At 51.4% G+C, this 288,358-nt stretch overlaps 1 non-coding gene across 1 annotated transcript; it reads right to left on the minus strand.

The window, feature by feature from the left end:
* Window positions 1–230,601: 230,601 nt before the first annotated feature.
* On the minus strand, window positions 230,602–230,673 carry trnae-uuc (transfer RNA glutamic acid (anticodon UUC)). Its single transcript has one exon. It is a non-coding gene; the product is annotated as a tRNA-Glu (tRNA).
* Window positions 230,674–288,358: the final 57,685 nt, after the last annotated feature.

The following is a 288,358-nucleotide window of genomic DNA, read 5'->3' on the forward strand; positions in this document are numbered from 1 at the left end:
AACCCCCCACACACACTAACCCCCCCCCACATACACACTAACCCCCCCACACACACTAACCTCCCTCACACATATACTAAACCCCCCCTCACACACCATAACCCCCCCACACCCACAAATGCACGCACACATACTCACTAACCCCACCCCCACAGACACACAACCTCCCGCACACACTAGACCCACCGCACAGACACATTGACTCCCCACAAACACTTACCCCCACCCACACACACACGAACCACCGACCCCACACACTAACCCCCCACACACAACTAGCCCCCCCACAGATACGAACTAACACCCCCCACACATCAACACCCACAAACACGCGCTAACCCCTCACACACACTAAACACCCCCAATAACACTAACCCCCCCACAGATAAACTACCCCCCACCCACACACTAACCTCCCCCACACACTAACCCCCACACACACACTAACCCCCTACAAACACACTAAGCCCCCCCCCCACACACTCACAGTAACCACCCCCCACACACACACTAACACTCCCACACACACTAACTCTCCCCCACACACACTAACCCCCCAAACACGCAGTAACCCCCCCCACACACACACTAATCCCCCCACACTCACTAACACCCCCACACACACTAACCGCCCCTCACACACACACAATAACCCCCCACACACACTAACCCCCCAAACAAGCAGTAACCCCCACCCCACACACACACACACTAATCACCCCACAATCACTAACCCCCCACACACACTAACCGTCCCTCACACACACACTAACCCTCCCACGCACACTAACTCCCCCCCCACACGCTAACCTCCGTCACACACATATTAAACCAACCTCACACAACATAATCCCCCACCCCACACGCACACACACTTTCTAACCCCACCCCCACCCACACATTAACCCCCCACACACGCTAACCACCAGCACACACACACTAAACACGCCGCACACACGCTAACCCCCACCACCCTCACACTAACCTCCCACACACACACTCTAAGCCCTTCGCACACACACTAACCCCCGCACAAACACACTAACCCCCCCCATGCACACACTAACCACCCCACACACACTAAGACCCACCCACACACACTAAACGCCCCACACACACACTAACCCCCACACACACAGTACCCGCCTCACACACCCACAAACGCACCCACACACACTAACTAACCACACCTCCACACGCACTAACCCCTACACACGTTAACCACCACCACACACTCACCGCCCTCACACACACACACACACACAGTAAGCCCCCACACACACTAACCCCCCACACACACACTAACCGCTCCCCACACACACTAACCCCCGCACAAAAACAACCCCCCCCCCATGCACAGACTAACCACCCCACACACTAACACCCCCCACACACACAAACCCCCCCACAAACACTAATCCCCCAACACATACACACTCATCCCCCCCCACATACACTAACCCCCACCCCAACACTAACCACCCCCACACACATTAACCCCAACCCCATACAGACTCTAACCGATCCCCCCACACACACAATAACACACCCCACACACACACTAACCCCCACACACACACTAACCTCCCACACACACTAACACCGCCACACACACTAACCCCCATCCACTCACTAACCTCCCACACACACACTAAGCCCTCCCCACACACTAACCCCCCCCACAAACACACTAACCCCCCCACGCACACACTAACAACCCACACATACTGACCCCCCCACACACACACTAACCCCCCCATAAACACTAAACCACCAAAACACATACACTAATCCCCCCACCACGCACACTAACCCCACACACACTAACCACCCCCACACTCATTACCCCTACCCCGTACACACTCAAACCGCTCCCCCCACACAATAACCCCCCACGCACACTAGTCCCCCCACACACACTAAACCCCCATCACACACACTAACCACCCCCACACACAGTAACCCCACACACAACCACAAACGCACCCACACACAGTCACTGACCCCACCCACACAAAAACACTAACTCCCCCACACACTAGACCCCCCCACACAAAATAACCCCCCCCCACACTTTAACAACGCCTACACACACTAAGCCCACAAACAACTACCCCCCCCCACATACACACACGCACTAACACCCCCACACACTAACCCCCTACACACAATAAACCCCCGACACAGGCACTGAACCCCCACCCACACACACATTAACCCCCACACACACTAACCCCCGACACACGCACTAAACCACACACACACACACACTAACCACCCCTCACACACACTAACCATCCAGACGCACACGCTAACCTCCCACACAACTACCCCCCGAACACACACGAACCCACCCCACACACACTAACCCCCCTCACGCACACAGTAAACCCCCAACACACACTAACCACCCCCACGCACACTAACCCCCCACACACTGACCCCCCTACACACACTAAACCCCCCACACACAACTAACCCCCTATACACAACTAACCAACCAACACACGCACTAACCCCCCCCCCCACCACACGCACGCACTAACCCCTCTTCCCACACACAGAATAACCCCCCAACACACACTACTCCCCCCACACACATTACCCCCCACACACATATACTTGCCCCCCACTCACACTAACCCCCCCCACACACCCATAAACCACCCACACACACTAACCACCCCCCACACACACTACCCCCGCACACACATAGTAACCCCCTCACACACCCACAAACGCACCCACACACACGAACTATCCCCCCACACACACACTAACACCCCACACACGCTAACCACCACCACATACACACTAAACACCCGCCCCACACACACGCTAACCACCGTCGACACACTCACTAACTCCCCCACACGCACACACTAACCCCCAAACATAGTAACCCCCGACACACACGCTAACCCCCCCCCCACATACACACTAACACCCCCCACACACACAAACCCACCCCATATACACACACTGACCCCCCACACACTAACCCCCCCCCCACACACACACACATTAACTCCCCCACACACTAGACCCCCCACACACACAATAACCCCCACACTCTAACACCCCCAACACACACTAACCACCCCCACACACACTAACCCCCCACACACTGACCCCCTAGACACAAGTAATCCCTAACACACACTAACCCCCACAAACGCTAACCACCACCATACACACACTAATCACCCCCGCACACACACTAACCACCCACACACGCTAACTACCCCCACACACACACTAACCCCCCAAACACGCAATAACCCCCCCCCCCACACACACACACTAATCACGCCACACTCACTAACCCCCCCACACACACTAACCGCCCCTCACACACACACACTAACCCTCACACGCACACTAACTCCCCCCACACACTAACCCCCCCACACACACTAACCCCCACACACACAGTAAACCCCCACACATACACTAACCCACAACCACACATACACTAACCCCCCTCACACACCATAACCCCCCAACACACACCCACACCCACAAACACACGCACACATACTCACTAACCCCACCCCCACAGACACGCTAACTCCCCCACACACTAGACCCACCCCACAGACACATTAACACCCCACAAACACTTACCCTCCCCACACACACACGAACCACCGACCCCACACACTATCTCCCCACACACAACTAGCCCCCCATAGATACGAACTAACACCCCCCACACATCAACACCCACAAACACGCGCTAACCCCTCACACACACTAAACACCCCAAATAACACTAACCCCCCACAGATAAACTACCCCCCCACCCACACACTAACCTCCCCCACACACTAAAACCCCCACACACACTAACCCCCCAAAAACACACTAAGCCCCCCCACACACACAATAACCCCCCCCATCTCACACACTAACCCTCCCACACACACTCACTCTCCCCCACACACATTAACCCCCCACACACACTAACCCCCCCAAACACGCAGTAACCCCCCAAACACACTAACCCCCCACACACACACTAACTCCCCCCCACACACACACTAACACTCCCACACACACTAACTCTCCCCCACACACACTAACCCCCCACACACACTAACCCACCAAACACGCAGTAACCCCCCCCACACACACTCTAATCACCCCACACTCACTAACCCCCCACACACACTAACCGCCCCTCACACACACACAATAACCCCCCACACACACTAACCACCCAAACACGCAGTGACCCCCACCCCACACACACACACACTAATCACCCCACACTCACTAACCCCCCACACACACTAACCGCCCCTCACACACACACAATAACCCCCCCCACACACACTAACCCCCCAAGCACGCAGTAACCCCTACCCCACACACACACACTAATCACCCCACACTCACTAACCCCCCACACACACTAACCGCCCCTCACACACACAATAACCCCCACACACACACTAACCCCCCAAACACGCTGTTACCCCCCCCTCACACACACACTAATCACCCCACAATCACTAACCCCCCCAGACACACTACCGCCCCTCACACACACACAATCACCTCCCACACACACTAACCCCCAAACATGCAGTAACCCCCCCTCACACACACACACACACACTAATCACCCCACACTCACTAACCCCCCCATACACACTAACCGCCCTCACACACATATTAAACCAACCTCACACACCATAATCCCCCAAACACACACACGCAAACGCACCCGCACACACTTTCTAACCCCACGCCCACCCACACATTAACCCCCCACACACGCTAACCACCACCACACACACACTAAACATACCACACACACTACCCCCCATCCACACACTAACCTCCCACACACACTAACCCCCCCCCATCCACACACTAATCTCCCACACACTCAGCCCCCCACCCACACACTAACCTCCGCCACACACTAACCCCCACACACACTAACCCCCCCACAAACACACTAACCCACCCCCCCCACACACACATATTAACTCCCCCCCACACACACACTAAACCTCCAATACACACTAACTCTCCCCCACACACACTAACCCCCCACACACACTCAACCCCCAAACACGCAGTAACCCCCCCCCCACATACACACACTAATCACCCCACAATTACTAACCCCCCCAGACACACTACCGCCCCTCACACACACACAATCACCTCCCACACACACTAACCCCCAAACATGCAGTAACCCCCCCCTCACACACACACACACTAATCACCCCACACTCACTAACCCCCCCCCCACACACACACTAACCGCACTCACACACATATTAAACCAACCTCACACACCATAATCCCCCAAACACACACACGCAAACGCACCCACACACACTTTCTAACCCCACGCCCACCCACACATTAACCCCCCACACACGCTAACCACCACCACACACACACTAAACACACCACACACACTACCCCCCATCCACACACTAACCTCCCACACACACTAACCCCCCCATCCACACACTAATCTCCCACACACTAAGCCCTCCCCACACACACTAACCCCCGCACAAACATACTAACCCCCCATGCACACACTAACTTCCCCACACACACTAAGACACCCCACACACACACTAAACGCCCCACACACACACTAACCCCCACACACACACTAACCCCCACACACACAGTACCCGCCTCACACACCCACAAACGCACCCACAGACACTAACTAACCCCACCTCCACACACACTAACCCCTACACACGCTAACCAACACCACACACTCACTAAACCCCCTCCCACATGCTAACGACCCCACACAGACACTAACACCCCCCCACACACACTAACACCCCCACACACACACATGCCACCCACATACACTAACCCCCCCCCCCACATACACACTAATTCCCACCCCCACACACAAACACTCACTGCCCTCACACACACACACTAACGTCCACACACACAGTAATCCCCCCCACACACACTAACCCCACACACACAGTAAACCCCCACACACACTAACCCCCCCCACATACACGCTAACCCCTCACAAATATACTAACCCACAACCAAACACACTAACCCCCACACACACACTAACCTCCATCACACACATACTAAACCCCCCTCACACACCATAACCCCCCCCACACACACACACCCATAAACGTCCGCACACATACTCACTAACCCCACCCCCACAGACACGCTAACTCCCCCACATACTAGACCTACCCCGCACACACATTAACTCCCCACAAACACTTACCCCCCTCACACACACACGAACCACCGACCCCACACACTAACTCCCCACACACAACTAGCCCCCCCACAGATACGAACTAACACCCCCCACACATCAACACCCACAAACACGCACTAACCCGTCACACACACACTAAACACCCCCAATAACACTAACCCCCCACAGATAAACTACCCCCCCACCCACACACTAACCTCCCCCACACACTAACCCCCACACACACTAACCCCCCCACAAACACACTAATCCACCCCCCCCACACACACATATTAACTCCCCCCCACACACACACTAAACCTCCCATACACACTACCTCTCCCCCACACACACTAATCCCCCACACACACTCAATCCCCAAACACGCAGTAACCCCCCCCCACATACACACACACTAATCACCCCAAACTCACTAACGCCAGCACACACACTAACCGCCCCTCACACACACACACTAACCCTCCCACACACACTAATCCCCCCACACACACTAACCCCTACCCCCACACTAACCACCCCCACACACATTAACCCCTACCCCATACAAACTCTAACCGATCCCCCCCACACACACTAACCCCCCCCACACATTAAACCCCCATCACACACACTAACCGCCCCCACACACACACTAACCTCCCACACACACTAACACCGCCACACACACTACCCCCCAGCCACTCACTAACCTCCCACACACACACTAAGCCCTCCCCACACACTAATCCCCCCCACAAACAAACTAACCCCCCCACGCACACACTAACAACCCACACATACTAACCCCCCCACAAACACTAAACCCCCAACACATATACACTAATCCCCCCACGCACACTAACCCCACACACACACTAACCACCCCCACACACATTAACCCCTACCCCGTATACACTCTAACCGCTCTCCCCACACACACAATAACCCCCCACTCACACTAACCCCCCCACACACACTAAACCCACATCACGCACACTAACCACCCCCACACACAGTAACCACCCCACACACCCACAAACGCAGCTACACACACTCACTAACACCATCCCCACCCACACACCGTAACCACCGACACACACACTGATCACCCACATTCACACTAACACCCCCCCGCACACACAAACCCACACCCACACACACACACTTACCCCCCCACAGACACTAACCCCCCTCACACACACACTCATCCCCCCACACACAGTAACCCCACACACAACCACAAACGCACCCACACACACTCACTAACCACACCCCCATAAAAACACTAACTCCCCCACATACTAGACACCCCCACACACAATAACCACCCCACACACTCTAACACCCCCTACACACACTAACCCCACACACAACTACCCCCCCCACATACACACATGCACTAACACCCCCACACACTAACCTCCTACACACAATAAACCCCCTACACAGACACTAACCCCCCACCCACACACACATTAACCCCCACACACACTAACCCCCCGACACACGCACTAAACCACACACACACACACACACTAACCACCCCTCACACACACTAAACATCCAGACGCACACACTAACCCCCACACAACTACCCCCCTAACACACACGAACCCACCCCACACACGCTAACCCCCTCACGTACACAGTAAACCCCCAACACACACTAACCACCCCCACGCACACTAACCCCCCACACACTGACCCCCCTACACACACTAAACCCCCCACACACAACTATCCCCCTATACACAACTAACCAACCAACACACGCACTAAATCCCCCCACCACACGCACGCACTAACCCCTCCTCCCACACACACTACTCCCCCCACACACATTAACCCCCCCACACACATATACTTACCCCCCACTCACACTAACACCCCCCACACACCCACTAAACCACCCACACACACTAACCACCCCCCACCACACTATCCCCCCCCACACACATAGTAACCCCCTCACACACCCACAAACACACCCACACACACGAACTAACCCCCCTCACACACACTAACACCCCACACACGCTAAACACCACCACATACACACTAAACACCGCCCACACACACCCTAACCACCGTCTACACACTCACTAACTCCCCCCCACACACACACTAACCCCCGAACATAGTAACCCCCGACACACACACTAACCCCCCACACACACAAATTCATCCCATATACACACACTAACCCCCCCACACACACACATTAACTCCCCCACACACTAGACCCCCCCACACACAATAACCCCCACACTCTAACACCCCCAACACACACTAACCACCCCCACACACACTAACCCCCCACACACTGACCCTTACACACAACTAATCCCTAACACACACACTAACCCCCAAACACGCTAACCACACACACACTAACCACACAACACACACACAAACTCCCCCAGACACAAACTAACCCCCCCACACACACAAACCCACCACACACACTACCCCCCTCCACACACACACTAACCCCCACACATTGACACCCGACACACACTAAATCCCCCACACACAACTAACCGCCCGACACACAACTAACCAACCAACACACGCACTAAACTCCCACACACACATTAACCCCCAACACACATATGCTAACCCCCCACACACACTAACCTCCCCACACACCCAGTAAACAACCCCCCCACACACACACAAACCACCTCCACACACACAAACTCCCGCACACGCACACACTAACCCTCCCCCACACACACTAACCACCCCACACATACTAACCCCTTCACACACACTAACCCCCCCACACACACTCTAACCCCCCCACACACAGTCTAACCCCCACACACACAGACGATCCCCCAAACACACACTAACCAAACCCCAGACACACTAACCCCACCCCACACACACACTAAGCCACCACACACACTCACCACCCCCCACACACACTCACAACACCGCCCACATAAACACTAAACCCCCCTCACACACACTAAACGCCCACCACACATACTAACCCCCCCACACACACACTAACTGCCCAACACACTAGACCCCCCCACACCCACACGCAACGACCCCCCCCCACACACACACGCACTAACACCCCCCACAGATTAACCCCACACACAACTAAACCCCCCACACACACACGCACTAACACCCCCACACACTAACGCCCTACACACATTAACTCCCCGCACACATATACTAACCCGCCACACACACTACCCCTCCTACACACTCACTGAACCACACACACACACTAACCACCCCACACACACACCAAACCCCCAGACGCACACACTAACCCCCCACACAACTACCCCCCAAGACACACTAACCACACCCCACACTCACACTAACCCCCCTCACGCACACAGTAACCCCCCAACACACACAAACATAGTAAGCCCCCAAACACACACTGCCCCCCACATACACACTAAGCTCCCCACACACTAACCCACAACCAGACACACACTAACCCTCCCATACACACAATAACCCCCCTCACACACACACTAACCCCCACACACACAGTAACCCCACCACACACCCACAAACGCACCCACACTCACTCACTAACCCCACCCCCACAGACACACTTACTCCCCCACACACTAGACCAACCCCACACACACAGTAAACCCCCACACACTCACTAACCTCCCCGCCACCACACTAACCCCATACTAACCCCTTCTCACACACTAATCTACTGCCATACACACACTAACCCCTCCCCTCCCCCACCCCCTTCCCACACACACACACACTAACCTCCACATGGACTGACTGATGCCCAATAACCACCCTGGAAATCTCTCTCTAACAGCACAGTGGGTCTACCTACACCACATGGACTGACGGATGTCCAATAACAATCCGGAACTCTCTCTAACTGCACTGTGCGTGTACCTACACCACATGGACTGACGGATGTCCAATAACAATCCTGGCAATTTCTCTCTAACAGCACTGTGGGTGTACCTACATCACATGAACTGACTGGTGACCAATAAGAGTCCAGGTACTCCCTTCTTGGCGACACTGTGCATCTACCTAGACAACATGGAGCAACTGATGTTCAAACGCAATCCTGGAACTCCCTCCCTAACAGCACTGCGTGTGTATCTACATAGAAACAGAGAACCAGAGAAAACCGGAGCAGGAGGGGCCCAGTCGTCCCTTCAAACTGGCTATACCATTCAGGATGATCATGGATGACGATCCAACTCAATACCGAGTGCCCCCTCCCCCCTTTTCATTAGATCCACTTCGTCCCAAATGGAACATCTAACTGCTGCGAATAAAGGTGGTGTGGATGAGCAGAGAGATCTCGGTGTCCATGTACATAGATCCCTGAAAGGTGCCACCAAGGTTGAGAGGGTTGTTAAGAAGGCGTACAGTGTGTTAGCTTTTATTGGTCGAGGGGTTGAGTTTCAGAGCCATGAGGTCATGTTGCAGCTGTACAAAACTCTGTTGCGGCCGCATTTGGAGTATTGTGTGCAATTCTGGTCACCGCAGTATAGGAAGGATGTGGAAGCATTGGAAAGGGTGCAGAGGAGATTTACCAGAATGTTGCCTGCTATGGAGGGAAGATCTTATGAGGAAAGGCTGAGGGACTTGAGGCTGTTTTCCTTACAGAGAAGAAGGTTCAGAGGTGACTTAATTGAGGCATACAAGATGATCCGAGGATTGGATAGGGAGCCTTTTTCCTCGGATGGTGATATCTAGCACGAGGGGACATAGCTTTAACTTGAAGGGAGATAGATATAAGACAGATGTCAGAGGTAGGTTATTTGCTCAGAGAGTAGTAAGGGTGTGGAATGCCCTGCGTGCAACAGTAGTGGACTCGCCAACACCAAGGGCATTCAAATGGTCATTGGATAGACATATGGACGATAAGGGAATAGTGTAGATGGGCTTTAGAGTGGTTTCACAGGTCGGCGCAACGTCGAGGGCCGAAGGGCCTGTACTGCGCTGTAATGTTCTATGTTCTATGTTCTATACAATGTTTTTTCCTCAACTACCTGCTGTGGAAACTAATTGCACAGGTTTTCCGCTCTGTGGGTGAAAACATCTCTCCTCATCTCTGTCGTAAATCGTCTCCCCCGCATCCTAAGCTTGTGACATCTGATTCTACAGACAGACCATCGGAGAGATCCTTCCTGTATCTACCCCGTGTCTTCCTGTTAGAATTCCCCGGGTTTCGTTGAAATTCCTCCTCATTCTTCTGAACTCCAGCGAATAGAACTCTAATCGATTCAACCTCTCCTCCTACGTCAGTCCTGCCATCCCAGGATTCAATCTGGTAAACATTGGCTGCACTCTGTCTGCAGCAAGAACATCCTTCCTCTGATGAGGAGTCCAAAACTGCACACAATCGTCCAGGTGTGGCCTCACCAAGGCCCTGTATAATAGCCACAAGGCATGGCTGCTCCTGTATTCCAATCATCTCGTGCTGAAGGCAGAGAATTTGCCTCCTGCCCTGCCTGCTGCAACGGCCTGCTTACACCTTGCAGCGAATGGTGGACGGGGCACCCAGGTCTCGGTGCACATTCCCCTCTCCAAACATATGGCCATTCAGATCATCGTCTGCCTTCTCATCTTTCCCCCAAAGTGGATAATGTCGCATTGATACAAATGATAACGCATCTACCATTCATTTCCCCAGAAACTCAACTTCTCCAAAAGGCATTGCAGGATCAGTGCATCCTCCTCTCAGTTCAACCTCCCACCCACATTTCTATGATCTGCATATTTGGAGATATTACAATTTCATCCCTCATCTGAAGTCGGGTAAAACCTGCCCTCCTGACCTGACCTCCAAGTGAATTCAGACACACAGCAATGTGGGTTACTGACAACTACCCTCTCAAATGGCCGAGCCGGCAATCCGATTCTGGGCAATGAGGGATGGAAAGAACATGCTTTTCTGTTCAGTAACCACCAAATGCCGTGACTGAATCAGTCAAAGGCTGCTGTCTACCACTGGAGGTGATTGCAGATGGCCCTGGAGGAGCTCAGGCAGATGTGGACTTCACACTGTATCACATCAGCATGGAGGCGGGCAGTCTGGGCCGGCTGGATAACTGAGAGACAACAGCAAGGACAGTGACAGAGTGACAGTGGGAGCAGTCTGGGCCGGCTGGGTAACTAAGAGACAACAGCAAGGACAGTGACAGAGTGACAGTGGGAGCAGTCTGGGCCGGCTGGGTAACTGAGAGGCAACAGCAAGGACACTGACAGAGTGACAGTGGTGGGAGCAGTTTGGCTGGCTGGTTAAATTAGAGACAACAGCAAGGACACTGACAGAGTGACAGTGGTGGGAGCAGTTTGGCTGGCTGGTTAAATTAGAGACAACAGCAAGGACACTGACAGAGTGACAGTGGACAGACCAGTATGGGCAGACTTGTTAACAGAGAGACAACAACTAGGATAGTGACAGAGTGACAGTGGTGGCAGCAGTCACGGTCGGCTAGCAAACTGAGTGACAACAGCAAGGACACTGACACAGTTACAGTGTTGGGAGTAGTCTGGGCCGGCTGGGTAACTGAGCGACAACAGCAAGGACACTGACAGACTGATAGTGGGAGCAGTCTGGGCCGGCTGGGTAACTGAGAGACAACAGCAAGGACACTGACAGAGTGACAGTGGTGGGAGCAGTTTGGCTGGCTGGTTAAATTAGAGACAACAGCAAGGACAATGACAGAGTGACAGTGGACAGACCAGTATGGGCAGACTTGTTAACAGAGAGACAACAACTAGGATAGTGACAGAGTGACAGTGGTGGCAGCAGTCTCGGTCGGCTGGCAAACTGAGTGACAACAGCAAGGACACTGACACAGTTACAGTGTTGGGAGTAGTCTGGGCCGGCTGGGTAACTGAGCGACAACAGCAAGGACACTGACAGACTGATAGTGGAAGCAGTCTGGGCCGGCTGGGTAACTGAGAGACAACAGCAAGGACACTGACAGAGTGACAGTGGGAGCAGTCTGGGCCGGCTGGGTAACTGAGAGACAACAGCAAGGACACTGACAGAGTGACAGTGAGAGCAGTCTGGGCCGGCTGGGTAACTGAGAGACAACAGCAAGGACACAGACAGAGTGACAGTGGGAGCAGTCTCGGCCGGCTGGGTAACTGAGAGACAACAGCAAGGACACTGACAGAGTGACAATGGGAGCAGTCTGGGCCGGCTGGGTAACTGAGAGACAACATCAAGGATGCTGACAGAGTGACAGTGGTGGGAGCAGTTTGGCTGGCTGGTTAAATTCGAGACAACAGCAAGGACATTGAAAGAGTGACAGTGGACAGAGCAGTCTGGGCAGACTTGTTAACAGAGAGACAACAGCCAGGACAGTGACTGAGTGAAAGTGGGAGCAGTCTGGGCCGTCTGGGTAACTGAGAGACAACAGCAAGGACACTGAATGAGTGACAGTGGGAGCAGTCTGGGCCGGCTGGTTAACTGAGAGACAACAGCAAGGACAGTGACAGAGTGACAGTGGGAGCAGTCTGGGCAGGCTGGGTAACTGAGAGACAACAGCAAGGACACTGAATGAGTGACAGTGGGAGCAGTCTGGGCCGGCTGGTTAACTGAGAGACAACAGCAAGGACAGTGACAGAGTGACAGTGAGAGAGCAGTCTGGAACGGCTGGGTAACTGAGAGACAAAAGCAAGGACAGTGAGAGAGTGACAGCGGGAGCAGTCTGTGCTGGCTGATTAACTGAGAGACAACAGCATGGACAGTGGCAGAGTGACAGTGGGAGCAGTCTGGGCCGGCTGGGTAACTGAGAGACAACAGCAAGGACAAAGACAGAGTGACAGTGGGAGCAGTCTGGGCCGGCTGGGTAACTGAGAGACAACAGCAAGGACACTGACAGAGTGACAGTGGGAGCAGTCTGGGCCGGCTGGGTAACTGAGAGACAACAGCAAGGACAGTGACAGAGTGACAATGGGAGCAGTGTGGGCCGGCTGGGTAACTGAGAGACAACAGCAAGGGCACTGACAGAGTGACAGTGGGAGCAGTGTGGGCCGGCTGGGTAACTGAGAGACAACAGCAAGGACACTGACAGGGTGACAGTGGGAGCAGTCTGGGCCGGCTGGGTAACAGTGAGACAACAGCAAGGACGATGACAGAGTGACAGTGGGAGCAGTCTGGGCCGGCTGGGTAACTGAGAGACAACAGCAAGGACACTGACAGGGTGACAGTGGGAGCAGTCTGGGCCGGCTAGGTAACTGAGAGACAACAGCAAGGACACTGACAGAGTGACAGTGGGAGCAGTCTGGGCCGGCAGGTAACTGAGAGACAACAGCAAGGACAGTGACAGAGTGACAGTGGGAGCAGTCTCGGCCGGCTGGGTAACTGACAGAGTGACAGTGGGAGCAGTCTGGGCCGGCTGGGTAACTGAGAGACAACAGCAAGGACACTGACAGAGTGACAGTGAGAGCAGTCTGGTCCGGCTGGATAACTGAGAGACAACAGCAAGGACACCGACAGAGTGAGAGTGGGAGCAGTCTGGGCCGGCTGGGTCACTGAGAGACAACAGCAAGGACAGTGACAGAGTGACAGTGAGAGCAGTCTGGGCCGGCTGGGTAACTGAGAGACAACATGCAAGAACACTGACAGAGTGACAGTGGGAGCAGTCTGGGCCGGCTGGGTAACTGAGAGACAACAGCAAGGACGCTGACAGAGTGACAGCGGGAGCAGTCTGGACCGGCTGGGTAACTGAGAGACAACAGCAAGGACACTGACAGAGTGACAGTGGGAGCAGTCTGGGCCGGCTGGTAACTGAGAGACAACAGCAAGGACAGTGACAGAGTGACAGTGGGAGCAGTGTGGGCCGGCTGGGTAACTGAGAGACAACAGCAAGGGCACTGACAGAGTGACAGTGGGAGCAGTGTGGGCCGGCTGGGTAACTGAGAGACAACAGCAAGGACACTGACAGGGTGACAGTGGGAGCAGTCTGGGCCGGCTGGGCAACAGTGATACAACAGCAAGGAAGATGACAGAGTGACAGCGGGAGCAGTCTAGACCGGCTGGGTAACTGAGAGACAACAGCAAGGACACTGACAGGGTGACAGTGGGAGCAGTCTGGGCCGGCTAGGTAACTGAGAGACAACAGCAAGGACACTGACAGAGTGACAGTGGGAGCAGTCTGGGCCGGCTGGTAACTGAGAGACAACAGCAAGGACAGTGACAGAGTGACAGTGGGAGCAGTCTCGGCCGGCTGGGTAACTGAGAGACAACAGCAAGAACACTGACAGAGTGACAGTGGGAGCAGTCTGGGCCGGCTGGGTAACTGAGAGACAACAGCAAGGACACTGACAGAGTGACAGTGAGAGCAGTCTGGTCCGGCTGGGTAACTGAGAGACAACAGCAAGGACACTGACAGAGTGATAGTGGGAGCAGTCTGGGCCGGCTGGGTCACTGAGAGACAACAGCAAGGACAGTGACAGAGTGACAGTGAGAGCAGTCTGGGCCGGCTGGGTAACTGAGAGACAACAGCAAGGACACTGACAGAGTGACAGTGGGAGCAGTCTGGGCCGGCTGGGTAACTGAGAGACAACAGCAAGGACGCTGACAGAGTGACAGCGGGAGCAGTCTGGACCGGCTGGGTAACTGAGAGACAACAGCAAGGACACTGACAGAGTGACAGTGGGAGCAGTCTGGGCCGGCTAGGTAACTGAGAGACAGCAGCAAGGACACTGACAGTTTGACAGTGGGAGCAGTCTGGGCCGACTGGGTAACACACACTCACAACACCGCCCACATAAACACTAAACCCCCCTCACACACACTAAACGCCCACCACACATACTAACCCCCCCACACACACACTAACTGCCCAACACACTAGACCCCCCCACACCCACACGCAACGACCCCCCCCACACACACACACGCACTAACACCCCCCACAGATTAACCCCACACACAACTAAACCCCCCACACACACACGCACTAACACCCCCACACACTAACGCCCTACACACATTAACTCCCCGCACACATATACTAACCCGCCACACACACTACCCCTCCTACACACCCACTGAACCACACACACACTAACCACCCCACACACACACCAAACCCCCAGACGCACACACTAACCCCCCACACAACTACCCCCCAAGACACACTAACCACACCCCACACTCACACTAACCCCCCTCACGCACACAGTAACCCCCAACACACACAAACATAGTAAGCCCCCAAACACACACTGCCCCCCACATACACACTAAGCTCCCCACACACTAACCCACAACCAGACACACACTAACCCTCCCATACACACAATAACCCCCCTCACACACACACTAACCCCCACACACACAGTAACCCCACCGCACACCCACAAACGCACCCACACTCACTCACTAACCCCACCCCCACAGACACACTTACTCCCCCACACACTAGACCAACCCCACACACACAGTAAACCCCCACACACTCACTAACCTCCCCGCCACCACACTAACCCCATACTAACCCCTTCTCACACACTAATCTACTGCCATACACACACTAACCCCTCCCCTCCCCCACCCCCTTCCCACACACACACACACTAACCTCCACATGGACTGACTGATGCCCAATAACCACCCTGGAAATCTCTCTCTAACAGCACAGTGGGTCTACCTACACCACATGGACTGACGGATGTCCAATAACAATCCGGAACTCTCTCTAACTGCACTGTGCGTGTACCTACACCACATGGACTGACGGATGTCCAATAACAATCCTGGCAATTTCTCTCTAACAGCACTGTGGGTGTACCTACATCACATGAACTGACTGGTGACCAATAAGAGTCCAGGTACTCCCTTCTTGGCGACACTGTGCATCTACCTAGACAACATGGAGCAACTGATGTTCAAACGCAATCCTGGAACTCCCTCCCTAACAGCACTGCGTGTGTATCTACATAGAAACAGAGAACCAGAGAAAACCGGAGCAGGAGGGGCCCAGTCGTCCCTTCAAACTGGCTATACCATTCAGGATGATCATGGATGACGATCCAACTCAATACCGAGTGCCCCCTCCCCCCTTTTCATTAGATCCACTTCGTCCCAAATGGAACATCTAACTGCTGCGAATAAAGGTGGTGTGGATGAGCAGAGAGATCTCGGTGTCCATGTACATAGATCCCTGAAAGGTGCCACCAAGGTTGAGAGGGTTGTTAAGAAGGCGTACAGTGTGTTAGCTTTTATTGGTCGAGGGGTTGAGTTTCAGAGCCATGAGGTCATGTTGCAGCTGTACAAAACTCTGTTGCGGCCGCATTTGGAGTATTGTGTGCAATTCTGGTCACCGCAGTATAGGAAGGATGTGGAAGCATTGGAAAGGGTGCAGAGGAGATTTACCAGAATGTTGCCTGCTATGGAGGGAAGATCTTATGAGGAAAGGCTGAGGGACTTGAGGCTGTTTTCCTTACAGAGAAGAAGGTTCAGAGGTGACTTAATTGAGGCATACAAGATGATCCGAGGATTGGATAGGGAGCCTTTTTCCTCGGATGGTGATATCTAGCACGAGGGGACATAGCTTTAACTTGAAGGGAGATAGATATAAGACAGATGTCAGAGGTAGGTTATTTGCTCAGAGAGTAGTAAGGGTGTGGAATGCCCTGCGTGCAACAGTAGTGGACTCGCCAACACCAAGGGCATTCAAATGGTCATTGGATAGACATATGGACGATAAGGGAATAGTGTAGATGGGCTTTAGAGTGGTTTCACAGGTCGGCGCAACGTCGAGGGCCGAAGGGCCTGTACTGCGCTGTAATGTTCTATGTTCTATGTTCTATACAATGTTTTTTCCTCAACTACCTGCTGTGGAAACTAATTGCACAGGTTTTCCGCTCTCTGGGTGAAAACATCTCTCCTCATCTCTGTCGTAAATCGTCTCCCCCGCATCCTAAGCTTGTGACATCTGATTCTACAGACAGACCATCGGAGAGATCCTTCCTGTATCTACCCCGTGTCTTCCTGTTAGAATTCCCCGGGTTTCGTTGAAATTCCTCCTCATTCTTCTGAACTCCAGCGAATAGAACTCTAATCGATTCAACCTCTCCTCCTACGTCAGTCCTGCCATCCCAGGATTCAATCTGGTAAACATTGGCTGCACTCTGTCTGCAGCAAGAACATCCTTCCTCTGATGAGGAGTCCAAAACTGCACACAATCGTCCAGGTGTGGCCTCACCAAGGCCCTGTATAATAGCCACAAGGCATGGCAGCTCCTGTATTCCAATCATCTCGTGCTGAAGGCAGAGAATTTGCCTCCTGCCCTGCCTGCTGCAACGGCCTGCTTACACCTTGCAGCGAATGGTGGACGGGGCACCCAGGTCTCGGTGCACATTCCCCTCTCCAAACATATGGCCATTCAGATCATCGTCTGCCTTCTCATCTTTCCCCCAAAGTGGATAATGTCGCATTGATACAAATGATAACGCATCTACCATTCATTTCCCCAGAAACTCAACTTCTCCAAAAGGCATTGCAGGATCAGTGCATCCTCCTCTCAGTTCAACCTCCCACCCACATTTCTATGATCTGCATATTTGGAGATATTACAATTTCATCCCTCATCTGAAGTCGGGTAAAACCTGCCCTCCTGACCTGACCTCCAAGTGAATTCAGACACACAGCAATGTGGGTTACTGACAACTACCCTCTCAAATGGCCGAGCCGGCAATCCGATTCTGGGCAATGAGGGATGGAAAGAACATGCTTTTCTGTTCAGTAACCACCAAATGCCGTGACTGAATCAGTCAAAGGCTGCTGTCTACCACTGGAGGTGATTGCAGATGGCCCTGGAGGAGCTCAGGCAGATGTGGACTTCACACTGTATCACATCAGCATGGAGGCGGGCAGTCTGGGCCGGCTGGATAACTGAGAGACAACAGCAAGGACAGTGACAGAGTGACAGTGGGAGCAGTCTGGGCCGGCTGGGTAACTGAGAGGCAACAGCAAGGACACTGACAGAGTGACAGTGGTGGGAGCAGTTTGGCTGGCTGGTTAAATTAGAGACAACAGCAAGGACACTGACAGAGTGACAGTGGTGGGAGCAGTTTGGCTGGCTGGTTAAATTAGAGACAACAGCAAGGACACTGACAGAGTGACAGTGGACAGACCAGTATGGACAGACTTGTTAACAGAGAGACAACAACTAGGATAGTGACAGAGTGACAGTGGTGGCAGCAGTCACGGTCGGCTAGCAAACTGAGTGACAACAGCAAGGACACTGACACAGTTACAGTGTTGGGAGTAGTCTGGGCCGGCTGGGTAACTGAGCGACAACAGCAAGGACACTGACAGACTGATAGTGGGAGCAGTCTGGGCCGGCTGGGTAACTGAGAGACAACAGCAAGGACACTGACAGAGTGACAGTGGTGGGAGCAGTTTGGCTGGCTGGTTAAATTAGAGACAACAGCAAGGACAATGACAGAGTGACAGTGGACAGACCAGTATGGGCAGACTTGTTAACAGAGAGACAACAACTAGGATAGTGACAGAGTGACAGTGGTGGCAGCAGTCTCGGTCGGCTGGCAAACTGAGTGACAACAGCAAGGACACTGACACAGTTACAGTGTTGGGAGTAGTCTGGGCCGGCTGGGTAACTGAGCGACAACAGCAAGGACACTGACAGACTGATAGTGGAAGCAGTCTGGGCCGGCTGGGTAACTGAGAGACAACAGCAAGGACACTGACAGAGTGACAGTGGGAGCAGTCTGGGCCGGCTGGGTAACTGAGAGACAACAGCAAGGACACTGACAGAGTGACAGTGAGAGCAGTCTGGGCCGGCTGGGTAACTGAGAGACAACAGCAAGGACACAGACAGAGTGACAGTGGGAGCAGTCTCGGCCGGCTGGGTAACTGAGAGACAACAGCAAGGACACTGACAGAGTGACAATGGGAGCAGTCTGGGCCGGCTGGGTAACTGAGAGACAACATCAAGGACGCTGACAGAGTGACAGTGGTGGGAGCAGTTTGGCTGGCTGGTTAAATTCGAGACAACAGCAAGGACATTGAAAGAGTGACAGTGGACAGAGCAGTCTGGGCAGACTTGTTAAAAGAGAGACAACAGCCAGGACAGTGACTGAGTGAAAGTGGGAGCAGTCTGGGCCGTCTGGGTAACTGAGAGACAACAGCAAGGACACTGAATGAGTGACAGTGGGAGCAGTCTGGGCCGGCTGGTTAACTGAGAGACAACAGCAAGGACAGTGACAGAGTGACAGTGGGAGCAGTCTGGGCAGGCTGGGTAACTGAGAGACAACAGCAAGGACACTGAATGAGTGACAGTGGGAGCAGTCTGGGCCGGCTGGTTAACTGAGAGACAACAGCAAGGACAGTGACAGAGTGACAGTGAGAGAGCAGTCTGGAACGGCTGGGTAACTGAGAGACAAAAGCAAGGACAGTGAGAGAGTGACAGCGGGAGCAGTCTGTGCTGGCTGATTAACTGAGAGACAACAGCATGGACAGTGGCAGAGTGACAGTGGGAGCAGTCTGGGCCGGCTGGGTAACTGAGAGACAACAGCAAGGACAAAGACAGAGTGACAGTGGGAGCAGTCTGGGCCGGCTGGGTAACTGAGAGACAACAGCAAGGACACTGACAGAGTGACAGTGGGAGCAGTCTGGGCCGGCTGGGTAACTGAGAGACAACAGCAAGGACAGTGACAGAGTGACAATGGGAGCAGTGTGGGCCGGCTGGGTAACTGAGAGACAACAGCAAGGGCACTGACAGAGTGACAGTGGGAGCAGTGTGGGCCGGCTGGGTAACTGAGAGACAACAGCAAGGACACTGACAGGGTGACAGTGGGAGCAGTCTGGGCCGGCTGGGTAACAGTGAGACAACAGCAAGGACGATGGCAGAGTGACAGTGGGAGCAGTCTGGGCCGGCTGGGTAACTGAGAGACAACAGCAAGGACACTGACAGGGTGACAGTGGGAGCAGTCTGGGCCGGCTAGGTAACTGAGAGACAACAGCAAGGACACTGACAGAGTGACAGTGGGAGCAGTCTGGGCCGGCAGGTAACTGAGAGACAACAGCAAGGACAGTGACAGAGTGACAGTGGGAGCAGTCTCGGCCGGCTGGGTAACTGACAGAGTGACAGTGGGAGCAGTCTGGGCCGGCTGGGTCACTGAGAGACAACAGCAAGGACAGTGACAGAGTGACAGTGAGAGCAGTCTGGGCCGGCTGGGTAACTGAGAGACAACATGCAAGAACACTGACAGAGTGACAGTGGGAGCAGTCTGGGCCGGCTGGGAAACTGAGAGACAACAGCAAGGACGCTGACAGAGAGACAGCGGGAGCAGTCTGGACCGGCTGGGTAACTGAGAGACAACAGCAAGGACACTGACAGAGTGACAGTGGGAGCAGTCTGGGCCGGCTGGTAACTGAGAGACAACAGCAAGGACAGTGACAGAGTGACAGTGGGAGCAGTGTGGGCCGGCTGGGTAACTGAGAGACAACACAAAGGGCACTGACAGAGTGACAGTGGGAGCAGTGTGGGCCGGCTGGGTAACTGAGAGACAACAGCAAGGACACTGACAGGGTGACAGTGGGAGCAGTCTGGGCCGGCTGGGCAACAGTGATACAACAGCAAGGAAGATGACAGAGTGACAGCGGGAGCAGTCTAGACCGGCTGGGTAACTGAGAGACAACAGCAAGGACACTGACAGGGTGACAGTGGGAGCAGTCTGGGCCGGCTAGGTAACTGAGAGACAACAGCAAGGACACTGACAGAGTGACAGTGGGAGCAGTCTGGGCCGGCTGGTAACTGAGAGACAACAGCAAGGACAGTGACAGAGTGACAGTGGGAGCAGTCTCGGCCGGCTGGGTAACTGAGAGACAACAGCAAGAACACTGACAGAGTGACAGTGGGAGCAGTCTGGGCCGGCTGGGTAACTGAGAGACAACAGCAAGGACACTGACAGAGTGACAGTGAGAGCAGTCTGGTCCGGCTGGGTAACTGAGAGACAACAGCAAGGACACTGACAGAGTGATAGTGGGAGCAGTCTGGGCCGGCTGGGTCACTGAGAGACAACAGCAAGGACAGTGACAGAGTGACAGTGAGAGCAGTCTGGGCCGGCTGGGTAACTGAGAGACAACAGCAAGGACACTGACAGAGTGACAGTGGGAGCAGTCTGGGCCGGCTGGGTAACTGAGAGACAACAGCAAGGACGCTGACAGAGTGACAGCGGGAGCAGTCTGGACCGGCTGGGTAACTGAGAGACAACAGCAAGGACACTGACAGAGTGACAGTGGGAGCAGTCTGGGCCGGCTAGGTAACTGAGAGACAGCAGCAAGGACACTGACAGTTTGACAGTGGGAGCATTCTGGGCCGTCTGGGTAACTGAGAGACAACAGCAAGGACACTGACAGAGTGACAGTGGGAGCAGTCTGGGCCGGCTGGGTAACTGAGAGACAACAGCAAGGACACTGGCAGAGTGACAGTGAAAGCAGTCTGGGCCGGCTGGGGAAGTGAGAGACAACAGCAAGGACACTGACAGGGTGACAGTGGGAGCAGTCTCGGCCGGCTGGGTAACTGATAGACAACAGCAAGGACACAGACAGAGTGACAGTGGGGGCAGTCTGGGCCGGCTGGGTAACTGATAAGACAACAGCAAGGACACTGACAGAGTGACAGTGGGAGCAGTCTGGGCCGGCCGGGCAACTGAGAGACAACAGCAAGGACACTGACAGAGAGACGTTGGGAGCAGTCTGGGCCGGCTGGGTAACTGAGAGACAACAGCAAGGACAGTGACAGAGTGACAGTGGGAGCAGTCTGGACCGGCTGGGTAACTGAGAGACAACAGCAAGGACACTGACAGAGTGACAGTGGGAGCAGTCTGGTCCGGCTGGGTAACTGAGATACAACAGCGAGGACAGTGGCAGAGTGACAGTGGGAACAGTCTGGTCCGGCTGGGTAACTGAGAGACAACAGCAAGGACACTGACAGAGTGACAGTGGGAGCAGTCTGGGCCGGCTGGTTACTGAGAGACAACAGCAAGGAGACTGACAGAGAGACAGTGGGAGCAGGCTGGACCGGCTGGATAACTGAGAGTAAAGAGCAAGGACACTGACAGAGTGACAGTGGGAGCAGTCTGGGCCGGCTGGGTAACGGAGAGACAACAGGAAGGACACTGAGAGAGTGACAGTGGGAGCAGTCTGGGCCGGCTGGGTAACTGAGAGACAACAGCAAGGACACTGACAGAGTGACAGTAGTGGGAGCAGTTTTGCTGGCTGGCTAAATTAGAGACAACAGCAAGGACACTGACAGAGTGACAGTGGACAGACAAGTCTGGGCAGACTTGTTAACAGAGAGACAACAACTAGGATAGTGACAGAGTGACAGTGGTGGCAGCAGTCTCGGTCGGCTGGCAAACTGAGCGACAACAGCAAGGACACTGACACAGTTACAGTGTTGGGAGTAGTCTGGGCCGGCTGGGTAACTGAGCGACAACAGCAAGGACACTGACAGACTGATAGTGGGAGCAGTCTGGGCCGGCTGGGTAACTGAGAGACAACAGCAAGGACACTGACAGAGTGACAGTGGTGGGAGCAGTTTGGCTGGCTGGTTAAATTAGAGACAACAGCAAGGACACTGACAGAGAGACGTTGGGAGCAGTCTGGACCGGCTGGGTAACTGAGAGACAACAGCAAGGACACTGACAGAGTGACAGTGGGAGCAGTCTGGTCCGGCTGGGTAACTGAGATACAACAGCGAGGACAGTGGCAGAGTGACAGTGGGAACAGTCTGGTCCGGCTGGGTAACTGAGAGACAACAGCAAGGACACTGAAAGAGTGACAGTGGGAGCAGTCTGGGCCGGCTAGGTAACTGAGAGACAACAGCAAGGACACTGACAGAGTGACAGTGGGAGCAGTCTGGGCCGGCTGGGTTACTGAGAGACAACAGCAAGGACAGTGACAGAGTGACAGTGGGAGCAGTCTGGGCCGGCTAGGTAACTGAGAGACAACAGCAAGGACACTGACAGAGTGACAGTGGGAGCAGTCTGGGCCGGCTGGGTAACTGAGAGACAACAGCAAAACAGTGACGGAGTGACAGTGGGAGCAGTCTGGGACGGTTGGTAACTGAGAGACAACAGCAAGGACACTGACAGTTTGACAGTGGGAGCAGTCTGGGCCGTCTGGGTAACTGAGAGACAACAGCAAGGACACTGACAGAGTGACAGTGGGAGCAGTCTGGGCCGGCTAGGTAACTGAGAGACAACAGCAAGGACACTGACAGAGTGACAGTGGGAGCAGTCTGGGCCGGCTGGGTAACAGAGAGACAACAGCAAGGACACTGGCAGAGTGACAGTGGGAGCAGTCTGGGCCGGCTGCGTAACTGAGAGACAACAGCAAGGACACTGACAGAGTGACAGTGAGAGCAGTCTGGGCCGGCTGGGTAACTGATAGACAACAGCAAGGACACTGACAGGGTGACAGTGGGAGCAGTCTCGGCCGGCTGGGTAACTGATAGACAACAGCAAGGACACAGACAGAGTGACAGTGGGGGCAGTCTGGGCCGGCTGGGTAACTGATAAGACAACAGCAAGGACACTGACAGAGTGACAGTGGGAGCAGTCTGGGCCGGCTGGGTAACTGATAGACAACAGCAAGGACACTGACAGAGTGACAGTGGGAGCAGTCTGGGCCGGCTGGGCAACTGAGAGACAACAGCAAGGACACTGACAGAGAGACGTTGGGAGCAGTCTGGACCGGCTGGGTAACTGAGAGACAACAGCAAGGACACTGACAGAGTGACAGTGGGAACAGTCTGGTCCGGCTGGGTAACTGAGAGACAACAGCAAGGACACTGACAGAATGACAGTGGGAGCAGTCTGGGCCGGCTGGTAACTGAGAGACAACAGCAAGGAGACTGACAGAGAGACAGTGGGAGCAGGCTGGACCGGCTGGATAACTGAGAGTAAAGAGCAAGGACACTGACAGAGTGACAGTGGGAGCAGTCTGGGCCTGCTGGGTAACGGAGAGACAACAGGAAGGACACTGAGAGAGTGACAGTGGAAGCAGTCTGGGCCGGCTGGGTAACTGAGAGACAACAGCAAGGACACTGACAGAGTGACAGTGGTGGGAGCAGTTTGGCTGGCTGGCTAAATTAGAGACAACAGCAAGGACACTGACAGAGTGACAGTGGGCAGACCAGTCTGGGCAGACTTGTTAACAGAGAGACAACAACTAGGATAGTGACAGAGTGACAGTGGTGGCAGCAGTCTCGGTCGGCTGGCAAACTGAGCGACAACAGCAAGGACACTGACACAGTTACAGTGTTGGGAGTAGTCTGGGCCGGCTGGGTAACTGAGCGACAACAGCAAGGACACTGACAGACTGATAGTGGGAGCAGTCTGGGCCGGCTGGGTAACTGAGAGACAACAGCAAGGACACTGACAGAGTGACAGTGGGAGCAGTCTGGGCCGGCTGGGTAACTGAGAGACAACAGCAAGGACACTGACAGAGTGACATTGAGAGCAGTCTGGGCCGGCTGGGTAACTGAGAGACAACCGCAAGGACACTGACAGAGTGACAGTGGGAGCAGTCTGGGCCGGCTGGGTAACTGAGAGACAACAGCAAGGACAGTGTCAGAGTGACAGTGAGAGCAGTCTGGGCCGGCTGGGTAACTGAGAGACACCATGCAAGAGCACTGACAGATTGACAGTGGCAGCAGTCTGGGCCGGCTGGGTAACTGAGAGACAACATCAAGGACGCTGACAGAGTGACCATGGTGGGAGCAGATTGGCTGGCTGGTTAAATTCGAGACAACAGCAAGGACATTGAAAGAGTGACAGTGGACAGAACAGTCTGGGCAGACTTGTTAACAGAGAGACAACATCAAGGACAGTGACAGAGTGACAGTGGGAGCAGTCTGGGCCGGCTGATTAACTGAGAGACAACAGCAAGGACACTGACAGAGTGACAGTGGAAGCAGTCTGGGCCGGCTGGGGAACTGAGAGACAACAGCAAGGACACTGACTGAGTGACAGTGGGAGCAGTCTGGGCCGGCTGGGTAACTGAGAGACAACAGGAAGGACAGTGACAGAGTGACAGTGAGAGAGCAGTCTGGAACGGCTGGGTAACTGAGAGACAAAAGCAAGGACAGTGAGAGAGTGACAGTGGGAGCAGTCTGTGCTGGCTGATTAACTGAGAGACAACAGCAAGGACACTGACAGAGTGACAGTGGGAGCAGTCTGGGCCGGCTGGGTAACTGAGAGACAACAGCAAGGACACTGAGAGAGTGACAGTGGGAGCAGTCTGGGCCGGCTGGGTAACTGAGAGACAACAGCAAGGACACTGACAGAGTGACAGTGGACAGACCAGACTGGGCAGACTTGTTAACAGAGATACAACAAGTAGGATAGTGACAGAGTGACAGTGGTGGCAGCAGTCTCGGTCGGCTAGCAAACTGAGTGACAACAGCAAGGACACTGACACAGTTACAGTGTTGGGAGTAGTCTGGGCCGGCTGGGTAACTGAGCGACAACAGCAAGGACACTAACAGACTGATAGTGGGAGCAGTCTGGGCCGGCTGGGTAACTGAGAGACAACAGCAAGGACACTGACAGAGTGACAGTGGGAGCAGTCTGGGCCGGCTGGGTAACTGAGAGACAACAGCAAGGACACTGACAGAGTGACAGTGAGAGCAGTCTGGGCTGGCTGGGTAACTGAGAGACAACAGCAAGGACACTGACAGAGTGTCAGTGGGAGCAGTCTGGGCCGGCTGGTAACTGAGAGACAACAGCAAGGACAGTGACAGAGTGACAGTGGGAGCAGTGTGGGCCGGCTGGGTAACTGAGAGACAACAGCAAGGGCACTGACAGAGTGACAGTGGGAGCAGTGTGGGCCGGCTGGGTAACTGAGAGACAACAGCAAGGACACTGACAGGGTGACAGTGGGAGCAGTCTGGGCCGGCTGGGCAACAGTGATACAACAGCAAGGACGATGACAGAGTGACAGCGGGAGCAGTCTAGACGGGCTGGGTAACTGAGAGACAACAGCAAGGACACTGACAGGGTGACAGTGGGAGCAGTCTGGGCCGGCTAGGTAACTGAGAGACAACAGCAAGGACACTGACAGAGTGACAGTGGGAGCAGTCTGGGCCGGCTGGTAACTGAGAGACAACAGCAAGGACAGTGACAGAGTGACAGTGGGAGCAGTCTCGGCCGGCTGGGTAACTGAGAGACAACAGCAAGAACACTGACAGAGTGACAGTGGGAGCAGTCTGGGCCGGCTGGGTAACTGAGAGACAACAGCAAGGACACTGACAGAGTGACAGTGAGAGCAGTCTGGTCCGGCTGGGTAACTGAGAGACAACAGCAAGGACACTGACAGAGTGATAGTGGGAGCAGTCTGGGCCGGCTGGGTCACTGAGAGACAACAGCAAGGACAGTGACAGAGTGACAGTGAGAGCAGTCTGGGCCGGCTGGGTAACTGAGAGACAACAGCAAGGACACTGACAGAGTGACAGTGGGAGCAGTCTGGGCCGGCTGGGTAACTGAGAGACAACAGCAAGGACGCTGACAGAGTGACAGCGGGAGCAGTCTGGACCGGCTGGGTAACTGAGAGACAACAGCAAGGACACTGACAGAGTGACAGTGGGAGCAGTCTGGGCCGGCTAGGTAACTGAGAGACAACAGCAAAACAGTGACGGAGTGACAGTGGGAGCAGTCTGGGACGGCTGGTAACTGAGAGACAACAGCAAGGACACTGACAGTTTGACAGTGGGAGCAGTCTGGGCCGTCTGGGTAACTGAGAGACAACAGCAAGGACACTGACAGAGTGACAGTGGGAGCAGTCTGGGCCGGCTAGGTAACTGAGAGACAACAGCAAGGACACTGACAGACTGACAGTGGGAGCAGTCTGGGCCGGCTGGGTAACAGAGAGACAACAGCAAGGACACTGGCAGAGTGACAGTGGGAGCAGTCTGGGCCGGCTGCGTAACTGAGAGACAACAGCAAGGACACTGACAGAGTGACAGTGAGAGCAGTCTGGGCCGGCTGGGTAACTGATAGACAACAGCAAGGACACTGACAGGGTGACAGTGGGAGCAGTCTCGGCCGGCTGGGTAACTGATAGACAACAGGAAGGACACAGACAGAGTGACAGTGGGGGCAGTCTGGGTCGGCTGGGTAACTGATAAGACAACAGCAAGGACACTGACAGAGTGACAGTGGGAGCAGTCTGGGCCGGCTGGGCAACTGAGAGACAACAGCAAGGACACTGACAGAGAGACGTTGGGAGCAGTCTGGACCGGCTGGGTAACTGAGAGACAACAGCAAGGACACTGACAGAGTGACAGTGGGAGCAGTCTGGTCAGGCTGGGTAACTGAGATACAACAGCGAGGACAGTGGCAGAGTGACAGTGGGAACAGTCTGGTCCGGCTGGGTAACTGAGAGACAACAGCAAGGACACTGACAGAGTGACAGTGGGAGCAGTCTGGGCCGGCTGGTAACTGAGAGACAACAGCAAGGAGACTGACAGAGAGACAGTGGGAGCAGTCTGGGCCGGCTGGGTAACTGAGAGACAACAGCAAGGACACTGACAGAGTGACAGTGGTGGGAGCAGTTTGGCTGGCTGGCTAAATTAGAGACAACAGCAAGGACACTGACAGAGTGACAGTGGACAGACCAGTCTGGGCAGACTTGTTAACAGAGAGACAACAACTAGGATAGTGACAGAGTGACAGTGGTGGCAGCAGTCTCGGTCGGCTGGCAAACTGAGCGACAACAGCAAGGACACTGACACAGTTACAGTGTTGGGAGTAGTCTGGGCCGGCTGGGTAACTGAGCGACAACAGCAAGGACACTGACAGACTGATAGTGGGAGCAGTCTGGGCCGGCTGGGTAACTGAGAGACAACAGCAAGGACACTGACAGAGTGACAGTGGGAGCAGTCTGGGCCGGCTGGGTAACTGAGAGACAACAGCAAGGACACTGACAGAGTGACATTGAGAGCAGTCTGGGCCGGCTGGGTAACTGAGAGACAACCGCAAGGACACTGACAGAGTGACAGTGGGAGCAGTCTGGGCCGGCTGGGTAACTGAGAGACAACAGCAAGGACAGTGACAGAGTGACAGTGAGAGCAGTCTGGGCCGGCTGGGTAACTGAGAGACAACATGCAAGAGCACTGACAGATTGACAGTGGCAGCAGTCTGGGCCGGCTGGGTAACTGAGAGACAACATCAAGGACGCTGACAGAGTGACCATGGTGGGAGCAGTTTGGCTGGCTGGTTAAATTCGAGACAACTGCAAGGACATTGAAAGAGTGACAGTGGACAGAGCAGTCTGGGCAGACTTGTTAACAGAGAGACAACAGCAAGGACAGTGACAGAGTGACTGTGGGAGCAGTCTGGGCAGACTTGTTAACAGAGAGACAACAGCAAGGACACTGACAGAGTGACAGTGGGTGCCGTCTGGGCCGGCTGATTAACTGAGAGACAACAGCAAGGACACTGACAGAGTGACAGTGGGAGCAGTCTGGGCCGGCTGGGGAACTGAGAGACAACAGCAAGGACACTGACTGAGTGACAGTGGGAGCAGTCTGGGCCGGCTGGGTAACTGAGAGACAACAGGAAGGACAGTGACAGAGTGACAGTGAGAGAGCAGTCAGGAACGGCTGGGTAACTGAGAGACAAAAGCAAGGACAGTGAGAGAGTGACAGTGGGAGCAGTCTGTGCTGGCTGATTAACTGAAAGACAACAGCAAGGACACTGACAGAGTGACAGTGGGAGCAGTCTGGGCCGGCTGGGTAACTGAGAGACAACAGCAAGGACACTGAGAGAGTGACAGTGGGAGCAGTCTGGGCCGGCTGGGTAACTGAGAGACAACAGCAAGGTCACTGACAGAGTGACAGTGGTGGGAGCAGTTTGGCTGGCTGGCTAAATTAGAGACAACAGCAAGGACACTGACAGAGTGACAGTGGACAGACCAGACTGGGCAGACTTGTTAACAGAGATACAACAACTAGGATAGTGACAGAGTGACAGTGGTGGCAGCAGTCTCGGTCGGCTAGCAAACTGAGTGACAACAGCAAGGACACTGACACAGTTACAGTGTTGGGAGTAGTCTGGGCCGGCTGGGTAACTGAGCGACAACAGCAAGGACACTAACAGACTGATAGTGGGAGCAGTCTGGGCCGGCTGGGTAACTGAGAGACAACAGCAAGGACACTGACAGAGTGACAGTGGGAGCAGTCTGGGCCGGCTGGGTAACTGAGAGACAACAGCAAGGACACTGACAGAGTGACAGTGAGAGCAGTCTGGGCTGGCTGGGTAACTGAGAGACAACAGCAAGGACACTGACAGAGTGACAGTGGGAGCAGTCTGGGCCGGCTGGGTAACTGAGAGACAACAGCAAGGACAGTGACAGAGTGACAGTGGCAGCAGTCTGGGCCGGCTGGGTAACTGAGAGACAACATCAAGGACGCTGACAGAGTGACCATGGTGGGAGCAGTTTGGCTGGCTGGTTAAATTCGAGACAACAGCAAGGACATTGAAAGAGTGACAGTGGACAGAGCAGTCTGGGCAGACTTGTTAACAGAGAGACAACAGCAAGGACAGTGACAGAGTGACAGTGGGAGCAGTCTGGGCAGACTTGTTAACAGAGAGACAACAGCAAGTACACTGACAGAGTGACAGTGGGAGCAGTCTGGGCCGGCTGATTAACTGAGAGACAACAGCAAGGACACTGACAGAGTGACAGTGGGAGCAGTCTGGGCCGGCTGGGGAACTGAGAGACAACAGCAAGGACACTGACTGAGTGACAGTGGGAGCAGTCTGGGCCGGCTGGGTAACTGAGAGACAACAGGAAGGACAGTGACAGAGTGACAGTGAGAGAGCAGTCTGGAACGGCTGGGTAACTGAGAGACAAAAGCAAGGACAGTGAGAGAGTGACAGTGGGAGCAGTCTGTGCTGGCTGATTAACTGAGAGACAACAGCAAGGACACTGACAGAGTGACAGTGGGAGCAGTCTGGGCCGGCTGGGTAACTGAGAGACAACAGCAAGGACACTGAGAGACTGACAGTGGGAGCAGTCTGGGCCGGCTGGGTAACTGAGAGACAACAGCAAGGTCACTGACAGAGTGACAGTGGTGGGAGCAGTTTGGCTGGCTGGCTAAATTAGAGACAACAGCAAGGACACTGACAGAGTGACAGTGGACAGACCAGACTGGGCAGATTTGTTAACAGAGATACAACAACTAGGATAGTGACAGAGTGACAGTGGTGGCAGCAGTCTCGGTCGGATAGCAAACTGAGTGACAACAGCAAGGACACTGACACAGTTACAGTGTTGGGAGTAGTCTGGGCCGGCTGGGTAACTGAGCGACAACAGCAAGGACACTAACAGACTGATAGTGGGAGCAGTCTGGGCCGGCTGGGTAACTGAGAGACAACAGCAAGGACACTGACAGAGTGACAGTGGTAGCAGTCTGGGCCGGCTGGGTAACTCAGAGACAACAGCAAGGACACTGACAGAGTGACAGTGAGAGCAGTCTGGGCTGGCTGGGTAACTGAGAGACAACAGCAAGGACACTGACAGAGTGACAGTGGTAGCAGTCTGGGCACGCTGGGTAACTGAGAGACAACAGCAAGGACAGTGACAGAGTGACAGTGAGAGCAGTCTGGGCCGGCTGGGTAACTGAGAGACAACATGCAAGAACACTGACAGAGTGACAGTGGGAGCAGTCTGGGCCGGCTGGGTAACTGAGAGACAACATCAAGGACGCTGACAGAGTGACAGTGGTGGGAGCAGTTTGGCTGGCTGGTTAAATTCGAGACAACAGCAAGGACATTGAAAGAGTGACAGTGGACAGAGCAGTCTGGGCAGACTTGTTAACAGAGAGACAACAGCAAGGACAGTGACAGAGTGACAGTGGTAGCAGTCTGTGCAGGCTCATTAACTGAGAGACAACAGCAAGGACACTGACAGAGTTACAGTGGGAGCAGTCTGGGCCGGCTGGGTAACTGAGAGACAACAGCAAGGACACTGACTGAGTGACAGTGGAAGCAGTCTGGGCCGGCTGGGTAACTGAGAGACAACGGAAAGGACAGTGACAGAGTGACAGTGAGAGAGCAGTCTGGAACGGCTGGGTAACTGAGAGACAACAGCAAGGACAGTGACAGAGTGGCAGTGGGAGCAGTCTGGGCCGGCTGGGTAACTGAGATACAACAGCAAGGACAGTGGCAGAGTGACAGTGGGAGCAGTCTGGGCCGGCTGGGTAACTGAGAGACAACTGCAAGGACACAGACAGAGTGACAGCGGGAGCAGTCTAGACCGGCTGGGTAACTGAGAGACAACAGCAAGGACACTGACAGGGTGACAGTGGGAGCAGTCTGGGCCGGCTAGGTAACAGAGAGACAACAGCAAGGACACTGACAGAGTGACAGTGGGAGCAGTCTGGGCCGGCTGGTAACTGAGAGACAACAGCAAGGACAGTGACAGAGTGACAGTGGGAGCAGTCTGGGCCGGCTGGGTAACTGATAGACAACAGCAAGGACACAGATAGACTGACAGTGGGAGCAGGCTGGGCCGGCTGGGTAACTGAGAGACAACAGCAAGGACACTGACAGAGTGACAGTGGGAGCAGTCTGGGCCGGCTGAATAAATTAGAGAAAACAGCAAGGACACTGACAGAGTGACAGTGCTGAGAACAGTCTGGGCCGGCTAGGTAACTGAGTGACAACAGCAAGGACACTGACACAGTTACAGTGTTGGGAGTAGTCTGGGCCGGCTGGCTAACTGAGCGACAACAGCAAGGACACTGACAGACTGATAGTGGGAGCAGTCTGGGCCGGCTGGGTAACTGAGAGACAACAGCAAGGACACTGACAGAGTGACAGTGGGAGCAGTCTGGGCCGGCTGGGTAACTGAGAGACAACAGCAAGGACACTGACAGAGTGACAGTGGGAGCAGTCTGGGCCGGCTGGGTAACTGAGAGACAACAGCAAGGACAGTGACAGAGTGACAGTGAGAGAGCAGTCTGCAACGGCTGGGTAACTGAGAGACAACAGCAAGGACAGTGAGAGAGTGACAGTGGGAGCAGTCTGTGCTGGCTGATTAACTGAGAGACAACAGCAAGGACAGTGACAGAGTGGCAGTGGGAGCAGTCTGGGCCGGCTGGGTAACTGAGATACAATAGCGAGGACAGTGGCAGAGTAGTGGGAGTAGTCTGGGCCGGCTGGATAACTAAGAGACAACAGCAAGGACACAGACAGAGTGACAGTGGGAGCAGTCTGGGCCGGCTGGGTAACTGAGAGACAACAGCAAGGACACTGACAGAGTGACAGTGGGTGCTGTCTGGGCCGGCTGGGTAACTGAGAGACAACAGCAAGGACAGTGACAGAGTGACAGTGGGAGCAGTGTTGGCCGGCTGGGTAACTGAGAGACAACAGCAAGGACACTGACAGAGTGACAGTGAGAGCAGTGTGGGCCGGCTGGGTAACTGAGAGACAACGGCAAGGGCAGTGACAGAGTGACAGTGGGAGCAGTCTGGACCGGCTGGGTAACAGAGAGACAGCAGCAAGGACACTGAGAGAGTGACAGTGGGAGCAGTCTGGGCCGGCTGGGTAACTCAGAGAAAACCGCAAGGACACTGACAGAGTGACAGTGGGAGCAGTCTGGGCCAGCTGGGTAACTGAGAGACAACAGCAAGGACGCTGACAGAGTGACAGCGGGAGCGGTCTGGACCGGCTGGGTAACTGAGAGACAACAGCAAGGACACTGACAGAGTGACAGTGGGAGCAGTCTGGGCCGGCTAGGTAACTGAGAGACAACAGCAAGGACACTGACAAAGTGACAGTGATAACAGTCTGGACGGGCTGGGTATCTGAGAGACAACAGCAAGGACACTGACAGAGTGACAGTGGGAGCAGTCTGGGCCGGCTGGGTAACTGAGAGCCAACAGCAAGGTCGCTGACAGAGTGACAGTGGGAGCAGTCTGGGCCGGCTGGGTAACTGAGAGACAACAGCAAGGACAGTGGCAGAGTGACAGTGGGAGCAGTCTGGGCCGGCTGGGTAACTGAGAGACAACAGCAAGGACAGTGATTGAGTCACAGTGGAGAGAGCAGTCTGGGCCGGCTGGGTAACTGAGAGACAACAGCAAGGTCAGTGACAGAGTGACAGTGGGAGCAGTCTGGTCCGGCTGGTGAACTGAGAGACAACAGCAAAGACAGCGACAGAGTGACAGTGGGAGTAGTCTAGGCGGCCTGGGTAACTGAGAGACAACAACAAGGACAGTGCAAGAGTGACAGTGGTGGGAGCAGTCTGGTCAGGCTGGATAGCTGATAGACAACAGCAAGGACAGTGACAGTGGGACAGCGTGAGCAGTCTGGGCCGACTGGCTAACTGAGAGAAAACATGGACACTGACTGAGTGACAGTGTTGGGAGCAGTTTGGTCCGGCTGGTTAATACCGAGACAACAGCAAAGACAGTGACATACTGGCAGTGGCGTGAGCAGCCTGGGTCGGCTGGTTAATAGAGAGTCAACAGCAAGGACAGTGAAGAGTGACAGTGGTGGGAGCAGAATCTGCCGGCTGGGTAACTGAGAGACAACAGCAAGGACTGGACAGTGACAGAGCAGTCTGGATCAGCTTGTTAACAAACAGACAACAAGGACACTGGCAGAGTGACAGTGAGAGCAGTCTGGGCCGGCTGGGTAACTGTGAGACATCAGCAAGGATAGTGCCAGAGTTGCAGTGGGAGTAGTCTGGACCGGCTGGGTAACTGAGAGACAACAGCAAGGACACTGACAGAGTGACAGTGGGAGCAGTCTGGGCCGGCTGGGTAACTGAGAGACAACAGCAAGGACACTGACAGAGTGACAGCGGGAGCAGTGTGGACCGGCTGGGTAACTGAGAGACAACAGCAACGACACTGACAGAGTGACAGTGGGAGCAGTGTGGGCCGGCTGAATAAACTGAGAGACAACAGCAAGAACACTGACAGAGTGACAGTGGTGAGAACAGTCTGGGCCGGCTGGGTAACTGAGAGACAACAGCAAGGACTGTGACAGAGTGACAGTGAGAGCAGTCTGGGCCGGCTGGGTAACTGAGAGACAACAGCAAGGACACTGACAGAGTGACTGTGGTGGGAGCAGTTTGGCTGGCTGGTTAAATTAGAGACAACAGCAAGGACACTGACAGAGTGACAGTGGACAGACCAGTCTGGGCAATCTTGTTAACAGAGAGACAAGAACTAGGATAGTGACAGAGTGACAGTGGTGGCAGCAGTCTCGGTCGGCTGGCAAACTTAGTGACAACAGCAAGGACACTGACACAGTTACAGTGTTGGGAGTAGTCTGGGCCGGCTGGGTAATTGAGCGACAACAGCAAGGACACTGACAGACTGATAGTGGGAGCAGTCTGGGTCGGCTGGGTAACTGAGAGACAACAGCAAGGACACTGACAGAGTGACAGTGGGAGCAGTCCGGGCCGGCTGGGTAACTGAGAGACAACAGCAAGGACACTGACAGAGTGACAGTGGGAGCAGTCTGGTCCGGCTAGGTAACTGAGAGGCAACAGCAAGGACACTGACAGAGTGGCAGTGGGAGCAGTCTGGTCCGGCTGGTAACTGAGAGACAACAGCAAGGACACTGACAGAGTGACAGTGGGAGCAGTCTGGGCCGGCTGGTAACTGAGAGACAAAAGCAAGGACACTGACAGAGTGACAGTGGGAGCAGTCTGGGCCGGCTGGTAACTGAGAGACAAAAGCAAGGACACTGACAGAGAGACAGTGGGAGCAGTCTGGACCGGCTGGATAACTGAGAGTAAAGAGCAAGGACACTGACAGAGTGACAGTGGGGGCAGTCTGGGCCGGCTGGGCAACTGAGAGACAACAGCAAGGACACTGAGAGAGTGACAGTGGGAGCAGTCTGGGCCGGCTGGGTAACTGAGAGACAACAGCAAGGACACTGACAGAGTGACAGTGGTGGGAGCAGTTTGGCTGGCTGGCTAAATTAGAGACAACAGTAAGGACACTGACAGAGTGACAGTGGACAGACCAGTCTGGGCAGACTTGTTAACAGAGAGACAACAACTAGGATAGTGACAGAGTGACAGTGGTGGCAGCAGTCTCCGTCGGCTAGCAAACTGAGTGACAACAGCAAGGACACTGACACAGTTACAGTGTTGGGAGTAGTCTGGGCCGGCTGGGTAACTGAGCGACAACAGCAAGGACACTGACAGACTGATAGTGTGAGCAGTCTGGGCCGGCTGGGTAACTGAGAGACAACAGCAAGGACACTGACAGAGTGACAGTGGGAGCAGTCTAGGCCGGCTGGGTAACTGAGAGACAACAGCAAGGACACTGACAGAGTGACAGTGAGAGCAGTCTGGGCCGGCTGGGTAACTGAGAGACAACAGCAAGGACACTGACAGAGCGACAGTGGGAGCAGTCTGGGCCGGCTGGGTAACTGAGAGACAACAGCAATGACAGTGACAGAGTGAGAGTGAGAGCAGTCTGGGCCGGCTGGGTAACTGAGAGACAACATGCAAGAACACTGACAGAGTGACAGTGGGAGCAGTCTGGGCCGGCTGGGTAACTGAGAGACAACAACAAGGACGCTGACAGAGTGACAGTGGTGGGAGCAGTTTGGCTGGCTGGTTAAATTCGAGACAACAGCAAGGACATTGAAAGAGTGACAGTGAGAGAGCAGTCTGGAACGGCTGGGTAACTGAGAGACAAAAGCAAGGACAGTGAGAGAGTGACAATGGGAGCAGTCTGTGCTGGCTGATTAACTGAGAGACAACAGCAAGGGCAGTGACAGAGTGGCAGTGGGAGCAGTCTGGGCCGGCTGGGTAACTGAGATACAACAGCAAGGACAGTGGCAGAGTGACAGTGGGAGCAGTCTGGGCCGGCTGGGTAACTGAGAGACAACTGCAAGGACACAGACGGAGTGACAGCGGGAGCAGTCTAGACCGGCTGGGTAACTGAGAGACAACAGCAAGGACACTGACAGGGTGACAGTGGGAGCAGTCTTAGCCGGCTAGGTAACTGAGAGACAACAGCAAGGACACTGACAGAGTGACAATGGGAGCAGTCTGGGCCGGCTGGTAACTGAGAGACAACAGCAAAGACAGTGACAAAGTGACAGTGGGAGCAGTCTGGGCCGGCTGGGTAACTGATAGACAACAGCAAGGACACAGATAGAGTGACAGTGGGAGCAGTCTGGGCCGGCTGGGTAACTGAGAGACAACAGCAAGGACACTGACAGAGTGACAGTGGGAGCAGTCTGGGCCGGCTGAATAAATTAGAGAAAACAGCAACAACACTGACAGAGTGACAGTGGTGAGAACAGTCTGTGCCGGCTGGGTAACTGAGAGACAACAGCAAGGACGCTGACAGAGTGACAGTGGGAGCAGTCTGGGCCGGCTGGGTAACTGAGAGACAACAGCAAGGACACTGACAGAGTGACAGTGGACGGACCAGTCTGGGCAGACTTGTTAACAGAGAGACAACAACTAGGATAGTGACAGAGTGACAGTGGTGGCAGCAGTCTCGGTCGGCTGGCAAACTGAGTGACAACAGCAAGGACACTGACACAGTTACAGTGTTGGGAGTAGTCTGGGCCGGCTGGGTAACTGAGCGACAACAGCTAGGACACTGACAGACTGATAGTGGGAACAGTCTGGGCCGACTGGGTAACTGAGAGACAACAGCAAGGACACTGACAGAGTGACAGTGGGAGCAGTCTGGGCCGGCTGGGTAACTGAGAGACAACAGCAAGGACACTGACAGAGTGACAGTGAGAGCAGTCTGGGCCGGCTGGGTAACTGAGAGACAACAGCACGGACACTGACAGAGTGACAGTGAGAGCAGTCTGGGCCGGCTGGGTAACTGAGAGACAACATGCAAGAACACTGACAGAGTGACAGTGGGAGCAGTCTGTGCCGGCTGGGTAACTGAGAGACAACAGCAAGGACGCTGACAGAGTGACAGCGGGAGCAGTCTGGACCGGCTGGGTAACTGAGAGACAACAGCAAGGACACTGACAGAGTGACAGTGGGAGCAGTCTGTGCCGGCTGGTAACTGGGAGACAACAGCAAGGACAGTGACAGAGTGACAGTGGGAGCAGTCTGGGCCAGCTGGGTAACTGATAGACAACATCAAGGACACAGATAGAGTGACAGTGGGAGCAGTCTGGGCCGGCTGGGTAACTGATAAACAACAGCAGGGACACTGACAGAGTGACAGTGGGAGCAGTCTGGGCCGGCTGAATAAATTAGAGAAAACAGCAAGGACACTGACAGAGTGACAGTGGTGAGAACAGTCTGGGCCGGCTGGGTAACTGAGAGACAACAGCAAGGACGCTGACAGAGTGACAGTGGGAGCAGTCTGGGCCGGCTGGGTAACTGAGAGACAACAGCAAGGACGCTGACAGAGTGACAGTGGGAGCAGTCTGGGCCGGCTGGGTAACTGAGAGACAACAGCAAGGACACTGACAGAGTGACAGTGGTGGGAGCAGTTTGGCTGGCTGGTTAAATTAGAGACAACAGCAAGGACACTGACAGAGTGACAGTGGACAGACCAGTCTGGGCAGACTTGTTAACAGAGAGACAACAACTAGGATAGTGACAGAGTGACAGTGGTGGCAGCAGTCTCGGTCGGCTGGCAAACTGAGTGACAACAGCAAGGACACTGACACAGTTACAGTGTTGGGAGTAGTCTGGGCCGGCTGGGTAACTGAGCGACAACAGCAAGGACACTGACAGACTGATAGTGGGAGCAGTCTGGGCCGGCTGGGAAACTGAGAGACAACAGCAAGGACACTGACAGAGTGACAGTGGGAGCAGTCTGGGCCGGCTGGGTAACTGAGAGACAACAGCAAGGACAATGACAGAGTGACAGTGGGAGCAGTCTGGGCCGGCTGGGTAACTGAGAGACAACAGCAAGGACGCTGACAGAGTGACAGCGGGAGCAGTCTGGACCGGCTGGGTAACTGAGAGACAACAGCACGGACACTGACAGAGTGACAGTGGGAGCAGTCTGGGCCTGCTGGGGAACTGAGAGACAACAGCAAGGACAGTGACAGAGTGACAGTGAGAGCAGTCTGGGCCGGCTGGGTAACTGAGAGACAACATGCAAGAACACTGACAGAGTGACAGTGGGAGCAGTCTGTGCCGGCTGGGTAACTGAGAGACAACAGCAAGGACGCTGACAGAGTGACAGCGGGAGCAGTCTGGACCGGCTGGGTAACTGAGAGACAACAGCAAGGACACTGACAGAGTGACAGTGGGAGCAGTCTGGGCCGGCTGGTAACTGGGAGACAACAGCAAGGACAGTGACAGAGTGACAGTGGGAGCAGTCTGGGCCAGCTGGGTAACTGAGAGACAACAGCAAGGACACTGACAGAGTGACAGTGGGAGCAGTCTGGGCCGGCTGGTAACTGGGAGACAACAGCAAGGACAGTGACAGAGTGACAATGGGAGCAGTCTGGGCCGGCTGAATAAATTAGAGAAAACAGCAAGGACACTGACAGAGTGACAGTGGTGAGAACAGTCTGGGCCGGCTGGGTAACTGAGAGACAACAGCAAGGACACTGACAGAGTGACAGTGGTGGGAGCAGTTTGGCTGGCTGGTTAAATTAGAGACAACAGCAAGGACACTGACAGAGTGACAGTGGACAGACCAGTCTGGGCAGACTTGTTAACAGAGAGACAACAACTAGGATAGTGACAGAGTGACAGTGGTGGCAGCAGTCTCGGTCGGCTGGCAAACTGAGTGACAACAGCAAGGACACTGACACAGTTACAGTGTTGGGATTAGTCTGGGCCGGCTGGGTAACTGAGCGACAACAGCAAGGACACTGACAGACTGATAGTGGGAGCAGTCTGGGCCGGCTGGGAAACTGAGAGACAACAGCAAGGACACTGACAGAGTGACAGTGGGAGCAGTCTGGGCCGGCTGGGTAACTGAGAGACAACAGCAAGGACAATGACAGAGTAACAGTGGGAGCAGTCTGGGCCGGCTGGGTAACTGAGAGACAACAGCAAGGACGCTGACAGAGTGACAGCGGGAGCAGTCTGGACCGGCTGGGTAACTGAGAGACAATAGCAAGGACACTGACAGAGTGACAGTGGGAGCAGTCTGCGCCGGCTAGGTAACTGAGAGACGACAGCAAGGACACTGACAGAGTGACAGTGGGGGCAGTCTGGGCCGGCTGGTAACTGAGAGACAACAGCAAGGACAGTGACAGAGTGACAGTGGGAGCAGTCTGGGCCGGCTGGGTAACTGAGAGACAACAGCAAGGACACTGACAGAGTGACAATGGGAGCAGTCTGGGCTGGCTGGGTAACTGAGAAACAACAGCGAGGACAGGGACAGAGTGACTGTGAGAGCAGTCTGGAACGGCTGGGCAACTGAGAGACAACAGCAAGGTCACTGACAGAGTGACAGTGGGAGCAGTCTGGAACGGCTGGGTAACTGAGAGACAACAGCAAGGACACTGACAGAGTGACAGTGAGAGCAGTCTGGGCCGGCTGGGTAACTGAGAGACAACCGCACGGATAGTGACAGAGTGGTAGTGGGAGCAGTCTGGGCCGGCTGGTTAACTGAGAGACAACAGCAAGGACACTGACAGAGTGACAGTGGGAGCAGTCTGGGCCGGCTGGGTAACTGAGAGACAACAGCAAGGACACGGACAGAGTGACAGTGGGAGTAGTCTGAGCCGGCTGGGTAACTGAGAGACAACAGCAAGGACACTGACAGAGTGACAGTGGGAGCAGTCTGGGCCGGCTGAATAAATTAGAGAAAACAGCAAGGACACTGACAGAGTGACAGTGGTGAGAACAGTCTGGGCCGGCTGGTAACTGAGTGACAACAGCAAGGACACTGACACAGTTACAGTGTTGGGAGTAGTCTGGGCCGGCTGGGTAACTGAGCGACAACAGCAAGGACACTGACAGACTGATAGTGGGAGCAGTCTGGGCCGGCTGGGAAACTGAGAGACAACAGCAAGGACACTGACAGAGTGACAGTGGGAGCAGTCTGGGCCGGCTGGGTAACTGAGAGACAACAGCAAGGACAATGACAGAGTGACAGTGGGAGCAGTCTGGGCCGGCTGGGTAACTGAGAGACAACAGCAAGGACGCTGACAGAGTGACAGCGGGAGCAGTCTGGACCGGCTGGGTAACTGAGAGACAACAGCACGGACACTGACAGAGTGACAGTGGGAGCAGTCTGGGCCTGCTGGGGAACTGAGAGACAACAGCAAGGACAGTGACAGAGTGACAGTGAGAGCAGTCTGGGCCGGCTGGGTAACTGAGAGACAACATGCAAGAACACTGACAGAGTGACAGTGGGAGCAGTCTGTGCCGGCTGGGTAACTGAGAGACAACAGCAAGGACGCTGACAGAGTGACAGCGGGAGCAGTCTGGACCGGCTGGGTAACTGAGAGACAACAGCAAGGACACTGACAGAGTGACAGTGGGAGCAGTCTGGGCCGGCTGGTAACTGGGAGACAACAGCAAGGACAGTGACAGAGTGACAGTGGGAGCAGTCTGGGCCAGCTGGGTAACTGAGAGACAACAGCAAGGACACTGACAGAGTGACAGTGGGAGCAGTCTGGGCCGGCTGGTAACTGGGAGACAACAGCAAGGACAGTGACAGAGTGACAATGGGAGCAGTCTGGGCCGGCTGAATAAATTAGAGAAAACAGCAAGGACACTGACAGAGTGACAGTGGTGAGAACAGTCTGGGCCGGCTGGGTAACTGAGAGACAACAGCAAGGACACTGACAGAGTGACAGTGGTGGGAGCAGTTTGGCTGGCTGGTTAAATTAGAGACAACAGCAAGGACACTGACAGAGTGACAGTGGACAGACCAGTCTGGGCAGACTTGTTAACAGAGAGACAACAACTAGGATAGTGACAGAGTGACAGTGGTGGCAGCAGTCTCGGTCGGCTGGCAAACTGAGTGACAACAGCAAGGACACTGACACAGTTACAGTGTTGGGAGTAGTCTGGGCCGGCTGGGTAACTGAGCGACAACAGCAAGGACACTGACAGACTGATAGTGGGAGCAGTCTGGGCCGGCTGGGAAACTGAGAGACAACAGCAAGGACACTGACAGAGTGACAGTGGGAGCAGTCTGGGCCGGCTGGGTAACTGAGAGACAACAGCAAGGACAATGACAGAGTGACAGTGGGAGCAGTCTGGGCCGGCTGGGTAACTGAGAGACAACAGCAAGGACGCTGACAGAGTGACAGCGGGAGCAGTCTGGACCGGCTGGGTAACTGAGAGACAATAGCAAGGACACTGACAGAGTGACAGTGGGAGCAGTCTGCGCCGGCTAGGTAACTGAGAGACGACAGCAAGGACACTGACAGAGTGACAGTGGGGGCAGTCTGGGCCGGCTGGTAACTGAGAGACAACAGCAAGGACAGTGACAGAGTGACAGTGGGAGCAGTCTGGGCCGGCTGGGTAACTGATAGACAACAACAAGGACACAGACAGAGTGGCAGTGGGAGCAGTCTCGGCCGGCTGGGTAACTGAGAGACAACAGCAAGGACACTGACAGAGTGACAATGGGAGCAGTCTGGGCTGGCTGGGTAACTGAGAAACAACAGCGAGGACAGGGACAGAGTGACTGTGAGAGCAGTCTGGAACGGCTGGGCAACTGAGAGACAACAGCAAGGTCACTGACAGAGTGACAGTGGGAGCAGTCTGGAACGGCTGGGTAACTGAGAGACAACAGCAAGGACACTGACAGAGTGACAGTGAGAGCAGTCTGGGCCGGCTGGGTAACTGAGAGACAACAGCACGGATAGTGACAGAGTGGTAGTGGGAGCAGTCTGGGCCGGCTGGTTAACTGAGAGACAACAGCAAGGACACTGACAGAGTGACAGTGGGAGCAGTCTGGGCCGGCTGGGTAACTGAGAGACAACAGCAAGGACACGGTCAGAGTGACAGTGGGAGTAGTCTGAGCCGGCTGGGTAACTGAGAGACAACAGCAAGGACACTGACAGAGTGACAGTGGGAGCAGTCTGGGCCGGCTGAATAAATTAGAGAAAACAGCAAGGACACTGACAGAGTGACAGTGGTGAGAACAGTCTGGGCCGGCTGGTAACTGAGAGACAACAGCAAGGACACTGACAGAGTGACAGTGGTGAGAACAGTCTGGGCCGGCTGGAAACTGAGAGACAACAGCAAGGACACTGACAGAGTGACAGTGGGAGCAGTCTGGGCCGGCTGGGTAACTGAGAGACAACAGCAAGGACAATGACAGAGTGACAGTGGGAGCAGTCTGGGCCGGCTGGGTAACTGAGAGACAACAGCAAGGACGCTGACAGAGTGACAGCGGGAGCAGTCTGGCCCGGCTGGGTAACTGAGAGACAACAGCAAGGACACTGACAGAGTGACAGTGGGAGCAGTCTGGACCGGCTGGGTAACTGAGAGACAACAGCACGGACACTGACAGAGTGACAGTGGGAGCAGTCTGGGCCGGCTGGGGAACTGAGAGACAACAGCAAAGACAGTGAAAGAGTGACAGTGAGAGCAGTCTGGGCCGGCTGGGTAACTGAGAGACAACATGCAAGAACACTGACAGAGTGACAGTGGGAGCAGTCTGTGCCGGCTGGGTAACTGAGAGACAACAGCAAGGACGCTGACAGAGTGACAGCGGGAGCAGTCTGGACCGGCTGGGTAACTGAGAGACAACAGCAAGGACACTGACAGAGTGACAGTGGGAGCAGTCTGGGCCGGCTGGTAACTGGGAGACAACAGCAAGGACAGTGACAGAGTGACAGTGGGAGCAGTCTGGGCCAGCTGGGTAACTGATAGACAACAGCAAGGACACAGATAGAGTGACAGTGGGAGCAGTCTGGGCCAGCTGGGTAACTGAGAGACAACAGCAAGGACACTGACAGAGTGACAGTGGGAGCAGTCTGGGCCGGCTGGGTAACTGAGAGACAACAGCAGGGACACTGACAGAGTGACAGTAGGAGCAGTCTGGGCCGGCTGAATAAATTAGAGAAAACAGCAAGGACACTGACAGACTGACAGTGGTGAGAACAGTCTGGGCCGGCTGGGTAACTGAGAGACAAAAGCAAGGACGCTGACAGAGTGACAGTGGGAGCAGTCTGGGCCGGCTGGGTAACTGAGAGACAACAGCAAGGACACTGACAGAGTGACAGTGGTGGGAGCAGTTTGGCTGGCTGGTTAAATTAGAGACAACAGCAAGGACACTGACAGAGTGACAGTGGACAGACCAGTCTGGGCAGACTTGTTAACAGAGAGACAACAACTAGGATAGTGACAGAGTGACAGTGGTGGCAGCAGTCTCGGTCGGCTGGCAAACTGAGTGACAACAGCAAGGACACTGACACAGTTACAGTGTTGGGAGTAGTCTTGGCCGGCTGGGTAACTGAGCGACAACAGCAAGGACACTGACAGACTGATAGTGGGAGCAGTCTGGGCCGGCTGGGAAACTGAGAGACAACAGCAAGGACACTGACAGAGTGACAGTGGGAGCAGTCTGGGCCGGCTGGGTAACTGAGAGACAACAGCAAGGACAATGACAGAGTGACAGTGGGAGCAGTCTGGGCCGGCTGGGTAACTGAGAGACAACAGCAAGGACGCTGACAGAGTGACAGCGGGAGCAGTCTGGACCGGCTGGGTAACTGAGAGACAATAGCAAGGACACTGACAGAGTGACAGTGGGAGCAGTCTGCGCCGGCTAGGTAACTGAGAGACGACAGCAAGGACACTGACAGAGTGACAGTGGGAGCAGTCTGGGCCGGCTGGGTAACTGATAGACAACAACAAGGACACAGGACAGAGTGGCAGTGGGAGCAGTCTCGGCCGGCTGGGTAACTGAGAGACAACAGCAAGGTCACTGACAGAGTGACAATGGGAGCAGTCTGGGCTGGCTGGGTAACTGAGAAACAACAGCGAGGACAGTGACAGAGTGACTGTGAGAGCAGTCTGGAACGGCTGGGCAACTGAGAGACAACAGCAAGGTCACTGACAGAGTGACAGTGGGAGCAGTCTGGAACGGCTGGGTAACTGAGAGACAACAGCAAGGACACTGACAGAGTGACAGTGAGAGCAGTCTGGGCCGGCTGGGTAACTGAGAGACAACAGCACGGATAGTGACAGAGTGGTAGTGGGAGCAGTCTGGGCCGGCTGGTTAACTGAGAGACAACAGCAAGGACACTGACAGAGTGACAGTGGGAGCAGTCTGGGCCGGCTGGGTAACTGAGAGACAACAGCAAGGACACGGACAGAGTGACAGTGGGAGTAGTCTGAGCCGGCTGGGTAACTGAGAGACAACAGCAAGGACACTGACAGAGTGACAGTGGGAGCAGTCTGGGCCGGCTGAATAAATTAGAGAAAACAGCAAGGACACTGACAGAGTGACAGTGGTGAGAACAGTCTGGGCCGGCTGGTAACTGAGAGACAACAGCAAGGACACTGACAGAGTGACAGTGGTGAGAACAGTCTGGGCCGGCTGGTAACTGAGAGACAATAGCAAGGACACTGACAGAGAGACAGTGGGAGCAGTCTGGACCGGCTGGGTAACTGAGAGACAACAGCAAGGACACTGACACAGTGACAATGGGAGCAGTCTGGGCCGGCTGGGTAACTGAGATACAACAGCGAGGACAGTGACAGCGTGACAGTGAGAGCAGTCTGGGCCGGCTGGGTAACTGAGAGACAACAGCAAGGACACTGACAGAGTGACAGTGGGAGCAGCCTGGGCCGGCTGGTAACTGAGAGACAACAGCAAGGAGACTGACAGAGGGACAGTGGGAGCAGTCTGGACCGGCTGGATAACTGAGAGTAAAGAGCAAGGACACTGACAGAGTGACAGTGGTGGGAGCAGTTTGGCTGGCTGGCTAAATTAGAGACAACAGCAAGGACACTGACAGAGTGACAGTGGACAGACCAGTCTGGGCAGACTTGTTAACAGAGAGACAACAACGAGGATAGTGACAGAGTGACAGTGGTGGCAGCAGTCTCGGTCGGCTGGCAAACTGAGTGACAACAGCAAGGACACTGACACAGTTACAGTGTTGGGAGTAGTCTGGGCCGGCTGGGTAACTGAGCGACAACAGCAAGGACACTGACTGACTGATAGTGGGAGCAGTCTGGGCCGGCTGGGTAACTGAGAGACAACAGCAAGGACACTGACAGAGTGACAGTGGGAGCAGTCTGGGCCGGCTGGGTAACTGAGGGACAACAGCAACGACAGTGACAGAGTGACAGTGAGAGCAGTCTGGGCCGGCTGGGTAACTGAGAGACAACATGCAAGAACACTGACAGTGGGAGCAGTTTGGGCCGGCTGGGTAACTGAGAGACATCATCAAGGACGCTGACAGAGTGACAGTGGTGGGAGCAGTTTGGCTGGCTGGTTAAATTCGAGACAACAGCAAGGACATTGAAAGAGTGACAATGGACAGAGCAGTCTGGGCAGACTTGTTAACAGAGAGACAACAGCAAGGACACTGACAGAGTGACAGTGGGAGCAGTCTGGGCCGGCTGGGTAACTGAGAGACAACAGCAAGGACACTGACTGAGTGACAGTGGGAGCAGTCTGGGCCGGCTGGGTAACTGAGAGACAACAGCAAGGACAGTGACAGAGTGACAGTGAGAGAGCAGTCTGGAACGGCTGGGTAACTGAGAGACAAAAGCAAGGACAGTGAGAGACTGACAGTGGGAACTGTCAGTGCTGGCTGATTAACTGAGAGACAACAGCAAGGACAGTGACAGAGTGGCAGTGGGAGCAGTCTGGGCCGGCTGGGTAACTGAGATACAATAGCGAGGACAGTGGCAGAGTGACAGTGGGAGAAGTCTGGGCCGGCTGGGTAACTGAGAGACAACAGCAAGGACACAGACAGAGTGACAGTGGGAGCAGTCTGGGCCGGCTGGGTAACTGAGAGACAACAGCAAGGACACTGACAGAGTGACAGTTGGAGCTGTCTGGGCCGGCTGTGTAACTGAGAGACAACAGCAAGGACAGTGACAGAGTGACAGTGGGAGCAGTGTTGGCAGGCTGGGTAACTGAGAGACAACAGCAAGGACACTGACAGAGTGACAGTGAGAGCAGTGTGGGCCGGCTGGGTAACAGAGAGACAACGGCAAGGGCAGTGACAGAGTGACAGTGGGAGCAGTCTGGATCGGCTGGGTAACAGAGAGACAACAGCAAGGACACTGACAGAGTGACAGTGGGAGCAATCTGGGCCGGCTGGGTAATTCAGAGAAAACCGCAAGGACACTGACAGAGTGACAGTGGGAGCAGTCGGGGCCGGCTGGGTAACTGAGAGACAACATGCAAGAACACTGACAGAGTGACAGTGGGAGCAGTCTGGGCCAGCTGGGTAACTGAGAGACAACAGCAAGGACGCTGACAGAGTGACAGCGGGAGCAGTCTGGGCCAGCTGGGTAACTGACAGACAACAGCAAGGACGCTGACAGAGTGACAGCGGGAGCAGTCTGGACCGGCTGGGTAACTGAGAGACAACAGCAAGGACACTGACAGAGTGACAGTGGGAGCAGTCTGGGCCGGCTAGGTAACTGAGAGACAACAGCAAGGACACTGACAGAGTGACAGTGATAACAGTCTGGACGGGCTGGGTAACTGAGAGACAACAGCAAGGACACTGACAGAGTGACAGTGGGAGCAGTCTGGGCCGGCTGGGTAACTGAGAGACAACAGCAAGGTCGCTGACAGAGTGACAGTGGGAGCTGTCTGGGCCGGATGGGTAACTGAGATACAACAGCGAGGACACTGACAGAGTGACAGTGGGAGCAGTCTGGGCCGGCTGGGTAACTGAGAGACAACAGCAAGGACAGTGACAGAGTGACAGTGGGAGCAGTCTGGGCCGGCTGGGTAACTGAGAGACAACAGCAAGATCAGTGATTGAGTCACAGTGGAGAGAGCACTCTGGGCCGGCTGGGTAACTGAGAGACAACAGCAAGGTCTGTGACAGAGTGACAGTGGGAGCAGTCTGGTCCGGCTGGTGAACTGAGAGACAACTGCAAAGACAGCGACAGAGTGACAGTGGGAGCAGTCTCGGCGGCCTGGGTAACTGAGAGACAACAACAAGGACAGTGCAAGAGTGACAGTGGTGGGAGAAGTCTGGTCAGGCTGGCTAGCTGATCGACAACAGCAAGGACAGTGACAGTGGGACAGCGTGAGCAGTCTGGGCCGACTGGCTAACTGAGAGACAACATGGACACTGACTGAGTGACAGTGTTGGGAGCAGTTTGGTCCGGCTGGTTAATACCGAGACAACAGCAAAGACAGTGACATACTGGCAGTGGCGTGAGCAGCCTGGGTCGGCTGGTTAATAGAGAGTCAACAGCAAGGACAGTGAAGAGTGACAGTGGTGGGAGCAGAATCTGCCGGCTGGGTAACTGAGAGACAACAGCAAGGACTGGACAGTGACAGAGCAGTCTGGATCAGCTTGTTAACAAACAGACAACAAGGACACTGGCAGAGTGACAGTGAGAGCAGTCTGGGCCGGCTGGGTAACTGTGAGACATCAGCAAGGATAGTGCCAGAGTTGCAGTGGTGAGAGCAGTCTGGGCTGCTGGATAAATTAGAGAACATCAAGGCCACTGACAGAGTGACAGTGGGAGCAGTCTGGGCCGGCAGGGTAACTGAGAGACAACAGCAAGGACAGTGACAGTGGGAGTAGTCAAGGCCGGCTGGTGAACGGAGAGACAACAGCAAAGACACAGACAGATTGACAGTGGTGAGAGCAGTCTGGGCCGGCTGGGAAACTGAGAGACATCAGCAAGGATAGTGCCAGAGACAACAGCAAAGACAGCGACAGATTGACAGTGGCAGCAGCCTGGGCCGGCTGGTTAACTGAGAGAAAACAGCAAGGACACTGAGAGACTGACAGTGGGAGCACGATGGGCCTTCGGGGTAACTAAGAGACACCAGCAAAGACACTGACGGAGTGAGAGTGGTGGGAGCAGCCTGAGCCGGCTGTTTAAATTCGAGAGAACAGCAACGACACTGATTGAATGACAGTGGAGAGAGAAGTCTGGGCTGGATGGGTAACTGAGAGACAACAGAAAAGTCTGCGACAGAGTGACACTGGCAGCAGTCTGGGCCGGCTGGCGAACTGAGAGACAACAGCAAGGACAGTGACAGATTGACGGTGGGAGCAGTCTGGGCCGGCTGGGTAACTGAGAGACAACAGTAAGGACAGTGACAGATTGACAGTGGGAGCAGTCTGGGCCGGATGGGTAACTGAGAGACAACAGTAACAACAGTGACAGAGTGACCATGGTGGGAGTAGTCTGTAGACTATCTAACTGAGAGAAAACAGCAAGGACCCTGACAGAGTGACAGTGGGAGCAGGCTGGGCCGGCAGGGTAACTGAGAGACAACAGCAAGGACACTGACAGAGTGACAGTGGTGGTAGAACTCTGAGCCGGCCGGTTAATAGAGAGACAACAGCAAGGACACTGACAGAGTGACAGTGGGAGCAGTCTGGGCCGGCTGGGTAACTGAGAGACAACAGCAAGGACACTGACAGAGTGACAGCGGGAGCAGTGTGGGCCGGCTGGGTAACTGAGAGACAACAGCAAGGTCACTGACAGAGTGACAGTGGGAGCAGTCTGGGCCGGCTGGGTAACTGAGAGACAACAGCAAGGACACTGACAGAGTGACAGTGGGAGCAGTCTAGGCCGGCTGGGTAACTAAGAGGTAACAGCAAGGTCACTGACAGAGTGACAGTGGTGGGAGCAGTCTGGACCGGCTGGTTAAATTAGAGAGAACAGCAAGGACAGCGACAGAGTGATAGTGAAGAGAGCAGTCTGGGCCGCTGGTTAACTGAGAGACAACAGCAAGGATAGTGACAGAGTAACAGTGAGAGCAGTCTGGGCCGGCTGGGTAACTGGGAGACAACAGCAAGGACACTGACAGAGTGACAGTGGGAGCAGTCTGGGCCGGCTGGTAACTGAGAGACAACAGCGAGGACACTGCCAGAGTGACAGTGGTGAGAACAGTCTGGGCCGGCAGGGTAACTGAGAGACAACAGCAAGGACACTGGCAGATTGACAGTGCGAGCAGTCTGGGCCGTCTGGGTACTGAGGGACAACAGCAAGGACACTAGCAGAGTTACAGTCGTGGGAGCAGTCTGCGCCGCCTGGGTTTCTGGGAGAGAACAGCAAGGACAGTGACAGAGTAACAGTGGTGGGAGCAGTTGGGTCGACTGGCTCACTGAGAGACAACAGCAAGGACAGTGACAGAGTGACAGTGGGAGCAGTCTGTACCGGCTGGGTAACTGAGGGACAACAGCAAGGACACTGGCAGAGTGACAGTGAGAGCATTCTGCGCCGTCTGGGTAACTGGGAGAGAACAGCAGGTACACTGATAGGGTGACAGTGGTGAGAGCAGTCTGGGACGGCAGGGTAACTGAGAGACAACAGCAAGGACAGTGGCAGATTCACAGTGGTGGGAGCAGTCTGCACCGCTTGGGTTTCGGGGAGAGAACAGCAAGGACACTGGCAAAGTGACAGTGGTGAGAGAAGTCTGGGCCGGCTGGGTAACTGAGATACAACAGCAAGGACACTGACAGAGTGACAATGGGAGCAGTCTGTATCGGCTGGGTAACTGAGAGACAAAAGCAAGGACACTGACAGAGTGACAGTTGGAGGAGTCTGGGCCGGCTGTGTAAGGGAGATACAACAGAAAGGACAGTGACAGAGTGACACTGGTGGGAGCAGTATGGGCCGGCTGGGTAACTGAGCTACTACAGCAAAACACTGACAGATTGACAGTGGCAGCAGTCTGGGCCGTCTGGGTAACTGAGGGACGACAGCAAGGACACTGGCAGAGTGACAGTGAGAGCAGTCTGCGCCGTCTGGGTAACTGGGAGAGAACAGCAGGTACACTGACAGAGTGACAGTGGTCAGAGCAGTCTGGGACGGCTGGGTAACTGAGAGACAACAGAAAGGACACTGACAGAGTGACAGTGGGAGAAGTCTGGGCCGGCTTTGTAACTGAGAGACAACAGCAAGGACACTGACAGAGTGACAGTGATGGGAGCAGTGGGGGCCGGCTGCGCAACAGCGATACAACAGCAAGGTCACTGACAGAGTGACAATGGGAGCAGTCTGTACCGGATGGGTAACTGAGAGACAACAGCAAGGACACTGACAGAGTGATAGTTGGAGCAGTCTGGGCCGGCTGGGTAACTGAGAGACAACAGCAAGGACAATGACAGAGTGACAGTGGGAGCAGTCTGGGCCGGTTGGGCAACTGAGAGACAACAGCAAGGACACTGACAGAGTGACAGTGAGAACAGTCTGGGCCGGCTGGGTAACTGAGAGACAACAGCAAGGACACTGACAGAGTGACAGTGGGAGCAGTCTGGAACGGCTGGGTAACTGAGGGACAAAAGCAAGGACAGTGAGAGAGTGACAGTGGGAGCAGTCTGGGCCGGCTGGGCAACTGAGAGACAACAGCAAGGACACTGACAGAGTGACATTGAGAGCAGTCTGGGCCGGCAGGGTAACTGAGAGACAACAGCAAGGGCAGTGATAGAGTGACAGTGAGAGCAGTCTGGTCCTACTGGTTAATTGAGAGACAACAGCAAGGACACTAACGGAATGACAGTGGTGGGTGCAGTCTGGGTCGGCTGGTGAAATTAGAGACAGCAGCAAGGACAGTGACAGAGTGACAGTAGAAGCAGTCTGAACCGGCAGGGTAACTGAGAGACAACAGCAAGGACACTGGCAGATTGACAGTGGGAGCAGTCTGGGCCGTCTGGGTAACTGACGGACAACAGCAAGGACACTGGCAGAGTGACAGTGAGAGCAGTCTGCGCCGTCTAGGTAACTGGGAGACAACAGCAAGGACACTGACAGAGTGACAGTGGGAGCAGTGTGGGCCGGTTGGGTAACTGAGAGACAACAGCAAGGACAGTGGCAGAGTGACAGTGAGAGCAGTCTGGGCCGGCTGGGTAACTGAGAGCCAACATGCAAGAACACTGACAGAGTGACAGTGGGAGCAGTCTGGGCCGGCTGGGTAACAGAGACAACAGCAAGGACACTGACAGAGTGACAGTGGGAGCAGTCTGGGCCGGCTGGGTAACTGAGAGACAACATCAAGGACACTGACAGAGTGACAGTGGTGGGAGCAGTTTGGCTGGCTGGTTAAATTCGAGACAACAGCAAGGACATTGAAAGAGTGACAGTGGACAGAGCAGTCTTGGCAGACTTGTTAACAGAGAGACAACAGCAAGGACAGTGACAGAGTGACAGTGGTAGCAGTCTGGGCCGGTTGGGCAACTGAGAGACAACAGCAAGGACACTGACAGAGTGACAGTGAGAACAGTCTGGGCCGGCTGGGTAACTGAGAGACAACAGCAAGGACACTGACAGAGTGACAGTGGGAGCAGTCTGGGCTGGCTGGGTAACTGAGGGACAAAAGCAAGGACAGTGAGAGAGTGACAGTGGGAGCAGTCTGTGCCGGCTGGGTAACTGAGAGACAACAGCAAGGACACTGACAGAGTGACAGTGGGAGCAGTCTGGGCCGGCTGGGTAACTGAGAGACAACAGCAAGGACACTGACAGAGTGACAGTGGGAGCAGTCTGGGCCGGCTGGGTAACTGAGAGACAACAGCAAGGACACTGACACAGTGGCAGTGCGAGCAGTCTGGGCCGGCTCGTTAACTGAGAGACAACACCAAGGACAGGGGCAGAGTGACAGTGGGAGCAGTCTGTACCGGCTGGGTAACTGAGAGACAACAGCAGGGGCACTGACAGAGTGACAGTGGGAGCAGTCTGGGCCGGCTGTGTATCTGAGAGACAACAGCAATGACAGTGACAGTGTCAGTGGGAGCAGTCTGGGCCGGCTGGTTAACTGAGAGACAACAGCAAGGACAGTGACAGAGTGACCGTGGGAGCAGTCTGGGCCGGCTGGGTAACTGTGAGACAACAGCAAGGACACTGACAGAGTGACAGTGGGAGCAGTCTGGGCCGGCTGGGTAACTGAGAGACAAGAGCAAGGGCACTGACAGAGTGACAGTGGGAGCAGTCTGGGCCGGCTGGGTAACTGAGAGACAACAGCAAGGACAGTGACAGTGTCAGTGGGAGCAGTCTGGGCCGGCTGGTTAACTGAGAGACAACAGCAAGGACACTGACAGAGTGACAGTGGTGGGAGCAGTCTGGGCCGGCTGGGTAACTGAGAGACAACAGCAAGGACAGTGACAGAGTGACAGTGGGAGCAGTCTGGGCCGGCTGGGTAACTGAGAGACAACAGCAAGGGCACTGACAGAGTGACAGTGGAGCAGTCTGGGCCTGGCGGGTAACTGAGAGACAACAGCAAGGACAGTGACAGACTGACAGTAGTGAGAGCTCCAATGTTGTCATGCTGGGTGGGGACAGCAGCTTCATGCCCATTGATGTCACTGTCATTCTGATGGGGCCGCGCCTCAGGAACCCTATAATCTGCTGGATCACAGACTGTTGTGAGAGTCGCTGTGGCACATTGAGATCTGAGATCCACAGCTGTCTGAGTTTGCATGCTGTTTGAGATTCCGCTCCATCAGTGAGACATCAGGAAGTTACTGCTTGGTCTACACTGGGAGCTGTGACAGAGACCTGCAGGATCTCTATCACAGGCTTGTCTGCTAATGTTGCTCTGCCCATGTGTACCACTTTGATGGGGGATAGACGAGCCTCCAAGCTCAGCAGCTTGTCCTGTGTCGCAGTGCCAGCCAGTTCCGTTCTCTGACCAGTTGACTCTCCGACAAGATCTGCCAATGCAGCAATGCATGTTCGAACATAGAACATAGAACATTACAGCGCAGTACAGGCCCTTCGGCCCACGATGTTGCGCCGACCTGTGAAACCACTCTAATGCCCATCTACACTATTCACTTATCGTCCATACGTCTATCCAATGACCATTTGAATGCGCTTAGTGTTGGCGAGTCCACTACTGTTGCAGGCAGGGAATTCCACGCCCTTATTACTCTCTGAGTAAAGAACCTACCTCTGACATCTGTCCTTTCTCTATCTCCCCTCAATTTAAAGGTATGTCCCCTCGTGCTAGACATCACCATCCGAGGAAAAAGGCTCTCACTGTCCACCCTATCCAATCCTCTGATCATCTTGTATGCCTCAATTAAATCACCTCTTAACCTTCTTCTCTCTAACGAAAACAGCATCAAGTCACTCAGCTTTTCCTCATAAGATCTTCACTCCGTACCAGGAAACATTCTGGTAAATCTCAAACCTCTCAACCTGGGTGGCAACTTTCAGGGATCTATGTACGTGGACACCGAGTTATCTCTGCTCATCCACACTGCCAAGAATCTTACAATTAGCCCAGTACTCTGTCTTCCTGTTATTCCTTCCAAAATTAATCACCTCACACTTTGCTGCATTAACCTCCATTTGCCACCTCTCAGCCCAGCGCTGCAGCTTATCTATGTTCCTCTGTAACTTGTAACATCCTTCCGCACTGTCTACAACTCCACCGACTTTAGTGTCACCTGCAAATTTACTCACCCATCCTTCTACGTCCTCCTCCAGGTAATTTATAACAATGACAAACAGCAGTGACCCCAAAACAGATCCTTGTGGTACACCACTAGTAACTGGACTCCAGTCTGAACATTTCCCATCAACCACCACCCTTTGTCTTCTTCCAGCTAGCCAATTTCTGATCCAAACTGCTAAATCACCCTGAATCCCATGCCTCCATATTTTCTGCAGTAGACTACATTGGGGAACCTGATCAAACGCTTTACTGAACTCCATATCCACCACATCAACTGATTTAACCTCATCCACCTGTTTGGTCACCTTTCCAAAGAACTCAATAAGGTTTGAGGCACAACCTACCCTTCACAAAACCGTGTTGACGATCTCTAATCAAATTATTCCTTTCCAGATGATTCCACGTCCTATCTCTTATAAACCTTTCCAAGATTTTGCCCACAACAGAAGTAAGACTCACTGGTCTATTGTTACCGGGGTTGTTTCTACTCCCCTTCTTGAACAAGGGGACAACATTTGCTATCCTCCAGTCTTCTGGCACTATTCCTGTAGACAAAGATGACTTAAAGATTAAAGTCAAAGACTCGACAATCTCCTCCCTAGCTTCGCAGAGAATCCTAGGATAAATCCCATCCTGCCCACGGGACTTATCTATTTTCACACTTTCCAAAATTGCTAACACCTCCTCCTTAGGACTTGACTCAAGCCCTTCTAGTCTAGTAGCCTGAATCTCAATATTCTCATCGACAACATTGTCTTTATACTGTGTGAATACTGACGAAAAATATTCATTTAGCACCTCACCAATCTCCTCGCACTCTACGCACAACTTCCCACTACTGTCCTTGACTGGCCCTACTCTTACCCTAGTCATTCTTTTATTCCTGACATATCTATAGAAAGTTTTCGGGTTATCCTTGATCCTACCTGCCAAAGAATTCTCAAGTACCCTCCTGGCTCGTCTAAGCTCTCTCTTTAGGTCCTTCCAAGCTAACTTGTAACTCTCGAGCACCCTAACTGAACCTTCATGTCTCATATTTACATAAGCCTCCTTCTTCCTCCTGACAAGTGTTTCGACTGCTTGAGTAAACCACGGTTTCCTTGCTCGACCTCTTCCTCCCTGCCTGATAGGTACAAACTTATCAAGGACACGCAGTAGGTGTTCCTTGAACAAGCTCCACATTTCCATTGTGCCCATCCCCTGCAGTTTTACTCTCCATCCGATGCATCCTAAGTCTTGACTCATCGCATCATAATTGCCTTTCCCCCAGATATAGCTCTTGCCCTGCGGTATATATCTATCCCTTTCCATCACTAAAGTAAACTTAATCGAATTGTGGTCACTATTACCAAAGTGCTCACCTCCAAATCTAACACCTGTCCTGGTTCATTAACCAGTCCCAAATCCAATATGGCCTCGCCTCTCGTTGGCCTATCTACATACTGTGTGAGGAAATCCTCCTGCACACCTTGGACAAAAACGGACCCATCTAAAGTACTCGAACTATAACGTTTCCAGTCAATATCTGGAAAGTTAAAGTCCCCCATAACAACTACCCTGTTGCTTCCCCTCCTATCCGGAATCATATTTGCAAACCTTTCCTCTACATCTCTGGAAATATTCGGAGGCCTATAGAAAACCCCTAACAGGGTGACCTCTCCTTTACTGTTTCTAACCTCTGCCCATACTACCTCAGTAGACGAGTCCTCATCAAACGTCCTTTCTGCCACCGTAATACTGTCCTTGACTAACAATGCCAACCCTCCCCCTCTTTTACCACCTTCCCTGAGCTCACTGAAATATCTACACCCCGGCACCTGCAACAACCATTCCTGCCCCTGCTCTATCCATGTCTCCGAAATGGCCATAACATCGAAGTCCCAGGTACCAACCCAGGCCGCAAGTTCACCCACCTTATTGCGGATGCTCCTGGCATTGAAGAAGACACACTTTAAACCACTTTCCTGCCTGCTGGTACACTCCTACAACTTTGAAACCTTACTCATGACCTCACTACTCTCAGCCTCCTGCATACTGGAGCTACAATTCAGGTTCCCAAGCCCATGCTGAACTAATTTAAACCTTACCGAAGAGCATTAGCAAATTTCCACCCCAGGATATTGGTACCCCTCTGGTCCAGGTGCAGACCTTCCCGTATGTGGAGGTCCCACCGAACCCAGAATAAGCCCCAATTATCCAGAACTATGAAACCCTCCCTCCTGCACCATCCCTGTAGCCACGTGTTCAACTCCTCTCTCCCTATTCCTCGTCTCGCTATCACGTGGCACGGGTAACAACCCAGACATAATAACTCTGTTTGTCCTAGATCTATGTTTCCACCCTAGTCTCCCTGAATTCCTGCCTTACATCCCTATCCCTTTTCCTACCTATGTCGTTGGTACCTATGTGCACCAAGACTTGGGGCTGCTCCCCCTCCCCCTAAAGGATCCCGAAAACACGATCCGAGACATCATGCACCCTGGCACCTGGGAGGCAACACACTAATCGCGAGTCTCTCACGTTCCCACAGAATCTCCGATCTATTCCCCTAACTATGGAGTCTCCAATGACTAATGCACTACTCCTCTCCCCCTTTCCCTTCTGAGCAACAGGGACAGTCTCTGTTCCATAGACCTGTACCCCATTGCTTACCCCTGGTAAGTCCCCCCCCCCAACAGTATCCAAAGCGGTATACTTGTTACTAAGGTGAACGACCACAGGGGATCCCTGTACTGACTGCTTCCTCCCAGCCCCTCTCACCGTCACCCATCTATCTTGATTCTTCGGAGTAACTGCATCCCTGAACCTTCTATCTATGACCACCTCTGCCTCCCGAATGATCCGAAGTTCATCCAGCTCCAGCTCCAGTTCCCTAACGTGGTTTCTGAGGAGCTGGAGATGGGTGCACTTCCCACAGATGAAATCAGCAGGGACACTGACGGCATCCCTCGCCTCACACATTCTGCAGGAGGAACACTGCACTACCTTCCCTGCCATCCCCTCTAGATAAAAAAAGAAAACGAAAGAAAGAGCTTACCTGTTATTCACTCCCCTTCTCAGTAAACACTCACTCCGCAACCTCTGCGCCCCGCACGATAACACCTGAGGAAAAAGAAAAGAAAAACTACTTACCAGTCACCGGCCAGTGCCTTACCTACAGGCTGTGACGTCACGGTTCAACTTCTTTCGACTTCTATCTGCCCTCAGCAATGTTTTCCTGTTGTCCAATCTGTTTCCAATGCAGCAGAACAAGTTTAGTGATGTTTTCTCTGGGGCATCTGACAAGGAGCTGTACTTCCCGCATCGGGACTCCAGTCTATTATGGTCCCGGAGCAAATAACAGTATTTTCATTGGTTGTTTTATTCATGAGGCATTGAATTGAATGTAAACTTTCCATTTGAACTCATCTCTCAGGGTGATTATTCCAGGTGTCTATTTCACCCCTGATGGGGCTATGGCACATTGTGTGCTGTCAGTGGTGTGAAGTGTGCTTGGTGTCTGATGGGGCGTGGTACATTGTGTACTGTAAGTGGTGTGTGGTGAGCTGGGTGCGTGATTGGGGTGTGGTACATTGTGTACAGTCACTGGTGTGAAGTGTGATGGGTGTCTGATGGGGGTGTGGTACATTGTGTGCTGTCAGTGGTGTGAAGTGTGCTGGGTGTCTGATGGGCGCGTGGTACATTGTGTACTGTCAGTGGAGTGCGGTGTGCTGGGCGCCTGATGGGGTTGTGGTACATTGTGTACTTTCAGTGGTATGCGGTGTGCTGGGTGCCTGATGGGGGTGTGGTACATTGTGTACCGTCAGTGGTGTGAAGTGTGCTGGGTGTCTGATGGGGGTGTGGTACATTGTGTACTGTCAGTGGTGTGCGGTGTGCTGGGTGTCTGACGGGGGTGTGGTACATTGTGTACTGTCAGTGGTGTGCGGTGTGTTGGGTGTCTGATGGGGGTGTGGTACATTGTGTACTGTCAGTGGTGTGCGGTGTGCTTGGTGTCTGATGGTGCTGTGGTACATTGTGTACTGTCAGTGGTGTGCGGTGTGCTGGGTGTCTGATGGGTGTGTGGTACATTGTGTACTGTCAGTGGTGTGTGGTGTGCTGGGTGCCTGATGGTGGTGTGGTACATTGTGTAATGTCAGTGGTGTGTTGTGTGCTGGGTGCCTGATGGGGCTGTGGTACATTGTGAACTGTCAGTGGTGTGCGGTGAGCTGGGTGTTTGATGGGGGTGTGGTACATTGTGTACTGTCAGTGGTGTGTGGTGTGCTGGCTGCTTGATGGGGCTGTGGTACATTGTGTACTGTCAGTGGTGTGTGGTGTGCTGGCTGCCTGATGGGTAGTGGTACATTGTGTACTGTCAGTGGTGTGTGGTCTGCTGGGTGTCTGAATGGGGTGTGGTACATTGTGTACTGTCAGTGGTGTGCGGTGTGTTGGGTGTCTGATGGGGCTGTGGTATATTGTGTACTGTCAGTGGTGTGCGGTGTGCTGGGTGCCTGATGGGGGCGTGGTACATTGTGTGCTGTCAGTGGTGTGCGGTGTGCTGGGTGTCTGATGGGGGTGTGGTACATTGTGTACAGTCAGTGGCGTGTTTCGAGCTGGGTGTTTGATGGGGGTGTGGTACATTGTGTACTGTCAGAGTTGTGCGGTGTGCTGGGGGTGTGGTACATTGTGTACTGTCAGTGGTGGGCGGTGAGCTGGATGCCTGATGGGGGTTTGGTACATTGTGTACTCTCAGTGGTGTGTGGTGTTCTGGGTGCCTGATGGGGGTGTGGTGCATTGTGTACTGTCAGTGGTGTGCGGTGTGCTGGGTGTCTGATGGGGCTGTGGTACATTGTGTCCTGTCAGTGAGGTGTGGTGTGCTGGGTGCCTGATAGGGGTGTGGTGCATTGTGTACTGTCAGTGGTGTGTGGTGTGCTGGGTGCCTGATGGGGGTGTGGTACATTGTGTACTGTGAGGGTAGTGTTGTGTGCTGTGTGCCTGATGGGGGTGTGGTACATTGTGTACTGTCAGTGGTGTATGGTGTGTTGGGTGCCTGATGGGGGTCTGGTACATTGTGTGCTTTCAGTGGTGTGCGGTATGTTGGGTGTCTGATGGGGCTGTGGTACATTGTGTACTGTCAGTGGTGTGTGGTGTGCTGGGTGCCTGATGGGGGACTGGTACATTGTGTACTGTCAGTGGTGTGTGGTGTGCTGGGTGCCTGATGGGGGTGTGATACATTGTGCACTGTCAGTGTTGTGCGGTGTGCTGGGTGCCTGATGGGACTGTGGTACATTGTGTACTGTGAGGGGTGTGTCGTTTGCTGGGTGCCTGATGAGGCTGTGGAGAGTGAGCACTGTGAAGTCTATGTGGTGCAGTGGGTGACTGATTGGGCTATGGTAGAATGCGTATGTGGGCGGTGTGTGGTGTAGTGGGTGACTGACTGGGCTATGTTACACTGCGTATGTGAGGGGTGTGTCGTGTGCGCGGTGACTGACCTGGCTATGGTACATTACGTATGTGAGGGGTGTGTGGTGTACTGGGTGGCTGACTTGGCGATGGTACGTTGCATATGTGAGTGGTGTGTGGTTTGATGGGTGACTGACTGTGCTATTGTACGTTGCGCATGTGAGGGGTGTGTGGTGAATTGTGTGGCTAACCGGGCTATGGGACATGGTGTACCATTGCCTTTCCGCCTGGAATTCAGCTGTTGGAGCGGGCGGCGCAGCAGAGTCGAGCGGTAGTATTTAAACTAGCTGCTTCGCGGATTCGAGACTTCTCGGCGGGTATTCAGTTGTTGGACTGGGCGGCGCTACAGCGTCGAGCGGTGAGTATTTAAAGGTAAAGTGTGAAAATGGCAGGAGATCCCAGACCCGTATAATGCTCCCCGTGCCCAATGTGGGAGTTCAGGGACGCGGCCGATGTCCCTGAGTCCTTCATGTGCGGGAAGTGTGTCCAGCTGCAGCTCCTGTTAGACCGCATGAGGGCCCAGGAGCTGCGGATGGACTCACTTTGGAGCATCCGCGATGCTGAGGAGGTCGTGGATAGCACGTTTAGTGAGTTGGTAACACCACAGATTAGGATTGCTGAGGGAGAAAGCGAATGGGTGACTAAAAGGCAGAGAAAGAGCAGGAAGGCAGTGCAGGTGTCCCTTGCCGTCATCTCCCTCCAAAACAGGCATACCGTTTTGGACACTGTTGGGGGAGATGACTCACCAGGTGAAGGCAGTAGTAGCCAGACTCACGGCACCGTGGCTGGCTCTGCTGCACGGAAGGGCGGGAAAAAGACTGGCAGGTCTATAGTCATAGGGGATTCAGTCGTCAGGGGTGTAGACAGGCGTTTCTGTGGTCGTAAACGAGACACCCGAATGGTATGTTGTCTCCCGGGTGCACGGGTCAGGGATGTCTCAGATCGGCTGCAAGACATACTGAAGGGAGCGGATGAACAGCAAGTTGTCGTGGTGCATATAGGCACGAACGATACTGGTAAAAAACGGGATGACGTCCTACAATCAGAATTTCGGGAGTTAGCAGATAAGTTAAAAAGTAAGACTTCAAAGGTAGTATCTCAGGATTGCTACCAGTGCCACGAGGCAGTCAGAGTAGAAATTCAAGAATAGTCAGAATGAATACGTGGCTTGAGAGATGGTGCAGGAAGGAGGGGTTCGGATTTTTGGGACATTGGAACCGGGTGTGGGGGCGGTGGGACAATTACAAATCGGATGGTCTACACCTGGGCAGGACTGGAACCAATGTCCCAGTGGGTGCTTTTGCTAACACTGTTGGGGAGGTTTTGCACTAATGTGGCAGGGGGACGGGAACCAGATTAGGAAGTTAGAGGTCAGTAAAGAGGCAGCAACTAAAGCCATTAAGGTACTAGATAAGAAACTCTGTGACTAAGGGGAAGAGTAGACAGGGAAGTGATGATGAACGCAAGGGGACAGGTGGTCCGAGGTGCTTTTGTCTTAATGCGAGAAGTGTAGCAGGTAAGGCAGATGAATTTAGTGCTTGGATTCGCTCCTGGCAATATGCTGTTATTGTTATCACTGCGACTTGCTTAAGGGAAGGGCAAGATCGGCAACTAAATATCCCAGGATATCAATGCTTCAGGTGTCATGTGAGAGTACCTTTAAGAAATGGATGTTTAAGCAATGTACCTTTAAGAAATGGAGCAGCTCATATTACTGAAGTGATGTCAGAATGTGGGTAGAGCTGGGCTTTAGCTCAGCCACTTTGCAGTTTTAAGTTTCAGTTTTGAGGAAAAGAGCTTGGGTGTGTCTGTGTTTTGCGGTGAGCTGGATCAGCGGTGATCTCTGCCAAGAAAGACTATCTCTGAATCATTTGTGTGATTTTATCTCATAATAGTAATGTCTTGAACCTGATGTGTTTCTGTTTAAAGGTGTTAAGTCTTTTGGAGGTTTGACGGAACATTTTGAGGGATTATTTAGTGTTGTATTATTTTCGGGGCTATCTTTGAAGTAAGGGGTGTTACGGGATCCAATGTTTATTTTAAAAGGTTAAGTTGAATTCATGGAATAAGCATTGTTTTGTATTTAAAAACCCACGTATCCATAATTGTAATACCACACCTGTAGACCAAGCCGTGTGCTTCAAAAGCAACAATATATTAAAGGGAGAGGTTGGTTGAACTCCACGATACATTTTGGGGTTCTGGAAACACCTCTCCCATAACAATTGTGGGCTCGAGGGGGATAAAAGTCTATCTATTGGATTAGGTTTTGTGAACTTAAAGACAGTGAAGGATTACTGCTTTTCCTGTGTTGTATTTTAATTTATGTGGGGAGAGTGTTGTGAACAATGGCTCTTTCAGAGGCTCAGAAGTGTTTGGGGGTGGAGAATGTGATGCGCAGTACCTTACAGACAGAGACGAAAAGCAGACTGTTAGATTTGGCAAAAACATTGTAGTTAACATTACCTGACAAAGTGCGAAAAGATGAGGTAATTATGGCGGTGGTTAAGCATTTAAAGTTGCCTGAGATAGAGTTTGACTCATTGGAAACGGCAAAAATGCAGTTGCAAATTCAACAAATGGAAAATGAGAAAGAATTAAAGCGGCTTGAATACGAAATAGTGAGAAAGAGAGAGAGAGAGAGAGAGAGAGAGAGAGAGAGGAAAAAGAAATAAAGAGAGAGAGAGAGGTAAAAGAACGACAGAGAGAGAGGAAAATGCAAAGGAGAGAGAACCTGTCAGCAGCCAGGTTCATGGCACCGTGGCTGGCTCTGCTGCACAGAAGGGCGGGAAAAAGAGTGGCAGAGCTATAGTGATAGGGGATCCAATTGGGAGGGGAATAGACAGGCGTTTCTGCGGACGCAAACGAGAATCCAGGTTGGTATGTTGCCTCCCTGGTGCAAGGGTCAAGGATGTCTCGGAGCGGCTGCAGGGCATTCTGGAGGGAGAGGGTGAACAGCCAGCTGTCGTGGTGCATATAGGCACCAACGATATAGGTAAAAAACGGGATGAGGTCCTACAAACTGAATTTAGGGAGTTAGGAGTTAAACTAAAAAGTAGGACCTCAAAGGTAGTAATCTCAGGATTGCTACCAGTGCCACGTGATAGACAGAGTAGGAATGACAGGATAGCTAGGATGAATACGTGGCTTGAGCGATGGTGCAGGAGGGAGGGTTTCAAATTCCTGGGACATTGGAACCGGTTCTGGGGGAGGTGGGACCTGTACAAATTGGACGGTCTGCATCTGAGTGGGACCGGAACCAATGTTCTCGGGGGTGTGTTTGCTAGTGCAGTTTGGGAGGGTTTAAACTAATGTGGCAGGGGGATGGGAACCGATGTAGGAAGTCAGTCGGGACGGAAACAAAAGGCGGGAAGGGAGAGTGTGTAAAGCATGACTAGAGAAAGCAGGGCAGAGAGCAAGGAAAGTCTACATTAAACTGCATTTATTTCAATGCAAGGGGACTGACGGTCAAAGCGGATGAACTCAGGGCATGGATGGGCACATGGGACTGGGATATTATAGCGATGACTGAAACATGGCTAAGGGAGGGGCAGGACTGGCAGCTCAATGTTCCTGGGTACAGATGGTATAGAAAGGATAGAACAGGAGGTAAGAGAGGAGGGGGAGTGGCGTTTCTGATTGGGGAGAACATCATGGCAGTACTTAGAGGGGATATATCCGAAGGTTCGCCCACTGAGTCTATATGGGTGGAACTGAAAAATAAGAAGGGAGAGATCACCTTGATAGGACTGTACTACAGGCCCCCAAATAGTCAGCGGGAAATTGAGGAGAAAATATGTAAGGAGATTACAGATAGCTGCAAGAAAAATAGGGTGGTAATAGTAGGGGACTTTAACTTTCCCAACATTGACTGGGACTGCCATAGCAGTAGGGGCTTGGAAATTTGTTGACTGTATTCAGGAGGAATTTCTCATTCAGCATGTGGATGGACCGACTAGAGAGGGGGCAAAACTTGACCTCGTATTGGGAAATAAGGAAGGGCAAGTGACAGAAGTATTAGTGAGGGATCACTTTGGGACAAGTGACCATAACTCCATTAGTTTTAAGATAGCTATGGAGAATGATAGGTCTGGACCAAGAGTTAAAATTCTTAATTGGGGCAAGGCCAATTTTGATGGTATCAGACAGGAACTTTCAGAGGTAGATTGCGGGAGACTGTTGGCAGGCAAAGGGACGGCTGGTAAATGGGAGGCTTTTAAAAATGTGTTAACCAGGGTTCAGGGTAAGCACATTCCCTTTAGAGTGAAGGGCAAGGCTGGTAGAAGTAGGGGACCCTGGATGACTCGAGATATTGAGACTCTGGTCAAAAAGAAGAAGGAGGAATATGACGTACATAAACAACTGGGATCAAGTGGATCCCTTGAAGAGTATAGAGATTGTCGAAATAGAGTTAAGAGGGAAATCAGGAGGGCAATAAGGGGACATGAAATTGCTTTGGCAAATAATGCAAAGGAGAATCCAAAGAGCTTCTCCAGACACATAAAGGGAAAAAGAGTAACTATGGACAGAGTAGGGCCTCTTAAGGATCAACAAGGACATCGATGTGCAGAGCCACAAGAGTTGGGTGAGATCCTGAATGAATATTTCTCATCGGTATTCACGGTGGAGAAAAGCATGGATGTTAGGACACTCAGGGAAATAAATAGTGATGTACTGAGAAGTGTGCATATTACAGAGGAGGAGGTGCTGGAAGTCTTAAAGCGCAACAAGGTAGATAAATCCCCGGGACCTGATGAAATGTATCCCAGGATGTCGTGGGAGGCTAGGGAGGAAATTGCGGGTCCCCTAACAGAGATATTTGAATCATCGGCAGCCACAGGTGAGGTGCCTGAAGATTGGAGAGTAGCGAATGCTGTGCCCTTGTTTAAAAGGGCAGCAGGGAAGAGCCTGGGAACTACAGACCGGTGAGCCTAACGTCTGTAGTAGGTAAGTTGCTAGAAGGTATTCTGAGAGTAAGGATCTACAAGCATTTAGAGAGGCAAGGACTGATTCGGGGCAGTCAGCATGGCTTTGTGCGTGGAAAATCATGTCTCACAAATTTGATTGAGTTTTTTGAGGGGGTGACCAAGAAGGTAGATGAGGGCAGTGCAGTAGACGTTGTCTACATGGACTTTAGCAAAGCCTTTGACAAGGTACCGCATGGTAGATTGTTGCAGAAGGTTAAACCTCATGGGATCCAGGGTGAGGTTGCCAATTGGATTCAAAATTTGCTGGACGACAGAAGACAGAGGGTGGTTGTAGAGGGTTGTTTTTCAAACTGGAGGCCTGTGGTGTGCCTCAGGGATCGGTGCTGGGTCCACTGTTATTTGTGATTTATATTAGTGATTTGGATGAGAATTTAGGAGGCATGGTTAGTAAGTTTGCAGATGACACCAAGATTGGTGGCACAGTGGATAGTGAAGAAGGTTATCTAAGATTGCAACGGGATCTTGATCAATTAGGCCAGTGAGCCGACGAATGGCAGATGGAGTTTAATTTAGATAAATGTGAGGTGATGCATTTTGGCAGATCGAATCAGGCCAGGACCTACTCAGTTAATGGTATGGCGTTGGGGAGAGTTATAGAACAAAGAAATCTAGGAGTACAGGTTCATAGCTCCTTGAAGGTGGAGTCGCAGGTGGACAGTGTGGTGAAGAAGGTATTCGGCATGCTTGGTTTCATTGGTCAGAACATTGAATACAGGAGTTGGGACGTCTTGTTGAAGTTGTACAAGACATTGGTACGGCCACACTTGGAATACTGTGTGCAGTTCTGGTCACCCGATTATAGAAAGGATATTATTAAACTAGAAAGAGTGCAGAAAAGATTTACTAGGATGTTGCCGGGACTTGATGGTTTGAGTTATAAGGAGAGGCTGGATAGACTGGGACTTTTTTCCCTGGAGCGTAGGAGGCTTAGGGGTGAACTTATAGAGGTCTATAAAATAATGAGGGTCATAGATAAGGTAGATAGTCAACATAGTTTCCCAAAGGTAGGGGAGTCTAAAACTAGAGGGCATAGGTTTAAGGTGAGAGGGGAGAGATTCAGTAGGGCCCAGAGGGGCAATTTCTTCACTGAGAGGGTAGTGAGTGTCTGGAATGTGCTGCCAGAGGTAGTAGTAGAGGCGGGTACAATTGTGTCTTTTAAAAAGCATTTAGATAGTTACATGGGTAAGATGGGTATAGAGGGTTATGGACCAAGTGCGGGCAACTGGGACTAGCTTAATGGTAAAAGCTGGACGGCATGGACTGGTTGGGCGAAGGGCCTGTTTCCATGCTGTAAACTTATATGATTCTATGATAAAGGAGCAAACAACGAATAGCCCTAGAAGAACAAAAATAACAAGAAAGGGAGATAGAGGTCAGGGAAAAAGATAAAGAGAGGGAGTTTGAACTTCAGAAAATGGCCATGAAACATGAAAGTCAATTAAAATTGGCAGACATAAAGGGGAAACGTACAGTTGGATGATAGTGATGAGGATAGTGAGAAGGAGCGTCATAGTCGAAGGCTTGGTGGGAATCTATTTAAATATATCCAAGCATTGCCAGAGTTTGACGAGAAGGAAGTGGAAGCCTTTTTCATTTCATTTCAGAAGGTAGCTAAACAAATGAAATGGCCACAGGACATGTGGGTGTTACTGATTCAAACAAAGCTGGTAGATAGAGCTTGTGAAGTGTTTGCATGACTACCGGAGGAGGTATCTGGAACGTATGAGGAGGTGAAGAAATCCAGCTTAAGTGCATATGAGCTAGTGCCTGAAGCTTACAGACAATGGTTTCGAAATAAACTAGGCCATGTAAAGTCACAGTGTTAGTAGTTGAAGAAAAGCACTGTGAAGGTTGATGTGGTAAAACAGGATAAGCCAGTGGTATCTGTTGGAGTGGTAAAGGAAATCTCAAGGGAAGCGAAGGAGGTGCAAACGATTGTACAGCCTGTTCAAGAACTAATTGTTAAGAAGGTGCCAGATGTCTTTAAAGAATTGACTTATGTGGGTAAAGTTTAGTCATGTGCATCAGGAGGAGCAGGTAAAGAAGTCACAATTTTAGGAGATACAGGGGCTAGTCAATCTTTAATGGTAGGAAATGAGGAATTATGTAGTTTGGGAAGAATGTTGTCTGAAAAGGAGGTGATATGTAGAATTCAGGGTGAGAGGAGTAGCGTCCCATTATATAAGGTAAGGTTGGAAAGTCCAGTGGAGAGTGGTGAAGTGGTAGCAGGAGGAATAGAGAAACTATCTTGTCCAGGAATACAGTTTATCTTTGGTAATGATATAGCTGGATCGCAGGTGTGAGTGATGCCTACTGTGGTTGATAAGCCAGTGGAAAATCAGACAACTGAAGTGTTAAAGGACGAATATCCTGGGATTTTTTTAGATTGTGTACTAACAATGTCACAAAGTCACAGGTTAAGACAAGGGGAGAAATCAAAGAGTGAAGGTGAAGTTGAAGTGCAATTATCAGAAACGATTTTTGATCAGATGGTTGAAAAAGAACAAGGACAGATGGAGGATGAGGTGGATATTTTTAGTTCAGGAAAAAAGGCGGAGTTACAACAGAAAAATGTAGAAATAAAACGGATATATCAGAAAGAATACACGGAAGAGGAATCTGAGAGTAAACAGCAGTGTCATTACCGTAAAAGTGATGTCTTGATGAGAAATGGAGGACTGTACATATGCAGGCGGATGAATAGTGGGCAGAAGTTCATCAAGTAGTATTGCCGGTAGGGTATAGAAAGGAGGTGTTGCGAGTCGCACATGAGGTACCAGTGGGAGGTCATTTGGGAATCAGGAAAACTTGTCAATCAAGTGACACACGTCAAGTGATAGGGAAACCTCAAGCAGTGATAAAACCAGCGGCCTTAATACCCATCCCAGCATTTGAGGAACTTTTTGCAAGGGTCCTACTCGATTGTTTAGGACCGCTTACTAAAACAAAAAGTGGGAATCAATATCTTTTGATTAAAATGAATGTGCCTACTAGGTTTCCAGAGGCCATTCCATTACCTAATGTTACAGCAAAAAGGATTGTGGAGGAGTTACTTAAATTATTTACTAGGTATGAACTAGCCACAGAAATTCAATCGGATCAAGGATCGAATTTTACTTCAAAGTTATGGATAGCTGAGGAATAATACAATTTAAATCAACTGCGTACCATCCAGAATCGCGGGGAGCGTTAGAAAGATGGCATCAGACATTAAAACAATGTTGACGGCGTATTGTCAAGATTATCTAGGGGATAGGGATAAAGGAATTCCATTCGTATTGTTTGCAATTAGGGATGCACCTAATGAGTTTACCAAATGTAGTCCTTTTGAACTAATTTTTGGTCTTGAGATAAGAGGACCACTTAAATTGATTATGGAAAAATTGGTGGGTGAGAAATCAGAAATTAAACTATTGGATTACGTGTCAAATTTTAGGGAACGATTAAATAGAGCTGGTGAATTGGCTGGACAACATTTGAAAGTTGCACAAAAAGTGATGAAACGGGTAGCAGACAAGAACACCAAAGTTCGTAGTTTTGTCAGTGGGGATAACGTTTTAGTGTTGTTACCAGTGGTAGGTGAGCCTTTCAAATATAGGTTTTGTGGACCGTATCAGCTTGAAAGGGAATTAAGTGAGGTGAATTATGTGGTAAAAACACCATATAGAAGGAAGACTCACCGAGTGTGTCATGTTAATATGCTTAAAAGGTACACTTTGAAAGGGAAGGAGAGAAAAATGAAATTTTAATGATTCTAACTCAAAGTGACGAACCACATCCAGATGACTTTGAATTTGACATACCTCAAATGAAATTGGAAAGTGAGGATGTTCTTAAAAATTGGGATGAATTGTTAAGTTACCTTCTAGAGGAAAAATGAACTGGCCTGAAAGAGTTATTGATATCACATGGGCAAGTTTGTAGAGATAAATTGGGAAGTACTAAAATGGCTATATATGATGTAGATGTGGGAAATGCTGTTCCTATCAAACAACATTCGTATAGACTTAATACTTTAAAATTGGCACAGGTTACCAGAGAGATTGAGATTATGCTGAAAAAATGGCATAATTGAAGTGGGTTGCAGCCAATGGAGCTCACCCATAGTGATTGTCCCTAAACCAGACGGTACCCAACGGTTGTGTGTGGACTATAGAAAGGTGAATGCAGTTACAAGGACGGACTCTTACCTTGTCCCACGTTTGAAGGATTGCATGGAGAAAGTGGGACAATCTGCTTTTATTTCCAACATCCAGACGTGGAACGAACATTTAAAACATCGTATGGCGTTCTTCGATCGACTTCAGGAGGCGGGTTTGGTATTGAACCTAGCCGAAAGTGAATTTGGAGAAGCACGAATCACTTTCCTTGAGGAGTTTCCGATACCCTCAAGTCGAAGGGGAATAATGCGATTTCTTAGCATGAGTGGATTTGATCGAACCTTTGTGCAAAAGTTTTGTGGCGTGATTACTCCACTGAGGGACTTGCTAAAGAAACGTCAAAATGTCAATGGACAGCGGACTTTCAACAGGCATGTGACTGCCTGAAAGCTATGCTAACCGATGCTCCTGGATTGGAGAATTGCAGGGACTCTGTGATCAGAGTGAACTGAAGTATCTAATTTTAAAGAGAATTGCTGAGGCGTAGAGGAATGGATGGATCGTGCATTGACTTCCTTGTTCAAAGAGATTGTCAATCGAGAAGGATTACGGTTGGAGGAAGAAGAACGGGAAAGATGGACGATATTATTATACCTGTTTACGTGTGATTTTTTTTTGTGAAACGAAGAAGTATATTTCCTGCGTACATTTCTTAGTAGATGGTGCAAAAGTGAAAAATTTAACCATCTTGAAGTTGAAGGTTTATTTTTATTTTCTTGAGGGGAATGTGCGATCTGAGAGTACCTTTAAGAAACGGATGTTTAAGCAATGTACCTTTAAGAAATGGAGCAGCTCATATTACTCAAGTGGTGTCAGAGTGTGGGTGGAGCTCAGCCATTTTGCAGTGTTTAGTTTCAGTTTTGAGGAAAAGAGCTTGGGTGTGTCTGTGTTTGCAGCGAGCTGGATCTGCGGTGATCTCTGCCAAGAAAGACTATCTCTGAATCGTTTGGGTCATTTAAACACATAATAGTAATGCCTTTAACCTGATGTGTTTCTGTTTAAAGGTGTTAAGTCTTTTGGAGGTTTGAAGGAACATTTTGAGGCGTTATTTAGTGTTGTATTATTTTCGGGGTTATCTTTGAAGTAAGGGGTGTTACGGGATCCAATGTTTATTTAAAAAGATTAAGTTGAATTCATGGAATAAACATTGTTTTGTATTTAAAAACCCACGTGTCCATAATTGTAATACCACACCGGGAGACAAAGCCGTGTGCTTCAAAAGCAACAATATATTAAAGGGAGAGGTTGGTTGAACTCCACGATACATTTTGGGGTTCTGATAACGTCGTTCCCATAACACAGGAGGGATTGAGAGGGAGGTAAAAGGGATTGAGGAGTGGGACTACTGGTCAGAGATGATATCACAGCTGTGATTAAGGAGGGCACGATGGAGGATTCGAGCAATATGGGTAGAGCTGAGAAATAGGAAGGGTGCAGTAACATTGTTGGGGCTTTACTACAGGCCTCCCAAAAGCGAGCGTGAAGTAGAGGTACAAATATGTAGACAGATTATCGAAAAATGTAGGAGCAATATGGTGATCGTGATGGGAGATTTTAACTTCTAACATTGAATGGGACTCATGCAGTGTTGGAGGCGTAGATGGAGCAGAATTTGTAAGGATCATCCAGAAGAGTTTTTTTAGAGCAGTATGTAAATAGTCCAATTCGGGAAGGGGCCATTCTGGACCTGGTATTGGGGAATGATCCCGGCCAGGTGGTTAAAGTTTCAGTCGGTGATTAATTTGGGAAGAGCGATCACAATTCCGTAAGTTTCAGAATACTCATGGACAAAGACGAGAATGGTCCTAAAGGAAGAATGCTAAATTGGGGAAAGGCCAAGTATACCAAAATTCGGCAGGTGCTACGGAATGTGGATTGGGTGCAGCTGTTTAAGGGTAAATCCACATTTGAAATGTGAGAGTCATTTAAGGAAAAGTTGATTAGAGTGCAGGACACCTTGTCCCTGTGAAAATGAGAGATAGAAGTGGCAAGGTTAGAGAACCATGGTTGACGGGTGGAATTGTGAGACTAGCTCAGATGAAAAAGGAAGCATACATACGATCGAGGCGACTTAAAAACTGATGAAGCTTTGGAGGAATATCGGGAAAGTAGGACAAATCTCAAACCCGCAATAAAGAGGGCTAAAAGGGGTCATGAAATACCTTTGGCTAACAGGGTTAAGGAAAATCCCAAAGCCTTTTATTCCTATATAAGGAGCAAGAAGGTAACCAAAGAAAGGATTGGCCCACTCTAAGACAAAAGAGGGAATTTATGCGTGGAGTAATAGGAAATGGGCGAGATTCTTAATGAGTACTTTGCATCGGTCCCGGAGAACTGGAGAATTGCTAATGCTGTCCCTTTGTTTGAGAAGGGTAGCAGGGATAATCCAGGAAATAATAGACCTGTGAGCTTGACGTCAGTGGTAGGCAAACTGTTGAAGAAGACACTGAGGAATCGGGTCTATTCACATTTGGAAGAAAATAGACTTATCAGTGATAGGCAGCACGGTTTTGTGCAGGGAAGGCCATGTCTTACAAACCTGATAGAATGATTTGAGGAAGTGGCAAAGTTACTTGATGAAGGAAGGGCTTTAGATGTCATATACATGGACTCCAATAAGGCGCTTGATAAAGTTTCCCATGGCAGGTTGATGGAAAAGGTGAAGTCGCATGGGGTTCAGGATGTACTAGCTAGATGGATAAAGAACTGGCTGGGCAACAGGAAACAGAGTAGTAGTGGAAGGGAGTGTCTCATAATGGAGAAGGGTGACTAGTGGTGTTACACAGGGATCCGTGCTCGGGCCACTGTTGTTTGTGATATACATAAATGATCTGGACGACGGCATAGGTGGTGTGATTAGCAGGTTTGCAGATGATACAAAGATTGGTGGATTTGCGGATAGCGAGGAGGACTGTCAGAGAATACAGAAAGAGGTAGATAGATTGGAGAGTTGGGCAGAGAAATGGCAGATCGAGTTCGATCCAGCCAAATGCAAGGTGATGCATTTTGGAAGATCTAATTCAAGAGCGGACTTTACGGTCAATGGAAGAGTCCTGGGAAAATTGACGTACAGCGAGATCTGGGAGTTGAGGTCCATTGTACCCTGAAGGTGGCAATGCAGGTCCATAGAGTGGTCAATAAGGCATACAGCAAACTTGCCTTCATCGAACGGGCTATTGAGTACAAGAGTCAGCAGGTCATGTTACACTTGTATAGGACTGAAGTTAGGTCATATTTGGAATATTGCGTCCAGTTCTGGTCGCCACATTACCAGAAGGATGTGGATGCTTAGAGAGGGTGCAGAGGATGTTCACCAGGATGTTGCCTGGTATGGAGGGTGCTAGCTGTGAAGAAAGTTTGAGTAGATTAGGATTGTTTTCGTTGGAAAGATGGAGGTGGAGCGGGGGGACGTGATTGAGGTCTAAATATTATGAGAGATATGGACAGGTTGGATAGCAACAAACTTTTTCCAAGAGTGGGGGTGTCAATTACAAAGGTTAACAATTTCAATGTGAGAGGGGGAAAGTTCAAGGGAGATGTGGGTGGAATGTTTTTTACGAAGAGGGTGGTGGGTGACTGGAGCGCGTTGCCAGCGGACGTGGTAGAGGCGGGCACGATAGCATAATTTAAGATGCATCTAAACAGATATATGAAAGGGCGGGAAACAGAGGGAAGTAGATCGTTGGGAAATATACAGCAAGTTTAGATGGAGGATCTGGATCGGCGCAGGCTGGGAGGGCCGAAGGGCCTGTTCTTGTGCTGTAATTTTCTTAGTTCTTTGTATGTGAGGGGTATGTGGTTCACTGGGTGACTGACTGCGCTATGATACATTGCGTATTTGAGGGATGTATAGTTTACCGGGTGACTAATTGGGTTATGGTACATTGCGTACGTGAAGGGTGCATGGTGTACTGGGTGACTGACTAGGCTATGGTTCACTGATTGTGAGGGAAGTATGGTTTACCGGGTGACTGACTGGGCCATGACACGTTGCAGATGTGAGGGGTGTGTGGTGTACTGGGTGACTGTCTGGGCTGTGGTGTATTGTGTATGTGAGGGGTGTGTTGTGTACTGGGTGACTGACTGAGCTATGGTACACTGCGCATGTGAGGGGTCTGTGGTATACTGGGTGACTGACTAGGCTATGGTACATGAAATTCGTTTATTGTCACAAGTAGGCTTTAAATGAAGTTACTGTGAAAAACCACTCGACGCCACATTCCGCCGCCTGTCCGAGGAGCCTGGAAGGGGAATTGAATTGTGCTGCTGCCCTGTCTTGGTCTGCTTTAAAAGCCAGCTCTTTAGCCCTGTGCGAAACCTGACCCTATATTGCGCGTGTGAGGGATGTCTCATTTGCTGGGTGACTGCCTGGGCTATGGTATATTGCGCATGTGAGGAGTGTGTATTGTAGTCTGTGGCTAAGGGGGCTATTTTACATTGCGTATGTGAGGGATGTGTGGATTGATGCGTGACTGACTGTGATTTGCTACATTGCGTATGTGAGGGGTGTGTGGTTTGCTGGGTGACTGACTGGGCGATGGTACATTGCTTCTGTTAGGGATGTGTGGTTGACTGGGTGACAGTCTGGGTATGGTACATTGCGCATGTGAGGGGGTGTGATTTTTTTTTGCCTATCTGGACTATGGTACATTGCGTATGTGAGGGGAGTGGGTTTACTGAGTGACTGACTGGGCTATGGTACATTGCGTACATGAGGGGTGTGTTGTTTGCTGGACGATTTACTGGTCTATGACATATTGCAAATATGAGAGGTGTGTGGTTTGCTGGGTGACTGACTGGGCTATGGTACACGGCCTATGTGAGGGGTGTGTGGTGTATTGTGTGGCTATCTGGGCTATGGAACATTGCGTATGTGACGGGCCTGTGAGGTAATGTGAGGCTAAATGGGCGATGGTACATTGCGTATGTGAAGGGTGTGTGGTTTACTGGGTGACTGACTGGGCTGTTTTACATTACGTATGTCAGGGGTGTGTGGTGTATTGTGTGGCTAGCTAGGCTATGGTACATTGCGTATGTGATGGGTGTGTGCTTTACTGAGTGACTGAGTGGGCAATGGTACATTGTGTATGAGAGGGGTCTGTGAGGTGTTGTATGGCTAAATGGGCAATGGTACATTACGTACGTGAATGTTGTGTGGTGTACTGGGTGTTTTTCTTGGCTATGGTACATAGCAAATGTGATGGGTGTGTGTTTTACTGGGTGACTGACTGGGCTGCGGTACATTGCATATGTGATGGGTGTGTGTTTTACCGGGTGACTGATTGGGCTATGGTACATTGCGTATTTGATGGGTGTGTCGTTTACGGATTGACTGACTCTGCTATGGTACATGTGTATGTGAGGGGTTTGTGCTGTATTGTGTGGCTAAATGGGCTCTGGTACATTGCGTTTGTGAGGGGTATGTGGTTTACTGGGTGACTGACTGGGCTTTGGTGCAATGCGTAGGTGAGTGGTCTGCGGCTTACTGAGTGACTGACTGGGCTGTGGTACATTGAGTATGAGAGAGGTGTGTTGTGCACCGGTGAACAATTGTGCTATAGTACATTGCGTGTGTGTGAGGTGGGTGGTTTGCTGGGTGACTGACTGGGCTATAGTACAATCTATATGCGAGGGGTATGTATTACACTGTGTTACTGACTGGGCTATGGTACACTGCGTATTTGATGGGTGTGTGGTGTACTGGGTGACTGACTGGGGGATGGTCCTTGAAAATCGTTTATTGTCACAAGTAGGCTTCAAATGAAGTTTTTGTGAAAATCCCATAGTCGCCAAATTCATTCGCCTGTTCGGAAAGTCTGGAAGGGGAATTGAACCTTGCTTCTGTCCTGCCATGGCCTGCTTTAAAAGCCAGGTCTTTAGCCCTGTGCGAAACCAGCCCCTATATTGCTTACGTGAGCTGTGCGTGATTTTCTGGGTGACTGAGCTATGTAACTGGCGATTGTGAGACGTGTGTGGTGTATTTGTGACTGATTAGGCTATAGTACATTGCGTAAGTGAGGGTTCTTTGGTTTACTGGGTTACTGACTGTATTATGGCACATTGCGAATGTGAGGTGTGTGTGTTTGCTGGGTGACTGACAGGGCTATGGTTCATTGCGTATGTGAGGGGTGTGTGGTTTGCTGGGTGACTGCCTGGGCTATGGTACATTGCGTATGTGAGGGGTGTGTGGTGCACGAGGTGAATAACTGGGCTATGACACATTGCGTATTTGAGGGGAGTGTGGTGGATCGGTTGACCGTCTGGGATGTGGCACACTGTGCATGTGAGGATTGTGTGGTTTACTGGGAGACTGACTGGGCTATGGTTCATTGTGTATGTGAGGGGTGTGTGGTTTGCTGGGTGAGTGAATGTCCTATGGTGCATTGTGTATCTCAGGGATGTGTGGTGTACTGGGTGACTGTTTGTGCTATGGTACATGAAAATCGTTTATTGTCAGAAGTAGGCTTCAAATGAAGTTATTGTGAAAATCCTCTAGTCGCCACATTCCTCCGCCTGTTCGAGGAACCTGGAAGGGGATTTGAATGGTGCTGCTGCCCTGCCTTTGTCTGCATTTAAAGCCAGCTCTTTTGCCCTGTGCGAAACCAGCCCCTATATTGAGCGTGTGAGCGATGTTTCATTTGCCTGGTGACTGCCTGGGCTATGGTACATTGCGCATGTGAGGAGTGTGTGGTGTATTCTGTGGCTGACGTGGCTACTTTACATTGCGTGTGTGAGGGGTGTGTGGCTTGATGCGTGACTGACTGCGATTAAGTACATTGCATATGTGAGGGGTTTGTGAGGTTAGTTTGGCGATTGACTGGACATATGCATGTTGCATATTTGAGAGGTGTGTGAATTGCTGGGTGACTGATTGGGGTATGGTACATTGCGTATTTGAGGGGTGTGTGGTTTGCTGTGTGACTGACTGGGCTATGGTACATTGGGTATGTCAGTGGTGTGGTGGTGTATTGTGTGGTTAAACGGGCTATGGTACATGGCGTGAGTGAGGGGTGTGTGGTGTACTGGATGGCTGACTGGGCTATGGTACATTGCGTATGTGAGGGGTGTGGGGTTAATGAGTGACTGACTAGGATATGGTGCATTTCATATTTACATAGAATTTACAGTGCGGAAGGAGTCCATTCGGCCCATCGAGTCTACACCGGCTCTTGGAAAGAGCACTCTATCCAAGGTCAACACCTCCACCCTATCCCCATAACCCAGTTACCCCACCCACCACTAAGGACAATTTTAGACACTAAGGGCAGCTTATCATGCACAATCCACCTAACCTGCACATCTTTGGACTGTGGGAGGAAACCGGAGCAGCCGGAAAAAACCCACGCACATAAGGGGAGGACGTGCAGACTCCGCACAGACAGTGACCAAAACCGGAATCGAACCTGGGACCCTGGAGCTGTGAAGCAATTGTGCTATCCACAATGCTACCGTGCTGCCCATGTGAGGGGAGTGTGGTGTATTGTGTGGCTGACTGGGCTATGGTATATTGCATACGTGAGAGGAGTTGTGGTGTTCTGGGTGACTGACTGGGCTGTGGTACATTGTGTATATGATGGGTGTGTGGTGTAATGGGTGACAGATTGAGCGATCGTGCATTGCGTATGTGATGGGTGTGTGGTTTGTTGGGTGATTGACTGGGCTATGGTTCACTGCAAATGTGAGAGGTACTGTGGTGTACAGGGTAACTGACTGGGCTATGGTACCATGTGTATGTGAGTAGTCTGTGTTGCATTAGGTGACTGACTGGGCTACGGTACAGTGCGTTTGTGAGGGGTGTGGTTTACTTGGTGACTGACTGGTCAATGGTATATTGGGTATGTCAGTCGTGTGTGGTGTATTGTGTGGTTAACCGGGATATGGTACATTGCGTATGTGAGGGGTGTGTGGTTTGCTGGATGGCTTAATCGGCGACGGAACATTGAGTATGTGAGCGGTGTGCTTACTGGGTGACTGACTGGGCTATTGCACATTGCCTATGTGAGGGGTGTGTGGTGAACTGGGTGACTGACTGGGCTATGGTACAATGCATAATATGTGAGGGGCGTGTGGTGTAATGTGTGGTTAACCGTGCTATGGTACATTGCGTGTGTGAGGGGTGTGTGGTTTGCTCGGTGATTGACTGGGCTATGACACATTGCGTATCTGAGGGGTCTGTGGTTTACTGGGTGACCGACTGGGCTATGATACATTGCGTCTGTGAGAGGTGTGTGGTTTACTGGGTGACTGACGGTGCCATGGTACTTTGCGAATGTGAGGGGTGTGTGGTTTACTGAGTGACTGACTGGGTTATTGTACATTGCGTATGTGAGGGGTGTGTGGTTTACTGAGTGACTTCCTGTGCTAGGGTACATTGCGGATGTGAGGGGTGTGGCGTATTGTGTGGCTAACTGGGCTATGGTACATTGCGTATGTGAGGGGCGTGTGATTTACTAGTGACTGGCTGTGTTATGGTACATTGCGTATGTGAGGGGTGCGTGGTTTGCTGTGTGACTGACTGGGTTATTGTACATTGTTTGTGTGAGGGCTGTGTGGTTTACTGAGAGACTGACTGGCCTATGGTACATTGCGTATGTGAATGGTGCGTGGTGTACTGGGTGACTGATTGTGCGATCGTACATTGCGTATGGGAGGGGTGTGTGGTTTTCTGTGTGACTGACTGGGCTATGCTACATTGCGTATGTGAGGTATGAGTGCTGTTTTTGGTGACTGACTGGACTACGGTACATTGCGTATGTGAGGGGTGTGTGGTTTATTGTGTGGCTAACTGGGCTATGGTACATTGCGTATGTGAGGGGTGTGTGGTTTACTGGCTGAGTGACTGGGCTGTGGTACATGGTGTATGTGAGGGGTGTGTGGTGTATTCTTTAGCTGACTGGGCTATGGAGCATTGCACATGTGGGCGCTGTGTGGTTACTGAGTGACTGACTGGGCTATGGTACATTGCATATGTGAGTGGTGTGTGTTGTATTGTGTGGCTGCCTGGGCTATAGTACATTGCATATGTGAGAGGTGTGTGGTTTACTGAGTGACTGACCGGGCTGGGGTACATTGCGTATGTGATGGGTGTGTGGTTTACTGGCTGAGTGACTGGGCTGTGGTACATGGTGGATGTGAGGGGTGTGTGGTTTACTGGCTGAGTGACTGGGCTGTGGTACATGGTGTATGTGAGGTGTGTGTGGTGTATTGTGTAGCTGACTGGGCTATGGAGCATTGCACATGTGAGCGCTGTGTGGTTACTGAGTGACTGACTGGCCTATGGTACATTGCATATATGAGGGGTGTGTGGTTTAACGGGCGACTGACTGGGCTGTGGTACATTGCGTATGTGAACGTTGCGTGGTTACTGAGTGACTGACTGGGCTATGGTACATTGCATATGTGAGGGGTGTGTGTTGTATTGTGTGGCTGCCTGGGCTATAGTACATTGCATATGTGAGAGGTGTGTGGTTTACTGAGTGACTGACTGGGCTGGGGTACATTGCGTATGTGATGGGTGTGTGTTGTATTGTGTGACTGACATGGCTCTGGTTCATTGCGTATTTGAGTGGTTTGTGGTGAAGTGTTTGACTAACTGGCCTATGGTACATTGCGTATGTGAGGAGTGAGTGGTTTACTGAGTGACTGTTTGGGCTATGGTACATTGCATTTGTGAGAGGTGTCGTGGAGTACTGGTGACTGACTGGGCAATGATACATTGCGTATGTGAGACGTGTGTGGTTCACTGTGCAACTGACTGGGCTATGGTTCATTGCGTATGTGAGTGGCGTGTGGCTTATTGGGTGACTGACTGGGCTATGGTACATTGCGTATGTGAGGGGTGTGTGGTCTATTGAGTGACTGACTGGGTAATGGTACATTGCGTCTGTGAGAGGTGTGTGGTTTACTGGGTGACTGACTGGGAGACGGTACATTGCGTATGTGAGGGGTGTGTGATGTATTGTGTGACTGACTGGGCTATGATACATTGCGTCTGAGAGGTGTGTGGTTTACTGAGTGACTGCCTGCGCGAGGGTATATTGCTAATGTGAGGGGTTTCTTGTATTGTGTGGCTAACAGGGCTATGGTACTTTGCGTTTGTGATGTGTGTGAGTTATGCTGTGTGGCTGAGTGTTTTATGGTACATTTCGTATGTAAGGGGTGTGTGGTGTATTGTGTGACTGACTGGGCTATGGTACATTGCGTTTGCGGGGGGTGCGTGATTTGCATGGTGACTGACTGTGCGATCGTACGTTGCGTATGTGAGGGGTGTGTGTTTTGCAGGGTGGCTGACTCGGCTATGGTACATTGCGTATGTGAGGCGTGAGTGGTTTACTGTGTGACTGACTGGGCTATGGTACATTTCATATGTGAGGGGTGTGTGATGTATTGGGTGACAGATTGTGGGATGGTTAATTGCGTCTGTGAGGAGTGTGTGGTGTATTTTGTTGTTAACCTTGCTATGATACTTTGCGTGTGTGAGGGGTGTGTGGTTTACAGGGTTACTGACCAGGCTATGGTACATTGCGTATCTGAGAGGTGTGTGGTGTTCTGGGTGACTTATTAGGCGATCGTACATTGCGTATGCGAGGGGCGTGTGGTTTACTGCGTGACTGACTGGACTATGGTACATTGCGTATGTGAGGGGTGTGTGGTGTATTGTGCGGCTAACTGGGCTATGGTACATTGCGTATGTGAGGGGCGTGTGGTTTACTGGGTGACTGAGTAGGCGAGGGTACATTGCGGATGTGAGGGGAGTGTGGTATATTGTGTGACTGACTGGGCTATGGTACATTGCGTATGTGAAGGGTGTGTGGTGTACTGGGTGACTGACAGGGCGGTGGTACATTGCGTTTGTGATGGGTGTGTGGTTTACTGGGTGACTGACTGGGCTATGGACCATTGCGTATGTGAGGGTTGTGTGGTGTATTGGGTGACTGACAGGGCGGTGGTACATTGCGTTTGTGAGGTGTGTGTGGTTTACTGGGTGACTCACTGGGCTATGGTACGTTGAGCATGTGAGGGGCGTGTGGTGTATTGTTTGACTGACTGGGCGGTGGTTCATTGCGTATGTGAGGGGTGGTCAGGTGATGAGCTTGAGCTGCTTGATGTGGGAGCTGGCAGATCCCATTGCGAACTTCAGCGACCACATCTGCAGTAAGTGTTGGCTGCTCGAAGAGCTCCGGCTCAGAGTTAATGAGCTGGAGTCTGAGCTTCAAAAACTGAGGCACATCCGGGAGGGGGACGTACCTGGACACTGTGTTTCAGGAGGCAGTCACACCTGTCAGAGTAAGTAGTTTAAATCCTGCCAGTGGCCAGCGACAGCAGGGTGTGACTGCAAGTCATGCTGGTAAAGGGAACCAGCAGTCAGGAACTCAGGAGCCTCAGCCCTCGACTCTGTCCAACAGGTATGAGGCACTTGCTCCCTGTGTGGATGGCGAACAGGGCTGCAGGAAGGATGAGTCAGCTGACCAATGCACCATGGTTCAGCAGGCCATTCAAGGGGAGGGAGTAAATAGGCAAGTTGTAGTTGTAGGGGATTCTATTATCTGGGGGATAGATAGTTTCCTTTGTGAGCAGGATAAAGAGTCCCGCATGGTATGTTGCCTGCCCGGTGCTAGGGTGCGGGACATCTCTGACCGGCTTGAAAGGATACTGGAGAGGGAGGGGGAGGATCCAGTTGTTGTGGTCCACGTTGGTACCAACAACATAGGCACGTCTAGGAAAGAGGACCTGTTTACAGGTTATAAAGAGCTAGGGTTCAAATTTAAAAAAACAGGTCCTCAAGGGTCATAATCTCCGGATTACTGCCCGAGCAACGTGCAAATTGGCATAGGGAGGCAAGAATAAGGGAAGTTAACACGTGGCTGAAAGAGTGATGTGGGAAAGAGGGGTTCCTTTTCATGGGACACTGGCATCAGTTTTGGGACAGGGGGGACCTATACCGTTCGGATGGCCTCCACCTGAACCGAGCTGGGACCAGTGTTCTGGCGAAAAGAGTAAATAGGGTGATCAATAGGACTTTAAACTAATGATTGGGGGGTTGGAGGGGAAAATCAGGGAACCAAGAGGTGAAATAATCAGTGGGAAGCGTAGCTGCTTAGGAATACAAAAAAGCACGAAAAGACAAAACTCAGGAGAGGTTACGATTGTCCCCATACCACAAAATATGACACAGTGTATGGAAAGGCTCAGTAAACCAAGGTCCACCCCACGAAGAAAACAAAAAGGGACGGTCAATAGAGAATTAAAGGTGCTATATTTAAATGCGCGCAGTGTACGGAACAAGGTAGATGAGCTTGTGGCCCAGATTGTGACTGGCAGGCATGATGTGGTAGGCATCACAGAGACATGGTTGCAGGGGGTTCAGGACTGGCATTTAAACAGCCAGGGATTCACAACCTATCGAAAAGACAGAGAGGTGGGCAGAGGGGGCGGGGTTGCCTTGTTAATTAGGAATGAAATTAAATCACTAGCACTAAACGACATAGGGTCAGATGATGTGGAGTCTGTGTGGGTAGAGTTGAGCAATCACAAAGGCAAAAAAAACATAATGGGAGTTATGTACAGACCTCCTAACATTGGTCAGGACAGGGGGCACAAAATGCACCAGGAAATAGAAAGTGCATGTCAGAAAGGCAAGGTCACAGTGATCATGGGGGACTTCAATATGCAGGTGGACTGGGTAAATAATGCTGCCAGTGGACCCAAGGAAAGGTAATTCATTGAATGTTTACAGGAGGGCTTTTTGGAACAGCTTGTGATGGAGCCCACGAGGGAACAGTCCATTCTGCACTTCGTGTTATGTAATGAGGCAGACTTGATTAAAGATCTTAAAGTAAGGGAGCACTTAGGAGGCAGTGATCATAATATGGTAGAATTCAATCTCCAATTTGAAAGAAAGAAGGTAGAATCAGATGTAAACGTGTTACAGTTAAAAATAGGTAACTACAGGGGCATGAGGGAGGAACTGACGAAAATCGACTGGGAGCAGAGCCTAGTGGGAAAGACAGTAGAACAGTAATGGCAGGAGTTTCTGGGAATAATTGAGGACACAGTACAGAGGTTCATCCCAAAGAAAAAAAAGGTTATCAGAGGGGGGGATTAGGCAGCCATGGCTGACAAAGGAAGTTAGGGAATGCATCAAAGCAAAAGAGAAAGCTATAATGTGGCAAAGAGTAGTGGGAAGTCAAAAGATTGGGAAGGCTACAAAAACAAACAGAGGATAACAAAGAGAGAAATAAGGAATGAGAGGATCAAATATGAAGGTAGGCTAGCCAGTAACATTAGGAATGATAGTAAAAGTTTCTTTAAATACTTTAAAAACAAACGGGAGGCAAACGTTGACATTGGGTCGCTCCAAAATGACGCTGGTAATTTTGTGATGGGAGGCAAAGAAATAGCTGAGGAACTGAATAAGTACTGTGCGTCAGTCTTCACAGTAGAAGAAATGAGTAATATCCCAACAATTACGGAAAGTCAGGGGGCAGAGTTGAATATGGTAACCATCACAAAGGATAAAGTACTAGATAAACTAAGAGGTTTAAAAATTGATAAATCTCCGGGCCCAGATGGGCTACATCCTAGAGTTCTAAAGGAGACAGCTGAAGAAATAGTGGAGTGATGGTACATTGCGTATGTAAGGGGTGTGTGGTTTTCGGGGTGACTGACTGGGCTATGGTACCATGTGTATGTGAGTAGTGTGTGTTGCATTGGGTGACTGACTGGGCTATGGTACAGTGCGTTTGTGAGGGGTGTGTGGTTTACTTGGTGACTGACTGGTCAATGGTATATTGGGTATGTCAGTTGTGTGTGGTGTATTGTGTGGTTAACCGGGATATGGTACATTGCGTATGTGAGGGGTGTGTGGTTTGCTGGATGGCTGAATGGGCGATGGTACATTGCGTATGTGAGCGGTGTGCTTACTGGGTGACTGACTGGGCTATTGCACATTGCCTGTGTGAGGGGTGTGTGGTGTACTGGGTGACAGACTGGGCTATGGTACAATGCATATTATGTGAGTGGTGTGTGGTGTAATGTGTGGTTAACCGTGCTATGGTACATTGCATGTGCGAGGGGTGTGTGGTTTGCTCGGTGACTGACTGGGCAATGGTGCATTCCGTCTGTGAGAGGTGTGTGGTTTACTGGGTGACTGACTGTGCCATGGTACATTGCGAATGTGAGGGGGTGTGGTTTACTGAGTGACTGACTGTGCTAGGGTACATTGCGGTTGTGAGGGGTGCGGCGTATTGTGTGGCTAACTGTGCTATGGTACATTGCGTATGTGAGCGGTGCGTGGTTTTCAGAATGACTGACTGGCCTATGGAACATGACGTATGTGAGTGGTACGTGGTGTACTGGGTGACTGGTTGTGGGGTCGTACATTGCGTATGTGAGGGGTGTGTGGTTTACTGGGCAACTGACTGGGCTATGATACATTGCGTATGTGAGTGGTGTGTGGTTTTCTGGGTGACTGACTGGGCTATGCTACATTGCGTATGTGAAGGGTGTGTGGTTACTGAGTGACTGACTGTGCTATGGTGCATTGCATATGTGAGAGGTGTGTGGTGTATTGTGTAGCTGACTGAGCTATGGTACATTGCACATGTGAGCGCTGTGTGGTTTAACGGGTGACTGACTGGGCTGTGGTACATTGCGTATGTGAACGGTGTGTGGTCACTGAGTGACTGACTGGGCTATGATACATTGCGTACGTGACAGGTGTGGGGTTCACTGGGCAACTGACTGGGCTATGGTACATTGCGTATGTGAGTGGCGTGTGGCTTTCTGGGTGACTGACTGGGCTATGGTACATTGCGTCAGTGAAAAATGTGGTTTACTGGGTGACTGAATGGCCGATGGTACATTGCGTATGTTAGGGGTGTGTGGTGTATTGTGTGACTGCCTGGGCTCTGGTACATTGCGTATGTGAAGGGTGTGTGGTTTACTGGGTGACTGACTGGGCTATGGTGCATTGCGTATGCGAGGTGTTTGTGGTTTAGTGTTTGACTAACTGGCCTATGGTACATTGCTTGTGTGAGCGGTGCGTGATTTGCATGGTGACTGACTATGCTATCGTACGTTGCGTATGTGAGGGGTGTGTGTTTTGCTGGGTGGCTGACTCGGCTATGGTACATTGCATTTGTGACAGGTGTTGTGGTGTACTGGTTACTGACTGGGCTATGGTACATTGCGTATGTGAGAATTGTTTTGGTGTAATGGTGACTGACTGGGCTATGGTACATTTCGTATGTGAGGGGTATGTGATGTATTTTGTGGTTAACCTTGCTATGGTACATTGCGTGTCTGAGGGGTGTGTGGTTTACTGGGTGACTGACTGGGCTATGGTACATTGCGTTCTGATAGGTGTGTGGTGTTCTGAGTGACTTATTAGGCGATCGTACATTGCGTATGCGAGGGGCGTGTGGTTTACTGCGTGACTGACTGGGCTAGGGTACTTTGCGGATGTGAGGGAAGTGTGGTGTATTGTGTGACTAACTGGCCTATGGTACATTGCGTACGTGAGGGGTGCGTGGTTTGCAGATTGACTGATGGTGCTATGGTACGTTGCGTATGTGAGGTGTGTGTCTTTTGCTGGGTGGCTGACTGGGCTATGGTACATTGCGTACCTGAGGGGTGAGTGGTTTACTGAGTGACTGACCAGGCTATGGTACATAGCGTGTGTGAGGGGTGTGTGGTTTACTGCATGATTGCCTGGGCTATGGTAAATTGCGTATGTGACGGTGAGTGGTTTACTAGGTGAGTGTCTGAGCTATGGTACATTCCATATGTCAGGGGTGTTTGGTGTATTGGGTGACTGATTGTGGGATCGTATATTGCGTATGCGTAGGGTGTGTGGTGTATTGTGTGGTTAACCGGGTTATGGTACATTACGTGTGTGAGGGGTGTGTGGTTTGCTGGGTGACGGACTGGGCTATGGTACATTGCGTATGTGAGGGGCGTGTGGTGTATTGTGTGACTGACTGGGCCCTGGCAAATTGCGTATGTAAAGGGTGTGTGGTGTATTGTGTGACTTACTGGCCTATGGTGCATTGCGTACGTGAGGGGTGCGTGGTTTGCAGATTGACTGACGGTGCTATGGTACTTTGCGTATGTGCGGTGTGTGTCTTTTGCTGGGTGGCTGTCTGGCCTCTGGTACATTGCGTACCTGAGGGGTGAGTGGTTTGCTGGGTGACTGACAAGGCTATGGTACATAGCGTGTGTGAGGGATGTGTGGTTTACTACGTGAATGCCTGGGCTATGTTACATTGCGTATGTGAGGGTGAGTGGTTTACTAGGTGACTGTCTGGGCTATGGTACATTCCAGATGTGAGGGGTGTGTGGTGTATTGGGTGACTGATTGTGGGATTGTATATTTCGTATGCTTAGGGTGTGTGGTGTATTGTGTCTAACCGGGTTATGGTGCATTACGTGTGTGAGGTTGTGTGGTTTGCAGGGTGACTGACTGGGCTATGGTAAATTGCGTTAGTGAGGGGTTAGTGCTTTACTGTTTGACTGACTGGGATATGGTACATTGCCTATGTGAGAGGTGCGTAATGTACAGTGTGACTAACTGGGTTATAGTACATTGCTTATGTGAGGGGTGTGTGGTGTACTGTGTGGCTAACTGGGCTATGGTTCATTGCATATGTGATGTGTGCTGGGTTTATTGTGCGGCTTACTGGGCTCCGATACATTGCGCGTGTGAATGGTTTGTGGTTTACTGAGTGACTGACTAGGCTATGGTACATTGTGTATGTGAGAGATGACTGGTTTACTGAGAGACTGACTATGCTATGGTACATTGCGCATTGAGGGCAGTGTTGTGTATTGTATGGCTGACATGACTATGGTACATTGCATATGTAAGAGGTGCGCAGGGTGACTAATTGGGCGATCGTACATTGCGCATGTGAGGTGTGTGAGGTTTGTTGTGTGATTGAGTGGGCTATGGTTCATTCCATATGTGAGGGGTATGTGGTGTATTGTGTCGTTAACCGGGCTATGGTACATTGGGTTTGTGGGGGTGTGTGGTTTGCTGGGTGACTGACTGGGCTATGGCACATTGCGTATGTGAGCGGTGTGTGGTTGACTGAGTGACTGGCTGGGCTATGGAACATTGCGTATGTGAGGACTGTGTGGTTTAGTGGGTGACTGACTGGGCTGTGGTGTATTGCGTATGTAAGGGTTTTGTGGTGTTAATGGGTGACTGCTTGGGCGATCGCACATTGCGTATGTGAGGGGTGTATGGTTTGCCTGGTGAAGAAATTGGAAATGAGCAGTCACCTTGTTAGGAGTTTTCTATAGGCCCCCCCAATAGTAACAGAGATGTGGAGGAACAGATTGGGAAATAGATTTTGGAAAGGTGCAGAAGTCATAGGTTAGTAGACATGGGCGACTTTAACTTCCCAAATATTGAGTGGAAACTCTTTAGATGAAATAGTTTGGATGGGGTGGTGTTTGTGCAGTGTGTCCAGGAAGCTTTCCTAACACAGTATGTAGATTGTCCGACCAGAGGAGGGGCAATATTGGATTGAGTACTGGGTAATGAACCAGGGCAAGTGATAGATTTGTTAGTGGGGGAGCATTTTGGAGATAGTGACCACAATTCTGTGACTTTCACTTTAGTAATGGAGAGGTATAGGTACGTGCAACAGGGCAAGGTTTACAATTGGGGGAAGGGTAAATACGATGTTGTCAGACAAGAATTGAAGTGCATCAGTTGGGAACGTAGGCTGGCAGGGAAGGACATAAGTGAAATGTGGAACTTGTTCAAGGAACAGGTGCTACGTGTCCTAGATATGTACGTCCCTGTCAGGCAGGGAAAAGATGGTCGAGTGAGGGAACCATGGTTGACAAGAGAGGTTGAATGTCTTGTTAAGAGGAAAAAGGTGACTGATGTAAGGCTGAGGAAACAAGGTTCAGACAGGGCATTGGAGGGATACAAGATAGCCAGGAGGGAACTGAAGAAAGGGATTAGGAGAGCTAAGAGAGGGCATGAACAATCTTTGGCGGGTAGGATCAAGGAAAACCCCAAGGCCTTTTACACATATGTGAGAAATATGAGAATGACTAGAGCGAGGGTAGGTCCGATCAAGGACAGTAGCGGGAGATTGTGTATTGTGTCTGAAGAGATAGGAGAGGTCTTGAACGAGTACTTTTCTTCTGTATTTACAAATGAGAGGGGCAATATTGTTGGGGAGGACAGTGTGAAACAGATTGGTAAGCTCGAGGAAATACTTGTTTGGAAGGAAGATGTGTTGGGCATTTTGAAAAACTTGAGGATAGACAAGTCCCCCGGGCCTGACGGGATATATCCAAGGATTCTATGGGGAGCAAGAGATGAAATTGTAGAGCCGTTGCCAATGATCTTTTCGTCCTCACTGTCAACAGGGGTGGTACCAGGGGATTGGAGAGTGGCGAATGTCGAGCCCCTGTTCAAAAAAGGAATTAGGGATAACCCTGGGAATTACAGGCCAGTTGGTCTTACTTCGGTGGTAGGCAAAGTAATGGAAAGGGTACTGAAGGATAGGATTTCTGAGCATCTGGAAAGACACTGCTTTATTAGGGATAGTCAGCACGGATTTGTGAGGGGTAGGTCTTGCCTTACAAGTCTTATTGAATTATTTGAGGAGGTGACCAAGCATGTGGATGAAGGTAAAGCAGTGGAAGTAGTGTACATGGATTTTAGTAAGGCATTTGATAAAGTTCCCCATGATAGGCTTATGAAGAAAGTAAGGAGGCATGGGATAGTGGGAAATTTGGCCAGTTGAAGAACGAACTGGCTAACCGATAGAAGTCAGAGAGTGGTGGTGGATGGCAAATATTCAGCCTGGATCCCAGTTACCAGTGGCGTATCGCAGGGATCAGTTCTGGGTCCTCTGCTGTTAGTGATTTTCATTAATGACTTGGATGAGGGAATTGAAGGGTGGGTCAGTAAATTTGCAGACGATACGAAGATTGGTGGAATTGTGGATAGTAAGGAGGGCTGGTGTCGGATGCAAAGAGACATAGATAGGATGCAGAGCTGGGCTGAGAAGTGGCAGATGGAGTTTAACCCTGAAAAGTGTGAGGTTGTCCATTTTGGAAGGACAAATATGAATGCGGAATACAGGGTTAACGGTAGAGTTCTTGGCAATGTGGAGGAGCAGAGAGATCTTGGGGTCTATGTTCATACATCTTTGATAGTTGCCACTCAAGTGGATAGAGCTGTGAAGAAGGCCTATGGTGTGCTCGCGTTCATTAACAGAGGGATTGAATTTAAGAGCCGTGAGGTGATGATGCAGCTGTACAAAACTTTGGTAAGGCCACATTTGGAGTACTGTGTACAGTTCTGGTCGCCGCATTTTAGGAAGGATAGAACATAGCACATAGAACATAGAACAATACAGCGCAGTACAGGCCCTTCGGCCCACGATGTTGCACCGAAACAAAAGCCATCCAACCTACACTATGCCATTATCATCCATATATTTATCCAATAAACTTTTAAATGCCCTCAATGTTGGCGAGTTCACCACTGTAGCAGGTAGGGCATTCCACGGCCTCACTACTCTTTGCGTAAAGAACCTACCTCTGACCTCTGTCCTATATCTATTACCCCTCAGTTTAAAGTTATGTCCTCTCGTGCCAGCCATATCCATCCGCGGGAGAAGGCTCCCACTATCCCTATCCAACCCCCTGATCATTTTGTATGCCTCTATTGGAAGCTCTGGAAAAGGTGCAAAGAAGATTTACCAGGATGTTGCCTGGAATAGAGAGTAGGTCTTACGAGGAAAGGTTGAGGGCGCTAGGCCTTTTCTCATTAGAGCGGAGAAGGATGAGGGGCGACTTGATAGAGGTTTACAAGATGATCAGGGGAATAGATAGAGTAGACAGTCAGAGACTTTTTCCCCGGGTGGAACAAACCATTACAAGGGGACATAAATTTAAGGTGAAAGGTGGAAGGTATAGGAGGGATATCAGAGGTAGGTTCTTTACCCAGAGAGTAGTGGGGGCATGGAATACACTGCCTGTGGAAGTAGTTGAGTCGGAAACATTAGGGACCTTCAAGCAGCTATTGGATAGGTACATGGATTAAGGTAAAATGATATAGTGTAGATTTATTTGTTCTTAAGGGCAGCACGGTAGTATTGTGGATAGCACAATTGCTTCACAGCTCCATGGTCCCAGGTTCGATTCCGGCTTGGGTCATTGTCTGTGCGGAGTCTGCACGTCCTCCCCGTGTCTGCGTGGGTTTTCTCCGGGTGCTTCGGTTTCCTACCACAGTCCAAAGATGTGCGGGTTAGGTGAATTGGCCAAGGATAAATTGCCCTTAATGTCCAAATTGCCCTTGGTGTTGGGTGGAGGTGTTGAGTTTGAGTAGGGTGCTCCTTCCAAGAGCCGGTGCAGACTCAAAGGGCCGAATGGCCTCCTTCTGCACTGTAAATTCAATGATAATCTATGATTAATCTGGGACAAAGGTTCGGCACAACATCGTGGGCCGAAGGGCCTCTTCTGTGCTGTATTTTCTATGTTCTATGTTCTATGACGCACTGGGCTATTGTACAATGCGTATATGAAGGTGTGTTTTGCCAGGTGACTATCTGGGGTATTGTACATTGTGCATGTCAGGGGTGTGTGGTGAATTGTGTGGCTGACTGGGCTAAGGCACATTGCGTATGTGAGAGGTGTGTGGTTAACTGGGTGACTGACTGGGCTATGGTACATTGCGTATGTAAGGGGTGTGTGGTTTACTGGGTGACTGAATGTGATATGGTACATTGCGTATATGAGGGGTGTGTGGCACACTGGGTGACTGATTGGGCTATGGTACTTTGCGTATGTGAGAGGTGTGCGGTTTACTGGGTGACTGACTGTGCTATGGTCCATTGCGTAGGTGAGAGGTGTGTGGCTTAATGGGTGACTGACTGGCCTTTGGTACATTACGTATGTGAAGGGTGTGTACTGTATTGTGTAGCTGACTGGGCAATGGTACATTGAGTATGTGGCAGGTGTCTGTTTTGCTGGGTGTCTGCAGGGCCATGGTACTTTGAGTATGTGAGGGGTATGTGGTGTAATGTGTGGACAACTAGGCTATTGTATATAGCATATTTGAGGGGTGTGTGGTGTATTGTGTGCCTAAGGGAGAGGGTACGTTGCGTATGTGAGGGGTGTTGGTGTACTGGGTGACTGATTGGGCTATGGTACATTGCCTATGTGAGGAGTGTGTCGTTTACCGGGTGACTGGCTCGGATATGGTACATTGCGATGTTAGGGGTGCGTTGTTTACTGGGTGACTGGCTGCGCAATGGTCCGTTGCGTATGTGAGGGGTATGTGGTTCATTGTATGACTGGTTGGGCTATGGTACATTCCGTATGTGAAGGGTGTGTGGTTTACTGGGTGAGTGACTGGGCTATCGTACATTGCGTATGCGAGGCGTGTGAGGTGTATTGTGTGCCTTCCTGTGCTATGGTACATTGCGCATGTGAGCGGTGTGTCGTGTAATGTGTGTCTGACTGGGCTATGGTTCATTGCGTATCTGAAGGGTTTGTGGTTTCCTGGATGGCTGACTGGGCTATGGCTCATTGCGTAAGTGAGGGATGAGTGGTTTGCAGTGTGACTGACTGGGCTGTGGTAAGGTGCTTATGTGAGGTGTGTGTGTTTTGCTGGGTGGCTGACTGGGCTTTGGTACATTGCGTATGTCAGGGGTGAGTGGTTTACTGAGTGACTGAGTGGGCTATGGTACATTGCATATGTGAGAGGTGTGTGGTTTACTGGGTGACTGACTGGGCTATGGTACATTGCGTGTGCTAGGTGTGTGAGGTTTAAACATAGAACATAGAACATTACAGCGCAGTACAGGCCCTTCGGCCCTCGATGTTGCGCCGACCTGTGAAACCACGCTAAAGCCCATCTATACTATTCCCTTATTGTCCATATGTCTGTCCAATGACCGTTTGAATGCCCTTTGGTTTGGCGAGTCCACGACTGTTGCAGGCAGGGCACTCAACGCCCTTTCTATTCTCTGAGTAAAGAACCTACCTCTGACATCTGTCCTATATCTATCTCCCCTCAATTTAAAGATATGTTCCCTCGTCCTCGACATCACCATCATAGGAAAAAGGCTATCACTGTCCACCCTATCCAATCCTCTGATCATCTTGTATGCCTCAATTTAGTCACCTCTTAACCTTCTTCTCTCTAACGAAAACAGCATCAGGTCCCTCAGCCTTTCCTCATAAGATCTTCCCTCCATATAAGGCAACATTCTGGTAAATCTCCTCTGCACCCTTTCCAATGCTTCCACATCATTCCTATAATGCGGCGAACAGAATTGCACGCAATACTCCAAATGCGGTCGCAGCAGAGTGTTGTATAGCTGCAACATGACCTCATGGCTCCTAAACTCAATCCCTCTACCAATAAAAGCTAACACACCGTACGCCTTCTTAACGACCCTCTCAACCTCGGTGGCTGCTTTCAGGATCTATGTACATGGACACCGAGATCTCTCTGCTCATCCACACTGCCAAGAATCTTACCATTAGACCAGTACTCAGTCTTCCTGTTATTCCTTTCAAAATGAATCACCTGACACTTTTCTGCATTAAACTCCATTTGCCACCTCTCAGCCAGGCGCTGCAGCTTATCTATGTTCCTCTGTAACTTGTAACATCCTTCCGCACTGTCCACAACTCCACCGACTTTAGTGTCATCTGCAAATTTACTCACCCATCCTTCCCCGCACTCCTCCAGGTCATTTATAAAAATGACAAACAGCAGTGGCCCCAAAACAGATCCTTGTGGTACGCCACTAGTAACTGGACTCCAGTCTGAACATTTCCCATCAACCACCACCCTTTGTCTTCTTCCAGCTAGCCAATTTCTGATCCAAACTGCTAAATCACCCTGAATCCCATGCCTCCGTATTTTCTGCAGTAGCCTACCATGGCGAACGTTATCAAACGCTTTACTGAAATCCATATACACCACATCAACTGCTTTACCCTCATCCACCTGTTTGGTCACCTTCTTAAAGAACTCTATAAGGTTTGTGAGGCACGACCTACCCTTCACAAAACCGTGTTGACTATCTCTAATCAAATTATTCCTTTCCAGATGATTATACATCCTATCTCTTATAAACCTTTCCAATATTTTTCCCACAACAGAAGTAAGGCTCACTGGTCTATACTTACCGGGGTTATCTCTGCTCCCCTTCTTGAACGAGGGGACAACATAGCCTTCTGGGACTATTCCTGTAGACAAAGATGACTTAAAGATCAAGGCCAAAGGCTCAGCAATCTCCTACCTAGCTTCCCAGAGAATCGTAGGATAAATCCCAACTGGCCCAGGTGACTTATCCATTGTCACACTTTCCAGAATTCCTAACACCTCCTCCTTATGAACCTCAAGCCCTTCTAGTCTAGTAGCCTGTATCTCGGTATTCTCCTCGACATCACTGTCTGTTTCCTGTGAGAATACTGACGAAAAATATTCATTTAGCACCTCTTCTATCTCCTCGGACTCCAAGCACAACTTCCCACTCCTGTCCTTGACTGGCTCTACTCTTAAACTAGTCATTCTTTTATTTCTCACATATCTATAGAAAGCTTTAGTGTTATCCTTGATCCTACCTGCCAAAGACTTCTCATGTCCCCTCCTGGCTCTTCTTAGCTCTCTCTTTAGGTCCTTCCTAGCTAACTTGCAACTCACGAGCGCCCTAACTGCACCTTCATGTCTCATCTTTACATAAGTTCTCTTTCTTCCTCTTGACAAGTGTTTCGACTGCTTTAGTAAACCACGGTTCCCTCACTCGACCACTTCCTCCCTGCCTGACAGGTACATACTTATCAAGGACACTCAGTAGCTGTTCCTTGAACAAGCTCCACATTTCCATTGTGCCCATCTCCCGCAGTTTTCCTCTCCATCCGATCCATCCTAAGTCTTGCCTCATCGCATCATAATTGCCTTTCCCCCAGATATAATTCTTGCCCGGCAGTATATACCTATCCCTTTCCATCACTAAAGTAAACGTAATCGAATTGTGGTCATTATCACCAAAGTGCTCACCTACCTCCAAATCTAACACCTGTACTGGTTCATTACCCAGTACCAAATCCAATCTGGCCTCGCCTCTCGTTGGCCTATCTACATACTGTGTGAGGAAACCCTCCTGCACACATTGGACAAAAACGGAACCATCTAATGTACTCGAAATATAGCCTTACTGCGCTATGGTACATTGCGTATGTGAGGGGTATGTGGTGTATCGGCTGAATAATTGTGGGATCGTACAATGCGTATGTGAGGGGTGTGTGGTGTATTGTGTGGTTAACCAGCCTATGGTCAATGTACATTGGGTATTAGAGGGGTGTGTGGTTTACTGGGTGACTGACTGGACTATGGAGCATTGCGTATGTGAGGGGTGTGCGGTGTACTGGCTGACTGACAGGGTAATGGTACATTGCGTATGTGAGGGGTGGGTGGTTTGCTGGGTGACTGACTGGGCTATGGTCCATTGCGTATGTGAGGGGTGTGTGGTGTATTGTGTGGCAAACTGGGCAATGGTACATTGCGTATGTGAGGGGTGTGTGGTTTACTGGGTGACTAACTGGGATATGGTACATTGCAAATGTGAGGGTTGTGTGGTGAATTGTGTGGCTAACAGGGTTATGGTACATTGCGTATCTGTGGGGTGTGCGGTGTCCTGGGTGACTGACTGGGCTATGGTCCATTGCTTATGTGAGGGGTGTGTGGTTTACTGGGTGACTAACTGGGATATGGTACATTGCAAATGTGAGGGTTGTGTGGTGAATTGTGTGGCTAACAGGGTTATGGTACATTGCGTATCTGTGGGGTGTGCGGTGTCCTGGGTGACTGACTGGTCTGTGGTACATTGCGTACGTGAGGGGTGTGTGGTTTACTGGGTGACTAACTGGGCTATGGAACATTGCGTATGTGAGGGGTGTGTGGTTTGCTGGGTGACTGACGGGGCTTTGGCACATTGTGTATGTGAGGAGTGTGCGGGTTACTGGGTGACTGACTGGGCTTTGGTACATTTTGTATGTGTGGGGTGTGTGGTGTACTGGGTGACTGTCTGCGCTATGGTACATTGCGTATGTAAGGGGTATGTGGTGTATCGGCTGACTAAATGTGGGATCGTACAATGCGTATGTGAGAGGTGTGTGGTGTATTGTGTGGTTAACCAGCCTATGGTCAATGGTACATTGGGTATTAGAGGGGTGTGTGGTTTACTGGGTGACTGACTGGACTATGGTACATTGCGTATTTGAGGGGTGTGCGGTGTACTGGCTGACTGACAGGGCGATGGCACATTGCGTATGTGAGGGGTGTGTGGTTTACTGGGTGACTAATTGGGATATGGTACATTGCGAATATGAGGGGTGTGTGGTTTACTGGGTGACTGTCTGCGCTATGGTACATTGCGTATGTGAGGGGTATGTGGTGTATCGGCTGACTAATTGTGGGATCGTACAATGCGTATGTGAGGGGTGTGTGGTGTAACGGGTGACTGACTGGTCTACGGTCCATTGTGTATGTGAGGGGTGTGTGGCGTAATGGGTGACTAATTGGACGATCTTACATTGCGCATTTGAGGGGGGGTGGTGTACAGGATGACTGAATGGGCGATGGTACATTGCGTATGTGAGTGGTGTGTGGTTTATTGTCTCTAACTGTGCAATCGTACATTGCGTAGGTGAGGGGTATGTGGTTTACTGGATAACTGACTGGGCAATGGTTCATTGCATATGTCAGGTGTGTTAGGTTTATTGTGTGGCTCGCTGGGCTCCGGTACATTGCGTATGTGAGGGGTGTGTACTTTCCTGGGTGACTGACTGTGCTATGGTACATTCCGTACGTGAGAGGTGAGTGGTTTACTGAGTGACTGATTGGGCGATCGTACATTGCGTATGTCAGGGGTGTATGGTTTACTGGGTGACTGACTGGGCCAAGCACAATCAGTCTAGGTGACTATGGTTCGTTGCGTGTGTGAGTGATTTACTGGGTGACTTACTGGGCTATGGTTCATTGCGTGCGTGAGGGGTCTGTGGTTTACTGGGTGACTGACAGGGCAATGGTACATTGCGTATGTGTGGGGTATGTGGTGTACTGGGTGACTGTCTGGGCTATGGTTCATGGCGTGTGTGAGGGGTTTGTGTTTTTTTCTGGCTGACAGACTGGGCTACAGTACATTGCGCATGCGAGGCGTGTGTGGTGTATCGGGTGACTGACTGGTCGATGTTCCATTGCTTATGTGAGGGGTGTGTGTGTATTGTGTGGCGAACTGGGCAATGGTACATTGCGTATGTAAGGGGTGTGTGGTTTTCTGGGTGACTGACTGGGCAATGGTACATTATCATAAAATATACAACGCAGAAGGTGGACATTCGTCCCATCGAGTCTGCACTGGCTCATGGAAAGAGCACCCAACCCAAGGTCAACACCTCCACCCTATCCCCATAACTCAGTAACCCTACACAACACTAAGGGCAATTTTGGACACGAAGGGCAATTTACCATGGCCAGTCCACCTAACCTGCACATCTTTGGACTGTGGGAGGAAACCGGAGCACCCGGAGGAAACCCACGCACACACGGGGAGGATGTGCAGACTTCGCACAGACAGTGACCCAAGCAGGAATCGAACCTGGGACCCTGGTGCTGTGAAGCAATTGTGCTATTCACAATGCTACCGTGCTGCCCTACACATTGTGTATGTGAGGGGTGTGTGGTGTACTAGGTGACTGACTGTGCTGAGGTACATTGCGTATGTGAGGGGTTTGTGGTTTCCAGGGTGACTGACTGGGCTATGGTACACTGTGTATGTGAGGGGTGTGTGGTTTGCTGGGTGACTGACTGGGCTTTGGTACATAGTCTATGTGAGGAGTGTGCGGTTTACTGGGTGAATGACTGGGCTATGGTACATTGCATAAGTGAGGGGTGCGTGGTTTTCTGTGTGGCTGCCTGGGCTATGGTACATTGCTTATGTGAGGGTTGTGTGGTGTATTGTCTGGCTGACTGGGCAATGGCACATTGTGTATGTGTGGGCTGTGCGGTTTCCTAGGTTACTGACTGGGCTGTGGTAAATTGCGTGCGTGAGGGGTGTGTGTGGTTTACTGGGTGACTGACTGTGCTATGGTACATTGCGTATGTGAGTGGTGTGTTGTTTTCTGTGTGGCTGTCTGGACTCCGGTACATTGCTTATGTGAGGGGAGTGTGGTTTACTGAGTGACTGACTGGGCAATGGGACTTTGCGTGTGTGAGGGGTGAGTGGTGTATTGTGTGGCTGACTGGGCTGTGGTATATTGCTTATGTTAGGGGTGTGTGATTTACTGAGTGACTGACTGGCACATTGCGTATGTGAAGGGTGTATGGTTTGCTGGTTGGCTTCCTGGTCTATGGTACATTGAGCCTGTGAGGGCTGGTGTGGTTTTCTGGGTGGCTGCCTGGGCAATGGTACATTGCGTATGTGAAGGGTGTGTGGTTTACTGGGTGACTGACTGGGCTATGGTACATAGCATGTGTGGGTGGTGAGTGGTGTATTGTGTGGCTAACTGAGCGATGGTCATTGCATATGTGAGGAGTGTGTGGTGTACTGGGTGACTGACTGGGCTGTGGCACATTGCGTGTGTGAGGGGTGTGTTGTTTACTGGGTGACTGACTGGGCTTTCGTCCATTGCGTATGTGAGGGGTATGTGGTGTGCTGGGTGACTGACTGGGGCATGGTACATTGCGTCCGTGAAGAGTGTGTGGTTTAATGCCTGACGGATTGGGATATGGTACCTTGCGCATGTGAGGGGTGTGTGGTATTGTGTGGCTAACTGAGCGATGGTACATTGCATATGCGAGGGGTGTGAGTTTTATTGGGTGACTGACTTGGCTATGGTATATAGCATGTGTGGGTGGTGTGTTGTGTATTCCGTGGCTAACTGTGCGATGGTACATTACGTTTGTGAGGGGTGTGTGATTTACTGGGTGACTGACTGTGCTGCAGTACATTGCGTATGTGAGGGGTGTGTGGTTTACAGGGTGACTGACTCGGTAAGGTACATTGTGTGTGTGAGGGGTGTGTGGTCTATTGTGTGGCTGACTGGGCTATGGTTCATTGCGTCTGTAATGGGTGTGTGGTGAATTGTGTCGCTAACTGAACGATGGTACATTGCATATGTGACGGGTGTGTGGTGTACTGGGTGACTGACTGGGCTGTGGCACATTGTGTGTGTGAGGGGTGTGTGGTTTACTGGGTGACTTACTGTGCTGCAGTACTTTGCGTCTGTGAGGGGTGCGTGGTTTACAGGGTGACTGACTGGGCTGTGGTACATTGTGTGTGTGAGGGGTGTGTGTGGTTTAATGGGTGACTGACTGGGCTATGGTACATTGCGTATGTGAGGGGTGTGTGGGGAATTGTGTGGCTAACTGAACGATGGTAAATTGCATATGTGAGGGGTGTGTGGTGTACTGGGTGACTGACTGGGCTGTGGCACATTGCGTGTGTGTGTGGTCTGTGGTTTACTGGTGACTGACTGGGCTGTGGCACATTGAGTGCGTGAGGGGTGTGTGGTTTACTGGGTGACTGACTGGGCTATGGTACATTGCGTATGTGAGGGGTGTGTGGTTTACTGGGTGACTGACTGTGGTAGATTGCGTATGTGAGGAGTGAGGTTTCCTGAGTGACTGACTGGGCAATGGGACTTTGCGTATGTGAGGGGTGCGTGCTGTATTGTGTGGCTTACTGAGCGATGGTACATTGCATATGTGAGGGGTGTGTGTTTTACTGGGTGACTGACTTGGCTATGGTTCATAGCATGTCTGGCTGGTGTGTGGTGTATTGTGTGGCTAACTGAGCGATGGTAAATTGCGTTTGTGAGGGGTGCGTGGTTTACAGGGTGACTGACTTAGTAAGGTACATTGCGTGTGTGAGGGGTGTGTGGTCTATTGTTTGGCTGACTGGGCTATGTATCATTGCGTCTGTAATGGTTGCGTGGTGAATTGTGTGCCTAACTGAGCGATGGTAAATTGCATATGTGAGTGGTGTGTGGTGAATTGTGTGGCTAACTGAACGATGGTACATTGCATATGTGATGGGTGTGTGGTGTACTGGGTGACTGACTGGGCTGTGGCACATTGCGTGTGTGAGGGGTGTGTGGTTTACTGGGTGACTGACTGGGCTGTGGTACATTGCGTATGTGAGGGTTGTGTGATGTACTGGGTGACTGACTGGGCTATGGCATATTGCGTGTGTGAGGTGTGTGTGGTTTACTGGGTGACTGACTGAGCTATGGTACATTGCATATGTGAGGGCTGTGTGATTTATTGAGTGACTGACTGGGCTGTGGTACATTGCGTATGTGAGGTGTGTGTGGTTTGCTGGATGACTGACTGGGCTATGGTTCATTGCGTATGTGAGTGGTGTGGTGTTTTCTGTGTGGCTGTCTGGGCTGCGGTACATTGCTTATGTGAGGGGAGTGTGGTTTACTGAGTGACTGACTGGGCAATGGGACTTTGCGTATGTGAGGGGTGTGTGCTGCAGTGTGTGGCTTACTGGGCTATGGTACATTGCGTATGTGAGGGGTGCGTGGTTTACAGGGTTACTGACTCGGTAAGGTACATTGTGTGTGTGAGGGGTGTGTGGTCTATTGTGTGGCTGACTGGGCTATGGCTCATTGCGTCTGTATTGGGTGTGTGGTGAATTGTGTCGCTAACTGAACGATGGTACATTGCATATGTGATTGGTGTGTGGTATACTGGGTGACTGACTGGGCTGTGGCACATTGCGTGTGTGAGGGGTGTGTGGTTTACTGGGTGACTGACTGTGCTGCAGTACATTGCGTATGTGAGGGGTGCGTGGTTTACAGGGTGACTGGCTGGGCAATGGGACTTTGCGTGTGTGAGGGGTGTGTGCTGTATTGTGTGGCTTACTGGGCTATGGTAAATTGCTTATGTGAGGGGTGTGTGATTTACTGAGTGAGTGACTGACTGGCACATTGCGTATGTGAAGGGTGTATGGTTTGCTGGTTGGCTTCCTGAGCTATGGTACATTGAGCCTGTGAGGGCTGGTGTGGTTTTCTGGGTGGCTGCCTGGGCAATGGTACATTGCGTATGTGAAGGGTGTGTGGTTTACTGGGTGCCTGACTTGGCTATGTTACATAGCATGTGTGGGTGGTGTGTGGTGTATTGTGTGGCTAACTGAGCGATGGTACATTGCGTTTGTGAGGGGTGTGTGCTTTACTGGGTGACAGACTGTTCTGCAGTATATTGCGTATGTGAGGGGTGCGTGGTTTACAGGGTGACTGACTCGGTAAGGTACATTGCGTGTGTGAGGGGTGTGTGGTCAATTGTGTGGCTGACTGGGCTATGGTTCATTGCGTGTGTAATGGGTGTGTGGTGAATTGAGTGGCTAACTGAGCGATGGTACATTGCATATGTGAGGGTTGTGTGGTGTACTGGGTGACTGACTGGGCTGTGGCACATTGCATGTGTAAGGGGGGTGTAGTTTACTGGGTGACTGATTGGGCTATGGTACATTGCGTATGTGAGGGGTGTGTGATGTACTGGGTGACTCACTAGTCTATGGCATCTTGCGTGTGTGAGGTGTATGTGGTTTACTGGGTGGCTGCCTGGGCAATGGAACATTGCGTATGTGAAGGGTGTGTGTTTTGCTGGATGACTGACTGGGCTATGGTACTTTGCGTATGTGAGGGGTGTGTTGTTTACTGAGTGTGAGATGAGATGTGTCGATGATTTCGCTCACGTTGACCACCCAAGTGAAGTTATTTACCGCCTTGCCACACTGCCGCCATGTTGGCGAAGCCGTGCGCTGGACATTAATATCCCGCAGAATCGGAACCACTTCCCTTTGTAAGGTCAGTACAAAGACTTTCTGCGTCCTCCTACTTAAACTGACATCTAAAGTGTAACATCTGAACCATACAGGGCTGCACGGTAGCACAGTGGTTAGCACAATTGCTTCACAGCTCCAGGGTCCCAAGTTCGATTCCGGCTTGGGTCACTGTCTGTGCGGAGTCTGCACATCCTCCCCGTGTGTGCGTGTGTTTCCTCCGGGTGCTCCGGTTTCCTCCCACAGTCCAAAGATGTGCCGGTTTGGTGGATTGGCCGTGATAAATTGCCCCCAGTGTCCAGAATTGCCCTTAGAGTTGGGTGGGGCTACTGGGTTATGGGGATATGGTGGATGTGTTGACCTTGGGTAGGGTGCTCTTTCCAAGAGCAGGTGCAGACTCCATGTGCCGAATGCCCTCCTTCTGCACTGTAAATTCTATGATAATCTATGATTCTAAACATTTATCCTGTTTGACCCTCCATGCCATTGCACACAGTCGGTGGTGTTGACAATACTGGATGAAGAACAGCTAACCAAGTTATACGTACACACTGTGAAGCACAAAAATAATGATTGTACCCTCATGATGGTGGTGATATGAAGGGGCATTACTGTGGGTATGGAGTCACACAGAGGTCAGACTGGGTAAGGATGGCAGACGTCCTTCCCTAAAGGACATCAGTGAACTATATTGATGATTACAACAATCAATGATAGTGTCAGACATGGAGGAATTGCCAGGCAGACGGTCCAGTGTCAGCCATGTTGGAATACGAGGCTAACGGTCCAGTCTCAGATATTGTGGAATTGCCAGGCAGACGGTCCAATTTCAGACATGGTGGAATTGCCAGGCAGACGGTCCAATGTCAGACATGATGGAATTACAAGGCAGACGGTCCAGTGTCAGACATGGTGGAATTGCCAGGCAGACGGTCCATTGTCAGACATGGTGGAATTACAAGGCAGTCGGTCCAGAGTGAGACATGGTAGAGATGCCAGGCAGACTGACAATGTCAGGCATGGTGGAATTACAAGACAGACGGTCCTGTGTCAGACATGGTGGAATTGCCAGGTAGACGGTCCATCCTCAGAAATGGTTGAATTGCAGGTACCGTCCAGTGTCAGCCATGGTGGAATTGCCCGGCAAATGGTCCAGTGTCGGACCTGGTGGAATTGCCAGGCAGACGGTCCAGTGTAAGACATGGTGGAATTGCCAGGGAGAAAGTCCAGTTTTAGAATAGCGGTATTTCCGGGCAGACAGTCCAGCGTCAAACATGGTGGAATTGCCAGGCAGACGGTCCAGTGTCAGACATGGTGGAATTGCCAGGCAGACGGTCCAGTGTAAGACATGGTGGAATTGCCAGGGAGAAAGTCAAGTGTTAGAATAGCGGTATTTCCAGGCAGACAGTCCAGCGTCAAACATGGTGGAATTGCCAGGCAGACGGTCCAGTGTAAGACATGGTGGAATTGCCAGGGAGAAAGTCCAGTGTGAGAATAGCGGTATTTCCAGGCAGACTGTCCAGCGTCAGACATGATGGAATTGCCAGGCAGACTGTCCAGTGTCAGACATGGTGGAATTGCCAGGCAGACTGTCCAGTATCTGAAACGGTGGAATTAGAAGGCAGACGGTCCAGTGTCAGACATTTTTGAAATACAAGGCAGTTGGCCAAGTGTCAGACATGGTGGAATTACAAGGCAGACGGTCCAGTCTCAGACATGGTGGAATTACAAGGCAGACGGTCTAGTGTCAGACATGGTGGAATTGGCAGGCAAGAGCCCAGTGGCAGACATGGTGGAATTGACAGGCAAACGGTCCAGTGTCAGACATGGTGGAATTGACAGGCAGACGGTCCAGTGTCAGACATGGTGGAATTGCCAGGCAGACGGTCCAGTGTCAGACATGGTGGAAGTGCCAGGCAGACGGTCCCGTGTCAGTCATGGTGGAATTACCAGGCAGACGTTGCAGTGTCAGACATGATGGAAATGCCAAGCAGACAGTCCAGTTTCAGACATGTTGGAAGTGACAGGCAGACGGTCCAGTGCCAGACATGGTGGAATTGCCAGGCAGACGTCCAGTGTCAGACATGGTACAATTGTCAGGTAGACAGTCCAGTGTCAGACATTGTACAATTGTCAGGCAGAGAGTCCAGTTTCAGACATGGTGGAATTACGAGGCAGATGGTCCAGTGTCAGATAGGGTGGAATTGCCAAGCAGACGGTCCAGTTTCGGAAATGCTGGAATTGCCATGCAGACTGTCCAGTGTGAGACATGGTGGAATTGCCAGGCAGACGGTCCAGTGTCAGACATGGTGTAATGATAAGGTAACTGTGCAGTGTCAGACATGGTGGAATTGTAAGGCAGACGGTCCACAGTCCAACATGGTGGAATTACAAGGCAGACATTCTACTGTCAGACATGCTGGAATTGCGAGGCATATGGTCCATAGTCGGACATGATGGAATTACAAGGCAGGCGGTTCAGTGTCAGGCATTGTGGACTTGCCAGGCAGACAGTCCAGTCACAGACATGGTGGAATTGCCAGGCAGACAGTCCAGTCACAGACATGGTGGAATTGCCAGGCAGGCGGTCCAGTGTCAGACATGGTGGAATTGCCAGTGTCCAGTATCAGATATGGTGGAATTACAATGCAGAAGGTCCAGTGTCTGACATGGAGGAATTGCTAGACAAACGGTCCACTGTCAGACATGGTGGAATTGCCAGGCAGACAGTCCAGTGTTAGACATGGTGGAATTGCGAGACTGACAGCCCCGTGTCAGACATGGTGGAATTGCCAGGCAGACGGTCCAGTGTCAGACATGGTGGAATTGCCAGGCAGACGGTCCAATGTCAGACATGGCGGAATTACTAGGCAGACGGTCCAATGTCAGACATGGTGGAATTGCCAGGCAGATGTTCCATAGTCAGACATGATGGAATTACAAGGCAGGCGGTCCAGTATCAGACATTGTGGACTTGTCAGACAGACGGTCCAGTGTCAGACATGGTGGAAAATGCCTGGCAGACGGCCCAGTGTCAGACATGGTGGAATTACAAGGCAGACTGTCCAGTGTCAGACATGGTTGAATTGCCGGGCAGACGGTCCAGTGTCAGACATGTTCGAATTGCCGGGCAGACGGTCCAGTGTCAGACATTTTTGAAATACAAGGCAGTTGGTCCAGTGTCAGACTTGGAGGTATTGACAGGCAGACTGTCCAGTGTCTGACACGGTGGAATTACAAGGCAGGTGGTCCAGTGTCAGACATGGTGGAATTGCCAGTGTCCGGTATCAGGCATGGTGGAATTACAATGCAGACGGTCCAGTGTCAGACATGGTGGAATTACAATGCAGACGGTCCAGTGTCAGACATGGTGGAATTGCCAGGCAAGAGCCCAGAGACAGACATGGTGGAATTGCCAGTGTCCTGTATCAGGCATGGTGGAATTACAATGCAGACGGTCCAGTGTCAGACATGGTGGAATTGCCAGGCAGACGGTCCAGTATCAGACATGGTGGAATTATAATGTAGACGGTCCAGTGTCAGACATGGTGGAATTGCCAGGCAGACGGTCCAGTGTCAGACATGGTGGAATTGCTAGACAAACGGTCCACTGTCAGACATCGTAGAATTGCCAGGCAGACAGTCCAGTGTTAGACATGGTGGAATTGCCAGGCGGACGGCCCAGTGTCAGACATGGTGGAATTACAAGGCAGACGGTCCAGTGTCAGACATGGTGCAATTGCCAGGCAGACGGTCCAATGTCAGACATGGCGGAATTACTAGGCAGACGGTCCCGTGTGAGGCATGGTAGAATTGCCAGGCAGATGGTCCATAGTCAGGCATGATGGAATTACAAGGCAGGCGGTCCAGTGTCAGACATGGTGGAATTGCTAGGCAGATGGTCCATAGTCAGGCATGATGGAATTACAAGGCAGGCGGTCCAGTGTCAGACATGGTTGAATTGCCAGGCAGACGGTCCAGTGTCAGACATGGTGGAAAATGCCTGGCAGACGGCCCAGTGTGAGACATGTTGGAATTGCCGGGCAGACGGTCCAGTGTCAGACATGGTGGAATTACCAGGCAAGAGCCCAGTGACAGGCATGGTGGAATTGACAGGCAGGCGGTCCAGTGTCAGGCATGGTGGAATTGACAGGCATACGGTCCAGTGTCAGACATGGTGGAATTGACAGGCAGACGGTCCAGTTTCAGACATGGTGGAATTGACAGGCAGACGGTCCAGTGTCAGACATGGTGGAATTGCCTTTGCAGACGGTCCAATGTCAGAAATGTAGAAAGTGCCAGGCAGACGGCCCAGTGTCAGACGTGTTGGAATTGCCGGGCAGACATCCAGTGTCTGACACGGTGGAATTACAAGGCAGACGGTCCAGTGTCAGACATGGTGGAATTACCAGGCAAGAGCCCAGTGACAGGCATGGTGGAATTGACAGGCAGGCGGTCCAGTGTCAGACATGGTGGAATTGACAGGCATACGGTCCAGTGTCAGACATGGTGGAATTGACAGGCAGACGGTCCAGTTTCAGACATGGTGGAATTGACAGGCATACGGTCCAGTTTCAGACATGGTGGAATTGACAGGCATACGGTCCAGTGTCAGACATGGTGGAATTGACAGGCATACGGTCCAGTGTCAGACATGGTGGAATTGCCTTTGTAGACGGTCCAATGTCAGAAATGTAGAAAGTGCCAGGCAGACGGCTCAGTGTCAGACATGGTGGAATTGCCAGGCCGACCTTCCAGTGTCAGACATGATGGAAATGCCAAGCAAACAGTCCAGTTTCAGACATGGTAGAATTGACAGACAGACTGTCCAGTGACAGTAATGGTGGAATTACAAGGCAGACGGTCCAGTGTCAGACACGGTGGAATTGCCAGGCAGACGGTCCAGTGTCAGACATGGTGGAATTGACAGGCAGACGGTCCAGTGTCAGACACGCTGGAATTGACAGGCAGACGGTCCAGTGTCAGACACGGTGGAATTGCAAGACAGACGGCCCAGTGTCAGACATGGTGGAATTGTCAGGCAGACGGTTCAGTGTCAGACATGGTGGAATTGCCAGGCAGACGGTCCAGTGTAAGACATGATGGAATTGCAAGGCAGACGGTCCACTGTCAGTCACGGTGTTATTACAAGGTAGACTGTCCAATGTCAGACATGGTGGAATTGCCAGGCAGATGGTCCATAGTCAGACATGATGGAATTACAAGGCAGACGGTCCAGTGTCAGACATGGTGGAATTGCAAGGCAGACGGTCCACTGTCAGACATGGTGGAATTGCCAGGCAGACGGTCCAGTATCAGACACGGTGTTATTACAAGGTAACTGTCCAATGTCAGACATGGTGGAATTGCCAGGCAGACGGTCCTGTGTCAGACATGGTGGAATTGCGAGGCAGATGGTCCATAGTCAGACATGATGGAATTACAAGGCAGGCGGTCCAGTGTCAGACATTGTGGACTTGCCAGACAGACGGTCCAGTGTCAGACAACGTTGAATTGCCAGGCAGATGGTGCAGTGTCAGACATGATGGAAAATGCCTGGCAGACGGTCCATTGTCAGACATGGTGGAATTACAAGGCAGACGGTCCAGTGTCAGACATGTTGGAACTCCCGGGCAGACGGTCGAGTGTCAGACATTTTTGAAATACAAGGCAATTGGTCTAGTGTCAGACATGGTGGAATTGCCAGGCAGACGGTCCAGTGTAAGACATGATGGAATTGCAAGGCAGACGGTCCACTGTCAGTCACGGTGTTATTACAAGGTAGACTGTCCAATGTCAGACATGGTGGAATTGCCAGGCAGATGGTCCATAGTCAGACATGATGGAATTACAAGGCAGACGGTCCAGTGTCAGACATGGTGGAATTGCAAGGCAGACGGTCCACTGTCAGACATGGTGGAATTGCCAGGCAGACGGTCCAGTATCAGACACGGTGTTATTACAAGTTAACTGTCCAATGTCAGACATGGTGGAATTGCCAGGCAGACGGTCCTGTGTCAGACATGGTGGAATTGCGAGGCAGATGGTCCATAGTCAGACATGATGGAATTACAAGGCAGGCGGTCCAGTGTCAGACATTGTGGACTTGCCAGACAGACGGTCCAGTGTCAGACAACGTTGAATTGCCAGGCAGATGGTGCAGTGTCAGACATGATGGAAAATGCCTGGCAGACGGTCCATTGTCAGACATGGTGGAATTACAAGGCAGACGGTCCAGTGTCAGACATGTTGGAACTCCCGGGCAGACGGTCGAGTGTCAGACATTTTTGAAATACAAGGCAATTGGTCTAGTGTCAGACTTGGAGGAATTGCCAGGCAGACTGTCCAGTGTCTGACACGATGGAATTAGAAGGCAGACTGTCCAGTGTCAGATATGGTGGAATGACAAGGCAGACGTTCCAGTGTCAGACATGGTGGAATTGCCAGGCAAGAGCCCAGTGACAGACATGGTGGAATTGACAGGCAGGCGGTCCAGTGTCAGACATTGTGGAAATGACAGGCAGACGGTCCAGTGTCAGACATGGTGGAATTGCCAGGCAGTCGGTCCAGTGTCAGACATGGTGGAATTGCCAGGCAGACGGTCCACTGTCAGACATGGTGGAATTACCAGGCAGACGTTCCAGTGTCAGACATGATGGAAATGCCAAGCAGACAGTCCAGTTTCAGACATGTTGGAAGTGACAGGCAGACGGTCCAGTGTCAGGCATGGTGGAATTGCAAGACAGACGGCCCAGTGTCAGACATGGTGGAATTGTCAGGCAGACGGTTCAGTGTCAGACATGGTGGAATTGTCAGGCAGACGGTCCAGTGCCAGACATGGTGGAATTACAAGGCAGACGGTCCAGTGTCAGACATGGTGTAATGATAAGGTAACTGTCCAGTGTCAGACATGGTGGAATTGCCAGGCAGACGGTCCAGTGTCCGACATGGTGGAATTGCAAGACAGACGGCCCAGTGTCAGGCATGGTGGAATTGCAAGACAGACGGCCCAGTGTCAGACATGGTGGAATTGTCAGGCAGACGGTTCAGTGTCAGACATGGTGGAATTGTCAGGCAGACGGTCCAGTGCCAGACATGGTGGAATTACAAGGCAGACGGTCCAGTGTCTGACATGGAACAATTGTCAGGTAGACAGTCCAGTGTCAGACATTGTACAATTGTCCGGCAGAGAGTCCGGTTTCAGACATGGTGGAATTACGAGGCAGACGGTCCAGTGTCAGACATGGTGGAATTACAAGGCAGACGGTCCAGTTTCAGACATGGTGGAATTACGAGGCAGACGGTCCAGTGTCAGACTTGGTGGAATCACAAGGCAGACGGTCCAGTGTCAGACATGGTGTAATTGCCAAGCAGACGGTCCAGTGTCAGTCATAGTGGAATTTCCAGGCAGACGGTGCAGTGTCAGACATGGTGGAATTACCAGGCAGACAGTCCAGTGTCAGACATGCTGTAATGATAAGATTACTGTCCAGTGTCAAACATGGTGGAATTGTCAGGCAGACGGTCCACTGTCCAACATGGTGGAATTACAAGGCAGACGGTCCACTGTCAGACAGGGTGGAATTGCCAGGCAGACGGTCCAGTGTCAGACATGGTGGAATTACAAGGCAGGCGGTCCAGTGTCAGATATGGTGGAATTGCAAGACAGGCGGTCCAGTGTCAGACATGGTGGAATTGTCAGGCAGACGGTTCAGTGTCAGACATGGTGGAATTGTCAGGCAGACGGTCCACTGTCCAACATGGTGGAATTACAAGGCAGACATTCTACTGTCAGACATGCTGGAATTGTGAGGCAGATGGTCCATAGTCAGACATGATGGAATTACAAGGCAGGCGGTCCAGTGTCAGGCATTGTGGACTTGCCAGGCAGACGGTCCAGTGTCAGACATGGTTGAATTGCCAGGCAGACTGTCCAGTGTCAGACATGGTTGAATTGCCAGGCAGACTGTCCAGTGTCAGACATGGTGGAAAATGCCTGGCAGACGGCCCAGTGTCAGACATGGTGGAATTACAAGGCAGACGGTCCAGTGTCAGACATGTTGGAATTGCCGGGCAGACGGTCCAGTGTCAGACATTTTTGAAATACAAGGCAGTTGGTCCAGTGTCAGACTTGGAGGAATTGACAGGCAGACTGTCCAGTGTCTGACATGGTGGAATTACTAGTCAGGCGGTCCAGTGTCAGACATGCTGGAATTACCAGGCAAGAGCCCAGAGACAGACATGGTGGAATTGCCAGTGTCCTGTATCAGGCATGGTGGAATTACAAGGCAGACGGTCCAGTGTCAGACATGGTGGAATTACAGTGTAGACGGTCCAGTGTCAGACATGGTGGAATTGCCGGGCAGACGTTCCAGTGTCTGACATGGTGGAATTGCGAGACAGACAGTCCCGTGTCAGACATCGTGGAATTGCCAGGCGGACGGCCCAGTGTCAGACACGGTGGAATTGCCAGGCAGACGGTCCAGTCTCAGACATGGTGGAATTGCGAGACAGACAGTCCCGTGTCAGACATCGTGGAATTGCGAGGCGGACGGCCCAGTGTCAGACATGGTGGAATTACAAGGCAGACGGTCCAGTGTCAGACATGGTGCAATTGCCAGGCAGACGGTCCAATGTCAGACATGGCGGAATTACTAGGCAGACGGTCCAGTGTCAGACATGTTGGAATTACAAGGCAGGCGGTCCAGTGTCAGGCATGGTGGAATAGCCAGGCAGACGGTCCAGTGTCAGATATGGTGGAATTACAATGCAGACGGTCCAGTGTCAGACATGGTGGACTTGCTAGACAAACTGTCCACTGTCAGACATCGTAGAATTGCCATGCAGACAGTCCAGTGTCAGACATAGTGGAATTTCCAGGCAGGCGGTCCAGTGTCGGACATGGTGGAATTGCCAGGCAGACAGTCCAGTGTTAGACATGGTACAATTGTCAGGTAGACAGTCCAGTGTCAGACATTGTACAATTGTCCGGCAGAGAGTCCGGTTTTAGACATGGTGGAATTACGAGGCAGACGGTCCAGTGTGAGACATGGTGGAATTGCCAAGCAGACGGTCCAGTGTCAGAAATGGTGGAATTGCCATGCAGACTGTCCAGTGTCAGTCATAGTGGAATTTCCAGGCAGACGGTGCAGTGTCAGACATGGTGGAATTACCAGGCAGACAGTACAGTGTCAGACATGGTGTAATGATAAGGTTACTGTCCAGTGTCAGACATGGTGGAATTGACAGGCAGACGGTCCAGTGTCAGACATGGTTGAATTGCCAGGTAGACGGTCCAGTGTCAGACATGGTGGAATTACAAGGCAGACGGTCCAGTGTCAGACTAGGTGGAATTGCCAGGCAGACAGTCCATTGTCAGACATGGTGGAATTGCCAGGCAGGCGGTCCAGTGTCAGACATGGTGGAATTGCCAGGCAGACGGTCCACTGTCAGACATGCTTGAATTGCCAGGCAGACGGTCCAGTGTCAGACATTGTGGAATTGCTAGGCAGACGGTCCAGTGTCAGACATGGTGGAATTACAAGGCAGGCGGTCCAGTGTCAGACATGGTGGAATTACAAGGCAGATGGTCCATAGTCAGACATGATGGAATTACAAGGCAGACGGTCCAGTGTCAGACATTGTGGAATTGCTAGGCAGACGGTCCAGTGTCAGACATGGTGGAATTACAAGGCAGGCGGTCCAGTGTCAGACATGGTGGAATTGCCAGTGTCCAGTATCAGACATGGTGGAATTACAATGCAGACGGTCCAGTGTCAGACATGGTGGAATTTCCAGTGTCCAGTATCAGACATGGTGGAATTACAATGCAGACGGTCCAGTATCAGACATGGTGGAATTGCAAGACAAACGGTCCACTGTCAGACATCGTAGAATTGCCATGCAGACAGTCCAGTGTCAGACATAGTGGAATTTCCAGGCAGGCGGTCCAGTGTCGGACATGTTGGAATTGACAGGCAGGCGGTCCAGTGTCAGACATGGTGGAATTGACAGGCAGACGGTCCAGAGTCAGACATGGTGGAATTGCCAGGCAGACAGTCCAGTGTTAGACATGGTGTAATGATAAGGTAACTGTCCAGTGTCAGACATGGTGGAATTGTCAGGCAGACGGTCCACTGTCCAACATGGTGGAATTACAAGGCAGGCGGTCCAGTGTCAGACATTGTGGAATTGCCAGGCAGACGGTCCAGTGTCAGACATGGTGGAATTACAAGACAGGCGGTCCAGTGTCAGACATGGTGGAGTTGCCAGTGTCCAGTATCAGACATGGTGGAATTACAATGCAGACGGCCCAGTGTCAGACATGGTGGAATTGCCAGGCAGACGGTCCAGTGTTAGACATGGTGGAATTGCGAGACAGACAGTCCCGTGTCAGACATCGTCGAATTGCCAGGCAGGTGGTCCAGTCTCAGACATGGTGGAATTACAAGGCAGACGGTCCAGGTTCAGACATGATGGAATTGCTAGGCAGATGGTCTAGTGTCAGACATGTTGGAATTGCCTGGCAGACTGTCCAATGTCAGACATGGAGGAATTACTAGGCAGACGGTCCAGTGTCAGGCATGGTGGAATTGCCAGGCAGACGGCCCAGTGTCAGACATGGTGTAATTACAAGGCAGACAGTCCGGTGTCAGACATGGTGGAATTGCGAGACAGACAGTCCCGTGTCAGACATCGTCGAATTGCCAGGAGGACGGTCCAGTGTCAGACATGGTGGAATTTCTAGGCAGACGGTACAGGTTTAGACATGGTGGAATTGCTAGGCAGATGGTCCAGTGTCAGACATGGTGGAATTGCCTGGCAGACGGTCCAATGTCAGACATGGCGGAATTACTAGGCAGACGGTCCAGTGTCAGGCATGGTGGAATTACAAGGCAGGCGGTCCAGTCTCAGACATGGTGGAATTGACACGCAGACGGTCCAGTGTCAGACATGGTTGAATTGCCAGGCAGACGGTCTAGTGTCAGACATGGTGGAATGCCAGACAGACGGTCCTGCGTCAGACATGGTTGAATTGCAAGGCAGACGGTCCAGTGTCAGACATGGTGGAATTGCCAGGCAGACGGCCCAGTGTCAGACATGGTGGAATTGTCAGGCAGACGGCCCAGTGTCAGACATGGTGTAATTACAAGGCAGACAGTCCAGTGTCAGACATTGTGGAATTGCCAGGCAGACGGCCCAGTGTCAGACATGGTGGAATTAGAAGGCAGGCGGTCCAGTGTCAGACATGGTGGAATTGCCAGGCAGACGGTCCAGTGTCAGACATAGTGGAATTACAAGGCAGACGGTCTAGTGTCAGACATGGTGGAACTGCCAGGCAAGAGCCCTGTGTCAGACTTGGTGGTATTACAAGGCAGACGGTACAGTGTCAGGCATGGTGGAATTGCCAGGCAGAAGTTCCAGTGTCAGACATGGTGGAATTGACAGGCAGACGCTCCAGTGTCAGACATGGTGGAATTGACAGGCAGACGGTCCAGTGTCAGACATGGTTGAATTGCCAGGTAGACGGTCCAGTGTCAGACATGGTGGAATTACAAGGCAGACGGTCTAGTGTCAGACATGGTGGAACTGCCAGGCAAGAGCCCTGTGTCAGACTTGGTGGTATTACAAGGCAGACGGTACAGTGTCAGGCATGGTGGAATTGCCAGGCAGAAGTTCCAGTGTCAGACATGGTGGAATTGACAGGCAGACGCTCCAGTGTCAGACATGGTGGAATTGACAGGCAGACGGTCCAGTGTCAGACATGGTTGAATTGCCAGGTAGACGGTCCAGTGTCAGACATGGTGGAATTACAAGGCAGACGGTCCAGTGTCAGACTAGGTGGAATTGCCAGGCAGACAGTCCAGTGTCAGACATGGTGGAATTGCCAGGCAGGCGGTCCAGTGTCAGACATGGTGGAATTGCCAGGCAGACAGTCCAGTGTCAGACATGGTGGAATTGCTAGGAAGATGGTCCAGTCTCAGACATGGTGGAATTGCAAGACAGTCGGTCCCGTGTTAGACATCGTGGAATTGCCAGGCGGAGGTCCAGTGTCAGACATGGTGTAATTGCTAGGCAGATGGTCCAGTCTCACACATGGTGGAATTACAAGGCTGACGGTCCAGTGTCAGACATGCTGGAATTGCCAGGCAGACGGCCCAGTGTCAGACATGGTGGAATTACAAGGCAGACGGTCCAGTGTCAGACATGGTGGAATTGCCAGTCAGATGGTCCAATGTCAGACATAGTAGAATTGCCAGGCAGACGGTCCAGTGTCAGACATGGTGGAATTGCCAGGCAGACGGTTCAGTGTCAGATATGCTGGAATTACAAGGCAGGAGGTCCAGTCTCAGACCTGATGGAATTGACAGGTAGACGGTCCAGTGTCAGACATGGTGTAATGATAAGGTTACTGTCCAGTGTCAGACATGGTGGAATTGACAGGCAGACGGTCCAGTGTCAGACATGGTTGAATTGCCAGGCAGATGGTCCAGTGTCAGACATGGTGGGATTGCCAGGCAGACGGTCCAGTGTCAGACATGGTGGAATTACAAGGCAGACGGTCCAGTGTCAGACTAGGTGCAATTGCCAGGCAGACAGTCCAGTGTCAGACATGGTGGAATTGCCAGGCAGACGGTCCACTGTCAGACATGCTTGAATTGCCAGGCAGACGATCCAGTGTCAGACATTGTGGAATTGCTAGGCAGACGGTCCAGTGTCAGACATGGTGGAATTACAAGGCAGGCGGTCCAGTGTCAGACATGGTGGAATTACAAGGCAGATGGTCCATAGTCAGACATGATGGAATTACAAGGCAGGCGGTCCAGTGTCAGACATTGTGGAATTACAAGGCAGACGGTCTAGTGTCAGACATGGTGGAACTGCCAGGCACATGGTCCAGTGTCAGACATGGTGGAATTGACAGGCAGACGGTCCAGTGTCAGAAATGGTTGAATTGCCAGGTAGACGGTCCAGTGTCAGACATGGTGGAATTACAAAGCAGACGGTCCAGTGTCAGACTAGGTGGAATTGACAGGCAGACAGTCCAGTGTCAGACATGGTGGAATTGCCAGGCAGACAGTCCAGTGTCAGACATAGTGGAATTTCCATGCAGACGGTCCAGTGTCCGACATGGTGGAATTACAAGGCAGGCGGTCCAGTGTCAGACATGGTGGAATTGCCAGGCAGACAGTCCAGTGTTAGACATGGTGGAATTGTCAGACAGACAGTCCCGTGTCAGACATCGTTCAATTTCCAGGCGGACTGTCCTGTGTCAGACATGGTGGAATTGCTAGTAAGATGGTCCAGTCTCAGACATGGTGGAATTGTCAGACAGTCGGTCCCGTGTTAGACATCGTGGAATTGCCAGGCGGAGGTCCAGTGTCAGACATGGTGGAATTGCTAGGCAGATGGTCCAGTCTCAGACATGGTGGAATTACAAGGCAGACGGTCCAGTGTCAGACATGGTGGAATTGCCAGGCCGATGGTCCAATGTCAGACATGGTGGAATTGCCAGGCAGACGGTCCAGTGTCAGACATGGTGGAATTGCCAGGCAGACGGTCCAGTGTCAGACATGGTGGAATTGCCACGCAGACGGTCCAGTGTCAGAAATGGTGGAATTACAAGTCAGACGGTCCAGTGTCAGACATGGTGGAATTGCCAGGCAGACGGTCCAGTGTCAGACATGGTGGAATTAGAAGGCAGACGGTCCCGTGTCAGACATGATGGAATTGCCAGGCAGACGGTCCAGCGTCAGACATGGTGGTAATACAAAGCAGACGGTCCAGTGTCAGACATGGTGGAAAATGCCTGGCAGACGGTCCAGTGTCAGACATGGTGGAATTACAAGGCAGAATGTCCAGTGTCAGACATTTTTGAAATACAAGGCAGTTGGTCCAGTTTCAGACTTGGTGGAATTACCAGGCAAGAGCCCAGTGACAGACATGGTGGAAATGACAGGCAGGCGGTCCAGTGTCAGACATGGTGGAATTGTCAGGCAGACGGTCCAGTGTCAGACATGGTGGAATTGACAGGCAGACGGTCCAGTGTCAGACATGGTGGAATTGCCTTTGCAGACGGTCCAGTGTCAGACATGGGGAATTGACAGGCAGGCGGTCCAGTGTCAGACATGGTGGAATTGACAGGCAGACGGTCCAGTGTCAGACATGGTTGAATTGCCAGGCAGACGGTCCAATGACAGACATGGTGTAATGATAAGGTAACTGTCCAGTGTCAGTCATGGTGGAATTGTCAGGCAGACGGTCCACTGTGCAACATGGTGGAATTACAAGGCAGACGGTCCACTGTCAGACATGCTGGAATTGCGAGGCAGATTGTCCATATTCAGACATGGTGGAATTACAAGTCAGGCGGTCCAGTGTCAGACATTGTGGAATTGCCAGGCAGATGGTCCAGTGTCAGACATGGTGGAATTACAAGGCAGGCGGTCCAGTGTCAGACATGGTGGAATTACAAGGCAGGCGGTCCAGTGTCAGACATGCTGGAATTACAAGGCAGAGGGTCAAGTGTCAGACATGGTGGAATTACAAGGCAGAGGGTCAAGTGTCAGACATGGTGGAATTGCCAGTGTCCAGTGTCAGACATGCTGGAATTACAATGCAGACTGTCCAGTGTCAGACATGGTGGAATTGCCAGGCTGACGGTCCAGTGTCAGGCATGGTGGAATTACAATGCAGACGGTCCATCGTAAGAAATGGTTGAGATGCCAGGTTCCGTCCAGTGTCAGACATGGTGGAATTTAAAGACAGACTGTCCAGTGTCAGACATGGTGGAATTGTCAGGCAGACGGTCCAGTATCAGACATGGTGGAATAAAAGGCAGGTGGTCCAGTTTCAGACATGTTGGAATTACAATGCAGACGGTCCAGTGTCAGACATGGTGGAATTGCCAGGCAGACGGTCCAGTGTCAGACACGGTGGAATTACCAGTGTCCAGTATCAGACATGGTGGAATTACAATTCAGACGGACCAGTGTCAGACATGGTGGAATTGCCGGCCAGGCGGTCCAGTGTCAGACATGGTGGAATTACTAGGCAGGCGGTCCAGTGTCAGACATAGTGGAATTACAAGGCAGACTGTCTAGTGTCAGACATGGTGGAACTGCCAGGCAAGAGCCCAGTGTCAGACTTGGTGGTATTACAAGGCAGAAGGTACAGTGTCAGACATGGTGGAATTGCCAGGCAGACGGTCCAGTGTCAGACATGGTAGAATTGTCAGGCAGACGCTCCAGTGTCAGACATGGTGGAATTGCCAGGCAGACGGTCCAGTGTCAGACATGGTGGAATTACAAGGCAGACGTTCCAGTGTCTGACATGGTGGAATTGCCAGGCAGACGTCCAGTGTCAGGCATGGCGGAATTACTAGGCAGACGGTCCAGTGTCAGGCATGGTGGAATTACAAGGCAGGCGGTCCAGTCTCAGACATGGTGGAATTGACAGGCAGACGGTCCAGTGTCAGACATGGTTGAATTGCCAGGCTGACGGTCCAGTGTCAGACATGGTGGAATGCCAGACAGACGGTCCTGTGTCAGACATGGTTGAATTGCAAGGCAGACGGTCCAGTGTCAGACATGGTGTAATTACAAGGCAGACAGTCCAGTGTCAGACATGGTGCAATTGTCAGGCAGACGGTCCAGTGTCAAACAGATGGAATTACAAGGCAGACGGTCCAGTGTCTGACATGGTAGAATTACGAGGCAGACGGTCCAGTGGCAGACATGGTGTAATTGCCGGGCAGACGGCCCAGTGTCAGACATGGTGGAATTGCCAGGCAGACGGTCCAGTGTCAGACATGGTAGAATTACAAGGCAGACTGTCTAGTGTCAGACATGGTGGAACTGCCAGGCAAGAGCCCAGTGTCAGACTTGGTGGTATTACAACGCAGAAGGTACAGTGTCAGACATGGTGGAATTGCCAGGCATACGGTCTAGTGTCAGACATGGTGGAATTGCCAGGCAGACGCTCCAGTGTCAGACATGGTGGAATTGACAGGGAGACGGTCAAGTGGCAGACATGGTGGAATTGCCAGGCAGACACTCCAGTGTCAGACATGGTAGAATTACGAGGCAGACGGTCCAGTGGCAGACATGGTGGAATTGCCGGGCAGACGGCCCAGTGTCAGACATGGTGGAATTAGAAGGCAGGCGGTCCAGTGTCAGACATGGTGGAATTGCCAGGCAGACGGTCCAGTGTCAGACATAGTGGAATTACAAGGCAGACTGTCTAGTGTCAGACATGGTGGAACTGCCAGGCAAGAGCCCAGTGTCAGACTTGGTGGTATTACAACGCAGAAGGTACAGTGTCAGACATGGTGGAATTGCCAGGCAGACGGTCCAGTGTCAGACATGGTGGAATTGCCAGGCAGACGCTCCAGTGTCAGACATGGTGGAATTGACAGGGAGACGGTCAAGTGTCAGACATGGTTTAATTGCCAGGCAGACGGTCCAGTGTCAGACATGGTGGAATTAAAAGGCAGACGGTCCAGTGTCTGACATGGTGGAATTGCCAGGCAGACGTCCAGTGTCAGACATGGTACAATTGTCAGGCAGACAGTCCAGTGTCAGACATGGTACAATTGTCAGGCAGACAGTCCAGTTTCAGATATGGTGTAATTACGAGTCAGACGTTCCAGTTTCAGGCATGGTGGAATTGACAAGAAGACGGTCCAGTGTCAGACATGGTGGAATTGCCAGGCAGACAGTCCAGTGACAGACATGGTGGAATTGCCAGGCAGACTGCCAAGTGTCAGACATGGTGGAATTGCCAGGCAGACAGTCCAGTGTCAGACATGGTGTAATTTCCAGGCAGGTGGTTCAGTGTCAGATATGGTGGAATTGCCAGGCAGACAGTCCAGTCACAGACATGGTGGAATTACAAGGCAGACTGTCCCGTGTAAGACATGGTGGAACTACAAGTCAGGCGGTCCAGTGTCAGACACGGTGGAATTGCCATGCAGATGGTCCAGTGTCAGACATGGTGGAATTAGAAGGCAGGCGGTCCAGTGTCAGGCATGGTGGAATTACAATGTAGACGGTCCATCGTAAGAAATGGTTGAGATGCCAGGTTCCGTCCAGTGTCAGACATGGTGGAATTTAAAGACAGACTGTCCAGTGTCAGACATGGTGGAATTGTCAGGCAGACGGTCCAGTATCAGACATGCTGGAATTAAAAGGCAGGCGGTCCAGTTTCAGACATGTTGGAATTACAATGCAGACGGTCCAGTGTCAGACATGGTGGAATTGCCAGGCAGACGGTCCAGTGTCGGACACGGTGGAATTACCAGTGTCCAGTATCAGACATGGTGGAATTACAATTCAGACGGACCAGTGTCAGACATGGTGGAATTGCCGGCATGGCGGTCCAGTGTCAGACATGGTGGAATTACTAGGCAGGCGGTCCAGTGTCAGACATAGTGGAATTACAAGGCAGACTGTCTAGTGTCAGACATGGTGGAACTGCCAGGCAAGAGCCCAGTGTCAGACTTGGTGGTATTACAAGGCAGAAGGTACAGTGTCAGACATGGTGGAATTGTCAGGCAGACGGTCCAGTGTCAGACCTGGTGGAATTGACAGGCAGACGCTCCAGTTTCAGACATGGTGGAATTGACAGGCAGACGGTCCAGTTTCAGACATGGTTGAATTGCCAGGCAGACGGTCCAGTGTCAGACATGGTGGAATTACAAGGCAGACGGTCCACTGTCCAACATGGTGAAATTACAAGGCAGACGGTCCAGTGTCAGACATGGTGTAATGATAAGGTAACTGTCCAGTGTCAGACATGGTGGACTTGTCAGGCAGACGGTCCACTGTCCAACATGGTGGAATTACAAGGCAGGCGGTCCAGTGTCAGACATTGTGGAATTGCCAGGCAGACGGTCCAGTCTCAGACACGGTGGAATTGCCAGGCAGACGGTCCAGTGTCAGACATGGTGGAATTGCCAGGCAGACGGTCCAGTGTCAGACATGGTGGAATTACAAGGCAGGCAGTCCAGTGTCAGACATGGTGGAATTGCCATTGTCCAGTATCAGACATGGTGGAATTACAATGCAGACGGTCCAGTGTCAGACATGGTGGACTTGCTAGACAAACTGTCCACTGTCAGGCATCGTAGAATTGCCAGGCAGACAGTCCAGTGTCAGACATGGTGGCATTGCCAGGCAGACGGTCCAGTGTCAGACATGGTGGAATTACAAGGCAGACTGTCTAGTGTCAGACATGGTGGAACTGCCAGGCAAGAGCCCAGTGTCAGACTTGGTGGTATTACAACGCAGAAGGTACAGTGTCAGACATGGTGGAATTGCCAGGCAGACGGTCCAGTGTCAGACATGGTGGAATTGCCAGGCAGACGCTCCAGTGTCAGACATGGTGGAATTGACAGGGAGACGGTCAAGTGGCAGACCTGGTGGAATTGCCAGGCAGACACTCCAGTGTCAGACATGGTAGAATTACGAGGCAGACGGTCCAGTGTCAGACATGGTGGAATTGCCAGGCAGACGGTCCAGTGTCAGACATAGTGGAATTACAAGGCAGACTGTCTAGTGTCAGACATGGTGGAACTGCCAGGCAAGAGCCCAGTGTCAGACTTGGTGGTATTACAACGCAGAAGGTACAGTGTCAGACATGGTGGAATTGCCAGGCAGACGGTCCAGTTTCAGACATGGTGGAATTGACAGGCAGACGGTCCAGTTTCAGACATGGTTGAATTGCCAGGCAGACGGTCCAGTGTCAGACATGGTGGAATTACAAGGCAGACGGTCCACTGTCCAACATGGTGAAATTACAAGGCAGACGGTCCAGTGTCAGACATGGTGTAATGATAAGGTAACTGTCCAGTGTCAGACATGGTGGACTTGTCAGGCAGACGGTCCACTGTCCAACATGGTGGAATTACAAGGCAGGCGGTCCAGTGTCAGACATTGTGGAATTGCCAGGCAGACGGTCCAGTCTCAGACACGGTGGAATTGCCAGGGAGACGGTCCAGTGTCAGACATGGTGGAATTGCCAGGCAGACGGTCCAGTGTCAGACATGGTGGAATTACAAGGCAGGCAGTCCAGTGTCAGACATGGTGGAATTGCCATTGTCCAGGCAGACGGTCCAGTCTCAGACACGGTGGAATTGCCAGGCAGACGGTCAAGTGTCAGACATGGTTTAATTGCCAGGCAGACGGTCCAGTGTCAGACATGGTGGAATTACAAGGCAGACGGTCCAGTGCCTGACATGGTGGAATTGCCAGGCAGACGTCCAGTGTCAGACATGGTACAATTGTCAGGCAGACAGTCCAGTGTCAGACATGGTACAATTGTCAGGCAGACAGTCCAGTTTCAGAAATGGTGTAATTACGAGTCAGACGTTCCAGTTTCAGGCATGGTGGAATTGACAAGAAGACGGTCCAGTGTCAGACATGGTGGAATTGCCAGGCAGACAGTCCAGTGACAGACATGGTGGAATTGCCAGGCAGACTGCCCAGTGTCAGACATGGTGGAATTGCCAGGCAGACAGTCCAGTCACAGACATGGTGGAATTACAAGGCAGACTGTCCCGTGTAAGACATGGTGGAACTACAAGTCAGGCGGTCCAGTGTCAGACACGGTGGAATTGCCAGGCAGATGGTCCAGTGTCAGACATGGTGGAATTAGAAGGCAGGCGGTCCAGTGTCAGGCATGGTGGAATTACAATGCAGACGGTCCATCGTAAGAAATGGTTGAGATGCCAGGTTCCGTCCAGTGTCAGACATGGTGGAATTTAAAGACAGACTGTCCAGTGTCAGACATGGTGGAATTGTCAGGCAGACGGTCCAGTATCAGACATGCTGGAATTAAAAGGCAGGCGGTCCAGTTTCAGACATGTTGGAATTACAATGCAGACGGTCCAGTGTCAGACATGGTGGAATTGCCAGGCAGACGGTCCAGTGTCAGACACGGTGGAATTACCAGTGTCCAGTATCAGACATGGTGGAATTACAATTCAGACGGACCAGTGTCAGACATGGTGGAATTGCCGGCATGGCGGTCCAGTGTCAGACATGGTGGAATTACTAGGCAGGCGGTCCAGTGTCAGACATAGTGGAATTACAAGGCAGACTGTCTAGTGTCAGACATGGTGGAACTGCCAGGCAAGAGCCCAGTGTCAGACTTGGTGGAATTGACAGGCAGACGCTCCAGTTTCAGACATGGTGGAATTGACAGGCAGACGGTCCAGTGTCAGACATGGTTGAATTGCCAGGCAGACGGTCCAGTGTCAGACATGGTGGAATTACAAGGCAGACGGTCCACTGTCCAACATGGTGAAATTACAAGGCAGACGGTCCAGTGTCAGACATGGTGTAATGATAAGGTAACTGTCCAGTGTCAGACATGGTGGAATTGTCAGGCAGACGGTCCACTGTCCAACATGGTGGAATTACAAGGCAGGCGGTCCAGTGTCAGACATTGTGGAATTGCCAGGCAGACGGTCCAGTCTCAGACACGGTGGAATTGCCAGGCAGACGGTCCAGTGTCAGACATGGTGGAATTGCCAGGCAGACGGTCCAGTGTCAGACATGGTGGAATTACAAGGCAGGCAGTCCAGTGTCAGATATGGTGGAATTGCCAGTGTCCAGTATCAGACATGGTGGAATTACAATGCAGACGGTCCAGTGTCAGACATGGTGGACTTGCTAGACAAACTGTCCACTGTCAGGCATCGTAGAATTGCCAGGCAGACAGTCCAGTGTTAGACATGGTGGAATTGCGAGACTGACAGTCCCGCGTCAGACATCGTCGAATTGCCAGGCGGACGGTCCAGTGTCAGACATGGCGGAATTACTAGACAGACGGTCCAGTGTCAGGCATGGTGGAATTACAAGGCAGGCAGTCCAGTCTCAGACATGGTGGAATTGACAGGCAGACGGTCCAGTGTCAGACATGGTTGAATTGCCAGGCAGACGGTCCAGTGTCAGACATGGTGGAATTAAAAGGCAGGCGGTCCAGTGTCAGACATGTTGGAATTACAAGGCAGACGGTCCACTGTCAGACATGGTGGAATTGCCAGGCAGGCGGTCCAGTGTCAGACATGGTGGAATTGCCAGGCAGACGGTCCAGTGTCAGACATGGTGGAATTGCCAGTGTCCCGTATCAGACATGGTGGAATTACAAGGCAGGCGGTCCAGTGTCAGACATGTTGGAATTACAATGCAGACGGTCCAGTGTCAGACATGGTGGAATTACAAGGCAGGCGGTCCAGTGTCAGACATGTTGGAATTGCCGGCCAGGCGGTCCAGTGTCAGACATGGTGGAATTACAAGGCAGGCGGTCCATTGTCAGACATGGTGGAATTGCAGACAGACGGTCCAATGTCAGACATGGTGGAATTACAAGGCAGACTGTCTAGTGTCAGACATCGTGGAACTGCCAGGCTGACGGTCCAGTGTCAGACATGGTGGAATTGCCAGGCAGACGGTCCAATGTCAGACATGGTGGAATTACAAGGCAGACTGTCTAGTGTCAGACATGGTGGAACTGCCAGGCAGACGGTCCAGTGTCAGACATGGTGGAATTACAAGGCAGAAGGTACAGTGTCAGACATGGTGGAATTGCCAGGCAGACGGTCCAGTGTCAGACATGATGGAATTGACAGGCAGACGCTCCAGTGTCAGACATGGTGGAATTGACAGGCAGACGGTCCAGTGTCAGACATGGTTGAATTGCCAGGCAGACGGTCCAGTGTCAGACATGGTGGAATTGCCGGGCAGACGGTCCAGTGTCAGGCATGGTGGAATTACAAGGCAGGCGGTCCAGTGTCAGACATGGTGGAATTGACAGGCTGACGGTCCAGTGTCAGACATGGTGGAATGCCAGACAGACGGTCCTGTGTTAGACATGGTTGAATTGCCAGGCTGACGGTCCAGTGTCAGACATGGTTGAATTACGAGGCAGACAGTCCAGTGTCAGACATGGTGGAATTGTCAGGCAGACGGTCCAGTGTCAAACAGCTGGAATTACAAGGTAGACGGTCCAGTGTCTGACATGGTAGAATTACGAGGCAGACGGTCAAGTGGCAGACATGGTGGAATTGCCGGGCAGACGGCCCAGTGTCAGACATGGTGGAATTAGAAGGCAGACTGTCCAGTCTCAGACATGGTGGACTTGCCAGGCAGTCGGTCCAGTGTCAGACATGGTGGAATTTCCAGGCAGACAGTCCAGTGTCAGACATGGTGGAATTGCCAGGCAGACAGTCCAGTGTCAGACATGGTGTAATTTCCAGGCAGACGGTCCAGTGTCAGACATGGTGGAATTGCCAGGCAGACAGTCCAGTGTCAGACATGGTGTAATTTCCAGGCAGACGGTCGAGTGTCAGACATGGTGGAATTGTCAGGCAGAGAGTCCACTTTCACACATGGTAGAATTACGAGGCAGGCGGTCCAGTGTCAGACATGGTGGGATTGCCATGTAGACTGTCCAGTGTCAGACATGGTGGAATTACGAGGCAGACGGTCCAGTGTCAGACAAGGTGGAATTGCCAGGCAGAAAGTCCAGTGTCAGTCATGGTGGAATTTCCAGGCAGACGGTCTAGTGTCAGACATGGTGAAATTGCCAGGCAGACAGTCCAGTGTCAGACATGGTGGAATTGCCAGGCAGACGGTCCACTGTCCAACATGGTGGAATTACAAGGCAGACGGTCCAGTGTCAGACATGGTGTAATGATATGGTAACTGTCCAGTGTCAGACATGGTGGAATTGTCAGACAGACGGTCCACTGTCCAACATGGTGGAATTACAAGGCAGGCGGTCCAGTGTCAGACATTGTGGAATTGCCAGGCAGACGGTCCAGTCTCAGACACGGTGGAATTGCCAGGCAGACGGTCCAGTGTCAGACATGGTGGAATTGCCAGGCAGACGGTCCAGTGTCAGACATGGTGGAATTACAAGGCAGGCTGTCCAGTGTCAGACATGGTGGAATTGCCAGTGTCCAGCATCAGACATGGTGGAATTACAATGCAGACGGTCCAGTGTCAGACATGGTGGACTTGCTAGACAAACTGTCCACTGTCAGGCATCGTAGAATTGCCAGGCAGACAGTCCAGTGTTAGACATGGTGGAATTGCGAGACTGACAGTCCCGTGTCAGACATCGTCGAATTGCCAGGCGGACGGTCCAGTGTCAGACATGGTGGAATTGCCTGGCAGACGGCCCAGTGTCAGACATGGCGGAATTACTAGGCAGACGGTCCAGTGTCAGGCATGGTGGAATTACAAGGCAGGCAGTCCGGTCTCAGACATGGTGGAATTGACAGGCAGACGGTCCAGTGTCAGACATGGTTGAATTGCCAGGCTGACGGCCCAGTGTCAGACATGGTGGAATTACAAGGCAGACGGTAAAGTGTCAGACATGGTGGAATTGCCAATCAGACGGCCCAGTGTCAGACATGGTGTAATTACAAGGCAGACAGGCGAGTGTCAGACATGGTGGAATTGTCAGGCAGACGGTCCAGTGTCAAACAGCTGGAATTACAAGGCAGACGGTCCAGTGTCTGACATGGTGGAATTGCCAGGCAGACGGCCCAGTGTCAGACATGGTTGAATTGCCAGACAGACGGTCCAGTGTCAGACATGGTGGAATTACAAGGCAGGCGGTCCAGTGTCAGACATTGTGGAATTGCCAGGCAGACGGTCCAGTGTCAGACATAGTGGAATTACAAGGCAGACTGTCTAGTGTCAGACATGGTGAAACTGCCAGGCAAGAGCCCAGTGTCAGTCTTGGTGGTATTACAAGGCAGAAGGTACAGTGTCAGACATGGTGGAATTGCCAGGCAGACGGTCCAGTGTCAGACATGGTGGAATTGACAGGCAGACGGTCCAGTGTCAGACTTGGTTGAATTGCCACGCAGGCGGTCCAGTGTCAGACATGGTGGAATTACAAGGCAGACGGTCCAGTGTATGACATGGTGGAATTGCCAGGCAGACGTCCAGTGTCAGACATGGCGGAATTACTAGGCAGACGGTCCAGTGTCAGGCATGGTGGAATTACAAGGCAGGCGGTCCAGTCTCAGACATGGTGGAATTGACAGGCAGACGGTCCAGTGTCAGACATGGTTGAATTGCCAGGCTGACGGTCCAGTGTCAGACATGGTGGAATTGCCAATCAGACGGCCCAGTGTCAGACATGGTGTAATTACAAGGCAGACAGTCCAGTGTCAAACAGCTGGAATTACAAGGCAGACGGTCCAGTGTCTGACATTGTAGAATTACGAGGCAGACGGTCCAGTGTCAGACAAGGTGGAATTGCCAGGCAGACGGTCCAGTGTCAGACATGGTGGAAAATGCGTGGCAGACGGCCCAGTGTCAGACATGGTGGAATTACAAGGCAGGCGGTCCACTGTCAGACATGGTGGAATTGCCAGGCAGACGGTCCAGTGTCAGACATAGTGGTATTACAAGGCAGACTGTCTAGTGTCAGACATGGTGGAACTGCCAGGCAAGATCCCAGTGTCAGACTTGGTGGTATTACAAGGCAGAAGGTACAGTGTCAGACATGGTGGAATTGCCAGGCAGACGGTCCAGTGTCAGACATGGTGGAATTGACAGGCAGAAGCTCCAGTGTCAGACATGGTGGAATTGACAGGCAGACGGTCCAGTGTCAGACATGGTTGAATTGCCAGGCAGACGGTCCAGTGTCAGACATGGTGGAATTACAAGGCAGACGGTCCAGTGTCTGACATGGTGGAATTGCCACGCAGACGTCCAGTGTCAGACATGGTACAATTGTCAGGCAGACTGTCCAGTGTCAGACATGGTACAATTGTCAGGCAGACAGTCCAGTTTCAGACATGGTGTAATTACGAGTCAGACGGTCCAGTGTCAGACATGGTTGAATTGCCAGGCAGACGGTCCAGTGTCAGACATGGTGGAATTACAAGGCAGACGGTCCAGTGTCTGACATGGTGGAATTGCCATGCAGACAGTCCAGTGTCAGACATGGTGGAATTACAAGGCAGAATGTCCAGTGTCAGACATTTTTGAAATACAAGGCAGTTGGTCCAGTTTCAGACTTGGTGGAATTGCCAGGCAGACGGTCCAGTGTTAGACATTTTGCAATTAAAAGGCAGACTGTCCAGTGTCAGACATGGTGGAATTACAAGGCAGGCGGTCCAGTGTCAGACATAGTGGAATTACAAGGCAGACGGTCCAGTGTCAGTATTGGTGGAATTGCCAGGCAGACGGTCCAGTGTCAGACTCGGTGGAATTGCCAGGCAGACAGTCCAGTGTCAGACATGGTGGAATTGCCAGGCAGACGGTCCAGTGTCAGACATGGTGGAATTGCCAGGCAGACAGTCCAGTGTCAGACATAGTGGAATTTCCAGACAGACGGTCCAGTGTCAGACATGGTAGAATTACAAGGCAGACGGTCCAGTGTCAGACATGGTGGAATTGCCAGTGTCCAGTGTCAGACATGGTGCAATTACAATGCAGACGGTCCAGTATCAGACATGGTGGAATTGCCAGGCAGACAGTCCAGTGTTAGATATGGTGGAAATGTCAGACAGACAGTCCCGTGTCAGACATCGTTCAATTGCCAGGCCCACTGTCCAGTGTCAGACATGGTGGAATTGCTAGGAAGATGGTCCAGTCTCAGACATGGTGTAATTTCCAGGCAGACGGTCCAGTGTCAGACATGGTGGAATTTCCAGGCAGACAGTCCAGTGTCAGACATGGTGGAATTGCCAGGCAGACAGTCCAGTGTCAGACATGGTGTAATTTCCAGGCAGACGGTCCAGTGTCAGACATGGTGGAATTGCCAGGCAGACAGTCCAGTGTCAGACATGGTGGAATTTCCAGGCAGACGGTCCAGTGTCAGACATGGTGGAATTGCCAGGCAGACAGTCCAGTGTCAGACATGGTGTAATTTCCAGGCAGGCGGTCCAGTGTCAGACATGGTGGGATTGCCATGTAGACTGTCCAGTGTCAGACATGGTGGAATTACGAGGCAGACGGTCCAGTGTCAGACAAGGTGGAATTGCCAGGCAGAAAGTCCAGTGTCAGTCATGGTGGAATTTCCAGGCAGACGGTCTAGTGTCAGACATGGTGAAATTGCCAGGCAGACAGTCCAGTGTCAGACATGGTGGAATTGCCAGGCAGACGGTCCACTGTCCAACATGGTGGAATTACAAGGCAGACGGTCCAGTGTCAGACATGGTGTAATGATATGGTAACTGTCCAGTGTCAGACATGGTGGAATTGTCAGGCAGACGGTCCACTGTCCAACATGGTGGAATTACAAGGCAGGCGGTCCAGTGTCAGACATTGTGGAATTGCCAGGCAGACGGTCCAGTCTCAGACACGGTGGAATTGCCAGGCAGACGGTCCAGTGTCAGACATGGTGGAATTGCCAGGCAGACGGTCCAGTGTCAGACATGGTGGAATTACAAGGCAGGCTGTCCAGTGTCAGACATGGTGGAATTGCCAGTGTCCAGCATCAGACATGGTGGAATTACAATGCAGACGGTCCAGTGTCAGACATGGTGGACTTGCTAGACAAACTGTCCACTGTCAGGCATCGTAGAATTGCCAGGCAGACAGTCCAGTGTTAGACATGGTGGAATTGCGAGACTGACAGTCCCGTGTCAGACATCGTCGAATTGCCAGGCGGACGGTCCAGTGTCAGACATGGTGGAATTGCCTGGCAGACGGCCCAGTGTCAGACATGGCGGAATTACTAGGCAGACGGTCCAGTGTCAGGCATGGTGGAATTACAAGGCAGGCAGTCCAGTCTCAGACATGGTGGAATTGACAGGCAGACGGTCCAGTGTCAGACATGGTTGAATTGCCAGGCTGACGGTCCAGTGTCAGACATGGTGGAATTACAAGGCAGACGGTAAAGTGTCAGACATGGTGGAATTGCCAATCAGACGGCCCAGTGTCAGACATGGTGTAATTACAAGGCAGACAGGCGAGTGTCAGACATGGTGGAATTGTCAGGCAGACGGTCCAGTGTCAAACAGCTGGAATTACAAGGCAGACGGTCCAGTGTCTGACATGGTGGAATTGCCAGGCAGACGGCCCAGTGTCAGACATGGTTGAATTGCCAGACAGACGGTCCAGTGTCAGACATGGTGGAATTACAAGGCAGGCGGTCCAGTGTCAGACATGGTGGAATTGCCAGGCAGACGGTCCAGTGTCAGACATAGTGGAATTACAAGGCAGACTGTCTAGTGTCAGACATGGTGAAACTGCCAGGCAAGAGCCCAGTGTCAGTCTTGGTGGTATAACAAGGCAGAAGGTACAGTGTCAGACATGGTGGAATTGCCAGGCAGACGGTCCAGTGTCAGACATGGTGGAATTGACAGGCAGACGGTCCAGTGTCAGACTTGGTTGAATTGCCAGGCAGGCGGTCCAGTGTCAGACATGGTGGAATTACAAGGCAGACGGTCCAGTGTATGACATGGTGGAATTGCCAGGCAGACGTCCAGTGTCAGACATGGCGGAATTACTAGGCAGACGGTCCAGTGTCAGGCATGGTGGAATTACAAGGCAGGCGGTCCAGTCTCAGACATGGTGGAATTGACAGGCAGACGGTCCAGTGTCAGACATGGTTGAATTGCCAGGCTGACGGTCCAGTGTCAGACATGGTGGAATTGCCAATCAGACGGCCCAGTGTCAGACATGGTGTAATTACAAGGCAGACAGTCCAGTGTCAGACATGGTGGAATTGTCAGGCAGACGGTCCAGTGTCAAACAGCTGGAATTACAAGGCAGACGGTCCAGTGTCTGACATTGTAGAATTACGAGGCAGACGGTCCAGTGTCAGACAAGGTGGAATTGCCAGGCAGACGGTCCAGTGTCAGACATGGTGGAAAATGCGTGGCAGACGGCCCAGTGTCAGACATGGTGGAATTACAAGGCAGGCGGTCCACTGTCAGACATGGTGGAATTGCCAGGCAGACGGTCCAGTGTCAGACATAGTGGTATTACAAGGCAGACTGTCTAGTGTCAGACATGGTGGAACTGCCAGGCAAGAGCCCAGTGTCAGACTTGGTGGTATTACAAGGCAGAAGGTACAGTGTCAGACATGGTGGAATTGCCAGGCAGACGGTCCAGTGTCAGACATGGTGGAATTGACAGGCAGAAGCTCCAGTGTCAGACATGGTGGAATTGACAGGCAGACGGTCCAGTGTCAGACATGGTTGAATTGCCAGGCAGACGGTCCAGTGTCAGACATGGTGGAATTACAAGGCAGACGGTCCAGTGTCTGACATGGTGGAATTGCCACGCAGACGTCCAGTGTCAGACATGGTACAATTGTCAGGCAGACTGTCCAGTGTCAGACATGGTACAATTGTCAGGCAGACAGTCCAGTTTCAGACATGGTGTAATTACGAGTCAGACGGTCCAGTGTCAGACATGGTTGAATTGCCAGGCAGACGGTCCAGTGTCAGACATGGTGGAATTACAAGGCAGACGGTCCAGTGTCTGACATGGTGGAATTGCCATGCAGACAGTCCAGTGTCAGACATGGTGGAATTACAAGGCAGAATGTCCAGTGTCAGACATTTTTGAAATACAAGGCAGTTGGTCCAGTTTCAGACTTGGTGGAATTGCCAGGCAGACGGTCCAGTGTTAGACATTTTGCAATTAAAAGGCAGACTGTCCAGTGTCAGACATGGTGGAATTACAAGGCAGGCGGTCCAGTGTCAGACATAGTGGAATTACAAGGCAGACGGTCCAGTGTCAGACATGGTGGAATTGCCAGGCAGACGGTCCAGTGTCAGACTCGGTGGAATTGCCAGGCAGACAGTCCAGTGTCAGACATGGTGGAATTGCCAGGCAGACGGTCCAGTGTCAGACATGGTGGAATTGCCAGGCAGACAGTCCAGTGTCAGACATAGTGGAATTTCCAGACAGACGGTCCAGTGTCAGACATGGTAGAATTACAAGGCAGACGGTCCAGTGTTAGATATGGTGGAAATGTCAGACAGACAGTCCCGTGTCAGACATCGTTCAATTGCCAGGCCCACTGTCCAGTGTCAGACATGGTGGAATTGCTAGGAAGATGGTCCAGTCTCAGACATGGTGGAATTGCCAGACAGTCGGTCCCGTGTTAGACATCGTGGAATTGCCAGGCGGAGGTCCAGTGTCAGACATGGTGGAATTGCCAGGCAGGTGCCCAGTGAAAGACGTGGAATTGCCAGGCAGACAGTCCAGTTACAGACATGGTGGAATTGCCACGCAGACGGTCCAGTGTCAGACATTGTGGAATTACAAGGCAGGCGTTCCAGTGTCAGACATGGTGGAATTACAAGGCAGACGGTCCAGTGTCAGACATGGTGGAATTGCCAGGCAGGTGCCCAGTGACAGACATGGTGGAATTGCCAGGCAGACAGTCCAGTGTCAGACATGGTGGATTTACAAGGCAGGCGGTCCCGTGTCAGACATGGTGGAATTACAATGCAGGTGGTCCAGTGTCAGTCATGGTTGAATTGCCAGTGTCCAGTATCAGACATGGTGGAATTACAATGCAGATGGTCCAGTGTCAGAAATGGTTGAATTACCAGGCAGATGGTCCAGTTCCAGACATGGTGGAATTGTCAGGCAGACAGTCCAGTCTCAGACATGGTGGAATTGACTGGCAGAATGTCCAGTGTCAGGCATGGTGGAATTGCCACAGACAGTCCATCGTAAGAAATGGTTGAGTTGCCAGGTTTCGTCATGTGTCAGACATGGTGGAATTGAGAGACAGACGGACCAGTGTTAGACATTTTGCAATTAAAAGGCAGACTGTCCAGTGTCTGACATGGTGGAATTGTCAGGCAGACGGCCCAGTGTCAGACATAGTGGAATTACAAGGCAGACGGTCCAGTGTCAGACATGGTGGAATTGTCAGTCAGACGGTCCAGTATCAGACATGGTGGAATTACAAGGCAGGCGGTCCAGTGTCAGACATGGTGGAATTACAAGCAGACAGTCCAGTGTCAGACATGGTGGAATTGCCGCTCAGACGGTCCAGTGTTAGACATGGTGGAATTACAAGGCAGACGGTCCAGTGTCAGACATGGTGGAATTGCCGGGCAGACGGTCCTGTGTCAGACATGGTGGAATTACAAGGCAGGCGGTCCAGTGTCAATATTGGTGGAATTGCCAGGCAGACTATCCAGTATTTGACATGGTGGAATTAGAAGGCAGACGGTCCAGTGTCAGACATGGTGGAATTGCCAGGCAGACGGTCCAATGTCAGACATGGTGGAATTACAAGGCAGACTGTCTAGTGTCAGACATGGTGGAACTGCCAGGCAGACGGTCCAGTGTCAGACATGGTGGAATTACAAGGCAGAAGGTACAGTGTCAGACATGGTGGAATTGCCAGGCAGACGGCCCAGTGTCAGACATGATGGAATTGACAGGCAGACGCTCCAGTGTCAGACATTGTGGAATTGACAGGCAGACGGTCCAGTGTCAGACATGGTTGAACTACCAGGCAGACGGTCCAGTGTCAGACATGGTGGAATTGACAGGCAGACGTCCAGTGTCAGACATGGCGGAATTACTAGGCAGACGGTCCAGTGTCAGGCATGGTGGAATTACAAGGCAGACGGTCCAGTGTTAGACATGGTGGAATTGCCAGGCAGACGTCCAGTGTCAGACATGGCGGAATTACTAGGCAGACGGTCCAGTGTCAGGCATGGTGGAATTGACAGGCTGACGGTCCAGTGTCAGACATGGTTGAATTGCAAGACAGACGGTCCAGAGTCAGACATGGTGGAATTGACAGGCTGACGGTCCAGTGTCAGACATGGTTGAATTGCAAGACAGACGGTCCAGTCTCAGACATGGTTGAATTACAAGGCAGACAGTCCAGTGTCAGACATGGTGGAATTGTCAGGCAGACGGTCCAGTGTCAAACAGCTGGACTTACAAGGTAGACGGTCCAGTGTCTGACATGGTAGAATTACGAGGCAGACGGTCCAGTGGCAGACATGGTGGAATTGCCGGGCAGGCGGCCCAGTGTCAGACATGGTGGAATTAGAAGGCAGACTGTCCAGTCTCAGACATGGTGGAATTGCCAGGCAGTCGGTCCAGTGTCAGACATGGTGGAATTACAAGGCAGGCGGTCCAGTTTCAGACATGGTGGAATTACAAGGCAGGCGGTCCAGTGTCGGACATGGTGGAATTGCCAGGCAGGTGCCCAGTGACAGACATGGTGGAATTACAAGCAGACAGTCCAGTGTCAGACATGGTGGATTTACAAGGCAGGCGGTCCAGTGACAGACATGGTGGAATTGACAGGCAGACGTTCCAGTGGCAGACAAGGTGGAATTACAAGCAGACAGTCCAGTGTCAGACATGGTGGAATTACAATGCAGGTGGTCCAGTGTCAGACATGGTTGAATTGCCAGTGTCCAGTGTCAGACATGGTGGAATTACAATGCAGACGGTCCAGTGTCAGACATGGTGAAATTGCCAGGCAGATGGTCCAGTTTCAGACATGGTGGAATTGTCAGGCAGACAGTCCAGTCTCAGACATGGTGGAATTGCCAGTGTCCAGTATCAGACATGGTGGAATTACAATGCAGACGGTCCAGTGTCAGACATGGTGAAATTGCCAGGCAGATGGTCCAGTTTCAGGCATGGTGGAATTGTCAGGCAGACAGTCCAGTCTCAGACATGGTGGAATTGACTGGCAGAATGTCCAGTGTCAGGCATGGTGGAATTGCCACAGACAGACGGCCCAGTGTTAGACATTTTGCAATTAAAAGGCAGACTGTCCAGTGTCAGACATGGTGGAATTGTCAGGCAGACGGTCCAGTGTCAGACATGGTGGAATTACAAGGCAGGCGGTCCAGTGTCAGACATAGTGGAATTACAAGGCAGACGGTCCAGTGTCAGACATGGTGGAATTGACAGGCAGACGTTCCAGTGGCAGACAAGGTGGAATTACAAGCAGACAGTCCAGTGTCAGACATGGTGGAATTGCCACTCAGACAGTCCAGTGTTAGACATGGTGGAATTACAAGGCAGACGGTCCAGTGTCAGACATGGTGGAATTGCCGGGCAGACGGTCCTGTGTCAGACATGGTGGAATTACAAGGCAGTTGGCCCATTGTCAATATTGGTGGAATTGCCAGGCAGACTATCCAGTATTTGACATGGTGGAATTAGAAGGCAGACGGTCCAGTGTCAGACATGGTGGAAATACAAGGCAGACTGTCTAGTGTCTGACATGGTGGAACTGCCAGGCAGACGGTCCAGTGTCAGACATGGTGGAATTACAACGCAGAAGGTACAGTGTCAGACATGGTGGAATTGCCAGGCAGACGGTCCAGTGTCAGACATGATGGAATTGACAGGCAGACGCTCCAGTGTCAGACATGGTGGAATTGACAGGCAGACGGTCCAGTGTCAGACATGGTTGAATTGCCAGGCAGACGGTCCAGTGTCAGACATGGTGGAATTGCCAGGCAGACGTCCAGTGTCAGACATGGCGGAATTACTAGGCAGACGGTCCAGTGTCAGGCATGGTGGAATTACAAGGCAGGCGGTCCAGTGTCAGACATGGTGGAATTGACAGGCTGACGGTCCAGTGTCAGACATGGTGGAATGCCAGACAGCCGGTCCTGTGTCAGACATGGTGGAATTGCAAGGCAGACGGTCCAGTGTCAGACATGGTTGAATTACAAGGCAGACAGTCCAGTGTCAGACATGGTGGAATTGTCAGGCAGACGGCCCAGTGTCAGACATGGTGGAATTAGAAGGCAGACGGTCCAGTGTCAGACATGGTGGACTTGCCAGGCAGACAGTCCAGTCACAGTCATGGTGGAATTGCCAGGCAGACGGTCCAGTGTCAGACATGGTGGAATTACAATGCAGACGGTTCAGTGTCAGACATGATGGAATAGCCAGGCAGATGGTCCATAGTCTGTCATGATGGAATTACAAGGCAGACGGTCTAGTGTCAGTCATTGTGCACTTGCCACGCAGACGGTCCAGTCACAGACATGGTGGAATTGCTCGGCAGACGTTCCAGTCTCAGACATGCTTGACTTACAAGGCTGACGGTCCAGTGTCAGACCTGGTGGAATTACAAGGCAGACGGTCCAGTGTCAGACATGGTGGAATTGCCACGCAGACGGTCCAGTGTCAGAAATGGTGGTATTATAAGTCAGACGGTCCAGTGTCAGACATGGTAGAATTGCCAGGCAGACGGTCCTGTGTCAGACATGGTGGAAATAGAAGGCAGACGGTCCAGTGTCAGACATGGTGGAATTGCCAGGCAGACGGTCCAGTGTCAGACATGGTGGAATTACAAGGCAAATGGTCCAGTGTCAGACATGGTGGAATTGCCAGACAGACGATCCAGTGTCAGACAGGGTGGAATTTCACGGCAGACGAGTGAGGAAGTACCTTGACCATTTAAGAAGCTGGGAGGTCACACAGCCAATGTCTGAACAGTTGTAGCCAGCTGGCATCAACACTGCCACACGGCAGAACCGGAACCGAGGGACCCAGAGTGTTCCGCAGAGAATACCAAGACGTCTTACAACACCAGGGTAAAGTCCACCAAGTTTCTTTTCGAGTCACTATCTTTCGGAGCGCAGTTCCTTCCTCAGCTCAATCCGGTGGAACTCAGCGTTGACTCCAATGGATCTGGAGACGGAGAATCCCCGAAGTGGTGTAGAATCCTCGAGGCAACATCTTGCTGCTGACAACAACACCATCCCATTGGTTAAGGGGCCGGATAGGGTCCAGGGTGATCCATCATGCCTCAGATTACCCCTGTGAAGGACTGCTAATCTGTCCCTTTTCAATGTCTCCAGCCTTTCTTGTACACAGTTCACTGTAAATGACTCAAGTTGTTTATATGTTACTGAGGGACGTAAGGGGAGGAATCTGATGGCGCTGCATATTTCAGGGGTGATCCCATGTGGTCCACGTTACGCGCTCGGGGCCCATCGTGTGTGAGTGTGTCAACCCCGACTAATGGGGAATAATGCCTGGGAGCAGGAAACAGGCAGTGTGGCCTCGGGAGCTCCCATTTAAAAAGCTGTTTCAGAGACCTCTGTGCTGTATATAGTTAACCATTTACTGCTCAATAATCCCTGGAAGCAGGGGACAGGCAGTGAGGCTCCGTAAGCCCCCAATTAAAAAGATGTTTCAGAGACCTCTGTGCTGTATATAGTTAACCATTTACTGCTCAATAATCCCTGGGAGGAGGGGACAGGCAGTGTGGCTCCGGGAGCCCCCAGTTAAATAGCTGTGTCAGAGACCTCTGTGCTGTATATCGTTAACCATTTACTTCTCAATAATCCCTGAGAGCAGGGGGCAGGCAGTGTGGCTCCGGGAGCCCCCAGTTAAAAAGCTGTTTCAGAGACCTCTGTGTCTGTATAAAGTTAACCATTTACTGCTCAATAATCCCTGGCAGCAGGAGACAGGCAGTGTGGCCTCGGGAGCCCCCAATTAAAAAGCTGTTTCAGTGACCTCTGTGCTTTGAGATAGTTAACCATTTACTTCTCTTTTTTTTTTTACCAGAGAGGATACAGCCAGAGTGAGACACCAAAGAGTGAGTTTGGAAATTTGAATCTAGATGGGAATTCGAAGCTGGGTGGGGAGGAGGTGCATTTTTCCCCTGGTAAGTGACTGGTACGTAGTTTTCTTTTTCATTGTCCAATTAATTTATTTGTTCTTTGGTTTTTTGGAATTGTAGTTGTATACATTTACCAAAGGTTTAAGACATGGCAGGAGACCTCAGACCCGTGGCATGCTCCTCGTGTGCGCTGTGGGAGCTCAGGGACACGTCCACTGTCCCTGGCTCCTTCACGTGCAAGACGTGTGTCCAGTTGCAGCTCCTGTTAGACCGCTTGACGGCTCTGGAGCTGCGGATGGACTCACGTTGGAGCATCCGCAATGCTGAGGACGTCGTGGATAGCACGTTTAGCGAGTTGAACACACCGCAGGTGAAAGGTACTGAGGGAGACAGAGAATGGTTGACCAAGAGACAGAGCAAGAGTAGGAATGCAGTGCAGGTGTCCTCTGCGGTCATCTCCCTGCAAAACAGATATACCGCATTGGATACTGTTGGGGGAGATGGCTCACCAGGGGAAGGCAGCAGCTGCTAGGTCCATGGCACCGTGGCTGGCTCTGCTGCGCAGCTGGGCAGGAAGAAGAATGGCAGGGCTATACTGATAGGGGACTCAATCGTAAGGAGAATATACAGGCGGTTCTGCGGACGCAATCGAGACTCCAGGATGGTATGTTGCCTCCCTGGTGCAAGGTTCAAAGATGTCTCGGAGCGGCTGCAGGACATTCTGGGGGGGGGGGGTGAACAGCCACCTGTCGTGGTGCACATAGGCATAAAAGATAGAGGTAAAATGCGGGTCGAGGTCCTACAAGCTGAATTCAGGGAGCTAGGAGTTAAACTAAAACGTAGGACCTCAAAGTTAGTAATTTCAGGACTAGCTACCACGAGCTAGTCAGAATTGGACTGTCAAGATAGATAGGATGAATGCGTGTTGCTAGAGCTGGTGGGGAGAGTTTAATCTAATGTGGCAGGGGGATGGGAACCGATGCCGGAAGTTGGAAAGTAGTAAAACGGGGACAGAAACAAAAGGCAGTAAGGGGGGAAATGTGAGGCAGAGAAGCCATAGTCAAAAATCAAAAAGGGCGACAGTACAAGGTACAGTGACTGAGGGGAGCTCAGTGAATAGGACCAGTAATACTAAAAGGAATAAAACGGTACGTAAAAACATTAATGGTAAGCGACGCGGCAGGTTGTTACGTGAAGATATGGGTTCAACGACAAGGAAAATTAGGAGAAAAGTTAAGAGGAAATATAACTTAGGAGAGGTTACTGATCGAGGTGTGAAGATTCAGAAGAGAGGTAAACAAGCCAACATAAGTGTACTTTACCTGAATGCTCGTAGTATTCGGAATAAGGTAAATGTGTTGATGGCGCAAATCATCGTGAATAACTATGATTTAGTGGCCATTACTGAAACATGGTTCAAGGATGGTCACGACTGGGAGTTAAATATCCGAGGGTATCAAAATTTTCGGAAGGACAGAGTGGATGGTAAGGGAGGTGGTGTAGCTCTGTTCTTTAAGGATGACATCCGGGCAACAGTAAGGGCTGACATCGGTGCAATGCAAGATAAGGTTGAATCCATTTGGGTGGAAATCAGGAATAGTAAGGCGAAAAAGTCACATATAGGAGTAGTCTGTAGGCCACCAAGTAATAACATTTTGGCGGGGCAGGCAATAAACAAAGAAATAACGGATGCATGTAGAAATGGTACAGCAGTTATCATGGGGGATTTTAATCTACATGACGATTAGTTTAACCAGGTCGGTCAAGGCAGCCTTGAGGAGGAGTTTATCGAAGATATCCGAGATTGTTTCCAAAACAGTATGTAATGGAACCTACGAGGGAACAAGCGGTCCTAGATCTGGTCCTGTGTAATGAGACAGGATTGATTGATGATCTCATAGTTAGTGATCCTCTCGGAAGAAGCGATGACAATATGGTTGAATTTAAAATATAGATGGAGCATGAGAAGGTAAAATCAAACACTAGTGTTTTGTGCGTAAACACAGGAGATTACAATGGGATGAGAGAAGAACTAGCTAAGGTAGACTGGGAGCAAATACGTTCTGGTGAAACAGTTGAGGAACAGTGGATAAAATTCCAAGCGATTTTTCACACTGCTGAGAAAGATAGATTATGAGAGTAAACTTGCTCAGAATATGAAAACAGATAGTAAAAGATTCTACAAATAAATAAAACAAAAAAGAGTGACTAAGGTAAATACTGGTCCTTTCGAGGATGAGAAGGGAGATTAAATAATGGGAGATGAGGAAATGGCTGAGGAACTGAACAGGTTCTTTGGGTTGGTCTTCACAGTGGAAGACACAAATAACATGCCAGTGACTGATGGAAATGGGGCTATGACAGGTGAGGACATTGAGAGGATTACCATCACTAAGGAGGTCGTGATGGGCAAGCTAATGGGCTAACGGTAGACAAGTCTCCTGGCCCTGTTAGAATGCGTCCCAGAGTGCTAAAAGAGATGGCTAGGGAAATTGAAAATGCACTAGTGATAATTTACCAAAATTCACTAGACTATGGGGTGGTCCCGGCGAATTGGAAATTAGCAAACGTGACACCACCGTTTAAAAAAGGAGGTAGGCAGAAAGTGGGTAATTATAGGCCAATGAGCTTAACTTCGGTAGTCGGGAAGATGCTGGAATCTATCATCAAGGAAGAAAATTGTCCCACTGCGCAGACGCGGCATGTGCTCATAAAGGGCAGGTCCTGCCTAACTAATTTAGTGGAATTTTTTGAGGACATTACCAGTGCGGTAGACAAAGGAGAGCCAATGGATGTGGTATATCTCGATTTCCAGAAAGCCTTTCTCAAGGTGCCACATAAAAAGTTGCTGCATAAGATAAAGATGCATGGCATTAAGGGGAAAGTAGGAGCATAAATAGAGGATTGGTTAATTAATTGAAAGCAAAGAGTGGGGATTAATGGGTGTTTCTCTGGCTGGCAATCAGTAGCTAGTCGTCTCCCTCAGGGATCAGTGTTGGGCCCACAGTTGTTCACAATTTACATAGATGATTTGGAGTTGGGGACCAAGGGCAATGTGTCCAAGTGTGCAGACGACACTAAGATGAGTGGTAAAGCAAAACGTGCAGAGGATATTCAAATCTGCAGAGGGATTTGGATAGGTTCAGTGAATGGGCTGCAGTCTGGAAGATGGAATCCAATGTTGACAAATGTGAGGTTATCCATTTTGGTAGGAATAACAGCAAAAGGGATTATTATTCAAATGATAAAATATTAAAACATGCTGCTGTGCAGAGCGACCTGGGTGTGCTAATGCATAGGGGCAGCACGGTAGCCTTGTGGATAGCACAATTGCTTCACAGCTCCAGGGTCCCAGGTTCGATTCCGGCTTGGGTCACTGTCTGTGCGGAGTCAGTCACCCTGTAAACCACGCACCCCTCACATACGCAATGTAATGCAGCACAGTCAGTCACCCAGTAAATCACACACCCCTCACAAACGCAATGTACCATCGCTCAGTTAGCCACACAATACACCACACACCGTCCACACATGCTATGTACCATAGCCAGGTCAGTCACCCAGTAAATCACACACCCCTCACATATGCAATGTACCATCGCTCAGTTAGCCACACAATCCCACACACCCGTCACATGCGCAATGTACCATATCCCAATCCGTCAGGCATTAAACTACACTCTTCACAGACGCAATGTGCCATACCCCAGTCAGTCACCCAGTACACCACACACCCCTCACATACGCAATGGGCGAATGCCCAGTCAGTCACCCAGCAATCCACACATCCCTCACATACGCAAAGTACCATAGCCCAGTCAGTCACCCAGTAAACCGCACACTCCTCACATAGACAATATACCAAAGCCCAGTCAGTCACCCAGTAAAGCACGCACCCCTCACATACACCGTCTACCATAGCCCAGTCAGTCACCCTGAAAACCACAAACCCCTCACATACGCAATGTACCTCAGCACAGTCAGTCACCTGGTACACCACACACCCCTCACATACGCAATGTGTAGGGCAGCACGGTAGCATTGTGTATAGCACAATTGCTTCACAGCACCAGGGTCCCAGGTTCGATTCCTGCTTGGGTCACTGTCTGTCCGGAGTCTGCACATCCTCCCCGTGTGTGCGTGAGTTTCCTACGGGTGCTCCGGTTTCCTCCAACAGTCCAAAGATGTGCAGGTTAGGTGGATTGGCCATGATAAATTGCCCTTAGTGTCCAAAATTGCCCTTAGTGTTGGGTGGGGTGACTGGGTTATGGGGATAGGGTGGCGGTGTTGACCTTGGGTAGGGTGCTCTTTCCAAGAGCCGGTGCGGACTCGATGTGCCGAATGGCCTCCTTCTGCACTGTAAATTCTATGATAATCTATGAGTCGCAAAAAGTTGGTTTACAGGTGCAACAGGTGATTAAGAAGGCAAATGGAATGTTGTCCTTCATTGCTAGAGGGATGGAGTTTAAGACTAGGGAGGTTTTGCTGCAATTGTATAAGGTGTTAGTGAGGCAACGCCTGGAGTATTGTGTTCAGTTTTGGTCTCCTTACTTGAGAAAGGACGCACTGGCACTGGAGGGTGTGCAGAGGAGATTCACTAGGTTAATCCCAGAGCTGAAGGGGTTGGATTAAGAGGAGAAGTTGAGTAGACTGGGACTATCCTCGTTGGAATTTAGAAGGATGAGGTGGGATCTTATAGAAACATATAAGATTATGAAAGGAATAGATAGGATAGATGCGGGCAGATTGTTTCCACTGGCGGGTGACAGCAGAACTAGGGGGCATAGCCTCAAAATAAGGGGAAGATGATTTAGGACTGAGTTGAGGAGGAACTTCTTCACCCAAAGGGTTGTGAATCTATGGAATTCCTTGCCCAGTGAAGCAGATGAGGCTCGTTCATTAAATGTTTTTAAGATCAAGATAGATAGTTTTTTGAAGAATAAAGGGATTAAGGGTGATGGTGTTCGGGCGGGACCGTGGAGCTATTTCCACAAAAGATCAGCCATGACCTCATTGAATGGCGGAGCAGGCTCGAGGGGCCAGATGGCCTACTCCTGCTCCTAGTTCTTATGTTCTCAATAATCCATGGGAGCAGAGGACAGGCAGTGTGGCCTCGGGAGCCTCCAATTAAAAAGCTGTTTCAGAGATTTATGTGCTGGACATAGTTAACCATTATCTTCTCAATAATCCCTGGGAGCAGGGGACAGGCTGTGTGGTCCGGGAGCCCCCAGTTAAAGTGCTGTTTCAGAGACCTCTGTAACTGTATATAGTTAACCATTTACTTCTTCTCAATTAACCCCATTCTTGTTATACAAGAAGCCCCTGCAGTGTTGCCACAAACGACCACAGTTCTGTAACCAGCTCCTTGTTATATCAGATTTGACAGGACCATCCACACCCTGGTGTCAGGCTCCAGGCCGTGCTGAAGGTGGCGACACCGTTCTGTAACTAGCTCCTTCTTATATCAGATTTGACAGGACCATCCACAGCCTGGTGTCAGGCTCCAGGCCGTGCTGAAGGAGGTGACACCGTTCTGTAACCAGCTCCTTGTTATATCAGATTTGACAGGGCCATCCACAGCCTGGCGTCAGGCTCCAGGCCGTGCTGAAGGAGGCGACACCGTTCTGTAACCAGCTCCTTGTTATTTCAGATTTGACAGGACCATCCACAGCCTGGTGTCAGGCTCCAGGCCGAGCTGAAGGAGGCGACACCGTTCTGTAACCAGCAACTTGTTATATCAGATTTGACAGGTCCATCCACAGCCTGGTGTCAGGCTCCAGGCCGTGCTGAAGGAGGCGACACCGTTCTGTAACCAGCTCCTTGTTATATCAGATTGCCTCACACTTTGCTCCTGGGTTCGGAGTAGGTTGGTAAAGTGTTCTTGTAATTCCCCAAGATGCTGATACAAAGACCATTCTCCTCTATCTGTTCGGCTCTTCCCTCTCTGCAGCCTTTGTTCCATTTGTTGGTCATGTTCCAGACCCAGATTCACGGTAACCACAGTCCCCAGACCTCGTTCAGAGCTGGGTGACCAAATTATCTGTTCTCCCTCAATGTCTGCAACAGCTCACAACACAACCTGCAGAAACCCATCCTCCGCATCTTCACTCACCTCCCAAAAACACAACCTGCAGAAACCCATCCTCAGCATCTTCACTCTCCTCCCAATAACACAACCTGCAGAAACCCATCCTCAGCATCTTCACTCACCTCCCAATAACACAACCTGCAGAAACCCATCCTCAGCATCTCCACTCTCCTTCCCATAACACAACCTGCAGAAACCCATCCTCAGCATCTCCACTCACCTCCCAATAACACAACCTGCTGAAACCCATCCTCAGCATCTCCACTCACCTCCCAATAATACAACCTGCAGAAACCCATCCTCAGCATCTCCACTCACCTCCCAATAACACAACCTGCAGAAACCCATCCTGAGCATCTGCACTCACATTCCAACAACAGAATTGTAAAAGTAATAGATATAACTCATTTCCACGTTCATTGAAAATGTACATGGGCTTGGTCTAATTTGATTGAGTGAGACTGTGGAGAATTCCAATCACTGAATGAGAATTCAGATAGTGAGATGCTGCCAGACTGGGAACCAATCTACGTCAGTGAGCACAGGGATGACAGGTGACTGGGGTTGGGTGAGGGTTAGGACCCAGACTGGGAACCAATCTACAGCAGTGAGCACAGGGATAATAGGTGACTGGGATTGGGTGAGGGTTAGAATATGGCAGCAGAGTTGGAGATCAGCTGCACTTCATTAAGATTTGTATCAGAAATTGTGTGACAGAATACCATTGGATTAGTCGAGTGTGGATTTAACAAAGACACAGATGATGATTTATTCTGCAGCTGAGATGAAGCAGAGTTGGCGATGGCAAGTGAACGGGATTGGGAATGGAGAGAGCGCCTGGCAATAATAATTTTACTGTCAAAGGGAGAGCAGGGATTGTGAACAGCCTCCGATATTAACCAGAGAGCGAGTGGAGCCACTGGATAAGGAATGACCTCAGTGACTGGAATCGATGTTGATATTTATAGCTAAAGGCACAGAGCTTCAAGGTAAGGAAGTGTTATTACAACTATTCCAGATGTTGGTCAGACCGCACCTGGAGCATTGCACAGTTCTGGCCCCTGATTTGAGGAAAGATGGAGTGGCTTTAGAGGCAGTTCACAGGAGGTTGAGTAGATTGACCGCAGAGATGAGGGCTTTGTCTTATCAAGAGAGTTGTAAAGAAGGATTAGAGATCAAATTGTGGTTTATAAGATGTTTAAAGGTGTGGGTAAAGTGGAAATGGAGCGAAAGCTTTCTCTTGTGGGGCATTCTAGAACGAGAGGTCATAATCTCAGGATAACAGGAAGCAAATGTGAATCAGAGCTGAGGAGAATCTACTTCTCCCAATGGGATGTGAATCTGTGGAATTCGCTACCCGAGAGTGCGGTGCATGCTGGGACAGTGAGTAAATTTAAGGAGCAGTTAGGTAGATGTTGAATTGGCAATAGGTTGAAAATATTGGATAATGGGCAGGACGGCGGCGTTAAACCAAGGATGAGATCAGCTAAGACCGAATGACGGAGCAGACGCGATGGACCACATGGCCTCATTCTGCTCCTGGACCTTATGAACTTACAAACTTCTGAACTGAAGAACGTGGATTCAATCTTTCCAAGATGCAAATGACGAGAGCAATATTACACTTAAAGTGGTTTATACAATAAATAACTGGACAGGGAGACTTACCAGGGACGCCTACAACAGCCAGGAGGGGATAGTAACCCACTTGCGTTATCATCAGTGCGCCGCGGATCCGGTATGGTAAAGACTGGAGAGACATATAGTAAATGCCCACGGATAAACTCCTGTCCATTGCTGTAACGTTCCTGTGGATAGTTCCCAGATTCTGATCCATTGCTGTAACGTTCCTGTGGATAGTTCCCAGATTCTGCTCCATTGCTGTAACGTTCCTGTGGGTTGTTCCCAGATTCTGATCCATTGCTTTAACGTTCGTGTGGGTAGTTCCCAGATTCTGCTCCCTCCTCTCGGCCTCTCTGGAGCCGCTGATCTCTGGCACTGTTGGAGTTGACGGTCCCGCTGACAGTTTGGGATAACACAATGAAAGGAATCGCTTATTAATAGCAGAGACAAACCCTCCAGTGATACGGTTAGGATCCATAGAGACAGACATTAATCACAGTTACTAAACAAACAGGCTTAGTTAACCCCTTTCAATCCAATACTCTTTCTATCACAATGCAATAGAAGATTAGCCGGGTCTGGAGTGGCTGTGTGACAGTGACTGAGGGATGGAGTGTGGAAATAGTGCAAACACTGACCCTGATATTCAATCCTCATTGATATCTGAGTGGTTCCAGGGGACTGGGGCATTTTCAATGTCCATTCTGTTTATAAAAGGAGAGAGAGGGATAAACCCTGGAGTGACAGAGCAGTCACTATAATGTTAGTCACCAGGACATTTCTAGAGGTCAGAATGGACAACAGGAATATTGCTCCTTCGCGAGGAAATGGTGTTATCTGACCAGAAACACGGCGACATTCGTGGGAAATCACATCGCATGTTGTTATTGCAGTTATATTTCAAAATAACTGGGGGATTAATGGGGGAACTGATATGAATTTATGTACTGGAAGAAATTGTGATCAAATGTCATTGATTAGAGTTGTTGTCGAGTCCCAAAGCCGTGGATTAAAGGGTCTATGACAGTGAGAATGTGATATTGACTAAGAAACAGGAAGCACAGAGAAGCGGTGAATGATAGTTATTCAGGCAGGAGGGGGGAGAGATTGATGTTCACTCGGGGTCCACATGAGGAAAATTGCTCTTCAAGATACAATTCATTGATATAGGCTTCAATGGAAAGAATTTCAACATTCACAAATGACAGACACTCAGCAATGACACAGTGAGCAGGGTAAGCAGCAATCTTCAGCAGGATGTTCCCTGATCTGTGAAAGGGAGAGTCACGGGGAAAGTAAATTTAAATCACTGTCGTGTATGTGATGCATGAGGGAGGAGGGCTGAGGACAGGAAATATAAACTAAACGGGACAATTTAAAAAGTGTACAGGAAGGGAGCGGGGACATGTCCACACTTTGCACTGGAAGATCATGGTGATAAGATTGGAAAAACCTCAGAAGATATTTAACTTGATCAATAGAGGCGGAGACTCCTAAAAGAAGGGTTAGGATCATAGAGTCATCGACGTCCAGAGCACAGAAAGTCCATTCGGCCAATCTGGACTGGGCTGGTCAAAAACATCCACCTGAGTATTTGAACCCTACTTTCTAATACTTTGCCAATAGCCTATAGAGTTAGAACTAGGTTTATAGATAGGGCCATAGCTGAGGAATTGCTTCTTGTTCTGCCGCTAAATATACAAAAGGAGGTGAGGATCTTGGCGAGAAAACAAAGGATTTCATAGAATTTGCAGGCCATCCGTCCCATCGGGTCTACACAGACTCTTGGAACGAGCGCCCCACCCAAGGTCAACACCTCCACCCTATCTCCATAACCTAGTAACCCCATCCAACCTGAGGGCAATTTAGCATGTCCAATCCACCTAACCTGCACATCTTTGGGCTGTGGGAGGACACCGGAGTACCCGGAGGAAACCCACGCACACACGGGGAGAACGTGCAGACTCCGTGCAGTCAGTGACCCGAGCCGGGAATCGAACCTCGAACCCTGGAATCCTGGGGCTGTGAAGCAACAGTGCTAACCACCATGCTACCGTGCTGGATACTTAATGGAGTGTTGTCGGGGATGGAGGATTTCAGTTCAATATGGTGATTAGTGAACTGGAATTGTAATCTGTAGATCAGTTTAAGATAAAGAGCAATTTCACAGAGGACCCCAAATGAGGAAGGAGTTTAGAGAGAGTGAGCAGAAAGTGTTCCACTGGACCCAGCACCAGTAACAAGATTTACAATAATTCATCAAAGATGGTGTGAGCATATTGATAGGACATTTAATACAGAGCTGTTAGAATCTGGAATACACTGTCTGAAGACACGATGGGAGCAGCTTCTACTGAAAGTTTCACAATGGAACTAGATACACACTGACAGGGGATGCTTATAAACTGGAATACACTGTCTGAAGAAACGATGGGAGCCCATTCAACAGTAAATTTCACAATCGAACTGGATAAATACTGCTAGGGGATTGTTATAATCGGGAATACACTGTCTGAAGACAGGCTGGGAGCAGTTTCAACAGTAAATTTCACAATGGAACTGGATAAATACTGACAGGGGATGGTTATAATCTGGAATACACTGTCTGAAGACAGGCTGGGAGCAGTTTCATAGAACATAGAACATTACAGCGCAGTACTGTTACAACAGTAAATTTCACAATGGAACTTGATAATCATCATACCGGGCTACAAAGCGAAGCTGAACAGAATGTCCAGCAGCAGCGGCCTTGTCCCTGATGAGCTCAATGCATTCTATGCTCGGTTCGTGCAGGACACCATCAAAGCGCTGCCGACTGTCCCAGCAGCCCCGGTCACACCAAACACAACGTCACACCTTCCTAAATCAGATCGGTGAACTTCGAAGTGAACCCTCGGAAGGCGACAGGCCCGGACGGGGTCCCTGGTCGTGCACTCAGATCCTGCGCGGAGCAGCTGGCAGATTAGTTCAAGGACATCTTCAACCTCTGCATACTCCGCTCCGAGATCCCCACCTGCTTCAAGAAGACCACCATCATTCCGGTGCCAAAGAAGAGCCAGGTAACGTGCCTCAAGGACAATTGTCCACTGGCCCTGACTTCGAAAGTAATAAAGCGCTTCGAGATGTTTGTCATGAAACACATGAACACCATACTCCCAAAATGCCTACATCCACTGCATTTCGCCCATCACAGCAGCCGGTCCACAGCAGACACCATCTCCATGGCCCGACACTCATCCCTGGAGCATCTTGACAACAGGGACTCCTACATCAGACTCCTGTTCATTGACTACAGCTCCGCATTCAACACCATAATCACAGCCAAGCTCCTATCAAAGCTCCAAAACATAGGACTTGGCTCCTCTCTCTGCAACTGGATCCTCGACTTTCTGACCCACAGACCGCACTCAGGAAGAATAAAGAACAACACCTCCTCCACAATGTTTCTCAATACCGGGGCCCACAAGGCTGTGTACTTAGCCCACTACTATACTCCCTGCTCATACACGACTGCGAGGCAAAATTTGGCTCCAACTACATCTGAAAGTTTGCTGACGACACGACCATAGTGGGCCGGATCTCGAACAACGATGAGTCAGAAAACAGGAGGGCTATAGTGAATCTAGTGGAGTGGTGTAGCGACAACAACCTATCCCTCAATGTCAGCAAAACTAAAGAGCTGATCATTAACTTCAGGAAGCAAAGTGCTGTACACACCCCTGTCAGCATCAACGGGGCCGAGGTGGAGATGGTTGACAGTTTCAAATTCCTACCTGTGAAATCAGCAACAATCTGCTCTGGTCCACCCACGTCGACGCAATGTCCAAGAAAGAACAACAGCGCCTATACTTACTCAGGGAACTAAGGAAATTCGGAATGTTCACATTAACCCTGACCAACTTTTACAGATGCACCATAGAAAGCATCCTATCGGGCTGCATCACAGCCTGGTATGGCAACTGCTCGGACCAGGACCGTAAAAACTTGGGAGAGTCGTGAACACCGCCCAGTCCATCACACGAACCTGCCTGCCATCCGTTGACTCCATCTGCACGTCCCGTTGCCTGGGGAAAGCGGGCAGCATAATCAAAGATCCCTCCCACCCTGCTTACTCATTCCTACAGATTCTTCCATTGGGCAGGAGATACAAGTCTGAGAACACTCACGAACAGGTCCAACACCAGCTTCTTCCCCGTTGTTACCTGTCTCCTAAACGGCCCTCTTATGGACTGATGGGGTTATAGACTGATCTTATTTCTTCAGACATCTTCTCTCCTGAGCTGTACTGCACTCTGTATGCTTCAGCCGAGGCCTGTGTCTCTGTATTTGCATTGCGTACCTTGTGTTTGCCCTATTGTGTATTTTATTTTTATGTGCGGAATGATCTGCCTGAGTTACACGTCGAACAATCCTTTTCACTGCTTCTCGGTACCCGTGACAATGGCGCAAACCAACAGGCCGCTGCCGAACTGCTGACCTTGCAGACAACACAGATTGAGTTCCCCCTGTCACATTAACGAGGGAGCTCGCACTCTGCAAGGGTCTTGGGAAAGACAATCATTCCCACCGCTAAGTCCAGTGGGTGTTGCGACATTATTGACAGGGGATTGTTATATAGAAACATGGAGCATGGGAGCAGGAGCAGGCCATTCGGCCCTTTCAGTCTGCTTCACATGCATTGTGTACATCGCTGATCATCCTACTCACTAACATGTTCCTGCTTTCCTCTCTATCCTTGGATCCCGTTAGCCCCAAGTCCCATAACCAACTGCTCCTTGAAAATATGCAATGTTTCAGCTTCAACTACTTTCTGTGGTGGAGAATTCCACAGGCTCGCAGCTCTCTGTGTGAGGAAATGTCTCCTTCTATCAGTTTTAAATGGCCTGTCCGTATCCTCAGACTGTGCCCCTAGTTCCGGTCCCCTGTGCCACCCGGAACATCATTCCTACATTCACCTTTTTCATAGGTTTCTATGGTCCAGCCCCTCTCATTATTCTGAACTGGAGCGAATATTGTTGCGACCTCCTGGGCGAGCGTGCGGCCAGTTCCGGTCCCACAGACCCCGGAGTCCCAACAGGAGTGAATCAACCAATCATTTGCGTGTTTTCCAAAGGGTTTTAACCATTGACCGCTCCACTGAGTTACTGACACCAGATTTATAGGCAAAATATTAATACACTATTTATCAGCGTTTGAAGGAAATAATCTCCCTATTTGGGGAAAACCCCGTCCCACCCTCCACCCAGACACACATCAGACAGCCACACGGTGAAGAGGTTGGGGAGGAATCAGAATACTTGGAATTAAAGGGGAGGGTTCGAGATGAATCTGCGCTGTTCCGGTTATGGCATTTTTAGGCGCTGGTTTTCTCTGAATGGCTCTGGGGAATGGATTCACACAGGTCAGTACAATTCTCACCTTCCAATATCAGATGGAGCTTTACACAAGAGATTCAGGTCGGTGCAATTTAAAGACAAAATGTTTATTTTGATGTTTCAAGGAACAGTAACAGAATAGAAAAGAAAAAGAGTTCCTCACATTGAATATTAAACAACGACCAAAAAGAAATCTACATATCTCACAACCTCCTGCCCTGAGCCCCCCCGCTGTCACCATGGCCGTGACTGGACTCTGAAACGGGATATCACTGACATTTTTACATTGCTGTGTATTTGTTGACCCTGGTTTATTGGGTTCCACTGGGGCCCCTGCCGCTTGACGATAGTGGTTCCCACGCCCCTGCTGCATTAGTTTAACCCCCCCCAAAGAGCACTAACAAATCTCCCCCCCCCCCCCCCCGCATATTTGTGCCCCTCAGGTTCAGATGTAGACCATCCTGTCTGTAGAGGTCCCACCTTCCCCAGAAAGAGCCCCAGTTATCCAGAAATCTGAATCCCTCCCGCCTGCACCATCCCTGTAGCCGCGTGTGTAATTGCTCTCTCTCCCTATTCCTCATCTCACTCTCACGTGGCATGGGCAACAACCCAGAGATAACAACTCTGTTTGTTCTAGTTCTGAGCTTCCATCCGAGCTCCCTGAAAGCCTGCCTGACATCCTTGTCCTCTTTTCTACCTATGTCGTTAGTGCCAATGTGGACCACGACTTGGGGTTGCTCCCCCTCCCCCTTAAGGACCCGGAAAACACGATCCGAGGCATCACGTACCCTTGCACCTGGGAGGCAACGTACCAAATGTAAGTCTCTCACGCTCCCACAAAATCTCCTATCTGTGCCCCTGACTATCGAGTCCCCAATTACTAATGCTCTGCTCCTCTCCCCCCTTCCCTTCTGAGCAACAGGGACAGACTCCGTGCCAGAAGCCCGTACCCCATGGCTTACCCCTCGTAAGTCGTCCCCCCCACAAGTATCCAAAGCGGTATACTTGTTTCTCAGGGGAACGACCGCAGGGGATCCCTGCACTGATTGCTTCTTCCCAGTCCCTCTTACAGTTACACATCTATCTCCAATCTTTGGTGTAACTAATTCCCTAAAGCTGCTATCTATGACCCCCTCTGCCTCCCGAATGATCCGAAGTTCTTCCAACTCCAGCTCCAGTTCCCTAACTCGGTCTTGGAGGAGTTGGAGATGGCAGCACTTCCTGCAGGTAAAATCAGCAGGGACACTAACGGCATCCCTCACCTCAAACATCCTGCAGGAGGAACATTGCACTCCCTTCCCTTCCATCCCTCTAACTTTCAACCATTTTAGCTCTCACTTCCACCCTATACCCGTAAACCAATTAACTCTCCTTCCCCTCCTAACATTTTGCACACAAAGGTCAATTTATCAGAGCCAATCCACCTAACCTGCACATCTTTGGAATGTGGGTGGAAACCGGAGCACCCGGAGGAAACCCACGCACACACGGGGAGAACGTGCAGACTCCACACATACAGTGATCAAGCGGGGAATCGAACCTGTGACCCTGGAGCTGTGAAGCCACAGAACACCATGCTGCAATACAGTGTTCCTGTGTAGCATGTAATTAATTAAAGAGGTCCTGCTGCGGTACATTATTTCCAATGGTTCCAGGGTGGAAGTTCATGATTTACTGGGGAACCCTGGATCGTATATAATTATTTACATTGGTCTCTTGGTAGCATATCATTATTTACAGTGGTCCCTGGATCGTATATCATTATTTACATTGGTCTCTGGGCAGCATATCATTATTTACAGTGGTCCCTGGGTAGTATATCGTTATTTAAAGTGATCCCTGGGCAGTATGACATTACTTACAATTGTCTCTGCGTAGTATATCATTATTTCCAGTGGTCCTGGGTCGTATATCATTATTTACAGTGGTCCCTGGTAAGTATATCAGTATTTACTGTGGTCCCAGGGTGGAATTTCATTATTTACAGTGGTCCCTGGGCAGTAAATCATTATTTACAGTGGTCCCTGAGTAGCATATCGTTATTTACAGTTGTCCCTGGGGAGTATATCATTATTTACAGTAGTCCCTGGGTAGTGTATCATTATTTACAGTGGGCATAGATAGTATATCATTATTTATCTTGGTCCCTGTGCAGTATGTAATTATTTACAGTGATCCCTGTGCAGAATATCATTATTTACTGTCATCCTTGGTGGTGGATCATTATTTACTGTGACCCCTGTTCAGTGTATTATTATTTACTGAGGTCCCTGGGTAGTAAATCATTATTTACAGTGGTCTCTCTGGAGTATAATATTATTTACAGTGGTCCCTTTGGTAGTCTATCATTATTTACAGTGGTCCCTTTGGTAGTCTATCATTATTTACAGCGGTCCCTGAGTAGTATATCATTATTTACAGTGGTCATAGATAGTATATCATTATTTATCTTGGTCCCTGTGCAGTATGTAATTATTTACAGTGATCCCTGTGCAGAATATCATTATTTACTGTCATCCTTGGTGGTGGATCATTATTTACTGTGACCCCCTGTTCAGTGTATTATTATTTACTGAGGTCCCTGGGTAGTAAATCATTATTTACAGTGGTCTCTCTGTAGTATATCATTATTTACAGTGGTCCCTTTGGTAGTCTATCATTGTTTATAGTGGTGCCTGGGTAGTGTACCATTATTTACAGTGGTTGCTGAATAGTATATCATTATTTACAGTTGTCCCTGGGTAGTATATCATTATTGACATTTCCATAGGTAGTATACCATTATTTAACGAGGTCCCTGTGCAGCATGTAATTATTTACCGTGATCATTGGTGGCAGACCATTATCTACTGTGGTTCCTCGTTAATGCATCCTTATTTGCAGTTGTCCCTCTGTAGTCTATCATTATTTACCGTGGACCATGGATAGTGTATCATTATTCACAGTGGTCCCGGGGTAGGATTTCAGTATAGACAGTGGTCCCTGGATAGTCTATCATTATTTACAGTGGTCCCTGGGTAGTATGTCCTTATTTTCATTGGTCCCTGGCCGAATATCATTACTTACAGTAGTCCCTGGGTGGTATATCATTATTTACAGTAGTTCGTGGGTAGTATAACATTATTTAGAACGGTCCCAGGGTGGAATTTCATTTAATACAGTTGCCTCTGGATAGTTTATCATTATTTACAGTGGTGCCTGGGCAGTATATCATTATTTATAGTAGTCCCTGGGAAATATATCATTATTTACAGTGTTAGAACGTAGAAGACAGAACAGACAGTGCAGAAGGAGGCCATTCGGCCCATATAGTCTGCACCGACCCACTTAAGCTCTCACTTCCACCCTATCCCCATAATCCAATGACCTCTCCTTCCCCTCCTAACATTTTACACACGAAGGGCAATTTATCAGGGCCAATTCACCTAACCTGCACATCTTTGGAATGTGGGTGGAAACCGGAGCACACGGAGGAAACCCACGCAGGCACGGGGAGAACGTGGGGAGAAAGTGCAGACTCCGCACAGACAGTGACCCAGCGGGTAATCGAACCTGTGACCCTGGTGCTGTGAAGCCACAGTACTATTCACTTATGCTATCATGCTGCCCGACAGTGTTCCTGTGTAGCATGTAATTAATTACAGAGGTCCCTGTGTAGTACATCATTATTTACAACGGTCCCAGTGTGGAAGTTCATTATTTACTGTGCTCCCTGGATCGTATATCATTACTTACAATGGTCTCTGGGTAGTATATCATTATTTACACTGGTCCCTGGATAGTATATCATTATTTACAATGGTCCTGGGTCGTATATCATTATTTACAGTGGTCCCTGGGTAGTATATCAGTATTTACAGAGGCCCCTGGGTAGTACATCATTACTTACAACGGCACCTGTGTGGAATTTAATTATTTACAGTCGTCCCTGGGTAATATATCATTATTTCCACTGTTCCCTGGGTAATATATCATTATTTACAGTGGTCCCTGGGCAGAATATCATTATTTACAGTGGTCCCTGGGTAGTATATCATTATTTACAGTGGTCCTGGGTCGTATATAATTATTGACAGAGGTCCCTGGGTAGTACATCATTACTTACAACGGCACCTGTGTGGAATTTAATTATTTACAGTGGTCCCTGGGAAATATATCATTATTTTCAGTGGTCCCTGGGTAGTATGACATTACTGACAGTGGTCCCTGTATGGCATATCATTATTTACAGTGGTGCCTGGGTTGTATATTATTATTGATAACGGTCCCAGGGTGGAATGCCATTGTACACAATGGCCCCTGGGTGGAATTTAATTATTTACAGTGCTCCCTGGGTAGTACATCTTTCTTTACAACCGTCCCCGCGTGGAATTTCATTATTTACAGTTGTCCCTGGATTGTATATCATTATTTATAGTGGTCCGTGGGCAGTATGTCATTATTTACAGTGCTCCCTGTGTAGTATATCATTATTTATAGTGGTCCCCGGGTGGTATATCGTTATTTACAGTGGTCCCTGTGTAGTATCTCATTATTTATTGCGGTCCCTGGGTGGTATATCATTATTTATAGCGGTCCCTGGGCAGTATATCATTATTTACAGTGGTCCCTGTGTAGTATACCATTATCTATAGCGGTCCGTGGGTGGTATTTCATTATTTACAGTGGTCCCTGTGTAGTATATAATTAACTACAACTGTGCCGTGTCGAATATCATTATTTACAGTTGTCCCTGGATACTACATCATTATTTACAGTGGTTCCAGTGTCTTATATTATTATTTATAGTCGTCCCTGGATAGTAAATCATTAGTTAAAACGGACCCAGGGTGGAAGTTCATTCTTGACAGTGATTCCTGGATAGTATTTCATTATTTCCAGTGATCCCTGGGCAGCATGTTATTATTTACAGTGTTTAAAAGAGGAGGTCCGCAGAAAGCCGGTAATTATAGGCCGGTAAACTTAACTTCAGTTGTAGGGAAAATGCTGGAATCTATCATGAAGGAGTAAAAAGCGGTGCACCTGGAGGGAAATTATCCCATTGGGCAGAGACAGCATGGGTTCATAAAGGGTAGGTCGTGCCTGACTAATTTGGTGAATTTTTTGAGGACGTTACCAGTGCAGTAGATAACGGGTAGCCAATGGATGTGGTATATCTGGATTTCCAGAAAGCTTTTGACAATATGTGCCGCACAAAAGGCTGCTGCATAAACTAAAGATGCATGGCATTGAGGGTAAAGTGGTAGCATGGGGAGAGGATTGGTTAACTAACAAAAAGCAGAGAGTGGGGATGAATGGGTGTTTCTCTGGTTGGCAACCTGTAACTAGTAGGGCCCCCTCAAGGATCAGTGTTGGGCCCGCAGTTGTTCACAATTTACATGGATGATTTGGAGTTGGGGACCAAGTGCAATGTGGCAAAGTTTGCAGACGACACTAAGATGAGTGGTCAAGCAAAAAGTGCAAAGGATACCGGAAGTCTGCAGAAGGATTTGGATAGGTTAGGTGAATGGGCTAGGGTCTGGCAGATGGAATTCAATGTTGCCAAGTGTGAGGCTATCTATTTTGGGAAGATTAACAGCAGAATGGATTATTATTTAAACGGTAAGATGTTAAAATATGCTGCTGTGCAGAGGGACCTGCGTGTGCTGGTGCACGTGTCGCAAAAAGTTGGTGTGCAGATGCAACAGGCGATTAAGAAGGCTAATCGAGTTTTGTCTTTCATTGCTAGAGGGATGGAGTTCAAGACAAGGAAGGTTATGCTGCAATTGTATAAGGTGTTGGTGAGGCCACATCTGGAGTATTGTGTTCAGTTTTGGTCTCCTCACCTGTGAATGGCCATATTGGCACTGGAGGGAGTGCAGAGGAGATTCACTAGGTTGATCCCAGAGTTGAGGGGATTAGATTATGACGAGAGGTTGAGTAGACTGGGACTGTACTCGTTGGAGTTTAGAAGGATGAGGGGGGATCTTATTAAAACATATAAAATTATGAAGGGAATAGATAGGATAGATAGATAGGGGCAGCACGGTAGCATTGTGGATAGCACAATTGCTTCACAGCTCCAGGGTCCCAGGTTCGATTCCGGCTTGGGTCACTGTCTGTGCGAAGTCTGCATATCCTCCCCGTGTGTGCGTGGGTTTCCTCCGGGTGCTCCGGTTTCCTCCCACAGTCCGAAGATGTGCAGGTTAGGTGGATTGGCCGTGATAAATTGCCCTTCGTGTCCAAAATTGCCAAGAGTGTTGGGTGGGGTTGCTGGGTTGTGGGGATAGGGTGGAGGTGTGGACCTTGGGTAGGGTGCTCTTTCCAAGAGCCGGTGCAGACTCGATGGGCCGAATGGCCTCCTTCTGCACTGTAAATTCTATGATATGCGGGCAGGTTGTTTCCACTGGTCGGGGAAAGCAGATCTAGGGGCCATAGCCTCAAAATAAGGGGAAGTAGATTTAGGACCGAGTTTAGGAGCGACCTCTTCACCCAAAGGGTTGTGAATCTCTGGAATTCCTTGCCCAGCGAAGCAGTTGCAGCTCCTTCTTTAAACGTTTTTAAGGAAAAGATAGATACCTTTCTAAAGAATAAAGGGATTCGGGGATATGGTGTACGGGCCGGAGAGTGGAGCTGAGTCCACAAAGATCAGCCATGATCTCAATGAATGGCGGAGCAGGCTCGGGGGGGGGGGGGGGGGGCGGGTGCAGATGGCCTCCTCCTGTTCCGAGTTCTTATGTTCTTATGTTCTTATGTCTCTGTGTCGTTTCGCATTATTTACAGTGGTCCGTGGCTAGCACATCATTATTTACAGTGGTCCCTGGGATGTATGTCGTTATGTACAGAGGTCCCTGTGCAGTATGTCATTATTCACTGTGGCCCTGGACAGTATATGTGGGCAGTACATGGGCAGTACTGTGAGTTTGGGAATTTGAATCTAGGTGGGAATTGAATCAAATCAGTAAGGCAGCTCCTTTTATATTTCAGGTGTTTAAATTAATTTAAATTAAGCTAGAATTGTGCAGTGTAGGTTAACAAGGGCTGCCCCACCCACTCACATAACTGGTTGGCAGTTAAGTGTCAGTCACTTTAAATATACCTTGATCTAAAAGCAGGTGGGGGAGGGGAGTCAACTCAGGGCAATTTATAAAGAGCAACTGTAACTCACCCCCAGTGAGCCTGAGAAGACACATCCAGAGTGAGACAGCAAAGAGTGAGTTTGGGAATTTGAATCTAGGTGGGATTACGAAGCTGGGTGGGAAGGAAGTGCTTTTCTCCCTGGTAAGTGACTGGTAAGTAGTTTTTCTGTTTTCTTTTTATTTTCATCGGTATATTTATTCATTTTTTCTTCGTTGTTTATTTGTTTGTTTATTTTTTAAAAGATTTTTTGGAAATTGTAATTGTTGAAGTTAACCGAAGGTTTAAGACATGGCAGGAGATCTCAGACCCGTGCCATGCTCCTCGTGTGCGATGTGGGAGCTCAGGGACACGTCCACTGTCCCTGGCTCCTTCACGTGCAAGAAGTGTGTCCAGTTGCAACTCCTGTTAGACCACTTGACGGCTCTGGTGCTGCGGATAGACTAAGGGGCTGTTTTGCACAGGGCTAAATCCCTGGCTTTGAAAGAAGACCTAGGCAGGCCAGCAGCACGGTTCGTTTCCCGTAACAGCCTTCCCGAACAGGCGCCATAATGTGGCGACAAAGGGCTTTTCACAGTAACTTCATTTGAAGCCTACTTGTGACAATAAACGATTTTCATTTCATTTCTTTGGAGCATCCGCGATGCTGAGGACGTCGTGGATAACACGTTTAGCGAGTTGGTCACACCGCAGGTGAAAGGTACTGAGGGAGATAGAAAATGGGTGACCAAAAGACTGAGCAAGAGTAGGAAGGCAGTGCAGTTGTCCCCTGCGGTCATCTCCCTGCAAAACAGTTATACCGCTTTGGATACTGTTGAGGGAGATGGCTCACCAGGGGAAGGCAGCAGCAGCCAGGTTCATGGCACCGTGGCTGGCTCTGCTGCGCAGCTGGGCAGGAAGAAGAATGGCAGTGCTGTAGTGATAGGGGACTCGTTCGTAAGGGGAATAGGCAGGCGGTTCTGCGGAAGCAATCGAGACCCCAGATGGTATGTTGCCTCCCTGATGCAATGGTCAAGGATGTCTCGGAGCGGCTGCAGGACATTTTGGGGGTGGGGGGGGGGGGGTGGGGGTGGAGGGTGAACAGCCAGCTGTCGTGGTGCACATAGGCACGAACGATATATGTACAAAAAACCGGGACGAGGTCCTACAGGCTGAATTCAGGGAGTTATGAGTTAAACTAAAAAGTAGGACCTCAAAGGTAGTAATCTCAGGATTGCAACCAGTGCAACGGAGAGTCAGAGTAGGAATGTCAGGATAGATAGGATGAATGCGTGGCTCGAGAGATGTTGCGAGAGGGAGGGATTCAAATTCCTGGGGCATTGGAACCGGTTCTGGGGAGATGGGATCAGTACACACCGGACGGTCTGCACCTGGGCAGGACTTGAACCGATGTCCGAGGGAGAGTGTTTGCTAGAGCTGTTGGGGAGAGTTTAAAGTCATGTGGCAGGGGGGGGGGGGGCGATGCAGGAATTTGGAAGGTAGTAAAACAGGGATAGAAACAAAAGGCAATCAGGGGGAAAGTGTAAGACAGAGAAGCCATAGTCAAAAATCAAAAAAGGCGACATTACAAGGTACAGTGACTGAGGAGAGCTCAGTGAATAGCACCAGGAATACTAAAAGGAATAAAACGGGAGGTGAACACATTAATGGAAAGCGACGCAGCAGATTGTTACATGAAGATATGTGTTCAACGACAAGGAAAATTAGGAGAAAAGATTGGAGGAAATATAACTTAGGAGACGTTACTGATCGAGGTATTAAGATTCAAAACAGAGGTAAAAAGACAATATAAGTGTACTTTACCTGAATGGTCGTAGTATTCGGATAAATGTAAATGAGTTGATGGCGCAAATCATCGTGAATGACTATGATTTAATGGCCATTCCTGAAACATGGTTAAAGGATGGTCACGACTGGGAGTTAAATTTCCGAAGGGATCAAACTATTCGGAAGGACAGAGTGGATGGTAAGGGAGGTGGTGTAGCTCTGTTATTTAAGGATGACATCCGGGCAATATTAAGGGATGACATCTGTGCTATGCAGGATAAGGTTGAATCCATTTGGGTGGAAATCAGGAATAGTAAGGCGAAAAAGTCACTGATAGGAGAAGCCTATAGGCCACCAAATAGTAACATTATGGTTGGGTGGCAATAAACAAAGAAATAACTGATGCATGTAGAAATGGTACAGCAATTATCATGGGAGATTTTAATCTACATGTCGATTGGTTTAAACAGGTCGGTCAAGGCAGCCTTGAGGAGGAGTTTATAGAATGTATCCGCGATAGTTTCCTCGAACAGTATGTAATGGAACCTACGAGGGAACAAGCAGTCCTAGATCTGGTCCTGTGTAATGAGACAGGATTGATTCAGGATCTCATCGTTAGGGATCCGCTCGGAAGGAACGATCACAATATGGTGGAATTTAAAATACAGATGGAGGGTTAGAAGGTGAAATCAAACACTAATGTTTTGTGTTGAAACAAAGGAGATTACAATGGGATGAGAGAAGAACTAGCTAAGGTAGACTGAGAGCAAATACTTTATGGTGAAACAGTTGAGGAACAGTGGAGAACCTTCCAAGCAATTTTTCACTGTGCTCAGCAAAGGTTTATACCAACAAAAAGGATGGACGGTAGAAATAGGGGAAATCTACCGTGGATATCTAAGGAATTAAGGGAGAGTATCAAATTGAAGGAAAAATCATACAAAGTAGCAAAGACTAGTGGGAGACTAGATGACTGGGAAATCTTTAGGGGGCAACAGGAAGCTACTAACAAAGCTATAAAGAAGATTAAGATAGATTATGAGAGTAAACTTGCTCAGAATATAAAAACAGATAGTAAACGTTTCTACAAATATAAAAAACAAAAAAGAGTGGCTAAGATAAATATTGGTCCTTTAGAGGATGAGAAAGGAGATTTAATAATGGGAGATGAGGAAATGGCTAGGAACTAAACAGGTTTTTTGGGTCGGTCTTCACAGTGGAAGACACAAATAACATGCCAGTGACTGATGGAAATGAGGCTATGACAGATGAGGACCTTGAGAGGATTGTTATCACGAAGGAGGTTGTGATGGGCAAGCTAATGGGGCAAAAGGTAGACAAGACTCCTGGCCCTGATGGAATGCACCCCAGAGTGCTAAAAGAGATGACTAGGGAAATTGCAAATGCACTAGTGATAATTTACCAAAATTCACTGGACTCTGGGGTGGTCCCGGCGGATTGGAAATGAGCAAACGTGACACCACTGATTAAAAAAGGAGGTAGGCAGAAAGCGGATAATTATAGGCCAATGAGCTTAACTTCGGTAGCAGGGCAGATGCTGGAATCTATCATCAAGGAAGAAATAGCGAGGCATCTGGATGGAAATTGTCCCATTGGGCAGACGCAGCATGGGTTCATAAAGGGCAGGTCGTGCCTAACTAATTTTGTGGAATTGTTTGAGGACATTACCAGTGCGGTAAATAACGGCGAGCCAATGGATGTGGTATATCTGGATTTCCAGAAAGCCTTTGACAAGGTGTCACACAAACGTTTGCTGCATAAGATAAAGATGCATGGCATTAAGGGGAAAGTAGTAGCATGGATAGAGGATTGGTTCATTAATAGAAAGCAAAGAGAGGGGATTAATGGGTGTTTCTCTGGTTGGCAATCAGTAGCTAGTGGTGTCTCTCAGGGATCAGTGTTGGGCCCACAAGTGTTCACAATTTACATAGATGATTTGGAGCTGGGGACCAAGGGCAATGTGTCCCTGTTTGCAGACGACAGTAAGATGAGTCGGGAAGCAAGAAGTGCAGAGGATACTGGAAGTCTGCAGAGGGATTTGGATAGGGAACATGAATGAGCTAGGGTCTGGCAGATGGAATACAATGTCGACAAATGTGAGGTTATCCATTTTGGTAGGAATAACAGCAAAAGGGATTATTATTTATATGATAAAATATTAAAACATGCTGCTGTGCAGAGAGACTTGGGTGTGCTAGTGCATGAGTCGCAAAAAGTTGGTTTACAGGTGCAACAGGTGATTAAGAAGGCAAATGGAATTTTGACCTTCATTGCTAGAGGGATGGAGTTTAAGACTAGGGAGGTTATGCTGCAATTGTATAAGGTGCTCGTGAGGCCACAGCTGGAGCATTGTGTTCAGTTTTGGTCTCCTTACTTGAGAAAGGACGTACTGGCGCTGGAGGGTGTGCTGAGGAGATTCACTAAGTGAATCCCAGACCTGAAGGGATTGGATTACGAGGAGAGGTTGAGTAGACTGGGACTCTACTCGTTGGAAGTCAGAATGATGAGGGGGGGATCTTATAGAAACATATAAAATTATGACTGGAATAGATACGATAGATGCGGGCCGGTTGTTTCCACTGGCGGGTGAAAGCAGAACTAGGGGGCATAGGCTCAAAATGAGGGGAAGTAGATTTATCATAGAATTTACAGTGCAGAAGGAGGCCATTCGGCTCATCGAGTCTGCACCGGCTCCTGGAAACAGCACTCCACCCAAGGTCAACACCTCCACCCCACCCCCACAACCCAGATACCCCCCCCCCCCCCCCCCCAACACTAAGGACAATTTTGGACACTAAGGGCAATTTATCATGGCAAATCCACCTAACCTGCACATCTTTGGACTGTGTGAGGAAACCGGAGCACCCGGAGAAAACCCACGTACACACGGGGAAGATGTGCAGACTCCGCACAGACAGTGACCCAAGCCGGAATCGAACCTGGAACCCTGGAGCTTTGAAGTAATTGTGCTATCCATAATGCTACCGTGCTGCCCGAGTTAGGACTGAGTTTATGAGGAACCTCTTCACCCAAAGGGTTGAGAATCTATGGAATTCATTGCCCAGTGAAGCAGTAGAGGCTCCTTCATTAAATGTTTTTAAGATAATGATAGATAGTTTTTTTCGAAGAATAAAGGGATTAAGGGTTATGGTGTTCGGGCCGGAAAGTGGAGCTGAGTCCACAAAAGATCAGTCATGATCTCATTGAATGGTGGAGCAGGCTCGAGAGGCCAGGTGGCCTACTCCTGCTCCTAGTTCTTATATCATTATTTACAACTGCCCCGGTGAAATTTCATTATTTACAGTGGTCCCTCGGTAGCATATCAATATTTACATTGGTCCCAGGACAGTTTTTCATTATTTGCAGTGGTCCATGAGTAGTGCATTATTGTTTACAGTGGTCCCTGGGTACTATGTATTTATTTACAGCGATCACTGGGTCGTATATCATTATTTATAGTGCTCCCTGTGCAGTGTATCATTATTTACAGTGGTGCCTGGGTACTATATCATTATGTACAACGGGCGCAGGGTGGAATTTCATTATTTACAGTGACCCCTCGGTAGTATATTTTTTATTTACGGTGATCTATGGATAGTATACCATTATTTACTGTGATCCCTGGATAGCATATCATAATTTACAGATGTCCGTGCGCGGTACATCTTTATTCACTGTGGCCCTGGCCAGTAAATCATTATTTACAATTGCCCCAGAGTGGAATTTCATGATTTACAGTAGTCCCTGGGTAGTATAGCATTATTTATAATGGTTCCAGGGGAGGATCTCATTATTTGCAGTGTTCCCTGGGCAGGATTTCATTATTTGCAGTGGTCCCTTGGCAGCATGTCATTCTTTACAGTGGTGCCTGTGTAGTATATCATTATTTACAGTGGCCCCTGTGTCGCATATCATTATTTACAGTGGTCCCTGGGTAGTATTTCATTATTTAGAGATGTCCCTGGGTAATATATCATTATTTAAACAGATCCCTGGGTAGTATATCATCATTTACAGAGATCCCTGGGTAGTATATCATTATTTCCAACGGTCCCAAGGTGGCATTTCATTATTTACAGAGGTCCCTGGATAGTATATCATTGTTTACATATGGTCCCTGGGTAGTATATCATTATTTGCAGTGGATACTGGGTAGTATATCACTATTTGTAGTTATCCCTGAGTCGTATGTCATTATTTCCAGTGGTCCCAGGATAGTTTTTCACTATTTACATTGATCCCTGGCTAATATCGTTATTTGCAACGGTCCCAGGGTGGAATTTCATTATTTACGGTGTTCCATCGGTAGTATATTTTTATTTACTGTGGTCCCTGGGGTGTATATCATTATTTGCAGTGGTCCCTGGGTAGTAAATCATTATTATGAACCGAGCTGGGACCAGTGTTCTGGAGAAAAGAATAAATAGGGTGGTCAATAGGACTTTAAACTAAAGATTGGTGGTGGTGGGGGGGGGGGGGGGAGGAAAAGTCAGGGAACCAAGAGGTGAAGTAATCAGTGGGGAGCGTAGCTGCTTAGGAATACAAAAAAAACACGAACAGACAAAACTCAGGAGTGGTTACGATTGTCCCCATCCCACAAAATATGACACAGTGTATGGAAAGGCTCAGTAAACCAAGGTCCACCACACTAAGAAAACAAAAAGGGACGATCAATAGAGAATAAAAGGTGCTATATTTAAATGCGCGCAGTGTACGGAACAAGGTAGATGAGCTTGTGGCCCAGATTGTGACTGGCAGGTATGATGTGGTAGGCATCACAGAGACATGGTTGCAGGGGGTTCATGACTGGAATTTAAACATCCAGGGGGCGGAATTGCGTTGTTAATTAGGAATGGAATTAAATCAATAGCACTAAACGACATAGGGTCAGATGATGTGGAGTCTGTGTGGGTAGAGTTCAGAAACCACAAAGGCAAAAAAACCATAATGGGAGTTATGTACAGGCCTCCTAAAAGTGGTCAGGACCAGGGGCACAAGATGCACCACGAATTAGAAAGTGCATGTCAGAAAGGCAAGGTCACAGTGATCATGGGGGACTTTAATATGCAGGTGGACTGGGTAAATAATACTGCCAGTGGACCCAAGGACAGGGAATTAATTGAATGTTCCAGGAGGGCTTTTTGGAACAGCTTGTGATGGAGCCCACGAGGGAACAGGCCATTCTGGACTTAGTGTTATGTAATGAGCCAGACTTGTTTAAAGATCTTAAAGTAAGGGTGCACTTAGGAGGCAGTGATCATAATATGGACGAATTCAATCTCCAATTTGAAAGAAAGAAGGTAGAATCAGATGTAAAGGTGTTACAGTTAAATAAAAGTAACTACAGGGGCATGAAGGAGGAACTGACGAAAATCGACTGGGAGCAGAGCCGAGTGGGAAAGACAGTAGAACAGCAATGGTAGGAGTTTCTGGGAGTAATTTAGGACACAGTACAGAGGTTCATCCCAAAGAAAAGAAAGGTTATCAGAGGGGGGATTCGGCAGCCATGGCTGACAAAGGGATTTAGGGAATGCATCAAAGCAAAAGAGAAAGCCTATAATGTGGCAAAGAGTAGTGGGAAGTCAGAAGATTGGGTAGGCTACAAAAGCAAACAGAGGATAACAAAGAGAGAGATAAGGAAAGAGAGGATCAAGTTTGAAGGTAGGCTAGCCAGTAACATTAGGAATGATAGTAAAAGTCTCTTTAAATACATTGAAAACAAACGGGAGGCAAAAAGTGACATTGGGCCGCTCCAAAATGACGCTGGTAATTTTGTGCTGGGAGACAAGGAAATAACTGAGGAATTGAATAAGTACTTTGCGTCAGTCTTCACAGTAGAATACATGAGTAATATCCCAACAATTCCGGAGAGTCAAGGGGCAGAGTTGAATATGGTAGCCATCACAAAGGAGAAAGTGCAAGAGAAATTAAGAGGTCTAAAAATTGATAAATCTCCGGGCCCAGATGGGCTACATCCTAGAGTTCTAAAGGAGATAGCTGAAGAAATAGTGGAGGCGTTAGTTATGATCTTTCAAAAGTCACTGGAGTCAGGGAAAGTCCCAGAGGATTGGAAAATCGCTGTTGTAACCATCCTGTTCAAGAAGGGAACAAGGAAAAAGATGGAAAATTATAGGCCAATTAGCCTAACCTCGGTTGTTGGCAAGATTCTAGAATCTATTGTTAAGGGTGAGATTTCTAAATTCTTGGAAGTGCAGGGTCGGATTAGGACAAGTCAGAATGGATTTAGTAAGGGGAGGTTATGCCTGACAAACCTGTTAGAGTTCTTTAGAGATAACAATGTTAGAGATAACAATGGATGTTATCTATCTTGACTTCCAAAAGGCCTTTGATAAGGTGCCTCACGGGAGACTGCTGAGTAAAATAAGGGCCCATGGTATTCGAGGCAAGTTACTAACATGGATTGACGATTGGCTGTCAGGCAGAAGGCAGAGAGTTGGGATAAAAGGTTCTTTTTCGGAATGGCAACCGGTGACGAGTGGTGTCCCGCAGGGTTCAGTGTTGGGGCCACAGATGTTCTCTTTATTTATTAACGATCTAGATGACGGGACTGAGGGCATTCTGGCTAAGTTTGCCGATGATACAAAGATAGGTGGAGGGGCAGCTAGTATGGTGGAGGTGGGGAGGCTGCAGAAAGATTTAGACAGTTTAGGAGAGTGGTCCAATAAATGGCTGATGAAATTCAACGTGGGCAAGTGCGTGGTCTTGCACTTTGGAAAAAAGAATAGAGGCGTGCACTATTTTCTAAACGGTAACAAAATTCAAAATGCTGAAGTGCAAAGGGACTTGGGAGTCCTAGTCCAGGATTCTCTGCAGGTAAACTTGCAGGTTGAGTCCGTAATTAAGAAAGCAAATGCAATGTTGTCATTCATCTCAATAGGCTTGGAATATAAAAGCAGGGATGTACTCCTGAAGCTTTATAAAGCATTAGTTAGGCCCCATTTCGAATACTGTGAGCAATTTAGGGCCCCACACCTCAGGAAGGACATATTGGCACTGAAGCGGGTCCAGCGGAGATTCACACGGATGATCCCAGGAATGGTAGGCCTAACATACGATGAACGTCTGAGGATCCTGGGATTATATTCATTGGAGTTTAGAAGGTTGAGGGGAGATCTAATAGAAACTTACAAGATAATGAATGGCTTAGATAGGATTTATGTAGGGAAGTTGTTTCCATTAGCAGGGGAGACTAGGACCCACAGCCTTAGGATAAAGGGAGTCACTTTAGAACAGAGATGAGGAGAAATGCCTTCAGCCAGAGAGTGGTGGGTCTGTGGAATTCATTGCCACAAAGGGCGGTGGAGGCCGGGACGTTGAGTGTCTTTAAGACAGAAGTTGATAAATTCTTGATTTCTCGAGGAATTAAGGGCTATGGAGAGAGAGCGGGTAAATGGAGTTGAAATCAGCCATGATTGAATGGTGGAGTGGACTCGATGGGCCGAATGGCCTTACTTCCGCTCCTATGTCTTATGATCTTATGGTCCCTGGGCAATATATCATTGTTTACAGTGGTCCCTGGACGGTATGTCATTCTTTACAGTGGCCCCTGTGCAGGATAGCATTATTTACAACTGTCACAGGGTGGAATTTCATTATTTACAGAGGTCTCTGGATAGTATATTATCATTTACAGTGGTCCATGTGTAGTATAACGTTAATTACAGCGGTCATAGGTAGTAACACATTATTTAACATGGTCCCTGTGTTGTATATAATTATTTACAGTGATCACGGGGCAGAATGCAATTATTTAGCGTGATCCTTGGTGGCAGATCTTTATTAACTGCGGTCCCTGGTTAGTGTATGATTATTTACAGTAATCCCTGGGTAGTATATCATTATTTGCAGTTGTCCCTGTGTAGTGCATCATTATTCACAACGGTCCCAGGGTGGAATTTTATTATTTACAACGGGGTCAGGGTGGTATTTCTGTATTTGCAGAGGTCCCTGGATAGTATACCATTATTTGCAGTGTGTGGCATATCATTATTTACAGCGGCCATAGGTAGTATGTCGTTATTTGACGTGGTCCCTGAGTAGTATGTAATTATTTAGTGATCCCTGTGCAGAATATCATTATAAACCGTGACCCTTGGTGTTAGGTCATTATTTACTGTGGTCCCTGTTCAGTATATCATTATTTATTGAGATCCCTGGGATAATCTATCCTTATTTGAGTGGGCCCTGTGTAGCATATCATCAATTACAGTGGTCTCTGTGTATTACATCATGATTTACAACCGTCCCAAGGTGGAAATTCATTTTTTACTGTGGTCCCTGGTCAGTTTCGCATTACTTATAGTGATCCCTGGGTAGTATATCATTATTTGCAGTGGTCCCTGTGTAGCATGTCATTAATTACAGTGGTCCCTGGGTCGTACATCATGATTTACAACCTGCCCAAGGTGGAAATCCATTATTTACAGTCGTGCCTGGATAGTGTTCGATTATTTACAGTGGTCCCTGGGTACAATATCATTATTTTCTGTGGTCCCTGACTAGTATATCATTATTTACAGAGGTCGCTGTGCAGTACATCTTTATCCACTGTGTCCATGGGCAGTATATCATTATTTACAACGGTCCCAGGCTGAAAGTCCATTATTTACAGTGTTCCCTGGGTCGTAAATCATTATTTACAAGCTACCTTAGTAGTATATCATTATTCACAGTGGCCCTGAGACGTATATCATTATTTGCATTGGTTCCTGGGCAGTCATTGTTTAACGTGGTCCCTATGTAATACATCATTAGTTACAACGTCCCAGGGTCGAATTTCATTATTTACAGTGATCCCTGTTTAATATATCATTATTGACAGTGGTCCCTGGGTAGTAGATCATTATTTACTATGGTCCCTGGTTAGCAGATCATTGTTTACAGTGGTCCCTGGCTATTATGTCATTATTTACAGTGATCCCTGGGCAGAATGTCATTATTTACCGCGACCCTTGGTGGTAGATCATTATTTACTGTTGTTCCTGGTTAGTGTATCATTATTTATAGTGATCCCTGGGTAGTCTATCATTATTTGCAGTGGTCCCTGTGCAACATGACATTAATTACAACCGTCCCTGTGTAGTACATCATGATTTACAACCGTCCCAAGGTGGAATTTCATTATTTACAGTGATCCCTGTATAGTGTAGCATTATTTACAGATGTCCCTGGGTAGCATATCATCTTTTATGGTGGTTCCTGGGCAGTATATCATTATTTACGGTGGTTCCTGGGTAATAAATCTCTATTTACAGTGGTCACTGTACAGAATATCATTAATTACAGTGGTCCCTGGGTAGTAGATCATTAGTTACAACGGTCCCAGGGTGGAATTTTCCTCCCAACACACAGCCAGCACTGTCAGTGCTCCCACCACACAGCCAGCACTGTCAGTGATCTCAACACACAGCCAGCACTGCCAGTGCTCCCCCACACAGCCAGCACTGTCAGTGCTCCCCCCACACAGCCAGCACTGTCAGTGCTCCCCACACAGCCAGCACTGTCAGTGCTCCCCCACACAGCCAGCACTGTCAGTGCTCCCACCACACAGCCAGCACTGTCAGTGCTCCCCACACAGCCAGCACTGCCAGTGCTCCTCTCACGCAGCCAGCACTGTCAGTGCTACCTCACAAAGCCAGCACTGCCAGCGCACCCTCCCCGACAGCCGGCACTGCCAGTGCTCCCTCACACAGCCAGCACTGCCAGTGCTCCTACCACACAGCAAGCACTGTCAGTGCTCCAACCACGCACCCAGCACTGACAGTGCTCCCCTCACAGCCAGAACTGCCTGTGCTCCCCTCACAGCCAGCACTGCCTGTGCTCCCCTCACAGCCAGCACTGCCAGTGCTTCCCTCACAGCCTGCACTGCCAGTGCTCCCCACACAGCCAACACTGCCAGTGCTCCCTCACACAGCCAGCACTGCCAGTGCTCCCTCACATAGCCAGCACTGCCAGCGCTCCCTCCCCGACAGCCAGCACTCCCAGTGCTCCCTCACACAGCCAGCACAGCCAGCGCTCCCTCCCCCACAGCCTGCAGTGTCAGTGCTCCCCCACACAGCCAGCACTGTCAGTGCTCCCCCCACACAGCCAGCAGTGAAAGTGCACCCCCCACACAGCCAGCACTGTCAGTGCTCCCACAACACAGCCAGCACTGTCAGTGCTCCCCCACACAGCCAGCACTGTCAGTGCTCCCCCACACAGCCAGCACTGTCAGTGCTCCCCCACACAGCCAGCACTGTCAGTGCACCCACCAAACAGCCAGCACTGTCAGTGCTCCCCCACACAGCCAGCACTGTCAGTACTCCCATCACACAGCCAGCACTGTCAGTGCTCCCCCACACAGCCAGCACTGTCAGTGCTCCCATCACACAGCCAGCACAGTCAGTGCTCCCACCACACGCCAGCACCGTCAGTGCTCCCACCACACAGCCAGTAGTGTCAGTGCTCCCACCACTCAGCCAGCTCTGCCAGTGCTCCCCACACAGCCAGCACTGCAAGTGCTACCCCCACACATCCAGCACTGCCAATGCTCCCCACAGAGCCAGCACAGTCAGTGCTGCCCCACACAGCCAGCACTGTCAGTGCTCCCACCACACAGCCAGCACTGTCAGTGCTCCCACCTCACAACCAGCACTGTCAGTGCTCCCCCACACAGCCAGCACTGTCAGTGCTCCCACCACACAGCCAGCACTGTCAGTGCTCCCCCCCACACAGCCAGCACTGTCAGTGGTCCCTACACACAGCCAGCACTGTCAGTTCTCCCCACACAGCCAGCACTGTCAGTGCTCCCGTCACACAGCCAGCACTGACAGTGCTCCCTCCACTCAGCCAGCACTGTCAGTGCTCCTACTGCACAGCCAGCACTGTCAGTGCTCCCAGCACACGGCCAGCACTGTCAGTGATCCCACCACACAGCCAGCGCTCTCAGTGCTCCCTTCAACACAGCCAGCACAGCCAGTGCTCCCACCACTCAGCCAGCACTGTCAGTGCTCCCACAACACAGCCAGCTCTGTCAGTGCTCCCCCCACACTGCCAGCACTGTCAGTTCTCCCCACACAGACAGCACTGTCAGTGCTCCCCCACACAGCCAGCACTGTCAGTGCTCCCTACACACAGCCAGCATGTCAGTGCTCCCACCACACAGCCAGCACTGTCAGTGCTCTCAACACACAGCCAGCACTGTCAGTGCTCCCTCACACAGCCAGCACTGTCAGTGCTCCCACCACACAGCCAGCACTGTCAGTGCTCCCCCACACAGCCAGCACTGTCAGTGTCCCTTGCACACAGCCAGCACTGTCAGTGCTCCCAACACAGAGCCAGCACTGTCAGTGGTCCCACCACACAGCCAGCACTGTCAGTGCTCCCACCACACAGCCAGCACGCTCAGTGCTCCCTTCCACACAGCCAGCACTGCCAGTGCTTCCACCACACAGCCAGCACTGTCACTGCTCCCACAACACAGCCAGCTCTTTCAGTGCTCCCCCCACACTGCCAGCACTGTCAGTGCTCCCCACACAGCCAGCACTGTCAGTGCTCCCAACACACAGCCAGCACTGTCAGTGCTCCCCCACACAGCCAGCACTGTCAGTGCCCCCTGCACACAGCCAGCACTGTTAGTGCTCCCAACACACAGCCAGCACTGTCAGTGCTCCCCCACACAGTCAGCACTGTCAGTGCCCCCTGCACACAGCCAGCACTGTCAGTGCTCCCAACACACAGCCGTCACTGTCAGTGCTCCCACCACACAGCCAGCACTGTCAGTGCTCCCACCACACAGCCAGCACTGTCAGTTCTTCCACACAAAGCCAACACTGACAGCAGCGGCTGGAGTTGATGATTGGCTGAGAGTCTGCCAGTCAGGAACTGGAGCTGCTGATTTGCTGAGAGGCTGTTAATCAGCGTCTGGGGCTCCTGATTGGCTGAGAGGCTGCCAGTCGGAGACTGGAGCTGCTGATTAACTGAGAGGCTGTTAGTCAGCGGCTGGAGCTCCTGATTGGCTGAGAGTATGCCAGTCGGGGGCTGGAGCTGCTGATTGGCTGGTGTTGATGATTGGCTGAGAGTCTGCCAGTCAGAAACTGGAGCTGCTGATTTGCTGAGAGGCTGTTAATCAGCGTCTGGTGCTCCTGATTGGCTGAGAGGCTGCCAGTCGGAGACTGGAGCTGCTGATTGACTGAGAGGCTGTGAGTCAGCGGCAAGAGCTCCTGATTGCCTGAGAGGCTGTCAACCTAGACTGAGTCAACCTGCCAGTGCTCCCGCCACACAGCCAGCACTGGCAGTGCTCCTCCCACTCAGCTAGCACTGTCAGTGCTCCCTTCCACACAGCCAGCACTGCCAGTGCTCTCACCACACAGCCAGCACTGTCAGTGCTCCCACCACACAGCCAGCACTGTCAGTGCTCCCACCACACAGCGAGCACTGTCAGTGTTCCCACTACACAGCCAGCACTGTCAGAGCTCCCGCCACACAGCCAGCACTGTCAGTGCTCCCACCACACGGCCAGCATTGTCAGTGCTCCCACCACACAGCCAGCACTCTCAGTTCTCCCACCACACAGCCAGCACTGTCAGCAGCGTCTTGAGCTGATGATTGGCTGAGAGGCTGTCAGTCAGAGACTGGAGCTCAGGATTTTCTGAGAGGCTGCCAGTCGGGGACTGGAGCTGCTGATTGGCTGAAAGGCTGTCAGTCAGTTTTATTTTCTCATTAATTTAATAATTGATGTAACCGGATATTTCACCGCCATCTTGATCTGCTCCCTGAACCTGGACTGAGTCACCACATAAATAAATGTGTTTGTGCAGCAATTTAAATCCTGCAGCATAAATCCGACTTGTTGTAAATTATATTGAGGAATAGTGATGGAATGTAATCCACTCAAATCCAAATAGAAAAATTTAATAACAGACACGGTCCAGAGGAGGATGAAAGTTCCGGAGATGCTGAAGAGTAAAATCATTGACTTCCTTCTGCTCTTCACCTCTGGGTCGGTGCGATTGTCTCCCTGACTCTGAGCCCTCAGTGCCTTCCGGACCCGACTGCTGAGTAAAATGTGTCTGACTGTCAGAGCGTTGGTCAACAGGATTGAGAAGAACGGCATCAATGGGGTTAAAACCTGAGAAAACCAGTTATATCCACCCCATCCCGGGTCAGTGTAATAGCTGCTCTTTGTGACGCAGCTCCACTGGACAATGTCGATTATCTCCCAAGGTTCATATGTAAAGTACTGGGGCATGTTTTTCACACAGAGCAGGAGGCCGCTTGTGGACAGAACCACAGCCGCAGTTTTCCCGGTGCAATATTTAGTTTTCAGTTTCTGGCAGCAAATGGCCACAAATCGATCAAAGGAGAAAGTGAGGGTGAACCAGACAGAACAGTCCCTGGCTGCAGAGATCAGGGCACCCTTAACACTACACACAGGGGTGAGGGACAGGAAATTCCAGGGTAAATAATAACCATTGATCCTGTTCAGTATGGGTATAGTGATAATAAACAGCAGATCCGCCGTTGCCATGGCCACCAGGTAGCGAGTGGTGCAGGTAGAGAGGCCACACTTCCCCCGACACAGAATCACAATTCCCAGTAGATTAACTGTCAGAGAGAGAAAGGAGAGACGCGGGAAATTACGTAATGATTATCCCTGTCTGAACCAGGACATAATTTCAGCATCAATATAATGGACAGTGAGTGGGTGGGGTTGTTGGGAGAGGAATGGGCACAGAGATTAACCTTGCAGAGAGGGAAGTAGGAAATGTAACTCCAGTGTTAAAGGTGGGGAATGGGGGGAAAGTGTGAATTGCAGCCCTGTCAGTTTGATGGCAGTGGTAGGAAAATGTTTATAATTCAGAGACCTTTGGGAGAGGTTACATTTCTCATTTAGTCTGATTTACAGGATTCACTCAGGTCGGCCAGGTTTCCCAAACCGGATACAAACATACCAGAGATTGTCATCCCAGTTTAATTACTGGACCACACCCCGGAATGGACCGTTCCCTGGACTGGATTTCTGATGGGGTTGGACCCCACTCCTGGTTTATTTGAATACTCCACGATCAATGGGAAAAATAAAACAAACACAAGGACCTTCCCACTTCATAATCATGGGAGGAATAGAAATATAGAATGTACAGTGCAAAAGGAGGCCATTCGGCCCATAGAGTCTGCACCGGCCCTAGGAAAGAGAAAACCAGTTCAGCCAACCACATCCCCATAACCCAGTGACCCCATCTAAATTGTTTGGAAACTAAACATAATTGATCATGGCCAATCCACCTAACCTGCTCATCTTATGACTGTGGGAGGAAACCGGAGCACCCGGAGGAAACCCACGCAGACACGAGGAGAACGTGCAGACTCCGCACAGACAGTCACCCACGCCGGGAATCGAACCTGGGACCCTGGAGCTGCGAATCAACTGTGCCAACCACTGTGCTACCGTGCAGCCCAGCCTGTCCAGAATAGAATCTGTCCAGTCTTCAGAACATCCCGAGGGATCATCCCTCCCAGGTTTAGTCATTCGTAATGTACCCGCTCCCAGGAATCCCCCATTGCCATGTCTCGAACATCCCACCATCACTGTTCCCAGGAATCCATCCTCTCCCTCTTTGAAAACAATCCCTGCCAAGCTGTTCTCAGGAATATTCCCGCTCCGGTATTGGGCATTCCCAGGGTTCACTTGGCCGAATAGACTCTCTCCAGATTCGGACTCATTGCATTCGACAAAAAAGTAGGAAAATTCCAAAACAAGAGCGGAAAGATGGAGGAGAAAGTTCCCAGAATAAAGTTGTTTAAATTAAAGTTTCGTCCTGCGGGATGCAACATCCTAATTGGACGATGAGATGTTGCTCCTCCAGCTTGCGTTGGGCTTCACTGCATTCTGGCAGCAGGCCAAGGACAGACATGTGGGCCTGAGAGCAAGGTGCTGAGTTAACATGGCCACAACAGGAAGGCTGGGGCCATGCTGTGTGCTGAGTGAAGGTGTTCCACAAAGCAGTCTCGCAGTCTGCGTTTAGTCTCGCCAATGGAGAGGAGACGGTATTGGCTCCAGCGAATACAGTAGAACAAATTGAAGGCACAGAAGTGAAACGCTGCTTCTCCAGAAAGGACAGTTTGCTGCTGAGAACCATGAGACGGGAGGAGGTAAAGGGACTGTTGTTGCACCGTCTGTGATTGCAGGGGAAGGTGCTGGGGGAAGGGAAAGGGGTGTGGGGTGTGAGGGGGTACCTGAGGAATGCAGAAATTGAGGGGGGTGGTTGGAGAGAGGTGAAGTTGTGTTTGGTGGTGACATCATGCTGGAGTTGGCAGAAATGGAGGAGGATTTTCCTATCAATGGGAAGGCTGATGGTGTGGAAAGTGAGGGGAACCCTATCGTGTTACCGGAAGGGAGGGGGATGTGTGAGGATAGAGGTGTGAGAAATGAATTTAACACGATTGAGAGGCCAGTTAACAAAGGAAGGTGGTGGGGACAGCCCGGTTAAGGAAAAGACAGACATGCCAGACGGGTTATTTTCAAATACTTCATCAACAGAACAGAGGCGATGGAGGCGGAGAAAGTGGGAGAATGAGATGCAGTCTTTACAGGAAGCAGGGAATGAGGATCTGTACACAATCCTCGTGTTGGGGACGGAGGTGCAGAGGGATTGGACAGCCATTGTGAAGATTAGACGGTTAGGGCCAGGGAAATGGACCTTGTTTACGGCACCAGAGTAATCAGGAATCATAGAATCCCCACAGTGCAGAAGGAGGTCATTCGGCCCATTAAGTCTGTACCGAACCTCTGAAAGAGTAACTCAACCATGCTCACTGCCCCGCCTATCTCATTAGCCCCTTAATTTAACCTACACACCTTTTTGGACACTACGGAGTAATTTAGCATGGTCAATCCACCTAACCTGGACTGTGGGAGGTAACCGGAGCACCCGGAGGAAATCCACACAGACAGGGAGAAAAAGTGCAGTCTCCACACAGACAGTCACCCAAGGTGGGAATTGATCCGGGGACCCTGCTGCTGTGTGGCAGCAGTGCAAACCACTGTGTCACTGTGACACCAATGTCTTTGGGAAGGGGCAGAACAGGGTAAAGCGGATGGAATCAAGATGGGAAGAAATGATCTTGGTGGGGCTGGAACAGGCCGAAATAATGGATGTACTGGGACTTCCCTGTTTGTGGATTTTGGGAAGGAGGTAGAAGCGGGAGGTTGATGCAGGATGTGTGGGGTTGCGGGACTATGATGACCGAGGCTGTGGACAGAGATATCCAGAGTCAATGAGGTCAGTGAAAGTCCTGGAAACAATATCATGATGTTTGGTGGTGTGCTGCTGGTCCAGGGGGAGGTACCAGGATGGGCCTGAGAGCTGACGGGCAGCCTCTGTGAGGAAGAGGTCAGGACACCAGACAATAATGGCACCACCCTTGTGAGCAGCTTAGATCATCAGACCAGGGTTGGATATTAGAGAGAGGATTGGAGCAAGTTTAGAGTGAGTCAGGATAGAGTTGGTGAGAGGCACAGGGAAATTGAGACGGTCGATGTCGCACTGACAGATCTCAATGAGAAGATCAAGAGCTGACAGGAGGCCAGAGGTTGGGGTCCAGGTAGAGGGAGATTACTGGAGGCGGATGGATTTCAACAACACATTTTTACAAAATAGACAGTGAGAAACAGCAGAGACAATATTATCTATTCACTGATCATCATCAGAATAATTACCAAAGAATTGAAAAGCAGAAATCGGTCTCTGTTATTCTTGAATTTAGAACAGAATATAATCAAATCTTCCAGTCACAATGTCAACAGTTGGAAAAAATGAATTAGAAGCATGAGTTAAAAGAAATCCAGTAACACAGAGTATACTAAATAGTCGGCACATATTCCAAAGTCAACATTATTCCTGACACATTTCATCCAATTATTTCAATAACTACCAGAAATAATAGATCTGAGTAGTATGATAGATGTTAAACAGTTTCATTTTCTAAAGGCCGTCAGTAAGATCCGACATAACAGACTGATGGGTAATCTCAGAGCCAGTGGAGTTAGGGGACACAGCAGCAGAATGGACACATGCTGGCGACACACACAGAAAACAGGGAGAGGAGTTAAAGGGATTTAGGCTGATTGCTGGAAGGTGTGAAGTGGTGTTCCACAATGATCAGCACTGGGATCACTCTCCTTCACCATTCCCATCAACAGTATGGGATCGGGAAGCAGAATGATAATTACACAATTTACAGACAAAATCAAATTGGGAGTGATAGTGAATTCAGAGGAAGAATACAACTAATTACAGGCACAATTACATTCATCATTCATTATGAATTTGCAAAGTGGGTATTTCAATGGGACATTAATGTCCCGATAGATCAGTGTCCGCTGCTGCATTTTGTTCAGAACAATAAGTCCCCCAATCACTCCTTGGAAAACAAGTGTGTGAATGGACTGGAGGGGTTTCTGGCTTCAGGTTAATAGATTCACAAATCGTCTGAAGCAGAAAGACAGTTTAAAAACACCCGTAAAAATTGATCAAACATGTGAGTTCATTTCAGGATGAATAGGAATGAGAAAATATCACAAAACCTATTGGAATACTGCACTGCTGTGGGTTTTATGAAATATTAGAGTGTGGGTGATATCTGTTCCTGTTAGAGTAGATCAATAGAAAACAGAGAGATGGACATGTCACTTCATACAATAAATATCAAACATCTTCAAAACACAGCCAAACTCTTCCTGTTTGTCAACCTATTCCAAAGTTAAAACACACAGAGAGAACTCCACCGAATGGAGCGACCACTCACCAATAAAATACAACATTTCAAAATAGAATCAACTAATTTCAGTCCAGTTACTGACCCACACACAATACAATTCCACACGGACAGATAGTCCCAGTAATAGATATATAATTGGATCAGATCTTCCAGTCTGGTGAGAGACCCACACTCAGTACAATTCTACACTGACAGATACATCCAGTAATCCTTGTTCACTGCTGTCAGATATTTCAATCTGATCAGTGATCCACCCTCAGAGGGATTTCAGTCTGATTACCACTAAACCTTCCTTCAGAGAGATTACCTTCACTGAGATCCAATCTAACATTATACAAGATTCCATTCAATATAACAACTTTATTGAGCAGAGATCCCATGAGTTACAAACAGGTTTATTGTTAGTTGATTAAATGGATTCAAACCATAGACATTATTAACGAGATTTGAATGAAATAAATGATATCGTTGACCAGGTGTCTGTGTAACAGTGATCACGAGATCAGCATTACACATTTTCAGTCCAAGTTTAAAATCAAAGAGCCGCTCACACACAGATTTACACAACTTCAATGGTGACAGTCACTTACCAGGAACACCAACAATAGCAAGGATTGGGTGGAATATTTTCTCAGCAGTCTCAACTGGGACAAGCATTTTCACTGTGAAGCGATCTGTCCCTTCCTGCGATTGGCAATCTCACTGTCTAAAACTCTGAGGTTATATATTCCACAAGCTTTTAATTAATGCCCTGACGAACCACCTCTGGGATATTGAGGTTGTGACATCGTTTAACTTATTTTTCAAAGATGTGAACAAACAGATTCCGATATTTGGTTCAGAGAAAGCAAATATTATTTTTGTGAGTGAGTGACCTCTTTGCAAACACTGGACTGTGTTGATCACATTGTTCAGCTAACATTAACAGAAAGGATGCTGTCCACTCAGACACCATCAGTCCCATCTCTACAGCTCACATTGTTTCAGTGATATCCCCTCACTCCACTGTGACCATTCAGTGATTCAGTTCCAATTGTCAGTGTGTTTCTCTGGGTGGGTCCACTGCACTCTGGGGTGTAGCTGCCTCTGTAACTGTGACCATTCAGTGATTCAGTTCCAGTTGTCAGTGTGTTGCTCTGGGTGGGTCCACTGCACTCTGGGGTGTAGCTGCCTCTGTAACTGTGACCATCCAGTGATTCAGTTCCAATTGTCAGTGTATTTCTCTGGGTTGGTCCACTGCACTCTGGGGTGTAGCTGCCTCTGTAACTGTGACCATTCAGTGTTTCATTTCCAATTGTCAGTGTGTTTCTCTGGGTGGGTCCACTGCACTCAGGGGTGTAGCTGCCTCTGTAACTGTGACCATTCAGTGATTCATTTCCAATTGTCAGTGTGTTTCTCTGGGTGGTTCCACTGCACTCTGGGGTGTAGCTGCCTCTGTAACTGTGACCATCCAGTGATTCAGTTCCAATTGTCAGTGTGTTTCTCTGGGTTGGTCCACTGCACTCTGGGGTGTAGCTGTCTCTGTAACTGAGACCATCCAGTGATTCAGTTCCAATTGTCAGTGTGTTTCTCTGGGTTGGTCCACTGCACTCTGGGGTGTAGTTGCCTCTGTAACTGTGACCATTCAGTGATTCAGTTCCAATTGTCAGTGTGTTTCTCTGTGTGGGTCCACTGCACTCAGGGGTGTAGCTGCCTCTGTAACTGTGACCATTCCTTTTCGTAATTTCAGTAGTTTATGTTTGAACATAAGTAGCAAATTTCAATGTCTCCAAAATCTGGAACAATTTAAAGCGCAAAGAATGTGATCCCATATCTAAATCTGATTCAGCACCTCAAACTAAGAATTAATTCAGAATCATTGTAACCTCAGAAAACTTAGAGACTGCAGCAGCAACAAAACCATCACCTCAGAGAGCAGCATTAAAAAATATTCAGCTGTAAAAAACAAATACCCCTTCTCTAACTGATACCGGCCATCCGTCTGATACAAACACTTCACCTTGGAGAGAGGGGGGGGGGGGTGAGATGTGGAGGAAGAGAGAACTGGTCTGTGAGATGTGCTGATAGAAGACAGGCTGAGAGAGAAAGTGGGTGGGTGGAGATTGAATGGGAGCGAAAGAGGGTGTAGAAATAAATAATAAAACGAGAGAAGGAGGTAGATTTTCTGAGAGAAAGGGAAGCAGAGAGTGGAGGGCGGGCGTTTGTGGGTGAGGGAGACAGATTGGGTGAGAAGGGTGGTGTATAAAATACGAACATAATCTCAGACATAAGTACTGGAGAGAGCGACTGAGTGACTGAGGGAGTGGGAGAGGGAAAGATTGTGAGAGAAAGTGTGAGAGAGGGAAAGAGCGTGAGAGAAAGTGTGAGAGAGGGAAAGAGAGGGAGAGAAAGTGTGAGGGAGGGAAAGAGTGTGAGAGAGAGTGAGAGAAAGTGTGAGGGAGGGAAAGAGTGTGAGAGAAAGTGTGAGAGAGGGAAAGAATGTGAGAGAAAGTATGAGAGAGGAAAAAAGTGGAAGAGAAAGTGTGAGAGATGGAAAGAGTGAGAGAAAGTGTGAGACAGGAAAAGAGTGGGAGAGAAAGTGTCAGTTAGTGAGTTGTGTGAGAGGGAGGGAGGCATGGAGGGAGAGAGAATAGAGGGGGAGTGTGTGAGAGAGGGAAAGAGTGCGAAATAAAGTGTCTAAAGAAGGTTGGAGTGAGGGAGGGAGGCATGGAGGGAGAGAGTGTGAGAGAGAGGGAGGTTGAGAGAGAGAGTGTGAGAGAGGGAGAGAGTGCAAGGGAGAGATAGAGTGCGAGGGAGTGTTCTTGGAGATGTGGGGATCTGGGTGTGATGTGGAAAACACAATCCGGATTAATACATTTGCTGAATACACAAACTTGCTCCTAAATTATAAACTCAGATCCTGGATAAAGTAAATGTCCTTCATGCAGTATTGCACCATTTAAGTTGTGAATAACTGACAGAGTGTGATAGGTCAGTTATTGTGCAGAGCTGGAATAGAACTTGTCTTTCCCCAGTGAGAGGCCAGAAAGCAAATACGTGGCACAGCCGCTTTTAAAAATAATTGTAATGCAACCTGAAAAAAGATAGACCTCCCTCTAATTATTAAATGTGCGTCTGCTTTTATTGGGAGCAACACAGATGTTTTCAATATTAACAGCACAGGAAGCGCCCGGGGTCAGACAGATTGGAACTTACAATGAAGTTGATGCTGTGAAGTAAGCAGTGAGCTAAAGCGGACGCTGGGTTCACACATGGACACAGTGAATAGAAAGGATTACAGTGAGAATACTCGCGGTGGTGGGGAACTTGGAGGGAACCTGCAGGTGTTGGTCCCATCATCTCACAGCCAGACCACATCCAAAGCCTAAAAAGTGCGTGAAGTCCCGAAGGAGGACATTCATTCCTGGGGCTGGTTTAGCACACTGGGATAAATCGCTGGCTTTTAATGCCGACCAAGGCAGGCCAGCAGCACAGTTCAATTCCCGTACTAGCCTCGCTTAACTGGCGCCGGAATGTGGCGACTAGGGGCTTTTCACAATAACTTCATTTGAAGGCTACTTGCAACAATTAGCGATTTTCATTCAATTTCATTTCATTCCGTTTGACCTCAGCGGCTCTGTAGATGAGCAGATGATTCAATCCGACTGGAGCGCCCTTTCCCTGGAGACATACATTTGATTTCTGTCACTCCTACCATTCCCTGTGAATCCACTGTTGTATCTGCCGGCACCAGTGTCCCAGGCCGTGCAGGCCAGATCAGAACCACTCGCTGTGTGAGTCGTTTAGGAGCATTTTTCCCTTCGGGATGATTGGATAGGCTGGGGCTGGGTTATTGGGAATAAAAGACGATGATGTGAGATTCGTTCCACACATTTGAGATGATATAGGATTTGGATAATCTGGATATAAATGAACTGTTTCCATGAACAATATAAATATCTGTTGGAAAGATGTAACTGAAATATATGATCATGCAGCTACATTCATCAGCGAGTATTGCAGAGCCGGAACTGATAACAAATGGCAACGTGGGGAGACTACAAGGTCACTCACACCTCCTCCACCATTCAATTTAATCACTGCTCAGCTTCTGCCTCAATCTCATTTCCCGCTTGTTCCTCACATCCTTTCATTACCTCATTTTCTGTAAGAATAATCGAGGCAGACACCCAAAGCCACATTTCAAACCGAGTTGGACATTTACGGCCATAAGACCATAAGACACAGGAGCTGAACTTGGTCACTAGGCCGAGCGAGCCTGCTCCGCCATTCAATCATGGCTGATATGTTTCTCATCCTCATTCTCCTACCTTCTCACCTTCTCCCCAAAACTCCTGATCTCCTTATTAACCAAGAAACTATCTATCTCTGTCTGAAAGACACTCAGTGATTTGGTCTCCACAGCCTTCGGGAGCAAAGAGTTCCACAGATTCACCACCCTATGGCTGAAGAAATTCCTCCACATCTCTGTTTAAAAGCATCGTCCCGTTAGTCTGAGATGGTGTCCTCTGGTTCTAGTTTTTCATACAAATTGAAACATCGTCTCCACATCCCCTCGATCCAGGACTCCTGTAAGTTTCAATAAGATTCCCCCTCATCCTTCTAAATTCTAACGAGCACAGACCCATTGTCCTCAACAGTTGCTCATACGACAAGCTCTTCATTCCAGGGATTGTTCTTGTGAACCTCCTCTGGACCCTTTCCAAGGGAAGCATATCCTTCTTCAGATACGGGTTCCAAAACTGCTCACAATACTCCAAATGGGGTCTGACCAGAGCCTTATACATCCTCAGAAGTGCACCCTTGGTCTTGTATTCTAGCCCTCTCGACATGAATGCTAACATTGCAATTGCCTTCCTAACTGCCGACTGAACCTGCACGTTAACCTTAAGAGAATCGTGAACAAGGCCTCCCCAGTCATAGAAAACATAGAAAATACGGCACAGAACAGGCCCTTCGGCCCACGATGTTGTGCCGAACCGTTGTCCTAGATTAATCATAGATTATCATTGAATTTACAGTGCAGAAGGAGGCCATTCGGCCCCCTGAGTCTGCACCGGCTCTTGGAAATAGCATCCTACCCAAACTCAACACCTCCACCCAACACCAAGGGCAATTTTGGACACTAAGGCCAATTTATCATTGGCCAATCCACCTACCCTGCACATCTTTGGACTGTGGGAGGAAACCGGAGCACCCGGAGGAAACCCACGCAGAAACGTGGAGGACGCACAAACTCCGCACAGACTGCGACCCAAGCCGGAATCGAACCTGGGACCCTGCAGCTGTGAATCAATTGTGCTATCCACAATGTTACCGTGCTGCCCTGAAGAACAAATAAATCTACACTCTATAATTTTACCGTAATCCATGTGCCTTTCCAATAGCTGCTTGAAGGTCCCTAATGTTTCCCACTCAACTACTTCCACAGGCAGTGCATTCCATGCCCCCACTACTCTCTGGGTAAAGAACCTACCTCTGATATCCCTCCTATATCTTCCACCTTTCACCTTAAATTTATGTCCCCTTGTAATGGTTTGTTCCACCCGGGGAAAAAGTCTCTGACTGTCTACTCTATCTATTCCCCTGATCATCTTATAAATCTCCATCAAGTCGCCCCTCATCCTTCTCCGTTCTGATGAAAAGATGCCTAGCACTCAACCTTTCCTCGTAAGATCTATTCTCCATTCCAGGTAACATCCTGGTAAATCTTCTTTTCACCTTTTCCAAAGCTTCCACATCCTTCCTAAAATGAGGTGACCAGAACTGCACACAGTACTCCAAATGTGGCCTTACCAAAGTTTTGTACAGCTGCATCATCACCTCACGACTCTTAAATTCAATCCCTCTGTTCATGAACGCGAGCACACCATAGGCCTTCTTCACAGCTCTATCCACTTGAGTGGCAGCTTTCAAAGATCTATGAACATAGACCCCAATATCTCTCTGCTCTTCTACATTGCCAAGAACTCTACCGTTAACCCTGTATTCCGCATTCATATTTGTCCTTCCAAAATGGACAACCTCACACTTTTCAGGGTTAAACTCCATCTGCCACTTCTCAGCCCAGCTCTGCATCCTATCTATGTCTCTTTGCAGCCGACAACAGCAGTCCTCACTATCCACAACTCCACCAATCTTCGTATCGTCTGCAAATTTACCGACCCACCCTTCAACTCCCTCATCCAAGTCATTAATGCAAATCACAAACAGCAGAGGACCCAGAACTGATCCCTGCGGTACCCCACTGGTAACTGGGATCCAGGCTGAATATTTGCCATCCACCACCACTCTCTGACTTCTATCGGTTAGCCAGTTCGTTATCCAACTGGCCAAATTTCCCACTATCCCATGCCTCCTTACTTTCTGCAGAAGCCTACCATGGGAAACCTTATCAAATGCCTTACTAAAATCCATGTATACTACATCCACTGCTTTACCTTCATCCACATGCTTGGTCACCTCCTCAAAGAATTCAATAAGTTTTGTCAGGCAAGACCTACCCCTCACAAATCCGTGCTGACTATCCCTAATCAAGCAGTGTCTTTCCAGATGCTCAGAAATCCTATCCTTCAGTACCCTTTCCATTACGTTGCCTACCACCGAAGTAAGACTAACTGGCCTGTAATTCCCAGGGTTATCCCTAGTCCCTTTTTTGAACATGGGCACGACATTCGCCACTCTCCAATCCCCTGGTACCACCCCTGTTGACAGTGAGGACGAAAAGATCATTGCCAACGCTCTGCAATTTCATCTCTTGCTTCCCATAGAATCCTTGGATATATCCTGTCAGGCCCGGGGGACTTGTCTATCCTCAAGTTTTTCAATATGCCCAACACATCTTCCTTCCTAACAAGTATTTCCTCGAGCTTACCAGTCTGTTTCACACTGTCCTCTCCAACAATATCGCCCCTCTCATTTGCAAATACAGAAGAAAAGTACTCGTTCAAGACCTCTCCTCTCTCTTCAGACTCAATACACAATCTCCCGCTATTGTCCTTGATCGGACCTACCCTCGCTCTAGTCATTCTCATATTTCTCACATATGTGTAAAAGGCCTTGGGGTTTTCCTTGATCCTACCCGCCAAAGATTGTTCATGCCCTCTCTTAGCTCTCCTAATCCCTTTCTTCAGTTCCCTCCTGGCTATCTTGTATCCCTCCAATGCCCTGTCTGAACCTTGTTTCCTCAGCCTTACATAAGTCTCTTTTTTCCTCTTAACAAGACAGTCAACCTCTCTTGTCAACCATGGTTCCCTCACTCGACCATCTCTTCCCTGCCTGACAGGGACATACATATCAAGGACACGTAGTACCTGTTCCTTGAGTCCCTTTGTGCTTCTGATTTCCGAAGCATTTCCACATTTGGAAAACAGCCATCGCCTCTATTCCTCCTTCCAAAGTGCATAAGCTCACACTTTTCCACATTGTATTCCATCTGCCACTTCTTTGCACAATCTCCGAGCCTCGAAGTCCTTCTGCAGCCCCCCTCGCTTTCTCAATACTACCTGTCCCTCTACAGATCTTTGTATCATCTGCAAACTCTGCAACAGTGCCTTCGGTTCCTTCTTCCAGATCATTAATGTATATTGTGGAAAGTTGCGGTCCCAGCACAGACTCCAGAGGCACGCGATTAGACACCGGCTGCCATCCTGAAAAAGGCCCCTTCTTGCCACTCTCTGCCTCTGCCAGTCAGCTAATTATTTTTCCATCCCAGGATCTTACCCTGAACACCATGGCCTCTGAACCAACTTTACAGACTGTAATGCGGCACTATGTCAAAGGCCCTCTGGAGATCTAAATGAATCACGTCCACTGATTCTCCCTTGTCTAACTTCCTTGTTACTTCCTCAAAGAACTCTAACAGATTTGTCAGACATGACCTCCCCTTGACGAAGCCGTGCTGGCTCAGTCCTATTTTACCATGCTCTTCCAAGTACTCCGCAATCTCATCCTTAATAATGGATCTAAAATCATCATACCAATGACCTAAGTCAGGCTAACCGGCCGATAATTTCCCGTCTTCTGCCTCCCTCCCTTCTTTAACAGCGGTGCTACATTAGCCACTTTCCAGTCCTCTGGGACCCTTTCTGCCTTCAGTGATTCCTGAAGGATTCCTGCCACTGCCTCCACAATCTCCTCAGCTATCTCTTTTAGAACCCTGGGATGTCGTCCATCCGTCCAGGTCATTCATCCACCTTCAGACCTTTCAGTTTCCACAGAACCTTCTCCTTAGTGATGGCCACGGCACTCCCCTCTGCCCCCTGGCTCCCCTGGAGCTCTGGCATCCCACTGGTGACTTCCACCGTGAAGACTGATGCAAAGTAACTAGACAGTTCCCCTGCCATTTCTTTGTTACCTATTATTACTTCTCCAGTCACATTTTCGACTGGCCCAATGTCTTTCTCTTACCTTTTATATATTGAAAAGAACATCTTCCTGTCGTCTTTTACATTACTAACGAGCTTGCACTCATATTTCAACTCTTCCTTCTTTATTGCTTTTTCAGTTTTCCTCTGCTCGCTATTAAAGGCTCCCCAATTGTCTGGAATCCCACTATTTCGCGCCACATTGTATGTTTTATATTTTGCTTTACTGCTGTCCTTGACTTCCCTCGTGAGGCATGGATTCCTTGGCCTCCCCTTAGCATGTTTCCTCCTTCATGGGATGACATTCTGTTGTTCCTCCCGAATAACCCCCCAAAACTCCTGCCATTGCTGGTCCACTGTGTTCCCTGCTCGGCTCCTTTTCCAATCAACTCTGGGCATCTCCTCCCTCATGTCTTTGTAGTTACCCCTATTTAATTGTAATACTGTTATGTCTGATTGCAGCTTCTCCCTCTCAAACTGCACGGTAAATTGTAGCATATTGTGGTCACTGCCCCCTCAGGGTTCCTTCACCTTTAGTTCCCTAATCAAGTCTGCCTCACTACACATCACCAAATCCAGAAATGCCTGTTCCCCAGTCAGCTCTGTCACAAGCTGCTCCCAAAAAAATCTCTTAGACTTTCCACAAATTCCTTTTCTTGGGATCCACGACCAACCTGATTATCCCAGTCCACCAGCATATTGAAGCCCCCATGGTTATTGAAATGTTGCCTTTTTTACAGGCCTTTTCTATCTCCTGATTTATTTACTGCTCGGGGTCCTGCAAATAACTCCCATCAAGGTCGTTTTATCTCCTCCATTCCTCAACTCTGTCCACAGATAATCTATGCCTTCTGATACTATACCACTCCTTGCTATCGATTTAACACCAGGTCTAATGCAGGTAGGGAATATACAGTGAATGATAGAACCCTCAAGAGTATTGAAAGTCAAAGAGATCTAGGAGTACAGGTCCACAGGTCATTGAAAGGGGCAACACAGGTGGAGAAGGTAGTCAAGAAGGCATACGGCATGCTTGCCTTCATTGGCCGGGGCATTGAGTATAAGAATTGGCAAGTCATGTTGCAGCTGTATAGAACCTTAGTTAGGCCACACTTGGAGTATAGTGTTCAAATCTGGTCGCCACACTACCAGAAGGATGTGGAGGCTTTAGAGAGGGTGCAGAAGAGATTTACCAGAATGTTGCCTGGTATGGAGGGCATAAGCTATGAGGAGCGATTGAATAAACTCGGTTTGTTCTCACTGGAACGAAGGAGGTTGAGGGGCGACCTGATAGAGGTATACAAAATTATGAGGGGCATAGACAGAGTGGATAGTCAGATGCTTTTCCCCAGAGTAGAGGGCTCAATTACTAGGGGGCATAGGTTTAAGGTGAGAGGGGCAAGGTTTAGAGTAGATGTACGAGGCACGTTTTTTACGCAGAGGGTAGTGGGTACCTGGAACTCGCTACCGGAGGAGGTAGTGGAAGCAGGGACATTTAAGGGGCATCATGACAAATATATGAATAGGATGGGAATAGAAGGATACGGACCCAGGAAGTGTAGAAGATTGTAGTTCAGTCGGGCAGTATGGTCGGCACGGGCTTGGAGGGCCGAAGGGCCTGTTCCTGTGCTGTACATTTCTTTGTTCTTTGTTCTTACTGACAATGCAACCACGCCCCCTTTGCCGATCTGCCTGTCCTTTCGATAGAACACTTGCATATTTTGATCCCAGCTCTGATCACCTTGCAGCCACGTCTCTGTGATTCCCACCACATCCTCGCAGCCAATAGCTCTGTGAACAACATGCAAATTTACCTTGTTACCTATACTGCGCACATTTAGGTCCACCACCCTCAATCCTGCATTGAGCACCTCCCTTCTCACACTTGTCACCTTGTTTGCTCTGCCTGAGGGTGATGTTGTTCAGGTATTTGTGTTCTCCATTTCCCCTTCAGTTATTACACCTGCTGAGCTACCGCTCTGGTTCCCACCCCCTTTCATATTAGTTTAAATTCTCGCGGGTGATACTAACAAAACTCCCAGCGAGGATAGTGATGCCCCTCCAGTTTAGAATCTACCCGCCCTTTTTGTCCAGATACCACCTTTCCCGGAATATCGCCCAAATGGCCCAGAAATCTGAAACCCTCCCTTCTGCACCACCAGTTTAGCCACATGTTTAGCTGGACTATCCTCTTATTTCTGGCCTCACTGTCACGTGGCACTGGGAGCAATCCTGAGAGTAATCCTCAGAGCACCCGGAGGAAATCCACGCAGACACGAGGAGAACGTGCAGACTCTGCACAGATAGTGACCCAAGCTGGGAATCGAACCTGGGACCCTGGTGCTGTGAAGCAACAGGTTCACGCCTCTGTGCTCCGGTGCCGGCCTTCAAATCAGGAATCCTCAATAATTGGGAGAGTGTCGGTATCACGGAGAGCTGTGGATCTGCTGTGTAATACTGAGAAATAAATCACCAAGGCCATGGCACGGTTTGATTCTCCTACAATCCGCCAGCTCTAATCTTAACCATCACATTAGACCCCGGCATTGATCAGTCCATTAAACCCGGGAAACAGACTCTAATTGATGAATAATGAATGGAAACAATGGTTGATGACTCTCTTATTGTGAAACAGTCAGTATTTTCCCGAGGAGAAACACTAGAGGATACAGAAGGGAACCAAAAGGACCAGTCTCCCCAACAACACCAGCGGGAGTTTGTAGTTATCCAGTTCCAGCAGTCAGGTAGCCTCAATAATTTAAATAAATATGTGATACAATATATAATTGTTTTTGAGCCCATTACTTCCCGGATTCCATTATTTAAATTGCTGAGACGTCTTCAGTAGAAACAGGCAGAGAGATCACATTGTATTCCACCACATAGCAGCGATATTTCTAGTAATTCAAAGAATTAAAAACTGAAAGATAATTTCTGATACTCATAGACATTTCCAAATGCATATTATTGTGAAAAGTATAAAGATTTCTAGATATATTCAGTAATCATTGGACTGAAAATAATCATGTTCCCGGCATGATGATTCCATAGAGAGATAATCACAGTTTAGTTAATTGTGAGCAGAAATGTGCATGTTCAATTTATTGTGTTATTATAGTGAGGTCAGGAATTACTGACTCTATTTGAACGAACAATCTTATTATGAATATTGTCCAACAATATTTCTTTACGCCTGTGATTACTGGAAGAATCAATCCTTCAATAATCACATTCAATGTTGCAATTAAATGTTTTTCGTTATTTACTGTGTTCAATGGACTGAAAACGAATGTGATGCTTTCAATCAATGTTGTGCAAACATGATGTCATCCTGCCTTCAACATTGGATTTCATAGATCATAGAATTTATAGTGCAGAAGGCGGCCATTCGGCCCATCGAGTCTGCACCGGCTCTTGGAAAGAGCACCCTACCCAAGCCCACACCTCCACCCTATCCCCATAACCCAGTAACCCCAACTAACCTAAGAGCAATTTAGCGTGGCCAATCCACCTAACCTGCACATCTTTAGACTGTGGGAGACAATCAGAGCACCCGGAGGAAACCCACGCAGACACGGGGAGAACGTGCAGACTCCGCACAGACAGTGACCCAAGTGGGAATCGAACCTGGGATCCTGGCGCTGTGACGTCATAGCGGCACCACTATGCTACCGTGCTGCCCGATTTGCTCAGTTTTCTTTGGTGGAAACAGGCAGAGAGAATTCTCACACTATTCAGTCATGGCACAACTATGATTAATGGAATTAAATCCTGAGATATAATTGCTGGTATCATAGACATGGAAAATATTTCCCAATACATATTATTGTGGGAAGTGAAAAGATTTATTCATTCCGTTAGTGATCAATGGATTAATCAGTATCTTGCCATGATAATTCTCTTGGAAAATGACCATCGGTTTAACGTCCTGTACTCGGTTCTCCGTCCCGCCAGCCCCGTTATCCGGCGCTGCGAATCATCCTCCACAACGGGATTCTCCGTTCCCGCAGCCAGTCAATGAGGTTTCCCATTGTGACCACCCCACGCCATCGAGAAACTCGCCGACATGGGTGCGCTGCCGGCGGAATTGGAGGATGCTGCCGAGGGAGAATCCCATTGATTGGGATTGTGAGCTGAACAAATGCATTTTTAATTGATGTTATTATTGTTGTGTGGTCAGGAATTACAGATTCTATTCCACTGAATAACAATCTTCATTTGATTATGGTCTGAACAATAATTAGAAACCGCCTGTGATTATTGCAATGAACAATCCTTTGACAATCAGTGAAAGATGCAATGACATGTTTTTAGTTATTTGCTGTGTTTAATGGACTGAAAACGAATTTGTTATTTTCTCTCAATGTTGCACAAATAATAATTAGTTGTGTAATGTTTGTTGGACATTGACATAATGAGCTGTTCACTGATTTAATTCAACCTCGCAATGAATGAATGTGATAATTATTTATTGGACCAAACAATCAATTCAAGTTCACTCTGATTATTGGGACGAACTATGTTAACAGACGATTAATCTTCCACAGAAAATAAATAAATAATTCAAATAAAAAGCACCAGATCCGTCAGAATTTCACCAGTTTAAAGACATTTAATGTTGGGAAACTGGCAATCACTGATTCAAATATTCTGAGCCATTTTAACAGATAGTTCTTTCATATTCGCTTTGGTTATTAGGTGTAATGATTAATAATTAGTTACTTTAACTCTTGGACGATGAAGAATTAGCTCTTCACTTTTATACTGAATCCAAACAGTAGAAAAAGTGTTGGCAATCTCAATAAAAGGACATTTGAAAAGGGACATGTTGCAGTGACTGATGTTGTCTCCAAATCCCGCAGCCCACTCAGCCCTTTCTGGGGTTGGGTGATATCTGGGTTTGGGTGATCTCTGGGGTTGGGTGATATCTGGGGTTGGGTGATATTTGGGGTTGGTTGATATCTTTGGTTGGGTGATATGTAGGGTTCAGTGAACTCTGGGGTTGGGTGATATTTGGGTTTGGGTGATATCTGGGGTTGGGTGGTTTCTGGGGTTGGGTGATCTCTGGGGTTGGGTGATATTTGGGTTTGGGTGATCTCTGGGGTTGGGTGATATCCGGGATTGGGTGATCTCTGGGGTTGGGTGGTTTCTGGGGTTGGGTGATATCTGGGGTTGGTTGATACCAGGTGTTGGGTGATATCGGGGTGGTGGGTAGATATCAGTTCTGCGGTGATGTTTGGGGGGGGGGGCATGAATTACAGGCTGGGTTCATATCGGAAGGGGGGATGACATATTAAAATTAATAATCGATTACTGTCACAAGTATACTTCACTGAAGTCACTGTGAAAAGCCCCGAGTTGCCATATTACGGCGCTTGTTTCTGGAGACGGGCACTGGAAGTGAACCCGCGCTGCTGGCATTCTTCTGCTTTGCAAGGCGGCTATTTAGCGCACTGTGCTAATCCAGCCCCTGGTGGGCTAGTTCGGGGGTTTGGGGTTGTCATCGGGCGGGATGATACCTGCCTGGGGACGTCCGGAGGTTGTGGGTAATATCCGGAGGCTAATATCGAGGGTCGTTATATCTGGGACTGATATACGGGGGGGGAGGGCGGGGTTGATATTTAGGGGTTGTGACATTCGGTTGGGTGGGGTAACATTCGGCGGGCGGGGGTGATATCTGGTTGGGACGGGTGACATTTGGCCGGCGGCGGTGATATCCGGGGGAGGGGCGGAGTTGATATCCCAGAGAAGTGACATCTGCCGGGGGGGGTGGATTTGATGATATCGAGGGGCTGACCTGGGCGGGGGCGTGACCTGGAGTGGGTGGTTTGGGGGGGTGGGGTCTGGATTTGGTGGGATCATAGGGTAGAATCATAGCATCAGCAGTGCAGAAGGAGGACATTTGGTCCATCATGTCTGCACCAGCCCTTGGAAAGAGCGTCTCACCTAAGCCCACATCTCTGTCCCATCCCATTAACCCAGTGACCCCCTAACTCCGAGGTAACAATATCAGAGAGGCGAATATCCGACTGGGAATGATGTTTGTGGGGGGGGGGGGGTGATATGAAGGGGGTGATATCGCGGTGGGGGTGATATCAGGGAGGGGGATATCGGGAGGGGGTGATGTCGTGAGGGGGTGATATCGGGGAGGGGGTGATATCGAGGAGGGGGTGATGTCGGGGATGGGGTGAAATCGGGGAGGGGGTGATATCAATTTGAGGGTGATATCCGGGAGGTAGCGATATCGGGGAGGGGGTGATATTGCAGAGGGGGTGATATCGGGGAGGGGGTGATATCGGGGTGGGGGTGATATCGGGGAAGGGGTGATATCAGGGTGAGGGTGATATCCGGGAGGTGGCGATATCGGGGAGGGGGTGATATCGGGGTGGGGGTGATTTCGGGGAGGGGGTGATATCGGGGAGGGGGTGATAACGGGGAAGGGGTGATATCGGGGAGTGGGTGATATCGGGGTGGGGGTGATATCGGGAAGGGGTGATATCGGGGAGGGGGTGATATCCAGGAGGAGGTGATATCGGGAAGGGTGATATCGAGGAGAGGGTGCTATCGGGGAGGGTGTGATATCTGGGAGGGGGTGATACCGGGGAAGGGGTATTATCGGGGTGGGAGTGAGTTCGGGGTAGGGGTGATATTGGGGTGGGAGTGAGATCGGGGAGGGAATGATATCGGGGAGGGTGTGATATCGGGGAGTGGGTGATATCGGGGAGGGGGTGATATCGGGGAGGGGGTGATATCGGGGAGGGGGTGATATCGGGAGGGGTGATATCGGGGAGGGGGTGATATCGGGGAGAGGGTGATATCGGGGAGGGGGTGATATCGGGAGAGGGTGATATCGGGGAGGGTGTGATATCGGGGAGGGGGTGATATCGGGGAGGGGGTGATATCGGGGAGGGGGTGATATCGCGGAGGGGGTGATATCGGGGAGGGGGTGATATCGGGGAGTCGGTGATATCGGGAAGGTGGTGATATTGGGGAGGGGATATCCGTAGTGGGGGAGGGGCAGTGCTGCGGTGTCTATTGAGACACAACAATCCCGACGACCCCCCAATGGGGCCAATGGGCATCAGAAGCCGCCACTGCGCCTGTGCGACACCCAGCCCAGCATGCCCTGCGTGCCGGCGGCGGTCATCTGTTGCCAGTAGGACCTCCGGCAGCCAAATTGTGTTTCCAGGGGAGACTCCAGGTGGTCATCTTGTGTTGCCAGGGGAGACTCCCTGCGGCCATCTTGTGTTGCCATGGGAGACTCCAGGTGGCCATCTTGTCTTGCCAGGGGAGACTCAAGGTGGTCATCTTGTATTGCCAGCGGAGACTCCAGGTGACCATCTTGTGCTGCCAGGGGAGACTCCAGGTGGTCATCTTGTGTTCCCTGGGGAGACTCCAGGTGGCCATCTTGTGTTGCCAGGGGAGACGATGTCAGTCAGTGGGTGGCCCGCGCACTGCCTGCTGGGATAGTGACCCTCCCGCACATGCGCACGGACAGCTCTGAGTGAAGCCTCCATTGTCTGAAGCATTATTACTGCCATACGCCCCAGAGTCCTCATCCGTTCCTCATTTGACAAGCCCGCCTCTGTCTCCAGACTCCGGCTTCACTCTCGGTGCTGAAACACCCATTCCTCTTTCCTTGGAGGGACAGCGGCCTCTGGCGGCGGGGGGACAGCGGCCTCTGGCGGCAGGGGGACAGCGGCCTCTGGCGGCAGGGAGGAGGACCAGCAGCTGGCGAGCAGTGAGTGCGAGTTGGGCTGAGTTTGTCTGTGTCTGTGTCTCTGTCTCTGTCTCTCTCTGTGTCTCTGTCTGTGTCTTAGGCTGTGTCTGGGTCCGTGTCTTTGTGTCTGTCCGTGTCTCTGTGTCTCTGTCTGTGTCTCTTCCTGTTTCTCTGTCTGTGCCTATGTCTGTGTCGCTGACTGTCTCTCTGTCTGCCTAGCTGTCTATATCTGTGTCTGTGTCTCTGTCTGTGCCGTTGTCTGTGCCTACGTCTGTGTCTCTGTATGTGCCTGTGTCTATGTCTGTTTCGCTGGCTGTCTCTCAATTTGTGTCTTTGTCTCTGTCTGTGTCTCTGTCAGTGTCACTGTTTCCCTCTGTGTCTCTTACTATGTCTCTATCTGTGTCTATGTCTGTGTCGCTGACTGTATCTCTGTCTGCATCTCTGTCTATATCTGTGTCTGTGCCTCTGTCTGTGCCGTTGTCTGTGCCTGTGTCTGTGTCTGTGCCTGTGCCTGTGTCTATGTCTGTGTCGCTGACTGTGTCCCTGACTGTCTCTCAATTTGTGTCTTTGTCTCTGTCTCTATCTCTATCTACGTCTGTGTCTCTGCCTGTACCTGTGTGTCTCCCTCTGTCTGTCTCTCTGTCTGTGATTCTATCTGTGTTTCTGTGTCTCTGTGTGTGCCTGTATATCTGTCTGTGTCTGTTACTCTGACTGTGGCTCTGACTGTGCCTGTGTCTCAGTCCGTGTTTCTGCCTGTGCTTGTGTCTGTGTCTGTGTCTGTGCCTCTGTCTGTGTTTCTGTCTGTGTAATGTCTCTCTCTGTGTCTCGGTATCGGTCAATGTCTGTGTCCCTGTCTGTGTCTTCGTTTCTGTCTCTATCTGTGTCCATTGTCTGTGCCTCTGCCTGTGTCTTTGTCTCTGTCCGTGTCTATGTCTGTGCCTGTGTCTCTGTCTGTGTCCCTGTCTCTTCTGTGTATGTGTCTTTCTCTCTGTCCGTGTCTCTGTCTTTGTCTGTGTCTCTGTCTCTGTCTGTGTTTGTGCCTCTGTCTCTTTCTCGCTCTGTGTCTCTGTCCATGTCTATGTCTCTTCCTGTGTCTCGGTCTGTGTCTGTGTTCTGTCTGTGCCTGTGTCTCTGTCTGCGTCACTGCTTCTATAAGTGTCTCTGCCTGTGTCTCTGTCTGTGTCTATGTCGGTGTCGCTGACTGTCTCTCTGTCTGTGTCTGCGTCTCTGTCTATATCTGTGTCTGTGTCTCTGTCTCTGTCTCTGTCTGTGTCTCTGCCTGTGCCTGTGTCTGTGCCAGTGTCTCTGCCTGTGCCTGTGTCTCTGTCTGTGTCTCTGACTGTGTCGCTCACTGTCTCTCAATCTGTGTCTGTCTCTGAGTGTGTCTCTGTCTGTGTCTGTGTCTTTGACTCTGTCTGTGCCTCTGTCTCTGTCTGGGTCTGTGTCGGAGTTTCTCTCTGTGTCTCTGTCATGTCTCTGTCTTTGTCTGTGTCTGTGTTTGTGTCTCTGTCTGTGATTCTTGTCTCTTTCTCTGTCTGTGTCTCTGTCTGTGTCATTGTATCTATCTGTGTCTCTGCCTGTATCTGTGTCTCTCTCCCTGTCTGTCTCTCTGTCTGTGATTATTTCTGTGTTTATATCAGATTCTCTGTCTGTGTCTCTGTCTGTGTCTGTGCCTCCGTCTATGTCTCTGTGTGGGTCGGTGTCTGTATCTGTGTCTCTGCCTGTGTATGTGCCTGAGTCTGCGTCTCTGTATGAGACTGTGTCTCTGTCTGTGTGTCTCTCTGTGTCTCTGAATCGGTCAGCGGTTCTGTCTGTGTCTCTGCCTTTGTCTGTGTCTCTGCGTGTGTCTCTATCTGTGTCTCCGTCTGTTTCTCTGTCTGTGTCTGTCTGTGCCTGTGTCTCTGTCTGTGCCTTGATATCTGTCTGTGTCTCTGTCTGTGTCTGTTACTCTGTCTGTGTCTCTGTCTGTGTTTCTGTCTGTGTCTGTGTCCCAACTCTATCTGTGTCAGTGCCTGTGCCTGTGTCTCTGATTATGTCTCTGCCTGTGTCACTGTATCTGTCTGTGTCTCTGCCTGTATCTGTGTGTCTCTCTCTGTCTGTCTCCCTGTCTGTGATTCTGTCTGTGTTTCTGTCAGATTCTCTGTCTCTGGCTGTGTCTCTGTCTGTGCCTGTGTCTGTGTCTGTCTGCGCCTGTGTCTCTGTCTGTGCCTTTGCATCTGTCTGTGTCTCTGTCTGTGTCTGTTACTCTGTCTGTGTCTCTGTCTGTGTTTCTGTCTGTGTCTCTGTCACAACGCTATCTGTGTCTGTGCCTGTGTCACTGTTTCAGTCTATGCCTGTGTCACTGCATCTGTCTGTGTCTCTGCCTGTATCTGTGTGTCTCTCTCTGTCTGTCTCCCTGTCTGTGATTCTGTTTGTGTTTCTGTCAGATTCTCTGTCTCTGGCTGTGTCTCTGTCTGTGCCTGTGTCTGTGTCTGTGTGTCTGTGTCTCTGTCTGTGCCTTTGCATCTGTCTGTGTCTCTGTCTGTGTCTGTTACTCTGTCTGTGTCCCTGTCTGTGTTTCTGTCTGTGTCTGTGTCCCAACGCTATCTGTGTCTGTGCCTGTGTCACTGTTTCAGTCTATGCCTGTGTCACTGTATCTGTCTGTGTCTCTGCCTGTATCTGTGTGTCTCTCTCTGTCTGTCTCCCTGTCTGTGATTCTGTTTGTGTTTCTGTCAGATTCTCTGTCTCTGTCTGTGTCTCTGTCTGTGCCTGTGTCGGTGCCAGTGTCTCTTTCTGTGCCCGTGTCTCTGTCTGTGTCTCTGACTGTGTCGCTCACTGTCTCTTAATCTGTGTCTGTCTCTGTCAGTGTCTGTGTCTGTGTCTGTGTATTTGACTCTGTCTGTGTCTCTGTCTGTGTCTGGGTCTGTGTCGGAGTTTTTTCTCTTTGTCTCTGTCATGTCACTGTCTGTGACTCTGTCTGTGTCTGTGTCTCTGGCTGTGTCTGTGTCAGTATCAGTGTCTGTGTCTTTGCTTCTGTCCGTGTCTCTGTCTTTGTCTGTGTTTGTGTCTCTGTCTGTGATTCTGTCTCTTTCTCTGTCTGTGTCTCTTTATGTGTCATTGTATATGTCTGTGTCTCTGCCTGTATCTGTGGCTCTCTCTCCCTGTCTGCCTCTCTGTCTGTGATTATGCCTGTGTTTATATCAGATTATCTGCCTGTGTTCTGTCTGTGTCTCTATCTGTGCCTGTGCCTCCGTCTATGTCTCTGTCTGTGTCTCTGTCTGTGTCTGTGTCTCTGTCTGTGTCTCTGTCTATACCTGTGTGTCTCTGCTGTCTGTCTCTGTCTGTGATTCTGTCTGTGTTTCTGTGTCTCTGCGTGTGCCTGTGTACCTGTCTATGTCTCTGTCAGTGTCTGTTACTCTGTCTGTGACTCTGACTGTGCCTGTGTCTCGGTCTGTGTCTCTGCCTGTTTTTGTGTCTTTGTCGCTGTCCGTGTTTCTGTCTGTGTCTGTGTCTTTGTCTCTGTCCGTGTCTCTGTCTGTGTCCCTGCCTCTGTCTTTGCCTCTGTCTGTGTATCTCTATGTGTCGCTGACTGTACCTGTGTGTCTCTCTCTGTCAGTCTCTGTCTGTGATTCTGTCTGTGTTTCTGTCGGGTTCTCTGTGTCTGTCTGTGGCTCGGACTGTGCCTGTGCCTCTGTCTATGTCTCTGCCTGTACCTGTGTCTCTGTCTGTGTCTCTGTCTGTGGCTCTGTGTCTCTATTTGTGCCTCTGTCTCTGTCTGTCTTTGTCTGTGTCTCTGTCTGTGCCTGTGTATCTGTCTGTGTGACTGTCAGTGTCTGTTACTCTGTCCGTATCTCTGGCTCTGTCTGTGTCTCTGCCTGTGCCTGGGTGTCTCTCTCTGTCTGTCTGTGTCTCTGCCTGTGCCTGGGTGTCTCTCTCTGTCTGTGATTCTGTCTGTGATTCTGTCAGATTCTCTGTGTCTGTATGTGGCTCAGACTGTGCCTGTGCCTCTGTCTGCGTCGCTGCCTGTGCCTGTGTCTCTGTCTGTGTCTCTGTCTCTGGCTGTGGCTCTGGCTGTGTCTCTGGCTGTGTCTGTGTCTCTGTCTATGTCTATGTCTGTTTTGGCGACTGTCTCTCTGCCTCTGCCTGTTTCTCTGTCTGTGTTCCTGTCTGTGCCAGTGTCTGTGTCTCTGTCTATGTCCATGTCTGTGTCTGCGTCTGTGTCGGTGTCGGTAACTGTGTCGGAGTCTCTTTATGTGTCTCTGTCTGTGTATGTGTCCCAGCTTGGTCTCGATGTGTGTCTGTGTCTCTGTCTGTGTCTCTGCCTGTGTCATTCTCTCTCTCTCTGTCGGTGCCTGTCTGTTTTTATCTCTATGTCTCTGTCTGTGCCTGTGACTCGGTCTGTGTCTCTGTCACTGCCTGGTTCTGTGACTCTGTCTGTGTTTCGGTCTGTATCTGTGTCTCTGTCTGTGTCATTCTCTCTCTCTCTGTCTGTATCTGTCTGTGTATTAATGTCTGAGTCTCTGTCTGTGTGTTTATGTATGTGTCTCTGTCTATGCCTGTTTCTGTCTGTGTCTGTTTCTGTGACTCGATCTGTGTCTCTGTCCCTGGCTGTGTCTGTGATTGTGTCTGTGTTTCTGTCTGTGCCTGTGTCTCTTTCTGTGCCTGTGTATCTGACTGTGTCTCTATCTGTGTCTGTGACTCTGTCTCTATCTCTGTCTGTGACTCTGTCTCTGTCTCAGTGTCTTTGTCTCTGTCTCTGTCCCTGTCGTTTTCATCGCCTGTGTTTCTGTAGGTGTCTCTGTCTGTGTCTCTGTCTGTGTCTCTGTCTGTGTCACTGTTTCTGTCTGTGTCTCTGCCTGTGCCTGTGTGTCTCTCTCTCTGTCTCTGTCTGTGTTTCTGTCATGTTGTATGTGGCTCAGACTGTGCCTGTGCCTCCGTCTGCGTCTCTGCCTGTGCCTGTGTCTCTGTCTGTGTCCCTATCTCTGTCTGTGGCTCTGGCTGTGTCTCTGGCTGTGTCTGTGTCTCTGTCCATGTCTATGTCTGTTTTGCTGACTGTCTCTCTGTCTCTGCCTGTATTCCTGTCTGTGGCAGTGTCTGTGTCTCTGTCTATGTCCATGTCTATGTCTGTGTCTGTGTCTGCTTCTGTGTCTGTGTCGGTGTCTGTGTCGGACTCTCTTTATGTGTCTCTGTCTGTGTATGTGTCTCTGTCTGTGTATGTGTCTCAGTTTGGTCTCGATGTGAGCTTGTGTCTCTGTCTGTGTCTCTGCCTGTGTCATTCTCTCTCTCTCTGTCTGTGAATGTCTGTTTTTATGTCTGTGTCTCTGTCTGTGTCTCTGTCTGTGACTGTGACTCGGTCTGTGTCTGTGTCCCTGTCTGGTTCTGTGACTCTGTCTGTGTTTCTGTCTGTGTCTGTGTCTCTGTCTGTGTCATTCTCTCTCTCTCTGTCCGTATCTGTCTGTGTGTATACATCTGTGTCTCAGTCTGTGTGTTTATGTCTGTGTCTCTGTCTATGCCTGTGTCTGTCTGTGTTTCTGTCTGTGTCTGTGTCTCTGTCTCTGTGACTCTGTCTGTGTCTGTGTCTGTGTCTCTGTCTCTATCTGTGTCTGTGCCTGTGTGAGTGTCCTCGCCTGTGTCTCTGTATGTGTCTCTGTCTGTGTCTCTGAATCTGTCTGCGTTTCTGACTGTGTCTCTGCCTGTGTCTTTTTCTCTCTCTGTCTGTGTCTGTCTTTGTTTCTGCCTGTGCCTGTGTCCCTGCCTGTCTCTCTGTCTGTGTCTGTGGCTCTGGCTGTGTCTCTGACTGTGTCTGTGTCTGTTTTGCTGGCTGTCTCTCTGCCTCTGCCTGTGTCTCTGCCTGTGTTCCTGTCTCTGTCAGTGGCTGTGTCTCTGTCTATGTCTATGCCTGTGTCTGTGTCGGTGTCTGTGTCGGTGTCTGTGTCGGAGTCTCTTTATGTATCTCTGTGTTTTTATATGTCTCAGTTTGGTCTCGATGTGAGCCTGTGTCTCTGTCTGTGTCTCTGCCTGTGTCATTCTCTCTCTCTCTCTCTGTCTCTTTCAGTCTGTTTTTATGTCTGTTTCTCTGTCTGTGACTCTGTCTGTGTCTGTGACTCGGTCTGTGTCTCTGTCCCTGTCTGGTTCTGTGGCTCTGTATGTGTTTCTGTCTGTGTCTGTGTCTCTGTCTGTGTCATTCTCTATCTCGCTGTCTGTATCTGTCTGTGTATATGTCTGTGTCTCTGTCTGTGCTTATGTCTGTGTCTCTGTCTATGCCTGTGTCTGTCTGTGTCTCTGTCTGTGACTCTGTCTGTGCCTCTGTCCCTCTATGTGTCTGTGACTCTGTCTGTGTTTCTGTCTGTGCCTGTGCCTGTATCTCGGTCTGTGCCTGTGTAACTGTCTGTGTCTCTATCTGTGTCTGTGTCTCTGTCTGTGTCTGTGTCTCTGTCTCTGTCTGTGTCTCTGTGCCTGTGTCTGTGTCCTCGCCTGTGTCTCTGTATGTGTCTCTGTCTGTGTCTCTGAATCTGTCTGCGTTTCTGACTTTGTCTCTGCCTGTGTCTTTTTCTCTATCTCTGTCTGTGTCTGCCTGTGTTTCTGTCTGTGGCTCTGTCTTTGTCGGTGTCTCTATTTGTGCCTCTATCTGTGCCTGTCTGTGTCTCTGTCTGTGTCTTTGACTCGGTCTGTCTCTCTGTCCCTGTCTGGTTCTGTGACTCTGTCTGTGTTTCTGTCTGTGTCTGTGCCTATGTTTGTGCCTGTGAATTTGTCTATGTATCTATCTGTGTCTGTGACTCTGTCTGTGTCTCTGTCTGTGAGTCTGTCTGTGTCTGTGTAAGTGTCTGTGCCTGTGTTTATGTCTGTGTCTGTGTCCCTGTCTGTGTCTGTGTCCCCGCCTGTGTCTCTGCCTGTATCTCTGCCTTTGTCTGTGCCTGTGTTTGTGTCTGTGTCTCTTTCAGAGTTCCTGTTTGTGTCTGTGTCTCTGTCTTTCTCTGTATCTCTGTCTGTGTTTGTTCCTTTTTCCCTGTCCGTATCTCTGTCTGCGTCCCTGTCTCTGTCTGTTTTTGTGTCTTTGTCGCTGCCCGTGTCTGTGTCTGTGTCTGTGTCTTTGTCTCTGTCCGTGTCTTTGTCTGTGTCCCCGTCTCTGCCTGTGACTATGTCTGTGTATCTCTATGTGTCGGTGACTGTACCTGTGTGTCTCTCTCTGTCTGTCTCTGTCTGTGATTCTGTCTGTGTTTCTGTCGGATTATCTGTGTCTGTCTGTGGCTCTGCCTGTGCCTGTGTCTCTGTCTGTGTCTCTGTCTCTGTCTGTGGCTCTGTCTGTGTCTCCATTTGTGCCTCTGTCTGTGTCTGTCTTTGTCTGTGTCTCTGTCTGTGCCTGTGTATCTGTCTGTGTGTCTGTCAGTGTCTGTTACTCTGTCCGTGTCTCTGTCTCTGTTTGCGTCTGTGTAAGAATCTGTATCTGTGTCTCTGTATGTGTCACTGTTTCTGTCTTTGTCTCTGCCTGTGCCTGGGTGTCTCTCTCTGTCTGTCTCTGTCTGTGATTCTGTCTGTGTTTCTGTCAGATTATCTGTGTCTGTATGTGGCTCAGACTGTGCCTGTGCCTCTGTCTGCGTCTCTGCCTGTGCCGTTGTCTGTGTCACTGTCTCTGTCTGTGGCTCTGGCTGTGTCTATGTCTGTTTTGCTGACTGTCTCTCTGTCTCTGCCTGTGTCTCTGCCTGTGTTTCTGTCTGCGTCAGTGTCTGTGTCTCTGTCTATGTCCCTGTCTGTGTCTGTGTCTGCGTCTGTGTCTGTATCGGTGTCTGTGTATTTGTCTCTGTCTGTGTATGTGTCTCAGTTTGATCTCGATGTGAACCTGTGTCTATGCCTGTGTCTCTGCCTGTGTCATTCTCTCTCTCTCTGTCTGTGTCTCTGTCTGAGCCTCTGTCTGTGTCTGTGACTCGGTCTGTGTCTCTGTCCCTGTCTGGTTCTGTGACTCTGTATGTGTTTCTGTCTGTGTCTGTGTTCATGTCTGTGTCATTCTCTATCTCTCTGTCTGTATCTGTCTGTGTATATGTCTGTGTCTCTGTCTGTGTGTTTCTGTCAGTGTCTCTGTCTATGCCTGTGTCTGTCTGTGTCTCTGTCTGTGACTCGGTCTGTGCATCTGTCCCTCTCTGTGTCTGTGACTCTGTCTGTGTTTCTGTCTCTGCCTGTGTCTGTATCTCTGTCTGTGCCTGTGTATCTCTCTGTGTCTCTATCTGTGTCTGTGTCTCTGTCTGTGTCTGTGTCTCTGTCTCTGTCTGCGTCTCTGTGCCTGTGTCTGTGTCGTCGCCTGTGTCTCTGTATGTGTCTCTGTCTGTGTCTCTGAATCTGTCTGCGTTTCTGACTGTGTCTCTGCCTGTGTCTTTTTCTCTATCTCTGTCTGTGTCTGCCTGTGTTTCTGTCTGTGTCTCTGTCTGTGACTCGGTCTATGTCTCTGTCCCTGTCTGGTTATGTCACTCTGTGTGTGTTTCTGTCTGTGTCTGTGTCTCTGTCTGTGCCTATGTATTTGTCTATGTCTCTATCTGTGTATGTGACTCTGTCTGTGTCTGTGAGTCTGTCTGTGTCTGTGTAAGTGTCTGTGCCTGTGTTTGTGTCTGTGTCTGTGTCCCTGTCTGTGTCTGTGTCTGTGTCCTCGCCTTTGTCTCTGCCTGTATCTCTGCCTTTGTCTGTGCCTGTGTTTATGTCTGTGTCTCTGTCAGAGTTCCTGTTTGTGTCTGTATCTCTGTCTTTCTCTGTATCTCTGTCTGTGTTTGTTTCTTTTTCCCTGTCCGTATCTCTGTCTGTGTCCCTGTCTCTGTCTGTTTTCGTGTCTGTGTCGCTGTCCGTGTCTGTGTCTGTGTCTTTATCTCTGTCCGTGTCTATGTTTCTGTCTGTGTCTCTGTGACTGTGTCTGTGTCCTCGCCTGTGTCTCTGTATGTGTCTCTGTCTGTGTCTCTGAATCTGTCTGCGTTTCTGACTGTGTCTCTGCCTGTGTCTTTTTCTCTATCTGTGTCTGTGTCTGCCTGTGTTTCTGTCTGTGGCTCTGTCTCTGTCTGTGTCTCGATTTGTGCCTCTATCTGTGTCTGTGTCTGTGTCTGTGACTCGGTCTATGACTCTGTCCCTGTCTGATTCTGTGACTCTGTCTGTGTTTCTGTCTGTGTCTGTGTCTCTGTCTGTGCCTGTGTATTTGTCTATGGCTCTATCTGTCTCTTTGCCTCTGTCTGTGTCTCTGACTGTGTCTGTGAGTCTGTCTGTGCCTGTGTAAGTGTCTGTGCCTGTGTTTGTGTCTGTGTCTCTGTCTCTGTCTGTGTCTGTGTCCTCGCCTGTGTCTCTGCCTGTATCTCTGCATTTGTCTGTGCCTGTGTTTGTGTCTGTGTCTCTGTCAGAGTTCCTGTTTGTGTCTGTGTCTCTGTCTTTCTCTGTATCTCTGTCTGTGTTTGTTTATTTTTTCCTGTCCGTATCTCTCTCCGTGTCCCTGTCTCTGCCTGTTTTTGTGTCTTTGTCGCTGTTCGTGTTTCTGTCTGTGTCTGTGTCTTTGTCTCTGTCCGTGTCTCTGTTTGTGTCCCTGCCTCTGTCTTTGCCTCTGTCTGTGTATCTCTATGTGTCGCTGACTGTACCTGTGTGTCTCTCTCTGTCAGTCTCTGTCTGTGATTCTCTCTGTGTTTCTGTCGGATTCTCTGTGTCTGTCTGTGGCTCGGACTGTGCCTGTGCCTCTGTCTATGTCTCTGCCTGTGCCTGTGTCTCTGTCTGTGGCTCTGTGTCTCTATTTGTGCCTCTGTCTCTCTCTGTCTTTGTCTGTGTCTCTGTCTGTGCCTGTGTATCTGTCTGTGTGTCTGTTACTCTGTCCGTGTCTCTGGCTCTGTCTGTGTCTCTTCCTGTGCCTGGGTGTCTCTCTCTGTCTGTCTGTGTCTCTGCCTGTGCCTGGGTGTCTCTCTCTGTCTGTGATTCTGTCTGTGTTTCTGTCAGATTCTCTGTGTCTGTATGTGGCTCAGATTGTTCCTGTGCCTCTGTCTGCGTCGCTGCCTGTGTCTCTGTCTGTGTCTGTGTCTCTGTCTGTGGCTCTGGCTGTGTCTCTGGCTGTGTCTGTGTCTCTGTCTATGTCTATGACTGTTTTGGTGACTGTCTCTTTGTCTCTGCCTGTGTCTCTGTCGGTGTTCCTTTCTGTGCCAGTGTCTGTGTCTCTGTCTATGTCCATGTCTGTGTCTGTGTCTGCGTCTGTGTCGGTGTCGGTGTCTGTGTCGGAGTCTCTTTATTTGTCTCTGTCTGTGTATGTGTCCCAGTTTGGTCTCGATGTGTGTCTGTGTCTCTGTCTGTGTCTCTGCCTGTGTCATTCTCTCTCTCTCTGTCTGTGCCTGTCTGTTTTTATGTCTATGTCTCTGTCTGTGCCTGTGACTCGGTCTGTGTCTCTGTCACTGTCTGGTTCTGTGACTCTGTCTGTGTTTCGGTCTGTGTCTGTGTCTCTGCCTGTGTCATTCTCTCTCTCTCTGTCTGTATCTGTCTGTGTATTAATGTCTGAGTCTCTGTCTGTGTGTTTATGTATGTGTCTCTGTCTATGCCTGTTTCTGTCTGTGTCTGTGACTCGATCTGTGTCTCTGTCCCTGTCTGTGTCTGTGATTGTGTCTGTGTTTCTGTCTGTGCCTGTGTCTCTTTCTGTGCTTGTGTAACTGACTGTGTCTCTATCTGTGTCTGTGACTCTGTCTCTATCTCTGTCTGTGACTCTGTCTGTCTCAGTGTCTTTGTCTCTGTCTCTGTCCCTGTCTTTTTCATCGCCTGTGTCTCTGTAGGTATCTTTGTCTGTGTCTCTGTCTGTGTCACTGTTTCTGTCTGTGTCTCTGCCTGTGCATGTGTGTCTCTCTCTCTGTCTCTGTCTGTGATTCTGTCTGTGTTTCTGTCAGATTCTATGCGTCTGTATGTGGCTCAGACTGTGCCTGTGCCTCCGTCTGCGTCTCTGCCTGTGCCTGTGTCTCTGTCTGTGTCTCTATCTCTGTCTGTGGCTCTGGCTGTGTCTGTGTCTCTGTCCATGTCTATGTCTGTTTTGCTGACTGTCTCTTTGTCTCTGCCTGTGTTCCTGTCTGTGTCAGTGTCTGTGTCTCTGTCTATGTCCATGTCTATGTCTGTGTCTGCGTCTGTGTCTGTGTAGGTGTCTGTGTCGGACTTCCTTTTTGTGTCTCTGTCTGTGTATGTGTCTCTGTCTGTGTATGTGTCTCAGTTTGGTCTCGATGTGAGTCTGTGTCTCTGTCTGTGTCTCTGCCTGTGTCATTCTCTCTCTCTCTGTCTGTGTCTGTCTGTTTTTATGTCTGTGTCTCTGTCTGTGTCTCTGTCTGTGACTGTGACTCGGTCTGTGTCTCTGTCCCTGTCTGGTTCTGTGACTCTGTCTGTGTTTCTGTCTGTGTCTGTGTCTCTGTCTGTGTCATTCTCTCTCTCTCTGTCCGTATCTGTCTGTGTGTATACATCTGTGTCTCTGTCTGTGTGTTTATGTCTGTGTCTCTGTCTATACCTGTGTCTGTCTGTGTTTCTGTCTGTGTCTGTGTCTCTGTGACTCTGTCTGTGTCTGTGTCTCTGTCTGTATCTGTGTCTGAGCCTGTGTGAGTGTCCTCGCCTGTGTCTCTGTATGTGTCTCTGTCTGTGTCTCTGAATCTGTCTGCGTTTCTGACTGTGTCTCTGCCTGTGTCTTTTTCTCTCTCTGTCTGTGTCTGTCTTTGTTTCTGCCTGTGCCTGTGTCCCTGCCTGTCTCTCTGTCTGTGTCTGTGGCTCTGGCTGTGTCTCTGACTGTGTCTGTGTCTGTTTTGCTGGCTGTCTCTCTGCCTCGGCCTGTGTCTCTGCCTGTGTTCCTGTCTGTGTCAGTGTCTGTGTCTCTGTCTATGTCTATGCCTGTGCCTGTGTCTGTGTCTGCGTCGGTGTCGGTGTCTGTGTCGGAGTCTCTTTATGTATCTCTGTCTGTGTATATGTCTCAGTTTGGTCTCGATGTGAGCCTGTGTCTCTGTCTGTGTCTCTGCCTGTGTCATTCTCTCTCTCTCTGTCTCTTTCTGTCTGTTTTTATGTCTGTTTCTCTGTCTGTGACTCTGTCTGTGTCTGTGACTCGGTCTGTGTCTCTGTCCCTGTCTGGTTCTGTGGCTCTGTATGTGTTTCTGTCTGTGTCTGTGTCTGTGTCTCTGTCTGTGTCATTCTCTATCTCGCTGTCTGTATCTGTCTGTGTATATGTCTGTGTCTCTGTCTGTGCTTATGTCTGTGTCTCTGTCTATGCCTGTGTCTGTCTGTGTCTCTGTCTGTGACTCTGTCTGTGCCTCTGACCCTCTATGTGTCTGTGACTCTGTCTGTGTTTCTGTCTGTGCCTGTGCCTGTATCACGGTCTGTGCCTATGTAACTGTCTGTGTCTCTATCTGTGTCTGTGTCTGTGTCTCTGTCTGTGTCTGTGTATGTGTCTCTGTCTCTGTGTCTCTGTGCCTGTGTCTGTGTCTGTTTCCTCGCCTGTGTCTCTGTATGTGTCTCTGTCTGTGTCTCTGAATCTGTCTGCGTTTCTGACTGTGGCTCTGCCTGTGTCTTTTTCTCTATCTCTGTCTGTGTCTGCCTGTGTTTCTGTCTGTGGCTCTGTCTTTGTCGGTGTCTCTATTTGTGCCTCTATCTGTGTCTGTCTGTGTCTCTGTCTGTGTCTGTGACTCGGTCTGTCTCTCTGTCCCTGTCTGGTTCTGTGACTCTGTCTGTGTTTCTGTCTGTGTCCCTGTCTCTGCCTGTGACTCTGTCTGTGTATCTCTATGTGTCGGTGACTGTACCTGTGTGTCTGTCTCTGTCTGTCTCTGTCTGTGACTCTGTCTGTGTTTCTGTCTGTGTCTGTGTCTATGTTTGTGCCTGTGAATTTCTCTATGTATCTATCTGTGTCTGTGACTCTGTCTGTGTCTCTGTCTGTGAGTCTGTCTATGTCTGTGTAAGTGTCTGTGCCTGTGTTTGTGTCTGTGTCTGTGTCCCTGTCTGTGTCTGTGTCCCCGCCTGTGTCTCTGCCTGTATCTCTGCCTTTGTCTGTGCCTGTGTTTGTGTCTGTGTCTCTGTCAGAATTCCTGTTTGTGTCTGTGTCTCTGTCTTTCTCTGTATCTCTGTCTGTGTTTGTTTCTTTTTCCCTGTCCGTATCTCTGTCTGCGTCCCTGTCTCTGTCTGTTTTTGTGTCTTTGTCGCTGTCCGTGTCTCTGTCTGTGTCTTTGTCTCTGTCCGTGTCTCTGTCTGTGTCCCTGTCTCTGCCTGTGACTCTGTCTGTGTATCTCTATGTGTCGGTGACTGTACCTGTGTGTCTTTCTCTGTCTGTCTCTGTCTGTGATTCTGTCTGTGTTTCTGTCGGATTCTCTGTGTCTGTCTGTGGCTCTGCCTGTGCCTGTGTCTCTGTCTGTGTCTCTGTCTCTGTCTGTGGCTCTGTCTGTGTCTCCATTTGTGCCTCTGTCTGTGTCTGTCTTTGTCTGTGTCTCTGCCTGTGCCTGTGTATCTGTCTGTGTGTCTGTCAGTGTCTGTTACTCTGTCCGTGTCTCTGTTTGCGTCTGTGTAAGAGTCTGTATCTGTGTCTCTGTATGTGTCACTGTTTCTGTCTTTGTCTCTGCCTGTGCCTGAGTGTCTCTCTCTGTCTGTCTCTGTCTGTGATTCTGTCTGTGTTTCTGTCAGATTCTCTGTGTCTGTATGTGGCTCAGACTGTGCCTGTGCCTCCGTCTGCGTCTCTGCATGTGCCTGTGCCGCTGTCTGTGTCTCTGTCTCTGTCTGTGGCTCTGGCTGTGTCTCTGGCTGTGTCTGTGTCTCTGTCTATGTCTATGTCTGTTTTGCTGACTGTCTGTCTGTCTCTGCCTGTGTCTCTCCCTGTGTTCCTATCTGTGTCAGTGTCTGTGTCTCTGTCTATGTCCCTGTCTGTGTCTACGTCTGTGTCTGTGTCGGTGTCTGTGTCGGAGTCTCTTTATTTGTCTCTGTCTGTGTATGTGTCTCAGTTTGGTCTCGATGTGTGTCTGTGTCTCTGTCTGTGTCTCTGCCTGTGTCATTCTCTCTCTCTCTGTCTGTGCCTGTCTGTTTTTATGTCTATGTCTCTGTCTGTGCCTGTGACTCGGTCTGTGTCTCTGTCACTGTCTGGTTCTGTGACTCTGTCTGTGTTTCGGTCTGTATCTGTGTCTCTGCCTGTGTCATTCTCTCTCTCTCTGTCTGTATCTGTCTGTGTATTTATGTCTGTGTCTTTGTCTGTGTGTTTATGTCTGTGTCTCTGTCTATGCCTGTGACTGTCTGTGTCTCTGTCTGTGTCTGTGACTCGGTCTGTGTCTCTGTCCCTGTCTGTGTCTGTGATTCTGTCTGTGTTCCGGTCTGTGCCTGTGTCTCTGTCTGTGCCTGTGTGTCTGTCTGTATCTCTATCTGTGTCTGTGACTCTGTCTCTGTCTCTGTCTCTGACTCGGTCTCTGTCTCTGTGCCTGTATCTGTGTCTCGTCTCTGTCTCTTTCCTCGCCTGTGTCTCTGTAGGTGTCTCTGTCTGTGTCTCTGAATCTGTCTGCGTTTCTGACTGTGTCTCTGCCTGTGTCTTTTTCTCTCTCTCTGTGTCTGTCTGTGTTTCTGTCTGTGTCTGTATTTGTGCCTCTGTCTGTCCCTGTCTGGTTCTGTGACTCTGTCTGTGTTTCTGTCTGTGTCGGTGTCTCTGTCTGTGCCTATGTATTTGTCTTGTCTCTATCTGTGTCTGTGACTCTGTCTGTGTCTCTGTCTCTGTCTGTGCCTGTGACTCTCTCTGTGTCTCTGTCTCTGTCTGTGTCTGTGACTCTGTCTGTGTCTGTGTAATTGTCTGTGTCTGTGTCTGTTCCTCTGTCTCTGACTCTATATGCGCCTTTGCCTGTGACTGTGTCCTCGTCTGTGTCTCTGTCTGTGTCTCTGTCTGTGTCTCTGAATCTGTCTGCGTTTCTGACTGTGTCTCTGCCTGTGTCGTTTTCTCTCTCTCTGTCTGTGTCTCTGCCTGTTTCTCTATTTGTGCCTCTGCCTGTGTATGTCTGTGCCTGTGTATCTGTCTGTGTGTCTGTCAGTGTCTGCTACTCTGTCTGTGTCTCTGTCCCTGTTTGCGTCTGTGCAAGTGTCGGTATCTGTGTCTCTGTCTGTGTCTCTGTCTGTGTCACTCTTTCTGTCTGTGTCTTTGCCTGTGACTGCGTGTGTCTCTCTCTCTGTCTCTGTCTGTGATTCTGTCTGTGTTTCTGTCCGATTCTCTGTGTCTGTATGTGGCTCAGATTGTGCCTGTGCCTCTGTCTGCGTCTCTGCCTGTGCCTGTGTCTCTGTCTGTGTCTCTGCCTGTGCCTGTGTTTCTGTCTGTGTCTATGTCTATGACTGTTTTGCAGACTGTCCTTGTGTCTGTGCCTGTGTCTCTGTCTGTGCCTGTGTCTCTGTCTATGCCTGTGCCTGTGTCTCTGTCTGTGCCTGTGTCTCTGTCTGTGCCTGTTTCTCTGTCTGTGTCTCTGTCTGTGCTTGTGTGTCTCTGTGTGTTTCTGTGTGTCTCTGTGTCTCTGTCTCTGCCTGTGTCCTGACCTGTGTCTCTGTAGGTGTCTCTGTCTGTGTCTCTGAATCTGTCTGCGTTTCTGACTGTCTCTGCCTGTGTCTTTTTCTCTCTCTCTCTGTCTGTCTGTGTTTCTGCCTGTGCCTGTTTCTCTGTCTGTGTCTCTATTTGTGCCTCTGTCTGTGCCTGTCTGTGTCTCTGTCTGTGTCTGTGACCCGATCTGTGTCTCTGTCCCTGTCTGGTTCTGTGACTCTGTCTGTGTTCTGTCTGTGTCTGTGTCGGTGTCTCTGTCTGTGCCTGTGTATTTTTTTGTGTCTCTATCTGTGTCTGTGACTCTGTCTGTGTCTCTGTCTCTGTCTGTGTCTCTGCCTGCATCTCTGTCTCTGTCTTTGTATGTGTCTGTGTCTCTGTATGTGTCTCTATTTGTGCCTCTGTCTGTGACTGTCTGTGTCTCTGTCTGTGTCTGTGACTCGGTCTGTGTCTCTGTCCCTGTCTGGTTCTTTGACTCTGTCTGTGTTTCTGTCTGTGCCTGTGTCGGTGTCTCTGTCTGTGTCTCTGAATCTGTCTGCGTTTCTGACTGTGTCTCTGCCTGTGTCGTTTTCTCTCTCTCTGTCTGTGCCTCTGTCTGTTTCTCTATTTGTGCCTCTGTCTGTGTCTGTCTGTGCCTGTGTATCTGTCTGTGTGTCTGTCAGTGTCTGCTACTCTGTCTGTGTCTCGGTCTCTGTTTGCGTCTGTGCAAGTGTCTGTATCTGTGTCTCTGTCTGTGTCTCTGTCTGTGTCAATCTTTCTGTGTGTGTCTTTGCCTGTGACTGCGTGTGTCTCTCTCTCTGTCTCTGTCTGTGATTCTGTCTGTGTTTCTGTCCGATTCTCTGTGTCTGTATGTGGCTCAGATTGTGCCTGTGCCTCTGTCTGCGTCTCTGCCTGTGCCTGTGTCTCTGTCTGTGTCTCTGCCTGTGCCTGTGTTTGTGTCTGTGTCTGTGTCTGTGTCTATGTCTATGTCTGTTTTGCAGACTGTCCTTGTGTCTGTGCCTGTGTCTCTGTCTGTGCCTGTGTCTATGTCTATGCCTGTGCCTCTGTCTATGCCTGTGCCTGTGTCTCTGTCTGTGCCTGTGTCTCTGTCTGTGCCTGTTTCTCTGTCTGTGTCTCTGTCTGTGTCTCTGTCTGTGCTTGTGTGTCTCTGTGTGTTTCTGTGTGTCTCTGTCTCTGCCTGTGTACTGGCCTGTGTCTCTGTAGGTGTCTCTGTCTGGGTCTCTGAATCTGTCTGCGTTTCTGACTGTCTCTGCCTGTGTCTTTTTCTCTCTCTCTCTGTCTGTCTGTGTTTCTGCCTGTGCCTGTTTATCTGTTTGTGTCTCTATTTGTGCCTCTGTCTGTGCCTGTCTGTGTCTCCGTCTGTGTCTGTGACCCGATCTGTGTCTCTGTCCCTGTCTGGTTCTGTGACTCTGTCTGTGTTCTGTCTGTGTCTGTGTCGGTGTCTCTGTCTGTGCCTGTGTATTTTTCTGTGTCTCTATCTGTGTCTGTGACTCTGTCTGTGTCTCTGTCTCTGTCTGTGTCTCTGCCTGCATCTCTGTCTCTGTCTGTGTATGTGTCTGTTTCTCTGTATGTGTCTCTATTTGTGCCTCTGTCTGTGTCTGTCTGTGTCTCTGTCTGTGTCTGTGACTCGGTCTGTGTCTCTGTCTGGTTCTTTGACTCTGTCTGTGTTTCTGTCTGTGCCTGTGTCGGTGTCTCTGTCTGTGCCTGTGTATTTGTCTGTGTCTCCATCTGTGTCCGTGACTCTGTCTGTGCCTGTGTCTGTGTCTGTTACTCTGTCTGTGTCTCTGTCTCTGACTCTGTCTCTGTCTCTGTGTCTCTGCCTGTGCCTCTGCCTGTATCTGTGTCTGAGTCTCTGATTGTGTCTGTGTCATTGTCTTTGTCTGTATCTCTGCCTGTGACTGTGTCTCTGTCTGTGATTCTGTCTGTATATCTGTCTCTGTCCGTGCCTCCGACTGTCTCGGTGTCACTGTCTGCGTCTGTGTCTCTATCTGTGTCTCTGTCTGTGTTTCTGACTGTGTCTCTGTCTCCCTCCGTGTCTCTTTCTCTGTCTGTGCCTGTGTTTGTGTCTGTCTCTGTATCTCTGTCTGTGCCTCTGTCTGAGTCTCTTTCTTTGTCTGTGTTTGTGTCTGTCTCTGGATCTCTGTCTCTGTCTGTGTCTGTGTCTGTGTCTGTCTCTGTATCTCTGTCAGTGAGTCTTTCTGTGTCTGTCTGTATGTCTGTCTGTGTCTCTGTGTCTGTCTGTTTCTCTGTCTGCGTGTTTCTCTATCTTGTGCACATTATGCTGCACACACTGTGTTTAACTGTAAGGCACACAACTAGCTGATCGGCAATGGGGGAGGCACACCCAGCTGATCGGCGTTCGGGGGAAGCACACATCCAGCTGGTTGGCAATGGGGGGAAGCACACACCCAACTGATCGGCAATGGTGGGAAGCCGCACACCCAGTTGGCCAGCCATGGGGGGAAGCACACCTCCAGCTGATCGGCCATGGCGGAGGCACACAGACCCAACTGATCGTCCGTGGGGGAGTCACACAGACACAACTGATCGGCGAAGGGGAGTCACGCAGACCCAACTGATCGGCCATGGGGGAGTGACACTGACCCAGCTGATGGGCCATGGGGGAGTCTCACTGACCAACAGATTGGGTATGGGGGAGTCACACTGACCCAGCTGATCGACCAAGGGGGTGAGTCACACAGACACAATTGATCGGCCATGGGGGGAGTCACACCCACCCACCGGTAGTCCCTCCTGATAATGCAGAATGGTAAATCAGGGTGAGGTTGGCTGGGGATGGTCAGTTTTACCGGCAGTGCGAGGAGAGATATGCCGTGTGGGTGGGGTTTCCTCTCAGGACTTAATGAATTGAAGAATTGAACTAAAGGGAACTTTCAGAACAGTCTTCAACTGCTGTCTGAACTGAGTCTGCGTCACGGCATAAATCGCGGTGTTTGTGCAGCAACTCAGGAGCTGCATCATGAAGCCCAATTCCATAACATAATAATCTAACCATACTGACTTATACCCCAGATACCACATCCGGCTCCATATAGAATAAACCATTAACGTTGACCATAACAAGATGAAATTGGCCGAGATAATAAACAGTAAAATGATGGATTTCCTCCGACTCGCCATCTCTGGGTCTCTGGGACTGTGCCCACTGCTGTGAGCCCGGAGTCTCCTGCGGGCCCTGCTGCTCAGGACAATGTGTCTGACGGTGAGAACATTGAGCAGCAGAATGAGGGCGAATGGAACACCCGGGGTTAGAATGTTGTGGAGGAACTCGATTGGTCCCCAGACCCGAGAGTTCTGAACAGCCTCTGTGACATCACAAAACCAGGGTTCGTTCCCCAGCCGATACCCACCGGTCATCATAAACCCCCAGGAAATGTCCTTCAAACAGCTCAGCACAGCCACTGTTCCCAGAACCACAGCCGCCATTTTCTCGCTGCAATATTTACTTTTCAGCTTCGGGCAACAAATGGCCACAAATCGATCAAAGGTGAAAGTGACGGTGAACCAGACAGAACAGTCGGTGGCTGCAAAAAGCAGGGCGGCGTGGATATTACACACGGGAATGTCCCACAGGAAATAAAACTGTTCATCAAAAACAATGGGAATGTGTCTCAATATCAGGTCGAGAATAACGACCAGTAGATCCCCCACTGCCATGGCCAACAGGTAACAAGTCACACATTTGGACAGCCCACAGTTTTTTCTCTTCAGGATCACAATTGTGATGAGGTTCACTGTGAGGAAGGGAAATAAACAATGATATTATACATCAGCCGGGGAAAGACATCACAAGTATGGTCGACGTGGTGTTGAGGAAGACAAATAAATATACACAAATACACACACTCACACACATACAGAGTCAGTAATACACTCACACCCACACACTCACACACAGACAGTAATACACACACTCACACACACATACAGAGACAGTAATACACTCACACTCACACTAACACTCGCACACACACATACAGTAATACACTCTCAGACAAGGCACCGATACACACTCACAAAGACACTAATGCACACACTCACTCAAACAGACACAAATACACACTCACTGACACAGATACACTAACACAAACACTCACGGAAACAGAGGCACTAATACACACACTCAAAGACATACCGAGACACTAATACACACACTGACTGACACGCAGATACACTAATACAAACTCACACACACACTAATACACACACACAGACACTAATACGCACAGACACAGACACACACAGACACTAATACACACACAGACACTAATACACACACTCACTGACACATCGAGAAATAAATATACACACTCACAGACACTGATAAGCACACTCACAGGGACAGAGACAATAATACACACACTCACACACAGACACTAATACTCTCTCACAGATGCACAGAAACACTAATACACACACAGAGAGAAACGAATACACACTCACAGACACAGAGACAATAATACACACACACACACAGACACTAATACACACTCACAGACACAGTGCGACACTAATACACACACTCACTCACAGATACATTAATACACACAATGACTGGCTCACAGACACTAATGCATACACACGCAGAAACACGAATACACACACACAGAAACTAATAGACACACTCACAGTCACACACAGAGACACAAATAGAAGCTCACACAGACCCAGTATTACATACACTCACAGACACACACAAGCACAAATACACACACTCACATACACACAGATAGACCCTAATACACACACTCACACACACAAAGGCACCAATGCACACAATCTCACACACACAGATACACTAATACACATACACTCACAGACCTAAACAGAGACTCTAATACACACACACACTCACACACACAGACACTAAAACACACACATGTCCACTAATACACACACTCACAGGCACACAGAGACTCTAATACACACACTCACAGACAAAAACACAGACTGCAATACGCACACTTACACACAAAGACTAATACACACACTCACACAAAACAGACACACACATAGGGATACTGATTCACACTCACACACACAGACACTAATACACACACTCAAAGACACAGACAGAGGCACGAATACTTAAACTCATAAACACACACAGCCACACTCACAGACACACACAGAGACACGAATACACACATTCACACACAAGCAGACCGTAAAACACACACTCATACATACAGACACTAATACACGCACAAATAGTCAAACAGAGACACGAATTCACAGGGAGACTAATACACACAGTCACAGATACACAGGCAATGCTAATCACACTCAGACAATAATAATCACGCACAGACACTTAAAAAGACAGTAATGCACACACTCACAGACACACATACACACACTCACACACAGCGACGCTAATACACACACACACAGACAAACATAGACACTAAACACATACACAGAGACACTGATACTCACAGACACACGTATACACGTAGACACGCACTAACACAGAGCGACACTAGTACGCAGCACACAGACAGGCAGATACACTAATACACACACTCACACACACTCTAATGGAGAAACTCACACTCACAGACACTAATACACTCACACACACAAACACAGACACTAACGCACGCACACACAGAGGCACACAGATACACGAATAAACACAGAAACACAGACTCACACAGAGACTCTAATACACACACTCACACATACAGACAGACACTTATTCACGCTCTCAGAGACACATACAGACATACATACACACACCCACAGACACATTAAGACTCTAATGCACACACTCACACACAGATACACTGTAGTGTTTATAAATGGGTCTGTATATAAATATCTATGATGTGGAGATGCCGGCGTTGGACTGGGGTGAGCACAGTACGAAGTCTTACAACACCAGGTTGAAGTCCAACAGGTTTGTTTCGATGTCACTAGCTTTCGGAGCGCTGCTCCTTCCTCAGGTGAATGAAGAGGTCTGTTCCAGAAACACATATATAGACAAATTCAAAGATGCCAAACAATGCTTGGAATGCGAGCATTAGCAGGTGATTAAATCTTTACAGATCCAGAGATGGGGTAACCCCAGGTTAAAGAGGTGTGAATTGTACCAAGACAGGACAGTTGGTAGGATTTTGCAGGCCAGTTGGTGGGGGATGAATGTAATGCGACATGAATCCCAGGTCCCGGTTGAGGCCGCACTCATGTGTGCGGAACCTGGCTATAAGTTTCTGCTTGGCGATTGTGCGTTGTCGCGGGTCCTGAAGGCTGCCTTGGAGAACGCTTACCCGGAGATCAGAGGCTGAATGCCCTTGACCGCTGAAGTGTTCCCCGACTGGAAGGGAACATTCCTGCCTGGTGATTGTTGCGCGATGTCCGTTCATTCGTTGTCGAAGCGTCTGCATGGTCTCGCCAATGTACCACGCTTCGGGACATCCTTTCCTGTAGCGTATGAGGTAGACAAAATTGGCCAAGTCGCACGAGTATGTACCGCGTACCTGGTGGGTGGTGTTCTCACGTGTAATAATGGTATCCATGTCGATGATCTGGCACGTCTTGCAGAGATTGCCATGATAGGGATGTGTGGTGTCGTGGTCACTGTTCTGAAGACTGGGTAGTTTGCTGCAAACAATGGTTCGTTTGAGGTTGCGCGGTTGTTTGAAGGCAAGTAGTGGGGGTGTGGGGATGACCTTGGCAAGATGTTCATCGTCATCAATGACGTGTTGAAGGCTGTGAAGAAGATGACGTAGTTTCTCCGCTCCGGGGAAGTACTGGACGACGAAGGGTATTCTGTCGGTTGTGTCCCATGTTTGTCTTCTGAGGAGGTCGGTCCGGTTTTTCGCTGTGGTGCGTTGGAACTGTCGATCGATGAGTCGAGTGCCATATCCCGTTCGTACGAGGGCATTTTTCAATGTCTGTAGATGTCTGTTACGCTCCTCCTCGTCTGAGCAGATCCTGTGTATACGGAGCGCTTGTCCATAGGGGATGGCTTCTTTAATGTGTTTAGGGTGGAAGCTGGAGAAGTGGAGCATCATGAGGTTATCCGTGGGTTTGCGGTAAAGCGAAGTGCTGAGGTGACCGTCCTTGATGGAGACGAGTGTGTCCAAGAATGCAACTGATTTTGGAGAGTAGTCCACGGTGAGTCTGATGGTTGGATGGAACTTATTAATGTCATCGTGTAGTCGGTTCAGTGATTCTTCGCCGTGGGTCCAAAGGAAAAAAATGTCATCGATGTATCTGGTGTATAACGGCGGTTAAAGGTCCTGTGCGGTGAGTAGGTCCTGTTCAAACTTGTGCATGAAGATGTTGGCGTATTGGGGTGCGGATTTGGTCCCCACGGCTGTTCCGTGCGTCTGGATGAAGGCGCTTTGGCCTTCCAAGCCGGTGCCGACCATGCTGCCCGACAAACTACAATCTTCTCCACTTCCTGGGTCCGTATCCCTCTATTCCCATCTTATTCATGTATTTGTCAAGATGCCCCTTAAATGTCACTATCGACCCTGCGTCCACCACGTCCTCTGGCAGCGGGTTCCAGGCACCCACTATTCTCTGTGTAAAAAACGGACCTCGTACATCTCCTCTAAACCTTCTCCCACGCACCTTAAACCTATGCCCCCTAGTAATTCACCCCGCGACCCCGGGGAAAATCCTCTGACTGTCCACTCTGTCTATGCCCCTCATAATTTTGTAGACCTCTATCAGGTCGCCCCTCAACCTCCGTCGTTCCAGTGAGAACAAACCGAGTTTATTCAACGGCTCCTCATAGCTAATGCCCTCCATACCAGGCAACGTCCTGGTAAATCTCTTCTGCACCCTCTCTAATGCCTCCACATTCTTCTGTAGGTGTGGCGACCAGAATTGAACACTATACTCCAAGTGTGGCCTAACTAAGGTTCTATACAGCTGCAACATGACTTATCAATTCTTCTACTCAATGCCCCGGCCAATGATGGCAATCATGCCGTATGCCTTCTTGACTACAGTCTCCACCTGTGTTGCCCCTTTCCGTGACCTGTGGACCTGTTGACCTAGATCTCTCTGATATTCAATAATCTTGAGGGATCTACCATTCACTGTATATTCCCTACCTGCATTAGACCTTCCAAAATGCATTACCTCACATTTGTCCGGATTAAACTCCATCGGCCATCTCTCCGCCCAAGTCTCCAAACAATCTAAATCCTGCTGTATCCTCCGACAGTCCTCATCGCTATAACTATATATGATATAATATATACACGCACAGACACACAGAGACACTAATACACACACTCACACACACACAGAGACACGAATACACACACTCACAGATACACAGAGACACTGATACACACACTCACAACACACAAAGACTCTAATACACACACTCGCAGAGACACAGAGACACTAATACACACACTCACAACACACAGAGACACGAATACACACTCGCAGACACACAGAAACACTAATACACACACTCACAGCCACACAGAGACACTAATGCACACACTCACAGTCAGGTAGAGACAGGAATATACACACACTCTCCCAGACACTAATCCTGACACTCACTGATACACAGAGGCACTAATATACACACTGACGGACACACAGAGAGACACTAATAAACACACTCACACAAACACAGGCACTAATGCACACACTCACACACACGCAGACACTAATACATACACACACAGGCACACACATACACTAAAACACAAACTGAAAGACACACAGAGACACTAATACACACAGACACACAGGGACACTAATACACCCACTCACACACATACACTAACACACACACTCACTGGCACGCAGGTGCACTATTACACACACTCACATAACACACATAGACACTAATACACAAACGCACACACACGCACTTATAGTAATACACACGCTCAAAGACACAGACAGAGACACTAACACACAAACTCACAAACACCCACAGCCAGACACAAACACTAATGCACAAACCCAAAGACACACACTGAGACACTAATACAAAGACACAGACACACACAGACACTAATACACACACTTACACATACACAGACACACTAATACACACACTCACCGACACATAGATACACTTATACACACTCACAGATCCACATACTGTCACTAATACACACTCACACACATAGATACTAATACACGCACTCACAGACACACGCTGGCACGAATACACACTCACAGGCTCACAGAAACACAAATGCACACTCGCAGACACACGGAGACACTAATACACACTCACAGACACACATACAGGCACTAATACACGCACTCACAGACACACACTGGCACCAATACACACAGACACTAACACACACAGATACTAATACACACACTAACTGATGCACAGAGTCAATAATATACACACTCCCAGACACAGGGAGACTCGAATGCATACACTTACACACGCAGAGCGACACTAATACACACAGTCACACACACGTGCTCTAATACACACACTAACAAACACAGGCAGAAACTAATACACACACTCACTGATACACAGAGACACTAATACACACACTCACAGACACTAATACACACACTCACACACTAATAGACACACTCACAGACACACAGACACTAATGCACATACTCACAGACACGCACAGACACTAATACACACACTAACACACAGAGACACTTATACACATTCACAGAAACTGATACACCAATACACAAACTCACACACGCAGAGGCACTAGTACACAGCTCACAGACCAACATAGACACTATTACACAAACACACACACATTAATAGCGACACTCACACACACAGACACTAATACACACACTCACACACACAGAGACATTAATACACACACTCACTGACACATAGATACACTAATACGCACTCACAGACACAGATACAGATACTAATACACGCACTCACAGACAGACACTGGCACCAATACACACACACACACATGGACACTAATACACACACTCACATACACACAATGGCACTAATACACACACACAAATAGGCACTAACACAGACACACACATATACGAATACACACACTACCTGATACACAGAGACAATAATATACACACTCACAGACACAGGGAGACTCTAACGCCTTCACACACACACAGCGACTCTAATACAAACAGTCACACACATGCACTAATAAACACACAAACGCAAACACGCAGATACTAATACACACACACTGATACACAGAGCCAATAATACACACTCACAGACACATACAGATCCTAAGACACACGCTCACAGAGACACAGACACTAATACACACACACTCACAGACACACACAGACACTAATATACACACCCACACACAGATACACTAATACACATTCACAGACACACAGATACACTAATACAGACACTCACACACACAGAGACACTAGTGAACAGCTCACAGACCGACAGAGACATTAATACACAAACACACACACATATAGGGACACTCACACACATAGACGCTAACACACTGGCACACACAGACTAATGCACACATTCTCACACACAGACACTCACAGATACACAGAAATACAGACACACACAGACATTAGTACACACACGCAAAGGTCCCTCCACACACACACACACACTCACTCCCCCAAACACACTACACCCTCCACACACACTACCCCCCACACCAAGACACACGAACCCCTCCCAACGCGCAACTAACCCCCTCAACCACAGACATACTAACCCCCACACAAGCGAACCCCCCCACAGACTGACCCCGCCACACACGCTAATCCCCCCACGCAATAACATCCCCTCACAGACACACACTAACCCCTCCCACACACACACACTAATTCCCCACATGCACTGATCCCTCCCACCAATGATCATTTACTAAACCCTCCACACACACACTAACAAACCCCACACATACATTAACCCCCCACACACACTGACCCCCACACACACACACACTAACCCACCCACACACACTAACCCCCTCACAAATACTAACCCCCCCACACACACAAAGACCCCCCACACACACTATACCCCCAGACAGACTAACCCCCACACAAACACTAACGCCCCCCACACACACTATCCCCCGAACACACGTTAACTCCCCCCCACACACACACACTAACGCCCCACACACGCACTAACCCTCACACATACACACACTAACCTCATCCCCACACACATTACCCCTCCCACCCACAAATTAACGTCCCCACACACACACACGAACCCCATACAGACACTAACCCCCCACAAATACACTAACCCTCCCATACACACACTAAACCCCACACACTCTAACCCTCCCACACACACACACACTAACACTCCACCAACACACACAATACCCGCTCAAAGACACACTAAGCCCCGCACTCACACACTAACCACGCCAGACACAAACACTAACCTCCCTCACACACACACTAAAACCCCCACACACACTAACACCCCGCACACACACACTAACCTCCCCCACACACACGCACTAACCCCCCACACACACTCACACACGCTAACCCCACTCCCACAAACACTTACCCCACCCAGACATACTAGCCCCCCCCACACACTAATCAACCCCACACACACTGACGCCCCACAGACACTAACGTACACACGCGCACACACTGATACCCCTCACACACACACACTAACACCCTCACACATTCACTAACCCCCTCACGCACACACACCCACCCCTTACACACACAGTAACCTACCCACACACACTAACCCCCCTCACACACATAACCACCCCCTCACACACACACACACTAACCACCCCTCCCCCCACACACGCACACTAACCCCCCTCACACGCACACTAACCCCCCTCACACACGCAAACTAACCCAACGACACACACACTGACGCATCACAGACACTAACCTCCCCAAAACACATACACTAACCCCCCTCACACACACGCTACCCCTCCTCGCAGACACTAATACCCCACACACACTAACCCCATCACACACATTAACACCCCCACACACGCTAACCCCCACCACACACACACTGTCCCACCCACACACTCTAACCCCCCCCCACCCGCACACACACACTAACACACCCACACACACACAACCCCCACACACACACTGACCCCTCCCCCCACACACACACTAATCCGCCACCCCACACACAGTAACTCCCCCACACACACTGACCCCCCCCACACACTGACCCACCCCCACACGAACTAACACCCTCACACATACACTAACCCCCCAAACACACACACTAACCCCCAATACACACACTGACACCGCCCACACACACACACTAAAACCCCACCAAAACACACATACTAACCTCCCCCCACACACACTGATCCCCACACACACTCACACACACTATCCCCACCCCCACAGACACTTACCGCCCAGACACTCTACCCCACCCACACTATCCTACACCACACATCCTAACCCCCCCCACACACAAACCAGCCCCCCACACACAGTGACCCTCCCACACACACTAAACCACCCAACACACACACTGTACCCCCACCCACACATAAACTAACAACCACACCACACACACTAACAACCTCCCCACACGCACACTAAACGCATTCACACACACACACTAACCCCGCCCCACTCGCACACGCACTATCAGCCCTCACACCCACTTTAACCACAACCTCCCCACACAAACGCAAACACTAACCCCCCCACACACACACAGACTAACCCCACACACACTAACACCCACCGACCCACACATTAACCTCCCCCCCACACACGCACTAACCCCCCCCCACACACTAACCCCCTCATCCACACTAACCCTCATCACACATTAATCCTTCCAGCACACACACAAATCCCTCACACACACTGACCACACTACAAACACTATCCCCCTACACACACTAACCCCCACCCACACACAAACACCCCCCCCACACACATTCATTAACCCCCATCCCACACAGGCACTAACCCCCCCACACACACATACCAACCCCACACACACACTAACGCCACACACACGCACTGACCCTCACACATACACACACTAACCCCCCACCCGCACGCATTACCCCTCCCACCTACACACTAACATCCTCACACACACACTAACCCTATACAAACACGAACCCCCCACAAACACATTATCCGTCCCTTATACACACTAAAACCCACACACACACTAACCCTCCCACACACAATTACACCCCACCAACACACACAATACTCGCTCAAACACACACTAACCCCCGCACACACTAACCACCCTCACACACACACTCATCCCCCCACACACACACACTCACACACTCACACTAACCCCCCCCCACACACACACACGCACACTAACCCCCCTCACATGCACACTAACCCCCCTCACACACGCACACTAGCCCACATCCCCACACACTGACGCCCCACAGACACTAACCACCCGAAAACATACACACGAATATCCACACACACTAGCCCCCTCACACACACTAACACCCCCACACATTCACAAACCACCCACTCACACACTAACACCCCACACACACACTAACCCCCCACACACGCTAACCCCCCCCACACACACACTAACCCCCCTCCACACACACACGCACACACACTAACCCACACACACACACACTAACGCCCCCCACCCCCACAGAAACACTGCCCCCCCACACCACACACTGACACCCACACCACACACTGACCCCTCCCCCACACAAACACTAATCCGCCACACCACACACACTAACCCGCTACACACACACTGACCCCTCCCCCACACAAACACTAATTAGCCACCCAACACACACAAACCCGCCGCACACACACTAACTCCCGCACATATACACTAACCCCCCAAACACACACACTAACCCCCCAAAACACCCACTGACCCCCCCAACACACAGATACTAACCACGCGCCCCACACACACACACTAACCGCACCACACAGACTAAGAACCCGAATACACACACACTAACCCCCCCATACACACTAACCCTCCCCCACACACAGACACTATCTCCACACACACACACTGACCCCCCCCCACACACAAACACACTAACCATCCACACACATACACTAACCCACAACCACACACACTAACCTCCCCACACACATACTGACCTCCCTCACACACATACTAAACCAGCCTATCACACCATAACCCCCACACACACAAACACACCCACACACACTCACTAACCTCACATCCACAGACACATTAACTCCCCCACACACTAGACCCATCCCACACGCATATTAACTCTCCACAAACACTTACCTCCCCACACACACGAACCACCGACCCCACAGACTAACCCCCCCTACAAACACTATCACCCCACACGCAACTAACCCCCCCCCCACACACATACGAAATAACCCCCCCCCCCACATTAACCCCACAAACACGCACTAACACCTCCATACCACTAATCCCGCGACACACAAACGAACCCTCCTCACAACCACACTAACCCCACTCACACACACTAATCCCCCCACACTCTAACCCCCTCACACACACTAACCCATCCACATATTCACAACCCCCCACACACACACTAGCCCCCTCACACACACTAACCCCCCTCACACACACTACTTCCCCCACAGACACGAACCCCCTCACACACACTAATCCCCCCACACATTCACAAACCCCCCACACACACGCTAACCCCCCACACACACATTAACCCCCCCACACACACACAAAACCCCCTCACACAGACACTAACCCTCCTCACACACACACTAACACCCAATCACACACATTAATCCCCCCCACACACTAACCCCCTTACACAGACAAACCCCCCCACATTCACATACACCACACACACACACTAACCCCCTCACACACACAACCCCCCTCACACACACTAATCCCCCACACACACTAATCCCCCTCACACACACTAACCCCCCCCCCACACATTCACAAACCGCACACACACGCTAACCACCCACACACACATTAACCCCACTACACACACACAACCCCCCCCCCACACACACACACTAAACCCCCCCACACACAGACTAACCCCACACACACGCACTAAACTCCCACACACCCACTGACCCCTCCCCGCACACACTCTAACCCGCCACCGCACACACACTAACCCACCCCACACACACTGACCCCCCCAAACACACACTAACCACCCACACACACACTAACTCCCCACCAACAAACATACAATAACCCCCTCCCCACACACTCACACACACTAACCCCACCCCCACACACTCTTACCCCCCCCAGAGACACAAACTCCCCTCACACACACTACCCCCCCACACACGCACACTAACCCCCTCACACACACTAACTATCCCCCCAACACACACGCACAGTAACCACCCCCCACAGACACAATGACGCCCCACAGACACTGACCTCCCCAAATTACACACACTAACTCCCCTCACACACACACTAACCCCCATCACACACACTAACCCCCCACACACACTAACCCCCTCACACATACTAACCCCCCATACCAACACAAAGAGCCCACGCACACACTAACCCTCGAGACACACTAACCCCCTACACAAACACTAATCCCCCCCACACCCACTTACACCCGAACACACGTTAACTCCCCCACACACAATCACAGCCCTGACACACACTAATCCCTCACACACATAGACTAACCCGCACACACAGTTACTCCCCCCACACACTGTAACCCCACCTACAGATAAACAAGCACCCCCCCCACACACTAACCCTCATCACACACTAACCCCCCGCACACACACTAATCCCTCACACACACACAACCCCCCACATTCATTAACCCCACCCCACACAGACACTAACCCTCCACACACACACCAGCCCCACACACACACTAACGCCCCACACACGCACTACCCCTCACACAAACACACACTCACACCTCCACGCACACGCATTACACCTCCCACCTACACACTAACATACCCACACACACTTACCCCATACAGACACTAATCCCCCACAAACACACTAACCCTCCCATATACACACTAAACCCCACACACACACTAACCCTCCCAGACACACACACTAACACCCCACCAACACACACAATTCCCGCTCAAACACACACTAACCCCCGCACACACACGAACCACCCCCACACACACTACCCCCACCCCACACACGCACACTATCCCCCTTACACTCACACTAACGCCCCCCCCACACACACGCACACTAATCCCCACATACACAATGACGCCCCACAGATACTAACCTCCCCAAATCACACACACTAACTCCCCTCACACGCACACTAACCCCCATCACACACACACTAACCCACCCACACACACTAACCCCCTCACAAATACTAAACCCCCCCCACACACAAAAGACCCCACACACACTAACCCCCCAGACAGACTAACCCCCGACACAAACACTAACGCCCCCCACACACACTATCCCCCGAACACACGTTAACTCCCCCACACGCACTCAAACCCCTGACACACAATACCCACCCACACACACCAACCAACACACACACTAACGCCCCACACACGCACTAACCCTGACACATACACACACTATCCCCCTACCCACACACATTACCCCTCCCACCCACAAATTAACCCTCCCATACACACACGAACGCATACAGACATTAACCCCCCACAAATAAACTAACCCTCCCATACACACACTAAACCCCACACACACTGACCCTCCCTACACACGCACACTACCCCCGCACATACACACAGACCCCCACCCACACACACTATCCACCCACACACACACTAACTCCCCGCCAACACACACTAACCCCCTCACACACACTAACAACTCACCAACACGCACACACTAACCCTCCCATACACACACTAACCCCCCACACGCTCACACACACTAAACCCACCCCCAAGCACACTTACCCCTCCCCCAGGCACACTAACCCCTCTCACACATACTACCCCCACCCCACACACGCACACTATCCCCCTCACACACACACTAACAACACCCACACACACACACGCGCAGACTAATCCCCCCACATACACAATGACGCCCCACTGATACTAACCTCCCAAAATCAAACACACGAACTCCCCTCACACGCACACTAACCCCCATCACACACACACTAACCCACCCACACACACTGATCCCCTCACAAATACTAACTCCCCCCCACACACACAAAGACCCCACACACACACTAACCCCCCAGACAGTCTAACCCCCCACACAAACTCTAACGCCCCCCCACACACACTATCCCCCGAACACACGTTAACTCCCCCACACGCACTTAAACCCCTGACACACAATACCCTCCCCACACACACACCAACCAACACACACACACTAACGCCCCACACTCGCACTAACCCTCACACATACACAGACTAACCCCCTACCCACACACATTACTCCTCCCACCCACAAATTAACATCCCCACACACACACGAACCCAATACAGACACTAACCCCCCACAAATACACTAAACCTCCCATACACATACTAAACCCCACACACACTAACCCTCCCACACACACACACTAACCCTCCACCAACACACACAATACCCGCTCAAAGACACACTAAGCCCCGCACACACACATTAACCACTCCAGACACAAACACTAACCTCCCTCACACACACACTAAAACCCCGACACACACTAACACCCCGCACACACACACTAACCCCCCACACACACACACTAACCGCCCCCCCCACACACACACGCTAACCACACTCCCACAAACACTTACCCCACCCAGACATACTAACCCCCCGCACACTAACCAACCGCACACACACTGACGCCCCACAGACACTAACCTACCCACGCGCACACACTAATCCCCCTCACACACACACTAACACCCTCACACATTCACTAACCCCGTCGCGCACACACACACCCCTGACACACACAGTAACCTCCCCACACAAACTAACCCCCCTCACACACACTAACCACCCCCTCACACACACACTAACCCCCCTCCCCCACACAATCACGCTAACCCCCCTCACACGCACACTAACCCCCTCAGACACGCACACTAACCCACCGACACACACACTGACGCATCACAGACACTAACCTCCCCAAAACACATACACTAGCCCCTCTCACACACACGCTACCCCTCCTCACAGACACTAATGCCCCCCACACACTCACCCCCTCACACACACTAATTCCCCCACACACGCTAACCCCCACCACACACACACTATCCCACCCACACACACTAACGCACCCCCCACACACACACTATAACACCCACACACACACTAAACCCCCACACACTCACTGACCCCCTCCCCCCACACAATCACTAATCCGCCACCCCACACCCACTAACCCGCCACACACACTGACCCCCCCACACACTGACCCACCCCCACACGAAATAACACCCGCATACATACACTAACACGCCCACACACACATTAACCACCCCCAAACACACACACTAACCCCTCAATACACACACTGACACCCCCAAAACACACATACTAACCACCCGCCCCACACACACACACTAACCGCCCCACATCACTACCCCCCACACACACTGACACCCCCCCCACACACACTAACCACCCGCACACACACTAACCCCCCACCAACACACACTAAACCCCCTCACACACACACTAACACCACATCAACACACACACTAACCCCCCCCCCACACACTAACTCCCCACACACACTCACACACATTATCCCCACCCCCACAGACACTTACCCCCCAGACACTCTACCCCCACACACTATCCTACACCACACAGACTAACCCCCCTACACAAACCAACCACCCCACACGCCGAGACCCTCCCCACACACAGTAACCCACCCAACGCACACACTGTACCCCCACCCACACATAACCTAACAACCACACCACACACACTAACAGCCTTCCCACACACACATTAAACGCATTTCCACACACACACTAACCAACCCCACCCCCGCACACGCACTCTCAGCCCTCACACCCACTTTAACCCCAACCTCCCCACACAAACACACACACTAACCCCCCCCCACACACACACACAAACCCCACACACACTAACACCCACCGACCCACACATTAACCTCCGCCCCACAGACGCACTAACCCCCCCCCCCCACACATCCACACTAACCCCATCACACATTAATCCACCCGCACACAAACAAATCCCTCACACACACTGACCCCACTACAAACACTATCCCCCTACACACACTAACCCCCACCCACACACAAACTCCCCACACACATTCATTAACCCCCATCCCACACACACACTAAAGCCCCCACACACACACCAACCCCCACACACACTAACGCCGCACACACGCACGAACACTCACACACACACACACAAACCCCCCCACCCACACGCATTCCCCCTCCCACCTACACACTAACATCCTCACACACACTAACACTATACAAACACGAAGCCCCCACAAACACACTAACCGTCCCTTATACTCACTAAACCCCACACACACACTAACCCTCCCACACACACACTAACACCCCACCAACACACACAATACCCGCTCAAACACACACTAACCCCCGCACACACACTAACGACCCTCACACACACACTCACCCCCACACACACGCATTACCCCTCCCACCTACACACTAACATCCTCACACACACACGAACCCCATACAGACGCTAACCCCCCACAAATACACTAACCCTCCCATACACACACTAAACCCCACACACACTAACCACCCCAGACACAAACACTAACCCCCCACACACACTAACCCCCCCCACACACTAACACCCCGCACACACACACTAACCCCCCCCACACACACACACACTAACCCCCCACAGACACTCACACACGCTAACCCCTCTCCCACAAACACTTACCCCATCCAGACATACTAACCCCCCACACACTAACTAACCCCACACACACTGACGCCCCACAGACACTAACCTACACACGCGCACACACTAATCCCCCTCACACACACACTAACACCCTCACACATTCACTAACCCCCTCACACACACATACACACACACACACCCCTTACACACACAGTAACCTCCCCACACACACTAACCCCCTCACACACACTAACTACCCCCTCTCACACACACACTAAACCCCCCCCCCACACACGCACACTAATCCCCCCTCACACGCACACTAAACCCCCTCACACACGCACACTAACCCACCGACACACACACTGACGCATCGCAGACACTAACCTCCCCAAAACACATACACTAACCCCCCTCACACACACGCTACCACTCCTCACAGACACTAATACCCCACACACTCTAACCCCCTAACACACACTAACTCTCCCACACACGCTAACCCCCACAACACACACATTAACCCACCCACACACACACTAACCCCTCCCACCCACACACACACACTGACCCCACCACACACACACACTGACCCCTCCCCACACATACTGACCCCCCCACACACACTAACACACCCACGCACACACTAAAACCACACACACTGACTCCCCCACACACTGACCCACACCCAGACGAACTAACACCCGCACACATACACTAACACGCCCACAAACACCCTAGCCCCCCCAAGCACACACACTAACCCCCCAATACACACACTGACACCCCCAACACACACATACTAACCAGCCGCCCCACACACACACTAACCGCCCGACACACACTACCCCCCACACACACTGACAACCCCACACACACTAACCACCCACACACACACTTACCCCCCCACCAACACACACTAACCCCCCTCACACCCACACACACACATTGACCCCCCCCACACACGCTGACCCCTCCCCACACGCACTAACCCCCGCACACACACTAATCACCCACACACACACCCTGTCCCCTCCCCACACACACTAATCCCCGCACACACACTAACCACCCTCACACACACTCAGACCCCACAACACACACACACTAGCCACCCCAGACCACACACTAACCCCCCTCACACACGCTAACCCCCCACACACACGCTAACACGCCTCACACACACTAGCCCCCCCACACACACACACTAACCCCCCACGCACACTCACACACGCTAACCCCACCCCCACAAAGACTTACCCCACCCAGACGTACTAACCCCCCACAAACTAAACAATCCCACACACACTGGCGCACCACAGACACTAACCTAGCCACACGCACACACTAATCCCTCTCACACACACATTAATCCCCTCACACACACACCCAACCCCTCACACACACGCCCTCACACACACACTAACCACCCCCCGCACACACGCATACTAACCCCCTCACATGCACACTAACCCCACTCACACACGCACACTAACCCAACCCCCAAACACTGACGCCCCACAGGCACTAACCACCCCAAAACATACACACGAATATCCACACAAACTAACCCCCTGACACACACTAAGACACCCACACATTCACAAACCACCCACCCACACACTAACACCCCACACACACACTAACCCCTCACACATGCTAACCCCACACACACACACTAACCCCCCTCCACACACACACACACACACACACACACACTAACCCACCCACACACACACACACTAACGCCCACCCACCCCCACACACACACTGCCCCCCACACACACACACAGACCCCTCCCCCACACAAACATTAATCCGCCACCCCACACACACAAACCCGCCACACACACACTAACACCCGCACACATACACTAACCCCCCCCAAACACACACACACTAACCCCCCAAAACACACAGTGACCCCCGCAGCACACAGATACTAACCACGCGCCCCCCGCACACACACCATCCGCCCCACACAGACTAAGAACTCGAATACAAACACAGTAACCCACCCCACACACACTAACCCGTCCCCACACACACTAACACCCCCGCACACACAGTAACCCATCCCCACACACACTAACCACACCCCACACACACACTAGCTCTTCCCCACACACTAACCCATCCCCACTCACAATAGCCCCCACCACACACACTAACCCATCCCCACACACACTAACCCATTCCCACACACACTAACACCGCGCCCACACACACTAAACCTCCCACACACACTAACCCATCCCCACACACACTAACTCCACCCCCGCCCCACACTACCCCCCACACATGAACTAACCCATTCCCAAACACACTAACCCCCCACACACAGTGTAAACTATCCCCACACACACTAACCCATCCCCACACACACTAACCCCCCCACACACTACCCCCCCCACACACACTAACCCATACCCACAAACCAAACCATCCCCACTCACACTAACACCCACACACAATAACCCATCCCCACTCACACTAACACCCCCCACACACGCTAATCCATCCCCCCACACACTAACCCATCCCCACACACAGTAACCCATCCCCACACACCATAACCCACACCCCCACACACACACTAACCCATCCCCACACACACTAACCCATCCTCACACAAACTAACCCATGCCCACACACACTAACACCTCCTACACACACACTAACTCATCCACACACACTAAGCACCCTCCACACGCTCACTAACCCATCCCCACACACTAACCCATCCCCACTCACACTAAACCCCCCCACACACGCTAACCAATCCCCACACACACTGACCCATCCCCGCACACTCTAACACCCCGCCAACACACACTAAACCTCCCACACACACTAACCTATCCCCACACACACTAACCCCCCCCACACAACACCGACCCATAAACTAACCCATTCCCACACACTAACCCCGCCCTCCCACACACTAACCCATCCCCACTCACACTAACACCCCCACACAGACTAAACCGTCCCCACTCACACTAACCCCCCACACATACACTAACCCATCCCCACACACACTAACCCATCCCCACTCACACGAACCCCCACCCCACACACACGAACCCATCCCCACACACCCTAACCGCCCCCACACACACTAACCCATCCCCACACACAGTAACACCCCGACGCACACTAACCCATCCCCACAAACACTAACCCATCCCCACTCACACTAACCAGCCCACACACCCTAACCCATCCCCACACACCCTAATCGCCCCCACATACACTAACCCATCCCCACTCACACGAACCCCCCCATACGCACTAACCCATCCCCACTAACACTAACCCCCCACAAACACTATCCCATCCCCACACACACTAACCCGCCCCACACACACACTAACCCATCCCCACACAGACTAACCACCTACACACACACAGTAACCCATCCCCACGCACAATAAACAATCCCCACACACACTAACACCCCGCACACACGCACTAGGCCTCCCACACACACTAACGCATCCCCACACACACTAACACCCCCTCACACACTAACCCATCCCCACACACGTTAACCACTCCACACACACTAACCCATCCCCAACACACACTAACCCCTCCCCACACACACTAACCCATCCCCACACACACTAACACCCCCCAAAAACACTAACCCATCCCCACGCACACTAAATCCCCCACCCACACACTAACCCCCCCCCCCACACACACTAACCCATCCCTACACACACTAACCCCCCACACACACACTAACCCATCCCCACACACACTAACCCATCCCCACACACACTAGCCCCCCACACACACTAACCATCCCCCACACACACTAAACCATCCCCACACGCGAACCCATTCCCACACACACTAACCCATCCCCACACATACTAACCCCCTCCCCACACACAAACCACCTCACACAAACTAACCCCCCACACACACTAACCCATCCCCACACACACTAACCCCACACACAGACACTAGCCCCACACACACACTATAAATCCCCCACACACACTAACCCATCCCGAAACACACGAACCCATTCCCACACAGACTAACCATCCCCACACACACTAACCCCCTCCACACACAGTAACCACCCCATAAACACTAACCCCCTCCACAAACTAACCCATCCCCACACACACTAACCCCTCCCCACACAAACTAACCCATCCCCACACACACTAACCCCCCCCCACACGCACACTAAACCCCCCGCAAAAACTGACCCATCCCCAAACACAATAACCCACCCCCAACTTACACTAACACATCCCCACACACACTAACCCCCCCACACACACACTAACGCGCCCACAAAAACTGACCCATCCCCAAACACAATAACCCCCCCAACTTACACTAACACATACCCATAGAACATAGAACAGAAGGAGGCCATTCGGCCCATCGAGTCTGCACCGACCCACTTAAGTCCTCACTTCCACCCTATCCCCATAACCCAATAACCCCTCCTAACCTTTTTGGTCACTAAGGGCAATTTATCATGGCCAATCCACCTAACCTGCACGTCTTTGGACTGTGGGAGGAAACCGGAGCACCCGGAGGAAACCCACGCACACACGGGGAGAACGTGCAGACTCCGCACAGACAATGACCCAGCAGGGAATCGAACCTGGGACCCTGGCGCTGTGAAGCCACAGTGCTATCCACTTGTGCTACCGTGCTGCCCAATAATTCATCATTCCCTGACCGGGAATCGAACCCGGGCCGCGGCGGTGAAAACGCCGAATCCTAACCACTAGACCACCAGGGAAACCCACACACACTAACCCCCCCACACACATACTTACCCATCTCAACACACACTAACACATCCCCACATTCACTAAACCCCACACACACACTACCCCACCCCCACACACACTAACCCATCCCCACACACACTAACCGCCCCCACACACTCTCGCCCCCACCCCCCACACACTAACCCCCCACACACGCTAACCCATCCCCACACACAGTAACGCCACACGCACACTAACCCCCACACACACTGACCCCTCACACACACTAACGCCCCCACACACACACTAACGCCCCCACACATACACTAACCCATCCACACACACTAACCATCCCCACACACACTAAACCCCCACAATCACTGACCCATCCTCACACACACTACCCACCCAACACACAATAGCCCATCCCTGCACACACTAGCCCATCCCCACACACAGTAACCCTCACACACACACTAACCCCCCACACACACTAACCCATCCCCAAACACACTAACCACCCCCCCCCCACACGCACACACTAACCCCCTTAAAAAACTGACCAATCCCCAAACACAATAACATCCCCCAACTTACACTAACACATCCCCACACACACTAATCCATCCCCACACACTCACCCCACACACGCACACTAAGCCCCCCACACACACAACACCCCCACACACACTATCCGCCCCCACACACACTAACCCCCCACACACATACTAACCCATCCCCCACATACAGCCTATCCCCACACACTAACTCTTCCACACACACTAACCCATCCCCACTCACAGTAACGCCACACGAACACTAACCCCCCCCCAATACTAAGCCATCCCCACACACCGCGCCCACACACACTAAATCTCCCACACACACTAACACATCCCCACACACACTAACTCCACCCCCCCACACTACCCACCACACATGAACTAACCCATTCCCAAACACACGAACCCCCCACACACAGTGTAAACTATCCCCACACACACTAACCCATCCCCACGCACACTAACCCCCCCACACACACACTAACCCCCACACACTAACACCCCACACACATTAATGCCCCCGTCACACACTAACCCTCCACACACTCACAGTAACCCCCCACACACACTAAGCCCCAACACACACCAATCCCCCTACACACACTAACTCCCCACACACACTAACCCCCCACACACACCAACACCCCCCACATACACTGACCCATCCCCACACACACTAACCCCCAACACACACACTAACACCCCCAAACACACCAGGCCCCCCATGCACACTAACCACCCCACACACACTAACCGCCCCCATACATTAACCCCCACGCACACTATCTCCCCCCACACACACTAACCAACCTCCCCACAAACTCTAACCCACCACGCACACACTATCCCCCTCACACACTAACCACCCACACAAACACTAACGCCCCACACACACTAAGCCCCCGCACACACTAACTCCCCTGCACACACTGACCCCCCCAACACACTAACCCCCCCACACACACTAACCTCCCACACACACTAACCCCCCACACACACTAACACCTCACACACACAAACCCTCCCACATACACTAACTTCCCCACACACTCTTACCCCCCAAACACACTAACCCCCTCACACACACTAACCTCCCACGCACACTCACCCATCCCCACACACACTAACCCCCCCACATACTAACCCGCTCCACACGCACACTAACCCCTCACACACACACGAACCCCCCCACACACACTAACCCCCCCCCCCACACACTAACCGCCACCCCACACACTAACCCTCCCCACACACACTAACCCCTCCACACACACTAACCGCCCCACACACACTAACCCACCCCACACACACTAACCCCTCACACACACTAACCCCCCCACACACACTAGCCCCCCACAAATACTGACCAAACCCCACACACAGTAATCCCCACACACACATTAACTCCTCCCACACACATTAAAACCCCCACACACACTAACCCCTCCACACACACTAACTCCCCCGCACACACTAACGCTCCCAAATCACTAACCCATCCCCACAAACACTAACGCCCTCCCACACACACTTGCTCCCACACACACACTAACCCCCCACACACAAACCCCTCGCACACACTAACCCCCCCCACACACTAACCCTCCCCCCACACAGTACACCCCCACACACACTAACCTCCCCAGACACAAACTAACCTCCCCACACACACACACTAACCCCCACCACACACACTAACACCCCCACACACATTATGCCCCCACACACACTAAACCCCCCACACACTCACCCCACACACACACTAACCCCCCCACACACACACTAAACCCGCCACACACACTGACCCATCCGCACACACACTAACCTCCCCACATACACGAACCCCTCCACACACACTAACACCCCGCATACACTAATGCCCCGTCACACTCTAACCCCCCACACACTCACAGTAACCCCCCACACACACTAACCCCCCACTCACACCAATCCCCCCCACACACACACTAACTCCCCCCACACACACTAACACCCCTCCACACACACACTAACCCCCCCCCACATACACTGACCCATCCCCACACACACTAAACCCCCACACACACATTAACACCCCCACACACACCAAGCCCCCCATACACACTAACCCCCACATACTGACTAAACCCCACACACACTCTAACCCCCCCACACATACTAACCCCCCCACACAAACTGGCCCCACACACACTAACCACCCCACACACACTAACCACCCCACACACACTAACCCCCCCCCACACACACTAACCCACCCCACACACTAACACCCCCACGCTCACTACCCCCCTCACACACACACTAACACATCTCCTCACAAACTCTAACCCACCACACACACACTAACCCCCTCACACACTAACCCGCCAACACACTAATCCCCCACACACACACTAACCCCCCACACACACTAACCCCCCACACACATTAACTCCGCACACACACTAACCCTCCAATATACACTAACTTCCCCACACACTCAAACGCCCCACACACACACTAACCCCCTCACACACACTTACCCCCCACGCACACTCACCCATCCCCCACACACTAACCCCCCCCCCACACACTAACCCGCCCCACACGCACACTAACTCCTCACACACACACTAACACCCCCAAAACTAAAACCACACCGCACACCCTAACCCATTCCCACACACACTAACCCCCCCACACACACTAACCCACCCCCATACACACTAACCCCCCACACACACTAACCACCCCACACACACAAGCCCCCCCCACAAATACTGACCAATCCCCACACACAGTAATCCCCACACACACACTAACTCCTCCCACACACATTAAACCCCACACAACACTAAACCCTCAACACATACCAACCACCCCCCACACACACTAACTCCCCACACAAACTAACACCCCCCAAACACACTAACCCACCCACACACACTAACCCCCCCCCCCACGCACACTAACCCCCCCACATGCCGTAAGCCCCACACACACACTAACCCCCACACACACTAACCCCCCCACAGACTCTAATCCCCCCACACACACTAACCACCGCACGCACACTATCCCCCCACACACACACTAACCCCCGACACACACTAAGACCCGCACACACTAACCCCCCTGCACACGCTATCCCCCCCAACACACTAACCCCCCCCCCACACACACACTAACACCCCACACACACTAAGCCCCCCCACACACTAACACCTCACACACACTAACACTCCCACATACACTAACTTCCCCACACACACTAACCTCCCCAGACACAAACTAGCCCCCCCACACACACACACTAACCCACACCACACACACTAACACGACCCACACACATTATGCCCCTGCACACACTAACCCCCCCACACACACACTCACCCCACACACACACTAACCCCCCCACACACACACTAAACCCGCCACACATACTGACCCATCCGCACACACACTAACCCCCCACATACACGAACCCCTCCACACACACTAACACCCCACATACACTAATGACCCCATCACACACTAACCCCCCACACACTCACAGTAACCCCCCCACACACACTAACCCCCCACTCACACCAATCCCCCCCACACACACACTAACTCCCCACACACACACTAACACCACCCCCCCCCCACACACACACACTAACCCCCCCCCACATACACTGACCCATCCACACACACTCTAAACCCCCACACACACATTAACACCACCACACACACCAAGTCCCCCATACACACTAACCCCCACATACTCACTAACCCCCACAAACACTCAACCCCCCCCCACACATACTAACCCCCCACACACACACTGGCCCCACACACACTAACCACCCCACACACACTAACCACCCCACACGCACTAACCCCCCACACACACTAACCCCCCCACACACACTAACACCCCCACGCACACTACCCCACCCACACACTAACCCATCTCCCCACAAACTCTAACCCACCACACACACACTAACCCACTCACACACTAACCCGGCAACACACTAATCCCCCACACACACACTAACCCCCACACACACTAACCCCCCACACACATTAACACCTCACACACACTAACCCTCCCATATACACTAACTTCCCCACACACACAAACCCCCCCCACACACACTAACCCCCTCACACACACTTACCCCCCACGCACACTCACCCATCCCCACACACACTAACCCCCCCACACACTAACCCGACCCACATGCACACTAACCCCTCACACACACACTAACACCCCCAGAACTAAAACCACACCGCACACCCTAACCCATTCCCACACACACTAACCCCCCCGCACACACTAACCCACCCCCATACACACTAACCCCCCACACGCACTAACCACCCCACACACACAAGCCCCCCCACAAATACTGACCATTCCCCACACTCAGTAATGCCCACACACACATTAACTCCTCCCACACACATTAAACCCCCACAACACTAACCCCTCAACACATACCAACCTCCCCCCACACACACTAACTCCCCACACACACTAACACCCCCAAACACACTAACCCACCCACACACACTAACCCCCCCCACGCACACTAACCCCCCACATGCCGTAACCCCCCCACACACACTAACCCCCACAAACACTAACCCCCACCACACACTCTAATCCCCCACACACACTAAACACCGCACGCACACTATCCCCCCACACACACACTAACCCATCTCCCCACGAACTCTAACCCCCCACACAAACACTAACCCCAGACAAACACTAAGACCCGCACACACTAACTCCCCTGCACACACTAACCACCCAACACACTACCCCCCCCACACATACACACACTAACACCCCACACACACTAAGCCCCCACACACACTAACACCTCACACACACTAACACTCCCACATACACTAACTTCCCCACACACTCTAACCCCCCACACACACTAACCCCCTCACACACACTAACCCCCCACGCACACTAACCCATCCCCACACACACTAACCCCCCCACACACACTAACCTCCCCAGACACAAACAAACCCCCCTCACACACACTAACCCCCACCACACACATTAACACCCCCACACACATTATGCCCCCACACACACTAACCCCCACACACACTCACCCCACACACACTAAGCCTCCACACACACTAACACCTCACACACACTAACACTCCGACATACACTAACTTCCCCACACACTCTAACCCCCCCACACACACTAACTCCCTCACACACACTAACACTCCCACATACCCTAACTTCCCCACACACTCTAACCCCCCCACACACACTAACCTCCCCAGACACAAACTAACCCCCCCACACACACGCGAAACCCGCCACACACACTGACCCATCCGCACACACACTAACCCCCCCACATACACGAACCCCTCCACACACACTAACACCCCACATACACTAATGCCCCCGTCACACACTAACCCTCCACACACTCACAGTAACCCCCCACAGACACTAACCCCCGACTCACACCAATCCCCCCACACTCACTAACTCCCCACACACACACTAACCCTCTCCACACACACATACTAACCCCCCCACATACACTGACCCATCCCCCCACACACTAAACCCCCACACACACATTAACACCCCCACACACACCAAGCCCCCCATACACACTAAACCCCACACACTCACTAACCCCCACACACACTCTAACACCCCCCACACATACTAACCCCCCACACACACACTGGCCCCACACACACTAACCACCCAACACACACTAACCACCCCACACACACTAACCCCCCACACACACTAACTCCCCCCCACACACAAACACCCCCTCGCACACTATCCCCCACCACACATACTAACCCATCTCCCCACGAACTCTAACCCACCACACACACACTAACCCCCTCACACACTAACCCACCAACACACTAACCCACCCACACAAACACTAACCCCCACACACATTAACCCCTCCACACACACTAACACCCCACATACACTAATGCCCCCGTCACACACTAACCTCACACACACTCACAGTAACACCCAACACACACTAACCGTCCACACACACCAATCCCCCCACACACACTGACTCCCCCCACACACACTAACCCCCCCCACACACACACACACTAACCCCCCCCACATACACTGACCCATCCCCACACACACTAACCCCCCCACATACACTAACCCCTCCACACACACTAACCCCCCCACACACACTAATACCCCACACACACGAACCCACCAACATACACTACCACCCCACACAGACTACCCCCCACGTACACCCCCCCCACACACACAAACCCCCCGAACACACTAACCCCTCCCCACACACTAACCCCCCCCACACACTTCACCCCCGCACACACTAAACTCCCCAGACACAAACTAACCCCCCCACACACACACACTAACCCCCACCACACACACTAACACCCCCACACACATTAAGCCCCCACACACACTAACCCCCCCCCCACACACTCACCCCCCACATACACTAACCCCCACACACACACTAAACCCGCCACACACACTGACCCATTCCCACACACACTAACCCCCCCACACATACACGAACCCCTCCACACACACTAACACCCCACATACACTAATGCCCCCGTCACACAATAACCCCCCATACACTCACAGTAACCCCCCACACGCACTAACCCCACACACACACCAATCCCCCCCACACTCACTAACTCCCCTCACACACACCAACCCCCCCCCCCCCAAACACACATCCAACCCCCCACATACACTGATCCATCCCCACACACACTAAACCCCCACACACACACTAACACCCCTCACACACACGAAGCCCCCCATACACACTAACCCCCACATACTCACTTACCCCCACACACACTCTAACCACCCACACATACTAACCCCCACCACACACACACTGGCCCCACACACACTAACCACCCCACACACACTAACCCACACACACACTAACCCCCCCACACACACTAACACCCCCACGCACACTATCCCCCCCCCCACACACACTAACCAATCTCCCCACAAACTTTAACCCACCACACACACACTAACCCCCTCACACACTAACCCCCCAACACACTAACCCCCCCCCACTCAAACACTAACCCCCCCCACACACTAACCCCCCACACACACTAACAACTCACACACACTAAACTTCCCACATACACTAACTTCCCCACACACTCAAACCCCCCCACACACACTAACCCCCTCACACACTAACCACCCCACACACACTAGCCCCCCCACAAATACTGACCAATCCCCACACACAGTAATCCCAGCACACACACTAACTCCTCCCACACACATTAAACCCCCCACAGATACTAACCCCTCAACACATACTAACCTCCCTACATACACACTAACGCCCCACACACTCTAACACCCCCCAATCACAATAACCCACACACACACACTAATCCCCCCACGCACACTAACCCCCCACATGTCCTAACCCCCCACACACACACTAACCCCCTCACACACTAGCCCCCCCACACACTCTAACCCCCCCACACACACTAACCCCCCCACGCACACTATTTCCCCCCCCCACACACACACTAACCCGTCTCCCCACAAACACTAACCCCCCACACAAACACTAACCCCCGACACACAGTAAGCCCCGGCACACACTAACTCCCCTGCACACACTAACCCCCAACACACTAACCCCCCCCCCACACACACACACTAACACCTCACACACACTAAGCCCCCACACACACTAACACCTCACACACACTAACACTCCCACACACACTAACTTCCCCACACACACACTAAACCCCCACGCACACTCACCCATCCCTACACACACTAACCCCCCCCCCACACACACTAACCCGCTCCACACGCACACTAACCGATCACACACAACCATCTAACCACTCCGCACACCCTAACCCATTCCCACGCACATAACCCCCCCCCCACACACTAATCCACCCCCCACACACTAACGGCCACCCCACACACTAACCCCCACACACACACTAACCCCCACACACACATTAACCACCCCACACACACGAACCCACCCCCACACACACTAACACCCCACACAAACTAACCACCCTACATACACTAGCCCCCCACAAATAATGACCAATCCCCACACACAGTAATCCACACACACACAAACTCCTCCCACACAGTTGAAACCCCCCATACACACTAACCCCTCAACACATACTAACCTCCCGCCACACACACTAACCCCCCACACACACTAACACCCCCCAAACACACTAACCCACACACACACACTAACTCCCCCCCACGCACACTAACCCCCCCCACATACCCTAACCACCCACACACACAGTAACCCCACACACACACTAACCCCCCCCCCACAAAAAACCCCACACACACTAACTCCCCCCACACACTAACCCCCCCCCCCACACATTAAGAGCCGCACACACTCTAACACCCCCACACACACTTACCCCCCACACAAACACGACCTCCCACACACACTAACCCCCCAGACACACACTAACCCCCCCACACACACACTAACACCCCACACACACTAACTCCCCCCCCCGCACACACTAACCCCCCCCCACACACTAACGCCCCCACACGCACTAAACCCCCCACATACACTAGCACCTCCACACACAATAACCCCCCCACACACTAACCCCCCCCCCACACACACTAACGCCCACATACTCACTAACCCCCAACACACACTAACCCCCCCATACATACTAACCCACCCCAAACACACACTGGCACCCACACACACTAACCACCCCAGACACACTAACTACCCCACACACACTAACCCACCACACACACTTACCCCCGCAGACACACTAACGCTCCACACACGCTAACCCCCCACACACACTAACCCCCCACCACTCAACACACACTAACCCCTCCACACACCACTCATCCCCACACACACTAACCCTCCACACACACCAATCCCCCCACACACACTAACACCCCCCACACACTAACCCCCCCACACACACTAACCCCACCACATACACTAACCCCCCACCCCCACGCACACTACCCCCCCCACACACACACACTAAACTATTTCCACACACACTCTAACCTCCCACACACACAAACCCCCCACACACACTAACCACCCACACACACTAACCCCCCCCCCCCACACACTAAGCCCCCGCACACCATAAATTCCCTGCACACACTAACCCCCAACACACTAACCCTTCCCACACACACTAACCCCCCCCCACACACTAGCCCCCTCACAAATACTGACCAATCCTCACACACAGTAATCCCCACACACACACGAACCCCTCCCACTCACATTAAACCCCCCCACACACACACTAACCCCCCACACACAAACCCCCCGCACACACTAACCCCCCCACACACACTAACACCCCCACACACACACTACAGCCCCACACACACTAATCCCCCCCCCCACACACACGCACTAACCCCCCCACACACACTAACCACCCCACACACACACTAGACCACCCCCCACACACACTAACCCCCCACACACACTGACCCATCAGCACACACACTAGCCCTCCTCCCCCACAAATACTGGCCAATCCCCACACACAGTTATCCCCACACACACACTAACTCGCCCCACACACATTAAACCCCCCACACACACTAACACCTCAACACATACTAACCCCCACACACACACTAACCCCCCACACACACCAACACCCCAAAAACACACTAACCCGCCCACACACACTAACCCCCCCACGCACACTAACCCCGCCACATAGCCTAAACCACCACACACACAATAGCCCCCCCAACACACTAACCCCCCCCACACAAAAAGAACCCACAAACACTAACCCCGCACACACACTAACCCCCCACACACATTAAGAACCCACACACACTAACACCCCCCACACTAACCTTTGACACACACTAACCCCCCCACACACACTAACCCCCCACACACAGACTACCCCCACCCACATACTAAACCCCCCAGACACACACTAACCCCCCCCCCACTAGCACTAAACCCCACATACACTAACGCCTCCACACACACTAACCCCCCACACACACTAACCTCCCACACACACTAATGCCTCCACACACACACTACCCCGCCCACACACACTAACCACCCACACACACAAACTCCCCTACACACACTAACCCATCCACACACATACTACCCCATCTCCCCACACACACTAACCCACCACACACACTAACCCCCGCAGACACACTGTTGCTCCGCACACACTAACCCCCCACACACACTAACCCCCCCAACACACACTAACCCCTCCACAAACACACTAACTCCCACACACAAACTAACCCCCCACACACTAATCCCCCACACACACTAATTCCCGACACACACTAACACCCCCCACACACACTAACCCCCACACACACTAGCCCCCCCACACACACTAACCCCCACCCCTCGCACACTACCCCCTCACACAGACACTAACCCATTTCCCCACACACTCTAACACCCCACAAACACACTAACCCCCCACACACACTAACCCACCACACACACACTAACCCACACCCACACAGACTAAACCCCCCACACACATTAAACGCCCCACACACACTAACCCCCCAACACATACTAACCCTCCCCACACACACTCATCCCCCACACACACTAACACCCCCCAAACACACGAACCCACCCACACACACTAACCCCCCCACGAACACAAACCCCCTACACACACTAACCCCCCACACACACTAACCCGCCACACACAATATCCCACCACACACTAAGACACCCACACACACTAACAACCCCCACACAATAACCACTCACACACAATAACACCCCCACACAGACTAACCCCCTCCCCACACACACTACCCCCCACACACACTAACGCCTCCAAGACACACACTAACCACCACACACACACTAACACCCCTCACACACTATCCCCACGCACACACTAACCCCACCCACACACACTAACCCCCCCCCACACACACACTAACCCCCACACACACTCTAACCCAACCCACACACATTATCCCCCCACACACCCTAATCCCACCACACACACACTAGCCACCCCACACACACAAACCCCCCACACATACTTACCCCCCACACACACACCTAACCCCCCACCACACACACTAACACCCCCACACACACTTACCCCCCCACAAACACTAACCCCCCCACACTCACTCACCCCTCACACACACTAACCCACCCACACACACACTAAACCCGCCACACGCACTGAGCCATCCCCACACACACTAACCCCCCCCCCCACATACACGAACCCCTCCACACACACTAACACCCCACATACACTAATGCCCCGTCACACACTAACCCCCCACACACTCACAGTAACCCCCCACACACACTAACCCCCCACACACACCAATCCCCCCACACACACTAACTCCCCCCACACACACTAAACCCCCCCACACACACACACTAACCCCCCCACATACACTGATCCATCCCCACACACACAAACCCCCCCCCACACACTAACGCCCCCCACACACACCAAGCCCCCCATACACACCAATCCCCACATACTCACTTACCCCCACACACACTCTAACCCCCACACATACTAACCCCCCACATACACACTGGCCCCACACACACTAACCACGCCACACACACTTATCACCCCACACACACTAACTTCCCACACACACTAACTCCACCACACACACAAACACCCCCTCGCACACTATCCCCCCCCCACACATACTAACCCATCTCCCCACGAACTCTACCCCACCACACACACACTAACCCCCTCACACACTAACCCACCAACACACTAACCCACCCACACAAACCCTAACCCCCACACACATTAACCCCTCCACACACACTAACACCCCACATACACTAATGCCCCCGTCACACACTAACCTCCCACACACTCACAGTAACCCCCAACACACACTAACCGCCCACACACACCAAACCCCCACACACACTAACTCCGCACACACACACTAACCCCCCCACACACACTAACCCCCCCACATACACTGACCCATCCCCACACACACTAACCCCCCACATACACTAACCCCTCCACACACACTAACCCCCCACACACACTAATACCCCACACACACGATCCCACCAACATACACTACCACCCCACACAGACTACCCCCCACGTACACACCTCCCACACACACAAACCCCCCGCACACACTAACCCCCCACACACACACTAACCCCCCACACACACTACACCCCCACACACACTAACCTCCCCTGACATAAACTAACCCCCCCCACACACACACACACACACTAACCCCCACCACCCACACTAACACCCCCACACACATTAAGCCCCCCCCACACACTAACCCCCCCACACACACTCACCCCCCACATACACTAACCCCCCCCACACACACACTAAACCCGCCACACACACTGACCCATCCCCACACACACTAACCCCCCCCACATACACGAACCCCTCCACACACACTAACACCCCACATACACTAATGCCCCCGTCACACAATAACCCCCCATACACTCACAGTAACCCTTCACACGCACTAACCCCCACACACACCAATCCCCCCCACACACACTAACTCCCCACACACACACTAACCCCCCCCACACACACACTAACCCCCCACATACACTGATCCATCCCCACACACACTAAACCCCCCCCACACACACTAACACCCCTCACACACACCAAGCCCCGCATACTCACTAACCCCCACATACTCTCTTACCCCCACACACACTCTAACCCCCCACACATACTAACCCCCCACACACACACTGGCCCCACACACACTAACCACCCCACACACACTAACCACCCCACACACACTAACACCCCCACGCACACTATCCCCCCCCACACACATTAACCAATCTGCCCACAAACTTTCACCCACTACACACACACTAACCCCCTTCACACACTAACCCCCCAACACACTAACCCCCCCCACACAAACACTAACTCCCCACACACTCTAACCCCCACACACACCAACACCTCACACACTAAGCCTCCCACATACACTAACGTCCCCACACACTCAAACACCGCAACACACACTAACCCCCTCACACACACTTACCACCCACTCACACTAGCTCCACCACAAATACTGACCAATCCCCACCACACTAACCCCCCCCACACACACACTAACCCCTCACACACACACTAACGCACCCAACAATAAAACCACACCGCACACCCTAATCCATTCCCACACACACTAACCCCCCCACACACACTAACCCACCCCCACACACACTAACCCCCCACACACACTAACCACCCCACACACACTAGCCCCCCCACAAATACTGACCAATCCCCACACACAGTAATCCCCGCACACACACTAACTCCTCCCACACACATTAAACCCCCCACATATACTAACACCTCAACACATACTAACCTCCCCCCACACACACTAACTCTCCACACACACTAACACCACCCAAACACACTAACACACACACTAACCCCCCCCACGCACACTAACCCCCCCACATGTCCTAATCCCCCACACACACACTAACCCCCTCACACACTAGCCCCCCCACACACTCTAACCACCCCCCCCCCACACACACACTAACCTCCCACGCACACTACCCCCCCACACACACACACTAACCCATCTCCCCACAAACACTAACCCCCCACACAAACACGAACTCCCCTGCACACAGTAACCCCCAACACACTAACCCCCCCCCACACACACACACTAACACCCCACACACACTAAGCCCCCACACACACTAACACCTAACACACACTAACACTCCCACATACACTAACTTCCCCACACACTCTAACCCCCACACACACACTAACCCCCTCACACACACTAAACCCCCACGCACACTCACCCATCCCCACACACACTAACCCCTCCACACACACTAACCCGCCCCACACGCACACTAACCGATCACACACACACTAACACCCACAACCATCTAACAACTCCGCACACCCTAACCCATTCCCACGCACATAACCCCCCCAAACACTAATCCCCCCCACACACACTAACCGCCACCCCACACTCTAACCCCCACAAACACACTAACCCTCCCACACACACTAACCCACCCCCACACACACTAACCCCCCACACAAACTAACCACCCTACATACACTAGCCCCCCACAAATAATGACCAATCCCCACACACAGTAATCCACACACACACACAATCTCCTCCCACACACTTGAAACCCCCCACACACACTAACCCCTCAACACATACTAACCTCCCGCCACACACACTAACCCCCCACACACACTAACACCCCCCAAACACACTAACCCACACACACACACTAACTCCCCCCCCACACACACTAACCCCCCCCCCCACATACCCTAATCACCCACACACACAGTAACCCCCCACACACACTAAACCCCCCCCCACAAAAACACCCACACACACTAACCCCCCCCCCCCACACACTAACCCCCCACACTCACACATTAAGAGCCCCACACACTCTAAAACCCCCACACACACTTACCACCTACACAAACACTACCTCCCACACACACTAACCCCCCAGACACACACTAACCCCCCACACACACACACTAACACCCCACACACACTAACTCCCCCCCCCGCACACACTAACCCCCCCCCCACACACACTAACGCCCCCACACGCACTAAACCCCCCACATACACTAACACCTCCACACACACTAACCCCCCCACACACTAACCCCCCCCCCACACACACTAACGCCCACATACTCACTAACCCCCAACACACACTAACCCCCCCATATATACTAACCCACCCCAAACACACACTGGCACCCACACGCACTAACCACCCCACACACACTAACTACCCCACACACACTAACCCACCACACACACTTACCCCCGCAGACACACTAACGCTCCACACACGCTAACCCCCCACACACACTCACCCCCCCACCACTCAACACACACTAACCCCTCCACACACCACTCACCCCCCCCACACACTAACCCCACACACACTAACCCCCCACACACACTAACCCCCCCACATGCACTAACCCCCCGCCCCAACACACACTACCCCCCCCCCCACACACACTAAACCATTTCCACACACACTCTAACCTCCCACACACACAAACCCCCCACACACACTAACCACCCACACACACTAGCCCCCTCACAAATACTGACCAATCCTCACAGACAGTAATCCCCACACTCACACGAACTCCTCCCACTCACATTAACCCCCCACACACACACTAACCCCCCCACACACACACAAACCCCCCGCACACACTAACCCCCCCACACACACTAACACCCCCACACACACACTACACCCCCACACACACTAATCCCCCCCACACACACACACTAACCTCCCCGCACAAACTAACCCCCCCCACACACACCAACCCCCCACACTCACTAACCCCCCCCAAACAAACTAACCACCCCACACACACACTAGACCAACCCCCACACACACTAACCCCACACACACACTAACCACACCACACACACTAGCCCCCCCACAAATATTGACCAATCCCCACCCACTGTAATCCCCCCACACACACTAACCCCCCAACACATACTAAACCCCCCCACACACACACTCACCCCCCACACACACTAACGCCCCCACACGCACTAAACCCCCCACATACACTAACACCTCCACACACACTAACCCCCCCACACACTAACCCCCCCCCCCCCCACACACACTAACGCCCACATACTCACTAACCCCCAACACACACTAACCCCCCCATATATACTAACCCACCCCAAACACACACTGGCACCCACACGCACTAACCACCCCACACACACTAACTACCCCAAACACACTAACCCACCACACACACTTACCCCCGCAGACACACTAACGCTCCACACACGCTAACCCCCCACAGACACTCACCCCCCCACCACTCAACACACACTAACCCCTCCACACACCACTCACCCCCCCACACACTAACCCCCACACACACTAACACCCCCACACACACTAACCCCCCCACATACACTAACCCCCCACCCCCACGCACACTACCCCCCCACACACACACTAAACCATTTCCACACACACTCTAACCTCCCACACACACAAACCCCCCACACACACTAACCACCCACACACACTAACCCCCCCCCCACACACTAAGCCCCCGCACACACTAACTCCCCTGCACACACTAACCCCCAACACACTAACCCCCCCACACACACTAACCCTCCACACACACTAGCCCCCTCACAAATACTGACCAATCCTCACAGACAGTAATCCCCACACTCACACGAACTCCTCCCACTCACATTAACCCCCCACACACACACTAACCCCCCTCACACACACACAAACCCCCCGCACACACTAACCCCCCCACACACACTAACACCCCCACACACACAGTACACCCCCACACACACTAATCCCCCCCACACACACACACTAACCTCCCCGCACAAACTAACCCCCCCCACACACACCAACCCCCCACACGCACTAACCCCCCCCAAACACACTAACCACCCCACACACACACTAGACCAACCCCCACACACACTAACCCCACACACACAGTAACCACACCACACACACTAGCCCCCCCACAAATATTGACCAATCCCCACCCACTGTAATCCCCCCCACACACACTAACCCCCCAACACATACTAAACCCCCCCACACACACACTCACCCCCCACACACACTAACACCCCCCAAACACACTAACGCAGCCACACACACTAACCCCCCCACGCACACTAACCCCCCACACACAAACTCCCCCCTACACACACACTAACCCCCACACACACTAATACCCAACACACACTAACTCCCCCGCACACACTAACCCCACCTCACACACTAACCCCCCACACACAAACCCCCCCCCAACACACACTAGCCCCCCCCACACACACACAAACCCCCCACACACACTAACCCCCCCCACACATACTAACACCCCCACTTACACTAACCCCCCACACACACTAACCCCCCCCCACACACACTCAACACTCCCACACACACTAACCCCCCACACACACACTAACCCCCACACACACTGACCCATCAGTACACACACTAGCCCCCCCCACAAATACTGGCCAATCCCCACACACAGTTATCCCCACACACACACTAACTCGCCCCACACACATTAAACCCCCACACACACTAACACCTCAACACATACTAACCCCCCCCACACACACTATCCCCCACACACACTAACACCCCCCAAACACACTAACCCGCCCACACACACTAACCCCCCCACGCACACTAACCCCGCCACATAGCCTAAACCACCACACACACAATAACCCCCCCCAAACACACTGACCCCCCACACACACAAACACTAACCCTGCACACACACTAACCCCCCACACACATTAAGACCCCCCACACACAGTAACACCCCCCACACTAACGTCTGACACGCACTAACCCCCCCACACGCACTAACCCCCCACACACAGACTACCCCCACCCACATACTAAACCCCCCAGACACACACTAACCCCCCCACTAGCACTAAACCCCACATACACTAACGCCTCCACACACACTAACCCCCCACACACACTAACACCCCACACACACTAATGCCTCCACACACACACTACCCCGCCCACACACACTAACCACTCACACACACTAACTCCCCCACGCACACTAACCAATCCACACACATACTAACCCATCTCCCCACACACACTAACCCACCACACACACTAACCCCCGCAGACACTCTGTTGCTCCGCACACACTAACCCCCCACACACAAAACCCCCCCAACACACACTAACCCCTCCACAAACACACCAACTCTCACACACAAACTAACCCCCACACACACACTAACCCCCCACACACACTGAACAATCAGCAGACACACTAGCCCCCCCCACAAATACTGGCCAATCCCCACACACAGTTATCCCCACACACACACTAACTCGCCCCACACACATTAAACCCCCCACACACACTAACACCTCAACACATACTAAACCCCCACACACACACTAACCCCCCACACACACTAACACCCCCCAAACACACTAACCCGCCCACACACACTAACCCCCCCCACGCACACTAACCCCGCCACATAGCCAAAACCACCACACACACAATAACCCCCCAACACACTAACCCCCACCCCCACACACAAATAAACCCCACAAACACTAACCCCGCACACACTCTAACCCCCCCACACACATTAAGACCCAAACACACACTAACACCCCCACACTAACCTCTGACACACACTAACCCCCCCACACACACTAACCCCCCACACACAGACTACCCCCACCCACATACTAAACCCCCCAGACACACACTAACCCCCCCACTAGCAATAAACCCCACATACACTAACGCCTCGACACACACTAACCCCCCACACACACTAACCCCCCACACACACTAATGCCTCCACACACACACTACCCCGCCCACACACACTAACCACCCACACACACACTAACTCCCCCACACACACTAACCCATCCACACACATACTACTCCATCTCCCCACACACACTAACCCACCACACACACTAATTCCCGCAGACACACTGTTGCTCCGCACACACTAACCCCCCACACACAAAACCCCCCCCAACACACACTAACCCCTCCACAAACACACTAACTCCCACACACAAACTAACCTCCCACACACACTAATCCCCCACAGACACTAATTCCCGACACACACTAACCCCCCCACACACACACACTAACCCCCCATACACACTAGCCCCCCCCACACACACTAACCCCCACCTCTCGCACACTACCCCCCCTCACACAGACACTAACCCATTTCCCCACACACTCTAACGCCCCACAAACACACAAACCCCCCACACACACTAACCCACCACACACACACTAGCCCACACCCACACAGACTAACCCCCCACACACAGTAACCCCCACACAAACTAGCCCCCCACCCAAATACTGTCCAATCCCCACACACACTAATCCCCACACAGACAATAAATCCCCACACACATTAAACGCCCCACACACACTAACCCCCCAACACATACTAACCCCCCCCACACACACTCATCCCCCACACACACTAACACCCCCCCCAAACACACTAACCCACCCACACACACTAACCCCCCCCCCACGCACACAAACCCCCTACACACACGAACCCCCCACACACACTAACCCGCCACACACAATATTCCACCACACGCACTAAGACACCCACACACACTAACAACCCCCACACAATAACCATTCACACACAATAACACCCCCACACACACTAACCCCCTCCCACACACACTACCACCCACAAACACTAACGCCTCCCAGACACACACTAACCACCACACACACACTAACACCCCTCACAAACTAACCCCACGCACACACTAACCCAACCCACACACATTGACCCCCCCACACGCACTAACCCCCACACACACACTAACCCCCCCCCCACACACACTATCCCCCCACACACACTAATCCCACCACACACACACTAGCCACCCCACACACACAAACCCCCCACACATACTTACCCCCCCCCCACATACACACACTAACCCCCCACCACACACACTAACACCCCAACACACACTTACTCCCGCACAAACACTAACCCCCCCACACTCACTCACCCCCCAAACACACTAACCCACCCACACACACACTAAACCCGCCACACGCACTGATCCATCCCCACACACACTAATCCCCCCCCACATACTAGAACACCTCCACACACACTAACCCCCCACACACACTAACACCCCATACACACTAATGGCCCCGTCACACACTAACCCCACACACACTCACAGTAACCCCCCACACACACTAACCCCCACACACACCAATCCCCCCCAAACACACTAACTCCCCCCACACACTCTAAACCCCCCACACACACTAACCACCCACCATACACTGACCCATCCCCGCACACACTAACCACCCACACACACACTAACACCCCCCACACACACCAAGCCCCCCATACACACTAACCCCCACACAAACTAACCCCCACATACTCACTAACACCCACACACACTCTAACCCTCCCCCACACATACAAACCCCCCCACACACACACTGGCCCCACACACACTAACCAAACCACACACACTAACCACCCCACACACACTAACCCCCACACGCACTAACACCCCCACACACTCTAACCCCCCCCACAAACAGTAACCCCCCACACACACTATCCCCCACACACACACTAACCCATCTCCCCACAAACTCTAACCCACCACACACACACTAAGCCCCTCACACACTAACCCCCACACAAACACAAACCCCCCACACACACTAACCCCCCACACACACTAACCCCCCACGCACACTAACCCCCTCACACACACTAACCCCCCCACACACACACTGGCCCCACACACACTAACCAAACCACACACACTAACCACCCCACACACACTGACCCACCCCACACGCACACTAACAGCTCACACACGCACTAGCCCCCACCCCCCACACACACAGACCACGCGCACACTAACCCCCCACACACATACTAACCCCTCACACACACACTAACACCCCCACAAACACTAACCCCCCCACACACACTAACCCCCCCACACACACTAACCCCCCCACACACACTCAACACCCCCACACACACTAACCCCCCACACACACTGACCCATCCCCACACACACTAACCCCCCCACATACACTAACCCCTCCACACACACACTAACCATCTCCCCACACCCACTAACCCACCACACACACTAACACCACCACACACACTAACCCCGCCACACAAACACAAACCCATCTCCCCACACACCCTAAACCCCCACACACACACTAACCACACACACACTAACCCCCCACACACACACTAACCCCCTACACATACGAAACCCCGCACACACACTAATCCCGCACACACTAACCCTCCACACACACTAACTCCCCCGCACACACTCACCCCCCCAAAACACTAACCCATCCCCACAGACACGAACCCCTCCCCACACACACTTACTCCCGCACACACACTAACACCACACACACATAAACCCCCCACACACACTACCCCTCCACACACTAACTCCCCCATACACACTAACCCCCAGACTCACTAACCCACCCTCACTATCCACTCCCACGCACACTAACCCTCCCACACACACTAACCCACCACAAACACACGAACACTCCCCACACACACTAACTCCCCCACACACACTAACCCCTCCACACACACACAAACCCATCTCCCCACACACCCTAACCCCCACCACACACACTAACCACACACACACTAAACCCCCCCCACATACACTAACCCCCCACACATACGAAACCCCGCACACACACTAATCCCCACACACACTAACCCTCCACACACACTAACTCCCCCGCACACACTAACACCCCAAAACACTAACCCATCCCCACACACCCTAACCCCCCCCCACACACACAAACGCCCCGCACTCACTAACCCCACACACACTAACCCCCACACACACACACTACACCCCAACACACAATAACCTCCCCACACACACACACTAACACCCTACACACACTAACCCCCCATACACTAACCCCCACACACACTAACCCCCCCCCACACGCACTAACCCCCCCCACATACACTAACCCCCCCACACACACTAACTCCCCCACACACACACTAGCCCCCCAACACACACAAACCCACCACACACACCAATCCCCCCCACACACACTAACTCCCCATACACATACTAACCCCCCCCCACACACTAACCCCTCAACATACACTGACCCATCCACACACACACTAACCCCCCACACACACACTAACCCCCCCCCACACACACTAACCCCCCCACACGCACTAACCCCCTCAAACACACTAACCCCCCCCACACACACTAGCCCCCCAACACACACAAACCCCACACACACACTTACCCCCCACACACACTAACCCCCACCACACACACTAACATCCCCACACACACTAACCCCCCACACACACTAAACCCCCCCCCACACACACACACCCCCCACACACCAATCCCCCCCACACACACTAACTCCCCATACACACACTAACCCCCACCACACACACACTAACCCCTAACATACACTGACCCATCCACACACACACTAACCCCCCACAGACACACTAACAGCCCCCACACACTAATGCCCCCGTCACACACTAACCCCCCACACACACACTAACCACCCGCACACACTAACCCGCACACACACAAACCCTCCACACACACTTACTCCCCCGCACACACTAACCCCCCAAAACACTAACCCATCCCCACACACACGAACCCCTCCCCACACACACTTACTCCCCCACACACACTAACACCCCACACACATAAACCGCCCACACACACTAACCCTCCACACACTAACTCCCCCACACACACTAACCCCCAGACACACTAACCCACCCACACTATCCACTCCCACGCACACTAACCCTCCCACACACACTAACCCACCACAAACACACTAACACACCCCCACACACACACACACTAACCCCCACACACACAAACCCCCCACACACACACTAAACCCCCACACACAGTGGCCCATCCCCACACACACTATCCCCCCCCACATACACTAACCCCTCCACACACACTAACCCCCCAATACACACGAACTCCCACACACACACTAACCCCTCCACACACACTCAAACCCATCTCCCCACACACCCAAACCCCCCACACACACACTACCCACATACACACTAACCCCCCACACACACACTAACCCCCCACAAATACGAAACCCCGCACACACTAATCCCCACACACACTAACGCTCCACACACACTAACTCCCCCGCACATACTAACACCCCAAAACACTAACCCATCCCCACACACCCTAGCAACCCACACACACAAACGCCCCGCACTCACTAACCCCCCCCCCACACACTAAACCGCCCCACACACACTACACCCCAACACACTCTAACCTCCCACACACACACACAGACTAACACCCTACACACACTAACCCCCCCATACACTAACCCCCACACACACTAACCCCCCCCCCCACACGCACTAACCCCCCCACATACACTAACCCCCCCACACACACACTAGCCCCCCAACACACACAAACCCCCCACACACACTTACCCCCCACACACACTAACCCCCACCACACACACTAACACCCCCACGCACACTAAACCTCGCCACTCACACTAAACCCCCCACACACACTCACCCCCCACACACACCAGTCCACCCACACACACTAACTCCCCATACACATACAAACCCCCCACACACACTAACCCCTCAACATACACTGACCCATCCACACACACACTAACCCCCCCACACACACTAACCCACCCACACACACTAACCCCCCGCACGCTCTAACCCCCTCACACACACTAACCCCCCCACACACACTAGCCCCCCAACACACACAAACCCCACACACACACTTACCCCACACACACACTAACCCCCCACCACACACACTAACATCCCCACACACACTAACCCCCCACACACACTAAACCCCCCCCACACACTCACCCCCCACACACCAATCCCCCCCACACGCACTAATTCCCCATACACACACTAACCCCCCCCCACACACACACGAACCCCCAACATACACTGACCCATCCACACACACACTAACCCCCCACAGACACACTAACAGCCCCCACACACTAATGTCCCCGTCACACACTAACCCCCCACACACACACTAACCACCCGCACACACTAACCCGCACACACACAAACCCTCCACACACACTTACTCCCCCGCACACACAAACCCCCCAAAACACTAACCCATCCCCACACACACTTACTCCCCTACACACACTAACACGCCACACACATAAACCCCCCACACACCGTACCCCTCCACACACTGACGCCCAGACACACTAACCCACCCACACTGTCCACTCCCACGCACACTAACCCTCCCACACACACTAACCCACAACAAACTCACTAACACCCCCCCACACACACTAACACCCCCCCCACACACACAACCCCCCCCCACACACTAAACCCCACAAACACTAACCGCACACACACACTAAGATCCCCATTCACACAAACACCCCACACACACTAACCCCTCACACACACACTAACCACCCACACTCACACTAACCCCCCCCCACAAACATTACACCCCCACACACCCCGCCCCACACACTAACCCCCCCCACACACTAACCCCCACACGCACTCACCCCCCCCAAATACACTAACTCCTCCACACACACTAACCACCCCCACACACTATGCCCCACACACTCACTTACCCCCCCACGCACACTAACACACCCGCACAAACTAACAACCCCCACACACTAACCCAACAACAAGCACTAACCCCCCACACACACTAACGACCCCACACACAAACTAGTCCCCCCCACACACACACACTCCCCACACACACACTAACCCCCCCGTACACACTAACCCACCCCCACGCACACCAACCCTCCCACACACACTAACCCACCGCAAACACACGAACACCCCCCACACACACTAACCCCCCACACACACAAACCCCCCCCCACACACTAAACCCCACAAACACTAACCGCACACACACACTAAAATACCCATTCACACAAACACCCCACACACACTAACACCCCCGCACACACAAACCCCCCCCACGCACACTAAACCCCCCACACATTCTAGTCCCCCCACAAATACTGACCAATCCCCAAACAAAGTAATCCCCACACACACTAACTCACCCACACACATTAAACCCCTCCCACACACTAACCCCTCAACACATACTGACCCCCCAAACACACTAACCCCCCCCACACACTAAACCCCCCATGCACACTAATCCCCCACATACCCTAACCCCCCACACACGCACACTAACCCCCCCACAAACACACTAACCCCCCCACATTCACAAAAAAACCCACACACACTAACCCCCCACACACACTAAACCCCCCATGCACACTAACCCCCCACATACCCTAACCCCCACACACGCACACTAACCCCCCCACAAACACACTAACCCCCCCACATTCACAAAAAAACCCACTCACACTAACCCCCCACAAACACTAACACCCCCACACACTAATCCCTCACAAGCACTAACCCCCCACATACACTAACCCCTCCACACACACTAACCCCCCACACAGACTAACCCCCACACACTCACTAACCACCCCAAACACACTAACCCCCCCACACAGACAAACGACCCCCACATACCCACTGGCCCCCACACACACTAACCACCCCACACACACTAACCCCCCCCCACAAACACTAACCCCCACACGCACTCACCCCCGCAAATACACTAGCTCCTCCACACACACTAACCCCTCACACACACTAACACCCCCGCACAAACTAACCCCCCCACACACACTAAACCCCTCCCCACGCACCGACCCCCCACACACACTAACCACCCCACACACACACTAGCCCCCCCACACACACAAACCCCACACACAAACTAACCCCCCCACACACACTAACCCCCCCACATACACTAACCCCTCCACACACTCTAACCCCCCACACACACTAACCCCTCCACACACACTCAGACGCCTCACACACATTAACCCCACCAACATACACTAACCCCTCCACACACACTAACCCCCCCCCCCACACACTAACAGAACACACACACTAACCCCCCAACATACACTACCCCCCCAACACACGCACTAACCCCCAACGTACGCAACCCCTCCCACACACACCCTAACCCCCCCCCCACACAGACAAACGACCCCCACACGCACACTGGCCCCAACACACACTAACCACCCCACACACACTACCCCTCCCCACAAACACTAACCCCCACACGCACTCACCCCCGCAAATACACTAACTCCTCCACACACACTAACCCCCCACACACACTAACACCCCCGCACAAACTAACCCCCCACACACACACTAACCCCCCCCCCACATGCACCAACCCCCCACACACACTAACCACCCCACACACACACTAGCCCCCCCACGCACACAAACCCCACACACAAACTAACCCCCCCATACACACTAAACCCCCCCCAAATACACTAACCCCTCCACACACACTAACCCCCCTCACACACTTACCCCTACACACACACTCAGACCCCCCACACACACTAACCCCCCCAACATACACTAACCCCTCCACACACACTAACCCCACCCACACACTAACAGAACACACACAATAACCCACCAACATACACTACCCCCCCACAAACACACTAACCCCCGCCCCCCACATTCACAAAAAAACCCACACACACTAACCCCCCACACACACTAACCCCCCACACACATTAAGACCCCCACAAACATTAACACCCCCATACACTAATCCCTCACAAGCACTAACCCCCCCACATACACTACCCCTCCACACACACTAACCCCCCACACAGACTAACCCCCACACACTCACTAACCACCCCACACACACTAACCCCCCCCCACACACAGACAAACGACCCCCACACACACACTGGCCCCCACACACACTAACCACCCCACACACACTTACCCCCCCCCCCACAAACACTAACCCCCACACGCACTCACCCCCGCAAATACTATAACACCTCCACACACACTAAATCCCCACACACACTAACACCCCCGCACAAACTAACCCACCCCCACACACACTAACACCACCCACACGCACAAACACCCCCACACACACTAACCACCCTACACACACACTAGCCCCCCCCCACACACACACAAACCCCACACACAAACTAACCCCCCCATACACACTAACCCCCCACATACACTAACCCCTACACACACACTAACCCCCCACACACACTAACCCCTCCACACACACTCAGACCCCCAACACACACTAGCCCCCCCCCAACTTACACTAACCCCTCCACACACACTAACCCCCCCCACACACTAACAGAACACACACACTAACGCCCCAACATACACTACCCCCCAACACACGCACTAAGCCCCACGTACACAACCCCTCCCACACACACACTAACTCCCCCACACACATTAACCCCCCCACACACACATTAACCACCCACACACACTAAACCCCCCCACGCAGACTAACCCCGCCCACTCACTAACGCCCCCCCACACACACTAATTCCCCACACATACGAAACCCCGCACACACAATAATCCCCACACACACTAACCCTCCACACACATTAACTCCCCCGCACACACTAACCCCCAAAACACTAACCCATTCCCTCACACACTAACCCCCCCCACATACACTTGTTCCCCCACACACACTAACCCCCCACACACAAACACCCCGCACACACTACACCCACACACAATAACCTCCCCAGACACACACTAACCCCCCCACACACACACTAACCCCCCCCCACACACACACTAACACCCCACACACACTAACCCCCCCTTCCGCACACACTAACCCCCCCACACACAGTAACCCCCCCACACGCACTAACGCCCCCACAGACACTAACACCCCCACACACACACTGGACCCCCCACACACTAACCACCCCACACACACTAACCCTCCCCCACACACACTAACCCCCACACGCACTCACCCCCCAAATACACTGACTCCTCAACACACACTAACCCCCCACACACACACTAACCCCCACACACTCACTTACCCCCACACACACTAACACTCCCGCACAAAATTAACCCCACCCCCACACACTATACCCCCGACATGCACTAACCCCCCACACACACTAACCACCCCACAGACACACTAGCCCCCCCACCCACAAACCCCACACACATACTAGGCCCCATACACACTAACCCCCCCCACACACTCACCCCCCCCACACACACTAACCACCCCACACACACTAACCCCCCACATACACTAACCCCTCCACACACACTAACCCCCCACACACACTAACCCCTCCACACACACTCAGACCCCCCACACACACTAAACCCCCTAACATGCACGAACTTCTCCACACACACTAACACCCCAAACACACTAACACCACACACACAGTAACCCCCCAACATGCACTACCCCCCACACACACTAACCCCCACGTACACAACCCCATCCACACAACACACTAACTCCCCCACACACACTAACCTCTCCACACACACACTAACCAACCCCCCACACTCACTAACCCACCACACACACTAACATCACCACACACACGAACCCCCCCCCACACACACTAACCACCCACACACACTATACCCCACCACACACAATAACCCCCCCCCACTCACTAACGCCCCCCCACACACTATCCCCCACACAAATACTAATCCACACACACTAACCCCCCATACACACTAACCCCTCCACACACACTAACCCCCCACACACACTAACCCCTCCACACACACTCAGACCCCCCACACACACTCAACCCCCTAACATACACGAACTTCTCCACACACACTAACACCCCAAACACACTAACACCACACACACACTAACCCCCCAACATGCACTACCCCCCACACACACTAACCCCGACGTACACAACCCCATCCACACAACACACTAACTCCCCCACACACACTAACCTCTCCACACACACACTAACCAACCCCCCACACTCACTAACCCACCACACACACTAACATCACCACACACACGAACCCCCCACACACACACTAACCACCCACACACACTATACCCCACCACCCACAATAACCCCCCCCCCCCCCACTCACTAACGCCCCCCCACACACTATCCCCCACACAAATACAAACCCACACACACTAACCCCCCACACACACTAACCGCCACACACTCACTATCCCCCCCACACACACTAACCCCCCCCCACACACATACAAAAGGCCCCCACACACACACGGGCCCCCACACTCACGAACCACCCACACACACTAACCCACCCCCCACACACTAACCCCCACACGCACTCACCCCCCCAAATACACTAACCCCTCCACACACAAACTAACCATCTCCCCACACACACTAACCCACTACACACACTAACACTACCACACACACACTAACACCCCACACACACACATTAACCACCCACACACACTAAACCCCCCACGCACACTAACCCCGCCCACTCACTAACGCCCCCCCACACACACTAATTCCCCACACATACGAAACCCCGCACACACACTAATCACCACACACACTAACCCTCCACACACATTAACTCCCCCGCACACACTACCCCCAAAACACTAACCCATTCCCTCACACACTAACCCCCCCACATACACTTGTTCCTCCACACACACTAACCCCCCCACACACAAACACCCCGCACACACTAACCCCCCACACACACTTACGCCCCCACACACACTACACCCACACACAATAACCTCCCCAGACACACACTAACCCCCCCACACACACACTAACACCCCACACACACTAACCCCCCCTCCGCACACACTAACCCCCCCACACACAGTAACCCCCTCACACGCACTAACCCCCCCACACACACTAACACCCCCACGCACACACTGGCCCCCACACACACTAACCATCCCACACACACTAACCCCCACCCACACACACTAAACCCCACACGCACTCACCCCCCAAATACACTGACTCCTCCACACACACTAACCCCCCCAACACACTAACCCCCACACACTCACTTACCCCACACACACACTAACACTCCCGCACAAAATAAACCCTACCCCCACACACTATACCCCCGACATGCACTAACCCCCCACAAACACTAACCACCCCACACACACACTATCCCCCCCACCCACAAACCCCACACACATACTAGCACCCCATACACACTAACCCCCCCCACACACTCACCCCCCCACACACACTAAACACCCCACACACACTAACCCCCCCCACATACACTAACCCCTCCACACACACTAACCCCCCACACACACTAACCCCTCCACACACACTCAGACCCCCCACACACACTAAACCCCCTAACATACACGAACTTCTCCACACACACTAACACCCCACACACACTAACACCACACACACACTAAACCCCCAACATGCACTACCCCCCCACACACACTAACCCCCACGTACACAACCCCATCCACACACACACACTAACTCCCCCACACACACTAACCTCTCCACACACACACTAACAAACCCCCACACTCACTAACCCACCACACACTAACATCACCACACACACGAACCCCCCACACACACACGAACCACCCACACACACTAAACCCCACCACACACAATATCCCCCCCCCCACTCACTAACGCCCCCCCCCACACACTATCCCCCACACAAACACTAAACCACACACACTAACCCCCCACACACACTAACCTCCACACACTCACTAACCACCCCCCACACACACACTAACACCCCACACACATACAAAAGACCCCCACACACACACTGGCCCCCACACACACTAACCCTCACACGCACTCACCCCCCAAATACACTAACTCCTCCAAACACACTAACCACCCACACACACTATGCCCCACACACTCACTTACCCCCCACGCACACTAACACATCCGCACAAACTAACCCGCCCACACACTAACCCAACAACACGCACTAACCCCCCCCACACACACTACCGACCCCACACACACACTAGCCCCTCCCACATACACAATCCCCACACACACACTAACCCCCCCGTACACACTAACCCACCCCCACACACACTAACACCCCCACACACACTAACTCCCCCACACGCACTAACCCCTCCACACACACTCACCACCCACACACACACTAACCACCCAACACACACTAACAGCCCCCCCCACATTCTCTAACCGCTCCACACACACTAACCCCCACACACACTAACACCTACAAATACACTACCCCACACACACTAAACCCCCTACGTACACAACCCCAACACACACACACACTAACTCCCCCACACACACTAACCCATCCACACATACACTAACCCATCTCTCCACACACACTAACCCCCAACACACACACTAACCACCCACACACACTAACCCCCACACACACACTAACCCCCCCACACACACTAACGTCCCACACATACTAACGACCCCCACACACACGAACCACCCCACACACATTAACCCCCTACACACTAATCCCCCCCAAATACACTAACTCCTCCACACACACTAACCCCCCACACACACTAACCCCCACACACTCACTTACCCCCTCCACACACACTAACACCCCCGCACAAATTAACCCCCAAACACACTAACCCCCCCACACGCACTAACCCCCCCACACACACTAACTACCTCACACACACACTAGCCCCCCACACACACAAAGCCCCACACACACTAAACTCCCCCAAACACACTAACCCCCCCTCACACACACTAACCCCCCCACACAAACTAGCCCCCCAACACACACAAACCCCACACACACACTTACCCCCCACACACACTAACCCCCACACACACTAACACCTACAAATACACTACCCCACACACACTAAACCCCCTACGTACACAACCCCAACACACACACACACTAACTCCCCCACACACACTAACCCATCCACACATACACTAACCCATCTCTCCACACACACTAACCCCCAACACACACACTAACCACCCACACACACTAACCCCCACACACACACTAACCCCCCCACACACACTAACGTCCCACACATACTAACGTCCCCCACACACACGAACCACCCCACACACATTAACCCCCTACACACTAATCCCCCCCAAATACACTAACTCCTCCACACACACTAACCCCCCACACACACTAACCCCCACACACTCACTTACCCCCTCCACACACACTAACACCCCCGCACAAACTAACCCACCCCCACACACACTAACACCACCCACACGCACAAACACCCCCCACACACACTAACCACCCTACACACACACTAGCCCCCCCCCCACACACACACAAACCCCACACACAAACTAACCCCCCCATACACACTAACCCCCCACATACACTAACCCCTACACACACACTAACCCCCCACACACACTAACCCCTCCACACACACTCAGACCCCCAACACACACTAGCCCCCCCCAACTTACACTAACCCCTCCACACACACTAACCCCCCCCACACACTAACAGAACACACACACTAACGCCCCAACATACACTACCCCCCAACACACGCACTAAGCCCCACGTACACAACCCCTCCCACACACACACTAACTCCCCCACACACATTAACCCCCCCACACACACATTAACCACCCACACACACTAAACCCCCCCACGCAGACTAACCCCGCCCACTCACTAACGCCCCCCCACACACACTAATTCCCCACACATACGAAACCCCGCACACACAATAATCCCCACACACACTAACCCTCCACACACATTAACTCCCCCGCACACACTAACCCCCAAAACACTAACCCATTCCCTCACACACTAACCCCCCCCACATACACTTGTTCCCCCACACACACTAACCCCCCACACACAAACACCCCGCACACACTACACCCACACACAATAACCTCCCCAGACACACACTAACCCCCCCACACACACACTAACCCCCCCCACACACACACTAACACCCCACACACACTAACCCCCCCTTCCGCACACACTAACCCCCCCACACACAGTAACCCCCCCACACGCACTAACGCCCCCACAGACACTAACACCCCCACACACACACTGGACCCCCCACACACTAACCACCCCACACACACTAACCCTCCCCCACACACACTAACCCCCACACGCACTCACCCCCCAAATACACTGACTCCTCAACACACACTAACCCCCCACACACACACTAACCCCCACACACTCACTTACCCCCACACACACTAACACTCCCGCACAAAATTAACCCCACCCCCACACACTATACCCCCGACATGCACTAACCCCCCACACACACTAACCACCCCACAGACACACTAGCCCCCCCACCCACAAACCCCACACACATACTAGGCCCCATACACACTAACCCCCCCCCACACACTCACCCCCCCACACACACTAACCACCCCACACACACTAACCCCCCACATACATTAACCCCTCCACACACACTAACCCCCCACACACACTAACCCCTCCACACACACTCAGACCCCCCACACACACTAAACCCCCTAACATGCACGAACTTCTCCACACACACTAACACCCCAAACACACTAACACCACACACACAGTAACCCCCCAACATGCACTACCCCCCACACACACTAACCCCCACGTACACAACCCCATCCACACAACACACTAACTCCCCCACACACACTAACCTCTCCACACACACACTAACCAACCCCCCACACTCACTAACCCACCACACACACTAACATCACCACACACACGAACCCCCCCCACACACACTAACCACCCACACACGCTATACCCCACCACACACAATAACCCCCCCCCACTCACTAACGCCCCCCCACACACTATCCCCCACACAAATACTAATCCACACACACTAACCCCCCATACACACTAACCCCTCCACACACACTAACCCCCCACACACACTAACCCCTCCACACACACTCAGACCCCCCACACACACTAAACCCCCTAACATACACGAACTTCTCCACACACACTAACACCCCAAACACACTAACACCACACACACACTAACCCCCCAACATGCACTACCCCCCACACACACTAACCCCGACGTACACAACCCCATCCACACAACACACTAACTCCCCCACACACACTAACCTCTCCACACACACACTAACCAACCCCCCACACTCACTAACCCACCACACACACTAACATCACCACACACACGAACCCCCCACACACACACTAACCACCCACACACACTATACCCCACCACCCACAATAACCCCCCCCCACTCACTAACGCCCCCCCCACACACTATCCCCCACACAAATACAAACCCACACACACTAACCCCCCACACACACTAACCGCCACACACTCACTATCCCCCCCACACACACTAACCCCCCCCCCACACACATACAAAAGGCCCCCACACACACACGGGCCCCCACACTCACGAACCACCCACACACACTAACCCACCCCCCACACACTAACCCCCACACGCACTCACCCCCCCAAATACACTAACCCCTCCACACACAAACTAACCATCTCCCCACACACACTAACCCACTACACACACTAACACTACCACACACACACTAACACCCCACACACACACATTAACCACCCACACACACTAAACCCCCCACGCACACTAACCCCGCCCACTCAATAACGCCCCCCCACACACACTAATTCCCCACACATACGAAACCCCGCACACACACTAATCACCACACACACTAACCCTCCACACACATTAACTCCCCCGCACACACTACCCCCAAAACACTAACCCATTCCCTCACACACTAACCCCCCCACATACACTTGTTCCTCCACACACACTAACCCCCCCACACACAAACACCCCGCACACACTAACCCCCCACACACACTTACGCCCCCACACACACTACACCCACACACAATAACCTCCCCAGACACACACTAACCCCCCCACACACACACTAACACCCCACACACACTAACCCCCCCTCCGCACACACTAACCCCCCCACACACAGTAACCCCCTCACACGCACTAACCCCCCCACACACACTAACACCCCCACGCACACACTGGCCCCCACACACACTAACCATCCCACACACACTAACCCCCACCCACACACACTAAACCCCACACGCACTCACCCCCCAAATACACTGACTCCTCCACACACACTAACCCCCCCAACACACTAACCCCCACACACTCACTTACCCCACACACACACTAACACTCCCGCACAAAATAAACCCTACCCCCACACACTATACCCCCGACATGCACTAACCCCCCACAAACACTAACCACCCCACACACACACTATCCCCCCCACCCACAAACCCCACACACATACTAGCACCCCATACACACTAACCCCCCCCCACACACTCACCCCCCCACACACACTAAACACCCCACACACACTAACCCCCCCCACATACACTAACCCCTCCACACACACTAACCCCCCACACACACTAACCCCTCCACACACACTCAGACCCCCCACACACACTAAACCCCCTAACATACACGAACTTCTCCACACACACTAACACCCCACACACACTAACACCACACACACACTAAACCCCCAACATGCACTACCCCCCCACACACACTAACCCCCACGTACACAACCCCATCCACACACACACACTAACTCCCCCACACACACTAACCTCTCCACACACACACTAACAAACCCCCACACTCACTAACCCACCACACACTAACATCACCACACACACGAACCCCCCACACACACACGAACCACCCACACACACTAAACCCCACCACACACAATATCCCCCCCCCACTCACTAACGCCCCCCCCACACACTATCCCCCACACAAACACTAAACCACACACACTAACCCCCCACACACACTAACCTCCACACACTCACTAACCACCCCCCACACACACACTAACACCCCACACACATACAAAAGACCCCCACACACACACTGGCCCCCACACACACTAACCCTCACACGCACTCACCCCCCAAATACACTAACTCCTCCAAACACACTAACCACCCACACACACTATGCCCCACACACTCACTTACCCCCCACGCACACTAACACATCCGCACAAACTAACCCGCCCACACACTAACCCAACAACACGCACTAACCCCCCCACACACACTACCGACCCCACACACACACTAGCCCCTCCCACATACACAATCCCCACACACACACTAACCCCCCCGTACACACTAACCCACCCCCACACACACTAACACCCCCACACACACTAACTCCCCCACACGCACTAACCCCTCCACACACACTCACCACCCACACACACACTAACCACCCAACACACACTAACAGCCCCCCCCACATTCTCTAACCGCTCCACACACACTAACCCCCACACACACTAACACCTACAAATACACTACCCCACACACACTAAACCCCCTACGTACACAACCCCAACACACACACACACTAACTCCCCCACACACACTAACCCATCCACACATACACTAACCCATCTCTCCACACACACTAACCCCCAACACACACACTAACCACCCACACACACTAACCCCCACACACACACTAACCCCCCCACACACACTAACGTCCCACACATACTAACGACCCCCACACACACGAACCACCCCACACACATTAACCCCCTACACACTAATCCCCCCCAAATACACTAACTCCTCCACACACACTAACCCCCCACACACACTAACCCCCACACACTCACTTACCCCCTCCACACACACTAACACCCCCGCACAAATTAACCCCCAAACACACTAACCCCCCCACACGCACTAACCCCCCCACACACACTAACTACCTCACACACACACTAGCCCCCCACACACACAAAGCCCCACACACACTAAACTCCCCCAAACACACTAACCCCCCCTCACACACACTAACCCCCCCACACAAACTAGCCCCCCAACACACACAAACCCCACACACACACTTACCCCCCACACACACTAACCCCCACACACACTAACACCTACAAATACACTACCCCACACACACTAAACCCCCTACGTACACAACCCCAACACACACACACACTAACTCCCCCACACACACTAACCCATCCACACATACACTAACCCATCTCTCCACACACACTAACCCCCAACACACACACTAACCACCCACACACACTAACCCCCACACACACACTAACCCCCCCACACACACTAACGTCCCACACATACTAACGACCCCCACACACACGAACCACCCCACACACATTAACCCCCTACACACTAATCCCCCCCAAATACACTAACTCCTCCACACACACTAACCCCCCACACACACTAACCCCCACACACTCACTTACCCCCTCCACACACACTAACACCCCCGCACAAATTAACCCCCAAACACACTAACCCCCCCCACACGCACTAACCCCCCCACACACACTAACTAGCTCACACACACACTAGCCCCCCACACACACAAAGCCCCACACACACTAAACTCCCCCAAACACACTAACCCCCCCTCACACACACTAACCCCCCCCACACAAACTAGCCCCCCAACACACACAAACCCCACACACACACTTACCCCCCACACACACTAACCCCCCACCACACACACTAACATCCCCACACACACTAACCCCCCACACACACTAAACCCACCACACACACTCACCCCCCCAGACACCAATCCCCCCCACACACACTAACTCCCCATACACACACTAACCCCCCCACACACACACTAACCCCTAACATACACTGGCCCATCCACACACACACTAACCCCCCACAGACACACTAACAGCCCCCACACACTAATGCCCCCGTCACACACTAACCCCCCCACACACACACTAACCACCCGCACACACTAACCCGCACACACACAAACCCTCCACACACACTTACTCCCCCGCACACACTAACCCCCCAAAACACTAACCCATCCCCACACACACGAACCCCTCCCCACACACACTTACTCCACCACACACACTAACACCCCACACACATAAACCCCCCCACACACTACCCCTCCTCACACTAACTCCCCCACACACACTAACCCCCAGACACACTAACCCACCCACACTATCCACTCCCACGCTCACTAACCCTCCCACACACACTAACCCACCACAAACACACTAACACCCCCCCACACAAACTAACCCCCACACACACTAACCCCCCCACACACACACTAATCCCCCACACACACTAAACCCCCCACATACACTAACCCCTCCACACACACTAAACCCCCAACACACACTAACACCCCACACACACGAACCCCCCAACATACACTACCACCCCACACAGATTACCCCCACGTACACCCCCCACACACACTCTAACTCCCCCACACACACTAACCCCTCCACATACACACAAACCCATCTCCCCACACACCCTAACCCCCACACACACACTACCCACACACACACTAACCCCCCACACACACATTAACCCCCCACACATACGAAACCCCGCACACACACTAATCCCCACACACACTAACCCTCCACGTACACTAACTCCCCCGCACACACGAACACCCCAAAACACTAACCCATCCCCACACACCCTAGCAACCCACACACACAAACGCCCCCACACTCACTAACCCCCACACACACTAACCCCCCCACACACACAACACCCCAACACACTCTAACCTCCCCACACACAAACACACTAACACCCTACACACACTAACCCCCCATACACTAACCCCACACACACTAACCCCCCCACATACACTAACCCCCCCACACACACACTAGCCCCCCAACACACACAAACCACCCACACACATTTACCCCCCACACACACTAACCCTCACCACACACACTCACCCCCCACACACACCAATCCCCCCACACAAACTAACTCCCTATACACATACAAACCCCCCACACACACTAACCCCTCAACATACACTGACCCATCCACACACGCACTAACCCCCCCACACACACTAACCCCCCCACACGCTCTAACCCCCTCACACACACTAACCCTCCCACACACACTAGCCCCCCAACACACACAAACCCCACACACACACTTACCCACCACACACACTATCCCCCCACCACACACACTAACATCCCCACACACACTAACCCCCCACACACACTAAACCCCCCTCACACACTCACCCCCCCACACACCAATCCCCCCACACGCACTAACACCCCATGCACACACTAACCCCCCCCACACACACACACTAACCCCCAACATACACTGACCCATCCACACACACACTAACCCCCCACAGACACACTAACAGCCCCCACACACTAATGCCCCCGTCACACACTAACCCCCCACACACACACTAACCACCCGCACACACTAACCCGCACACACACAAACCCTCCACACACACTTACTCCCCCGCACATACTAACCCCCCAAAACACTAACCTATCCCCACACACACGAACCCCTCCCCACACACACTTACTCCCCCACACACACTAACACGCCACACACATAAACCCCCCACACAGCCTACCCCTCCACACACTAACTCCCCCACACACACTAACGCCCAGACACACTAACCCACCCACACTATCCACTCCCACGCACACTAACCCTCCCACACACACTAACCCACAACAAACACACTAACACTCCCCACACACACTAATCCCCCAAACACACACAACCCCCCCCCCCACACACTAAACCCCACAAACTAACCGCACACACGCACTAAGATCCCCATTCACACAAACACCCCAAACACACTAACCCCGCACACACACACTAACCACCCACACTCAGACTAACCCCCGCACAAACACTACACCCCCCGCACACACTAACCCCCCAAACACACTAACCCCCCCCACACACACTAACCCCAACACGCACTCACCCCCCCAAATACACTAACTCCTCCACACACACTAACCACCCACACACACTATGCCCCACACACTCACTTACCCCCCCACGCACTCTAACACACCCGCACAAACTAACACCCCCCACACACTAACCCAACAAAAAGCACTAACCCCCCACACACACTAACGACCCCACACACAAACTAGTCCCCCCCCACACACACAATCCCCACACACACACTAACCCCCCCCGTACACACTAACCCACCCCCACGCACACTAACCCTCCCACACACACTAACCCACCGCAAACACACTTACACCCCCCCACACACACTAACCCCCCCCACACACACAACCCCCCCACACACTAAACAGCACAAACACTAACCGCACACACACACTAAGAATCCCATTCACACAAACACCCCACACACACTAACACCCCTGCACACACAACCCCCCCCCACGCACACTAAACCCCCACACGCTCTAACTCCCCACAGACACTAACCCCCCACCACACACACACACTAGCCCCCCACACACACAAACCGCCCCCACACAATAACCCGCCCACACATTCTAGTCCCCCCACAAATACTGACCAATCCCCAAACACAGTAATCCCCACACACCCTAACTCCCCCACACACATTAAACCCCTCCCACAAACTAACCCCTCAACACAAACTGACCCCCCACACACACTAACCCCCCCCACACACACTAAACCCCCCATGCACACTAACCCCCCCACATACCCTAACCCCCCACACACGCACTCTAACCCCCCCACAAACACACTAACCCCCTCACATTCAGAAAAAAACACACACACTAACCCCCCACACACACTAACCCCCCACACACATTAAGACCCCCACAAACACTAACACCCCCACACACTAATCCCTCACAAGCACTAACCCCCCCACATACACTAACCCCTCCACACACACTAACCCCCCACACAGACTAACCCCCACACACTCACTAACCACCCCACACACACTAACCCCCCCCACACACAGACAAACGACCCCCACACACACACTGGCACCCACACACACTAACCACCCCACACACACTAACCCCCCCCACAAACACTAACCCCCACACGCACTCACCCCAGTAAATACACTAACTCCTCCACACACAATAACCCCCCACACACACTAACACCCCCGCATAAACTAACCCCCCCACACCCACACCAACCACCCCCACAGCGCACCAACCCCCCCACACACACTAACCACCCCACACACACACTAGCCCCCCCCCCCACACACACAAACCCCACACACAAACTAACCCCCCCATACACACTAACCCCCCCACACACACTAACCCCTCCACACACACTTAAACCCCCCACACACACTAACCTCCCCAACATACACTAACCCCTCCACACACACTAACCCCCCCCACACACTAACAGAACACACACACTAACCCCCCAACAGACACTACCCCCCCAACACACGCACTAACCCCCCACGTACACAACCCCTCCCACACACACACTAACTCCCCCACACACACTAGCCCCTCCACACACAAACTAACCATCTCCCCACACACACTAACCCACTACACACACTAACACTACCACACACACACTAACCCCCCCCCACACACACATTAACCACCCACACACACTAAACCCCCCCCACGCACACTAACCCCCCCCGTCTCACTGACGCCCCCCCACACACACTAATTCCCCACACATACGAAACCCCGCACACACACTAATCCCCACACACACTAACCCTCCACACACATTAACTCCCCCGCACACACTAACCCCCAAAACACTAACCCATTCCCTCACACACTAACCCCCCCACATACACTTGTTCCCCCACACACACTAACCCCCCCACACACAAACACCCCGCACACACTAACCCCCCACACACATTAACCCCCCCCCCACACACACTACACCCACACACACTAACCTCCCCAGACACACACTAACCCCCCCCACACACACCCTAACACCCCACACACACTAACCCCCCCCCCCCCCGCACACAATAACCCCCCACACACAGTAACCCCCCACACGCACTAACCCCCTCACACACACTAACCCCCCCACACACACACTGGCCCCCACACACACTAACCACCCCACACACACTAACCCCCCCACACACTAACCCCCACACGCACTCACCCCCCCAAATACACTGACTCCTCCACACACACTAACCCCCCCACACACTAACCCCCACACACTCACTTCCCCCCCACACACACTAACACTCCCTCACAAAATTAACCCCACCCCCACACACTAACTCCCCGAAACGCACTAATCCCCCACACACACTAACCACCCCACAGACACACTAGCCCCCCACCCACAAACCCCACACAGATACTAGCCCCGCATACAAACTAACCCCCCCCACACACTCACCCCCCCACACACACTAACCACCCCACACACACTAACCCCCCAACATGCACTAACCCCTCCGCACACACTAACCCCCACACACACTAACCCCTCCACACACACTCAGACCCCCCACACACACTAAACCCCCTAACATACACGAACCTCTCCACACACACTAACACCCCACACACACTAACACCACACACTAACCCCCCAACATGCACTACCCCCCCACACACACTAACCCCCACGTACACAACCCCATCCACACACACACACTAACTCCCCCACACACACTAACCCCTCCACACACACACTAACCAACCCCCCACACTCACTAACCCACCACACACACTAAACGCCACCACACACAATAACCCGCCCCCCCCCACTCATTAACGCCTCCCCCACACACAAACACTAACCCCCCACACACACTAACCGCCACACACTCACTAACCCCCCCACACACACTAACCCCCCCACACACATACAAAAGGCCCCCACACACACACTGGCCCCCACACACACTAACCACCCCACACACACTAACCCCCCCACACACACTAACCCCCACACGCACTCACACCCCCAAATACACTAACCCCTCCACACACACTAATCACCCACACACACTATGCCCCACACACTCACTTACCCCCCACGCACACTAACACGCCCGCACAAACTAACCCCCCCCACACATTAACCCAACAACAAGCACTAACCCCCTCACACACACTAACGACCCCACACACACACTAGCCCCTCCCACACACACAATCCCCGCACACACACAAACCCCCCCGTACACACTAACCCACCCCCACACACACTAACACCCCCACACACACTAACCCCCCCCCACACACACACTAACCCCTCCACACACACTCACCACCCCCACACACACTAACCACCCAACACACACTAACACCCCTCCCACATTCTCTAACCACTCCACACACACTAACCCCCCCCACACACTAACACCATCAAATACACTACCCCACACACACACTAAACCCCCTACGTACACAACCCCCCCACATACTAACTCCCACACACACTAACCCCCCCACACACTGACCCATCCCCACACACACTAACCCCCACACACACTAACTCCGCCGACATACACTCACCCGCCACACACGCTAATCCCCCCACACGCACAAACCCCCCAACACACTAACCCCCCCCCCCACACACACACTATCCTCCCCACACACACTAACCCCACCACACACACTAAACCCCCATACACACACGACCCCCCACACACTCTAACCCATCCCCACACACACAAACCCCCCCCCCACAAACACTAACCCCACCCACCCACACTAACCCCCCACACACACACTAATCCCCCACACACTAACACCCCCACACACACTAGCCCATCCCCACACACACTAATCCCCCCACACACATACACTAACCTCACCCACACACACTAAACACCCACACACACACACTAACACCCCACACACACTAACACCCCCACACACACTAGCCCATCCCCACACAAACTAACCCACCCACACACACACTAGCCCCCCCACACTCACTAACCCCCCCACAAACACTTACCCCGCACACACACTAAACCCCCCACACACCCGAACCCACCCCAACACACACTAACCCCACAAACAGACACTAACCCTCCACACACATTAACCCCCCACACACACACTAACACCCCCACACACCCTGACACATCCCCACACACACTAACCCCCACACACGCTAACTCCCCCCACACACAATAACACCTCACACACTCTAAGCACCCCACACACACTAACCCCCCCAACACACACACTAACCCTCCACACACACTAAACCCCACACACCCACTAACACCCCACACACAGTAACCCCACTACACACACTTACCATTCCACACACACTAACCACCCCAACACACACACTAACCCTCCACACACACTAACCCCCCCACACACACACTAACCGCCCACACAAACTAACCCCCCCAAACACACTAACAACCCCCCTGCACACACTAACCCCCTGTCGCTCAACAACCCCCTAACGCTTCCCACACACTAACCCACACACTAACCCTCCACACACACTAACCCCCCCACACACACACTAACACACACACTAACCCTCCACACACACTAACCCCCCCACACACACACTAACCGCCCACACAAACTAACCCCCCCAAACACACTAACAACCCCCCTGCACACACTAACCCCCTGTCACACTAACAACCCCCTAACGCTTCCCACACACTAACCCACACCCACACACACTAACCCCCACACACACTAACCCCCCCACACATACTAACACCCCACACACACCAACTCCCCCTCATACACTACCACCACACACACTAATCCCCCCACACATTTTGACCCCCCCCACACACACTAAAACCCCACACACACACTAACCCCTTACACACATTAACCCCCCACACTCACACTAACGCCCTCACACACACTAACCCCCCCGCACACACTAACCCCCCAACACACACACTAACCCTCCACACACACTAACCACCCACACACACTAACCCCCCACACAAACTAACCCCCTCCACACACACTAACCCCCTCACACACTAAGTCTCCCACACACACTAATCGCCCACACACACTAAACCCCCCACACACAGTGACAAATCCACACACACACTAACCCAGCCCACACACACTAATCCCCCACACGCACTAACCCCCCACACACACTAACCACCCACACACACTAACAACACACACACACGAAAACGCCGCACACACTAAGCCCCGCCACACACACACTAACCCCCCCCCCCCACACACACACACTAAACCCCCACGCACACTAACAACCCACGCACACGAAAACCGCACACACACTAATTACCCCACACACTGAACCCCCCACAGACACGACCCTCCCCCACACACACTAACCCCCGCACGTACACAACCCCCATACACACACTAACTCCACCACATACACTAACCCCTCCACACACACACTAACCATCTCCCACACACACTAACCCACCCACACACACTAACCCGCACCACACACACTAACCCCCACACACAACAACACCCCACACACACTAACCCACTCCCACACACACTAACACACACACACACTAATTCCCCCACACACACTAACCCCCCCCCCACACACAGTGACCCATCCCCACACACACTAACCCAGTCCACACACATTAACCCCCCACACACAGTAACCCCCGCACACACACTAACCCCCCACACACACTATCCACCCACACACATTAATTCGCCTCACGCACTAACCACTCCCACACACACTTATCCCCCCCACACACTATCCCCCCACACACACACAAACCCCCTCCACACGCACTAACCCCCCACACATACAAATCCCCAACACACACTAACCCCCAACACACAAAGTAACCCCACACACACACGAAATCCCCCCACACACTAACCCCCCCACACACTAAACCCCCACAGACACTAACCCACCCCCACACACACTGACACATCCCCTCACACACAACCCCCCACACACACACTAACCCCCTCACACACACTAACCCCCCCACACGCACTGACCCATCACCACACACACAAACCCCCCCACACACACTAACTCCCCCCACACACTAACCACCCACACACACTAAAACCCCACACACATTAAGCACCCCACACACACAAACCCATCCTCACACACACTGATCCCCCCCACACACACACTAACCCCCTCACACACACTAACCGTCCACACGCACTAACCCCCACACACAGACTAACACCCCCATTCACTAAACCCCCCACACACATTATCCCCCCACATACACTATCCCCCACACGCACTCACCCCCCACACACTAACCCTCCACACAGACACTAATCCCCCACACACACTAACCCCCCCCCACACACACACTCACTCCCCCACACACACTAACCCACCCCACACACAGTGACCCATCCCCACACACACTAGCCCCCCACACACACACACTAACACCCCCCCACACACTAAGCCCTCACACACACTCACTCCCCACACACACAATAACACCTCACACACTCTAAGCACCTCACACACACTAACCCCCCAACACACACACTAACCCTCCACACACACTAAACCCCACACACCCACTAACACCCCACACACAGTAACCCCACTACACACACTTACCATCCCACACACACTAACCCCCCCAACACACACACTAACCCTCCACACACACCAACCCCCCCACACACACACTAACCGCCCACACAAACTAACCCCCCAAACACACTAACAACCCCCCCTACACACACTAACCCCCTGTCGCACACTAACGCTTCCCACACACTAACCCACACCCACACACACTAACCCCCCCACACATACTAACACCCCACACACACCAACTCCCCCTCATACACTACCACCACACACACTAATCCCCACACACATTTTAACCCCCCCCCACACACACTAAAACCCCACACACACTAACCCCCCACACACATTAACCCCCCCCACACTCACACTAACGCCCTCACACACACTAACCCCCCCGCACACACTAACCCCCCCAACACACACACTAACCCTCCACACACACTAACTCCCCACACACACTAACCCCCCACACAAACTAACACCCTCCACACACACTAACCCCCTCACACACTAAGTCTCCCACACACACTAATCGCCGACACACACTAAACCCCCAACACACAAAGTAACCCCACACACACACGAAATCCCCACACACACTAACACCCCCCACACACACTAACCCCTCCACACACACACTAAACCCCACACACACACTAACCACCCCACACACACTAAGACCCCCACAAACAATAAACCATCCCCCCACACACTAACACCCCCCCACACACTAGAACACCCACACACACTCACCCCCCACACACACTCACCCCCCCACCCGCTCACCCCACCCACACACACACTAGCCCCCCCACACTCAGAACCCCACCCCACAATAACCCCCCACCACACACACTCACCCCCCACACACACACTAACCCCCTACACACACACTAACCCCCCACAAACACACTAACACCCCCACACACACTAACCCCCCACATACACTAACCCCCCCACACACACTCATCCCCCCACACACACTAACCCCCCCCACATACACACTAAACGCCACACACAATGATGCATCCCCACACTATCTAACCCCCCCTCATACACTAACCGACCCCACATACACTAACCCCTCCACACACACTAACCCCTCACACACACTAACCCCCCACACGCGCTAACCCCCCCACATACACTACCCTCCCCCACACAAACTAATACGCCACACACACTAACCCCGCCCCATCACACACACACTATCCCCCCCACACTAACACCAACACACACACTAACCACCCCACACACACTAACCCCCCACACACACAAACACCCAACACCCACTCACCCCCTACACACACAGAAACCCCCCCACACACACTAAACCCCACTCCACACACTAACCCCCCACACACACTAACCCCCCCCAAACACACTAACCACTCCACACACACTAACACTCCCATACACACTAACCCATCCCCCCACACACTAACCCCCCCACACACACTAAACCCCCACAGACACTAACCCCCCCACACACACACTGACACATCCCCTCACACACAACCCCCCACACACACACTAACCCCCTCACACACACTAACCCCCCCCCCCACACGCACTGACCCATCACCACACACACAAACCCCCCACACACACTAACTCGCCCCACACACTAACCACCCACACACACTAACACCCCACACACACTAAGCCCCCCACACACACAAATCCATCCTCACACACACTAACCCCCCACACACACACTAACCCCCTCACACACACACTAACCCTCCACACGCACTAACCCCCACACACAGACTAACACCCCCATTCACTAAACCCCCCACACACATTATCCCCCCACATACACTATCCCCCCCCACACACAAACCCCACACACTAACCCTCCACACAGACACTAATCCCCCACACACACTAACCCCCCCACACACACTCATCCCCACACACACACTCACTCCCCCACACACACTAACCCACCCCACACACAGTGACCCATCCCCACACACACTAGCCCCCCACATACACACACTAACACCCCCCACACACTAAGCCCTCACACACACTAACTCCCCAAACACACAATAACACCTCACACACTCTAAGCACCCCACACACACTAACCCCCCCAACACACACACTAACCCTCCACACACACTAACCCCCCCACACACACACTAACCGCCCACACAAACTAACCCCCCCAAACACACTAACAACCCCCCTGCACACACTAACCCCCTGTCACACTAACAACCCCCTAACGCTTCCCACACACTAACCCACACCCACACACACTAACCCCCACACACACTAACCCCCCCACACATACTAACACCCCACACACACCAACTCCCCCTCATACACTACCACCACACACACTAATCCCCCCACACATTTTGACCCCCCCACACACACTAAAACCCCACACACACACTAACCCCTTACACACATTAACCCCCCACACTCACACTAACGCCCTCACACACACTAACCCCCCCGCACACACTAACCCCCCAACACACACACTAACCCTCCACACACACTAACCACCCACACACACTAACCCCCCACACAAACTAACCCCCTCCACACACACTAACCCCCTCACACACTAAGTCTCCCACACACACTAATCGCCCACACACACTAAACCCCCCACACACAGTGACAAATCCACACACACACTAACCCAGCCCACACACACTAATCCCCCACACGCACTAACCCCCCACACACACTAACCACCCACACACACTAACAACACACACACACGAAAACGCCGCACACACTAAGCCCCGCCACACACACACTAACCCCCCCCCACACACACACACTAAACCCCCACGCACACTAACAACCCACGCACACGAAAACCCCACGCACACTAATTACCCCACACACTGAACCCCCCACAGACACGACCCTCCCCCACACACACTAACCCCCGCACGTACACAACCCCCATACACACACTAACTCCACCACATACACTAACCCCTCCACACACACACTAACCATCTCCCACACACACTAACCCACCCACACACACTAACCCGCACCACACACACTAACCCCCACACACAACAACACCCCACACACACTAACCCACTCCCACACACACTAACACACACACACACTAATTCCCCCACACACACTAACCCCCCCCCACACACAGTGACCCATCCCCACACACACTAACCCAGTCCACACACACTAACCCCCCACACACAGTAACCCCCGCACACACACTAACCCCCCCCACACACTATCCACCCACACACATTAATTCGCCTCACGCACTAACCCCTCCCACACACACTTATCCCCCCCCACACACTATCCCCCCACACACACACAAACCCCCTCCACACGCACTAACCCCCCACACATACAAATCACCAACACACACTAACCCCCAACACACAAAGTAACCCCACACACACACGAAATCCCCCCACACACTAACCCCCCCACACACTAAACCCCCACAGACACTAACCCACCCCCACACACACTGACACATCCCCTCACACACAACCCCCCACACACACACTAACCCCCTCACACACACTAACCCCCCCACACGCACTGACCCATCACCACACACACAAACCCCCCCACACACACTAACTCCCCCCACACACTAACCACCCACACACACTAAAACCCCACACACATTAAGCACCCCACACACACAAACCCATCCTCACACACACTGATCCCCCCCACACACACACTAACCCCCTCACACACACTAACCGTCCACACGCACTAACCCCCACACACAGACTAACACCCCCATTCACTAAACCCCCCACACACATTATCCCCCCACATACACTATCCCCCACACGCACTCACCCCCCACACACTAACCCTCCACACAGACACTAATCCCCCACACACACTAACCCCCCCCCACACACACACTCACTCCCCCACACACACTAACCCACCCCACACACAGTGACCCATCCCCACACACACTAGCCCCCCACACACACACACTAACACCCCCCCACACACTAAGCCCTCACACACACTCACTCCCCACACACACAATAACACCTCACACACTCTAAGCACCTCACACACACTAACCCCCCAACACACACACTAACCCTCCACACACACTAAACCCCACACACCCACTAACACCCCACACACAGTAACCCCACTACACACACTTACCATCCCACACACACTAACCCCCCCAACACACACACTAACCCTCCACACACACCAACCCCCCCACACACACACTAACCGCCCACACAAACTAACCCCCCAAACACACTAACAACCCCCCTACACACACTAACCCCCTGTCGCACACTAACGCTTCCCACACACTAACCCACACCCACACACACTAACCCCCCCACACATACTAACACCCCACACACACCAACTCCCCCTCATACACTACCACCACACACACTAATCCCCACACACATTTTAACCCCCCCCACACACACTAAAACCCCACACACACTAACCCCCCACACACATTAACCCCCCCACACTCACACTAACGCCCTCACACACACTAACCCCCCCGCACACACTAACCCCCCCAACACACACACTAACCCTCCACACACACTAACTCCCCACACACACTAACCCCCCACACAAACTAACACCCTCCACACACACTAACCCCCTCACACACTAAGTCTCCCACACACACTAAAAGCCGACACACACTAAACCCCCAACACACAAAGTAACCCCACACACACAAGAAATCCCCACACACACTAACACCCCCCACACACACTAACCCCTCCACACACACACTAAACCCCACACACACACTAACCACCCCACACACACTAAGACCCCCACAAACAATAAACCATCCCCCCACACACTAACACCCCCCCACACACTAGAACACCCACACACACTCACCCCCCACACACACTCACCCCCCCACCCGCTCACCCCACCCACACACACACTAGCCCCCCCACACTCAGAACCCCACCCCACAATAACCCCCCACCACACACACTCACCCCCCACACACACACTAACCCCCTACACACACACTAACCCCCCACAAACACACTACCACCCCCACACACACTAACCCCCCACATACACTAACCCCCCCACACACACTCATCCCCCCACACACACTAACCCCCCCCACATACACACTAAACGCCACACACAATGATGCATCCCCACACTATCTAACCCCCCCTCATACACTAACCGACCCCACATACACTAACCCCTCCACACACACTAACCCCTCACACACACTAACCCCCCACACGCGCTAACCCCCCCACATACACTACCCTCCCCCACACAAACTAATACGCCACACACACTAACCCCGCCCCATCACACACACACTATCCCCCCCACACTAACACCAACACACACACTAACCACCCCACACACACTAACCCCCCACACACACAAACACCCAACACCCACTCACCCCCTACACACACAGAAACCCCCCCACACACACTAAACCCCACTCCACACACTAACCCCCCACACACACTAACCCCCCCCAAACACACTAACCACTCCACACACACTAACACTCCCATACACACTAACCCATCCCCCCACACACTAACCCCCCCACACACACTAAACCCCCACAGACACTAACCCCCCCACACACACACTGACACATCCCCTCACACACAACCCCCCACACACACACTAACCCCCTCACACACACTAACCCCCCCCCCCCCACACGCACTGACCCATCACCACACACACAAACCCCCCACACACACTAACTCGCCCCACACACTAACCACCCACACACACTAACACCCCACACACACTAAGCCCCCCACACACACAAATCCATCCTCACACACACTAACCCCCCACACACACACTAACCCCCTCACACACACACTAACCCTCCACACGCACTAACCCCCACACACAGACTAACACCCCCATTCACTAAACCCCCCACACACATTATCCCCCCACATACACTATCCCCCCCCACACACAAACCCCACACACTAACCCTCCACACAGACACTAATCCCCCACACACACTAACCCCCCCACACACACTCATCCCCACACACACACTCACTCCCCCACACACACTAACCCACCCCACACACAGTGACCCATCCCCACACACACTAGCCCCCCACATACACACACTAACACCCCCCACACACTAAGCCCTCACACACACTAACTCCCCAAACACACAATAACACCTCACACACTCTAAGCACCCCACACACACTAACCCCCCCAACACACACACTAACCCTCCACACACACTAAACCCCACACACCCACTAACACCCAACACACAGTAACCCCACTACACACACTTACCTTCCCACACACACTAACCCCCCTAACACACACACTAACCCTCCACACACACTAACCCCCCCACACACACACTAACCGCCCACACAAACTAACCCCCCCAAACACACTAACAACCCCCCTACACACACTAACCCCCTGTCGCACACTAACGCTTCCCACACACTAACCCACACCCACACACACTAACCCCCGCACACATACTAACACCCCACACACACCAACTCCCCCTCATACACTACCACCACACACACTAATCCCCACACACATTTTAACCCCCCCACACACACTAAAACCCCACACACACACTAACCCCCCACACACATTAACCCCCCCCACACTCACACTAACGCCCTCACACACACTAACCCCCCCCCGCACACACTAACCCCCCAACACACACACTAACCCTCCACACACACTAACCCCCCACACACACTAACCCCCCACACAAACTAACCCCCTCCACACACACTAACCCCCTCACACACTAAGTCTCCCACACACACTAATCGCCCACACATACTAAACCCCCCACACACAGTGACAAATCCACACACACACTAACCCAGCCCACACACACTAATCCCCCACACGCACTATCCCCCCACACACACTAACCACCCACACACACTAACAACCCACACACACGAAAACGCCGCACACACTAAGCCCCGCCACACACACACTAACCACCCCCCCCCCACACACACACACTAACCCACCCACACACACTAACCCCCACCACACACACTAACCCCCACACACACCAACACCCCACACACACTAACCCACTCCCAATCACACTAACACACACACACACACTAATTCCCCCACACACACTAAACCCCCCCCCACACAGAGTGACCCATCCCCACACACACTAACCCAGTCCACCCACACTAACCCCTCACACACAGTAACCCCCGCACACACACTAACCCCCCCCCCCACACACACACTATCCACCCACACACATTAATTCGCCTCACTAACTAACCCCTCCCACACACACTAATCCCCCCCCACACTATCCCCCCCCACACACACAACCCCCCCCCCACACGCACTAACCCCCCACACATACAAATCCCCAACACACACTAACCCCCAACACACAAAGTAACCCCACACACACACGAAATCCCCACACACACTAACACCCCCCACACACACTAACCCCTCCACACACACACTAAACCCCACACACACACTAACCACCCCACACACACTAAGACCCCCACAAACACTAAACCATCCCCCCACACACTAACACCCCCACACAAACTAGAACACCCACACACACTCACCCCCCCCCACACACTCACCCCCCCCACCCGCTCACCCCACCCACACACACACTAGCCCCCCCACACTCAGAACCCCACCCCACAATAACCCCCCCACACACACACTCACCCCCCACACACACACTAACCCCCTACACACACACTAACCCCCCACAAACACACTAACACCCCCACACACACTAACCCCCCACACACACTAACCCCCCCACACACACTCACCCCCACCACACACACTAACCCCCCCCCCACATACACACTAAACGCCACACACAATGACGCATCCCCACACTCTCTAACCCCCCCACATACACTAACCCACCCCACATACACTAACCCCTCCACACACACTAACCCCTCACACACACTAACCCCCCACACGCGCTAAGCCCCCCACATACACTACCCTCCCCCACACAAACTAATACGCCACACACACTAACCCCGCCCCATCACACACACACTATCCCACCCACACTAACACCAACACACACACTAACCACCCCACACACACTAACCCCCCACACACACAAACACCCAACACCCACTCACCCCCCACACACACAGAAACCCCCCCACACACACTAAACCCCCCTCCACACACTAACCCCCCACACACACTAACCCCCCCAAACTCACTGACCACTCCACACACATTAACACTCCCATACACACTAACCCATCCCCCCACACACTAACCCCCCCCACACACTAAACCCCCACAGACACTAACCTCCCCCACACACACTGACACATCCCCTCACACACAACCCCCCCACACACACTAACCCCCTCACACACACTAACCCCCCCCCCACACGCACTGACCCATCACCACACACACACCCCCCCACACACACACTAACTCCCCCCACACACTAACCACCCACACACACTAACACCCCACACACACTAAGCCCCCCCCCCCACACACAAACCCATCCTCACACACACTAACCCCCCCCACACACACACTAACCCCCTCACACACACACTAACCCTCCACACGCACTAACCCCCACACACAGACTAACACCCCCATTCACTAAACCCCCCACACACATTATCCCCCCACATACACTATCCCCCCACACACACTCACCCCCCACACACTAACCCCCCACACAGACACTAATCCCCCACACACACTATCCCCCCCCACACACACTAATCTCCACACACACACTCACTCCCCCACACGCACTAACCCACCCCACACACAGTGACCCATCCCCACACACACTAGCCCCCCACACACACACACTAACAACCCCCACACATTAAGCCCTCACACAAACTAACTCCCCACACACACTAACCCCCCACACACACTAATCCGCCACCCACACAAACCTACCAAACACACACTAACACCACTACACACAACACCCCCAAGCACACACACTAACCCCCCCCACGCACTAACCCCCCCACACACTAACCCATCCCCACGCACACTAACCCCCCCCCACACACACACACTAACCCCCCAAACACACTAACCAGCCCCCACACACACTTACCGCGCACACACACACTAACCCCCCACGCACTCTAACCCACCCCAACCCACACTGACCCCCCACACACACTAACCCCCACACACACTTACCCCGCAGACACACACTATCCCCCCCACACACTCAAACACACCCCAACACACACTAACCCCCCCACACACACTAATCCCCCACACACATTAACCCCCCAAACACACATTAATCTCACCACACACTGACTCATCCTCACACACACTAACCCCCACACACACACTAACCCTCCACACACACTAACCCCCCCACAAACACTAACACCCCCACACACAGTAATCCCAACACAAACACTAACCCCCTACATACACACTAATCCACCTCACACACTTACCCTCCCACACACACTAATCGCCCACACACACACTATCCATCCCACGCACACTAACCCCCCTAACACACACATTAACCCTCCACACAGACTAACTCCCCCCACACACACACTAACCCCTCCCACACACAGTAATACCACCACACACACTAACCCTCCCACACACACTACCCCCCCCACACACACACTAACCCCTTAAACACACACTAACCCCCTCACACACTAACCCATCACAATCACTAACCCCCAACACACACATTAACCCCCCCCCACACACACACTAAAGCCCACAGACACTAACACTCCCACACACACTAACCTATCCGCCCACACACTAACCCCCACACACACTAACCCCCCCACAAACACTAACCCCCCCACACACACTAACCCCCTCCACACTCACAAACCCCCACATTCACTAACCCCCCACACACACTAACACTCCCACACACACTAACCCATCCCCCACACACTAACTCCCCACACAGACTAACCCTCCACACACACACTAAGCCCCCACACAAACTCACCCCCCACACACACTAACCCACCCCCACACACACTAACCGCGCCACACACACTGACTCATCCCCACACACTCGAACCCCCTCCACACACACTAACCCACCCCACACTCATTAACCCCTCCACACACACTATCCCCCCACACACACTAACTCCCCCACACACTAATCCCCCCCACATACTCTACTCTCCCACACACACTAACCCCCGCACGTACACAAACCCCATACACACACTAACTCCCCCACACACACTAACCCCTCCACACACACTAACCATCTCCCCACACACACTAACCCACTCACACACGTTAACCCACACACACTGACCCCCCCCACACACACACACTAACCCCCCCACACACACTAACCCCCCACACACACTAACACCTCACACACACTAACCCATTCACACACCTAACACCCACACACACACTAATCCCAACACACACCCAAACCACACCCACACACTAACCCCACACACACAAGCCCCCCCGACACACACACTAACCCCCCCCCACACACAAACTAACCACCCCAAACACATTAACAACCCCCCCACACACACTAACCCCCCAGTCACACACAAACCCTCCCCACACACTAACCCACACCCACACACACTAACCCCCCACATACTAACCCCCACACACACTAACCCCCCCACACACACTGACCCATCCCCACACACACTAACCCCCACACACACTAACTCCGCCTACACACACTAACCCGCCACACACACTAATCCCCCCACACACACAAACCCCCCCCAACACACTAACCCCCCCACACACACACACTATCCTCCCCA

Source organism: Scyliorhinus torazame, chromosome 20 (genome assembly GCF_047496885.1).
Source record: "Scyliorhinus torazame isolate Kashiwa2021f chromosome 20, sScyTor2.1, whole genome shotgun sequence".
NCBI classification, from domain to species: domain Eukaryota; kingdom Metazoa; phylum Chordata; class Chondrichthyes; order Carcharhiniformes; family Scyliorhinidae; genus Scyliorhinus; species Scyliorhinus torazame.